The sequence below is a fragment of the Lepidochelys olivacea genome (assembly GCF_965140295.1).
Source record: "Lepidochelys olivacea isolate rLepOli2 genome assembly, chromosome: 2".
NCBI classification, from domain to species: Eukaryota; Metazoa; Chordata; order Testudines; family Cheloniidae; genus Lepidochelys; species Lepidochelys olivacea.
The window spans coordinates 45,960,124-46,203,916 of NC_140412.1; the positions used below are offsets into that span (position 1 = coordinate 45,960,124).

Genomic DNA, 243,793 nt, shown 5'->3' on the forward strand with positions numbered 1-243,793 from the left:
TGTATTATCCCTGATTGGGGTCTCAAGTTGATGTAATAATATCTAGGAAGGTGCAGGGAGGTTGAGCTGCCAGGAAGAGGCAGTACTGGTCAGAGAGCTAGGATGAGTTGTCAGTGGCACTTTCAGACATCTGGCCCCTGGATTCAGTTTAAATTACCACCCAGAACTCTTTGTGATCACCCAAATGGTATGTGAACAATTCAGCATCTTTTCTCTGCTAACATGGGATGATATTTGCACAAGGACATTCTTTATCTTAAGACCTCTGGTTCTTCTTGCTTCCAGCAGGGCCATACAATACTGCAAGAACAGTCACTCATGGTATTTTGGAATTTCTACTTCCAGTCCTGACTTGAACCAGGAAGGAGAGGGGAAGGTCAAAATGCAAATTGATTAATTATTTAATTTCATTGACCAAATATTTTTGAGCTTCAAAAAAGGTTTGATTTTAGTTCTAGACAAAGGTTTGGCTCAGGCCTTATTTTAACCAGACTGGCTCATCCATGGGGTCGGTCCTGGGGCCGGTTTTGTTCAATATCTTCATAAATGATCTGGAGGATGGTGTGGATTGCACTCTCAGCAAATTTGCGGATGATACTAAACTAGGAGGAGTGGTAGATACGCTGGAGGGCAGGAATAGGATACAGAGGGACCTAGACAAATTGGAGGATTGGGCCAAAAGAAATCTGATGAGGTTCAATAAGGATAAGTGCAGGGTCCTGCACTTAGGACGGAAGAACCCAATGCACAGCTACAGACTAGGGACCGAATGGCTAGGCAGCAGTTCTGCGGAAAAGGACCTAGGGGTGACAGTGGACGAGAAGCTGGATGTGAGTCAGCAGTGTGCCCTTGTTGCCAAGAAGGCCAATGGCATTTTGGGATGTATAAGTAGGGGCATAGCGAGCAGATCGAGGGACGTGATCATCCCCCTCTATTCGACATTGGTGAGGCCTCATCTGGAGTACTGTGTCCAGTTTTGGGCCCCACACTACAAGAAGGATGTGGATAAATTGGAGAGAGTCCAGCGAAGGGCAACAAAAATGATTAGGGGTCTGGAACACATGACTTATGAGGAGAGGCTGAGGGAACTGGGATTGTTTAGTCTGCAGAAGAGAAGAATGAGGGGGGATTTGATAGCTGCTTTCAACTACCTGAGAGGTGGTTCCAGAGAGGATGGTTCTAGACTATTCTCAGTGGTAGAAGAGGACAGGACAAAGAGTAATGGTCTCAAGTTGCAGTGGGGGAGGTTTAGGTTGGATATTAGGAAAAACTTTTTCACTAGGAGAGTGGTGAAACACTGGAATGCGTTACCTAGGGAGGTGGTAGAATCTCCTTCCTTAGAAGTTTTTAAGGTCAGGCTTGACAAAGCCCTGGCTGGGATGATTTAATTGGGGATTGGTCCTGCTTTGAGCAGGGGGTTGGGCTAGATGACCTCCTGAGGTCCCTTCCAACCCTGATATTCTGTGATTCTATGATATGCCTGCATCCCTCAACACAGTTTATTCCAGGCTTCTCTTTCATTGCAGCCAACATGCTATTCATCCAGTGCACTACATCGTCATCAGTCAGTTCAAGGTACTCTTGCATATACCATATTTTTTCCCCCAGTAGGCAAATAGGCATAATCTGGCAGAGACTAACTATATCATTGCTTAGGCAATGGACTGCAAAAGGTGCCATTTCTAATCAGCAGGACTCATATACAAAGTATCTTATGACCTGCATTATGAAGCCTATAATGGCTTTACATTGCTCACAGAATTATTCACACAAACAGGCAGAATTCCAACTATTCTTTCCTTCTGATTTGAACTATTACAACTGCAGGACATTTGAGCTGTTAAAGTTATGACAAGGTATCATGGGCAATGGGCTATATAGCAGTGGCTGAAAAGTTCTTCTGCATATAACTGTTGTCAAGGTTCCTACATGCTTATTTGCTTTAAGCTATTCTATCATGGATAATCACCTTTATCACACAAACAAATTCCATCACTGTACATTTGCCTGACTGTGACCGGGCATCTGCCCCACACTGGCCTAGTTAGGGTCCCAACCTGGAGGGCTGCAAGGAAACAGCCAGTTAGGGCAGTGCCTGGACCAGCAAATCAGGGCCCAGCCGGCCCATATAAAAGGAAGCTGCAGGCCAGAGCAAGTCAGTCTGCTGCAGAAAGCCCAAGGGAGGGGACTGGCTTTGAGGGCTGCAGAGACTAGGACCATGAACAAGGTTGCTAGGACTTGCAGGCCTGAGGAAGAAGGTGAAGGAGCCAGAGGCAGGAGTGGAAGGTGCTGGGGCTCTGAGGAAGTGGCCCAGGGAATTGAGACAGACCGGTGAAGAAAGAAAGGAGAGGCAGCAGGAAGCTGTTGTTTACAGGGTCCCTATGCAGGGACCCAGAGTAGTGGGTGGGCCTACGTCTCCCCACTGCCAGCCTTGCCGCTGAAGAAGTGGCCAGGCTATGGACTGCCAAGCTGCTGCAAGGAGCAGCTAGACTGTTGGGGAAGGAGTTCCCTGGAAGGAGGAAACCTGGGCTGTGACATGGCCAGAGGGCTATGCCACGAAGCAGGGGCAGTGAGACTGGAACTGCGGTGGGTCTGTAGGCGGAGACAAAGATGGGAGAGCCACCCCACTGGAGGGGCACACCCACTGATCAGAGCTAATTCCTGAAACGGCCAGTAGTAATAAGTGACCCTGTGACATTGACGATCAGAGGTAATGCAGAGAGAGAGAACAACAGGAAAGTGACTCTGTCTTCCTGACACTTTTACAGCAATATGGAATTTTATTCAATGTGTTAAGGAATGATGAAGTGACTGATTCCCCTGAGTCACTTCCTATTATAGCCTTAATGGGTGAAGTAGCTGGTTAGTCTTGCTGATCTGGCATAAAAAAGAGAACTTGAAAGGCTAATTGTAAGAGCACCATCTTGTGGCACCCAGATAATACTTACAGGCCTGTGGCTGCCATTGTTGTTGTTTAATCTGTATGTCAGTAAGAACTCTAAAAGAATATTTAATTGGTATGTGACTATTTGTTAGATTTCAGGATTTATTAGAAGATGACAAGACTGACTTTTGCAGGTTTGATTCTATGAGCCACCAGCACAAAATGGAACAAAAATTGGACAAGTTCAGTTATGCTCTGAAAATAAAATGTTCTGTATGTTCTTTAGTGCAACAGAACTTTAGCAGCAGATTTTGACGCTGGATTCTTGCCTGGTATGAACATAACATATAAAGCATTCTACTTTGGAGATAAAGAGAAATCAAAGTACATTACTGCTGTGAATACTTCCCTACACTGAAATTTAATGAACCAAAGGCCAGCAGTTGTGTTAGTTGATCTAGGATTGTGTGGCTATAAGTGAAGAAAGGGACAAAATATGTTCAGCAATATTTCAGTTAAACAGCCATGGCTGGGTGAAGTGGTACTGAATATGTTTGGGTCCTCATAAATATTTAGGATACTGCTAAACTGTGTTAGATTAACACAACTGTTGCTGGCCATGTTCAGACATAGTTAAATTGTGTAGTATTGACATGACTTGATATAGTAGGTATATTTATTTTCACATATAAGCACATTGCAAAAAATCCAGGAAAATGTTGAAATCCATTTAAGTAATCTTCAAGGGCAAGCTCACAAGGAGAGCACCATCCCTTGCAACAAGCTGAGACAGATGCTGAGCTACTTGAGGCTTAGTTCCTTGAGGCACTTTTTGTTCTATAAAGTAGCACACCCAGATGCTGCTACCTGGAAGGCCTTCGACATCTATTGTTCTTAAAGTAATATCAAGATGTCCAAACATTCTTCAGTGCTGAAGAATAAATGCATCAGAAAATGTAATCTACAATTAGTTCAGCATGGTACTATGCATAATCACTGATGACTGAGTTCTGAGCTTTGTTACACATAGCACTGATATGGCTGAAAATAGGAACATTGTTTGAAAATAAAATAGAATGGAAGACTTGTATTGATAATTTTCAGAGGACTGAGGCAATGTTGGTCCCAAAGCTAGTGATAGTGATCGGGAATTGCTTTGATGAGCACTGATGGCCAAGAATCTTAGACCTAAACTGACAACAGCTAAGATATTATTTTGCCAAATTTCATTTGTATTATTGGTAGAACTAGACAGAAAGTGGAAATCCCTTCCAAGTTTTTAAAACAATTTTCAACCTCAATCATGACAAAGTAAAATACACAATATTTTTCATAGGAAGGGATTTCCAGAAAAAGCAATAAATGCTAAGGCTAGAAGGGACCATTATGACAATCCTGAATAATGCAGGTCACACAACTTCCCCAAAAGAATGCCTTTTGAACTAGAGCATAGCTTTTAAACAAAATCCAATCTTTATTTAAAAATTGCCAGTGATGGAGAATCCTTCATGATTCTGGAGTAAATGGTCCCAATGGTTATACTACTATTTTACTATTATAAAGTTACACCTTATTTCCAGTCTGAATTTATCTAGCTTCAACTTCCACACAGTTGGATCCTGTTATCTTTCTGTGCTAGACTGAAGTGCCCATGATTAAATATTTGTTTCCCATGTAGATATTTACAGACCGAAAACCTCACCCCCTTAACCTTCTCTTTGTTAAGATAACTAGATTGAGCTCCTTAAGTCTATCACTATAAGGCATGCTTTCCTATCCTTTAATCATTCTTGTGGCTATTCTCTGAACTCTCTTCAATTTATCAACATCCTTCTTGAATTGTGGACACCAGACTCGGACACAGTATTCCAGCAGTGGTTGCACCAGAGCCAAATACAGAGATAAAATAACTCTCTACTATTAAAGATTCCCCTCTTTATGCATCCCAGGATCACATTAGGCCTTTTGGCCACAGTGTTAAAAGGGGACCTCATGTTAAGCTGATTATCCACTATGACCCCAAATCTTTTTCCAGAATCATTGCTTCTCCGAACATTCCAATTTGGGAGAAGCAAAATGGAATTTTACTGCTTGCTGGCTGCCATCTCAGTGTACAGGCAAGTTTCCCATCTCTGGCTTGCTGGCTGACCATCTGTAGTTATTATCTGTATCACAATAGCACCCAGAAGGCCACAACTGATTAAGGTGCTAGGCACTGTGCAAACACACAGCGGGAGACCAGAGATGGTCCTGCCCCAAAAAGTTTATAATATAAATAGAGGAGTCACAGGGTGGGAAGAGAAACAGAAGCCAGAAAGGAGAAGAGATTTGTCCAGGGTCACATAGTAGATTACTAATAAATCCAGGGATAGGACTCAGGCCTCCTAACTCCCAATCCAATACACTGTCTTCTAGATACTGCTTTTCACTTTGTTTGCAGAATGTCTATGAACAGATGCAATTTGTTCTCAAGTTCATTCTTCTAATGTTTTCAGAATGCTTAATTTTCTGACTATTTGAAATTTGATCTGTGTTGCTTTGTGATTGGACACAAGTCACACATTGCTGTTTCTCTTTGCTAATTGGTTGACTATCAAGGGTCAACAAAAAGTTAATTTAAAATTAATTTCCCATGATATCTCAGAGCGCAAGCTTATTCAGTTTCTGTGAACGCTCATGCCAGTAAAACCCAAATGTACAACTGTTTGCAAAAAGGGAACGTAAAAGGAGAATGAATATTCCTGAAGTTAATTTGTTTAAAATTTTTAATACATATAAACAGAAAATGTTTTGCATAAGTCACTCACATCTAGAATCAGCATTAATGGCTGGCTGCCTTCAGTTTTTTGGCTTCTAAAGCAGAGTGGACATGACAAAATGACATTGTTAACTGATGAATTAAAAATTATGTTGTGAATTAAAAATATAGAAGCTTTTTAAAATATTTTAAAATAGGAACAGTAGAGCTGGTAAAAAACAATTTTTAAAATGTCATCAGGATTTAACTATCAAAATCTTGAGAATATTTTTCAATTGTCAAAAAAAATAAACCCCACACACTTTCAGGGATATTATTGTTGTCATAAAAATCCGATACTCAGTAAAAATGTTGAAAATGGGAAATTGAGAATTTTGAGCAGCTTTAGTTGACTGTAATGTACTTAGCTACTATGCACATTTAGGTCTGGATCCTGCAAACACTTACAAACATGCTTTAAGAACGAGGAGTACTTGTGGCACCTTAGATAATAACAAATTTATTTGAGCATAAGCTTTCGTGGGCTAAAACCCACTTCATCAGATGCATAAAGTGGAAAATACAGTAGGAAGATAGATATATATATATATATACACACACACAACATGAAAATGAGGGTTGGCATACCCACTATAACGAGAGTGATCAGTTAAGGTGAGCTATTTTCAGTAGGAGGAAAAATAACCTTTTGTAGTGATAATCAGGATGGCCCATTTCCAGCAGTTGACAAGAAGGTGTGAGTAACAGTAAGGGGAAAAAATAAGCCTGGGGAAATAGTTTTTACTTTGTGTAATGACCCATCCACTCCCAGTCTCTATTCAAGCCTAAGTTAATTGTATCCCGTTTACAAATTAATTCCAATTCAGCAGTCTCTCATTGGAGTGTGTTTTTGAAGTTTTTTTGTTGAAGTATTGCCACTTTTAGGACTATAATCGAGTGACCAGGGAGGTTGAAGCGTTCTCCAACTGGTTTTTTGAATGTTGTAATTCTTGACGTCTGATTTGTGTCCATTTATTCTTTTATTAATAAATGGACACAAATCAGACGTCAAGAATTATAAATTATTCCCCAGGCTTCTTTTTCCCCGCACTGTCACTCACTCCTTCTTGTCAACTGTTGGAAATGGCCCATTCTGATTATCACTACAAAAGGGTTTTTTTTCCTCCTGCTGGTAATAGCTCACCTTAACTGATCACTCTCGTTACAGTGGGTATTGCAACACCCATTGTTTCATGTTCTCTTCCTATTGTATTTTCCACTGCATGCATCCGATGAAGTGGGTTTTAGCCCAGAAAAGCTTATGCTCAAATAAATTGGTTAGTCTCTAAGGTGCCACAAGTACTCCTCGTTCTTTTTGCGGATACAGACTAACACGGTTACCACTCTGAAACCAAACATGCTTTATTTGAACCATGTGAATAGCCCTATTGACTTCAGTGGGACTATTTTTGTGAGTAAAGTTTCTCTGAAGAATTGTGCCTCAATCAGAAAAACAGAAAAAGAAAATGTGTATATTGTGATTAGTTGTGCAGTCTTAGGTGTCTGGTCCTGAAAGCCATTTATCCATAGTGTTGCCAGTGAACTATGCGGAAGTTCTAGGTGCAGATGGTTTGCAGAATAAAGCCCCTAGTGTTGCATTATCAGGGGTCTTATTTGCATTTAATTTCCTTATTTCATTTTTTGGTTTTGTTTCGGGGTTGTCTGTTTGTAGAATACAAACAAAACTTTCTTTAGAATAGTCTTATTTGCATGGTCCCAGTCACGTGCCTAAATTCATAATTCATTTCAGGGAAGGGAGTCTGCAAAGGATGAGTTCCCACTTTTGCTGCTCCTGGCATTGTTTGGTGGAGAGGATTTTTTTCATGACAGAGTTGTAGCAGCATCCCATAGAATTCCAACATGTCTGCTGTATCTTCACAAGAGCAAAAGCAAAGGAGTAAAAATTTCTAAATGAAAGCTCAGAATTTATACAGAAGATTATAGAATGGAAAAAACTACAGAGAAACTCTACAACTGTGGAATCTCCAAATCAATTCTGCATCTGCCAATTTCTCTGGAACTTGTTCTTCAGTCAGGTTTGATTGGAATTTACTATGTAAATGTGTGTTTCACAATAAGACCTTTACAATCTTCCTCCCACACATGATCCCAGCTGCAGTCTGTGTGATCTCCTTGGGCATGTCAGATGAGGAGAACGTGCAGTGATGCTACAAAGAAAAAAGGGCTATGTTAGACTATTCTATAATCTTAGCAAATCCCTTCTGAGCAAATAGTTTTGTTCTGTTTCCCCAGCTACATCAAATAAAAATGGTGAAGACACCTTATGTCAAGTTTCAAACTTCTTCTATTGTTTACTGTTGCCCTATTCTGAAGGGTAGGTCTAGAATTTGTTTTACAATGGGAAAGTGCATTTTGTTTAGAATTGACTTTTTTTATTATGGGAAAATGCATTTTTCCACTCTCCCATAACACAAATATTCTGTAACACAAGCCTGTTGGTGGTTCACTACTCTGTGTCAGCTACTCTTGTCAGGCCTGATATAGTCACCACACTTAACGTACTGTTGTCATGATATATACCCAAAAAGTGGCATGTAACATATCCTTGCAAAACTAATACCTCATTGATCATTAATATTCTTGCATTATGTATGTATGGTAAACTCGCAAAGGACTTTATAGATAGGGTGACCATATTTCCCAAAGGGAAAACTGGACACCACATGGGGCTAGAAAAGAGACCCAGAGACTGACTTTATAGGTTAGTAGTCAGACACATTCTTGGGATGGGGGAGACCTGGATTGAAGTTCCTGCTTCACATCAGGCTGAGCAGGGACCTGTATGCAGGGAGGGCCCTGACCACCGAGCTATTGGCTATGATGAAATTGGTTGCTCTTTCTCTCTCTCTCTCTTCGCCTCCAGTTCTGGACCTGGGAAAACAATATTTCTGTGCAATATGGGAAATGAACAGGAAGAACTTTAAATGCTAGTAAACACAACTGTAACACAGTTGGGATCACAGACACTTGGTGGGATAATACTCATGACTGGAATATTGGTATAGAAGGGTACAGCTTGCTCAGGAAAAACAAGCAGGGGGGAAAAGGAGGAGGTGTTGCCTTATATATTAACCATAGCACTGAGGTTGAGATGGAAATAGGTGACAGACTTGTTGAAAGTCTCTGGGTAAGGATAAAAGGGTTTTTTTGTTTTGTTTTGTTTTTTAAAAGGGTGATGTCATGGTAGGGGTCTACTAAAGGCCACCTAATCAGGAAGAAGAAGTGGATATGGGTTTTTTTAAACTACTAACAAAATCATCCAAAGCATAACACTTGGTGGTGATGGGGGAATTTGACTACCCAGAAATCTGTTGGGAAAATAATACTGCAGGTATCCAACAAGTTGTTGGAATGTATTGGAGACAATTTTTTAGTTCCGAAAATAGAGAAAGCTACTGGGGAGAGGCTGTTCTAGATTTGATTTTGACAAATAGGGAGAAACTGATTGAGAATTTGAAAGTGGAAGGCAGCTTAGGTAAAGTGATCATGAAATGGTACAGTTCATGATTTTAAGGAATGGGAGGAGGGAAAACAGCATAATGAAGATAGTCGATTTCAAGAAGGCAGATTTTAGCAAACTGAAGGAGTTGGTAGGTAAAATCCCATGGGAAGCAAGTCTAGGGGGAGAAACAGTTCAAGAGAGTTGGCAGTTTTTCAAAGAAACATTAAGAGCACAAGAACTAACTAGGAAAGATAGGAAGTGTGGGAAAGATAGAAAGTATGGCAAGAGACCACCTTGGCTTAACCAGGAGAGCCTCAATGATCTGAAACTTGAAAAAGAGTCCTACAAAAGTGAAAACTAGGTCAAATTACAAAGGTTGAATACAAACATAGAACCAGTGTGTAGGGACAAAATTAGAAATTCCAAGGCACAAAACGAGATTAAACTAGCTCTAGAAAGTAATAAGACAACATTCTACAAATACATTAGAAACAAGAGGAAGGCTAAGGACAGAGTAGGCCCATTACCCAATGGGGCAGGCGGGACAGTAACAGAAAATGTGGAAATGGCAGAAATGCTAAATGACTTCTTTGTTTCAATTTTCACCAAACAGGTTAGTAGCGATTGGATATCTAACATAGTGAATGCCAGTGAAAATAAGGTAGGATCAGAGGCTAAAATAGGGAAATTAGTTAAAAATTACTTAGACAAGTTAGATGTCTTCAAGTCACCAGAGCCTGAAGAAATACAGCCTAAAATACCCAGGGAGTTGACTGAGGAGATATCTGAGCCATTAATGATTATCTTTGAAAAGTCATGGAAAACAAGAGAGACTTCAGAGGACTGGAAAAGGCCTTCTGTAAAAAGGGAAATAAGGTCAACCCAGGGAATTACAGACCAGTCAGCTTAAATTCTGTACCTGGAAAGATAACGAGCAAATAATTAAGCAATCAGTTTGCAAACACATAGAAGATAATAAGGTGTTAAGTAACAGTCAGCATGGATTTGTCAAGAATAAATAATGTCAAACCAAACAAATAGTTTTCTATGACATCGTAACAAGTCTTGTGGATGGGAGGAAGTCATAGATGTGGTATATCTTGACTTTAGTAAGGCTTTTGATACTGTCTTCCATGACCATCTCATAAACAAATTAGGGAAATACAACATAGAGGGAGCTACTATATGGTAGGTGCATAACTGGTTGGAAAACCGTTCCCAAAGAGTAGTTATAAGTGGCTCACAGTCAAGTTTGAAGGGTATATTGAGGGGGGTCCCGCAGGGATCAGTCCTGGGTCTGGTTCCGTTCAATGTCTTCATCAATGATTTAGATAATGTTAGAGAGAGTACACTTACAAAGTTTGTGGATGATACCAAGCTGGGAGGGGTTCCAAGTGCTTTGGTGGATAGGATTAAAATTCAAAATGATCTGGACAAACTGGAGAAATGGTCTGAAGTAAATAGGATGAAATTCAATAAGGACAAATGCAAAATAGTCCATATAGGAAAGAACAATCAGTTGCACACATACAAAATGGGAAATAACTGCCTGGGAAGGAGTACTGCAGAAAGGGATCTGTGGTTATAGTGCATTACAAGCTAAATATGAGTCAACGGTACAATACTGTTGCAAAAAAAAAGCAAACATCATTCTGGAATGTATCAGTAGGAGTGCTGTAAGCAAGACACAAGAAGTAATTCTTCCACTCTATTCCATGCTGATTGGACCTCAAGTGGAGTATTATGTCCAATTCTGGGTGCCACATTTCAGGAAAGATGTGGAGAAATTGGAGAAAGTCCAGACAAGAGCAACAAAAATGATTAAAGGTTTTAAAAACATCACCTATAAGGGAAGATTTCAGGGTGGGGGGGGGAAGGGTTTGTTTTGTCTGGAGAAGAGAAGACAGAGACAGGACATAACAGTTTTCAAGGACATTAATGCTTGTTATGAGGAGGGAGAAAAATTGTTCTTGTTAACCTCTGAGAATAGGACAAGAAGCAATCAGATTAAATTACAGCAAGGGAGGTTTAGGTTGGACATTAGGAAAAAATTCCTAACTGTCATGGTGATTGGGCACTGGAATAAATTGCCTAAGGAGGTTGCGGAATCTCCATCATCATTTTTAAGAGCAGGTTAGACAAACACCTGTCAGGGGCATCCCTGAGTTCAGGGGACTGGACTAGATGACCTTTCAAGGTCCCCTCCAGTTCTACGATTCTATGAAAAGCTTCAGATTTGATGAATCAGCATTTCCTGATGAAATAATGTTTTATTGGAAAGTTCCTGAAAATAAACCCTTTTCTTACCATAACTGTGGTGGCCGTGATGAGCACTGCTGCAATGCATACATAAGCTAAACCCAGGCAAATTGAGTTTTGCAAACTGTTAAAAATACCCACCCAAATCAATTCCATGCTGAAGGTTCAGTAATATGTACAACTGAAGAGCACACACAGCCTTAACTATAGTGATGCTATAATAAATGACCCTTCTGAAATACAGCAACTGAATTCCACTGGTGTTATTAGAAAACTGTCTCCAGTAGTGAAGGAATGAACCAGGACAATATTATTACTTATAATTCAGAGCTAGCTTGTATTAAAAAAAAAAAAAAGACATGTGGCATCAGGAAAATGTAATTAATTTGGTGGTGTAAGCTTTCATAAATTATCAAGTATTCCCAGTAGCAGACCTGCAAAACTTACAGAGAACATGAGCTGCCTTTAAATTACTTCGTTTGCGTGCTACCAGAATTCTCTTAAGGTGGTGAGATACTGACAGTATTAAAGAGGTTTAAGCTACTGCCATGGTTGACATACCAATCCACCTTTAATTAAGACTATAATGTTCCTTTGGGCTATACATAAGACAGTAATCTGTGTCCAGAGGCTGTCACTCTCTTCTCTAATGGACTGCAGCACACAAAAATTAATTATAGGGGAAAGGTTGCTGCTCCAACTGGGACTGGAGCCTCTAGATTCCAAAGCAAATGTTTTGCTGTTGATCAAAATGAGCAGCTGCATTCGCAACAGCCAGTACAGTTTGTCACACTGCACTTAACCCTCAATTCCAGCATTAAAATCAGTAAACGTGCTGCCTAGGGGGAGATTTAAAAAATTGTATTTATTAATTCATGGTCAGTTTTATAGTGGCCACCCCCTTAGCATCTGAGAGATTGTTTTCTGGAGTGATTTTGCCTGCCAGACAAAGTGGGGGAAATGATTTGAAGAATGAAAATAAAAACTTCAGCCCAGAGCTACTGAGTTTGCTCTTCTTGTCTGTCAATAGGTTATAATTACACAGTACATCTAGGTGACTATTTCAAAACATTTTCCATTAATATTGGTCTGAATTTTTAAACAAATTAGCTTAGAAAGTGTGAGTACCCCTCTTGTGTTTGCTTTCAGCAAATATTCTATGGTAAATGATTTGACTAGCACAGATGTTTGCAGGTACAATATACTTTAAGCAAAATTTGAGGAATATTCCTTAAAAGCAAATGTGAAATCTTAATCCTGAGTATTCACACCAGAAACTTCATTACAGGAGTTTGACTCATCCACTCAGGAAACAGAACCATACCAAATGATTTCTATGTCCAATCACAACAGTTTGAATATTAAATATTTACAATGAGGTTGTGATGTTGAAGTTGTGATACATGCCTTTGATTTCTCACTTTAACAGTTGTTCATGGATGCTGATCCCTGTCAAATGAGAGGGGTATTAATGTTTTGTAACCCTGAACCATTTAAAAAAAAATCTCTTACCAGTACATCTGTGTGTCACACCCCAATTACGTTTACTCAAAGGCAATTCTAGTATTGTGAGTCTGCCATGCAAATTTCTTGTGCCACCATTAAATTCACTGCTCAGTAGCTCACTACCTGCACTTTGACTAGGTCCAGGGTATCAACAAGACATCATGGAGAAGGACAAGAATACTTAATATGTGGCATAGTATCAGAGTGAAATGGATTAGGACTTATTTTCACTATGAAATGGCTTCAAGGCATGAAGCACAAGTTCTGTGCTTGAACTTGACACTATGTTTGTTACTGTCAAGAAAAGAACAGAGAAAAACAAGCAACAGTATTTTGCAAATATGGAGGATGAAATAAGAGGATGGAAAAGAGAGGAGACAAACTAAACTGCAAGCAAAAAACAACTGAATACAGATTAAAGGAAGAAGACAACCATGATAGTCCTACCACGGACTTGCCACATCCTACAAAGAATCACAGACATCAGCAGAAGTCCAGAGTTGAGCTACCAAAATGATCTGATTTGTGTAACCTTGCTAAGTAAAAGCAGCATGATACAGAGGGAAAACTACATTTGCAAACAGTTTCTGAAGTGAATTCTCCCATGTATATTGTTGCCCTTGGATGACATTTACCTTGACCCTTTCCTAAAATCATGGTGCCTTCTTTTCCTCTTGCAGGGTGCCAGTAACTCTCATTGACCCATGGGGAAAACTGTGCTAGCAGGGGTCCCTACTAGTCTGCAGTACCACCTGAGCTAATTAGACGAAGAATGAAACACAGCTGTGAATGTTCAGCAAGGTGACAGTTTGCAATTTGAATAGTATTAGGGAGGAATTAAATATAAATGGAGTCAGCATTCACAAGGATAATGCAAATCAGATGCAAATAGGCTCCTATTTTATTTGTCTTTTTTTGTTTCTTTCTGATAGTTAATTGATCAGGTGTTCATCACTTGTTTTAAAACTCAGGGCCTCTATTGTTCAAGAAAAGGTCCTGGAGGGTGAGAGCAGAGAAAGTTACTGTGAACTAAATGAGCCTGTGTCTGCGCCTGCAAATGACTACAGAATACAAAGCAGGAGTCAAGCACACCATGGAAGTGCCCACTTCATTAAACATCACAGAAAGCAAGTGTTTGTTTATGAAGGCTTTCGTCATGATGGCACAATTCTGTTGCAGTTTATGAAAGCCACCTGGCTCTGATTTGCATCTCAAGGAAACAAACCCAAATGATGAACCTGAATATCACAGTATTAGTGCGTAGAGCTGGTCAGGAATTTTTGGGTTCAATTAGTTTTGTAAGAATGTTTTGCAGAATGGCAGCGGACAAGATGATGAACTAAATGGACCACACCGCTTTTCCAGGCTGGTCATTCTTAAAAGTGAATCTATCTTACAACTGCTCTGCTATTCTTTCCAAATAGCAGTTTACTCTTATTCTTGTTCTGTATCCTCCTCCATTTAGCTTTGTGCTTTCTGCCTAGCCAATTGGCCTATGGGATGGCAGGAGTCTTTTTCAGCTTCCTGTCACTTTGTGGGAAAGTTAGGGGGACAAGTCCTTTTCCTCACTGGGCACGGCTTCCCATTTTGCCAAAAGCAACAGCAAGCAGACAACTTAGGATTTTTCCCCATTCTAGGCTGAATGTTTAAAACCGCTTCCCCACTCCTGAGCACCAGGAGCCCTCTCTCTCCTTCTCCTTCTCCAAAGCCCTCTCACCACTTCTTCAGTTCAGGTTCCAGAGCTGAAATGCTCCTCCCCAGGGGACTAATTCAGAAAAGTAAAATACAAACAAGAAAAGATCTGTTTGTAAATTCCTTTCAGCCAAGTGATGCTGGCTTACCTGTTTGAAAAGTCATGTCTGTGCTATGCCGGTGATGCTCTCTATACATGAATATAGGAGCTACTGTTTGTTTGTTTTTCTGGCTGGAGATGGGACTTAAATCAGGCATGGGAGTCAAGCAGGCTGGTCTAGATATTGAAGTCACCTTGGATCCACCACCTATTCTAGTTCATTGACATTATCTCTTAATTATCTTGTCTTGTTTATTTAAACAAGATAATTAAAAGACATTGTCAATGGAACAGAACATTGGCACAGGCAAGTGGCATTTATCAAACAAACATCAGTGCAACGCTAGAATGTTTATTTCCCATGCATTGGACAGGGATCATGAGACAGTACTGAATCCCATTGGCTTTATAACTATTGGCCCTACAGGCAGACAGAGTGAAAATGTGCACTGTTACTAGTGCAGGAGACTGTATGTGCTCATCTCCTGCTGATGGGCACCCATGGAGCAGAAAAATAATGGTTCATGGTTCAGGTGTAACTGCCTCTGGAATACTGTGTTGGATTTGGGCACCACATTGCCAAAAGATGTGACAGATATTATATATGACAAATTCAGTATCACCAACTCCAAATGTTCAACAATCACAGATCAGGCTTACCAAAAATGACGAGATTGGCTTTAAAATCATGAGATTATGTAAAAATTATAGATTTGGTGTTCTTTTTATTCGCTTTTTGAGCCTTTAGGATGCCCCAGGATCACATTTTGAAGCTTTCGTCACAGCCATGAGGACTAGAAACATCAAGAAAAAGTAAGACTGAAAGCCAAAATCATCACATATCCACTTGACTCCAGGAGCTGGGACTTTAAAGAAAACAATAATTCTCTTGAGATTCATGACAAAATTAGAAGAGTTGGTAACACTGAAAATTGAAGAGAGCTCAGAGGAGAGAGAACACAAATATCAGGGGCTTGGGTGAACTGACTTATGGGGGAAAGAGTTAATTATAGCTTTGAGGAGAGATTGGGGAGGGACATGACAGGGAAAGAAAAATTATCATATCTAATAAACCATGTGATCCATCTAATCCTGCATCCTGGATGACTGCGACAAATAGCAAATGCTTTCAGAGGGGGATATTATACCCTTATAATGGATAATTATGGAATAATATGTCTGTGGGAGAATGTTCTTCCTAGGCCTTGGCAATCAGGCGTTGTCTTGTGTCCTGAAGTATGAAGGGGGATGTGCCATATATTTTGTTTATCCTAGCTACTGTAATTGAGAAAGGACATGTTATCCTATACATAGCTAATTATTTTTGAGAATATTATTAAATTGTTTACTCCAAGAATGTCTTACAGTGCTGCAATACAACTGGAAATACACACCTGCCACATGAGGAAAGACAAGGTGGTTTAAATATCACAGCACAGTGGAAGGTCCCAAGGAAGATAACCGAGAAATTTCTCCTCAGACAGGGTCAATCCCTCTAGGCTGCTTGTGCCTCGTGGCTGGGGAAAAGGGGAAGTAATGTGCTGACACACCAGATTGCTCTGGCACCATGTGGTGTCCTGCTCTGTGGGCAAGTGCAGGGAAGGAGAGACAAGGCCATTCCCCTGCCTCCTCCCTGCATTTTTCCTCTTCCATGTTGCCAGCAGGAGAAAGCAGTCCCTGTCTGTGTACTGTGGGGGCAAACACATGCTATGTTTACCATGATTTGCACTTGCACATAGGTGCATCATGGAGGGCTTCTTACTCTTTGCCTCCACCCTTGTCTGGCCAAGCAAGGATATCCACCATGCACCCCAATAATATATGGCACTGCTGACCCACTAGGGGCATACAACACAGATTGTGGCTGAATAGGGAATGCTGGAGAGGAAGGATGCGCTTGTGGTTAGGACAATGGACTGAAAATTTGGATTCAGTTCCTAGTTCCATCTTGTGTGACCTTGGGCAAGTGACTTAGTCTTTCTGTGCTTCAGTTTCCCTTCTGTAACATGCAAATAATAATACCCACCCCCCCCAAGGGGGTGTTTTGAGGATAAATCCATAAATATTTGATAGATGCTGAGATACTACAGGAATTGGGACTATATAACAACCTAAAGAGAGGCAAGTTGGTGCTCAATACTCTGAATCATCTTTCATGTATATCTATATACTTTGTTTCTCCTCCACATTTTAGCAATGATACTAAATTCTGACAAAGCACCGATGCTTACAATATATAATTTACTGTACTAATGAATGCCTGATCTTTTCTTTCTGCTCTGTCAGATGAGTTGGACTGCCTGATTAACCATTTGGTGCTGTCCTACCTCAATTACTATTACTTATTAAATCAAGTTTGAAACTTGAGGAAAATAATTAAATGCTTAAATCAAGGCATTCTGCTTTGTCGCACACGTGGGTCTGTTGGCAAGTCTATGGAACAGTTGTTAATACTGAGAGATTGAGATGAAAGATGTTCTAAATTTGTCTCATGAATGTTTCCATTCAGCATAATAATGGACGTTTGACAGTAACATGTTGTTGCACTAGTCAGAATTATTTCTAAAATGAAACGCATGTACACCTTTGAATATGGTCTCACAGAAACCTGGAACCATCCAGAATAGAGCAGATAAACGTTCATTTGCCTGGAAGCCATATTTTGGGTTGGCTTATGGCTGGAGTAAAAATGGAACAATTTTCAAATGAATATAAAGATCAGATTTAAAAGCTTTCAAATGGGAAGTATATATGTATTTTCCAGCATCGATATATAAATTAATGTGTACCATCTGGGTTACATCTGGTGTTATAAAAGTGTTGTCTCATGAGCAGTATAGGTGTGAGAACAATCAAGCAAAACTGAGCAGCTCTGGCACTTCAGCTACAAAGGAGACAACACTCAGATGTAGTTCTGACAGTACGTCACCCCATCTTACCAGCTCACATCCTTGGCCTTCATTTTGACTCTTTATTTTCCTTCTTTCCCCCACTGTCTATAAATCCTGCCCTTTTTTTAAACTATCTACATCATCTTCACAAACCATCCTTCTCTCCCTCTCCATTCCTTTTGAAACCCTTGGTTCAGACCTTGGATCACTTCTGGTCTCCCCTGCCACCCACTCCCACCCAACCATTGTTGCTCTGATTATGTTCAGTCCCTCTGCAAATCCTCTCCCTGGCTTCCTGTCTCCATCTTTATAAAATTCAGGCTTCTCCTCCTTGCCATTAAGACCCTGCACAATGAAGTCCTTGCCTCGCTCTCTTTGTCCTGGCTGTGCAGGGAGAAGGACAAGATGCAAGGCATGTGATTTAATGAGGCTGCAACTTTATTAACTTAACTCACGGGGGAACTATCTTGCAATAAATTATACCGTGCAAGTCACTGTTCCTTCCTTAATGGTTTTCGCCTATCCAAGGGCTGTGGTCAGCCTGCTCCCAGTCCAAACCTGATCCCAGCCCATTGCTGGGACCCCACTGCCCTCAAATCATATGAGGGTAAAGGGGCTGAGGTCTACTTGCTGTTCCAGACATTAGAAACTCCAACCCCATTCCTCTGCTTCTTTTGGGGATGCCTTCCCTTAGTCCACTTCCAGCTCTGGTTTATCAGGGAACCCAACTTTTTACTGAATGCCTACCTACCCTAGTCACCTGCCACCAGGAGAGCCAGCAATTAACTTGGATGCTTCCCCACATCTGGTTTCCCAAATAGTAAACAACTCCCTCCCTCACATCCATGAAAAATAGATATCCATCAGTACCCCCACCTCAGTGATACCATCCCTGCCACTCCCCCCAACCCAAGGGAGGTGGGGGAACTCAAAAGGCCACAGCCCCTTTCTTCCAGCTGGTCAGACAAAGACCCCCCATATTCCAGGTTGTGGAGAACACACTTTACTCTCTCTGTCCATTCCTTTAACTCAGCCCAATCAGTATGCCTTGTCACCCCTCTTATTTCTTTCTCACTCGCCTGTCTCTGTACCCTCAACCACATATCCTGCTGTGCCTGGAATCCCTGGCTCCTTCAGTCGGGCATTCACCCTCTCACTCTTAAAGACCATCCTTAGAATGCACTTCTTCCCTGAGGCCTATTTCCTCAGCATTAAGTGTAGAAAACAAACTACTCACCTAAGTTGCTATGGGACCTTGTTTTCATCACCCTCATTCTCTCTCCTTCCACAACCCAGTGTTTGTTGCAATCTTTTCTCATCACTGTCTCAATTTAGATGATAAAACCTCCAGTCTAACAGGGAGGAGTTTCAGAGTGTGCAATAATCTCTCCAAGGGAAACCACATCACGTGAGACACTTAAAAATATCATTAGACCAAACACTAGAGGACATGTTTGTATGAGGATGGACATGAATATCTGACGAGTCATTTCTTCTTCTAATTTCAGTTTCTTTATACGGTGAACTTTCATCCCATGAACAAATTCCCATAAACTCCTGAGAATATCTGTTTTCTCATGCAAATACTTGTGAATTGATAACTTCCACACAGCTGTGTTGCTAACAACAGCAAAGCTGAAGTTGTCTGGCACCTCATTACGCCAAGATATCTCAAGGTACTTTACAAAAGATGTGCAATGATTTTAGCATGCATTCCATAATGCCAAGCTAAGATTGAAAGCAGAGGAAAACAAATCTTCTGTGTCGATTTAAGGAGTGAATGAGAAGCAGTAGCCCTACCCTCAAACAATCCCTGGAGATCAACAGCACACACACTCACCATGAAAAACAGCACAGAGAGGGATGGAGGCATGGAAGAAAATCTCACGAGAAAAATGGCCAATGTGCTACAGTATACACTGCAGGCACTATGCATCCTGAAAGGTGCTGAGCAATCCTCATTGCAGGCAATGGCAGCTGCAGATTTTCAGCTCTTCTCAGGGCTTAACCCAGCAGTTTTACAACATAACCTAACAAAAACTATATAATTCAAGATGGTCAGAAAAATAAAGATTTGTCTCCCATGGGAAGTTTCCATTTTTTTTGTCAGAAAAACCAAAATCAATCAACATTTTGATTGTCAGCTTTCGGGGTTTGCAATGAAAAAGTAGAATTTTTTGGAGGAAAGCCAACAACATGAAAACCTTCATTTAGTCAAAAAAGCCAATTTCCATTAAAAACAGTGCAGATGGAAAAATTTCAACCAACCTTGAAACCAATTGTTTTGTAAATAAATAATCTAAGTAAATAAATAATAAATCTAAGTGCAAAGACAAAGACATGAATAAGCATACGTAACCACTTTGCCATTGTTTTACAGCTCAAAGCACCAAGTGCAGGAAAGCTAACATTTCTGAGGAGGTGCTGGTAGCTCTGTAACCTGACATAAAAAAATCAAACATCAGACAACATCATACAAAGGCATTGGACTTTGTTTGGAAGCAGATGCTTGGATTCTGATTTATAGCCGGTCAGAGTAAAAAGCTGAGGGGGAAGCCTTGAAATTAGAAGGGAAGTGTAGTACCAGATTAAAGAGAAAGGGACTAAAATAAATTTGCAGTTAATTCCCCCCTCTGATCTGTATGCAAATTGAGTAGACTACTTGCTCTGTGCATTGTAAGTAAAGGGTCCGGTGCTGTTCCTTTTACTTATGTTAAGACGTATTTCTTCAGTGGTGTTGTGCTGGTTCAGTTTGTACCCACTATGCAAAAATCTGATCATGAAAGATTAAAATTGTTGGCAGAAATTTTTAAAGGCCTTTTTTGAAAATGTGGCATCCCAAAATCAAAGTTGTGTGCTGTTTTATTAGTTGTTTGGTTCTGAGAATGCACTAAGCAATGGAGACATCACAATCCCTGTCCCAAAGAAATCACATTCTAACGTGTCGCTCCACAGCTCACCTTTGCTTTCAGCACCACTAGTGTTGGAATCCTGTCCATTTCACCACTAATTCTTCAATGGTTTTAGCCACTTAGGGTTTGTCTACACAGACCAACAATGTGCACTAAAGAGGTGTGAAGTCTCAAGCACACTGGCATGCTAAATGGCCCGGGTAGTCCCTGCGGGCGTGCACTAAAAGTTTCCTAGTGCACATTAACATAGTACTGTTTGAAACCGGACTACATTAACGTGCACTAAGGAACTTTTAGTGCACGCCAGCAGAGGCTACATAGGTCAACCGCAGATTGATGTGCTTAAGAATTCACACCTCTCTAGTACACAGTGCTACACCATGTAGACAAACCTTTCACACTTCCAGCAACTAGACAGTCATGATGTACGTTTTTAAACATGGTACTTGGAAAGGAAAAAATAAACACACCAAAAAGCTAAGGTATTGCATTCTGATCCAAGGAAGGGAGCATTAGCAACCCCATTTTACACATGAGATGGGGTGGCACCAAGAAGTTAAATGGCTTGTCCAGAGTTACACAAGGAAGTCTGTTGCAGAGCCAGGAACTGAACCTAGATCTCTGGAGCACAGCTGGGGGAAAAACTGATTTTTCAGTTTGCTGATAGTTTAAAAAAAGTGGGGGGGGAGCCGCTTTTTGACATAAAAGCAAAGGAAATGAAGGGCTAGATCCAAAAACAGCCAGACGGAGACGGAGGTAGTGGTTGCAGCTCCCTTGTAACATTTAGTCTAGGCTACCTGGAACAAGGGAGCCCCACGTTTATGTCCCTGCTCCAGTGACCATCGTATTCTTTATACAGAGTGGAATAGCTTCTGCAAGAGCGATTGAGAAAGCTCCACACCAGAATATCCCAGTGGCTAGGGTACGGTTCTGCACTATGGGAAACCCAGCTTCAAAAATCCCGGCTCCAGATAACACAGAAAGAGGAATTGTACCTGGGTCTCCTACCTAGTGTCCTAGCCACTGGGTTAACAGTTATAAATGAGGTGACTCCTCCATCCCTCCATTATGTGAATGGCACCTAAATAAAAAAAAAATGGCCAAAACTATTCCACAATTCGGGTCAAATTTCTGATTAATTCCAGGAGAGCCAAAACTGTATTTTTCAGTGACTAAACTATTAATCCAGTTTGTTTGGTTTTTTTTGCCCTGCTCTATGCTTAGCACTAGCATAGTACCTTAGCCACAAGATCCTCCTTCCTCTCTAAATTGAGCAAAGTTGTTACATGTTCTGGACATGCTGTTGCAAACTAGAGTAAAATTAAAGGTGTTTCTTCCACTTAGATGAACTATTACCCAGGTTCCAAATTTTGTTTGCATTTTAAAATAAGCATTAAAGAAGCCAGCCCAGCCAGGCAGAATATTTTTTCAGCTTTTTTCCTAACCCAAGAGTAGCTGGAAAACCTCAGCAGTTAAAAATGTTTGCTCTGGCTCCGAGTCTAATGCAGCCGTAAAAATGACATTTTAAATAAAGAAAACAGTTTTTGCTCCAACTCAGCGTTAAGACATCACATATTTTTTAAAAATGCATTTTAGACCTATACTTTTAAAACTGGGCCCTAATGGCTGACTGAATGATTTGTGTAAAACAACCCACATATTTTAGTCTCCCAATTGCCAGCCCAGTGCCAGTATTTGGGACCTGCAAAAAAAGTTGGTTTGAAAGTTTGTCACTGATTTTCCCCATAAAAATCACAGATGGCTCATGCCTCATGCCAGACATTCAGGGCTGGCGTTTGTGTTCTATGAAACCTGTGTGCACAGCTTCCTCTGTTTTCAGGATAATGCCAGCTGTTTTTAAGATGACCCAAGTTGGGCTGGAGACTGTGGTGCCAACAAGAATGTCACTGAGCTATCTCCTGTTCCTTCCAAGCCAACTCTTTGTAGCTGCATTAGTTCCTCTGCTGAGTAGCCCATGTGAATCCTGACTAGAAGGTGGGGCAGCTCATGGATTCTCTTTAGCCTTCTTGGGCAAGTCACATAACCTGTTTGATTAGCTTTCTTCTCTGTAGGATGGAGAGGATCGTTCTTACTTACCCCTCAGGGAGTGTTGTGAAGATTCACCCATCAACATTTATAGCTCTGTATATGGGTTTAAATTCACACTCATGTACATAAAGTGTTCCAGCCTCCAGAAGCACCGTGATCACCTCTTTGGACAAGTGTGTCTGGCAGAACTTTCTTTCATATTGAAAAGCAGGTATGGAGACCAGCTCTGCGCTTGAGCACTTGAAGGCAAGAGATGCTGTGTTCCCCTCACCACATGTTTTATAAAAAATGATTTTTTTAATGTTTGCGGGGTGCCTGAAAGAACCATCTTGCTAACTCTCTCCAAAATCCTTAACCAGCCCTGTGGGAAGGAATGCAAGCACTGTGGGCAGCAGATGGTTATGCTGGAGAAAAAAAGGAGTGAAAAATAGTGTCACACATCTACGCTCTGACTCAGGCAGGAGTGCACACTAAGTCAGCGATAAAGCCAGGGTGACCATTGAGTAGCATCTTCAGGGCTGTGGCATAAATCACTCACACTACCATATTGTTGTGTAAAATGTGTATTTGGGATTATCTCAGAGCTGGTCAGACTCTCCCTGCTTGCAGCCTACGAGCTTGCTATGGGGGGAATCCAGCCTCTGGATCCCCATGTGTTTTAAGCCTCTGGAGTAGGAACAGAGCCCAGGCACTGCCCCTGTCATGGATTCCCTAGGCATACTCAGAGGGCAGACCTCCTGTGTAATATCTCCTCCCTAGCTGTAACCAGGCAGTCCACTGTAACTAATGCTGATTCCTCAGACTTCTCCGGCAGCCAGGGCCAGTGAAAGAAAAAGAAAAAAAAGAAAGAAAGATCATGGCTGGGCAGACTGACCAAGTGAAAAGAAAAGTGCCATTCGATGTGGTGCTCCCCTATCTATTGATTTGAACCACCCCCTTCAAGTTGGTACCCAGGGGAACCATCCTGACCACCCACCTCTAAAGCCCTCCCTCCCTCTCCCAGAATCCCTCCAAAGGTGTGAGCCTTCTGGGTTAGTTTCTCTCTCTCTCTCTCTGGTGGCACATGGTAGGTATAGCATATAACTTGCACAGACACTTTGAACAGAGTTTTACAGTGTTGTTGCTCTTAATCACACAAAAAATACAAAGATCCATACAAACAAAATAAACCCTTCATGCATTTCCCTACCCTCAGTTTCACCACTCTAGAACATTCTTTGGGTTGAGGTCAGGGGCCTTTGGGTTGTCCACAGTCCCTCTGCTTGAGGGCTTAGTTTGTTCTGCAGCTGGAGCCTTCTTCCCCAGCTCTGCTAGTCTGAGTTTGGCTGGATTGTGCCCTTGCTTTCTCATGCCCAAACTCCCCATCTATCTCTCTCTCTCTCTCTCTCTGAGGATTTTCCTTCCATGAGTCCTTATTTAATCCCCTAACTGGTCACCTAGCTTCCTTTTTCTACTCCTGGTAAATTTCCAATCTCCACTGCTCTGCTCCCTTCAGACAAGTAGGCTAAAACTGCTTTATTTTCTAAGCCTGAGCTCATTACCTTAATGGTCAATCACTGAGTTGTAACTCCCCTCCATAGTCACTGCCCTAGGAGGATGTAGCACAAGTCATATCAGGTGGTAACATGTAAAGAGGGACATTCATGATGCAGCAATTTTCATAGCAACAGCTTCTCAATAACTTCATAAGATCCACCATAATTCATACATTGTACACACACAGACTCTGCAAAACCATCACAAGGACTATGAGTTTATTATTTAACCTGGCATAATGTGCATGAGATCTCTGCAAACAGCACTGATTCAAAGGGGCTGGGAAATCTGTGATGGAGCAGCACCCGAAGCAGATAAATGCATCTCTGAAAACTAATTCCCTTCTACTGCACCAAATCAAGTGTTCTGTCTGCAGGGGACACTTTCCCTCCCTGCCTGGAGCTGTGATAATGGGAGATGGTAACAGCCTCACATAAGGAATAGAACATTGCTATCAAGGAGAACATTGATCATCTTATTCTAGCAGCTTTATTATAATGGTTACTTGCTATCATGCCCTGGTCTTGTACCTGACTGCCTCAGCCCATCTCCTGCTTCCTTCTGTACTGATAGTCTTACAATCATAGCAATGTAGGACTGGAAGGGACCTCAGTGGGTCATCTAAACCAGTCCCCTGCACTCAAAGCAAGACTATGTAATAACTAGACCACCCCTGCCAGATGTCTAACCTGTTCTTAAAAACCTCCAGTGACAGAGATTCCACAACCTCCATAGGCAATTTGTTCCAGTGCTTAACCACCATGACAGTTAGGAAGATTTTCCTAATGTCCAACCTAAACCTCCCTTGCTGCAATTTCAGCCCACTGCTTCTTGTCCTATCCTCAGAGGTTAAGGAGAGTAAATTTTCACCCTCCTCCTTGTAACAACCTCTTATATACTTGAAGACTGTTATGTCCCCAGTTTTTCCTTCTCCAGACTAAACAAATCCAATTTTTTCAATCTTTCCTCAAAGGTCATGTTCTCTAGACCAGCAGTTCTCAACCAGGGATCCACAGAGGTTGGAAGTCTGTTTCAGGGGGTCCACAAAGCAGGGTCAACATTAGACTGCTTAGGGCCCAGGGCAGAAAATTCAGAACCCCAAGTCCCGGTTCCCTGCAGGGCAGAAGCCCTGGTGCCCCCGAGCCCCATGCCCACAGGGCAGAAACCCTGAGCCCCCACCCGTGGTTTAAGCCCGATCCCCAAGCTATTCCCCCTGCCCCCGCTGGGCCCTGAAGTTTTTATAGCATGTTGAGGCGGGGTCTCAGAAAGAAAGGTTGAGAACCTCTGTTCTAGACCTTTAATCATTTTTGTTGTTCTCCTCTGGACTTTCTCCAATTTATCCACATCCTTCCTGAAGGCACCCAGAACTGAACACAGTACTCCAGCTGAGGCCTTATCAGTGTGCAGTAGAGTGGAAAAATTACTTCACGTACATAGGTGCTGGAACTAAGAGTGCTACTAACCCCCTGGTTTGAGGTGGTTTCTATTATATACAGGGTTTACAGTTTGGTTAAATGGCTCTCATCATTCCCACTAGAGGCGGATTGCAGTTTTGTGGGGCCCTAGCCAGAGCATGTGGGGGGCCCTCCTCAACCCTTCTGCCTGCAGTCCCCGCCCGACCCCGGCCTCTCCCCAGCAGGAGTGCCGGGCGGGAGGAGCAGAGAAAGCCCCCATGCCCTGACCCCGCTCCCCAGCAGGAGCACTAGGTGGGCAGAGCGGTTTGGGGCATGGGGGGCCCATTTATCCAAGGCCCCCCAGTTGGCCAGAGCCCCTGGGCACGGGCCACACTGGCCCAGTGGCGAATCCACTACTGATCCCCACTATAAAAATTGTTCCAGCACCCCTGAGCACATGTCTTGCTTACAACGCTCCTGGTAACACATCTCAGAGTGATGTTTGCTTTTTTTGCAAGTGTTACACTGTTGATTCATATTTAGCTTTTGATTCACTATAACCCCCAGATTCCTTTCCACAGTACCCCTTCCTAGACAGTCATTTCCCATTTTGTATGCATGCAACTGACTGTTCCTTTCTAAGTGGAGTACTTTGCATTTGTCCTCATTGAATTTCATCCTATTTCCTTCAGAGCATTTCTCCAGTTTGTCAGATCATTTTAATTATAATCCTGTCTTCCAAAGCACTTGCAAACCCTCCCAGCTTGGTATTGTCCACAAACATTCTAAGTGTAAGCTCTATGCCATTATAAATCATAGATGGCAGATATTGAGTAGAACCAGACCCAGAACTGATCCCTGCCAGGACTGCACCTGAGAGGCCCTTCCAGCTTGACTGTGAACCACTGATAACGCCTCTCTGGGAACAGTTTTTCAACCAATTATGCACCTACCTTATAATAGCTCCATCTAGGTTATATTTCCTTAGTTTGTTTATGAGAAGGTCATTGGAGACAGCATCAAAAGCCTTACTAAAGTCAACATATACCATGCTACTGCTTCCCTCCTATCACAAGGCTTATTACCTTGTCAAGGAAAGCTATTCAGCTGGTTTGACATAATTTGTTCTTGCAAATCCATGCTGACTGTTATTTATCACATTATCTTCTAGGTGTTTGCAAATTGATTGCTTGATTATTTAGTCCATTATCTTTCCGGTTACTGAAGTTAAGCTGACTGTTCCGCAATTCCCTGGGTTGTCCTTATTCTCCTTTTTATAGATGGGCACTATATTTGCCCTTTCCCAGTCCTCTGAAATCCTCTCATCTTCCATGAGTTTTCGAAGATAATAGCTAGTGGCTCAGACATCTCACCCAGTTCCTTAAGTATTCTAAGATGTATTTCATCAGGCCCTGCAGTCTTCATTTAACTTTTCTAAGCAATTTTTAACTTATGATCTCTTTTCTTGCTCAGTGATTCTCCCACAAGTCTCCTTACTGAAATATGTTTCAACTAAATTCAGAGCTGCAGATTCCACTCTCAGATCTTCCCTACTGTTATGTGATCAAGACACTGATCTTCACTAGTTCTTGTCTTGGTTAAGTAAAGGATGCTATGGTGAAGTATAGAGTGGGACATAATGGTCGAGAGTGAATCTAAGCATTGTTCCATCCACAGGATTTGAATAGCACATAAAACCAATTCTTCAGTAATAGCCATCAGGGAAATTAGCACTGCAATAGTCTTTTATTTTTCTAAATACACCATGAAAACATTTCCACAAGAGACTGTTTGATATATTATAATTAAGCAGATAGAACAAAGTGCACAGTTTATTTACCCAGCAAAGTTCAGATCAGATGCAACATCTGGTTTTCATTGAGATCTTCCTTTTTTAACCAATTCTGCAGCTGGGTTGATAGAGACTCAAGGAGGGCAGGTGGCTGGCATGTGACTGTAAGTGAGTTTATGGTTGAACTGGAATCAAAATAGGAGTGTCCACTGAACTCTTGGTTAGGGTTATGCATGGAGACTGTACTGATAACAGGCCTTGGGAACTAATTCACTGGCTTGAATAAATATAAATTTTGCCTGTAAAATAAAATGAGCAGAGAATTCTATTTCATTCCTTATGAAGAAAACAGGTTTCTTTTCATTAAGAAAAACATCCTTGGAATTTCTTATTACAGATGACAATTTCCTAACTCAAAAAAATTGTTGCATCTAACATGAAGACATTCTAATTTATATCTCGTCTTGACAAATAAAGAAGAACTGATCACAGAATTAAAAATTAAAGGTAGCTTAGGTATAAGTGACCATGACATCATAATATTTATAATGGGCAAATAGAATAAAGTTCAGACCAGTCATATATATACTTGGTGCTTTAAAAGGGCCAATTTCACAAAACTGAAAACAATTATGAGCCAAACCAGTTGGGTGGAAGAAAAAATGTGAATGATAATTGGGAATTGTTTAGGAACATTTTACTAGAAACCCAAAAAGCTACAATCAAAAAAGATGGCCTATTGGTTTAAAAAGAGACCTGGTTTAGAGGGGAAATGAAGGTAGCTATTATTTATTATATATATAAAACAAATGGAAGAAAAGGGTAGTAATGAATATAAATCCGAAGCTAGGAATTGTAGAAAATTGATAAGGACAGCAAAGGGACACAAGAAGAAATCTATGGCCAGCAGAGATAAGAATAATAATGAGTTTCTTAGTATATTAGGAACTAATGAATCTTAACAATGGTATTGGTCCATTATTATTGATAATTCTACCATTTCCATCTAGTAATGTCAGAGAAAATGAGGTAAGATCAGAGGCTAAAGTAGGAAAAGAACAACTTAAAAATTACTTAGACAAGTTAGATGTCTTCAAGTCACCAGGGCCTGATGAAATACATCCTAGAATACTCAAGGAACTGACTGAGGATATATCTGAGCTATTAGCAATTATCTTCAAAAAGTCATGGAAGACAGGAGAGATTCCAGAGGACTAGAAAAGGGCAAATATAGTGCCTAACTATAAAAAGGGAAATAAGGACAACCCGTGGACTTACAGACCAGTCAGCTTAACTTCTGTACCTGGAAAGATAATGGAGCAAATAATTAAGCAATTTGCAAACATCTAGAAGATACTCAGGTGATAAGTAACAGTCATCATGGATTTGCAAGAACAATCAAGTCAGACTAACCTGATAGCTTTCTTTGACAGGGTAACAAGCCTTGTGGATGGGGGGGGGGGAAGTGGTAGATATGGTATATCTCGACTTTAGTAAAGCTTTTGATAAGGTCTCTCATGACCTTCTCATAAACAAACTAGGGAAATGCAACCTAAATGGAGCTGCTATAAGGTGGGTACAAAATTGTTTGGAAAACCATTCCCAGAGAATAGCTATCAGTGGTTCACAGTTATGCTGGAAGGGCATAACAAGTGGGGTCCCACAGGGATCCATTCTGGGTCCAGTTCTGTTCAATATCTTCATCAATGATTTAGATAATGGCATATAAAGTTTGCAGATGAAAGTTTGCAGATGATACCAAGCTGGGAGGGGTTGCAAGTGCTTTGGAGGATAGGATTAAAATTCAAAATGATCTGGACAAACTGAAGAAATGGTCTCAAGTAAATAGGATGAAATTCAATAAGGACAAATGCAAAGTACTCCATTTAGGAAGGAACAATCAGTTGCATACATACAAAATGGGAAATGACTACCTAGGAAGGAGTTCTGTGGAAAAGGATCTGGGGGTCAGAATGGACCATAAGCTAAGTATGAATCAACAGTGTAACACTGTTGCAAAAAAAGCAAACATCATTCTGGGATGTATTAGCAGGAGTGTTGTAAGTAAGACATGAGAAGTAAGGCTCCATGCTGATTAGGACTCAACTGGAGTACTGCGTCCAGTTCTGGGTGCCACATTTCAGAAATGTTATGGACAAATTGTAGAAAGTCCTAAGAAGATCAACAAAAATGAATAAAGGTCTTGAATACATGACCTATGAGGGAAGATTGAAAAAATTGGGTTTGGGTTTGTTTGAGAGAGGACATGATAACACTTTTAAAGTACGTAAGAGGTTGTTACAAGGAGGAGAGAGAAAAATTGTTCTTGTTAACCGCTGAGGATAGGACAAGAAGCAATGGGCTTAAATTGCAGCAAAGGGAGGTTTAGGTTGGACATTAGAAAAAAACTTGCTAACTGTCAGGGTGGTTAAGAACTGGAATAAATTGCCTAGAGAGATTGTGGAATATCCATAATTGGAGATTTTTAAGAGGAGGTTAGACAATCACCTGTCAGGAATGGTCTATAATACTGAGTCCTGCTATGAGTGCAGAAGACTGGACTAGATGACCTCAATGATTCTATGATTAATGTTGATTTATTGAAGCCTTGGAATACTGGAAAGTTCCAGAAGACTGACAGCAAGCTTATATTGTGCCAAAATTTAAAAGGGGCAAATGGGGATGAGCCAGGTACTTATAGGCCTGTCAGTCTAACATAAATCTCATGCAAGATAATGGAGTGGCTGATACAGGACTCTATTAATAAAGAATTACAGGAGAGTAATATAATTAATGCTAACTGGTGGGTCTTAACGATGATTTCTTATTTATAATTACATTTTAAGTGGGTGTGTTTCCAGTAGAGTCCCTCAGCGATCAGTTCTTGGCCTGATCCTATTTAACATTTTTATCAATGACCTGCAATATAACATAAAATCATCACTGATAAAGTTTGCAGATTACTCAAAAATTGGAGGACTGGTAAATAACGAAGAGGAGAGGTCACTGATGCAAAGTGATCTGGATCACTTGGTAAACTGGGTGCAACTGAACAGTATTTATTTTAAAATGGCTAAATGTAAATGTATACATTTAGGAACAACTAATGTAGGCCATAATTACAGGATGGGGGAAGCAGTGAGTCTGAAAAAGATTTAGATGTCATGGTGGATATTCAGCTGAACATAAGCACCTAGTAGGACACTGTGGCCAAAAGGGCTAATGAGATTCTGGGATACATAAACAGGGGGATTTTGTGTAGGAGTAGAAAGGTTATTTTATCTCTATATTTGGCACAGGTGTGACCCCTGCTGAAATACTGTATCCATTTCTGGTATCTAAAATTCAAAAACATAAGAGCAGCCATACTAGGTCAGACCAAAGGTCCATCTAGCCCAGTGTCCTGTCTTCTGACAGTGGCCAATGCCAGGTGCTTCAGAGGGAATAAATAGAACAGGCAATCATTGAGTGATAAATCCCCTGTCTTTCATTCCCAGGAAGGATGTTGATAAATTTGAAAGGGTTCAGAGAAGAGCCATCAGAATGATTAAAGGGTTAAAAGTCATGCCTTCTAGTGACAGACTCAAGGAGCTCAGTCTATTTACCTAAACACAAAGAAGGTTAAGAGATGACTGGGTTATAGTCTATAAGTACCTACATGGAACAATATTTGATTATGGGCTCTTCAGTCTAGCAGGAAAGGTATAACATGAGCTAATGGCTTGAAGTGGAAGCTGTAATATTCAGACTGGAAATAATGTGTAAATATTCAACAGTGAGGGTAATTAGCCATTGGAACAATTTTCCAAGGGTTGTGGTACTCGCCCCATCACTGGGGATTTTAAAATCAAGATTGGCTGTTTTTCTAAGTTATGCTCTAGAAATTCTCTGGGAGAAGTTCTGTGACCTGTGTTATGCAAGAGGTCAGACTAATGATCACAATAGTCCCTTCTAGCCTTGGAAACTCTGAATTTATGATGAATATTGTTATGTCGCGGGACCAATTGCTCCACTGCACAGGTTCCAAAAGCCAGGCTCAGCTGGGGCTGCCAGCTCATCCCTTTATTACATAGATGCAGTAATAATACTAAGTTCCATGAAGATTACTGCCTACCGCAAGGGTGGGTTTTCCCTTTCCTAGGAGCCACGCTGTTACTTATGTGGCTGTCTGAGAGCTGCCTCTGTCGAGATAGAGCATGACTGCCACTGCAGCTAGGAACAGGATGCCCTGCAACAACGATCAAAGCCAGGAAAGAATGCTGAAAGGGCCACTTCTCCCTTACACACATTGTGTCCCTGGCGGGAAGTTCTATTCCAGGGAGCAGCCACAGGAAAGAGAATGTAAAGATTCCCAACAATGCAACCTCAAACCAACCGGTAAGGGCAGGAGGGAGTGTCTCACTTTGCTTCTGTCATCCATGACGTGATATAACTGCTCCACAGTCAGAGCGTAGGGGCATGGATACCTACCACCTCCGATAATGAAGGCAGTTGAACTCCCACCACCTTCTCCAGCAAGCTGGGTAGCAGGGACTTCCACACCCATGCAGCTGAATGTTATGGTGTATTTAATAATAAAAACATAATGATCTGGGTCACATCCATCACCCCCTTTTAATTCCATTTGAGGACTTTAACACCCAAAGAACTTGAAGCCCAAGTGAGATGAAACACATGGATGCAGCACTGTGCAGGCAGATGCTAAGCATGGGAAGAAGACTGCTCACTTATGACATCCAAACTCCACCAGCAGCTCCACAAATCCCTGCTGTGGAAAATTTGTTGAGGTTGTGCAGCAGACCACATTTTCCAGCGCATAGCCCACCACAGACAGCCCTCCAGGGCTTGCACAGCATGGTAGGCCACAGTTATCTTCTTCTGAAATGAGCCCTAGGGAAAGGATTTCATCAAGTTATTGGAGTGATTTCACTTGAAGGTCAATGAGAAATTCAGCTCTGAATTGGAGGGAACACTACTATAAGCAATGGTTGATGATAAGCAGATACAATAGTTACCATTTCTAAAGTCTGCACCTGCCAACTTCTAGTGTACAGTGGAATCTGAGATTAACATTATTTTTCTTCTGCTTAGAAAAGGAGATAATTGTGGTGACTGTGCAGAAACAGCTGACAAATGTTGACTTTTTATTGGTTTCTATTGGTGGTAGAAGGAAAGGATGTGTCATTGTTAGTGACTGTTTCACAACCTTTCGTGACCAGGGCAGGGTGGAGTCAGTCCATATTTTGTCCCCCTTTCCTTCCCAACCCCCAAAGAATTTTTCTTTTCATGTTATTAAAGGTAGCATTTAGGTTTTAATCAGCCAACAAAATGGAGTGCAACTTTATTATCTACAGACAGATTTTTATAGATCCCCTGTGTCTTTCTCTGAGGTTTTTCAAAACAGCTAGTGGTATCATCATGAAAGAACTTTGTAGATGTCTTTGTTACCACTGCTTCATTGAGTGTGATACTGAAAATGACTGACAGAAAACAACAAGAAAAAACTAGCATAAACTGAACATAAACACAGCAATGGGAAATTAGTAGCTAGTTCCAAGCACCAGCAACAGCTGTCTTGGTCAGGAAGGCCCTTAATGCAGGAAAGCTTCTGAAACAACTCAGGGTTTTGATTTCGCAAATATATAGCAAGCTTTCCAGACCTTTCTCACTGGAGGATGGAGAGGAAGAGACACAGAGCTAGAACAAACCAGAAAGAACTGGGAAAAGAAATGAAATGAAAATACCAGGAGATACTGGCTGGCCACGATTTTTAGGATTCAAAGGGAAAGAGAAGTGTCACTTAGGCCCCACACCTAGCAGATTTCTCTGAAAAGCCAAGTGAGTACTTGTACAACCCTGAAAAGTATTAGCTTCTCTCTTTGAAAGAAGACTTGGGTTTTCCAATCCATCTCACCTCTCTACACAAATGGGCCTCTGTGTCACAATAACACATTATGCTTTTTTTGAGAGGCTCAAAGTACTTTACATACATAAGTTAAACTTGAATGAATATGTTGTGAGATTGAGTCTTGCTTTCTCCATTTTACAGATGGGGAAACTTAGACACAGATCTACTAAGGCCAACATTTTGCAAACTGATATGTTTCCACTAAAGATATTTTATTAACTGTAGGTAATATACAGGAAATCTAGGAGGTAGATTATTTCATGCCTTTGTTATTCTGACATTAAATATGACAAGATTGTGTTAGGTGTAGTGAGTATGTCACACCTGACAAGAGCTGCTGAGACTGCCCTCCAGCTATGTCACACTTTGTGTTCCCCCACTTCTGGGGGACAAGCAATCTCTGTCCAGCCACTTCCTCGGTGGCAACTGAAGTCTATCGTCCCAGGGCCACTTCCCATGCGGCTCCAGCACTCTCTTCTGCTGTTACCTTGGGACCTCAGCCTGCAGGCCCTAGCAGCCAGCTAGGAGCTCTCGCTAGCTCCCCCAGTCCCTGCTTGCAGTACTGCCTCTATCCCAGGTGCTGGCGCTCCTTCCTCCTGCTAGGAGCCTGATCTTCTCACCAGGAGCTCCAGTCAGTTACTGAATTCTTTTCTGCCCTGCATTCTTATATGGGGCTGCTGAGCCATAACTGGCTGCTTCCTCTAAGCCCCTCTCTAATTGGCTGCCTCCTGTGCAGCCTCCCTAGGGCTTTATTAACCTTTTATGGGCCAGTGTGGGGCAGGACACCCCCCACACACAATCACTGCCCAGGAGGCTGTGGCCGCATGAACAGCTCCTGGTGGCCTCATGCGCATTTGAGAACCACTGCATTAGAGTTTATTATTACATTAGATCTAACTGAACCTAAAGAAGCTGCAATACTAATTTTAATCCAATGTGTTGCCTGGCAGTTAAGAAGAAACTGAAACCCCTGCATCTGATGAAGTGGGTTTTAGACCACGAAAGCTTATGCCCAAATAAATTTGTTAGTCTCTAAGGTGCCACAAGTACTCCTCGTTCTTTTTGCTGATACAGACTAACACGGCTACCACTCTGAAACCTGAAACTCCAAAGATAATCTGACTCACCTTCATTTAGAAAAGAAAATGCTCTTTCTTTCAGCAAAGACCTGTAAGTCTCTTAAAATGTACCTCCATTCTGAAAAGTAATGGTCAAAGAATGGCACATTCTCATTCAACAGCTCTCTTCCCTGTGTGTATTTATATCTGATAAATTCAATGATTAAAATATATTTTACTGTTTTTTTCCTCCAGTTATAAAATTGACACAGCTCTTAGAGAATGAGTTGGCTTCTTTTTGATTCATGTATCTCTAGAAGAACTATTAACAGCTTTCCAATTCCAGGGTCAAATTCTGCATCAGTTACACCTCTGGAAACTCAGAGGACAATTGATTTGCACTGATTTAACTGAGGGCAGAATTTGGCCCAGTTATTTATTCCTGGTGAAGTTTCACGAGGCAGAAGACATACAGCTTGACTTTAAGATCCCAGGTTGAGCCTGCAGGTCTAGCAGTTGGGGAAAAAACATTTTCCCTTCTAAACTGAGAAAATTTAATTCAAATCACTGAGCTGCAATAACATATGTCAAGGGATATTCTGCAAGGCGTAGACACTCTTTTATTCTGTATTTAAATAGATTAGAGAAAATTTTTTCTCTATCAGATAATTTATCCCCCTAAATTACATTGTATCATAGTCTTATTGTGTAATCTAGTCTAGACGCGATAAATCGATCCCCAAGCGCTCCCCCATCGATTCCAGAACTCCAGCGCTGCGAGAGGCGCAAGCAAAGTTGACGGGGGAGTGGCGGCAGACTTCACCGCCATGAAGACGCCGCGGTAAGTCGATCTAGGTACGTCAACTTCAGCTACGCTATTCTCGTAGCTGAAATTGCGTACCTTACATTGACTCCCCCCCCAGCGTAGACCAGGGCTAAGTCAATGTAAAACTCCCTACAAGGTGAGACTGTAATACAATGGTTTTTAGTGGGACAAATCTGTTGTATAATTAAGTCTGTAATGTATTTATTTATTTGCACTTAAATATTACTATGCACTTAGCAGTATCTTTCCCTTTTTCAAGAGCTGTACATTTCTTGACTGTTTTATTAGCCAGTTCCAAGGCTTTCTTGCAGTAAGAGCAACCCCTGTATTTTCAAAGCTTTGCATGACGTTTTAGCCACCCAGCTCTCATTCAAATCAATGATAGTTGAACTAAAACCTTGAACAGTCCCTTGAAAATCTCTTAATTTCCCTCTTACCTACTGTTGTAAGACAGACAAGCCTATGATTATATTTTTCTCCCAGGAGCAGAATGTTAACCTGAAGTCTACTAAACATAGTTTTTATTAGATAACCCAGGGTCCTTCCAAGCATTACTGAGTGCAGTACAATGCATTTTGTTTAGTCCCATGTTACATCAAGAGGAAATACACTGCTTCGGTGTGTTCATACAAACTGCAATGGGATCTGTTCTCATATTCCATTGTGTTAGCAAAAAATCAACCCTATATATTTGCCAAAAAGCAACTTTATTTTATTCTGATGATAGCAAAAGTGATAGTTTAAGGGTTCTTACCATTTTCAAAGTAACACCCATCCCCAGGGTCAAATAAACTCCAAAGCCCAAAACCTAAGATTATAGCAAATAAATTTGGCCTCAGAAATTATTAGAGCCATATACATCTATTTCTTAAAAAATGGGACGGGCCAACAGGTTATTAAATTAATATTAATCTGAATGGTGTATTTAAATATTTATTCTCTCCTCTTCTATTTCCCTGTGAGCCACATTCACCTCTCTTTCTCAATACATCCATCTAGATGAGGAAAGGTCTCGTGTCAAGAATATGAGTAATGTGTTGTGCTTCTAACTGCAAGTGTGGGATTTTATTCTCCAAATTCAGGTGTGAAAGTAGCAGCAAAGATACCAAGTAGCAAAGGCACTGAGGCAGTAGCCCTGCTCAGAGTGGTCTGGAGGCCTATGCAAGCAGAGCTGCTGGAACTAGGGTGCTGCTGCACGCTCTGGCATGAAGTGGTTTCCATCATAGCCAGGGTTTATAGTTTGTTTCAATAGCTATCAGCACCCGCACTATAAAAATTATTCCAGCACCCCTATACACAAGATAAAAAATAAGCAGCCACTTGTCGGCTGCTGGCAGAAGCAGCTCTGAACTTCACCCCTCCTCACCACCACCATTATCCTGCCTCCTATCTTGCTTACCCAGCAGTCCTTAAAGAATAAGAATTTGCCCCTTAATGCCACACATTTGCCTACATAGTCTTTCCAACTAACACACTAATTTAAGCACAGTCCTTTCAATCAAGCTGCTGCCATCTCTCTCTCTCTCCCTAAATGGTGAGAATATTCTACTCTCTGATGCATTTAAAATTCCTTCTATTGTTTCACAAAAAGAAAAGGAGTACTTGTGGCACCTTAGAGACTAACCAATTTATTTGAGCATAAGCTTTCGTGAGCTACAGAACCAATTTATTTGAGCATAAGCTTTCGTGAGCTACAGCTCACTTCATCTGATGCATTGTTTCAGTTGCCTAGATGTGAAAAGGTGGTGTGACAAAGCTCTGTGCTTGCTTCTGTGGGTCCCGCATTTCCTGGCAGATTTCACTAGCCTCAGAGGCTCACTATGACCCTGCACGTAACCCTTCTCTCTCTAGAGATAAGGGTCACAGTCTACTGAGCCATTTTCATCATAAGCCAGCGAGGGAGGTGAGGAGAAGTTATCCTTCCTTACACAGTCTCTGTTGTCTCCCAGTCTCAGTGATTAATCAGGGGGCAAATGTGGGGGGGGGAGCCCAGGCCCACCCTCTACTCCGGGCTCCAGCCCAGGGACCCTAATAGTATCAGCTATGGTAGCTGACCTTTTAGAAACATGACATGTACAATTCCCTGGGCTACTTCCCCCACAGCAGCCCTCACTTCCTCAAGCTCCACTTCACCCTTACCTCAGGGCCTCCTTCCTTGTGCCTGATATGATGTGTACTACTCAGTCTCTCCAACAGCGCAACTTCCTCCCACAGCTCCTGACATGCACACCCACCTGACTAACTGGGAGGCTTTTAACTAGTTTCAGCCAGTCCCTGATTGGCTTCAGGTGTCCCAATCAACCTAGCCTTCTCCCTGCCTTCTGGAAAGTTCTTAATTAGCCCCACGTGTCTTAATTGACCTGGAGCAGCTGCCATTTCACTTATCCTGGTACCAGGGATTTGTTTTGCCTGGAGCTAATATATTTATCTCCCACTACTTTTCTATAGCCATCTGGCCTTGCCCCGTCACAGTGGATAACACTACGCATGTGAATTAGACTGTCCTCTTCAAATATGCTGGTGTAAAAACTCAGCTGAAACCACTGGCTTCCTACGAAGAACCTAGGAGGTTGGCCTTGAACTATAGATTCCCTTTCTTCACATATAAATTGGCTGCTAGAAAGCAGAAGTCTTTCAGGTAATTTAAACACAGAAAGCAATTTTACATCTATTTCTAAAATACAGTTACATGCAGCTATTCCTGGTAATTAAATACATAATTGAAAACCATAATATGAATGTGATCATTTGGATTCACACTAGAAGGAAATAAATTATAACACTATCTTCCCCCATTTCCCTCATTTTTATTATTACAACTTTGCTATGAAACTAAATGTATTTGCTCTCAGCGCCAAGTAAATGCCTTCAGTTACTGCAACCTTATCAAAGTCTTTCTTAAACTAAAAAGGAATCAAATATTGGTTAGGTAATGTCAGCTTCTAGATATGGTCAGTCTCCTATAAAATGCCAGCGCCTGACAAGTGAGCCAGATTGAGCAAGAGATTACAGAGATGCATGTGGATATGTTTGATTTGCTGTATGTATCATTGTCACTGGCATGGTAGTGAGCCCCAACTTCAAACCAAAACAAGACAATGTCTATGATAAATAACATTATCTTTCTGATACCTCATTGTTTCTGAAAGATCTTGGAATGTTGAAGAACAAATGATACATTGTGTTTAGAGCAGGAAATGCCCAATTATCCTGAGTAACAACTATCCTGTCTCAAAATAAAATTCCAGGAAAATTACTATGTACTAACATTGGTATTAGTATTTGAACAACATAGGTTATTCCAAGTACCCCAGAAAAGAGCATCTGTTGGAAGAGTAACACAGTAAAACACAACATTTCTAGGAAATTCTTGGAATGTACTGGGGACAATTTTTAGTTTCAGAAAATGAAAGTAGTAACCAGAGAAACAGCCATTTTAGACTTGATTCAGACCAACAGGGAGGAATTGGTTATAAATCTGCAGGTGGAAGGCAATGAGGGTGAAAGTGATCATGAAATCTATCATTTCATGATTCTAAGGAAAGGAAAGAGTGAAAGCAGCAGAATAAAGACAATGGACTTCCAAAAGCACAATGTTTAACAAGCTCAGAAAAGTGGTAGGTAAAGTCCCATGGATAAAGGAGTTCAGGAGAGCTGGCAGTTTCTCAAGGAATATTAAATGCACAACTGCAAACTATCCTGACACAAAGGAAAAATAGGAAGAATAGTAAAAGGTTAATATGGTTCCTTCATATATGCCCTGAAAATCAAAAAGGAATTATACAAAAAGTGGAAAAATGAACAAATTGCTAAGGAGGAGTACGAAAGAATAGCACAAGCATGTAGGGACACAATCAGAAAGGCTACGACATAAAATGAGTTACGCCTAGCAAGGAACATAAAATGCAATAAAAAGAGATTCTTTAAATATATTAGGAGCAAGAGAAAGATGAAGGAAAGTGTAGCACCTCTACTTAATGGGGAAGGGAGGCTAAAAACTGATGACATCAAGAAGGCTAAGATGTTTACTGGCTGTTTTGCTTCAGTCTTCACTGAAAAAAATTTAATGGTGACTACATACTCAGCACAATATTAACAAGAAGTGGGAAGGAATGCAAACCAAAACAGGAAAATAACAAGTTAAAGAATATTTAAATACTTTAGATGTATTCATGTTGGCACAGCCTGTTGAAACTGATGTACCTAAGGACTTAACTGAAGCCATCTTGGAACCATTAGCAATTATCTTCAAGAACTCATAAAGGACAGGTGAGGTCCTAGAGGACTGGAGAAGGGCAAATACAGTACCTATCTTTAAAAAAGGAGGCCAAAGATTACCCAGACCAGTATTATACACCAGTCACTCTAACTTTGATATCTAGAAAGGCACTGGAACCAATTATTAAACAATTAATTTATAAGCACCTAGATGATAACAGAGTTATAAGGAACAGCCAGCATGGACTTGTCAAGAACAAATCATGTCAAACCAACCTAATTTCCTTCTTTGACAGGGTTACTGGTCTAGTAGATGGGGGAAACCAGTAGATATGATATATCTTGATTTCTATAAGGCTTTTGACAGTCCCATTCTTATAAGCAAACTAGGAAAATGTGATCTAGATGCAATTACTGTACAATGGGTGCATGACTGGTTGAAAGATGGTACTCAAAGAGTAGTTATTAATGATTCTCTGTCAAACTGGGAAGGGTCACACAGAGGTCAGTCCTGGATCTGCTTCTATTCAGTATTTTCATTAATGAGTTGGATAATGGAGTGGAGAGTATGTGTATAACATTTGTGGATGACACCAGACTTAGAGGGGTTGCAAACACTTTGGAGGATATTATTAGAATTCAAAATGACCTTGACAAATTGGAGAATTGGTCTGAAATCAGCAAGATGAAGTTCAGTTAAGACAAGTGCAAAGTACTTCACTTATGAAGGAAAATCAAATGCACATCTACAAAATGGAGAATAACTGGCTGGATGGTAGAACTGCTGAAAAGCATCTGGGGTTTATAGTATATCACAAATTGAGTATGAGTCAACAATGTGATGCAGTTGGAAAAAAGGCTAGTATCATTCCGAAGTGTATTAACACAAGTGTCACCTGTAAGACAAAGGAGGTAATTTTTCCGCTTAACTTGGGACTGGTGAGACCTTATATGGAGTACTATATCCAATTCTGGGTGAAAATATGTGGATAAATTGGAGAGAGTCCAGAGGAGAGCAACAAAAATGATAAAAGGGTTAGAAAACCTGATCAATGAGGAAAGGTTAAAAAAACTGGGCATGTTTAGTCTTGAGAAAAGAAGACTGAGAGGGGAATCTGATAATAGCCTTCAGATATGTTAAGGGCTGTTGTAAAGAGGACAATGATCATTTGCTCTCCATGTCCATGAAAGGTAGGACAAGAAGTAATGGGCTTAATCTGCAGCAAAAAAGATATAGGTTAGATATGAGGAAAAACTTTATAGCTGTAAGGGTAGTTAAGCACTGGTGTTTCCAAGAGAGGTTGTGGAATCCCCATCATTGGAGGTTTTTAAGAACAGGTTGGACAAACACTTGTTGGGAATGTTCTACATTTACTTAGTCCTGCCTCTCTGCAGGGCACTAGACTTGATGACCTCTTGATGACCCTTCCAGCCCTATATTTCTGATTCTGTTATTATCTGTACGGTTCACAGTTGCTGTATTCTGCTGGTCCGTTGCATTTATGCCCTCACAGACGTACTTCGAGGGCCTTTCACCTCCCCACTTGCCCCATCAGTCAGAAAAAGCTGCTAGAACAATAGTTTAGATTCTTTCTTCAAGGCATCATTTTGTGGTACAATCTACAGCAGCCTATGCAAAGTGATTAAATTCTGCAGAGTTTAAAGGTCACCTTAAACATGCTTGAAAATCATTTGACCAAGTCAGCCTGCAACTAATTCTTTTTACACAAGGTAAAAGTTAGATACATGCAATAACAGGTATAAATCACACTTTGTGACTAATGATAGTCAATAGTGGCTTTAAAAAAACTGGATTTCTAATGTGTTTACAAATTACAAGAGGACAGATTGCAGAATAAAATATAGTACTGGAGCTTCAAATTCAATTCACTATTTCAATTACTACACTTTTTTATTAGCACACCAAGAAATCTGTATAAGCATCCAATACCTTTAGTAACAATATACCCTAAGCAATTGTCAAATGTTATTCAGTGCTGCTAATGTGCCCCAGTTCTAATGAATAACTTTTTGTTAAGAATGTGGCAAACTGCTATTTATTTGCAAGAATTGCAAATGACAGTAATGTATGGGTCTTAGTATCTAGGTATGGAGACAATAATTTCTAAACAGATTGAAGCCCACAAAGTTCTATAATGGAATTTGCTTATATAAAATAGGGATGGTGACACACAGATCACCAGAGAATGATGCACAATTAGGCTGCCCCCAAAATGAATGACATTTTAGAATATTCCTTTTTACTCTTATAAACATGTTGGGTTTTTACCTTGAGTTATTGTTTATTAAAGCTAAAGATCCAATTCAACAGATAGGTTTGTTCACATTCACTTATGCTGCATCTATCAAGATGAATAAATGACCTTGAACTGACAATGGGAGTGTTAAGAATATTTAAAGGGTAAAGGCAGATAGAATTTTGATTTTCAATGGCAGCTGGGCTCCCAGATCATTTTAGATGCTTTTGAAAACTTTGCCCTTATTATTTATATCACAGAAAATGTTTTAAGTTACACTAATAATTAAAAAAGCCTATAAGAAATACTTGAATTACTTGCATAATGTACATAGTTACCATAAGACTATTCTGAAACGAAGACACAGAAATACATTTTCAGCTCAGTCTTTACCTGGTGTCCACATATGTGCATTCAAAGTTGTACATATGCTTCACAGATGCAGATACCCATGTGTGCACTTTGGAAGTTTCTGACAGTTTGAGCAATTTATGAATTGTCTAACATGTTCATGGACAAATGCAGAAGTTTACATTGTTAAAATTGGGGCCAGTTGGTTTTGCAGGTGAATTTTTGCAAATACAGGTGCTACACTGGTCTCATCGTACACATATTGTGTCAGGGTGAAACAGCCACGAAAGGGATAAGGGCTCTCTGCCTACCATGTGACTCAGCAACGGATTTAAGCAATGTCTATGTCCTCTTTCCTGGAGCTGAGAGAAGAGGCCTAAATACAGAGGACCTGGAGGATACGTCTACACTGTGATTAAAAAACCCATGGCACTCAGAGAGCCCTGGTCAGCTGACTCAAGTTCAGGCTTCAGGGCTAAAAATAGCAATTTAAACATTCAGGCTCAGGCTGGAGCCTGGGCTCTGAGATCCTCCCTGTCACAGGGTCCCAGGGCCCAGGCTCCAACCTGAATCCAAATGTCCACATTGTAATTTTATAGCCCCACAGACTGAGTCCTGCAAGCCCGAGTGAGCTGACCCAGGACAGCCATGGCTGTGCCATGGGTCTTTTATTGCAGTATAGACATACCCAGAGAGACTTGCTGTGAGAAGTCCAGTCTGCAACAAGGAATGACGATAGAAAAATAAGGGACACTGAAGCTAAGGCAAGACCTACAACAACAGTTTGCTTCCTGGAATGGCCTGACCACCTTATTCCACAGGAAGGCAGAAGTCTGTAGCCCAATAAACCAGCAAAAATGGTGATATCTGATCCAGCCTTTTTTTAAGCAGCACACCTTCAGGCAGGAAAACTGAAACAAAGAACCACAGAGCAGCTAAAAGCCTGAGCCCCTAAGCTCAAGGGGAGAGAGAAGTAGTGACTACAGGGAAGCAGAATGAACCCCCCAGAAGCAGGAGGCACCTGGAATAAGATGAATCTGCCTTAGCTTTGGGAGAAAGGCTAAGGCCTACACGTGTAGGCCTTTTATTGCTTTAACCCGTTTCTCTGAATGCTATGTTCATAGGGATTAAGAAATAATTTGTTCTGAAGAAGGTGTTTGGTGTCACTGCCGTTAACTGCTGGTCAAAGCTCTCAAAGTGAAGTCTCTTGCAGGTGCCAAACCCAGCTGGACCTGCTAAGTAATCCTGGTTGGTAAATGGAGTGTTTCAGCCCAGGGACTATGTCTGTAAGTGGGAGAACTCCGGGATTCAACACAGAGAGAACTGAAAGCACAGGGTCTGTCACTTAAGAGAGACTGAAGAGGGATCCAAAGGTTTAGCGAGCCTGGTACTCATGATGCTTGGAATGGTAAAATAACCCACTAGGGTTGCCAACTTTCTAATCGCAAAAAACCCAACATCCCTGCCCTGCCCCACCCCTTCCCCAAGGCCCTGCCCCTGCCCTGCCCCTTCTCCGAGGCCCCGCCCCTGCTTGCTCCATCCCCCCTCCCTCCGTCGTTCGCTCTTCCTCACTCTCACTCACTTTCACTGGGCTGGGGCAGGAGGTTGGGGTGCAGGATGGGGGTTAGGGCTATGGCTGGGGGTGTGGGCTCTGGGGTACAGGAGAGGGCTCCGGGCTGGGGAGGGGGTTGGGGTGCGGGGAGGGTATGGGCGCTGGCTACACTGACATGCTTCCTCCTCCTCACCCCGACTCCAAACTTTGTGTCAGAAGGATTTTTGACATCCTCTCACTGTATTTTTGACAAATGTGAGACCGCATTCTTACAACTACAATACCCACCTGCGGAAGTGAAGAAACAGATTGATAGAGCCAGAAGAGTTCCCAGAAGTCACCTACTACAGGACAGGCCCAACAAAGAAAATAACAGAACTCCACTAGCCGTCACCTTCAGCCCCCAACTAAAACACCTCCAACGCATTATTAAGGATCTACAACCTATCCTGAAGGATGACCCAACACTCTCACAAATCTTGGGAGACAGGCCAGTCCTTGCCTACAGATAGCCCCCCCCCCAACCTGAAGCAAATACTCACCAGCAACCACATACCACGCAACAGAACCACTAACCCAGGAACCTATCCTTGCAACAAAGCCCGTTGCCAACTGTGCCCACATATCTATTCAGGGGACACCATCACAGGGCCTAATAACATCAGCCACACTATCAGAGGCTCGTTCACCTGCACATCCACCAATGTGATATATGCCATCATGTGCCAGCAATGCCCCTCTGCCATGTACATTGGTCAAACTGGACAGTCTCTACGTAAAAGAATAAATGGACACAAATCAGATGTCAAGAATTATAACATTCATAAAAAGAAAAGGAGTACTTGTGGCACCTTAGAGACTAACCAATTTATTTGAGCATGAACTTTCGTGCGCTACAGCTCACTTCATCTGATGCAAGCTCATGCTCAAATAAATTGGTTAGTCTCTAAGGTGCCACAAGTACTCCTTTTCTTTTTGCGAATACAGACTAACACGACTGTTACTCTGAAACCTGTCAACATTCATAAACCAGTTGGAGAACACTTCAATCTCTCTGGTCACGCGATTACAGACATGAAAGTTGCTATATTACAACAAAAAAACTTCAAATCCAGACTCCAGAGAGAAACTGTTGAATTGGAATTCATTTGCAAATTGGATACAATGAACTTAGGCTTGAATAGAGACTGGGAGTGGCTAAGTCATTATGCAAGGTAACCTATTTCCCCTTGTTTTTTCCTACCCCGCCCCCCCCAGATGTTCTTGTTAAACCCTGGATTTGTGCTGGAAATGGCCCACCTTGATTATCATACACATTGTAAGGAGAGTGATCATTTTAGATAAGCTATTGCCAGCAGGAGAGTGGGGGGGGAGGAGGTATTTTTTCATGCTTTGTGTGTATAAAAAGATCTTCTACACTTTCCACAGTATGCATCCGATGAAGTGAGCTGTAGCTCACGAAAGCTTATGCTCAAATAAATTGGTTAGTCTCTAAGGTGCCACAAGTCCTCCTTTTCTTTTTGCGAATACAGACTAACAGGGCTGTTACTCTGAAACCTGTCAAAAGACTATTATACTGAGGTATGCCAGACACTATTGGCACTGGAATTAGTCATAAACTCTAGTATCTATAAATGTTATGTGTATCTTTGAGAGCGAGACGCTGTAATCTTTACTCTATGGGGGAGGGTCTGCAAACATCTCCCAGGAACTAAAACTAGTGGAGGTGATTACTGCAGATCCCACAAGAGGTAAACAACTCCTGAGAAGTACCAACCCCCTGGGAAGAATTTCATATCCTGATCCAAACCGGATTCAAGAAATCCAGGAGACAAAGAAAGAACTTCTGATATAAAGGGTCAGGGTGAACTGGTTAAGCAACCCTCTTTAGATCTGATCTAACACCTGAAATGATGTTGTAACAGAGAGCACAGTCCTCCTGCAAAGGTTTGAAAGACTGCTAGGCTTAATATACATGTAGATTGTTTATCATTTTATATGTTTTCTCTTCAGTTCTTTTAAATAAATGTACTATGCATTGTGAAAGCTGGGAGATCACTGGTAACTACTGTCACCGCCCCTGGGGAGAGCAGAATGGCAGGTGCTGGACTAAGGTCTTTTTGCACTGCAAAAAGACTGTAAGCCTAAATCTTCGGTCTAAAGGGAGAGGCAGACAGGTCCCCCTTCATAGAGATGGCCTGACTGGACTCCTGAGCCCCACAAGGGCGCCATTGACCAGACCATGGTGGGACAGAAGTTCAATTATCCCTGGAACTGTGACAGTACTTTTTTGACATCATTTTGAAGTGAAAATGTGACTAAGTTTAATGAGCAGAGCTGATCATGATCCTTTCAACAAAATTGTTCCCATCTCAAAATTGTGTTTGTTAAAAATGAATTTTGAAAAAAAAAAAGAAGAAGCTTTTGATAGGAATTTTACCAAAAGTCTGAAAAACTACCATCTCAGACCTGGTCTACACAAGGAAATGAGGTCATTATAACTACATCACTTAGGGATGTGAAAAATCCACAGCTCTGAGCGACGCGGTTAAACCAGTGTGGGCAGTGCTAGGTCAACAGGAGTATTCTCCCATCGACCTAGCTGCCGCCGCTTGGGATGCTCTCCCGTCAACATAGGTGGTGTCTTCAGCGGTGCAGCTGTGCCACTGTTCCTGCCATAGAACCAGGCAGGCCTCTCTAGTCAAGCAGTCTCCAGCATCTAACTGTTCTCTCTGAGAAGTCTCCATTGCACGCAGTTTCTGGGATAGTGGATTCTCATTAATGGGCCAGCAGTGATCTGGCTACTCCATTGTTGTACCTATAAGGCTGGTTGTGGTATTCCTAACCTCAAAACATATTTCAGTTACACACACAGCAAAACTTCATAACTTCACGTACAATGAGAGCATATACAATCCAACAGGACATTAACATTCACCAGATCAAAACTTTCAGAATGATACCTCACAAGGCATACTTTGTACAAAACATATCAGCATTATATGACAGAGGTGAACATCGGGGTTCCAATGTGTTGCTTTGAGGTACAGGAGTGCCACACAGAGGCAGAGATAGAAACCAGTTCTTGAGGGTGGCACTCAACTATCCTAACCATGTGACCCTTCTTTCTCTTCCTTCTTCACTACACACCTAATTTCTTCAATAAATGAGGCAGGGGTCCTATAGACAACAGCCTCCTTCATGACACAACCCTATTCATTCCCAGAGCACCATCCATCTTGTGCACTGAATGAGGCAGGAGTCCTGTGGAAAAATATGTGATCATGTAGTAAAAGACTATGATAATGCATATGTATGAGGATGGAAGGGACTTTTAAAGTTTCATGGGCAACCTTAATCCTGGCCTTTTGCAACTTTTGAATGCTGAAATTTGTAACCTTAATGTACTTTAAATGCTTTTTTTAATGTAATATAGCTTTTAAATGCCCCAACCCCTTGTTATTTAAATAAAGCTAAAACTTTCCTCAGTTATCACTACTGTACTTCAGTCACCGAACTGTTTTCCTGCACCCAGTGCAGGTGGAGAATTTTGATTTGGTAGCAATTTACATCTGCTATGCACTTGCTTTTTGCTGTTGTTAATGATTGTATAAAGGTACTAAGAAGTGGACAGTCAGGCCCTAAAATCTTAAAAATGGATTCTGCAACCCTCACTCACTTGAGTCTTTGTTTGTCTATGAGTTGTGTTGAATAACTTATGTGACCTGAGGTTGCAAGATTCTGAAGTGGAACCACATGGTAAGTGAGAGGAAGCTCTCTAGGGAGAGTAAATTGAAAATAGAGTGAATCAGAACTTTTGGGTAATACCTCCGCTGTTATCAGTTTCTGACCTGCTATGTAATACTGTTCCAGATGCACAAATGGAAGTGGGATCCTCGCAATTGTCATGAAACAGTAGAAACTTCTCCGTCCTATAATGACTGGTAAAGTTATGCACAACTGGGAGCATGTGCTACAGTGACATTCTAGAGTTTGGCAACTGTTTGAATCCCAGTGATCCATTTCAGTGCTAATCTAAATACACTATTAAGCAAAGTGATTGTGTTTATTGCTAAATTCATTCACCGTATATGTTAAGAGATTTTTAGCCAAGAGAAACTATTTTGTTTGAACCCAAATCATTTGCACCGTAAGTGACTCTTGACCCTGCTGCATCTGTACTCCCTTCAGAAAACAGAGCGTGGGTTACAATAGCAGCAGGAGCGCTGCCAACACAGGCCTTACAGAGGCAGCCTTTAAAGAAGTCATCCCAATCTACTGTGTATGTGGAACTGCAGTGAAAAGGACAGAGAAGCAGATGCAATTTAACTAATTGAGTGTCTCATTAAGATTTGAGGAATAGGTGGGTGGTTGAATGTTCTTAAAAAAACAAGTTATTGAAAGGAAATGAATGTGAAAGGTCTCAGTGGTGTTTAATAAACAGAATTACACTGATATGCTTTTGAAAAGGAGCAGTCCTCTTTCCTCTACTGTAACTCACTCAGGCTTTGATCACTTCTCTCTGGTCTAGGTCACACCTGGGTTTGTTGTTGTTGCTGCTTTTGAGCCATGCTGCCTAGATTGTGCCATGGCTCAGTGGATAATCCAGACTCTGATGTGTCTCTCACTTCAGTGCCCTGTGGAGCAGTGGTGCTGAACTGCACAAATGGGAGTTATAGATGCCTCACAGTAAGATTTAGGGACCTAACGGATATTTGTGCCTTTGAAAATCTCCCCTTAAATGACCAAGGCTGGTAGCTCGAGCACCATCACCACCTATTTCCAAGAATGAGTTGAGGAGACAATAGTGGGCACAGTGTCATGATGAGTACTCCGAAAAAAGTAAGGAGGGAATTACACTGACTAGTCCTTTTTTGACCCTATGATTTCTACAAGATAATCTCCCACTTCCTGAACTTTCCTTTTAAATAATCCTCAGCCAGATTCAAGACATGCTTGTTAAAACTTTTGTTTTATTACATGATTAAAACCTCTCTGTTATGCTCCACCTATGTAGCAACTTGTACGAGGCAAAGACTACAAGGCCATACATTCATCCCTGAATAGAGAAACTCCTACATTGCATCCTTTTTTACCACTTTTTGACTTTCTTGTCCCATTAGATTGTAAGATCTTTGGGGCAGACACCCTCTTTTACCTTATGTTTGCACAGTGCCTCAGACAATGACGCTTTGATCTCAGTTGTGTTCTGCTGGTGTTACCAAAATGCACATAAATTATATAAGTGTAATTATAGCTCCATCCAGACCTGAATTTAGCATTAGGTCTGTCATAAATATAAAGGGAAGGGTAAACCCCTTTGAAATCCCTCCTGGCCAGGGGAAAGATCCTCTCACCTGTAAAGGGTTAAGAAGCTAAAGGTAACCTCGCTGGCACCTGACCAAAATGACCAATGAGGAGACAAGATACTTTCAAAAGCTGGGAGGAGGGAGAGAAACAAAGGGTCTGTGTCTGTCTGTAGTCGTCTTGGCCAGGGACAGAACAGGAATGGAGTCTTAGAACTTTTAGTAAGTAATCTAGCTAGGTACGTGTTAGATTATGATTTCTTTAAATGGCTGAGAAAAGAACTGTGCTGAATAGAATAACTATTTCTGTCTGTGTATCTTTTTTGTAACTTAAGGTTTTGCCTAGAGGGGTTCTCTATGTTTTTGAATCTAATTATCCTATAAGGTATCTACCATCCTGATTTTACAGGGGGGATTTCTTTATTTCTATTTACTTCTATTTTTATTAAAAGTCTTCTTGTAAGAAAACTGAATGCTTTTTCACTGTTCTCAGATCCAAGGGTTTGGGTCTGTGGTCACCTATGCAAATTGGTGAGGCTTTTTATCCAACATTTCCCAGGAAAGGGGGGGTGCAAGTGTTGGGAGGATTGTTCATTTTTCTTAAGATCCAAGGGTCTGGGTCTGTAGTCACCTAGGCAAATTGGTGAGGCTTTTTACCAAACCTGGTCCAGGAAGTGGGGTGCAAGGTTTTGGGAAGTATTTTGGGGGGAAAGATGCATCCAAACAGCTCTTCCCCAGTAACCAGTATTAGTTTGGTGGTGGTAGCGGCCAATCCAAGGACAAAGGGTGGAATATTTTGTACCTTGGGAAGTTTTGACCTAAGCTGGTAAAGATAAGCTTAGGAGGTTTTTCATGCAGGTCCCCACATCTGTACCCTAGAGTTCAAAGTGGGGGAGGAACCTTGACATGGTAGCATAGTGGTGGGATTAACCTGAAATCAATTTGAGATCCAGTTGAGATTTTTTTGAACTAGAAATACAGATTTTAAAAAGGAAATTTTTTTTCCTTTGGAGCTGCTGGAAAAGCAGCTTGTTTTCTCTCTGCTTTGGAGCCAGAGCTGAGACAAAAGGGGATTATCTTTGTGAATTGCAGGTTTTCTTTGCCTGGAGGCAGGGTACTTAACTCCTGCAGGGAAATTCACAGTCTTCCAACCCAGAGGGTTTTTTTTTTTCCCTAAAAGTAAATAGGGAGGTGGGTGTTCTACCCATTTGCCTGGAGACAAAAGTGGCAGGGGTTTTTTTTTAGGATTTTGATTTTTTTTTTTTTTTGTTTTACAAGGAGCACAGGTTTGAAAAGGAAATTTTTTTTTCCGTTGGACTGCTGGTAAGCAGGTTTCCAAGTAGTTGGAGGTTTTTTGCTTTGATTTGGGCCCAGAGCAGAGACAAGGGAATTGTCTTTTTCTGTAGGCTGACAATCACTATCAGAGAATAGGTATTCTATTCCAGCACAGCAAAATTTTACAGCCAAGTTTTGTTTATTTCTAAACCTTGGGTATAAAGTTAGTTAAAACAGAGAGGTTAGAATGACAAAATGCACGGCTCGACACAAGCTGGAATTAGCCAGATTTCAGGCGGCGGAAAGACAAAGGGAACATGAAAGACAGATAGAACTCATGCGGCTGAGGAAGGAACAAGCGAGAGAGGCAGAACAACACCAAGCGGCTGCTCACAGGAGAGCTATGGAAGCAAGGGACAAAGAACTGGAGGAGAAGGAAAAAGAGAGGAAGTATGTGGAGGAGATGGAGAAGATAAAGGCTCAGCAGAATATCCCAACAAACCCTAGTAATCCTTCTCCAAGTACCACTTCCCATCCCAGAAAGTTCCTCACCTACAAGGCAGGCGATGATACTGAGGCCTTCCTAGAAAACTTCGAAAGGTCTTGCCTTGAGTACAACATCTCTACTGACCAATACATGGTAGAGCTGAGGCCGCAGCTCAGTGGACCCTTAGCTGAGGTGGCAGCTGAAATGCCTAAAGAACACATGAACAAGTGTGAACTGTTTAAATCCAACGCGAGAGTCAGAATGGGGATAACACCCGAGCAGTCTCGTCGGAGGTTCAGAGCCCTAAGGTGGAAACTAGACATGTCATTTACCCGACATGCCTACCACATTGTGAAACATTGGGATGCCTGGATATCAGGAGCAAGTGTTGAATCTCCAGTAAATTTGCCCTTCCTAATGCAAATGGAACAATTCTTAGAGGGTGTTCCTGAGGAAATAGAAAGATACATCCTAGATGGGAAACCCAAAACTGTAATCGAGGCAGGAGAGATAGGAGCCAGATGGGTGGAGGTGGCAGAGAAGAAGAAAACTGGTCGCAGTTGGAGCGGAGACCAGAAGGGACAACCCCAGACCACACCCTATTACCGGGGGCCGCCCAAGGCCCCACCTACCTCCCAAAGAACCCTCCAGACCCCTTATCGTCCCATCACCCCATTCTCCAACAACCCACCTCGCCCCAGTGACCTGTCAGCTGGACGATGTTTTAAATGTAACGAGCTGGGGCATGTAAAGGCCAACTGCCCCAAGAACCCGAACAGAGTACAGTTCATTGCACTGGAATCACCCCAGAGGTCCGCAGGCCCAGATACCTCCCAGATACCCTGGGAGCGGAGGGAAACTGTGAGTGTGGGAGGGAAGAAGGTCACCGCGTGGAGGGACACCGGAGCACAAGTGTCAGCTATCCATGCTTCCTTAGTGGACCCCAATTTAATCAACCCAGAGATCCAAGTGATGATTCAACCCTTCAAGTCCAACTCTTTCAATTTGCCTACAGTCAAGTTGCCTGTCCAGTACAAGGGCTGGTCAGGAACGTGGACTTTTGCAGTCTATGATGATTATCCCATCCCCATGCTGTTGGGGAAAGACTTGGCCAATCATGTGAAGCAGGCCAAGAGAGTGGGAACGGTCACCCGCAGCCAGGCTAAACAAGCCGTGAGGCCTAGCTCTGTTCCGGAAACTTCTATCAGGACCCGGTCAGAGGTGATGGACCCGGACCCCAGGCCAATGTCTGCAACAGCAGTAGTGGATCCCATCCCAGAGACCCAGACGGAACCAGTCCCAGAACCGGAACCAGCCGAACAACCAACACCAGACCCAGTGTCAGCACTGAATCCAGTACTTGCAACCTCAACACCAGAGGGCCCCACCGAACCTGAACTGGCAGCAGCCGATAACCCTACCCAAGAGGCTCAGCCGGAGCCTGAATCCCAACATAGTGCACCAGCGGAGAGTGGTTCACAGTCAACAGAAACAGCTCCATCCCCTATATCGCTTCCAGAGGGACCAAGCCTAGGTCCACAATCCCATGAGGAACTGATGTCTCCAACATCAAGGGAACAGTTCCAGACCGAACAGGAAGCAGATGAAAGCCTCCAGAGAGCTTGGACGGCGGCACGGAGCAACCCACAGCTCTTCTAATCGATCCAGGTTTGTTGTAGAAAGAGGACTTTTATACAAGGAAACTCTTTCTGGGGGACACCAGGAAGACTGGCATCCTCAGAGACAGTTGGTAGTTCCAACTAAATACCGGGCCAAGCTCTTGAGCTTAGCACATGATCACCCTAGTGGCCATGCTGGGGGGAACAGGACCAAAGACCGTTTTGGGGGGTCATTCCACTGGGAGGGAATGGGCAAGGATGTTTCTACCTATGTCCAGTCTTGTGACGTGTGCCAAAGAGTGGGAAAACCCCAAGACCAGGTCAAAGCCCCTCTCCAGCCACTCTCCATCATTGAAGTTCCATTTCAGCGAGTAGCTGTGGATATTCTGGGTCCTTTTCCGAAAAAGACACCCAGAGGAAAGCAGTACATACTGGCTTTCATGGATTTTGCCACCCGATGGCCGGAAGCAGTAGCTCTAAGCAACACCAGGGCTAAAAGTGTGTGCCAGGCACTAGCAGACATTTTTTCCAGGGTAGGTTGGCCCTCCGACATCCTCACAGATGCAGGGACTAATTTCCTGGCAGGAACTATGGAAAACCTTTGGGAAGCTAATGGGGTAAATCACTTGGTTGCCACTCCTTACCGCCATCAAACAAATGGCATGGCGGAGAAGTTTAATGGAACTTTGGGGGCCATGATACGTAAACTCTTAAATGAGCACTCCACTGATGGGGACCTAGTGTTGCAGCAGTTGCTCTTTGCCTACAGAGCTGTACCACATCCCAGTTTAGGGTTTTCCCCATTTGAACTTGTATATGGCCGTGAGGTTACGGGGCCATTGCAGTTGGTGAAGCAGCAATGGGAGGGATTTACACCTTCTCCAGGAACTAACATTCTGGACTTTGTAACCACCTTACAAAACACCCTCCGAACCTCTTTAGCCCTTGCTAAAGAAAACTTACAGGATGCTCAAAAAGAGCAAAAAGCCTGGTATGATAAACATGCCTGAGAGCGTTCCTTCAAAGTAGGAGACCAGGTCATGGTCTTAAAGGTGCTCCAGGCCCATAAAATGGAAACATCGTGGGAAGGGCCATTCACGGTCCAGGAGTGCCTGGGAGCTGTTAATTATCTCATCTCATTCCCCACCTCCAATCGAAAGCCTAAGGTGTACCATATTAATTCTCTAAAGCCCTTTTATTCCAGAGAATTAAAGGTTTGTCAGTTTACAGCCCAGGGAGGAGACGATGCTGAGTGGCCTGAAGGTGTCTACTATGAAGGGAAATGTGGTGGTGGTGTGGAAGAGGTGAACCTCTCCATGACCCTTGGGCGATGCAGCGACAGCAGATCCAGGAGCTGTGCACTAGCTACGCGCCAACGTTCTCAGCCACCCCAGGACTGACTGAACGGGCATACCACTCCATTGACACAGGTAATGCTCACCCAATTAGAGTCCAACCTTACCGGGTGTCTCCTCAAGCTAAAACTGCTATAGAACGGGAGATCCAGGATATGTTACAGATGGGTGTAATCCGCCCCTCTGAAAGTGCATGGGCATCTCCAGTGGTTCTAGTTCCCAAACCAGATGGGGAAATACGTTTTTGCGTGGACTACCATAAGCTAAATGCTGTAACTTGCCCAGACAACTATCCAATGCTACACACAGATGAACTATTAGAGGAACTGGGACGAGCCCAGTTCATCTCTACCTTGGACTTAACCAAGGGGTACTGGCAGGTACCGCTAGATGAATCTTCCAAGGAAAGGTCAGCCTTCACCACACATCTTGGGCTGTATGAATTTAATGTACTCCCTTTTGGGCTGCGAAATGCACCCGCCACTTTCCAAAGACTTGTAGATGGTCTCCTAGCGGGATTAGGAGAATATGCAGTTGCCTACCTTGACGATGTGGCCATATTTTCGGATTCCTGGGCAGACCACCTGGAACATCTATAAAAAGTCCTTGAGCGCATAAGGGAGGCAGGACTAACTGTTAAGGCTAAGAAGTGTCAAATAGGCCTAAACAGAGAGACTTACCTTGGACACCAGGTGGGTCAAGGAACTATCAGCCGCCTACAGGCCAAAGTGGATGCTATCCAAAAGTGGCCTGTCCCAAAGTCAAAGAAACAGGTTCAATCCTTCTTAGGCTTGGCCAGTTATTACAGACGATTTGTACCGCACTACAGCCAAATCGCCGCCCCACTGACAGACCTAACCAAAAAGAAACAGCCAAACGCTGTTCAGTGGACCGAAAAGTGTCAGAAGGCCTTTAACAAGCTTAAAGCGACACTCATGTCTGACCCTGTACTAAGGGCCCCAGACTTTGACAAACCGTTCCTAGTAACCACAGATGCATCCGAGCGTGGTGTGGGAGCAGTTTTAATGCAGAAAGGACCTGATCAAGAATTCCATCCTGTAGTGTTTCTCAGCAAAAAACTGTCTGAGAGGGAAAGCAACTGGTCAGTCACTGAAAAAGAATGTTACACCATTGTCTACGCTCTGGAAAAGCTACGCCCATATGTTTGGGGACAGCGTTTCCACCTGCAAACCGACCATGCTGCACTGAAGTGGCTTCACACCGTCAAAGAAACTAACAAAAAACTTCTTCGGTGGAGTTTAGCTCTCCAAGATTTTGATTTCAACATCCAACACATCTCAGGAGCTTCTATCAAAGTGGCTGATGCACTCTCCCGTGAAAGTTTCCCAGAATCAACTGGTTAAAATCGTCCTTGAGATGTAGAAAATATTGTTAGTCTTTATGTACTTGGTAGTATATTTAGAGATGCATGTGTCTTATTAACTCTGTTTTTCCTAGAGCTCCAGGAAGAAATCCCAGCCAGTGTTTCACCCTAGCTGAGATTTGGGGGGCGTGTCATAAATATAAAGGGAAGGGTAAACCCCTTTGAAATCCCTCCTGGCCAGGGGAAAGCTCCTCTCACCTGTAAAGGGTTAAGAAGCTAAAGGTAACCTCGCTAGCACCTGACCAAAATGACCAATGAGGAGACAAGATACTTTCAAAAGCTGGGAGGAGGGAGAGAAACAAAGGGTCTGTTTCAGAGTAACAGCCGTGTTAGTCTGTATTCGCAAAAAGAAAAGGAGGACTTGTGGCACCTTAGAGACTAACCAATTTATTAGAGCATGAGCTTTCGTGAGCTGTCTGTCTATATGCTGGTCTTTACCGGGGATAGACCAGGAATGGAGTCTTAGAACTTTTAGTAAGTAATCTAGCTAGGTACGTGTTAGATTATGATTTCTTTAAATGGCTGAGAAAAGAACTGTGCTGAATAGAATAACTATTTCTGTCTGTGTATCTTTTTTGTAACTTAAGGTTTTGCCTAGAGGGGTTCTCTATCTTTTTGAATCTAATTATCCTATAAGGTATCTACCATCCTGATTTTCAGGGGGGATTTCTTTATTTCTATTTACTTCTATTTTTATTAAAAGTCTTCTTGTAAGAAAACTGAATGCTTTTTCACTGTTCTTAAGATCCAAGGGTCTGGGTCTGTAGTCACCTAGGCAAATTGGTGAGGCTTTTTACCAAACCTGGTCCAGGAAGTGGGGTGCAAGGTTTTGGGAAGTATTTTGGGCGGAAAGACGCTTCCAAACAGCTCTTCCCCAGTAACCAGTATTAGTTTGGTGGTGGTAGCGGCCAATCCAAGGACAAAGGGTGGAATATTTTGTACCTTGGGGAAGTTTTGACCTAAGCTGGTAAAGATAAGCTTAGGAGGTTTTTCATGCAGGTCCCCACATCTGTACCCTAGAGTTCAGAGTGGGGGAGGAACCTTGACAAGGTCTATAACTGAGTTCACCAAAAACCTAGGATTTGAACATCCTAAAACAGTCATGTGTTCAGATTTCAGAAGAGAATCTAAATGTTGGCACTCAGGACCATCTGGGACAGTCTGAAGTAGTTACCACACCTGAAAGGAAGAGGGTTGAGAGGTATTTAAGGGAATGAATGAACCTATACATAAAAAGTCAACATTTAAAAGAACATATTTCTGATGGAAGTCAAGTGCATTTCCACAACTGTCATCTCTGATCAGAAATATTGTGCACATTCCCCCCCACCCCCAAAAATGCCAATTAGTCTGAAAAATAGTCTACTGGCAGAGTGCACACAGTTCACACTGAAGTGGGTAGTATGCTTACATTTGCTTCAGGGTTTAGTATCTCTCAGAGTATTAACACCTACAGTGTATTTGTATTAAATTAAAATGATGTAGAAATAAGCGGAAAAATACAACTGTCACATTCCAGGCTGCAATCCAAACCATTGAGTTTTGTCACCACCTGCCCTACAACTTTGGGTGCCTCACTATGATTTTATTCTGCAGCTCCCCACTTGGGCTGCTCATAAGCAGCCAAACAGCATGGAGGTCATATCCTGAGTGTCTGTGTATAACCACAGCCTTGGTCCAACAACACTGATCCAGAAGCCTCTCAGCAACATACTAGTTACACTCTGGCTTCCGGCAGCCTTGGTTATTACTTGCAGGGTGGCCACAACACACTCTCAGTCCTGAATTTTCCACAAAACGTGTGTTCTGCACTGTCCAGCCCGCTCCTGGGCAGTTCAGATATTAGAGGTCCATCGCCCTTGAAAGGGATCAATATTCAACAGTTTGCTGCTTTAATTAGAGTTACCCAAACAGCTCAGTTTAACCATAACACTGGATTCATTTTGATTAAAAACATTAAACAAGTTTATTTAACTACAAAGAGAAACCATTTAAGTATAAGGTATTAAAATCAGAAGTGGTTAAAGAGAACTAAAGATAACATACTATCCAGTAGCCAAAACTTAAACTAGACTTTGTCCAAGGTAAAACCCTTACCACTGGTTACCAGCAATATTGCTGACCATATATTGCGGTCAGCTTCCTTCCCAAAGTCAAAAGGCTGGTTCCTTTGTTTTCTTAGGGGAGAGAGAGAGAGAACACCTGGGGTGATTTGCCCTCACTTTTATAGTCCAGTCACCCTTTGAAATGCATTGTCCTGAGGGTTACCCCTAGACGAAGTTTCTTCCAGCTGTGAGGATGGAGACATGGAGTCTCATGGTGGAAGGAGGTTCCCTGTAATTGTTTGCTAAAATGTAGATTGGACTGTTTCTGCCCCTCTCTTTGTTGCTAAAGAACAGCCATTTGACCAGTAATTACCAATCAACTTTAATGACACCTGCTTGTCTTTTGTCTTTGAGAAATCGGTTAACCCCTGCTTGCTGTCCCAAGGACCCTGTTCACTACTTAGATGTACATTGACATAAGCAGACACTTTTTTGTTTAAGATAGACCCATTAAACAACTTCTGCCTAGACAGGGCTACATGGGTTTGAGCAGGTGTTAACGTCGTAGAGAGGGAATTCATAACTTCATATATAATGTGGCTATAAATATTTCACTATTATATTATTGACTAGTGAGTTATTAGTTTTCAAATGATACCTCACAAGGAATATTTTGTACAAAGATCATTACAATTGTGCGTAGGGCAGGGGTCAGCAACCTGCGGCACATGAGCCGATTTTTACTGGCACGCTGCTGCCAGCTGGGGTCCCAGCCACTGCCCCCGCTCAGCCCGCTGCCGGCCTGCGTGACCAGAACCCCAGGTCGGCAGCGGGCTGAGTGGGGCCAGCAGCCGGGACCCCGGCTGGCAGAATCAGGCAGACGGAACCCCAGACCAGTGGCGGGCTGAGCCGCTCAGCCCGCTGCTGGCCTGGGTGAACGGAACCCTTGGCTGGCAGGAGGCTGTGCGGAGCCGACAGCTGGCACCTCAGCTGGCAGGAGCTGGTGGGACCCCAGACCGGGAGAGGGTGAACCGCTGCCAGTCTGGGGTTCTGTCCACCACCCCACTCAGCCCACTGATGGTCTGGGGTTCTGGCCGCCAGCCCCTTGCCAGCCAGGGTCCCAGACATCGGCCCTACTCAGCCTGCTGCCAGCTGGGATACTAGCCACCGGCCCCAGATACTAGCCACCGGCCCCACTCACCTCACAGCTGGCCTGGGGTTCCAGCCGCCCTGCCCTCTGCCAGCCAGGGTCCTGGCCGCCAGCCCGCTCAGCCCGTTGCCAGTCTGGGGTTCTGTTGAGGGGCCCCGTAAATGTAAAATTTATTACTGGCACATGAAACCTTAAATTAATGAAGACTTGGCACGCCACTTCTCAAAGGTTGCCAACCCTTGGTGTAGGGTGTGAATACAGGGGTGCAGTCTGTCACAACAACTATAAAAGGGATACTATTAAGGTCTTTGGACCTTAAAATAGGAAGTTGTAGCCACAGAGGCTGGAGCACCTTCTTGTCCCTGGAGCGGTTTCTCCCATGCTAGGGTTGAGGCACATTGTCAGGAGTCTTGTGGAGTTCACCTTTTCAATGCCTTCAGACTCCAAGGCTCACATCCCACTGTCATTGCCGAGGACAAAAGTCACATAAACTGTTGAAAATAAAAATAACTTGCACTCTCTCTCTATCTATAAGCACAAGTTTGAAAGCAGCTATTCAAGGATTTGCTGGTGTAACTCATCCCATATTATGGCTTCACAGTGCATCTGAGGTGTATGTGCATATATAATAATTATATATTGCATAAGGATTAGATACAGATAGCTAGAAAATACAAATAATGGGCCAGATTCTGCCAACCTTACTCTGAGAGAAGCCCAATTTAAATCAATGATCACTGAGTAAAGTACTACACTCAGTGTAAAGTGGCAGAATCTGACCCAAAGTGAAGGTCAGAGGGTGACTTAAAGTTATTACATATTGGTATGTCATGCAGCCACCTCAAATTCATACCACAGCACCACACCCCCTTGTACGCTCTATACCATAGGGGGCACAGTCCAGTTTCTACGAGTCTCTCTAAAAAAGTGGCAGTGAACATTTTCTAGCAACAAGTGCCACCACATATCTTGTTCATGGTACTTGATTTGTTCCATTTTAACGTTCCTCCCACCCCATCCACCCCCCACAGTCCCCTTCACTTTTTCCCCTTTGAAGTACATTAGTTATTATAGCAATAATGATGCCATTTTCACAGGCAGAGCTCAGTGGCATTCGTACTTGCAGTATAGAGTTCCATTTAGAAAATGGATGGAAATTTATACAATGGTTTGTTAAATGAAAAATTTGTTCGTGGGCCAAATCCTGATCCCACGGAAGTGGATCGAATTTTGCCATTTACTTGAATAGGATCCAATTTTGTCCTTATGTCAGACACAGTAAATATAGTGTGTCTCTCTGACCACCTCTCCTGCTGGGTGGTTTGCTTTGTGTAAGGAATACCAGTGTGACACTACAGATTCACAAAGACTAGACTAATAATTTGTCAAAATGATTGAACTGTAGGAGCCCTACAGCAATATTCATTTTTCGTGCCGTGCAGAGCTACTAGGTGTTCTGGTTCCTGACGTTGGAAAAACTGTCTAGCTGTTCCCTCAGGTACTGTGTTACATCCTGTATTGTGTAGCTGCTGTTTTGTACTACCTGCTGGCCATCACTTTTAAATGATGGAACAGAAAGCATTTCAGATACAAGAGAGATGGGACTCAATCCAGTGGGAGAGCTCAGTTGGCTGAAGGATGAACCTGGAAATGATGACAAATCTTCCTACATCTATTTCACATGCAGTCCCATTATGGGAGTGAAATAGAGAGACCCTTTCACTTATATAATTGAAAATAGGTGAATAGTGGGATGTGAGCCTTGGAGACCAACAGCCTGTCTTTATCCATTGAAAAGGTGAACTGCACAAGACTCCAGCCAATGTACCTCAACCCAAACCTGGGAGAAACAGCTCCAGGGACAAGAAGGTGCCGCAGCCTCTGTGCTACAACTGCAAGCCTCTCTGCTGAACTGGCTGAGAACTGTGCTACTTAGTACCAGAGTGTGGACATCTCTCCACTCGGAACTGGACTGAAGTCACTAAACTCATTTCACTTTGGCCACTGAGAAGCAGAGTTTATTATTTTAAAATAGACAAGGTCAATCTACTTAGGCCACAAAATGTACCTTCCTTAAAGGAAAGCAAATCCCCTCCTAAACACTGGAGGGTTTCCTCATGAACTTTTAAAGTATCATTGGGTTCTTAATATTTTGATGAGGTTATTAAAGACAGACGCAATAAGCCAATTTCCCCACTGGTGAAGCAAGTGCAATTCCACCAAAGCCAGTGGAGTTATATTAGTAACAAGTTTGGCCTGTTCCATGCAGTGGGGCAAATTGTTCAACCAGTGTAAATTAGAGCAGCATTTGGTCCAGCATATTGCTGCATGAAATTTCTGCTCTTTAGACTTCCTATTTGGAGGTCCAAAGAGCTTAATAGTGTCCCTTTTATAGTTGTTGTGACAGAATGCACCCCTGTATTCACACCCTACACACTATTGTAATTATCTTTGTACAAAATATGCCTTGTGAGGTATCATTTGAAAACAATTCACTGGTCAATAATATCGTGGTGAAATATGTGTAGCCACATTATATATGAAGTTATGAATTCCTCCTGTATGACGTTCTTACCACATGTTCAAACCCATGTTTCTAAAAGTCAAAAGACAAGCAGCAGCATCTAGCCAGGTGTCATCAAAGCAATTGACAATTACCGGTCAAGTGGCCATTCTTTAGCAATGAACAGACCAATCTGCATTTTAGCAGACAACAACAGGGAACCTCCTTCACCACAAGCCTCCATATCTTCATCCTCACAGCAGAAAGGAACTTCATCTCGGGGTAAACCTCAGGACAATGCATTTCAAAGGGTGATTGGACTAGAAAAGTGAGGGGGAAAACACCCCACGTTCTCTTTCCCTTTCTCTCTTTCACCTAAGAAAACAAAGGAACCAGCCTTTTGACTTTGGGAGGGATCCTGACCTGAGAATTTGCTCAGCAATGTTGCTGGGAACCTGTGGTAAGGGTTTTACCTTGGATCAAGTCTAGTTTCTTAAGTTTTGGCTACTAGATAGCATTGTATCTTTAGTTCTCTTTAACCACTTCTGACTTTAATACCTTTATAACTGTACTCACTTAAATGCTCTCTTTGTAGTTAAATAAACTTGTTTTATTATTTTAACCAAATGAATCCAGTGTTGTGGTTAAACTGAGCTGTTTGGTAATTCTAGTTCAGGTAGCAAACTGTTGGATATTAACCCCTTGCAGGGAAAACGGACCTCTAATATTTGAACTACCCTCATGAGGGGGCTGGCCAGTGCAGAACACACGTTTTGGGAAAAATTTGTGACTGAGAGTGTGTTGGAGTCACCCTGCAAGTAGTAACCAAGGCTGCTGAAAGCCAGAGTGTGGCTGGTGTGTCGCTGCCTGGCTGCTGGGTCAGTGTTGCTGGACCAATGCTATAGCTATACACAGAGATTCAGGGTGAGGATTTACATAGCTGGCATTACTCATGTCAAATCAAAAGTACTTTCACAAAACTGTTTGCAAAGTGCTTGCTCGCAACATTGATTTCAATTGCCCTATTCACCCAGTTTCAATTAAAAAGTATCCTACTGAAGGCTAAGAGACCACATTCATGTTAAAGGTCCAAACATCTGGATGCTTTTGGGTATCATGGGATGCTAGTTTATCAGTAGTTTTAGCAGGGAGAAAATATAGTCTTACATTAATTTTGTCATGAATGTGCCCTCAACTCAACACTGCCCGATTCCTGGTGCAATATGGAACAGGGTCTACTAAAAACTCTTGTAGACTACTGAATCTTATATTGTTGTGCAGCATAGACAAGGCACTACCCAGGTTGATTCACACATACAAAAGGAAATGGTTTACTTAATTTCTGTGCTTTTAGGTCATCTTAGGGAATCTGGTCTATTTTCAATATGTCGACCCTGTTTCTTGTGAAAGAGAAATAGTGACATCTTGTGGGGAAACTTGATTCTGTAACTTTTTTCCCCACACACATTGACATTTCTTCAATGAGATCTCTATTTTACCTATCAGTCTAGCAAAAACATTCCAGAATTTGGCCATGAAAAAGTTCAACCATTAATTAGTTAATATCTATACAGCATTTTAGAAATACAAAATGCTATGCATACACTAAGGATAAGGTATTAAAATCTTTATCATAAACAAGACAGCTTATTTTGAGAAAAAACAATGAGGAGTCCTTGTGGCACCTTAGAAACTAACAAATTTATTTGGGCATAAGCTTCTGTGGGCTAAAACCCACTTCATCAGATGCATGAAGTGAAAAATACAGTAAGCAGTATAAATATTGCAGCACATGAAAAGATGGGAGTTGCCTTACCAAGTGGGGGGGGGGGTCAATGCTAACGAGGCCAATTCAATTAAGTGGAAGTGGCCTATTCTCAACAGTTGACAAGAAGGGGTGAATATCAAGAGAGGTAAAATTACTTTTGTAGTTCTAATGAGGCCAATGCAATCAAGGTGGACATCGCCCATTTCCACTGCTTACTGTATTTTTCACTCCATAGAATCATAGAATATCAGGGTTGGAAAGGACCTCAGGAGGTCATCTAGTTCAACCCCCTGCTCAAAGCAGGACCAATCCCCAACTAAATCATGTATCTGATTAAGTGGGTTTTAGCCCACGAAAGCTTATACCCAAATAAATGTTAATTCTCTAAGATGCCACAAGGACTCCTCGTTGGTTCTGCTGATACAGACTAACACAGTTACCACTCTGAAACCTTATTTTGAGAGTCATGATAATCAAAATATAGTACAACTATTGTTAACTGTGTACTCTAATTATAATTGTTTTAAAAATGTGTGGTGTTTTTTCTGCATCTATAGGCAGTGGTTTGTTCTGATTTCATAAGCTAAGCCACATCAGACCTAATGTCCAGTCCTTGCTTACATAAGTAACTTTGTGTTGTCTGTGAAGTCAGTTGAACCACTTGCATGAATAAAGCTACTCACATGCATTTGTGTTTGCAGGATTTAGACCCGCAGTCAGTTCTGGGTGGAAAAATCTCCAAGGGTGCTGCAAGAAGGAGTCATAGTCATTTTTAAGGAGTGCTTTCCCCTCTGAGTCAGTATTGATCCAATATTGACCTGGAAAGATCATTGTTGCAAAGAAAAAAAAAAGACTATGGTATTTCAGTGTGAAAGGTCACTTTTTCACATACAACCATTGTCTAACCCAGGGGTGGGCAAACTTTTTGGCCTGAGGGCCACATCAGAGTGCGAAACTGTATGGAGGGCAGGATAGGGAAGGCTGTGCCCCCCAAACAGCCTGGCCCCCTCCCCCTGTCCACCCACACCCACTTCCCATCCCCTGACTGCCCCCCTCTGAACCCCCGACCCATCCAACCCGCCCCCCCCCACTCCTTGTCCCCTGACCACATCCTCCCGGCACCCCCCACCCCTAACTGTCCTCCTGGGACCCCACTTCTATCCAACCCCCCCTGCTCCCTGTCCCCTGGCTGCCCCGACCCCTATCCACACCCCCGGCCCCTGACAAGCCCCACTGGTTTTCCCACCCCTATCCCCCCCCCGCTCCCTGTCCCTGTCCCCCTGAGCCCTATCCACACCCCCACCACCTAACAGGACCCCACCCACTATCCAACCCCCCATCCAACCCCCCCTGCTCCCTGTCCCCTGACCCCTATCCACACCCCCACCCCCTGACAGGCCCCCCAGGTCTCCCACTCCTATCCAATCCCCCGTGTTCCCTGACTGCCCTACCCCAGAACCTCCGAAACATCCAACCGCTTCCTGTCCCCTGACTGTGGGACCCCCTGCCCCTTATCCAACACCCAGACTCCTTGTCCCCTGACTGACCCCCTGACCCCTATCCACACCCCCCGCTCCCTGACAGGCCCCTCGGGACTCCCATGCCCTATCCAACCTCCTGTTCCCCGACCCCTTACCACCCCGCTCCAGAACCTCCAAACCGTCCAACCGCCCCCTGCTCCCTGTCCCCTGACTGCCCCCCCCCGGGACCTCCTCCACTGCCCTAACGGAGCCAGTTGCGCTGCCCGCTCAGCGGCATAACTACGGGGGAAGGGGGACAGCAGGGAAGGGGCCAGGAGCTAGCCTCCTGGGCCAGAGCACAAGGGCCAGGCAGGACGATGCTGCAGGCCAAATGTGGCCCGAGGGCTGTAGTTTGCCCACCTCTGGTCTAACCCTATTACTTTGTCATTGCAACAGAAATCTCCTGATGGTCCTATGTTGATACGAATGGTATCTTCTGAAAAGGCTGTGACAAAGAAAGATCCTGTAAAGAAGAGTCATCCTAATGAAAGTAATGAAGATTTTGTTATAGTACCAAAATGATGTTAACACAGAGGCAGAGGGCCTGCAGCTGTGGAATTCCCTCCCCTTGGCATATGCTAGCATTGTGTATTCATGGCATTCTTCAGGACTAGATTTAAAAATTTGTTTCTATTTCAGATTGTATGTTTCAGCAGGGTTGTTTCCCCCATACTTTGTTCCCACTGTGGAATTTATTCACCCAGATAATGTATTCTCATGCTATTTGCTTGTAGCCCAATTGTAAATTTGTTTCTAATTTACATTGTTACTTTTGTAAAGAGAAAAGGAGGACTTGTGGCACCTTAGAGACTAACCAATTTATTTGTTAAATAAAATTTGTAAAGAGGCCTTTCAGCATAGGAACTTTTACATACCAATGGGTCTCTGATCCTGATTGGGACCTGGGGACACTGCTGCCATACAAGTAGTAAATGTTGTTGCATCTCAAAACTCTGAAGCCCAAATGGGCAATACAATGCGTGACAAAGATCCCAAAGGAAGGTGCTGGGGAATACAGACGTTTTTAAACAGAAAGGCTGAAAATTACAGTCAGAGTCATTCCCTGACTGTGACTCGAGAACTTCAGTGTACTTACCTGATCCAAATAATTTCCAGCAGGAAAAGTGAGTGGGGCCTCACTTTGGGTGGGATGTCGGTAACTTTGGGAATAAAAGGAGCGACATCCCTTGATGAAAGGTATGAATGTTAAATAAAAAAAATGCCAATGGATTATTTATAAACTACCATTAAAATGTAAACATTTTGGCTGTGCACCTTTTTTATACATCCAAATAAATTTCAGAGCCTGCATCTGAGACAAATATCCTTACGACTTCAAATTTCTAAGACAAAAAAATAAGTCATCTGACATTTGCATTTATTTCATTATGTTTGACTGGCATTTGGTGATCCATAAGCTTGCTGTTAATATATTGGTGATAGATTTTAATTAAATCAGTAGTCTTTAAAAAAAAAAGCACCTCGTCTCTTGAGTAAGTTATAATCTATTCAGTTTTGAAAATGCCATGGTCTCAGACACCATCATCACTTCAGTGGTGCTAAGATTGTTGCAGATTCTGAAAGTTACTACTGAATAATTTTTAATATAGTCTTGGAAAAGTGTAGCAATGGACCAAGCAAAACTCTACCACCAGGGATTTCCCCACAGAAAGATGAAACCAAAGAACAGAACAAGCTATATTTCAATCTGTCAATTTGATTTGACTCAAAGGAGTTTGAAAATTAAGTTTTTAATTTCCACATACCCCTTCCACTAATTAGGTTTGTGAACTTGTCAGATTGTCAGCTGAGAAGCCAAAAGAGGAAAAACTAGACTCCCTCTTGAATCAGCCAGGGCTTGAAAAACTCCCCCTGGTCATCGTGCTCATTATAAAGAGAATGAAGTCCTGGTTTCTTGCGCAGCAGAGCAAACATCTGCATTCTGCAACAAGCCAGGTGCTCTAAATCAAGGCAAAACTCAGTCAGCCCAAGCAGCAGAAGCTGATCATCTCTCTCTCTCTCCAGCCTCCATGTGTCCATGTTGTGAGTGTGTCTCCAGCTGCAGTGACCACCCAACTGAATAAGCACACCTGCAAATAAGGATGAGCAGCAGCTGTCTGGCACCCACAGCTGAATTCCCAACGGGTGTCAGGTGTTTGTATGACTTTTCCTAGAGGAGCAGGGTGCATGTTCACTGTGCAATCATTTAAAATGTCATTGCATTGTATCAGTGTATCATATTTGGGCCTTGAACTGATATGACCATGGAAAGGAAGGTTCTAGAGGAGGGGTGCCCATTAATGTCATAGATGCATGCTACTTTTTCTCATGAACTTCCTTTGAATAAGCTTTTCAAAGAGCTAATTACACCCTTTTGTCCATAGACCACTAAAGAAAAAAGTCACGGTGTTTACAAATTTATTCAAATTATTTTGCATGGTGACCAGTCATATAAACATATTTGTATCTGTCAAGGTTCCTCCCCCACTCTGAACTCTAGGGTACAGATGTGGGGACCTGCATGAAAAACCTCCTAAGCTTATCTTTACCAGCTTAGGTCAAAACTTCCCCAAGGTACAAAATATTACCCCCGTTATCCTTGGACTGGCCGCTACCACCACCAAACTAATACTGGTTACTGGGGAAGAGCTGTTTGGACGCGTCCTTCCCCCCAAAATACTTCCCAAAACCTTGCACCCCACTTCCTGGACAAGGTTTGGTAAAAAGCCTCACCAATTTGCCTAGGTGACTACAGACCCAGACCCTTGGATCTTAAGAACAATGAACAATCCTCCCAACACTTGCACTCCCCCTTTCCTGGGAAATGTTGGATAAAAAGCCTCACCAATTTGCATAGGTGACCACAGACCCAAACCCTTGAATCTGAAAATAATGAAAAAGCATTCAGTGTTTTACAAGAAGACTTTTAATAAAAAATAGAAGTAAATAGAAATAAAGAAATCCCCCCTGTAAAATCAGGATGGTAGATATCTTACAGGGTAATTAGATTCAAAAACATAGAGAACCCCTCTAGGCAAAACCTTAAGTTACAAAAAAGATACACAGACAGAAATAGTTATTCTATTCAGCACAATTCTTTTCTCAGCCATTTAAAGAAATCATAATCTAACACATACCTAACTAGATTACTTACTAAAAGTTCTAAGACTCCATTCCTGTTCTGTCCCTGGCCAAGACGACTACAGACAGACACAGACCCTTTGTTTCTCTCCCTCCTCCCAGCTTTTGAAAGTATCTTGTCTCCTCATTGGTCATTTTGGTCAGGTGCTAGCGAGGTTACCTTTAGCTTCTTAACCCTTTACAGGTGAGAGGAGCTTTCCCCTGGCCAGGAGGGATTTCAAAGGGGTTTACCCTTCCCTTTATATTTATGACAGTATCTATTGACTGCTTGCTATTTGCTCTGACCATTGTGCCAAGTATCTGCTATTTATCCTATGTGACTGATCACCAAAGCCACATAGGGTGACCAGATAGCAACTGTGAAAAAACAGGACGGGGGTAGGGGGTAATAGGCACCTATATAAGAAAAAGTCCCAAAAAAACAGGACTGTCCCAATAAAAACAGGACATCTGGTCACTCTAAAGCCACATGGTATCTGTTCCTTAACTTCATGACTCCCAAACCTACAAGAGCTTTCAAGAGGGCTACCCAAATACCCAAGAAGTGAAAATATATTTGCATGCAGATTTGAACACAGAGATATTTGCATACAACTGTTGTATTAGCAGGAGTAGTCAAATTCCTGCAGCCATTCTTCCAAACAAAATGTTACATGCTTAAATGTTTGAAAAAAGCAAAGAGATAGCAAATAGCATCTACTGCTGCCTTTGTGCATGTGGGTCACAGAGCGCTATTTCACTGTGAATCTTTGTGCAGCTGGGAGCTATGTTGAACTGCTTCAGCTGTGCACATTTGCCTTCAGCTTGGCTCCATTCTCATCTTGGCTCAGGACATTTGTGTTAAAAACCTTTATTGTTACACTAGCTTGAATCAAACATATTTGTTGTGCTCTGACTCACTACTTTTATAATCTGTAAAAGGTAAAGCAGGGACATTTGTTAGGGTCCAGCTTAAGAGCCAGATTCATTTCTCGGGTCAAGTGGATTTAACCAAGGAATGGATTTGGTAACAAGTGCAGATCACTGTGACATCTCCTTTACCTGTCTGACCTGCACCATGTCACGGCATACACTCACCATGTGCACAGTAGCTGCTCAGTCACATAAGAGAGAGCTAGCATGTTTAAACTTCCTTCCTCTGAAGCTATTCAGGTTGTTTCCTTTTTGTCTTGTTTTTAATCCTAATACTGACTATGAGATTTACTTGCTATTCTTGGTGCATATTTTTAATTCTCTACTAACATTAACTAGAGGAGCAAGCAAGGTTAGACAGCTTGCCTGACACGTTTACCTAGACAGGCTCAGTGGAGGCCTGGGGTTCCAAAGAGGATGGCTCTAGACTGTTCTCAATGGTAGCAGATGACAGAACGAGGAGTAATGGTCTCAAGTTGCAGTGGGGGAGGTTTAGATTGGATATTAGGAAAAACTTTTTCACTAAGAGGGTGGTGAAACACTGGAATGCGTTACCTAGGGAGGTGGTAGAATCTCCTTCCTTAGAGGTTTTTAAGGTCAGGCTTGACAAAGCCCTGGCTGGGATGATTTAACTGGGAACTGGTCCTGCTTTGAGCAGGGGGTTGGACTAGATGACCTTCTGGGGTCCCTTCCAACCCTGATATTCTATGATTCTATGATTCTATGAGGCCTGCATAATGCAGTGGCTGTTTAGATATGGGAAACAGGGCCAGCCTTAGGGAAAATGGCACCCTAGAAGAACTTGTATTTTGGTATCCCAGCCCCATGGGCACAGCACACCCCCCCCCATTGCCCCTGGCCCCCCTGGGTACCACCCATTGCTGCTAGACCCTGTGGGCTCCCCACCTCCCCTTTCCCACTAACCCCTGCACCCCCATTCTGCTCCCCTACATGGTGCTCCTTTGCCCCTAATCCCTGCACCCCCCTCCTGTACCCCAACCCCTGCCCCCCCAACACCTGCATTGTGCCCTTTTCACACCAATCCCTGTACCCCTCCTGTACCTCTAACCCCTGCCCTCTCTTGCATCCTTAACACCTGCACTGTGCCGCCTTCACACCAGTCCCCGCACCCCCTCCTGTACCCAACCCCTGCCCTCCTCCTTCACTCCTAACATCTACACTGTACCCCCTTCTCACCAATCCCAGTACCTCCTCCTGTACCCCTAACCCCTGCCCACTCCTGCACCCCTAACGCCTGCCCACTCCTGCACCCATGTAGGGAAGCTGAACTGGATGCACGGAGCAGCTGGCATTGCTGCTCGCTCCCCACCCTCAAATGCTGCTCCTCCATGCACCCCGAGGGGGCTGTAAGGACAGGAGCAAGGAGCAACACTGGGGCTCCCTGCATCCAGGTCACTGTCCCCACCTGGGCTGCATAAGGGGAGGGCAGGAGCACCTGATTCTCGCCTCACTGCACAGCCCAGGTGAGGAAAGTAACCTGGATGCACGGAGCACTTGGAGTTGCTCCTCGCTCCCCCTGTCACAGCCCCCTAGAGGGGCCCAGAGGAAAATGGGGGGAGCAGTATTTGTGAGACACCACTCCCCTCCTCCCATGTTCATCCACTAGGAGGAAGTAGGGAGAAATCTGGGCACCCCCACACGTCACTCTCTTGCCAGTCAGGAGCAGTTTCTGACTCTACACCAGCAGCGCGCACCTCTGTGCTGCCTCACGGTGCCCCTGGGCAGTCACCTGGGTGGCCAACCCCTGAGGCTGACCCTTATGGGAAAATAGGAATCAGGTTACTGGGGATCAGTTGCACACAAAATGTTTGACAAAACTTGGCTGTTTGTACATTTCCGTCAGTTTGTTTTCACACCCTTTGCCACCAGAATGCTGAATAATTTAGCTTGTCTCTGACAATTTCAGTGGACTATTTGACATAAACATTGAGTATCTGTAGCTTACCATCACACAGTGGACTCCCATTATTCATCCCCAATTTAGTGGCAATAGTAACCTGATGCCTTGCCAGTCTTGTCTGCTTCTACAGTTTTATGCTCACTGATGAGATGAACCTGCTTGTTATTGATGGAAAAGTTTGTCTCATGAGTTTCTGCTTGTTGGCAATGTGTAGTTTACAGAGCAGAGTTGCATTTATTGGGTGACCTTCGCTGTGCATTTCCATACTTTCCAGTGCTTAAATTTAACCTTTGACTCTGAATTTGTCTATAACTTTTGGATAACTACTGCCTTTTGTGGCAAGGTTTTTAACATTTCAGATGATGATATTTGCTTTCAACTCTAACTTGGCCAAGTGAAGTTGTTTGCCTCAGTTATAAGTATCCATCAGCCAGTCTAGGAAATAATATCTTGTAAAGAATATGGTTGATTGATTTATGACAGCTAGACAATTTATAGGACTTTTTATTTTAAAAGAACAGATGTCTGTCTATTCCAAGGCAAACACATTCAGTTATGATTTTGTATCTTAACTGATGTAAGGTAGCAGATATCAATTAAGCTAAAACATTATTAGAATGTTATTTAAAAAACCCTCACAGATATTTGAAACTGTTTTCAAAAGTTAAGGCTCCCAAAAAACCTTAACTCTGAGTCCTATTTCCTGTCCATTATCTACCTGTATTACACTGCAGTACCTGATTAGCATCAGGAAGTTACTATGCAGTGTATTCCATTTACTATATATTGTGAAGATGGCAAGTGGTGTTCCTTGGCTCATAATACAATGGTAGGGTATTTAAGGGATAATAATTGAGGTCTTAGGGTTTCTTCTTGGCTGTGGGTCTTTGATCTCAATAGTTTCAGGTCTTTATATTTTTACTGTCATTAAAGTACATTACTAGATGGTCTGCATACTCTATTGAAAAGGTGGCTGAGCTGTGAAATGATGAGTATGTGAAAGGATATTGCTGATGGATAGGAATTAAATGAGGGTTTGATATGAGGTCAGAGTGAAGTATTTTAAATTGTTTAATAAAGTAACTTCTCTCTCTCGAATAAAGACAATTGACCAGGAATTCCCCTACTTTTGTAAGGAAGTATGATGTGTGGAATTTGTTATACACGGTTATAAAAGAGAGACTAAAACGTACAGCACTTCTTTGTGCTAGATTAGATTGCCTTCTGTGTATAAATATTACCTGAAAAAAGACAATACATGTTAATCAAACAAACAATAGTCAATGTAGCATTGCCATCAACAATTCTGCCGGCAGAGTCCTTGAACTGAAGTGTTTGGCCTCCATAACTAACCGACCAGTTCTACTCAAGTAACCTCCATGAATTCTGCCAGTTCAGCGGATATCCATTACAAATTCTGTCAGCTGCACCACAGCAATTACATTTGTAATTGGAACTTCTTTGGGCACAAATGGTCCTTCTAAATGGAGCTACTGTACTCCACAATATGTGCCCTAAGTGCATCTAAAACAAGCCCTTTGAGCAGTGGGGTTGACAGTTTGCTGTGCTTCTTGAACCAGAGCAGTTTAGATGTCAGAACTTCTTCTGAGGGATTTAAGGAGGGGACAAAATCGATGTCAAACCCAGGTCCGCAGGAGCAGCCATGCTGCACCCCTCAACTTGGCAGCCCACTGACAATTGCTGACCCAGGACCCATGAAGCCCAACCCCAGTTTCAGGCTCCGCCCAGTGCTTAATCTGTGCCGAGGTTGAGCCCTGGTCCCTCTAGGCTTGGAAGTTTATAGCCCCAGCACCTCTGGGCTCCTGGCCAACAGCCACTGCTCTCCGGCTGCCCAGCTCTGAAGGCTGTGGTGCCACCAGCCAGCAGCAGTGCAGAAGTAAGGGTGGCAACACCATACCATACCACCCTTACTTCTGTGCTGCTGCTGTCCGCGGAGCTGCCTTCAGAGCTGGGCACCCAGCCAGCAGCCACTGCCCTCCAGACACCCAGCTCAAGACCCAGCACCTCTTTCATAACAAATTAAGCATGGGCTCTGCCCATGAACCCCCACTGGCAGCATCCCAGAGCAGCCAATTGGCCTGCTGTCCCTACTTACACCAGGCATAGGAAGTTGTCTGAACAACTGGGATCCACCCTGCTCTGGACTGCGTACCTTGTGCCTCCCATTCCCACAGCTTGACTGGCTTCCAGACCTGGTTTGGCTCCAGACCTCTGACAAGCAGTTCTGATCTCTGGTATGTCTCCTGCCTCTGACCTCCTGGTATCCTGACCCACCCTGACTCCTGACTGTGGACTCCGACTCTGACCACTAGGTCTGGCTGCCCACAATCCTGCCCTGACAATCAGGCTTATAATGAAAAAGCTAGGTCTCACCTTAAATACAGATTTTCTAAGTTACTTCCCTGTCACATCAATGGTATCAAAAACTTTGCCATCTCTTAATATTTCACTCTTTCTTATTCAGTCTTTAGCCATTACATCTGGCTGTTCATTGTAGTTTAACTTTCAGGAAGGGAGAAGTCACCTTAAGGATAATGGCTTTTTTTGTGTACTCACTGAAGTCTCACTCCTTTCATTCCTGCAATAAGTGCTCTACAAGTGAATGCTAGCAAAGGAGCTAATGGGCAATTGTCATTGTGCCTGTGTATCAAAGTTCAGGTCTCTCTCTAGGATTGCTGCTGCTCAGGGCCTAGCAGTTATTCAGACACACGCTAGAATCAATTCAATGTTTTCTTTATTGTTGCTTCTAGCCTACATTGTACGGACTCTTCTGCTCAGATAGAGAAAACCACAGGGCTTACACTCAATGAGCAGTATTAAAGTAACCTTAGGGAATGGAACCCAAGTATCAAAAACATGCTGTTTTAGTTAGACACTAATTCATAAAAATGACAAACTTAAAATAACATGGATGCTGCACATGTATATTCCCCTGGATTCAAAACAGAATATTCAACACACATTTAATCAGTTTTGCGGTCTCTGGGGCTTATTAATATTTGGCACTCTCCTCTTGTCAATTAAGAGCTGCTTCTCTAGCTCTTAAATAGAGCTGGTCAGAAAATTTCTGTGTAAGCATTTTGTTGGAAGATGCAGGTTCTGCAAAATTGAAGTTTTCTACAGGAAAATTACTATTTTTCCATCTTTTTTTTTTAATTTGGGAAAATCAAACCAAAATATTTTGTTTGGGGTCAGGTCAACCCCAACTGAAACACATCAGTTTGTCAAACTGATTCAAAACATTTTGCTGGTGGGCAGTTTCATGTTAATCTGTGTTCATCTGAGCTGCTGCGGTGTCTCAGGGGAACTATAGTTCTGGTACCTGATGCCCCATTTCTTCTCTATGGGCCAGTCTCCCTGGCAGGACTACATCATCAAGGATGCATTGTGGTCTCATCTCTGGTGGAACAATTCAATTATGGAATATATAGTCCAGATGGGGAGCCCAGCCCATAGAGCAAATGGGGGCATGAGGCATTGTTGTATTGATTTAAATGGAATATATGGGCCAAAGATGTTACCATAATCCAGTCATTGTCTAACATTAAATAGTTTTAAAGGTTTGGGGTTTGCTATACAGAGACCTCAGCCTGCTTAGTACCATAGCAAACACACCATTCAAAATCCTTTTAACCTATTAATAAGGATACAGAAAAGAAGGAAAAACAATGAAAGCTTTTGAAATGTAAAGTATTAAATAAGGCTTTCATTTTCACAACATTCCTGTTCCCTTTCCCCGTTAGCTGGAGAGAGTCCTTAGAAGGAAAACACCCCTTGTTTGACATTCTTTTAGATGGTAATAATGGTCCTTTAGGGGGGAAAATGAAGAAGTTAGTTGAGATTGGCTGGAGCCAGCGTTGTTGCTGTTGTTGTTAAAGTCCAATCTCATTTTCTAGCAGACAAAACAAGACTTACACAAAAGGGAGGAGAAAAGAACAGCAAAGATAGAAAACGCAGCTTCTGTCTCTCATGTTAACTCTCACTTGCAACCTCACTGTTAGAGAAACACAGGCCATTACCTGGTCCATCAGCCACTCTGAGACCTGGCAAACTTGAATGAGCATCGGCTGTTAAGGACATTGCTTTTAGCCGGCTTTTTGGTCAGAGGCTTACAGCAGTGTTGCAAAATATGCAGTCTTGGCCAGCTAAACCAGACTCTTATTAGACAAGAGGAAAAAGGAGCAGGCTAGGAAAGAGAAGAAATAAGCTGGGGAAGGAAAAGGATGTATGAGGAGAGAGAGAGGGAGACAAACTCTTACATCCCAGGTGCTGTTTGGAATACAGCCAGAGCCAGATAGAGGTAGCAGTGTCAGCTGGGTCCCTCTCTCTGGGCCGGTCTGGTCAGCTCATCTCTCAGGATGACAAAGGCCCAAGTAACCAGAAGACAGCGAGGGTAGAAGCTATGATGCTGAAGCTTGCTCCCGTAGCAATTTTTCCCCCAAAGTCTCTTTCTTTAACAACCACAGAAGGGAGTGATGAGTAGAATATTTTGTCCATCTAGTTTCTGACACACCAATTTTGGTTCATTGACTTTCCGTCTCATATTGTCTTGTCTACCAGGAATGATCTTAACACAGTCCTTGAATTATATCAGTAGTGCTTTTTGTTTGGACTAATTCAGACTGTCTCCCTTTTTGTACCTTTTCCCATCAACATTTATTATTATAGGTGACTGACATTTTATAAAATGTCAATCACTTTTTACAGTTGAGCTGGCAAAATTAGGGTAAATTTGTAGGCACAATTATTATAACAGCACCTGAACTGTAACTCCTATGTGGCACCGCAGCTGTGAAGAAGGACCCAGAATATCATCAAACTGATGTGAAACAATATGTTTAGATTCAGTTCAACAAATTAAAAGGAAATATTTTGATGTAGGAATGTCAAAATATTTCATTTCAATCAGAAATATAAGAAGGGACTGCTCAACTTATCCAAATAAAATTTTTGGAAATTTTCATTCCATAAAAAAAAAAAGCCTTGCTCCTGTTCATCCCAATTCAGGATGAAGACAAATTTTGAAACATCAGAATTTCTGCAGAATAGAAGATCCAATCTTTTACTTAAAACAGGTGGTGCCATACAGTACACCGAAAGCAGGACTTTAGCCATAAAAATGGCCAATCTTTACACAGAGCCATAGCATTTGAGGCCCAAAGGGTATTTGGATCATCTAGTCTGACCTCCTCTATAACATAGGCCATTAAATTTCACCCAGCTACCCCTGCATTTATATCAATAACTTGCATTCAGCTAAATCATATCTTCAAGAAAGGCCTCCAGTCTGGATCTGAAGAGATGGCGAAGCCACCACCTCCCTTGGTAGTTTGTTCCAAGAGTTAATCACTCTCACTGTTGAAAAATTGTGCCTTATTTCCACTTTGGATTTGTCTGACTTCAGCTTCCAGCCATTCGTTCTTGTTATTCTTTCCTCTGCTAGATTAAAGACCCTTTAGTACCCAGTATTTTCTCCCCATGAAAGTATCTAGACACTGATCAAGCCACCTCTCCGTTTTATTTTTAATAAGCTAGACAGATGGAGTTCTTTAAATCTCTCACTGCAAGGCATTGTCTGCAGCCCTCAAATTATTTTTGTGGCTCTTCTCTGCACCATCTCTGATTTTTTAACTTTCTTTTTAAAACTTGGACACCAGAACTGTACACAGTCTTCTAGTATTGAACTCACCAACACCATATACAGAAGTTAAATCACCCCCCATTCCTACTCAGTAGCCCACTGTTCATACATTCAAATATTGCATTAGCCCTTTTTGCCAGGGCATCACACTGTGAGCTCTTGTTGAGTTACATGTCCACTATGATCCCAAAATCCTTTCCAGAATAACTGCTTTCCAGGATACAGTCCCCCATTCTGTAAATGTGGCCTGCATTCCTTGTTCCTAGATATATTCAATTTTGCATTTGGATGTGGTAAAACACATTTTGTTTGAATGGGCCAATCTTACCGAGCAACCCAGATCACTCTGCATGGCTGCCCTGTCCTCATCATTAATTACCACTCTGCCAATCTTTGGGCTATGACAGATTTTACCAGCAGTGATTTTATATTTACTTCCAGATCATTGATGAAAACATTGAATAGCAACTGTCCTAGTAGCAATCCCTGTGGAAACCCACTAGAAACAGCCCCATTTGATGATAATTCCCCACTGATGACTACTTTTTGAGATCTGTCTGTTAGTCAGTCCTTAATCCATTTAACATGTGCTTGATTGATATTATACAGTGCTAATTTTTGAATCAGAATATCATGCTGTTCTAAATCAGATGCCTTACAAAAGACTGAGTATATTACATGTAGACAGTTATCTTTACTGACCAAGCATGTAATCGCCCCAGAGAACAAAATCAGGTATGTTTGACAGGACCTATTCTCCATGAAACCATGTTGGCTAGTATTAATTATGCGCCTGTCTTGTAATTCTTTATTCATTTTATCCAGTATTAGCTTTTCCATTATTTTACTAGGGATTGATGTCTTGCTAACTGGCCTGTAGTTACCCAAGCCATCCCACTTGGGTTTTTTGCATATTGACACAACATGAGCACTCTTCCAGTCTTCTGGAATTTCCCCATCATTCCAAGATTATAAATCTACCACATTGCTGTAAAGTTCTAATGATGAGAATTAATTAATATTCATGAGAGCTCACCTGTAGTCTTCACACATTCCTTAACTCCCACTCATTATATTTGCCTTCCTTACACTTTGGAAACTTTCCTTGGATAGTTGAACTCTCAACATGTACTACAATTTCCCCTTGAATAAGTGTACTTTACTCTGCAGCAATAACTCTAATGTAGTGTATGTTCTCAGGGGATTCTGAATTTAGACATGTTTTCCTGTACCACATGTAATTCTTTCCAAAGCAGGATTTCCATGAAGAATCATTAGTGTGAGAATTTTTTGTGCCTACGCCCACTGGTACTGCTGCCAGCCACGTTGCAGCTCTTATTTTGGCAGTATGGTACAAATACATGACACACTTTCATGTCAGATAATATATATAAAATATGTTCCACCACAACACTACAAACTAAGGTGGCTTAGCCTGATGATCAGCTATGGGAAAAGTGTGTTTTAAGGAGGGATCTGAATTTTAAAAAGGGTGAGGGTTTTGCACATAAAAGCAGGGAGAGATTTGCCAGCCAGAGGTGACAAAATACAAGACGGTGAAAAGATGATGGTGGTAATAGAGTACAAAATAAGAGAAAGTGGGAGAATCAAAGGCAGCAGGACTATGAGGAAATAGGGCAAAGATATTTCTAAAGGAAGTATAATCAGATCCTAGAATTCTGGACTGAAACTGATTTGATACATCCTCCCAACAACATGCTTATTACTAATGTTCCAGGCAAATGTAAAACAAAACAGTGGAACACATTTGATCTCTTGTGGTGATGATTTCAAGGGCCACGATGGGTACAGAACAGGCACTTTAAAATTCCTCCTAAAAGGAGACAAACGGCTATTGGTATTTCTGAGGTGTCTGAGGCGAACAAGAATATGTGAATCAATGCTACATCAAATGCTCAAAAGTAAAAGCAAACAGATAAGCATACGGTGTGGTGCTGCTGCTCTGAAAATGGAGTGTAAAGGGGAATTGTGGGATTTCATGTTTGTGTCTCAATGCCTTCCAGAGCAAATAGGCTCAGTTTACAAGCAAAAAAAAAAAAAAAACTTCCCTGCCCCCATCCCTCCACCACTCCTATAAACACAGCCCTACTGTATACAATGACAAAATTCCCATTCACTCCAATGGGCCAATATTTCACTCACTGTGTGTTTTTCTGGCTCATGCAACATCACCAGCAATAAAGACCCTCCGTAGCTCTCCCCTGGGCAACCCCAACAGTTCTGCAGCTTCACTAGGAATGTGGATGTACAAATGAGGGTGGCATTTGGCCCTGTGAGGAGAATTGAATTAGCAGTTCTACTGATGCTGCCTGCACACAAACAGAATTCAGCTCACTCCCATAGCACTGCAGGGCCAGCAGAGCTAACAGGAATAAAAATCAGCAGAAGCTTCTGACTGCTAGTAAAGAAAGCAAATATGACTCAATACACACAGGAATGGTGAAATTTTTTCACTTTCAGGGCAATTGCACATCTATTCCACAGTCCACCAAGTGCACCCACTCTGGGCTCCCAGCCACCACCTCTCTTGGGTGGAGACATGCATCTCTCTTGCTCCTCCTGACCAGAGTGTTTTTAGTCAGCACGCTTCCTGTCTTCACTGTGATATTCCCAGCAAACCAGTGTCTGCACTCTACTTTTTCTCTAAAGGCGATGAACAGCATAACTAAGCAGTTACAAGTTACCACACAGCTCTTTCTAAGCAAGCACATTTATTCTTAAGGTGCGAGTGTTACAAAGAAAACATACTAAAAACAATAAAAGAACCTATACACCTACTAAAAAGCTTACTGGAGGTCACCCTCCAAGTCCCACCTCAGGCTCTGGTAGATGTCAGTCCTCCAAAACCTACAATTGGATTTTCCCCATGTTTTCATGTTCAAAACGGTCTCAGATTCAGAACCAGAAACCAGGTTGGGCAGTTCAATCATTTCTTATTACAGCTCAGGCCTTTGAGCTCTAGTCTCTGGGATCAGCAGACAATGACCCTCTCCTCAGATCTTAGCTTCAGAAGGCTGGGTTTTTGCAGAACGAGAGATGGGGAATTGCATTTCTAGGTATTCCCCAGGAAATTCACTTCACACTTATCGTCCCAAAAGCCTATTCTTGTCAGACACATTTTCAGTGTAGCCCTTTGAACTCCCAGGCCTCACATCACATCTCCCCTCAGAGAGGTTACATATAATCTGGGCCCTCAATAATGCATATCTTTGCATTTCATACAATGGACTCCCAAGATACTTCAACTTAATTCAATATGTTTTTTCCCGACCAAGGATACTGCATGAAGTTGCCATCTCTGTTACAATTACATTTCAGAATGAAAACACATTTTAAAAAAGGAACCAGAGAAATGTACCAGGTCAAAATAGGTAGGAGGACAGTTATTGAGCTCTGGATACTCAGATGACATAGGAGATATAAGCAAGTTCTGTGTGATTTTAGGTCATGTATCACAAAATGCAATGCAAATATAATGAGCCAGACTCTCCATTGGTGTAAATGGGAGCAGCTCCACTGAATTGAATAAAGCTGCTGCCATTTACACCAGCTAACGATATGACCCATCACATCTGTGTTTTCTTAAGCTCAAAAAAGAGCCTGTACAAATAAAGGTTTCAGAGTAGCAGCCTTGTTAGTCTGTATCCGCAAAAAGAAAAGGAGTACTTGTGGCACCTTAGAGACTAACAAATTTATTCGATCATAAGCTTTCGTGAGCTACAGCTCACTTCATCGGATGTGGAAAATACAGTGGGGAGATTTATATACACAAAGAACATGAAACAATGGGTGTTACCATACACACTGTAACAAGAGTGATCAGGTAAGGTGAGCTATTACCAGCAGGAGAGCGGGGGGGAAAAAATCTTTTGTAGTGATAATCAAGGTGGGCCATTTCCAGCAGTTAACAAGAACATCTGAGGAACAGCGGGGGGTAGGGAGAGGGTAAACATGGGGAAATAATTTTACTTTGTGTAATGACCCATCCTCTCCCAGTCTTTATTCAAGCCTAAGTTAATTGTATCCAGTTTGCAAATTAATTCCAATTCAGCAGTCTCTTCTCGGAGTCTGTTTTTGAAGGTTTTTTGTTGAAGAATTGCTACTTTTAGGTCTGTAATCGAGTGACCAGAGAGATTGAAGTGTTCTCCAACTGGTTTTTTAATGTTATAATTCTTGACATCTGATTTGTGTCCATTTATTCTTTTACGTAGAGCCTGTCCAGTTTGACCAATGTACATGGCAGAGGGGCATTGCTGGCACATGATGGCATATATAACAGTGGTAGATGTGCAGGTGAACAAGCCTCTGATAGCGTGGCCTACCTACATGCCTCCAGCTTTCATCCAGACCACACCACACGATCCATTGTCTGCAGCCAAGCTTTACGATAGGACCACATTTGCTCCAACCCCTCAGACAGAGACAAACACCTACAAGATCTCTGTCAAGCATTCTTACAACTACAATACCCACCTGCTTAAGTGAAGAAACAGATTGACAAAGCCAGAAGAATACTCAGAAGTTACCTACTACAGGACAGGCCCAACAAAGAAAATAACAGAACGCCACTAGCCATCACCTTCAGCCCCCAACTAAAACCTCTCCAACGCATCATCAAGGATCTACAACCTACCCTGAAGGACGACCCATCACTCTCACAGATCTTGGGAGACAGGCAGTCCTTGCTTACAGACAGCCCCCCAACCTGAAGCAAATACTCACCAGCAACCACACACCACACAACAGAATCACTAACCCAGGAACCTATCCTTGCAACAAAGCCCGTTGCCAACTGAGTCCACATATCTATTCAGGGGACACCATCAAAGGACCTAATCACATCAGCCACAGTATCAGAGGCTCATTCACCTGCACATCTACCAATGTGATACATGCCATCATGTGCCAGCAATGCCTCTCTGCCATGTACATTGGCCAAACTGGACAGGCTCTACGTAAAAGAATAAATGGACACAAATCAGATGTCAAGAATTATAACATTCAAAAACCAGCTGGAGAACACTTCAATCTCTTTGGTCACTTGATTACAGATCAAAAAGTGGCAATTCTTCAACAAAAAACTTCAAAAACAGACTCCAACCAGAGACTGCTGAATTGGAATTAATTTGCAAACTGGATACAATTAACTTAGGCTTGAATAAAGACTGGGAGAGGATGGGTCATTACACAAAGTAAAATTATTTCCCCATGTTTATTCCCCACCCCCACTCCCCACTGTTCCTCAGATGTTCTTGTCAACTGCTGGAAATGGCCCATCTTGATTATCACTACAAAAGATCCCACCCCCCACTCTCCTGCTGGTAATAGCTCACCTTAAGTGATCACTCTCCTTACAGTGTGTATGGTAACACCCATTGTTTCATGTTCTCTATGTATATAAATCTCCCCACTGTATTTTCCACTGAATGCATCCGATGAAGTGAGCTGTAGCTCATGGAAGCTTATGCTCAAATAAATGTGTTAGTCTCTAAGGTGCCCCAAATCTTCCTTTTCTTTTTGTACAAATAAAGTTTTCATTTTGCCTTGATGCACATACAAGCTGATTGTGATGCCCTAATATCCTTGAGATGAGGAGAGCATTGATGCACAATAGGCAACAGGAGGCAAATCCATCCCTGTGGCTTCAGTGGGGCTACAGCAGGCTCTAATGGCATAGCCCTCGAACACACTCAGCACTAGCTCTCCTGGCTGTGCCCTAGCAACAGACATTGTAGTAGATGAATAAAGAGCCTTAGCCAGAGTGTAAAAAAGCTAAAAGGTCAGAAAGGTAAACAGAATCAGAACCGCCATGAGCTTCATAGATCAGTAAGAGGATTTTAAAGCCATATGCTGCTTAACAGGCAACCAGGGTAGAGGGAACACGACATGGCAGAAATATGATCTGCAGATCATAGTAACAGTCCTGGGAACATTCAAAACCATCTGCAGCCAGTTTAGCAAACAATCTGGAAAGCCACCAGGAACAAATTAAAATAGTCAGCCCTGGAAGTAATGAGCGCCTAGACAAATGAGAGCATGGGTGAATTCAACTGTGTTTGCGGGAAATGGAGAGCCCCTGTTCTTGCAATAGTCTCAAAAACACGCAAACAATTTCTCACCACAGCTTTCTTATGAAGATGGGAAACTAAATAAAGGGCCATAAAGGGAAGGCTGAAAGAAAACACATTGCAGTGCTGCATCTCAGAAGGGTTAATCAGGCTCTCACAGTACTCATCAGCAGTAATGTTAATGCAATTCAGAAATATTCCTCACATACACTGCAGTGTCTTGGACCCCTACACACTGCACCACATGTTGAGCATGGAGTGCTGGGAAGTGTGTTGACAAATCCTGCTGAGAGCGTGTGTGCTTGAGAAAAGAAAAGGAGGACTTGTGGCACCTTAGAGACTAACCAATTTATTTGAGCATAAGCTTTCGTGAGCTACAGCTCACTTCATCGGATGCATAATGTGGAAAATACAGAAGATGTTTTTATACACACAAAGCATGAAAAAATGGGTGTTTATCACTACAAAAGGTTTTCTCTCCCCCCACCCCACTCTCCTGCTGGTAATAGCTTATCTAAAGGCTGGCTAATGTATATGGTGCTAGTGCTTGAAATCCCAGTACACAGGTTCATCGCATGGTGCCAACATCAGGTTCTCAGCCATTTAACTCAGATACAAAGACCCACAGGCAGGCGCTTTATGTATTTTTATAAAGAGGTTTTGACCCATGTGTACAACAAAGCATGGAGTGAAACATGTGACATAAGACTTAGATTCGGTGCTCATTCAGATACCACAATGTTGAGAACAGTTCATTGCCTAGTGTGGAGGAAAAACACAGTAGACCCAAGTAGGCCTAAAACTTTGGTCAAGCTAACTGTGTATATGAAGGCTAAGAAGAGAGTAAGAAAAATTCCATTGTGGGGCAAGTGCAGCAGCACCGCTTAAGAAATATCATCCTAACAGCTAGAAATTAGGAAAGACCGTTAACCGCAAAAGAACAACTTGTCAATAACAGGAAAAGCTTGTTTTGTTATATTCCAAATAAGGCAAAACTACTGTTAAGGCTCACATTATATGCCAAATAAGGGAAAGCTCCATTGGTGGAAGTGTGCTTGACCAATTGTGGTTTTCAGCTATATAAACTCCTGCATTTTCTGTTTATGCCAAAGCAGCTCTGGCTGACTCTCCCTGTATGCGCATGCTTGAATAAAGCTGGCCTCAGGCTTGTTCTGAACCAAACACAATGCGTGGTTAATTTTCCACCATACTAGGTATACAAAGGCAACAGGAACCATTTTGATTTTGTCAGTATATGTAAAGCAAGAATGGTATCATGATATCTTTTTCTAAAAAAAACCCCTCACTTTCTTTTTTAGCTTCAAGGAGAATGGTACAACAAAATGATTGAAACAGATTTGAGCCAAATTTCACTGTTATGCACTGCTAAATTTTCATTGATTCGTTTTAAATATTACTGGTTCCAAGAAATGACTTCAAAATATAAGCTTTAAGGATCAAACCTTTGTCGTAGTCCTGAGAAAGGCATGGTATATAGCTTCATTGTCCCAGAAGTAGACCCAAGAAGAAATTGTGATTCAAGGATAGCCTATGACTGCACTTGCAAGCCTCCATGGGTAGTTGCTCATATATGGTTAGCAAGTGTACCCCATACTTGTACTGAGTGTCCACATATGTTGCACTGGGCCTGGCAATACACTGTGTATACATATATACCCATGTTCATGCTGCCCCTCGTTGGTACGCAATGTTAGTGTTACCATTTATGGGGCGGTATCCCAGAGTTCTGTGCATCATAGGAGACTCTCTAGGAACCAACTTCCTGCATGTTGCTGGAACACATTTGGTGACAGCAGCTCCCGCTCACCTCTCCCTTCTGCCAGAAGACATGGATCAAGTCCTGGATGATGTGGCTCTGTTCCTACTACTTGTCACGAGAAAAATGTCCATGAGAAACAACTTGCTAGATAATTGAAGGAATCAGGCCAGAACTTTTTTACAAGCCAAAGTTGCCTGACCAAGAGGGTGAGTGACTATCCACGGTGATCCCTTGGACCAGATGTTATCACTGCTGGTATCACCACAGTGTGCCGCTGGGTGGACCACCACTTCTGGTCCAGGAAAACCAGCACAATGTGGTAGGATCACATCATTCTGGAAACCTGTGATGACAACCAGTTGCTTCAGAACTTCTGAATGAGGAAGCAAATCTCCAGAGAGCTGGGAGACAGCCTGCACCAACCCTTCAGTGCTAGATCACTTGTTCTCAGAGATCCAGACTGTCCAATGCCCTTTGGATACTGGTAGCACCTGACAGCTACCAGTCAGCTGCAAACCAACTGGTTGGGAGGGAGGGAGGGTGAGGTGGGAAGTCCACTGTCAGGGTGGGGGTTGCCAGGCTATCCATACTGCCATCTACCCCCAGGTGGCTGCCATAACTCAAGTACCAGAAATTACAGCTGGATTTCAGTAGATGGAGTTTCTGAAATGTGCAGCCACGTGCACACTGTTCCTGGCAGGCAAGGGAAATCCTGGATGCACTGTGCTCACACATCCTGGAACAGCCAGAAGCCAGAGGGTAACTTCTGTGACTGTGCTGCTGGACATGTCACTCCAGGCTGCTGTGGGAAAAGCACTAGACAACATCGGCACTTAGGATTTGTCTACACTTAAAATGCTGCAGTGGTTGATTCTTCCATCAACCTAGCACTGTCTACACTGGGGGTTAGGCCAGTTTAACCGCATTGTTCAGGGGTCTGCATTTTTCACTATGAGTGACAGTTATACCAACCTAATCTCCTAGCGTAGACCAGGCCTAAGTTTCGTGCCCAAATACCTCTGAGTTTTGATCCCCTGCAACCGATGTCTATACCTATTGGCCACAGAATTGTACGAAGGTACCTCCTCAAGGTTAACATCTTTGATGGTGCATTTGTTCTGTGGAAGGTTTTGAGGCAGCTCAGTTGCCATCGTAGTGAAACATTTTTGTTTTATAGTAATACCTGTGGTAAAGAGTGACATTGGGAGCACTCAATCAGTTGTGAACATCTATAAAAACAGTTCCGTAAGAGATTGGGAGGGGTTTCAGAACCTGCTGTCTTTACACTGTTCCCTGACAGCTGTGACTATAGCACTGATCAGCTACTTAGCATGACTACATGCAAGGTTCACAGTGGTCAGCGTTTGGTGGGGGTGGAGGCAGGCCCACCAACAGGGGCCGGGGGTGGAGGGCAAAGGGGGCAATTGCACAGAGGTCCAGGCAATTTAAAAAGGCCCAGGGGCCCTTGGCCACCAGCAGCGCAGTGGGGCTAAGGCAGGCTTCCTGCCTGCCCTCACCACTCCCAAAAGTGGCCGGCACATCCGTGCAGCCCTTGGGGAGGGGATCTCCGCGCACTGCCCCTGCCCTGAGTGCCAACTCCACAGCTCTCATTAGCTGGGAACTGTGGCCATTGGGAGCTGCAGGGGCAATGCCTGTGGGCAGTGGTGCACGAAGGCCCCCTGGGACTCCTGCCTAGGAGCCACTGCCAGAGGGATGTGCCGGTTGCCTTCGGGAGCCGTCCAAGGTAAGTGCCAACCCCCTGACCACCTCCTGCACCGCAACCTCCTGTCCCAGCCTAGATCCCACATCCTGCATCCAAACTCCCCCCCAGAGCCTGCATCCCGCACCCCCTCCCACACCCCAACCCCCTGTCCCAGCCTGGTGAAAGTGAGTGGGGGGGGGATGGAATGAGCAGGGGGCAGGGCCTCAGAGAAGTGGCAGGACAAGGGCATGGCCAAAGGGAAGGGGCAGGGCAAGGGTCTTTGGGTTAAACAGTTGGCAACCCTACCAGGCGGGCATGTGGAAGCCCTGGCTGTGCCAGAAGAGCGCGCCCAGCAGTGCAGCTGGCAGCTCGCTGGGCACCAGCCAGCAAAGGCACAGTACCGCCCAAACATCAGACGGACCACGTCCGCACAGGTGCGGCTTGTGCGTGCATGGGGGCCCATTGACTGTTCTGCCCTGGGGCCCAAAATTGTTGTCGGCAGGCCTGGGTGGAAGAGTAGGGGCCATTTAAGCACTATTCATTGTTTGATGTCTTCAGTATAAATTTAATATTGTGTCCTTTCGCTGTACAGTCAGTTAATAGATTACCAAAGCCATAAAGATGTTTATCAAAACTTTTCTTGTGGTTTTCATTCTGCTGCTGGTGAGAGGAGCAGTTAGTTCTGAGCACCACTCTCTATCCGTACCCTTCTGCTGCTTTCTTTGACATTAGGATATTTTGGGCCCAGTGACGCAGGGGTGGAAGCGGGCCTGGGAGAATCAGAGAACTAGTTGCAGCATTGTGGTACCACAGAGTTGCAGAAATAAAATTCATATGCTGTGAATCTTGGGGACCTATCCCAAAACTGAAAAAAAAAATCCCATTCATCGTCGTCAGGAAGAAGGATCTACATACAAGTAAACTGAACACTAACATTTCTGACAGTGATGCATGGAATAGAAAAACTCAGACTTCCTGAACAATATACATGTTATTGTCTGTGAATCCATCTCCTTGCTCTTCCTCTACTCCTCCCCCTGACAAGGGGTGAACAGATGTGGGAAAATTGGGCCAGCTCATCATGGCACAGGTCCCTCTCAGATCCTCGCTAGGCACTGTCCTTCAGGGGAGTTATGGCACAACAACATCCATGCAGGTGTAACGCCAACAGACCCCTGTCGTCGGCGGGCGGGATCAAACCTGGAACCTCTGGAGCTTAGTGCATGAGCCTCTACCACATGAGCTAAAAGCCAGCTTCCTGTTCGTGAAGGCTGTAGAGCAGACTCATTAATCTCTCTCTCCCGCCCTCCCCCAATGGGACAGAACACCACACCAAGGTGGTGTGTGGGTTGCGTAGGCATGTACAGTCTAGATGTAGATACATTTACTTCCCTGTCCCTAAGGAGAAGTAATTTATTGGGGCCCCTGACAAAGTGCAGCTCACCTTTTTACTTTTCCCAGTGTCAGCTCAGCTCGTGGAGGGCTCTAACTCCTCATCCCTCTTGACATCCTCCTCACCCACTTTGATCACAGGCCATGGCACAGATTAGAATTGAGTGGTTTAATAGCTGACTCAGCTGCATGCCTTTGATGATGGTTTTATTCAAATGAAGGACAAGTTGCACCTGCTAAGCATTTGCTGAGAGGTTTGCAGGAATAGATGGCAGCATCCAGAGTGGGAACAAGAATCAAGATAGGATCCAAATCCTGCAGCTTTGTGCCAGAGTGTGGGCTCCCCACCCCACTCCCTCAGACCTGGCAGCACCGCTTCCCTCCAGTGCTGTGGAATGAGGGACTGGAACAGGCCCTACTCCACAGTGTGTCATAGCTGCCAGGCACAGAGGTGGGAACCTCCAGGAGAAGCTGATTTTCTCCCAGCAGAGCAGGAAGCAGTTGAGAGCAATGAAGGACCCTAAATAAAGAGGAGGAGGAGAGCTGCCTGAGGTCTCCTGGGGAGGTTTTTTTGCAGACAATAATAAAAATAATATACAGTTGTATTTTGGTGCCCTTGATCCCTGTTGCCTCCCCTGACCACCAACCCTTTGCCTCTGGCCCCGGCTGCCTCCCCATCTCCCCACTGCTTTCTCCACCCATTGCCCCGAGCTCCCTTCTGTGGCATCATACCCCAGGTTCATCCTGCTCCTTGTCTCTTGACCAAGGTGCCTGGTAAGGTCGGCCCCCTGGAATGAAGCCCAGAGCCGGAGCTCCACAGCTGAATCATAAGTACATAAGAATGGCCATACTGGGTCAGACCAAAGGTCCAGCCAGCCAGTATCCTGTCTACGGACAGTGGCCAATGCCAGGTGTCCCAGAGGGAGTGAACCTAACAGGTAATGATCAAGTGATCTCTCTCCTGCCATCCATCTCCACCCTTTGACAAACAGAGGCTAGGGACACCATTCCTTACCCATCCTGGCTAATAGCCATTTATGGACTGAACCTCCATGAATTTATCCAGTTCTCTTTAAAACCCTGTTATAGTCCTAGCCTTCACAACCTCCTTAGGCAAGGAGTTCCACAGATTGACTGTGCACTGAGTGAAGAAGAACTTCCTTTAATTTGTTATAAACCTGCTACCCATTAATTTCATTTGGTGGCCCCTAGTTCTTATATTATGGGAACATGTAAATAACTTTTCCTTATTCACTTTCTCCACACCACTCATGATTTTATATACCTCTATCATATCCCCCCTTAGTCTCCTCTTTTCCAAGCTGAAAAGTCCTAGCCTCTTTAATCTCTCCTCATATGGGACCCGTTCCAAACCCCTAATCATTTTAGTTGCCCTTTTCTGAACCTTTTCTAATGCCAGTATATCTTTTTTGAGATGAAGGGACCACATCTGTATGCAGTACTCAAGATGTGGGCGTACAATGGGTTTATATATCGTCAATAAGATATTCTCCATCTTATTCTCTATCCCTTTTTTAATGATTCCTAACATCTTGTTTGCTTTTTTGACTGCCACTGCACACCATGTGGACGTCTTTAGAGAACTATCCATGATAACTCCAAGATCTTTCTCCTGACTAGTTGTAGCTAAATTAGCCCCCATCATATTGTATGTATAATTGGGGTTATTTTTTCCAACGTGCACTACTTTACATTTATCCACATTAAATTTCATTTGCCATTTTGTTGCCCAATCACTTAGTTTTGTGAGATCTTTTTGAAGTTCTTCACAGTCTGCTTTGGTCTTGAGCAGTTTAGTATCATCTGCAAACTTTGCCACCTCACTGTTTACGCCTTTCTCCAGATCATTTATGAATAAGTTGAATAGGATTGGTCTTAGAACTGACCCTTGGGGAACACCACTACTTACCCTCTCCATTCTGAAAATTTACTATTTATTCCTACCCTTTGCTCCCTGTCTTTTAACCAGTTCTCAATCCATGAAAGGATCTTCCTCTTTTTCCATGACAACTCAATTTACTAACAGCCTTTGATGAGGGACTTTGTCAAAGACTTTCTGGAAATCTAAGTACACTATGTCCACTGGATCCCCCTTGTCCACATGTTTGTTGACCCCCCTCAAAGAACTCTAATAGATTAGTAAGACATGATCTCCCTTTACAGAAACAATGCTGACTTTTGAGCAACAATTTATGTTCTTCTATGTATCTGACAATTTTATTCTTTACTATTGTTTCAACTAATTTGCCCGGTACTGACGTTAGACTTACCGGTCTGTAATTGTCAGGATCACCTTTAGAGCCCTTCCTAAATCTTTATATTACATTAGCTATCTTCCAATCATTGGGTACAGTAGCTGATTTAAAGGACAGGTTACAAACCATAGTCAATAGTTCTGTAATTTCACATTTGAGCTCTTTCAGAACTCTTGGGTGAATGCCAGCTGGTCCCGGTGACTTGTTATTGTTAAAGTTCTCAATAAATTCCAAAACCTCCTCCAGTGACACTTCAATCTATGACAATTCCTCAGATTTGTCACCTACAAAAGATGGCTCAGGTTTGGGAATCTCCCTAACATCCTCAGCCATGAAGACTGAAGCAAAGAATTCATTTAGTTTCTCCACAATGATTTTATCGTCTTTAAGTGCTCCTTTTGTATCTCGATCGTCCAGGGGCCCCACTGATTGTTTAGCAGACTTCCTGCTTCTGATGTACTTAAAAAACGTTTTGTTATTACCTTTTGAGTTTTTGGCTAGCTGTTCTTCAAACTCCTTTTTGGCTTTTCTTATTATATTTTTACGTTTAATTTGGCAGTGTTTATGTTCCTTTCTATGTACCTCACTAGGATTTGACTTCCACTTTTTAAAAGATGCCTTTTTATATCTCACTGCTTCTTTTACATGGTTAAGCCGCGGTGGCTCTTTTTTAGTTCTTTTACTGTGTTTTTAATTTGGGATATACATTTAAGTTGAGCTTCTATTACAGTGTCTTTGAAAAGTGTCCATGCAGCTTGCAGGGATTTGACTCTAGTCACAGTACCTTTCAATTTCTGTTTAACTAACCTCCTCATTTTTGCATAGTTCCCCTTTCTGAAATTAAATGCCAGAGTGTTGGGCTGTTGAGGTGTTCTTCCAACCACAGGAACGTTAAATGGTATTATATTATGGTCACTATTTCCAAGTGGTCCTGTTATAGTTACGTCTTGAACCAGATCCTGCGCTCCATTCAGGACTAGACCGAGAGTTGCCTCTCCCCTTATGGGTTCCTGTACCAGCTGCTCCAAGAAGCAGTCATTTAAAGTATCGAGAAATGTTGTCTCTGCATTTCGCTCTGAGGTGACGTACCCAGTGAATATGGGGATAATTGAAAGCCCCCACTATTATTGAGTTTTTTATTTTGGTAGCCTTTCTAATTTCCCTTCGCATTTCATCGTCACTATCACTGTCCTGGTCAGGTGGTCGATAATAGATCCCTACTGTTATATTCTTATTAGAGCGTGGAATTACTATCCCTAGAGATTCTATGGAGCATGTGGATTCATTTAAGATTTTTATTTCATTTGATTCTACATTTTCTTTCACATATAGTGCCACTTCTCCCCACCCCCACATGACCTGTCCTGTCCTTCTGTTATATTTTGTACCCCAGAATGATTGTGTCCCATTGATTGGCCTCACTCCACCAGGTTTCTGTGATGCCTATTATATCAATATCCTCCTATAACACGAGGCACTCTAGTTCACCCATCTTATTATTTAGACTTCTAGCATTTGTGTACAAGCACTTTAAAAAACTTGTCACTGTTTATTTGTCTTCCCTTTTGTGATGTATCAGATTCTTTATGTGAATGTTTCTCATCGGATCTGGCCCATACTTTATCCTCTTCCATCCTCTCCTCCTGACTAAAACCTAGAGAATCTCTATCAATAGACTCTCCTCTAAGAGAAGTCTCTGTCCAATCCACATGCACCTCTGCAGCAATCGGCTTTCCCCCATCTCTTAGTTTAAAAACTGCTCTGCAACCTTTTTAACGTTAAGTGCCAGCAGTCTGGATCCACTTTGGTTTAGGTGGAGCCCATCCTTCCTGTATAGGCTCCCCTTATCCCCAAAGTTTCCCCAGTTCCTAATAAATCTAAACCCCTCCTTCTCTACACCATCGTCTCATCCACGCATTGAGACTCTGAAGCTCTGCCTGCCTACCTGGCCCTGCACGTGGAACTGGAAGCATTTCTGAGAATGCCACCATAGAGGTCCTGGATTTCAGTATCTTCCCTAGCAGCCTAAATTTGGCCTCCATGACATCTCTCCTTCCCTTCCCAATGTCATTGGTACCTACATGTACCACGACCACCGGCTCCTCCCCAGCACTACACATAAGTCTATCTAGATGCCTCAAGAGATCCGCAACCTTCTCACCAGGCAGGCAAGTCACCATACGGTTCTCCCAGTCATCGCAAACCCAACTATCTATGTTTCTAATGATCGAATCTCCCATTACTAACACCTGCCTTTTCCTAATGACTGGAGTTCCCTCCCCCAGAGAGGTAACCTCAGTGCAAGAGCATACCCCAAGATCATCTGGAAGGAGGGTGCCGACTATGAGAAGGTTTCCCTCTGTTCCCGTTGACTGCTCTCCTTCTCCGGGCCTTTCATCCTCCTTAATGGGGAAGGGGCTGTCTGACCGGAGGTGGGACAAATCTACAGTGTCCCAGAAAGCCTTATCAACATATCTTTCTGCCTCCCTTAGCTCCTCCAGTTCCGCCACCCTGGCCTCCAAAGCCCGTACACAGTCTCTGAGGGCTAGGAGTTCCTTGCACCGAATGCAGACATACGCCACCCACCCACAGGGCAGTTATTCATACATGCTACACTGAGTGCAATAAACAGGATAGCCCCCACTCTGCTGCTGGGCTTCTGCCTGCATTTTCTCCTACAGTTACCTAGGTTAATTATAGGGTTTTTGTTTAAATCAAGAAGTTTTGATTATAGTTTAGTGTAAAGGTTTTAAAGAATGGCAAGCGTACCTTGCCCCTTTCCAACTCCCCTTCCCAACTCCCTCTTGAAACTCCCTGTTAGCGGCCCCTGGTCGCAAAGCTCCCTGGTCGCTTGCTCACTGCTCTTTAAAGTCCTGGCTTGGGTGGGGAGGCTGAAACCCAGAGCCCCACCACCCTGAGGGCCTGAAGCCCAGAACCCAACAGCCGGAGCCTCCAGCTGAAGTGGGGGAGGAGGGCGCTGAAGCCCACTCCTGGAGTCCCCCGGCTAAAGTTGGATAGAGAGGGCTGAAGCCTGCCCCCAAAGCCCCTGGGCGCTGCAGGAAAAAACCCTGGTGGCCACATGCAGCCATGGTGGCTGCATTTGAGCAATGCTGCCCTAGATTGATTGCTGTCTGATTTCGGGGCCACACCGCTGGCCAAATACACAACCCAGGCCAACAGTACACTTACTAAGACAGAAAGAAAAGCAGTGCTTATGAGATGGGCAAAGGGAGTACCTAAATACATAGGTAGTTCCCTTATATTTGGAGCTGTCAAGTCCGTATTCACTTCCATAAGAGAAATGAGTGTAGCTAAAACATGACTTCTGCACTCATCCCAGCATTATCCTCCACTTCCCATTACACACAGACCCTTCTCCAGCATACCTGCAATCATGTAACCATGACACTGAACACACTGATCGCTAATATGGGTCAGATAGATATGGAGATCAAGAAGTGCACAAAGAACCAGCTCCAGGAATCTAAATTGGCATGGCCGTGGGCTACATGCCATGGGGCAGATTAGACTTAAGGAGAGCTAGAACAATGTTATCAGAAAATCAGCTGTCAGCCTTGGTCTATCAGTACCCTTGATAAATTAGAATTTTCATGAGTCCCTTCCCCACACTTATTTGCCCTAAAAAGCAAAAACCATACCTCAGGTTTTGATCTCCCAAAGCCCAGCCTTAATGAGAAAGATCACATATAACTATATTGCACCTTGGCTTGGAATGTGGAAGATTTAGAGCCAGCCAGGTAAAATGCTGTGAACTCTTGGGGGCAATGTATTCTCATCCTGTCCACAAACCTGTCCAACCACTGGCTTCATACACACCCTAATAATCTAAAGGGCTGCAGGAAACAAACGTTCTTCCAACATTGATAAAACCAGCAACAAATACATTGAAAAAATGTAGATAACACTAAAGTGATTTGAATAACCTCACTCCAAACTGCCCTGTTATATTGTTCAGTTCAGAGAGGTCAGAACTCTGTGAAACTTTTGTTACAAAACCAGAAATCTGGGGCAAAGATTTTGTGAGAATGTGCCATCTCCTCAGGAACAAGACAGGAAAACCGGGTGAGAACATAAAAGGAGCTAACAGTACTTACCAGATAGAAGGAAAGGAAATACACCCTACAGCTTTCAGATCAAAATGTACACTTTAGGCCTGCTGCTGCTTTTATCTCCCACATTTAAAAGGACAGCTACCAGAAAAGCATGCTGGGAAAAGGTGAACTGACACTAAATTTTTTTTGGGTGGGGGGGTGTAGTGATCACAGGAATAGGGAAGGGTTTGGTTTGCCTCCTTTCTGAGTTGAGGTGTCTGAGTGGAAGACATCCTTTCAAAGCTGGAGTCTAGTGTGTTTCGAATAGTTACACCCATTTGTTTTCCTTTAGCATTAGGGGGATACTATTAGAGCTAATTTTTCAGTTTGCTGGCAGTTCCAAAAAATTGCAACAAAATTTGGTTCATGTTGAACAGAATCCAAAAATTGCAAAAAAATGTCGAGGAATCAAAAAATCCATTTTGGGTTGAATAAAACATGTTTGATCTGAAATGTTATGATGTGAGAGACTCAACTTCAATGCATCCTTCTGCCTGAGGAGAAGTAGGGATTTGAACTTGTGTCTTCTATATTGCAGGAGAGTGCCCCAGAAACTGCCGTATTCTGAGGCATTACTCTTTCAATCTCTCCTATTGAAGATGTCCCACTCTATATAAATCATTAAAGAGTGATTGGAGCAGGGACTCCAACAACGGCACCCACCTTTAGGCTTCCAGCTCCCAGTCATCACCTGTCTTGGGTGGAGACCTGCATGTCTCTCTCTCCTGACTAGGGGTTTTCCAGGCTGCATGGTTCCCTTCCTACACTGTGCTATTGCCAGCAAACCAGACTGCCTGAACAGGCCAGAGTCTGCACTTAGCTTGCTCTTCAAAGGCTATGAATAGCTATACACATGCTAAAAGCTTACCAGAGGTCACCCATTATGGGAACTTAGTAGGCCGAAGTCCTCCCAGCCCAATGGGGTTCCCCCTTGGACAGAAGGTCCTGGATCAGAAAGAAGGCCCTGTGTCCACTGATCCAAACTCAGGCTATTGATCCCAAAGTCCTTGCTATGTTGGTCTCTGAGAATCCAGTTGGAACCAGTATTTGTGAGCCTCTCCAGATGATGCTACCTCTCTGGAGATGTCATAGAATCATAGAATATCAGGGTTGGAAGGGACCTCAGGAGGTGATCTAGTCCAACCCCTACTCAAAGCAGGACCAATCCTCAACTAAATCATCCCAGCCAGGGCTTTGTCAAGGATGTCACACCATGAGTGAATTTTCCTAATCACTCCCCATTGTTCTTAGAGGACTGTGGTCATCCTCCCCCATGATATTACATGCAGTCCCTGGCCCACAATTGCACATAAATGTAATACAGCGAGATCTCCCAAAGATACTGTAGGAAATTACCCTGTCTGTCACAACATGAACTTGATTCAAAAAGTATCCTGATCCTACTGAACTAACTGTTCTCTGAATGAAGCATACAATATTTTCTAAACTGTTCATAAATTCATAATTTTAATGCCAGAAGGGACCATGAAGATTATCTAGTCTGACCTCAACCATTCAGAATACTGCTTTTCAATAACAGCATGTGAAACAATGTATCTCTTGTGTATTGGCATCCATCAGACAAAATGAATACATTACCATCAGTCATCTGGTAAAAGAAAAATAGGGTTATTGTAATAGCTCAAGATCAATATCTCCTGCTTTGAAAATAAATCTCATTTCAATAAATGCCTTGGCTATAAGAAAACAGGGAAACTACTGCCCTGTGAAAATGTTCTATTCCAGTCCGACGCATTCTTAATTAAAGTTTATGGGTATTCTATTAAGAGAACGGTCAGGACAATAATCTCTTCCAAAAAGCTACAGCTAACCAGCCTTATGGTAGGAATTGGAGGACTATGGACAATTTAGCTTCTTTTCTCTAGTTCCTGTGGATGGTGGAAAGGCTCATTTCAGAGCCAACAGAATCTCTCAGTTTCAGCAAATTTCCATTTTGAATAATAATTCTTTATAATTAAATATCACTCTATCTAAAAGCACTTCCTGAACATTTAGATAAGCCTTTCCACTAGAGGTGTCCAAGAAATAGATTTTCCATCCCATCAAAATTTTGAATTTTTTTTTCATCCTAAATTGGGAAAAAAGCCAAAACTGTGAAATGTTTCATGAAATGGATTTTTTAAATTGTTTCAGATGAGCTGAAATGTTTCATTTAAATAAATTTGAAACTTTTCATTTGAATTCAGTTCATTTTTAAAAATTCCTATAAAAATTCCTATAAAATAAAGTAAATTTCTCAATGAAAATTTCTTTCAAAGCAAAAAAAAAATCAACATCTTTCATTCAAAAAATATTTGAAATAGGATGTTTCAACATGTTCTAAACTGTTTTCCATTTTTCCCCAAAACAAAATGTTTTCAAAATGAATATAATTTTGTGAAAAATTTCAGTTTTATCAAAATGGCATTTTGCAACAGAAAACTGTTTCAACACAAAATTTTCAACTAGCTTTAATCTTAGCACACCTGTAAGTTAGTAAATGTTATTATTCCCATTTTATGGAGAGATAAACTAAGGTTCAAATGGCCTGATTCAAAACCTACTGAAGTCCATGAAAAGGTTCCCTTTTTAAAATAAGGGGAGTCTTTTCATGGGCTTCAATAGGCTTTGGATCCAGCCTTCCATTAGTCTCTTTAGACTAAAGAGATTATCATCCTCTGACTTCCGCTAGATGCTAAAAGAAAGCAATGGCAAAGATGGGAATAAAGGACAAAAATCAATGGCAAAACTACCATTGACTTCAGTGGGACCAGGATTTTACCCCAGGGATCCGGATTTGCCATCCTGTGTCCTAATCCTAGAGAGCACTTCATGGCTCAAAATCATACCCATTTTTTACATCAGGACAAAGTCTTGAATTATTTAGAATTAATAGAATTATGCTGGATAGATAGATTAGATAGGTATGCTGGATAAAATTTTACAAAAGAAAATACACACAAAATTTTCTCCCACAATTCTTTTTTCCATGGCAGGAAAGCCAGCAGGAAGCATCATGAAATGTAAATAACCTAAGTTAACAGGGATGTGCTGAAATGTCGTATCCTTGGGAGTTTGCAGTAACTGAGAAGCTTTGAATCAAGAATCTAAAATCTGCTCTCAGACATTCATGTGATTCTTCCCTCCACTACACCAGTTTTACACAGTGCTTATCTCCGTTGCTTTCAGTGATGTTAAACTGATATCGCTGAGTAGAGAAACAAGTTTATGGACTTCCAAATGATTTCAAAACAGCTTTAATTGATTTCATTGGGAATTGCATTAATGTATCTGAGGGAAGAATTTAGCTCTATGGCTTTAAAATGCAGCATCTTAACACGCCTACATATTGTTAAAAAACCTGGTGAACAGAATAGTCATACAGTGCTTTTGTCAGGAGGTGCTACAGATTGATTATTCATTTTGAATGGGTAATTGCAAAGTATTTGAATAATTGGGATTCTTTATGAATTTGTAAAGTATTTGAATAAATTGGGAATTTTTATATTTTGTAGATGGTTCACTTCAGGAGACCAACCTTAATTTCATGTAAGAATGTCAGATTAGAGATAATTGCGGTTCACAGTAGCTAGCCTCCCAGAAGATTCTATGAATAGTACTGGGAGAGTCAGTGATTAAGGGTGACCATACAAATACTATCATTGGCTAGAACAATATAGTAGACTTTCTTGTTATGGCCTGCATATAAGTGAATTTCATTTAAAAACCATTTTGGTTGAAATTATGGAGCTGGTGGCCAGATGTTCTCTGTGGAAAGTCTGCTGGCTCTGGAATTCATTTCCTCTTATAGTCCATGAGAGCCCTGGTTTGGCAGCCTTCATAGTCTATGGGATATATTTATTCAACCAGGTATTTCCTTTACTGTTAGCAAGGCAGCTCTGGGGGATGCGCTTGTCAGTGGGTATGGATTGTTAATGGTGGGAATTGTTTTGTTACCTATGGTGACTAACATTTATATACGTGTGTGTGTTTTATTTGATTGTTAACAGATGCCAACTCAATGGGTAACAAAAGCAGCAAGTGGTAATATTTATTTCCTGTTTACACCTTCTTTTTAAGACAACCTGTATTCAGTGGAGCAACACTCACTTTATGTCAGAAATGAGTTTGGCCCATACAGAGCAACTGCCTATTACTTCTCTTTTTTGTTTCCATATGTTTTACATCCATTGTGCATTAACTGAAGCAAAGGACTCCATCTCTGTTTCTTCTCAAAATTTGTCTCAAGGAATTTTTATATCAGGTAGGTTCTTCCTGCAGAAAGTGCAAAAATGATCTTTTTGAGAATGAAATGTTGTCAGTGTCATGGTGCTCTCACTCACTTGAGTGTCGTTAGCTCACAAAACTCCTTTGGGCAGTGGTAGCATAATTAAGAATTCAAAGATTTATGACTTCACTTGTTTAGCTAGATGGCACTAATGCATCATGTCAGGACCAGCTGTTGGAAGAGTCAGCTCAGATACTGTTCCTTTATGAAAAACTGGAGTTTGAGATAAGGAAGGGAAAAAAGAAGTCTCTGATGAACATTATTATTTGCTGGAAATTCTCCAAAAAAAATTTTTTTTTGCAGTTTCTCTATAGAATATGGCCAGAGTTCATTGATCCACAGACTATCATCTTGAGTAACAGATTAAAAACAGATGGTCATGGATCAGCGCTTGGCTACAAACCTCAGGAGAAACTGGAGGGCGTATAGTAGTGATGGAGCACAATTGAAAATAGGGGTTGAATTGATTTTTTTCCTCTTTTGGTTTCCCCATAGTTTTATACAGAGTCCAATATACTTAAAATTTAAATAATGTTATCACACAGAAAATACATGAAGTACATTGAAAATAGACAAAAATTATACAAAGTACACTAAAAGTACACAATAGACTTTTTATATGGGGTCTGTTAGGTTATTTTCCTGGAATGTCTTATTTTCAGTAAGATATTGTCAGTGAAAAGATACTTTGCATAAACTGTTTGAAATTGATGGTGGGATCTTTGCTTCACTGAGTCTGATCATTTAAAGAGAGGGCATAATTCATATGTCCTCATAAAGATGGTAAATACACACTAACGGATAAGGAGATACTCTACCACAGAGTAAGTGTGTGTAGAGTATTCAGACATATTGTATATTAAATTATAATGCATAAATATAACAGTGAAGCTAGTGTGTTAATATATTAAAGTGTAAACAAGATGAGTCAAAATAATAGTCAAATCAACATTTTAGCTTATCAAGATGGAATATTTCAACATTATCAGAACAAGAAGATCTAAACAATGAACTCTGACTTTTTCCCCATCAAAAATTTTGTTGAAATCAACATGTTCCCGCAAAACACGTCCATTTTGATGAAATCACATTTTTCAACAAACAAGTAAGCATTCTGTTGAAAAATTTTCAACCAGCTACACAATTTTGGATATAGATAGAGCTGAGTTAATAATGAATCCAATTAATTTAATCTCTTTCTGCTCATCAAATATCTGTGAGCATATCACAGCTTCCTCAATTTATGATAAAGAATATTCCAATTTCCTTTGCATTTTTAAATTATAGATTAATTGCAAACAGTTCTCAGCAAGTGTTTGGTGTATTCATTGTTTGCTATTGAAACTGATTGGTTAGTGTGATTGGTCGGAGACATCACATGGTATCATTCTTAGATTGGCTTAATGCACAGACACTTTTTGCATGAATATTCACCTATGTACATTTAAAATTCAGATTCCAAGAACACTTGTGCATGCGATTTTAAAACCCATTGTCCACATACACCAGTTACTCCTGGAGGATTTCTGCACCACTGCACAATGCAAAATTTTGCAGAAATTAACATTGTGCATGCAGAATTTCCTTTCCCCCACATAATGACAGGTTTCAGAGTAACAGCCATATTAATCTGTATTTGCAAAAAGAAAAGGAGTACTTGTGGCACCTTAGAGACTAACCAATTTATTTGAGCATGAGCTTTCGTGAGCTACAGCTCACTTCATCGGATGCATACTGTGGAAAGTACAGAAGACGTTTTTATACACACAAACCCCCCATGAAAAAATGGGTGATTATCACTACAAAAGGTTTTCTCTCCCCCCTCCCCACTCTCCTGCTGGTAATAGCTTATGTAAAGTGACCACTCTCCTTACAATGTGTATGGTAATCAAGGTGGGCCATTTCCAGCACAAATCCAGGGTTTAACAAGAACGTCTGAGGAAGGGGGGGGGCGGACGTTCTTGTTAAACCCTGGATTTGTGCTGGAAATGGCCCACCTTGATTATCATACACATTGTAAGGAGAGTGATCACTTTACATAAGCTATTACCAGCAGGAGAGTGGGGTGGGGGGAGAGAAAACCTTTTGTAGTGATAATCTCCCATTTTTTCATGGTCTGTGTGTATAAAAACGTCTTCTGTACTTTCCACAGTATGCATCCGATGAAGTGAGCTGTAGCTCACGAAAGCTTATGCTCAAATAAATTGGTTAGTCGCTAAGGTGCCACAAATACTCCTTTTCTTTCCCCCACAGAAATTGGCTGCAGTGCTGCTATCTGCCACTAGGGGCCACTGGACTGGGCAGAGCCCAGTTTGCTCATAAAAGACACTGCTGGGGGGATGGAGAGGGAGCTAGAAAGTTCCTGGCAGCTCCAGTTCCCAGCATGCCCTGAGGGAAGGAGAGGGCGGCATGAAGGAAACTGTGCAAATTTGGCATCGAACATCAGGCTGTTCCTCCCTCTGGATCCCTGGGCTCTGTGGCAGAGGGGGACAGGTGTCTGGGCTAGGGGAGGCCACTGTGCTCTGGAAGGGAGAAGGTGGTGCGGGTATCTGGGCTGGGAGGGCCCTGTGGTTGGGCTTTGGGAAGGAAGGGGTTCTGGTGTATTGGCTGGGGGGCCCCCTCAGATGGGCTCTGGGGGAAAGGGGTTGTGGGTGTGTGGCCCCCCAGCTGGGCTCAGGTGGGGAAGGGGGCAGAGAAACAGGAACTGGGTTGTCATAGAGGTTTCTTTAACTCTCTACTCCTGGGCAGATTTTTGTGTGTGTCTGTATTGTTACAGACATACTTGCTGACAGGTATTTTGAAATAAATTACCAAAATAATTTAAACTGGTGTGATTATGTAGTGTTATTTTGACAAATAACATTTGCAGAATTTTGCAGAATTTTAAAATATTGAGCCCAGAATTTTTAATTTTTTGGTGCAGAATGCCCCCAGGAGAAACTAGTGTCTGCAAAACTCAACCACAAAAATATTGGTGGAAAGTGATTACAAAAGAGCAAAAGCACAATGAAACACATTTAAAACTGTGGGTGAATACTGAAAGTTCCTGAAGCAGATATATAAAACGTTTTATGACAACATTTTGCTGTTGATCATTGATGAAGTCTGAAACAAGATTTGGGTCAGATTGCATCTATTTAACTGAGACAAGCATTTTATATTGGATGGTGGCAGCACCTCAGAATCTGTGTTAACCATTGTCGTTTGGGATGACTAAATGAGCAGGAACTTGGTTGACTTTTTACGTGTGTGTGTGTGTGTGTGTGTGTGTGTGTGTGTGTGTAAAATTTCAAAATGAAAAACGTTCAAAATTTTCAGAAAGTGTTTCATTTTGGTGCAGGAAAATGCACAACTTTTTCGTGAATTTTTATTTTCAACCGCCTTTTTAAAGTGGAAAAAAATAAAGTGTTTTTCCAGCAATGAAGAAACTTTTTGTAAAAGTACCCCCCCTACAAAAAAAGCAAATGTTAGGAAAATGTATGAATTTGAATTTTTTTAATGATATATACTTATCTTTTTCCAACCAACTCTAATTTTTTACAGTGTCTGTAAGATCAGAATTATGACATTGTCTTCTTGGCCAGGAACAGGAAGGTCAAAGGGACTCTAATTCCTCCCTCTTCATGGCGCAACCTGGAGAATTCACTTCTTTTGATGGCCTACGTTGGTCCCACTCCTCTCTCTTCACAAACCATTCTGGGGTAGGCCAGCATGCTCGCCTCTTCCCTTACTAGTAGATTTGTTCCCAAGAAACCCCAGCCTGGCGATGGCTGGAAATAGCCCATCTCATGACACTGTGGCAGTTGCAGGTTTAGCTCTATGCAGACATTTCAAAACACTCAAATACTTCAAAACCACAGTTATTGTAAGCTAGGATAATGAATGCTCTTCTCCAATTTCCATCTTTTACAACCTGCATTTTGGGTTAAATTATGGGTCAACTTTCTAAAGACTCGACATGATGGGGGGTTAATTAATAGATTAATATTCAATATTTAATCCCTCATATAATCCAATTTTTCTGGTCCTGAAATGATCATTGAGACCTTGGCTGCTCGATAGAGTGTGCAGCCTGATTCTTTATTGGTTGCCAGCTGCTACTAATTTAATAAACTGGGTGTTTAGTCCCAGATTCTAGTCCCAGAATCAAACACAACAGAATTAAAATTAACAAGCTCAATATCTTGAGGGAACCCTGGGGTGTATGGCAACAGCCCTCACAGTGAGGGCAAGCAAAGCCTTAGCCACTTTTATTAATACAATCAGTAAAAACAAGAAAGCCAATACCTCATAAACAAATAGTAGTAATATAGTATTGGAGATATCTTTAATACCATCCTTTGTACATGCTCATATACCCACATCCTTCTATGGGGATCTGGTGGTAAGACACAAAGAACCAACCCTGTTTCTGGCATGCAAAAATGAGTCCAGTGATCGAGACCTCATGCCAAAAGATTGGTGGCAGATTATGACAATTAAGAGCTGACGGGTCAGTGATGGAAAGCTCGCCACCCAGCTACATGGTGGCTTGGCCTTTTATAGGGCCTGAACACTATCATGAATATTCATGCAGCTGCCCAGCCTACCAGGTCAGATTGGTAGGTAGGTCACATCTAAGTTCCTCACCCTCATAATATTGGGGTACCTGTATCCTATAGGTTAACGTAATGGTGCCTTTTAGCTCACTACCATATACATGAACTGTTGCTAAAGCAAGTTTGTGGGTTAAACATCTGCCAACAATTTTATCCTAAAATATCCAAGCTTAGTATCAGTTGAATATTCCTGCAGTTACCTGGTATCGTTATGTACCTTCCCAGTTCCCCCAAATCAGGGTAACTGTCAGGCCATTTTATCTATGCTAACTTGCTTAAGCCAGCGTCTTACAGGATACAGGCCTGTAGATCCCTTGTGTTAAGACTAAGCTAGCTCTATTGGTTACATGTGGCAGCCTTCCTCCTGGGTGAGTAAAGGTAAGTATTAATGGGCATTATGGAAAGCTTTCAAAAAGTGTAGGCTCTTCTGAAATGCGGAGGGAGGGAGTATCTATGTATTGTGACAGGGCAAGGCCAGATGGCTATAGAAAAGTAGTGGAAGATAGATTTATTAGCTCCAGACTAAACAAATCCCTGGTACCAGGATAAATGAAATGGCAGCTGCTCCAGGTCAATTAAGACACCTGGGGCCAATTAAGAACTTTCCAGAAGGCAGGGAGAAGGCTAGGTTGATTGGGACACCAATCAGGTGCTGGCTGAAACTAGTTAAAAGCCTCCCAGTTAGTCAGGTGGGGGTGCATGTCAGGAGCTGTGGGAGGAAGTTGCGCTGTTGGAGAGGCTGAGTAGTACCATATCAGGCACAAGGAAGGAGGCCCTGAGGTAAGGGTGAAGTGGAGCTTGAGGAAGTGAGGGCTGCTGTGGGGGAAGTGGCCCAGGGAATTGTACATGTCATGTTTCTAAAAGGTCAGCTACCGTAGCTGATACTATTAGGGTCCCTGGGCTGGAGCCTGGAGTAGAGGGTGGGCCAGGGCTTCCCCCCCCCCCCTTTGCCCCCTGATTAATCACTGAGACTGGGAGACAACAGAGCCTGTGCAAGGAAGGATAACTTCTCCTCACCTCCCTTGCTGGCTTATGATGAAAATGGCTCAATAGACTGTGACCCTTGTCTCTAGAGAGAGAAGGGTTATGTGGAGGGTCACAGTGAGCCTCTGAGGCTAGCGAAATCCGCCAGGAAACGTGGGATCCATGGGGGCAAGGACAAAGCTTTGTCACAGTATTTAGGAAATGCTGGGCAATTAGATGTAAATTAAATATATACAGAGAGTTAGCTTGATTATTCTGGTTCAGTGGCTTTGTGCAAAGGAAGTTTATTCTGCTTAATTCATCATAAAACAAAATTAATTCTCTTTTAATCTTGATTAATCAAGTTAGGTCTACAATTCTATGAATGCAAATACCAAGAAATTAGCTATCTCATCTGGACAGGTCCAAAGCATGGGAATTCAATAGGTCATAATCCTTTGGTTTCTCTTGTGACAAAGGGGGTCCAAGCCTTCAATACTAAATAGTCGATATTTTGGAATTTATATACACAGTATATACTTTTGAACTTTGTTAAGGAGCTGGATAACAATGAAGGTCTTTCATTAAAGTGACTGTTAGCCAAGTTCACAATACTACTTTGATTAGCAAAACTGGTTTTGCATGTTATGCCTTGGGATGTTTCCTCAAGTTCCCATTTCCCACATTTTCTATACTTTGACTTCATTAACTCTTCGTGTGCTGATGTGTTTTAAGTGAGCACTACACCTCTATAGTTTTGTAAACACAAAATCTAAACATTACTTAGATCCTTGTAGCTAAAGCAAATGCTTTGACAGTATTTCTCATTTTATATACTTTTTTTATTTTTTCCATTCTCCCTCTTTTAATACAGTATCTTTCTCCAAATGAGAGATTGATCCAGTATTATACTTAGGTGGTGGTGAGCATTTATTTTTTTGTTCTGTAAGCCTAAATATGGGGCTAAGTGTGATATTCAGATACAGATCTGTGTCTGGATTCTGAACACCTTCCCAAAGTTTGGGATTCTTCTAATCAACATAGTTAGGTTCAGATCCATCTTTGATTGTAACAGCAGCATGGTTCCAACTCACTTTGAATAGAACAACTGTTAGGTAGCCTGATCCCAAATTTTGAAGTTGTTATATAGTGAGGAATGTCTAGAAGCACGGGTCACTTGCTGGAGGATTCTCTGCACTTCAAAGTCTTTAAACCACGATTTGAAAACTTCAATAGCTCAGACATAGGTTAGAGGCTTCTTACAGGAGTGGGTGGGTGAGATTCTACTAACAGACCCTATCCCAAGAGATCTATTGACATCATTATGCTTTTGCATAAACATGGAAATTATCAAAACATGACAGAAAAGAGTTATGCTAGTTTCAACTTTGTTGAAAACATCCCAGGCGTGGGAGCAGGGGGAGGGGAAAATAAATGGAAATGGACAGCATAATCGGAAGGGAATAACCATTTTGAAAGATTATGAGGAGAAACTACCAATGAGTAAAATAAAATAAAACTTTTTAAAAAGTGGCTGGTGTAATAGAACGTTACAGACCTGGGTGGCAGGCAGAGCCCCTCTTTGGGGAGGCTAGCCTCCAGCTCTACCCCTTCTGCCTGGTGCCCCCCCCGAGCCAGAGAAGCCCCATGTAGGCGGGAGGCCTGAGCACCTCCCTACCTGCCCGGAAGTGCCCCAAGCCCCCCCCACACACCCAGAGGAGTCCTGAGCCAGCCACATTGCGCCTCCCCAGACACCAAGCTGTCACAAGGAAAAGCGTCTTGGAGTCCAGGGAGATTACTGATGAACCCAGGAAGCTGAACAGCACATACCATCTCCTCAGCTGCCCTGGAACCTGCATGGGGCATAATAAAACAAAAACTTCCCCCACCAAATCCTGCAACCAGAGGTCCGGCGGCCGCGGCATTGGGAAACAATGTAAGATGGGAAGGCAGCGGCCTGCATGCAACATCTTACCAGCTTGAAATGGCCTGAAAAAGGGGTCAGATACTGTATTAAAATGTTATACTCTAACACTTTTCATAGTAATAACACCAAACACAGGGGCTAATCCTGCCATCTCCATATACCCAAAAATGCCACTGACATCAATGGGAGTATTGTGTGAAGAGGGTTTACAGAATCAGGCTCAGAGGCAGTAGCTGTTCCTCCAAAAAGTAATGTTTGAGCCAAGTAATAACTATTTTAAAACATCAAAACTGGACCAGTCCCCACGAAGAAATCTTTTACCACCTTGACCTCTCCCAGTAAATAGTCACTGTAATGTAAATACTGAATGTAAAAACTTCCACAGAAATATTGAAAACAGGGTCTTCAATTCAATATATATCACATACACAAATTCTTCTAATTTCAACACAGGGCAGAAGGTATATTTGAATCTGCAGGAACACCAAATGATAATTTTGGCCTCAAATCTTTGAGATGAGGTGGATCTATTATGGGTAATAGCAGCATTTGCTACTTTCTGAGTCAGTTTGTGTTATGTCATAGGAAGCACCACCAATTAGTAATTGAGAGCATTTACACATCAGCTAAATTACTAAGCTGGGTCCATAAAATATAAAGCAGCTTGACTCATAAGGTAGATGCAGTACTTTAAATAGATGTGAAATTCAACACTGAATAAACAAAAAAATGAAAATATACCTTAAGAAACAAATCAATGTGGTAAGTGGGTTTTTTTTCTCCCCCTTTAAATATGTCAAAGCACCATGTAGCCTCACAGCATCCCTTTAACTGGCTTAGCCTGGGAGAATTAAAGGAGACAATTGGCCTTCATGGGTCTTTGTCAGAACTTGCATGTCCTGAGGAGAAAAGTAGCTGTTTGAGAACCTGTAAAGCAGCGATGAACAGGCAAAGATTTGGAATGTCTGAATTAAATTTTATGGAACAGATGTTGTATCCCAGAGTTCCCTAGCTGCCTCAGGCTTTGTCTGGTGTCAGCCCTTTGGCAAATTGGTTTCCATAATGGATTTGGTTGTTAATTCACACAAAAAAATCTATGTTAAAATAATAAGGGACTGTCTTAAATATACAAGAGCCAAGGAATTCAGGCTAAAGGACCGAACTTGACTTTGCCCTAAACTTACCTGATACTTCCTAAGTGTTGCGGAAATATCTAGTACTGGGTGATGTTACGTATTGTGGAATAAATAATGACTGTTTTGTGTTGGGACATAGTCACACAAATCCTATTAGTGCTAATGGTAGTTGTGTATCTAAACGCCAGGCAACACGCAGAAAGCGTACCCTAATGTCAGCTATAGTACCTTGGCAAAGAGCAGTATAATGCAACACATCCATGAGCAACCTCACTTTTTTAAAAGGGTAAACAGGCAATCATTTCCAAAAATGAGTGACAGGTGCCATTTCAGCCTTAGTTCTGAATTTCCTGAACACTGGTAGTTTAAGATAAATTGTCCAGAATCATAGCATTTAGAGCTGGAAAAGACCTATTAAATCTCGATCCTTTTACAATATTCCAACATTGTTCTCCTGTGTGTGTATATCTTCCTCCCTCCCTTTATTAGGGGACAGGGCAGGGACAGTATCTAAATGTTAATGGCCACCATAGCATATAATGCTCACAGCTGCTGCCAGGCTGTTATTATTTATTTACTATGTATGTCTCCCAAAAGCATGGTAGGCACCAAAGAGCCCATATGCGATGACACTGTTTCTATCCTGAGAAGTATACAAGCAAATGTGAGACACAATGAACTGAGCAATGGTAACAAACGACAGGGGAAAAAAACAATTTTTATGATCGATTGTCTCATTTTGTGTAAGTGATACAGCTAGGGGGTCCCGTATACATGCTAAACAAATACTGTATTCGTACGCTTCAGAGCCTCCATTACTTAAAACAAAATATGGCTAGAGAATCAGCCTACACTGAATGCTTGTTTTTATTCTAAATGTGGCTAATTGGCAGTAATAGCATTGCTGTCACTGGAAACCTGAAGCCTGCTGTGTCTCCTAGGGATTCCAGCTAACAGAGAGAGTTTGGCTTTGATATAGATCTCAATGCTAAGCCAAAGCTTCTAATGGAAGATCTGGGCAATGCTGCTCGCAGAGCTGGATAGCAACAACAAATGGTATTACTATCAGCAATGCTATAGAGTCTTTTCTGGACTAGTTGGTGCTAAATAGTGTTTGTTCATTTTCATCTGCAGTGCTTTATGCCACCTAATTAATTTATTTTGATATCTACAAAACATATCCAGTGAACGACCAATGGGGAAGTCACCAGCCTGGGTGTCAATGGTCTGCTAACAATGATGTAAACATAGCTAACAAATACTAACAAATACTAACACATACTAACACATACTAACAGATGAATTCTCTGGTCCATCGCAGTGTAAGGTAAATGGACCCGTGGCAGAGATTAGGGTAAAGACCCTGCTGCTCTAATTTCTACTGGTGCCAGTTCGGTGTCTAACTACCTTTAGATGATCTGGGCCAAAGTCCCCTATTCTCCACTACATCTGAATGCAGTGCCAGCCTTGCAAAGTTGGTTGCTGCTCCCTGATCCATGGCTGCCACTTCACTGAGATCCTCAAAAAGTATTTGGGCACCTGACTCCCCGTGACTTGTCTTTAGTGCCTTCCAAGGCTAATGGTCTGAGAAACACTACACATTCCTCTTCATTGGTGAAATGTAATGGCCTGTGTTATTCAGGAGGTCAGACTAGATGATCTAATTGTCCCTTCTGGCCTTAGACTCTATGAGTCTATCATTGAAGGCAAGCAAGACAAAAAGCAATGACTATTTGCCCAGGGTTTTATTCCCAAGGCTGAACCAGTGAACACAGGGTAAGTGCCTCCCAGCTCCTGGGGGAGAAAAAGAAGGAAGATTCTGATCCAATCCATAACCCAGAGGAAGTAGTCTCCAGAGTGATTGGATGCTGGCTGGTGTGTGTATATGTGAGAAGGAAAGATAGAAAGTGACAGAAAGGAAAGTGATGGCTGATGGCGAGGTGGAATTGTGAGGTCTTTTGTTTTCTGTGTGCTGCACCATTACATTTCTAAAAACTCTTCCCATTTGTAGATTTCAACAGCCATGTTGTTCTCAAAGCTATTGGAACCTATGCAGAGGGGCAGTATTCCCAACCACCTCTAGTCACAAATCACAAGTCAAGCCTCAAACAATCGTGAATTAAAAATCATAAGGGTTTTTTTTAACTAAACATTAGATTCTTTTTATGTACCTACTGGTCTTTTAGACTTTAAGGTCCACTTATGGCAACTCTTCTCGCTTTTCTCTGCAATTGTGAGGGACTGAAACATTTTTTTTCCCAAAGGAAAGCTGAGATTCTCACCTAATCACAGGATACCAGAAGCTGAGGCTTTAAGAAAAACATCAGATATTGTGAGACTCATGGTAAAATTGCAAGATTTGCCAAAACTGTCAAGCACACACATTGTGTTCTCTCATGGTGGTTTTACTTTTACTCTTTCTTGCTTGGGTTTTTTTTTTTTCATTAATCTAAAATAAACCATTCAGATTAAAGGCATGTGTTTTTCTTCATGTCTGTGAGCATCACATATTAAAGAAAGTAAGTAGGGGCCTGCTGGCTGGCTGATGTTGTGTGTCTGAGTAAGAGTTGGCTGACTGGCGTATTGGACTGTGAATTTAGTGCAGGTTCACTCCTCTGGTTGCTGGTGCAAGTTCAGCAAAGGTTGGAAGCACAGTTATTACTATTTGATAGATGTTCAGGAGCCATCTCAAAAGACCATCCACAACTGACAACATTAACTGGTAATCTCAACAAAGGCCTAGTACTAAACTGGCCTGGAGACTGCACTCCTATCATTCAAGGTAGTAGGCCTATTCTGATCTCACTAACTCAGATATCAGTCAAAAGTCAAAATAGCACAAACCACTGAGAGAGCAGAATCAGGCCTCAAGCCTTCATAAACCTGTTTTCTGAACGTTTAATGAATAACTCATTCACCCTCCCCCCAATTTATCAATCATACAAGAACTTTTACCAGGCCATAATGGATAACTGTGGAAAGATGATTGACTGGCAGCACTCTATTTGGCAGGTGATGGGATCTGAGTCTAGGATTCAGCTTCATGGCTGTGCTCTTGACAACTTTTTATTCATGCACACAGTTGGGTGCTGCGATGCCTTCTCAATAATTGGGGCTAGGCTGTGGTATCATTCTAACACTTGTATTTTACTTCAAGAGTAGTCTCTAAGTACAGCCTACGTTAAGATGATGGATTCTCGGACCACAACAGAATGTATGATTTGAGTTCTTGAATCAGGATTAGGCTCCATACCTCCCCTATATTTTGCTGAACAGAGTCTACTAGTGTAGCATAGCTCAGAAAAATAGCCTTTAGTAACAGGAAGAAAAACGGAGGCCAAAATACTTCCCATTTAATTCAATACTGATTTACACCATTGAAGTAATTTACCCTTGGTGTAAAAGTGAGTGTAAAATACTACCAGCTCAGCATGGCAGTGTGTTGCACTCACTTTGCCTTGAAGTAAATGCCTTCATAAATTGAAAGGCATGGGAAAATTAGTCTGTTAGTCTGAAGTGGCCAAATTTTCAAAGGGATCTTAACCTTAGAATCATAGAATATCACGGTTGGAAGGGACCTCAGGAGGTCATCTAGTCCAATCCCCTGCTCAAAGCAGGACCAATCCCCAACTAAATCATCCCAGCCAGGGCTTTGTCAAGCCTGACCTTAAACACTTCTAAGGAAGGAGATTCCACCACCTCCCTAGGTAACGCATTTCAGTGTTTCACCACCCTCCTAGTGAAAAAGTTTTTCCTAATATCCAACCTAAACCTCCCCGAATGCAACTTGACACTATTACTTCTCATTCTGTCATCTGCTACACTAAGAACAGTCTAGATCCAGTTAGAACCTTGCCTCCATTTATACCAAGCACAACGTTTGGTGCATTTTTCCTTACTTATGCAAATGAGAGAATATATTTATGTAACCTCCCTTAACATATACAAACTGCATATAGGTTTCAGTGGGGTAGTCCGGTTAGTCTATATCAGAAAAAACGACAAGGAGTCCTTGTGGCACCTTAGAGACTAACAAATGTATTTGGGCATAAGCTTTCGTGGGCTAAAACCCATTTCATCAGATGCATGGAGCGAAAAATACAGTAAGCAGTATATATATTACAGAACATGAAAAGATGGGAGTTGCCTTACCAAGTGGGGGGTCAGTGCTAATGAGGCCAATTCAATCAAAGTACAAGTGGCCTATTCTTTATTTCATATACAGTCTGTAGCATTTGCAGACAGAAGCAATAGTGCAAAGAAAACGGCACATACAAATGACTATGTGTCAACTGTGTGCATGAATAAACAGGCCACATTCTGAAAGCCCAGCCCAAGATTTCTGTGTTTGGTTACATGGAGGTAGAAAGAAATATCTACCAAGCGAGTTTCCTTGCAACCCATGAGGAAGCAGATCTTCTGGATATAGTGCAACTTTTCTATATCCTTAATAAGATTTAATACATTATGAGGCTAGAGAAGGCATCATACATCATTACAGAGTGTTTAGTACTCAGTGTAAAACCTGTTAAGTATTGAAATAATGAGGACATTTTTCACCTTCCACTTGTAAATTTCCATGTTTCAATTTATTTCCATATAAATGTATTGTTGCATAGGCTAATACAAAAAATTACAAACAAAAAAAATCCAAGTTAAATGTATTGTACAACATATGGCAATGTGCAGATTATGTGATCTTTACTAAAAATCCATCTTAATGATGAAAGCACCATTTAACATCCAGACTGGAACGGTACTCATTCATTTATTTATGAGAGAGCACTTTCTGTAGAGAGAGGGAAGTATGCTTCCCTGCATAGGAGTGCATTATTTTCGAGGGATACGGTATGTTCACCAATTCATTAATTTATTTTTGTAACCAGTAAATGTCAAACAATATCCATACACACTATTGACACATTAAGGTTTTCATTAAACAATGAAGATACCTTTCCTCATTACATTATATATTTATAGTATATAGTGCTGTCAAATAAATTACGGCAAAGCAGCTAAAGCGAGACCTTGTGACACCTGAATCATAGAATCAGGGCAAATAACCTTTACAATGAAAGATATATGATGAAAATTAAGGACATTTAATTTGCATAAATATAATGTTAACAATCTTCCCCTTACTACATATTTTATGCCTAATTTATAATTTTCACCATGTTTGTTTCTTAACACTGGTTTCAAATTCTATTTTTTTTTAATCTTCACTTGCTTTGTTTTGGAATGAGTGAAATGCTATTGCTTTAAGAAGTAGAAGCTGATAGCCGTGTTTTAAATAACTGTCGAAAGACACATTCTAAGAGGGGAAAATCATAATTCAAATTATGGGGATTTGGGATTAATGCCTAAAAAAGGAAACACCAAAATGTCAAATATAAGAGCTCTGAAAATACTAACCTCCTCTTGAAAACAAATACAAGTCAATGCCCTCCTATAAAGTGCCACATACCAAAACTCCAAATACTGTACTACTGATTTTCATAAGCTACATGAAGTCTAAGTTTATTGCTTTGAGACTTGGGAGTGCAAAGTTGGGCATCTACATTAATATTTAGACACCTAAATTAGTGACCTTATTTTTAAAGGCACTTAGCACCCAGAGCCTCCATTTACTTCATTATTATATGCCTCCTTTACTTGTTTAATAGTAAACATGAAGCTTCCTCTAGCCTGTTGACCCCAGCTCCCTTTGAAATGCCTTTGAATGGGAGTTGAGGGAATTCACCAAGACTTCAGGACAAACTCATTTATCCAAACCTCACTTATCTAAAAACCCTATTACCTAATACAGTGGCAGGTCTCCAGGTGTTTCAGGGGTGTTCAGATAAGGCTAGAATACGGAAAGGCAACTGTCTGGCTCAATAGGTACAATAACTAAGTCCCTACATTCTACTGGATGAAATTCACCCATGTGCAGTGGGCCAGCACAAGGCCAATAAACCAGGAAAAGTTAGTAAATAGTGCATAGATTTTGTACTGACCCTCTGAATAGGGGTGAATTTCACCCACTATACCCTGCTGAGTCAGCTGAATAATTTTGGGGAAGCTAGTTTGCAGTCTTTTACTGAAGCGTACGAGCACGTATGTCTCAGTTCTGCTGCATCCTGCCAGCTGGCCTTGGGGAAGACTGCTGATAATCTATAATAAAGTGAAAGTGTTGTGCAGGTTTCCTGTGAGGATAAGGACTGATATGTCAGACAGAGTGATTGCTTTGTGAAAAGTGTTCACCTACATGTGATATGGGGTTTTTGTCTTTTATCATTTTCCTGTGTTCATTCAAGAGAGTAGTGATTGTCTGATTTCACCCACACAGTTGTTGTTGGGATTTTTAGTGCACTGTTGTGATATGCACGTGTAGAACCCCTGAATCCTAAAAGGTGTGTTGATCATTGTAGCAGTGGAGATATGTTTGCAGGTTTTGCATCTGTTGTTCTGGCAGGGTCTGGCATCACTTTGAGATGATGTGTCCTGGTCTGTGGGCAACTTACTTCTGATGAGCTTGGAGAGGTTAGGGGGGTTGTTTGCAGTTCAGAAGGGGGGGGGATTCAAGAAAGATTTCCTTTAGGATGAGGTCCCCATCAAATGTGGGTCATAGTTGTTAAAAGACAAATGACAAAAGACAAAAACACCCTATTCACCTATGCGTGAACACTTTCCACAAAGCAATCACCCAATATATGACCTATCAGTCCTCATCCTCAAAGGAAACCTGCACAACAATTTCAAAAGACAAGTCTGGGAGCTTAAATTCATGGTCTTAATAAAGACAGGATTTATGGCTTATTACAACAATGTCTAACCCACTAATCCCCTTTATATCCTATGACTACAGGGGTGCTAATGGGTCACTTCACCTTGAATGGTCCCTTAAAATATGTGCAAATTACTTACGTTAAGCTATCTGTTCAATCCTGTATTTGTCTGTGATGCTCTGGACATGTCTACACAGCAATTAAAACCCTGCGGCTGGCCCGTGCCAGCTGACTCAGGGTTGTGAGGCTTGAGTTAAGGGTCCCAGAGCCTGGGCTGCAGCGCGAGCCCAAATGTCTACACTGCAATTAAAAAGCCCCTTAGCCTGAAACCCACGAGCCCGTGTCATCTGGTATGGGCCAGCTGCTGGTTTCTAACTACAGTGACATACCCTCTGGGTATCTTCCCCAGACTTCAAAAAGAAAAGGAGTATTCCTTTTCTTTTTGCGGATACAGACTAACACGGCTGCTACTCTGAATCCTTTCCCAGACTTGAAGAAGAGCTCTGTGTAGCTCAAAAGCTTTTCTCTCTCACCAACAGAAGTTGGTCTAATAAAGGATATTACCTCACCCACCTTGTCTGTCTAATATCCTGGGACCAACACAGCTACAACAACGCTGCATACAGCAAGGCATTATCTCATTCTCACTGAAAATAAATGAAATGGAAACTATTTGGAAAGAGGGTAGTTCTGTGTTGAATTCTCTGTAGTAGGATATTATTTGTTGGCATCTGTTGTAAGAGGATCTTTTAGTTATGAAGAATAACAAGGAGAAATGAACATTAATCCTACTAAATGTTTTCAAATGAAGCTTATGCAGAAGATTTCAGTGAGTTTTAACAATAAGTGAAGTCTGAAGCACGTTTGTTGTTCCATTATTAAGGTACTTCAAGATAAAAAATGGTCTGATCCTGAGTGCTGAATTTCTTAAATAACCCTCTTTTTAAATTATCTTCTAAGTTAAACTCAATCAATTTATTTTAAAGTTCTCAGAAAATACACCCCCTTACTCAAAGAGCAAATGCTGTAGTTTTGGGGAGGAGATGCTGCATCTTTCATAGATAAAGAAGGGGATCATTTATATGCAAAACTTAACTACAGAACTACAAGTGGTGCTTCCACAGTTAAGTTTACAAAGGGTTAATAAATTAATAGCTGTTTTAGTAAATGATTAATCAATTGTTACAGACTGTTAAAGTTCAACAAGGCAACAGGTTGCTTGCAACCATCTAGAACACTGATGTACTTACAACTACCTGTAATACTATTCATGCCTGTAACATGCTTTTAACATTTATTAATCAACCCTTTACAAAACATTTATAAATGCAACCTCAGTGATGTCTGACTAAGAAACTTCTGACCATCTGCAAGGCAGTGAGGGAAACAACTCCAGGATTCCCCTACATCCTGCGAAATACTGAATTATACATCTCCATTCCCCTAAATCTTTATTAATCAGGCAAAGGGACAGAACAAACATGAGGGAAAAGCCATCCTTGGCATAGACATGCAGAGGGTTGGGAAGCAGTGATACTCCCTAGGCTCCTGCAATACACACATCTGCTGGAGATAACTGGTTGGGGTTGGTGTAGCAGGGAAAGTCTAGCTAGACTCTGCTGCCAGGAACTGGCTGCCTGGACTTTGATCTTGCCTGTTTCCTTCCATCTGAACAGGGCAGCCTGACACTACCATTCTCTCTGTGTTGCCAAAATAACTCTTAGAAGTAATGTGTCCTGCTCACTTTCCTTTCACCCTCCCTACCTCTTTAAGTCGGCGGGAGAAGGAATCCACAGCTCGGAGTGAGGCTGGGAGAGTGGTAGTGGGGAATATATGCCCCCTGTTTCCTCTTGTTTTCTCTTTTTTAAGTAAGATGGGCTATATAACTTACTTGACCCTCCCTTTTTACTGCAGTTGTTTTACAGATCAACAAATACCACACAATACCTATAACCATAAACAACATTATCCAACATATTTCAAGATACATATTTGAACTGTGGGTTTCTTGAACCCTTTAACGTAAGCGCATTTCTCTTGCATTCTGTGTATATCGCAGATACACAAATACATAGCAGCATGGTATGTTGTAGGTGTTTTTGGAATAATCTTACTCTGTATTGCACATTGTTTTCAGTTGTAATGTGACTTGTGTGTTATGGTCTTGACTGTCACAGCAGCTTACAACAATCTATAACACCTTGCAAATGTTAATGAAACTCAAGTCAGACCTCAAACTAATAGGGCAACTTTGGGCTGGTTGAAACAAGAAACCATTCTGGCAAAAATGTTGCCAAATTCTTCCTAGCAAATTTTAAAAAATTGATGAAAAATGATGTTAAAATCTCAAACCTTTTGTGATGAAACTCAAAGCCAGTACAAATCTCAAACCTAGTTCTCTGACAGATTCATAAACCTTTTGGTGTGCCTCTTCTGAGGTTTGAGTGACTAGTCCCCCAGTGGGACTGCCTTTCCCTCGACATGAGATTCCTACCCCTTGAGGTCCTGTGACCATCCATACCTGTTGCCCTCTTCTTCCCTTCTCCTGGTTGTCACTATGCTGCATATCATGGCCACTTGGAACACAGAGAGAGAACTAGATGATTCTGCTCCAGAAGGACAGATTCCTAACAAGCAGTAGCACTTGAACTAAAAGAGAATTTCCTTTAACTGTTAACAGGTTAGCACCCATAACAAACAATAGAGCAGCTGTGATTGCATCCAGTAAAGGAACAATCATTTACATACACACTATCCAGCATATTACAGTATAAATGAACTACCTGAAAATTAAATAGTGGGTGCCATCTCTGTGATGTGGAACCCATAATCTCTTGGGAGAGACAGACTTCAGTACTTCTGACTAAATAGCAAATCAGTAAAGTTTAAATAAAGCATTGAAGGTACCTCAGACTAGCTACAAAAAGTCATCTTCCCTTATTTTGCAATGCTTTGGGGGCTTAATTTAACTACACTAACATTTACCTTTAGAAAGAAGGAACTAGATAACAAGCAGCTATCAGTGTACTCTAGTAATCACTTCATTTTTTAATCATAAGGTTAATTATAAATTAGGCCAATTTCTCAATTTTACAGAGGGACAGATTAAGCTGTACACTGCCCCACTCCAGCACACACTGATTTACTCTGGTAAATCTGGCCCAGAATTTACAAGGCCAAACTTTCAAATTGCTGCCCTGAAAATGTTCATGCATCTGCTTCTATGTACAAGATCCACATTTACATGTGCAGCTGGGCAGCGGAACACCATTATCCCACCTGCGTAGTGGGCAATTGCTCATTTTTCCCACTAAAATGTATGTCCTGCATGTGCAATTTTAGGTGCACTTTTGAAAATCTGTTCCATGATGTGATGTTTTGGCTAGATTCTCAAGTGGTGTAAATTTGTGCAGTTCCATTAAAGTCAATGGAGCTATGTGGATTTATACCAATTGAGAATGTGGCCCATAATATTCTTGGGCCTGAGATTGTGTATTGAGCCAGAGTCACATACATATGCAGACTCCACATGCACCAGTGAGGATCAAACCTGGGACCTTTAGAACCAAAAATAAAAGCCTCTTCTTCCACTTGAACTAAAGAACTCCTTTGGTTTAACAAAATAGCAAGCTGTAATAGTCACTGGCACTGGTCTCTGGAGGGAGACATGATAACATATACTAAGCCAGTATATTCTTTGCACACTCAAAATGCCCACTGACCTCCCATTGGGCATTAAATAGTAAAGAAGGATTAAGTGTACAAGAAATGCAGGACTGGGTTAGGTGCACAGGGTCATACAATAATGATGTTGCTATTGCATGTGTTTGGTTTTAAGAAGAAAAGGATTAAAGCAGACATTTGAAACAAAATTGGGTTTTGTATATGGTACGCTGCATATACCGCACCAGTCACTACAGATCATTTGCTAAAGTTCATAATGTCTTATTCTTCCATGCACAAAACTATAGTTGTGCATTACAAATTAAGTTACTATAGAATGAGCTAAAACAATATAAATCACTTTAAAAGGTTGCTATCCCATGTCTGCTTTCTAATATTTTGTATCTAAAAGTGTACAAAAATACTAATATATCCACAATAGAACAATCCATTGTATGAACACTCTCTCAGCAGCGGTAGCTGAGGAGAAATCTTTGGTAGCACTGATTGCCTATTAAACATATTTGGCATACAAAATACTACCTACATGATCTCACAAAAAAAGATGTAAGGAAAAGCAATGGCGTAGTTCATTCTGTATGTTAGCAGATCAAAATAGCCACCCTGTGTCATGTCGACTTCACACTTCATCGTGATCACTGAGTTTGCGGAAATTCTAAAATTGAAGAAACAGAAAGGTTCGCCTTATTATCATGTATTACCAAATTATCATCCACATTGTGAGTGCACAGCACATGAAACAGTAGGAAAGCAAGTACCTAATTTAAAAATCTACATCAAACACTGCAAAGAGAGATAAATCCAAAGGCTACACAGCTCCTCCTCATTATAAACAAAACAACAGATGAGCCACAAGCCTCTTGGCATGATTAATGAAATTCAGACAGTATGACGTTACCACTGGAAAACAGATATATGTGGAAGAGCCTTGATATTTCGGTATGACAGAGTTTGATGTAGGAGGTAACCATTATCCCAGCCTGTCCACCTCCCTACCAATGCAAGACTATTCTCTCCTGCAGAGGCTCAAGCGTAAAATAGAACACCACAGACACTTTCTATCAGTAGGAGCTCCTTCTACTCCATTTCCAGTGGTGTCTTCCTCATCTCCCCTTCCCCCATACTGCTTCTCTGCCCTTCTCCAATCCCCAGGAGTAATGAGAACAAGGAACATATCAAGACACCTAATTCCAGGAAATTGAATGCTCTCTCTTGAGGTTTGCAATTCCTTCACACAAGTTAAGTATAACGGGCCAACCGAAGCATTTAGCTAGTGGCCTGGGTTGGGGATGTGTGTATGTGGAACTGCAACAATCTGGAGGATCTTGGGGACAGATTGTGCCTCAAGAGGGTTGATCCTTTTCTGAGCCCTTTGAGAATTCCTTGGCTCGTCTGGGTAATTTTTAATTGGCCCTGTTCCTTGCTCAGGAAGATGGGTGGAGGAAGGAAGGTGAAGACTCCTTGACTAAGGCATAAGGGACAAGCTAATCTAATACCTTTCAACATTTCTAACTGCCTAGTATGTGTCCTTCCTGTTGCTCTACACCCCTGTCTCCCTTTCCTCAAGTATTCCATCCTATTTCCTTCCTCCTGCCGTGATGAATACCTGACTGTGATGAATACCACCATGCTGCACTGTGATCTTACATACCTCGGGGTAGCTCCTAGGCATGCAATGTACCATGAAGTACATTTAAATGTGGGAAATATTACAAAATGCAATAGTTGCCATTAAAAAGTCTGAGTTTGCCAACAGTTACCAGTAGCTACCAGTTTTCCCCGACACAAAACAGGAAATAACTCTGTAGTAACTACATAGGATCTATCTGGCAAACACTGTGTTTTTAACAGTAGCTCTAATGGCCACAGTGCAACTGGCTCAAGATAGAGAAGGAAGTGGTTGGTTGGAGCAGATAGCACTAAAGTCTGTGGGATTCTAACAAATAAAGAGTAAGTAGGAGATCAGGAGAAGGGAAGAGCTAGAAGGTGAAGATCTGGGCAAATTTTATCAGTCGCTTTAGGAAGATAAAAGAAAAGGAGGACTTGTGGCACCTTAGAGACTAACCAATTTATTAGAGCATAAGCTTTCGTGAGCTACAGCTCACTTCCTCAGATGCATATCGTGGAGACTGCAGCAGGCTTTATATATACACAGAGAATATGAAACAATACCTATTCCCACCCCACTGTCCTGCTGGTAATAGCTTATCTAAAGTGATTTCCAGCACAAATCCAGGTTTTCTCACCCTCCACCCCCCCACACAAATTCACTCTCCTGCTGGTGATAGCCCATCCAAAGTGACAACTCTTTACACAATGTGCATGACAATCAAGCTGGGCTATTTCCTGCATAAATCCAGGTTCTCACATCCCCCCACCCCCATACACACACAAACTCACTCTCCTGCTGGAAATAGCTCATCCAAACTGACCACTCTTCAAGTTAAAATCCAAGTTAAACCAGAACATCTGGGGGGGGGGGGGGGGGGTAGGAAAAAACAAGAGGAAACAGGCTACCTTGCATAATGACTTAGCCACTCCCAGTCTCTATTTAAGCCTAAATTAATAGTATCCAATTTGCAAATGAATTCCAATTCAGCAGTTTCTCGCTGGAGTCTGGATTTGAAGTTTTTTTGTTTTAAGATAGCGACCTTCATGTCTGTGATCGCGTGACCAGAGAGATTGAAGTGTTCTCCGACTGGTTTATGAATGTTACAATTCTTGACATCTGATTTGTGTCCATTTATTCTTTTACGTAGAGACTGTCCAGTTTGACCAATGTACATGGCAGAGGGGCATTGCTGGCACATGATGGCATATATCACATTGGTGGATGTGCAGGTGAACGAGCCTCTGATAGTGTGGCTGATGTTATTAGGCCCTGTGATGGTGTCCCCTGAATAGATATGTGGGCACAGTTGGCAACGGGCTTTGTTGCAAGGATAAGTTCCTGGGTTAGTGGTTCTGTTGTGTGGTATGTGGTTGTTGGTGAGTATTTGCTTCAGGTTGCGGGGCTGTCTGTAGGCCAGTCCTTGCCTACAGACAGCCCCGCAACCTGAAGCAAATACTCACCAACAACCACATACCACACAACAGAACCACTAACCCAGGAACTTATCCTTGCAACAAAGCCCGTTGCCAACTGTGCCCACATATCTATTCAGGGGACACCATCACAGGGCCTAATAACATCAGCCACACTATCAGAGGCTCGTTCACCTGCACATCCACCAATGTGATATATGCCATCATGTGCCAGCAATGCCCCTCTGCCATGTACATTGGTCAAACTGGACAGTCTCTACGTAAAAGAATAAATGGACACAAATCAGATGTCAAGAATTGTAACATTCATAAACCAGTCGGAGAACACTTCAATCTCTCTGGTCACGCGATCACAGACATGAAGGTCGCTATCTTAAAACAAAAAAACTTCAAATCCAGACTCCAGCGAGAAACTGCTGAATTGGAATTCATTTGCAAATTGGATACTATTAATTTAGGCTTAAATAGAGACTGGGAGTGGCTAAGTCATTATGCAAGGTAGCCTGTTTCCTCTTGTTTTTTCCTACCCCCCCCCCCAGATGTTCTGGTTTAACTTGGATTTTAACTTGAAGAGTGGTCAGTTTGGATGAGCTATTTCCAGCAGGAGAGTGAGTTTGTGTGTGTATGGGGGTGGGGGGATGTGAGAACCTGGATTTATGCAGGAAATAGCCCAGCTTGATTGTCATGCACATTGTGTAAAGAGTTGTCACTTTGGATGGGCTATCACCAGCAGGAGAGTGAATTTGTGTGGGGGGGTGGAGGGTGAGAAAACCTGGATTTGTGCTGGAAATCACTTTAGATAAGCTATTACCAGCAGGACAGTGGGGTGGGAATAGGTATTGTTTCATATTCTCTGTGTATATATAAAGCCTGCTGCAGTCTCCACGATATGCATCTGAGGAAGTGAGCTGTAGCTCACGAAAGCTTATGCTCTAATAAATTGGTTAGTCTCTAAGGTGCCACAAGTCCTCCTTTTCTTTTTGCGAATACAGACTAACACGGCTGCTACTCTGAAACCTGTCTTTAGGAAGATAATCCCTATTATAGGGAGGAGAAATGAGTGGTCAGCAGCAGCCCAGATATAGTGGTGGAGGTAGATAACAAAAATCAATTCCTGGTTCAGACTGGGAACTTGGTCCAGGATCCATCTTTTGGGGGGCCCATACAAGCTTTTTAAGGCACCTCTGAAATGTTTGCATTTTGCAGCATCACCAGAGGAAGGTGGCACTGGACATCAGGATTCTATTCACAGGTTGCCACCAACTGCCTCTGTGGCTTTGAACAAGTCAATTGGGATTATGTTTTCCAACGTACATTACTTTGCATTTTTCAACAGTGAATTTCATCTGCCATTTTGTTGCCCAATCATCCCTTTGTAACTCTTAGCCAGCTTTGGACATAACCATCTTCAGTAATTTTATATCATCTGCAAACTCTGCCACCTCACTGTTTACCGCTTTTTTCAGATCATTTATGAATATGTTGAACAACACTGGTCCAATACAGATCCTTGGTGGACCCAACTGTGAAAACGGACCTTTTATTCATACCCTTTGTTTCCTATCTTTTAACCAGTCCTGATCCATGAGAGGACCTTCCCTCTTATCCCATGACAGCTTACTCTGCTTAAGAACCGTTGCTCAGGGACCTTGTCAAAGGCTCTGACTGCCAAAAGCAGTTTATATTATGAGCACAGAGCAGCTTTTATAGTTCTTTTAACAAGGAATACAAGAACCAGTTTTTACCGAATAAAAACTGGTTCAGACTTCAACCCTTGTTTCCTGAACCAAGCCTCCCTCTGCGCACATATAGCTCTCTCTGCTGTCTTTCAAGCATAGTCTGTTCTCTCATCTGCGGACTCTCACCAAAATGCCTTTCTTCCCTAAGGTTCCCCCTTTCATCCTTTCCTGCGCCCTTTTAAATTCAAGCTGAGGAACTCAGTAGCACCTGTGTAATTCTGTTTTGGTGTAACCTAGACAGTATTACACACCAAAGCATAGCCCCAAAAGTTGCCAAGATCCATAAGTCATCACCAAAGCAAGGGGAGGGACTAGTGCGAGGAGAGAATCATTAATAATGGAAGTGAGTTGTTTGGTAGGAGAGGGTGGGTAGAAAGGTAGGTTTGTGTCCAAAGGACTCACTGGATGTATGGGACTTCTACACTGCGATAAAATTTTATAAGCACCCAAACCAAGCCTTTGAACCTTTTGGATGTCACCTATCTCTGCTTTAAAACTCACCCTGTTTACATGAATGGCACCAATTGCAGAAGAAATGGATTCAAAGAAGATAGGATTTTCAGATCCTAGATTTCCACTGTACTGCATTGCTTTTACCAAGGAAGCTGTAAGAAGACACATACATGAACATTAAAAAGGTAATGTAAGAATTTAAACTACTGTTAAAAATTTGTCTGTGGCCTGATACTTGCCGTTACAATGTGCTAGTAACACGTCGATACTTCTGTTTTTAAAATCCATGCAAATCTAAAGGAGTGACAACAATAAAGATTTTACAAAATTGTTTGAAGCATCGACTGTGAATAAAATACTCAAAATAATTTAGATATTCAAAACAAAACAAGGAACATGCTGTAATGGATTCAAGTTTTATCAAAAACTGACACCAGAGGGAGCCATTCTATAATATTAACAGTACAAAGCTATTGGAACAGTAATTTCCCCAGTATGGCATGACACTGTTCAATACAACAGAAGAACAACCCTTCATTCCCTTTTAGGATTAATCCAGCTATTCATTTATATGTTCAGCAGCTTTATTTTCATTTGGAAATTTCCATGAAATTGGATCTTTTCTACAGCCACCCATATCCATTCTACATTACAATTGGGCAGCTCAGAAGCTACAACCAGAACTTGACGGATCAAGGATTGGCAGGTCAGACTGAAGAGCAAAAGTTATTTAGGGCCAGCTTGTGCCATCCTAATTTAGTCATTGCCCAGTAAACATCTTCTGCTAAATTCAATCCCAACAGCACCAACAGGAATTAACTTTTGGAAAGTAATTTCTGAACTACAGTATATAGCTGAATGATCACTATTATCATTAGATTTATTTTTTGTACTGTAGTAGCACAAAGGGGCCCCATTCCTGGGCCAGAACTCCACCATTCTGAGCACTGTACTAACACAGATGTGAACAAAATGTGGTGATCACTAAAACCTAACTCCAATGGATTAGCTAGAAAGCAATATTTTCACATAAATAAAAACCAAAAGCCTAAGGGCCAAGTTTAGGCTTCTTGTAAGTATATGCCACTCCACTGAAGTCAATGCAACTCCACCAGGTCTGATATTGGCCCTAAATCTGTTTTAGATGAAAAAAGGAAGGGGTTTGGGGGGAGTGATTGCAGAAGGTCTGGTCCCAAACAATTAAACATTAATTTTCAATGTAAACACATTTCAGTTTAAAGACGAAATCTACAATCACCTCTCTCACACAAGGTATCCTATTGGATCTACTTGCATGAGTGAGGAGAACATGGCTTTGGCTCCAGTTTTGTATATATAAAATGTATATAAATACCTGAAGAAGCACAGAGATTCCGGTATAGTCAAAGAAAGTCAGTCCACTGCAGTCTAATATTAAAGCACATCTCTCGTTGGGGCATGGCTGTAATGACAGCTCACCTATAGATTTGACAGAAATATTGTTAAGTGTGAAATGCCTACTGGAATCTCCATAGGAATATGAACATTTTTCTGAAAATAAATGAAAAATACCATGTTACAAAACTTTCTGTTGTATAGTGAGAAGCATGGGAATGGCTCAGTTCAGGTGCACAGCAGAAAAATTGGTGTGAAGCAGTATCAGTGGGATAATGGGATGAAATTAAGAAAGGGGGAAATTAGCCTGGATATCAGGGAATGTCTTGCCAGTCAGAAATATTAGACAGTAGAATAGTCTCCCTAGGGAAATGGGGGAAGCCTCTTTGGTCATGAATTTCAAAACTAGCCTGGTCAATATTCTAGCAGATGTAGGGAATGAGCCTATAGTGGCAAGGAGATGGACTGGATCATTTAATAGTTCTTGTCCACTGTAATAAGAATAATTAGCATTTATATAGCACTGTACATATTCAAAGCAGCAAATAAACATTAATCAGTCTGTGATTAAGGCCCCAGTCCAGCAAAGCCTTTTAACGAATGCCTGAGTTTAAGCCTATTAAGTATGGATACACAGGGATAAAAAAGGCATGGCTGGCCCAACTGACTCGGGCTCATGGGGCTCAGGCTGTGGGGCTAAAAATTGCTGTGTAGACATTTGAGCTTGGACTAGAACCTGAGCTCTGGGCCTTCCAGCCTTGCAGGGCTTCAGAGCCCAAGAACCATGAGCCTGAGTCAGCTGACCTGGGCCAGCCATGGCTCTTCTGCAGGGCTTTTAGCCCTGTGTAGACATACCCTTAGGATCCCATTGGAATCAAATGGATGACACACATATTTAGACCTAAGGACATATTTAACTGCTTTGTTGGATTGGACTAAGTATTTTAGGGCTTTCGTAATGGACGAAAGTAGGAAACAAAATATATTTATTGATGCCATACTGTGAATAAATGTTAACTTTAAAGATAATTACCACAACATACAAAGCACTCCAGAAAAGATGGGAGCTTGAATATAAAGAGGGGTTAAGTTAAATAATTGTGACAGAATAGATAAAGAGATTTAAAATTCTTGAAGGGATTAAGAGTTCCAGAATGGTGTGGAATTATATTGGCACTAATTCCATCCTGTGAGTAGTCTAAGACACACAGGTAATCAAAGCCAAGAATGCCTTATTGCTATGGCAGCATCCTCTACAGCTGCTTACGCCAGAGCTGAATTTAGCTCAGGGTGTGTAGTGTGGAACAAAGTTAATGTTTATTTTTTATTGATTAAACCAATCCCATGCCAGATATAAACGTATGTTGATATAGCACTACACTGGTACTTAGGCTCCGTGCCTACACAAGAGAGTGAAGGAGGAAGAATAAGTAAGAATTCCTCAGCCTTCCACCCTGGTATGGGCCACCCAGATTTTGGGTCTGGGCATACAGCACATACTTAGTCCCTTTCAGAATAAGTGAGGAGGCCATGGGTGGGGAGGGGTAAGGCTTGATCCTTGGTTTCATTTTCTTCCCTTGTTCACTAGCTAGCACAACTAAGTAGGCACAGTGATGTCTCAATTTGCTGTTGGTATAGGCCAATGGTAATTTACTATTCCCCTAGAGCAAAAAGGGATCAGGGGAAGAACTGAGACAGTGACAATTGTCTTCCTTCCAGGGCTACTCTTGGAGTGATGCTCAGAGTCTAAAATCAAAATGTAGTCCATAGGTTACTGGTATAACCACAAACATCCACAACTATATTCCAGACATATCTCTCTTTTGAAGAACTTCAGGACTATTTGCTGGTGTTTATTCTCATGCTGCTAGAAACTCTACTACTATGTTGGTTTCTAGAAGTGGAAGTCCATCTTTTCTTCTCTTTCTCATTTAAATGAACCCAAATGAAATTCACTGCTCTGCAGAGATTGAGCACCACTTAAATCCTCACAATAGGGCTTAAGTGTGATCTAAGTAGTACAGGTCTTATGCTAGCTTTCAGCATGGACACAAATTTTACACACCGTGTAGAATCAGTTCATCCAAATGAAATCTGCACTCCATACTGGTTGACATTTCTGAGCTTTTAGGGAAATGCTGGTACGGTACTTTATAGTCTTTACTAGAAGTTCTTACAAGTTGCTGTGCTTTACAGCTATAGCCATGCACTCAGTTGCCCCAAATAAAACAATCTAATGCAATATAAACATCATAAACATAGTTAATAAAGGTTAATAATTAATAACAGTCAGATAATAACCCAAATTCAAGTTTTCCTCCACAGCCTGAAATGCTAACAAGCTTTCTCAATAGACGTAATAGCTGAACTCCTTCCATGCTTGAGATCATCCATATAAAGAAGAGCCTGCAATTTTGCTTAGCCTGTATGAATGTATGCACTATGTTCTGACATTTTATGAGGCGTAGTATGAGAGGGGTTTATGCATTTAAGTCTTAAATAAAAACAAACCTTTAGTTTGGTCCATATGCTGAGGTAAGGTACCACTGTTAATTTCAATCTCCATTTTCTTTGCTTTTACTGTAAATGGCTTTAAAAGCCATAAAGTTAACATGGTTTTAATCCTTTTGTACTTTTCAGTCTTGTACTAACTAAGGCTCCAATCCTGCAGTGAACTCTGAATAGGCACAGGGGGCCCACCTGATGCAGATGTTGTTGCATGATCAGGGCATGCAACTGTGTTATTTCCTCATTTTACCAGCAAACACTGTACATTTGATTTTTGTGTTGAGAGAATAGGCTTCCTGCATACCCGAGCAATATTTTTATACTCATCCCTGGTCATTTGTCCAGGAAGAGCGGTGGGGAACCAGCTGAGCAGCGGCAAACAGCAGAGCAGCTAACAGCAGGAGTTTGCCTGGGATCTGTGTTGGTGAGTATCTGAGTGTGTGTTTGTTGTGAGGATCTGAGTGTTTGTTGTGAGGACAGTTTGACCGTGTGTTTGTTTGGTTGGTTGAAAAGGACGGGAATTGGGAGTGCTTTGTTCCAGGTGAGCCTGACCGTATAAAAAGCTAGTCAGCAGCGAACCAGCTGAGCGGCAGGGAACCAGCAGAGCAGCTAACAGCAGGAGTTTGCCTGGGGAGAGCCCACTGAGGCTTACATCTTGCCAGCTTCTCTGAGTAGTTACTGCATCTCCTAAGGAAGCTCGTAGAAGGAAGGTAATATGGATGGGGGGTGTTCAGCTGTTGTGACCTGCACTGGATGTGCTATGATTGTCTTTCTTCCACAGGACAGAAGTGACTTTGTCTGTACAAAGTACAAACTGGTCTCCATATTGGAAGAGAAGGTTCAAGGTCTGGAGCAACAGGTATCGACCCTGCGTTGCATAAGAGAAACTGAAGATTTCCTGGACAGACGTCAGGATATGCTTCTGCGGGCACAAGGTTCTGAAGATTCAGAGCAGGCTGCACAGTGGGGACAGGAGGTCGGTGAAGAAATTTGGCATCATGTGACCTCCAGAAGAAGAAAGGGGAACGTCCATGTACCAGCAACGCAGATGCAGATAAGTAACCATTTTCATGTTCTCTCCATAGATACCAATGCGGAGAGTGGACCAGATGATACGTCTGAGGGAAGGGAGCAGAAGGAGACTCCGCCAGTTGGAAGGCATGAGATGCACTGTCCTAGGGTTGGGGATTCCACGACCACCGCTCCCAAGAGAAGGAGGCGGGTGGTGGTGGTCGGGGACTCTCTCCTCAGGGGGACAGAGTCATCTATCTGCCACCCCAACCAGGAAAACTGAGAAGTCTGCTGCTTGCCAGGAGCGAAGATTCACGATGTGACGGAGAGACTGCTGAGACTCATCAAGCCCTCGGATCGCTACCCCTTCCTGCTTCTCCACGTGGGCACCAGTGATACTGCCAAGAATGACCTTGAGCGGATCACTGCAGACTACGTCGCTCTGGGAAGAAGGATAAAGGAGTTGGAGGCCCAATGATGTTCTCGTCCATCCTCCCTGTGGAAGGAAAGGGCCTGGGTAGAGAACATCGAATCGTGGAAGTCAACGAATGGCTATGCAGGTGGTGTTGGAGAGAAGGCTTTTGATTCTTTGACCATGGGATGTTGTTCCAAGAAGGAGGAGTGCTAGGCAGAGACGGGCTCCACCTAACGAAGAGAGGGAAGAGCATCTTCGCAAGCAGGCTGGCTAACCTAGCGAGGAGGGCTTTAAACTAGGTTCACCGGGGGAAGGAGACCAAAGCCCTGAGGTAAGTGGGGAAGTGGGATACCGGGAGGAAGCACGAGCAGGAGAGCGTGAAAGGGGAGGGCTCCTGCCTCATATTGAGAAAGAGGGGCGATCAGCAGGTTATCTCAAGTGCCTATACACAAATGCAAAAAGCCTGGGAAACAAGCAGGGAGAACTGGAAGTCCTGGCAAAGTCAAGGAATTATGATGTGACTGCAATAACAGAGACTTGGTGGGATAACTCACATGGCTGGAGTACTGTCATGGACGGATATAAGCTGTTCAGGAAGGACAGGCAGGGCAGAAAAAGTGGGGGAGTTGCACTGTATGTAAGAGAGCCGTATGACTGCTCAGAGCTCCAGTATGGAACTTCAGAAAAACCTGAAAGTCTCTGGATTAAGTTTAGAAGTGTGAGCAACAAGGGTGATGTCGTGGTGGGAGTCTGCTATAGACCACCAGACCAGGGGGATGAGGTGGATGAGGCTTTCTTCCGGCAACTTGCAGAAGCTACTAGATCACACGCCCTGGTTCTCATGGGAGACTTCAATCACCCTGATATCTGCTGGGAGAGCAATACAGCAGTGCACAGACAATCCAGGAAGTTTTTGGAAAGTGTAGGAGACAATTTTCTGGTGCAAGTGCTGGAGGAACCAACTAGGGGCAGAGCTCTTCTTGACCTGCTGCTCACAAACCAGGAAGAATTAGTAGGGGAAGCAAAAGTGGATGGGAACCTGGGAGGCAGTGACCATGAGATGGTCAAGTTCAGTATCCTGACACAAGGAGGAAAGGAAAGCAGCAGAATACGGACTCTGGACTTCAGAAAAGCAGACTTTGACTCCCTCAGGAAACTGATGGGCAAGATCCCCTGGGAGAACAACATGAGGGGGAAACGAGTCCAGGAGAGCTGGATTTATTTTAAAGAATCCTTATTGAGGTTACAGGGACAAATCATCCAGATGTGTAGAAAGAATAGTAAATATGGCAGGTGACCAGCTTGGCTTAACAGTGAAATCCTTGCTGATCTTAAACACAAAAAAGCAGCTTACAAGAAGTGGAAGATTGGACAAATGAGCAGGGATGAGTATAAAAATATTGCTCGGGCATGCAGGAGTGAAATCCAGAAGGCCAAATCGCATCTGGAGTTGCAGCTAGCAAGAGATGTTAAGAGTAACAAGAAGGGTTTCTTCAGGTATGTTGGCAACAAGAAGAAAGTCAAGGAAAGTGTGGACCCCTTACTGAATGAGGGAGGCAACCTAGTGACAGAGGATGTGGAAAAAGCTAATGTACTCAATACTTTTTTTGCCTCTGTCTTCATGAACAAGGTCAGCTCCCAGACTACTGCACTGGGGAGGAGGTGACCAGCCCTCTGTGGAGAAAGAAGTGGTTCGGGACTATTTAGAAAAGCTGGACATGCACAAGTCCATGGGGCCGGATGTGTTGCATCCGAGAGTGCTAAAGGAGTTGGCGGATGTGATTGCGGAGCCATTGTCCATTATCTTTGAAAACTCATGGTGATCCGGGGAAGTCCCGGACGACTGGAAAAAGGCTAATGTAGTGCCCATCTTTAAAAAAGGGAAGGAGGATCCTGGGAACTACAGGCCAGTCAGCCTCACCTCAGTCCCCGGAAAAATCATGGAGCAGTACCTCAAGGAATCAATTCTGAAGCACTTGGAGGAGAGGAAAGTGATCAGGAACAGTCAGCATGGATTCACCAAGGGCAAGTCATGCCTGACTAATCTAATTGCCTTCTATGATGAGATAACTGGTTCTGTGGATGAAGGGAAAGCAGTGGACGTGCTGTTCCTTGACTTTAGCAAAGCTTTTGACACCGTCTCCCACAGTATTCTTGCCAGCAAGTTAAAGAAGTATGGGCTGGATGAATGCACTATAAGGTGTATAGAAAGTTGGCTAGATTGTCGGGCTCAACAGGTAATGATCAATGGCTCCAAGTCTAGTTGGCAGCCAGTATCAAGCAGAGTGCCTCAAGGGTCGGTCCTGGGGCTGGTTTTGTTCAATATCTTCATAAATGATCTGGAGGATGGTGTGGATTGCACCCTCAGCAAGTTTGCAGATGACACTAAACTGGGAGGAGTGGTAGATACGCTGGAGGGTAGGGATAGGATACAAAGGGACCTAGACAAATTAGAGGATTGGGCCAAAAGAAATCTGATGAGGTTCAATAAGGACAAGTGCAGAGTCCTGCACTTAGGACGGAAGAATCCAATGCACCGCTACAGACTAGGGACCGAATGGCTAGGCAGCAGTTCTGCAGAGAAGGACCTAGGGGTGACAGTGGACGAGAAGCTGGATATGAGTCAACAGTGTGCCCTTGTTGCCAAGAAGGCCAATGGCATTTTGGGGTGTATAAGTAGGGGCATTGCCAGCAGATCGAGGGACGTGATCGTTCTCCTCTATTCGACATTGGTGAGGCCTCATCTGGAGTACTGTGTCCAGTTTTGGGCCCCACACTACAAGAAGGATGTGGAAAAATTGGAGAGAGTCCAGCGGAAGGCAACAAAAATGATTAGGGGACTGGAACACATGACTTATGAGGAGAGGCTGAGGAAACTGGGATTGTTTAGTCTACAGAAGAGAAGAATGAGGGGGGATTTGATAGCTGCTTTCAACTACCTGAAAGGTGGTTCCAAAGAGGATGGATCTAGACTATTCTCAGTGGTAGTGGATGACAGGACAAGGAGTAATGGTCTCAAGTTGCAGTGGGGGAGGTTTAGATTGGATATCAGGAAAAACTTTTTCACTAGGAGGGTGGTGAAACACTGGAATGCATTACCTAGGGAGGTGGTGGAATCTCCTTCCTTAGAAGTTTTTAAGGTCAGGCTTGACAAAGCCCTGGCTGGGGTGATTTAATTGGGGATCAGTCCTGCTTTGAGCAGGGGGTTGGACTAGATGACCTCCTGAGGTCCCTTCCAACCCTGATATTCTATGATTCTATGATTCTGCTTGGCTCTGGTGAGACCCCAGCTTGATCACTGTGTCCAGTTCTGAGCACCACAATTTAGGAAAGATGTGGACAAACTGGAAAGAGTCCAGAGGAGAGCAACAAAAATTATAAAAAGATTTAGAAAACCTGTCCTATGAGGAAAGGTTAAAAAACCCAACCATGTTTATTCTTGAGAAAAGAAGACTGAGGGGACCCGATAAGTCTTCCAATATGTTAAGGGCTGTTATGAAGAGGATGGTGATCGATTGTCCTCCATACCCACTGCAGGGAGGACAAGAAGTAGTGGGCTTAATCCGCAGCAAGGGAGATTTAGGTTGGATATTAGGAAAAATCTTTCTAACTATAAAGGTAGTTAAGCTCTGAAATAGTCTTCCAAGGGTGGTTGTGGAGTCCCTATCATTGGAAGCTCTTAAAAACAAGTTGGACAAACACCTGGTCTAGATTTACTTGGTCCTGCCACAGTGTAGGGGGCTGGATTTGATGATCTCTTAAGGTCTCTTACAGCCCTACATGATTCTATGCTTTACTTGGTGTGTGTCTATGGAATGAAAACTCATTTACAAATAAATGGAAAAATTTGGAACCAGCTGATGCACTTGAAACCCCCTCTTACTTTCAACTTGTATCTTACATGGTAAACTCACCATGACAATTTCCATTGGATACTGGATTGAGCAACGTGTTCTGTTCACACTGAAACAAAAGCAATGAACAATATAAGTACTGGGGGGGACGACTCAGGTCTCATGCCTCCTTTGTTGATTTCCTTACTGAGAAACAGAATTAAGAGTCCAGAAAAAATATCAAAATTGTCTTTCTGTAACTCAGTGTTGTGGATCCATTGTATTTGTGGAATAAAGGAAGCAAGCATTTCCCAGTTATCTCAACCTGTTTACTATTGCAGCTTACTTTCACCTTCTGAGCCAACCACCAACCGGAATCTGGGTTCAGCAGATGTATTATTTTAATGACTCTTCAAAGGATGCTAAACAGGGCTGGTCAAAAGACAGGAAAATAATTTTTTGAAAAATTTCAGTATTTCAAGGTTGTTTCCATTTCACAGGATTCAAAATGGACCCATTTTCTGTAAAATTATGTGCAATATTTTCAATTCAATTCTACTGAAACCATTTTCTAAATTCTTCATTTACCAAAAATATAATTTACTAAAAAGAGTTTTAGATCAACAAAACTGTTAGTACTTTTGAAATATAACATTTATGATAAATATTTCAGCAAAAATATCACAGAAAATTTCACAAAAATGGAAAAAATCAATGCTGATAATTTTTTGCGAAAAGTTTTATCTTTTGAAAAAAGGCCAATTTTCTACAAAAAACTGTGCAAAAAATTTCACCCAGTTCCAGTGTTAAGCTCTTTTTAGTACAGAGAACAGACTAAATCCCAGCACCAAGGAACCTCTAAACTAATTTCAGACACAAATCAAATGCATTTCTCTCTATTTAGGTATTTATATGGCTCCTCTCACTACAGTTTTGCAGTACCTTCCCAGTATTAAAAGAAAAAGCATCTGTCAAGGTTCCTCCCCCACTCTGAACTCTAGGGTGCAGATGTGGGGACCTGCATGAAAAACCTCCTAAGCTTATCTTTACCAGCTTAGGTCAAAACTTCCCCAAGGTAACAAATATTACCCCCGTTATCCTTGGAATGGCCGCTACCACCACCAAACTAATACTGGTTACTGGGGAAGAGCTGTTTGGACGCGTCCTTCCCCCCAAAATACTTCCCAAAACCTTGCACCCCACTTCCTGGACAAGGTTTGGTAAAAAGCCTCACCAATTTGCCTAGGTGACTACAGACCCAGACCCTTGGATCTTAAGAACAATGAACAATCCTCCCAACACTTGCACCCCCCCTTTCCTGGGAAATGTTGGATAAAAAGCCTCACCAATTTGCATAGGTGACCACAAACCCAAACCCTTGGATCTGAGAACAATGAAAAAGCATTCAGTGTTTTACAAGAAGACTTTTAATAAAAAATAGAAGTAAATAGAAATAAAGAAATCCCCCCTGTAAAATCAGGATGGTATATATCTTACAGGGTAATTAGATTCAAAAACATAGAGAACCCCTCTAGGCAAAACCTTAAGTTACAAAAAAGATACACAGACAGAAATAGTTATTCTATTCAGCACAATTCTTTTCTCAGCCATTTAAAGAAATCATAATCTAACACATACCTAGCTAGATTACTTACTAAAAGTTCTAAGACTCCATTCCTGTTCTGTCCCCGGCCAAGACGACTACAGACAGACACACAAACCCTTTGTTTCTCTCCCTCCTCCCAGCTTTTGAAAGTATCTTGTCTCCTCATTGGTCATTTTGGTCAGGTGCCAGCGAGGTTACCTTTAGCTTCTTAACCCTTTACAGGTGAGAGGAGCTTTCCCCTGGCCAGGAGGGATTTCAAAGGGGTTTACCCTTCCCTTTATATTTATGACACGCCCCCCAAATCTCAGCTAGGGTGAAACACTGGCTGGGATTTCTTCCTGGAGCTCTAGGAAAACAGAGTTAATAAGACACATGCATCTCTAAATATACTACCAAGTACATAAAGACTAACAATATTTTCCACATCTCAAGGACGATTTTAACCAGTTGATTCTGGGAAACTTTCACGGGAGAGTGCATCAGCCACTTTGTTAGAAGCTCCTGAGATGTGTTGGATGTCGAAATCAAAATCTTGGAGAGCTAAACTCCACCGAAGAAGTTTTCTGTTAGTTTCTTTGACGGTGTGAAGCCACTTTAGTGCAGCATGGTCGGTTTGCAGGTGGAAACGCCGTCCCCAAACATATGGGCGTAGCTTTTCCAGAGCGTAGACAATGGCATAACATTCTTTTTCAGTGACTGACCAGTTGCTTTCCCTCTCAGACAGTTTTTTGCTGAGAAACACTACAGGGTGGAATTCTTGATCAGGTCCTTTCTGCATTAAAACTGCTCCCACACCACGCTCGGATGCATCTGTGGTTACTAGGAACGGTTTGTCAAAGTCTGGGGCCCTTAGTACAGGGTCAGACATGAGTGTCGCTTTAAGCTTGTTAAAGGCCTTCTGACACTTTCCGGTCCACTGAACAGCATTTGGCTGTTTCTTTTTGGTTAGGTCTGTCAGTGGGGCAGCGATTTGGCTGTAGTGCGGTACAAATCGTCTGTAATAACCGGCCAAGCCTAAGAAGGATTGAACCTGTTTCTTTGACTTTGGGACAGGCCACTTTTGGATAGCATCCACTTTGGCCTGTAGGGGGCTGATAGTTCCTTGACCCACCTGGTGTCCAAGGTAAGTCACTCTGTTTAGGCCTATTTGACACTTCTTAGCCTTAACAGTTAGTCCTGCCTCCCTTATGCGCTCAAGGACTTTTTGTAGATGTTCCAGGTGGTCTGCCCAGGAATCCGAAAATATGGCCACATCGTCAAGGTAGGCGACTGCATATTCTCCTAATCCCGCTAGGAGACCATCTACAAGTCTTTGGAAAGTGGCGGGTGCATTTCGCAGCCCGAAAGGGAGTACATTAAATTCATACAGCCCGAGATGTGTGATGAAGGCTGACCTTTCCTTGGCAGATTCATCTAGCGGTACCTGCCAGTACCCCTTGGTTAAGTCCAAGGTAGAGATGAACTGGGCCCGTCCCAGTTTCTCTAATAGTTCATCAGTGCGTGGCATTGGATAATTGTCTGGGCGAGTTACAGCATTTAGCTTACGGTAGTCCATGCAAAAACGTATTTCCCCATCTGGTTTGGGAACTAGAACCACTGGAGATGCCCATGCACTTTCAGAGGGGCGGATTACACCCATCTGTAACATATCCTGGATCTCCCGTTCTATAGCAGTTTTAGCTTGAGGAGACACCCGGTAAGGTTGGACCCTAATTGGGTGAGCATTACCTGTGTCAATGGAGTGGTATGCCCGTTCAGTCAGTCCTGGGGTGGCTGAGAACGTTGGCGCGTAGCTAGTGCACAGCTCCTGGATCTGCTGTCGCTGCATACGCCCAAGGGTCATGGAGAGGTTCACCTCTTCCACACCACCAGCACATTTCCCTTCGTAGTAGACACCTTCAGGCCACTCAGCGTCGTCTCCTCCCTGGGCTGTAAACTGACAAACCTTTAATTCTCTGGAATAAAAGGGCTTTAGAGAATTAATATGATACACCTTAGGCTTTCGGTTGGAGGTGGGGAATGCTATGAGATAATTAACAGCTCCCAGGCGCTCCTGGACCATGAATGGCCCTTCCCACGATGCTTCCATTTTATGGGCCTGGAGCGCCTTTAAGACCATGACCTGGTCTCCTACTTTGAAGGAACGCTCTCTGGCATGTTTATCATACCAGGCTTTTTGCTCTTTTTGAGCATCCTGTAAGTTTTCTCTAGCAAGGGCTAAAGAGGTTCGGAGGGTGTTTTGTAGGTTGGTTACAAAGTCCAGAATGTTAGTTCCTGGAGAAGGTGTAAATCCCTCCCATTGCTGCTTCACCAACTGCAATGGCCCCTTAACCTCACGGCCATATACAAGTTCAAATGGGGAAAACCCTAAACTGGGATGTGGTACAGCTCTGTAGGCAAAGAGCAACTGCTGCAATACTAGGTCCCAATCATTGGAGTGCTCATTTACGAATTTACGTATCATGGCCCCCAAAGTTCCATTAAACTTCTCCACCATGCCATTTGTTTGATGATGGTAAGGAGTGGCAACCAAGTGATTTACCCCATGAGCTTCCCAAAGGTTTTTCATAGTTCCTGCCAGGAAATTAGTCCCTGCATCTGTGAGGATGTCGGAGGGCCAACCTACCCTGGCAAAAATGTCTGCTAGTGCCTGGCACACACTTTTAGCCCTGGTGTTGCTTAGAGCTACTGCTTCCGGCCATCGGGTGGCAAAATCCATGAAAGTCAGTATGTACTGCTTTCCTCTGGGTGTCTTTTTCGGAAAAGGACCCAGAATATCCACAGCTACTCGCTGAAATGGAACTTCAATGATGGGGAGTGGCTGGAGAGGAGCTTTGACCTGGTCTTGGGGTTTTCCCACTCTTTGGCACACCTCACAAGACTGGACATAGGTAGAAACATCCTTGCCCATTCCCTCCCAGTGGAATGACCCCCCCAAACGGTCTTTGGTCCTGTTCACCCCAGCATGGCCACTAGGGTGATCATGGGCTAAGCTCAAGAGCTTGGCCCGGTATTTAGTTGGAACTACCAACTGTCTCTGAGGATGCCAGTCTTCCTGGTGTCCCCCAGAAAGAGTTTCCTTGTATAAAAGTCCTCTTTCTACAACAAACCTGGATCGATTAGAAGAGCTGAGAGGCGGTGGGTTGCTCCGTGCCGCCGTCCAAGCTCTCTGGAGGCTTTCATCTGCTTCCTGTTCGGTCTGGAACTGTTCCCTTGATGCTGGAGACATCAGTTCCTCATGGGATTGTGGACCTAGGCTTGGTCCCTCTGGAAGCGATATAGGGGATGGAGCTGTTTCTGTTGACTGTGAACCGCTCTCCGCTGGTGCACTATGTTGGGATTCAGGCTCCGGCTGAGCCTCTTGTGTAGGGTTATCGGCTGCTGCCAGTTCAGGTTCGGTGGGGCCCTCTGGTGTTGAGGTTGCAAGTACTGGATTCAGTGCTGGCACGGGGTCTGGTGTTGGTTGTTTGGCTGGTTCCGGTTCTGGGACTGGTTCCGTCTGGGTCTCTGGGACTGGATCCACTACTGCTGTTGCAGACATTGGCCTGGGGTCCAGGTCCATCACCTCTGACTGGGTCCTGATAGAAGTTTCCGGAACAGAGCTAGGCCTCACGGCTTGTTTAGCCTGGTTGCGGGTGACCATTCCCACCCTCTTGGCCTGCTTCACATGATTGGCCAAGTCTTCCCCCAACAGCATGGGGATGGGATAATCATCATAGACTGCAAAAGTCCACATTCCTGACCAGCCCTTGTACTGGACAGGCAACTTGGCTGTAGGCAAATTGAAAGAGTTGGACTTGAAGGGTTGAATCGTCACTTGGATCTCTGGGTTGATTAAATTGGGGTCCACTAAGGAAGCATGGATAGCTGACACTTGTGCTCCGGTGTCCCTCCACGCGGTGACCTTCTTCCCGCCCACACTCACAGTTTCCCTCCGCTCCAAGGGTATCTGGGAGGTATCTGGGCCTGTGGACCTCTGGTGTAATTCCGGTGCAATGAACTGTAATCTGTTGGGGTTCTTGGGGCAGTTGGCCTTTACATGCCCCAGCTCATTACACTTAAAACATCGTCCAGCTGACGGGTCACTGGGGCGAGGAGGGTTGCTGGAGAACGGGGTGGTGGGACGATAAGGGGTCTGGAGGGTTCTTTGGGAGGTAGGTGGGGCTTTGGGCGGCCCCTGGTAATAGGGTGTGGTCTGGGGTGGTCCCTTCTGGTCTCCGCTCCAACTGCGACCAGTTTTCTTCTTCTCTGCCACCTCCACCCATCTGGCTCCAATCTCTCCTGCCTCAATTACAGTTTTGGGTTTCCCATCTAGGATGTATCTTTCTATTTCCTCAGGAACACCCTCTAAGAATTGTTCCATTTGCATTAGGAAGGGCGAATTTACTGGAGATTCAACACTTGCTCCTGATATCCAGGCATCCCAATGTTTTACAATGTGGTAGGCATGTCGGGTAAATGACATGTCTGGTTTCCACCTTAGGGCTCTGAACCTCCGACGAGACTGCTCGGGTGTTATCCCCATTCTGACTCTCGCCTTGGATTTAAACAGTTCATACTTGTTCATGTGTTCTTTAGGCATTTCAGCTGCCACCTCAGCTAAGGGTCCACTGAGCTGCGGCCTCAGCTCTACCATGTATTGGTCAGTAGAGATGTTGTACCCAAGGCAGGCCCTTTCGAAGTTTTCTAAGAAGGCCTCAGTATCATCACCTGCCTTGTAGGTGGGGAACTTTCTGGGATGGGAAGTGGTACCTGGAGAAGGATTGCTAGGGTTTGTTGGTATATTCTGCTGGGCCTTTATCCTCTCCATCTCCTCCACATGCTTCCTTGCCTCCATTTCCCTCTTGTGGGCAGCCTCCTGTACCTCCTTCTCCAGCCGCATGAGTTCTATCTGTCTTTCATGTTCCCTTTGTTTTTCCTCAGCCTGCAATTTGGCTAATTCCAGCTGTAGTCGAGCTGAGGATTTGGCCATTCTAACCTCTCTGTTTTTAACTAACTTTACACCCGAGGTTTAGAAATAAACAAACAAAACTTGGCTGTAAAATTTTGCTGTGCTGGAATAGAATACCTATTCTCTGATAGTGATTGTCAGCCTACAGAAAAAGACAATTCCCTTGTCTCTGCTCTGGGCCCAAATTAAAGCAAAAAACCTCCAACTACTTGGAAAACTGCTTACCCAGCCCACAGAAAAAAAAAATTTCTTTTCAAACCTGTACTCCTTGTAAAACAAAAAAAAATCAAAATCCTAAAAAAAACCCTGCCACTTTTGTCTCCAGGCAAATGGGTAGAGCACACACCCCCTATTTACTTTTAGGAAGAAAAGAAAAAAAAACCTCTGGGTTGGAAGACTGTGAATTTCCCTGCAGGAGTTAAGTACCCTGCCTCTAGGCAAAGAAAACCTGCAATTTACAAGATAATCCCCTTTTGTCTCTGCTTGGCCACAAAGCAGAGAGAAACCAAGCTGCTTTCAGTTTCAAAGCTGCCTTCTGGACTTCCTAAAAATTCCTTTTTAAAATCTGTATTTCTAGTTCAAAAAATCTCAACTGGATCTCAAAATGATTTCAGGTTAATCCCACCACTGTGCCACCATGTCAAGGTTCCTCCCCCACTCTGAACTCTAGGGTGCAGATGTGGGGACCTGCATGAAAAACCTCCTAAGCTTATCTTTACCAGCTTAGGTCAAAACTTCCCCAAGGTAACAAATATTACCCCCGTTATCCTTGGAATGGCCGCTACCACCACCAAACTAATACTGGTTACTGGGGAAGAGCTGTTTGGACGCGTCCTTCCCCCCAAAATACTTCCCAAAACCTTGCACCCCACTTCCTGGACAAGGTTTGGTAAAAAGCCTCACCAATTTGCCTAGGTGACTACAGACCCAGACCCTTGGATCTTAAGAACAATGAACAATCCTCCCAACACTTGCACCCCCCCTTTCCTGGGAAATGTTGGATAAAAAGCCTCACCAATTTGCATAGGTGACCACAAACCCAAACCCTTGGATCTGAGAACAATGAAAAAGCATTCAGTGTTTTACAAGAAGACTTTTAATAAAAAATAGAAGTAAATAGAAATAAAGAAATCCCCCCTGTAAAATCAGGATGGTATATATCTTACAGGGTAATTAGATTCAAAAACATAGAGAACCCCTCTAGGCAAAACCTTAAGTTACAAAAAAGATACACAGACAGAAATAGTTATTCTATTCAGCACAATTCTTTTCTCAGCCATTTAAAGAAATCATAATCTAACACATACCTAGCTCGATTACTTACTAAAAGTTCTAAGACTCCATTCCTGTTCTGTCCCCGGCCAAGACGACTACAGACAGACACACAAACCCTTTGTTTCTCTCCCTCCTCCCAGCTTTTGAAAGTATCTTGTCTCCTCATTGGTCATTTTGGTCAGGTGCCAGCGAGGTTACCTTTAGCTTCTTAACCCTTTACAGGTGAGAGGAGCTTTCCCCTGGCCAGGAGGGATTTCAAAGGGGTTTACCCTTCCCTTTATATTTATGACAGCATCAGCAACAGTAAAATTCTCTCACTCCCCTAAAACTGGAATAGGTATGAGTGGGTAAACTGGAATTGCAGGATGCCTTTGGTGACACTCCCTAGAACCACAGTCATATGCATTTGTTTTCAAATATTCTATTTATTTTCCCCAAAAATATTAGCAGTGCAGAAAATTAAGCAGAGTTATTACTTTCGGGCCTGATTCTCAACAGTTTTACCAACCTAACTCCCTACTGGTTCCAAATGAGTTGCTCCTGATTTACAGTAGCATGGGAGGAGAATTGGAAACTGAGAGTTCAATTTCCAGAGATGTTGAGCACCTGCAGTAGCCATTGACTACAGCTGAAGAGTGGGTAATCATTTCTTTTGAAAATCAGGCCTTTAAATCCTGATCCAAAGTTCACTAAAGTTAATGGAAGGCATCCCATGGACTTTGGATCAGCGCATTAGCATCTTTCACTGAATCACATAAACAAATATATTAGAGATATTCTTTCAAAATAATAGAAAAAACTAAATATATTTAATCTCCTGAAGTTTAAACTTGAATTTTATTCCATGATAAACAACTAATTTATAGTATAATCTGATTTTTCTACTGCATTATCTAATTAAATGCTATGAAATCTTCTGATGGAATGCACAAGAGAAATGCAAGTAAGTCTCATCATTACTAACGCATGCAGTATAATCTACCTTGTTTAGATCATCATGTGGCTGGGTGCTTGCACTGTCCTTCTGGATTATCCTTATTAGGTCACGATGGAACTTCTTGGCATTCAGAAATACTAGCGGGTTGTTCACTGAAACTATCTTTACCTGTTGTAAAGATTCCTTTGGGATAGAATAAACAAAAGACTTAGTTCCTTAAGATTTAAAAAGGGGAAATTTCTTTAAAAACCCTAGATAATACCAAACAACAATCCTGTGACAAAATTCTGAGTTACCATGGTGCTTTAACAGATTACTAATTTGATCAGTCTTCACACATGATTCTATCTTAAATTGAGGAGGAAATATAAGTAAAATTAAAAGAGTATTTAAAGGTATTTACTGAGTGTCACCTGAAGAATTTCTACCCAGTAGATAAAATTACTGAGCTTTTTGTGCATCTAAAGCTCTAACAGATGAAGAAGTAGGCTGAGCTAATCTGAAGCAAGGTTGAATCATCTGTGAACTGCAGAAGCCATTTCTGATCTTCCCAATATTATCCTCAACTACAGGCATAAAGCTAGAACCACTCTCAACTAGCCAGAATAACACAAGTTAGAGCCAACTCCAAGGGTTCCAAAGTAATATGAGCTTAATTGTGCCTTCCAGACACATCCCTAATGGTATGATAAACAGCTTCCTATTGGGGGTGTTATTGTATGATCGTGTCTAGGACCTAAGAGAATTCTACTTTCAGGAAGCAATTGATGCAAGAACACTGGAGATGTGGAGCAAGGAGTATAGCCTGCATGTCGCACTGTCTCAGTTCTCTCTCTCTCTCTTTATGCTTGCACATAGAACCTTGTGTCAGAAGTGAGTCATCTCCTACAGATAGTCTTAAATTCTGATTTCACCTATTACAAACCAAACCAAGAGAAAACCATAATCATGGCAACATACCAAATTCCTGTCCCTGAGCAGATGGACATGAAATAGAATGTGTTTAGCAACTGTATATTTTTTAGATCACAGGAGGAAAGCTATGAAAAAATGTCAATAGAGCTGGATAAAAAGGAAAACAAAGTAAGAGCAACCACACTATTAGCTGTAATTAGGAAAGACTGCCTCATGCTCCAACAGCCTCTGGACATGTTAACAGCACAGCAGGAGGACCCTGGAAACAACCTAGAAGTGCTTCAAAAATGTTTTCAACCCACAAAAAGAGTCACATACAAAAGGCATCTTTTCAACAGGGGTCATCAAGAATCTGGAGAAACAAAAGATCAGTATATTGCCAGACTGTATGAAATAGCTGACTCATGAAATTACTAAATCTTGAAAGATCTAATTTGTACTAGGTTAGTAATTGGGACAATAGATGCAGGAACTGGAATGAGAATGTTCAGAGAGCCCACTCTAACTCTAGCAAGAATCATAGGTGTGAAAAGCTAGTGAACAAACTTCCGGTAAATTGCAGAGAATAAGTAGAGCAAACACAAAGATAATTCACCAAGTAGCACAGGGAAAGCATGAAATAAACCTACTGTGTACAATGAAAATACACAGCACATTCCCAATAGACCCTGGAACAAAATGGCAATGGATCTTTTCACTGCAAACCACACAAACTACCTAGTTACTGTAGACTACTTTTCAGACCTCTGGGAACTAGTCAAATTGTCAGACAGTACTGCAGCGACCATCATCATAGACAAAGCCATGAAGCGTTTCACATTTCAGCAGGCACAGTATCCCAAATTGTGTAGTTTCAGACAACTAGTCTAGTTTACTTGCAGAGTATTTGTGCAATTTACCCAGGAATGGGAATTCAGTTATATCATTTCACTTCATCACCATATCACAGCCAACTGAACAGAAAAACCTGAAATGGCAGTTAAAAATACTAATACGGCATTAAAGAAAGCTGAAGAAAGGAAAAAATATAGGGCAAGGGATTCTTGAATGGAGAAACACTCCCACAGGAGGCTTTAACAGCAGCCCAGTACAATGCTTGATGTTCAGACGAACACGTACCCTGGTCCCTATCATCCCAGCATTACTATAACTGGCAGCAGTGGATGGTGTAACATACGAAGAGGAAAAGAGACCTGCAAAGGCCAAAACCTACTCTGACTGAGAAGCTAATGTCATGTACTTCTTGTACACAGTAGGTTGCAGTGCTGCTACTAGCAGATCAGGCTTCTGTATCAGATATGCCAACTACAGAGCTTCTTTCTCAGAGAGAGAGAGACACACACACACCAGAGATATGTCTTTCATAAGATCCTTTAATGCTTTCCCAACATGGCTGAGGTTAGCTTAAATAAGGAGAGGTTACTTGAGTTCTTCAAGGTGTTTTGTCCCTATGGGTGCTCCACCATAGAAGGTCCACACGTCCATGCACTCTTGACCAGAGACTGCAACCAGGGCACATAGGGAGGCCCGGGCATGCTGCCAGTCAGTTCCTTCTCAATTGCAAAGCCTAACAGTTCAGAAGAAGGGAAGGAGGGCAGAAGGTAAAGCACCCATAGGGATAAAACATCTTGAAGAACTAAAGTTTCTGTAATGTAAGTAGCCTCTCCTTCTCTGAGTATATGTCCCTAAGGAGGCTCCACCATAGGAGACCCCCAAGCAGTAACTCAATGAGGAAGAGGGTGCTGAGGAAGTAAGTCCAGGTCAGTTCAAAGGACTGCATTACCAAAGCCAGTATCATCTCTGGAAGCAGGTAAGATGGCATAGTGTTTGGCAAAGGTATGGATAGAAGACTAACAAATCTCTGCTATCGGAATGTCTTTCAGTAGAGCTATAGATGGAGTCTGAGCTCTAGAATTTACTGTCACTCATGAGAGGGCTGTACCCATGCATTCTCATAACAGGTCCTGATGCAACCTGAAACCCGCTCAGACAGTCTTTGTGTGGAAATCAGTTGGCTGTTCATCCTATCCACAATCATCACAAACAGTCTAAGAGAGGCATGGAATAGTTTAGTCCTGTCCAGGTACAAGGCAAGGACCTTCCTGACATCCAAAAATGAAGGCTTGATTCTTCTCTGGAGGCATGAGGTTTTGGGTAGAAAACTGGTAGGTGAATTTCCTGGTTCAGGTTATGTTCTGAGGAGCCCTTTGGGAGAAAATGAGGATGGAGATGTAATATAACCTTGTTTTTGTATAAGGTGGTGTATGGTAGGTCCACCATAAGCACTCCCAGCTTCCTCATTCACTTTGCTGGGGTGTTGGCAATTAGAAAAGAAATTTTGAAGGAGAGATGGAGGATGGTTCACTATAGGTTCCTCAGGGCATTCAAAACCAGGTTGAGGTACCACTGGGGAACTGGTTGTTGAACAGGAAGAAATAAGTTGCACAGGCCCTTAAGAAATTTGGCTATTGTAGAATGGGCAAAGACTAAGCAGCCCTGGCTGGATGAGTGAAAGGCTGTGATGGCAGCCAGATGTACTCTGATAGAGCTCATTGAGAGACCCTGTATTTAACTCAAAGACTCATAGTCTTTAAGGCCAGAAAGGATTATCATAATCATCTAGTCTAGTCATAATCACACGGCAGGCCACAAAACCTCACCCACCCACTCCTCTAATAGACCCTTACCCTTGACTGAGTTACTGAAGTCCTCAAATCATGGTTAAAAGACTTCAGGTTACAGAGAATTCACCATTTACACTAATTTAAACCTGAAAGTGATCCATACCCCATGCTGCAGAAGAAAGAAAGAAAAAAACCCAAACCCTGGGTCTCTGAAGTCTGAGCCAGGGGAAAATTCCTTCCTGACTCCAAATAATTAACAGGTAGATCAGGATCTTGGAAAGCAGAACTTCTGATGCTTGAGAAGATGGGAAAGACCACCAGGACTGGAAGAACTTCCACTTTTGTAGGTCAGTCTTGAGAGTACTGGGCGTTATACTGGATATGGGGAAAAAGGTCAATTCCATGCTTGAGAGCTACTGACGAGCCATGCTCTCAGATTTACTGAGGAGAAGTTAGAATGAACAAGTAACCCTGAACTCTGTATCAACAAATCCTTTGTGATAGGAATTCTGAGGGGTATTACCTCTGAGTAGTGGATGTGGTTTGAGTACCACACTTGCCTCAGCCAAGCAGGTGCTATGATAATAACTCTCGCTCCTTCTCGATGCAGCTTGAGAAGGCTCTTGAGCATTAATGGTATAGGTGGGTATGCATAAAGAAGGATAATGGTCTAGAGAACCATGGCCGTGACCTCCCTTAGAGCAGAACAGGTAACATTTTGCATTGTTCAGGGTGTCAAAGAGCTCTACTCCAGTATACTCTGGCAGATGCTGCAGAAGACAGTCCTTGAGATCCCATTTGTGATCCTGCCAAAAGTGTCTGCTCAGGGAGTCTGCACTTGTACTCTGGAAGCCTGGTAGACTGCTGACATTTCTATCTGATGAGCGATTCACCAAAGCCACAGCCTTAGCAACTCTGCACATAAGGCCTGGGAACTTGCTCTGTCTTGTCAGCTGATATAATACATTGCTGTCCTGTTGTCTAGAATTACTGTGACTAAGAGACCTTGTATAGCACAAAGTAAGTGTTGGCAAGCATATGAGATTGCACAGTGATATGTTTGGATAGGCTGTTTGTTTGAAGTATATGCTGTTCTTACTCATGTCTGGAGGCATCTAAGAGGCATCTTCGCATGGAGAGTCATATACATAGAGGCCAACATGTGGCCCAAAATATTAGGCAAGTCCTCCCTGTTGTTTGCAGACTGTACTGTAAATTTGAGATTAGGGTGGATAGCATGAAGAACCTCTCCTAGGGTAGGCAGGTTCTTGCTATTGTGGAGTCTAGAGTAGCTCCTGTAAAGTCTATTCTCTGAACTGAAGATGGTATGGGGTTTCTTTGTGGTTGATAAGGAGGCCCAGAAACTGGAATAAAATTAATGCTCTGGATGTTGCCTCCTGGGCCTCTTGGATGACAGACTATGACAAAGTGGGAATTTTATGTAATATTTTTATGACACCTGTGTGTTCCTCAATTTTCCCTATATTCATAGATTCATAGATATTTAGGTCAGAAGGGACCATTATGATCATCTAGTCTGACCTCCTGCACAATGCAGGCCACAGAATTTCACCCACCACTCCTAAAAAAGACCTCACACCTATATCTGTGCTATTGAAGTCCTCAAATTGTAGTTTGAAGACCTCAAGGAGCAGAGAATCCTCCAGCAAGTGACCCGTGCCCCATGCTACAGAGGAAGGCGAAAAACCTCCAGGGCCTTCCAATCTGCCCTGGAGGAAAATTCCTTCCCGACCCCAAATATGGCGATCAGCTAAACCCTGAGCATATGGGCAAGATTCATCAGCCAGATACTACAGAAAATTCTTTCCCGGGTAACTTGGATCTTACCCCATCTAAAAACCCATCACAGGCCATTGGGCCTATTTACCATGAATATTTAATTACCAAAACCATGTTATCCCATCATACCATCTCCTCCATAAACTTATCGAGTTTAATCTTAAAGCAAGATAGATCTTTTGCCCCCACTACTTCCCTCAGAAGGCTATTCCAAAACTTCACTCCTCTGATGGTTAGAAACCTTCGTCTAATTTCTAATCTAAATTTCCTAGTGGCCAGTTTATATCCATTTGTTCTTGTGTCCACATTGGTACTGAGTTTAAATAATTCCTCTCCCTCTCTGGTATTTATCCCTCTGATATATTTATAGAGAGCAATCATATCTCCCCTCAACCTTCCTTTAGTTAGGCTAAACAAGCCAAGCTCCCTGAGTCTCCTTTCATAAGACAAGTTTTCCATTCCTCGGATCATCCTAGTAGCCCTTCTCTGTACCTGTTCCAGTTTGAATTCATCCTTCTTAAACATGGGAGACCAGAACTGCACACAGTATTCCAGGTGAGGTCTCACCAGTGCCTTATATAACGGTACTAAAACCTCCTTATCCCTACTGGAAATACCTCTCCTGATGCATCCCAAGACGACATTAGCTTTTTTCACAGCCATATCACATTGGCAGCTCATAGTCATCCTATGATCAACCAATACTCCAAGGTCCTTTTCCTCCTCCGTTACTTCTAGTTGATGCGTCCCTAGCTTATAACTAAAATTCTTGTTATTAATCCCTAAATGCATGACCTTACACTTCTCACTATTAAATTTCATCCTATTCCTATTACTCCAGTTTACAAGGTCATCCAGATCCTCCTGTAGGGTATCCCTGTCCTTCTCTAAATTAGCAATACCTCCCAGCTTTGTATCATCTGCAAACTTTATTAGCACACTCCCACTTTTTGTGCCCAGGTCAGTAATAAAAAGATTAAATAAAAGATTATATGCTGCATTATTACCCAGTGAGTGGAAAAGGACTGTTTGTTCTCAGCGCAGGCGAAGAGAGATAGGTATGAATGTCATTTAGCTGTCTGAGCTGGGACGGGTCATTAAAAAGAAACAGCCGAGGTTGACCCCATATCAATGGAGAATCCAAGAAAACAACAGAAAACCCAAACACCAGGACACTGACACCTAGCAACCAACGAATCACAGGGAGAGAGGTTTCTCTACCCCACAGCAGGAAAACTGAGCTGTATTTTCCAGCTTGAAAACAAAGGACTGGGAAGGTCTTGGTTGGGGGATAAGCGTTGGCTGCTGGAAGGTGTTGGGGACTCTCACCTGGGATCTGACCAAGAAGGTCAGATTGAGAGACAGACACAGCTTGAACAATGGGGTTCACTACAGCTTGGTTTGGCTCTGGGCTAACCAAATTGGTCTATGCTTTAATATTCATTTGCTAACCTAAGGACGTCCTATGATGTGTTCCAGCTGACTATTAAACCCTACCATTTTGTCGATGCTGTTTGTGTCACTGCAAATGCTTGGTGAGCTGCATTAATCCCTGAAGAGTGCATAAGTCTCTACCAGGAATCTATCGCGGTTGGACTCACTGAACAGAGTTCACCATGTTAAGCAGGAGTGCTGAAGCCCCAGAAGTTCAGTCTCAGAAAGTAGAGAGGCCATGTGGCTTAACCTGGAGAAAGAGTGAGATCACTTGAGGTCTGGCACACTGAAGTGGTTCCTCCAAGAAACTGCCCCAAAGCTAGGGGAGTAGCACCAATCTTGTGGATCCATGACACAGGTCCCTGAGAAGCCAGTCACCAGATATGGGAAAAATCTATATTCCCTACTGACATAGATGGGCTGCTGAGAGACTCTTTGTGAACATTCTTGGGGAAATGGAGAGGCCGAAAGGAAGAACCTGATACAGATAAAAGAAAAGGAGAGCTACTGCTTATGCTCAAATAAATTTGTTAGTCTCTAAGGTGCCACAAGTACTCCTTTTCTTTTTGCGAATACAGACTAACATCGCTGCTACTCTGAAACTTGATATAGATAGTGATCTTCCCATACCACAAATCTTAGGAAATGCTTGTGTGACACATGGATGGCTACATGGAAGAGGTGTCCTGCAGATTGAGGGTAGGGAACCAGTCTCCTGGATCTAAGGATGGAATTATGATGGCTAGTGTCACCATTCTGAAGTGTTGTACTAGGACGCAGTTGTGCTGGTTCCAGAGATCAAGGATTGGTTTCCACCATTCTCCTTTCTGGAGAACCAGGAAGTAATTGGAATAGAACCCTCTTCCGATGAACTCCTGAAGGGGTTCTGAGTCTTAGGAAAAGTGTACTGATGGTAGCAGAATGGTCTCGATATTTGAGCGGTTTGGGATCTCCTAAACTGTCTTCTCATTGCAGGCACATAAATTCCCAGTAATAGCAGCATTGCCCTGGAATCCTTGACTGTGTGGACAGAGGAGTCTATATGCTCGCTAAAGACCTTAGGTCATTCAAATAGGAGATGTTCCGCCGTGTTATGACCTTCTCTTGGAAGTCCTGAGGATTGGAACCAGAATGCTCTCCTGGAAGGTTTTGAAATCTTTTGCATAGGAGGGTACTGGTGGTATTACCACTTCATCTGGAAACGAAGAGGACCTTCCAGAAGGTGAAATCTCCTCGGTCAGAGACTCCAGTTCCTCTTGTATATCTTCCAGTACTGGAGAAGTGTTGGGTACTAAGCTCCACAGTGCTGATGTATGCTGTACAATAGGATGGTTTGTAGAAGCCGGTCGCTGGTACAGTACTGGTGGGTACTGGTGCTTTCTCTTAGATATCTGATGAAGCTGGTTGCCATAGTGGCCTCACGGGTCCAGTAACTGAAGGGGATAACGGAAAGAACCCCAATGACAATCAATCTCTGGGCCTATGATATCTGGTGGGTTCCCCAGGCTTATCTTCATGCAAAGGGCTCACGGGGGTAGTGGAATCCATGTACAGAAATCTGAGTCTGTGCAGTCTTCCCCTGAAATAAAGAGGGCGGGGGGGAGCTCCAGTGTCCCTATTGGTACTGAAGACTGGAGGTTTAAATCCGTCCCAACGTGCTGCTTTTGTAGCAGTAGCATGGAGATGGTACTGGCAGATCCCTCCATAATTGGTGATTCAGGTTCATCAGCAATGAGACCCTCTGAAGAAAGAAACCTGGAAAGATGTTGAGAGCTCTGATGTCTTCACCCAAAGTTAGAGTCAGTATGAGGTGGTGAGATAGAGGCTTCCGCATTACAAGATTATTATAGTGTCCTGTCTCTTTCAGAGGTACTACAAAATACCAATACTGGCATGAATGGTAGCCCTGTGTGTCTCACTATGCTGCCAGGGAGCAGATGGTGCCACTGCACTAGCTGCTCTTTTGGTAGGCACATTCAAGTGGAGCTTCTTTCTCAGTACCAACACCTCAGTACCAAACTCACTCAGAGCCTCTACTGTACCCTTACGGGGACGAGAGGTCTCCCGAGAGTGGGTCATGTGCGATGATCTACCCCATTCTTTATTTCCAAGTTGGGAGAGGTATATTTCCTCTTTTCTGAAGTCTTATTGTCCAGAGCTGCAGATGAAGCAGCAACAGTGACCTGGGCTGTCTTTGACATAGATGTCAATGTACAGAGTAAGAGGGCCTCCAGGAGCTAAGGCACGGTCCATTAGTATAAGCTTAAGTCTATCCTATCTGCCTTCTTGGCTCTACCCTTCAAACACAGATAGACCCCTCAAACACGGACAGAGAAAGGACCTGTGGCAACTCTTATCGGTCTTAAACCCTGAGGTCTTGGGCACAATTATGCTCCAACACAAAAAATCGGAGAAGAGGAAGGAGCTTGACCCCCCCCTTGACCAACACAAAATAAAGGGAAATAAAGGTATAATGAAATTAATTAAAAGAACAAAATTACTAAAACAAATAAGTAAAACAACAATTCACAAGTTAAGGTGGGATGCTGAATACAGCAGGCAGTAGAACTCTCCATCTCATGCTACAGGCAGTTGAGAACAGAGTGGTGATGGGCTCGTGCCTTCCTATATTCCCTCGTTTAGAGCAGGCACTGCTTTGTGCGGGAGCAGGCCTGCGAATACTACTTTGCAATCTCTGTTTGAGAGCACACAGGGATATGTACTTGAAGAAGAAGGTATGTTATACACAGCACCACTTAGAGACTGAACAGTATGGTACAGCTTAGTATTCCATTACATCTGTCCCTTTAAGTTCTACATTCCTACCATTTATAAAATTTACACTATCATGCTGTCTTTGAAGTTCAATATGGATCAGTCTGTTAGTCTCTGAATCATACTGCTTATCTAGTTACATGACCCAAACGCATCACAGCTTGATCGTCTGACTGTCCATTAGTTGCACTGACTGGCTGCTGTTGGTATGGAATCTCTAAGTCGTCGTCGTCTTGTTCCACATCCACCATCTATAGAGTTTGCTCTGTTGATTGTTCTTTTTGAGGGACACGCCACAGATGTTGAAGGTTTCTACTGAACTCTCCAAGTCTGTTGTTCTCAATAGCATAGGATATTGGCAATGAATTATTTTTCTTTACTACAGCTGTAGTTGTCTATCCTTTTTCTCCATCCAATTTGACACAAACACAGTCACCAGATTCTGGGCCCAGAAGTTCTCAAACTGAGTGAGGCCTGTTGTAAAAGTATACATAATTCTTTAAAAAGAAAAGGAGTACTTGTGGCACCTTAGAGACTAACCAATTTATTTGAGCTTAAGCTTTCGTGAGCTCCAGCTCACTTCATCGGATGCATTCAGTGGAAAATACAGTGAGGAGATTTATATACACACAGAACATGAAAAAATGCAGGTGTACTTTTCTGACGCTGGTCTCCATGAGTCCATAGCATCCACATCCTTTACATAATTTTTGAGCTCATGAGTAATTGAGTACAATACTAAGCTCCATGAGAGAGTGTCTGCTACTATTAGATTTCTCCCAGAAACGTATTTAGCAATTGTATTAAACTGAATTGACCTTTTCAATATATGGTGGCATCTCAACAGCACTTAATCCAGTTCTTTTCTGCTGATCACTGGTTTATGATCTAAGTGTAAATTAATCCAATCTGCACAGATATCTGTAAAAGTTCTCATATGCCCATACGTTTGCTAGGCACTCCTTTTCAATCTGTGCACATAGTTTTTCTGCTTCTGTTTAGTGTGTGTGAGCAACTTTCAACTGGCTTCCACCCAGATCCATGTTGTTGCAACAATACACCACCTAGGCCATAGCTGCTTGCATCAACCTTGGCCACTGTGGGTTTGTTCACATCATAATACTTGAGAATCAGATAATGTTGAGATAATTTCCTTAATGATCTCTCACTCTCACATATTGGGAGACAGACAAGTCCTCGCTTACAGACAGGCCCCCAACCTGAAGCAAATACTCACCAGCAACCACACACCACACAACAAAAACATTAACCCAGGAACCTATCCTTACAACAAAGCCCAATGCCAACTCTGTCCACATATTTATTCAAGTGAGACCATCATAGGACCTAATCACATTAGCCATGCCATCAGGGGCTCGTTCACCTGCACATCTACCAATGTGATATATGCCATCATGTGCCAGCAATGCTCCTCTGCCACGTACATTGGCCAAACCAGACAGTCTCTACGCAAAAGAATAAATGGACACAAATCTGACATCAGGAATCATAAACCGGTAGGAGAACACTTCAACCTCTCTGGCCACTCAGTAAAAGACTTAAGGGTGGCAATTTTGCAACAGAAAAGCTTCAAAAACAGACTCCAACGAGAAACTGCTGAGCTTGAATTAATATGCAAACTAGATACTATTAACTTGGGTTTGATAGAGACTGGGAGTGGCTGGGTCATTACACATATTGAATCTATTTCCCCATGTTCTCACACCTTCTTGTCAACTGTCTAAATGGGCCGTCTTGATTATCACTACAAAAGTTTTTTTCTCCTCCTGATAATAGCTAATCTTAATTAATTAGACTCTTACAGTTTGTATGGCAATTTCCACCTTCTCTGTATGTATATATACATATATCTTCTTACTATATGTTCCATTCTACGCATCCAATGAAGTGGGCTGTAGCCCACGAAAGCCTATGCTCTAATAAATTTGTTAGTCTCTAAGGTGCCACAAGTACTCCTGTTCTTTTTGCGGATACAGACTAACACGGCTTCTACTCTGAAACTTAAGAATGGCTGAGGTTAGCTTAAATAAGATATGTTACACACAGCACTACCTAGTGGCTGAACAGTATAATACATTTTAGCATTTCATTATAGCCAAAACCCTCCCAGTCCAAGAATACCAACCAGAAGACCCTGTCAAAATCAAACTTTTCCTCAGGACATGGTTGAGGGGAACTGTGACAAATTCAGATCTGGTTTAGTTCTATCTGCATTCTGGATGCATTTCAAAATTTGATCTCTATCATTCTGAGAAAAACTGAGATCCTTTACAATGTATCCTTCCCGAGGAAAGAAAACTGTTTGAAGCAGCCTATTCACTAGTTTCCTAAGGACATCCACAGCTGCTGCATCCATTACTCAGCACCAGATACATTTTGGCAAGAGTTTGATCTTAACAGTGTCTGTGATGTGACATGTTTCACATATGTTTTTTGAGAAGCATTCTCTCAATCTTTTTTCCATATTGAAGTTTCTGTTTGCTTATTGATGGAATAATCCCTATAAATCCACAGTACCTTGATAGTATGACAGCTGATTAAATTTGCATATTTTCATGTTTAAGTATCCTGTTTATCTCTAAGTTGTCATTTTCAAGGGGAGCCTCAACAACTCCAGCATTCACACATTTAAAAACTCACTGTAAACAACTGCAACCCAGCAGTTCTAAATTAAGTTAAAAGGCATGTGCCAAGGCAGATTTCTTAATCTTGAAAATGTTTTTCCTTTTTGTTTTTTGCAATAAAATCTTGAGAACTCTGCTTCCTTACTAAAACTTTATTCCCTCCACTGTGTGTATGCTAGTTTGTTGTTGTATGTTCTCAGGAATTGATCTTTCTTGGTGATTTAGGAAAAAAGAGAGCTAAAGCAGAGACTTGGAGAAAAGAGGAGATATAAGGAATTTTTAAAAATATTTTTCAAGAGAAAGAAATATAGATCAAATTTTGGGTCATGTAACTCTAACAAAGTTCCTTTACCTTTTTTTTCTTAATACTGAAATTTGATCTAATAATCAACAACTGGGACAGGTGTCACACCATTGTTTTTAATTAGTGTTTTAGAATCCTCCTCCCTCTCGCTTACCATTGTTTTCAGCCTTGTCACTCAAAATGTTTCAGCGTGCCAAATAGTAAATCCTCTTGGGCAAACTCTCAACTTTTTAGTCCAAGATAACCCAGATTCAAGACATAATTCAGATATCAAAAAATGAATGATTTGAATGGGAGAGTCTCACTAATGAGGTAAAAAGAAAAGGAGGACTTGTGGCACCTTAGAGACTAACCAATTTATTTGAGCATAAGCTTTCATGAGCTACAGCTCACTTTATCAGATGCATTCAGGTACGGATGTGGGTACCTGCATGAAAGACCCCCTAAGCTTATTTTTACCAGCTTAGGTTAAAACTTCCCCAAGGTACAAACTTTTACCTTTTGTCCTTGGACCTTATGCTGCCACCACCAGTGTTACACAAAGAACAGGGAAAGAGCCCACTTGGAAACATCTTTCCCCTCAAAATATTTTCCACTGAATGCATCTGATGAAGTGAGCTGTAGCTCAAGAAAGCTTATGCTCAAATAAATTGGTTAGTCTCTAAGGTGCCATAAGCCCTCCTTTTCTTTTTGCGGATACAGACTAACATGGCTGCTACTCTGAAACTAATGAGGTAATAACTGTCAGGCATGTTGCTAACTGAACTATTAAGAAGACTGGATGGATGCATACTTGAAAAGTCATGTGGACACAGCAGAAACTGAGAGGCAGAATGGTTTATTAGATATGGCATTGGACTAGGAATCTGGAGAGGTGGGCTCTGTTTCTAGCACAGCCACTAACGTGCTGTTTGATTTTGGGCATGTCACTGCACCCATAGGTGCTCAAACTGGAGAAGCGAGGGGGAGGGGAGTGCTGCCACATCCTCTGGCTTGAAGTGGTTTCCATTATATACAGGCTTTACAGTTTGGATCAATGGCTCGAAGCACTGACACAATAAAAACTGTTATAGAACCCCTGACTGCACCTCTGTTTCCCATCTAACTTTTGGTCTGTCTGTCTGTTTGAGCAGGGTGTTTCTGATTTTGTATGTGTAGAGTACCTGGCACAATGGAGCCCTGATCTCACCTGGAACCCACAGGAACTATTGTAATACAAAGTAATCATAACTATAATGGAAAATAAGCAAAAAATTTGCAATCTGTGATTGGGAGGATAAAAGACAGGTGAGAATGCAAGTTCAGAAAACAGTCTCTTGAGGTAGGATCATTCCATCTACTTCTCAAGTGCATCCTGACCAAGGTGATCTTGGCTGAGAGGTGTTTAAAGTGGTCTGTGCCAGCTCCATGCAACCCACCTCCCTTTTCCCACCACATGTGGGTGCACTGTGAAAAATCAGGCTCAGGATGAGCAGATGGGACTGAATCATGGCTGGGAAGGGGCACATGCACATACAGAGTGCCAAAGGGTTGCAGAGAAATAGAAAATCAAACAGAAGGAAAGAGACAAGTAGTAACTGTTTGGAAACCACTGGTCACTAGTAGATCCCCCCAAACCTGTGGGACTCAGGCAGCTTTTCCCATGAGAGACAAACTCCAACAGAAGATGAGCTTCCATAAATTGAAATTTACAGAATTTCATATCCATGGAACCAAAGATAACCATTGACTAGAACCCTTAATTTTTTACATAAACTTTATATTCTTCATACATAATAGAAACCCATAAAGAGACCCAAAGCACGAGATCTCCATGGCATATATTTCCACTGGTTTTAAAAATGGCCATGTAATTGTAATTTTTTGAGTGCACTTACTCTTATAACCTTTGTAACAAACTATGGGAGATAAAAAATATATAGATTAATAAGGGACAGAAGAATCGAGGAAGAGTACACTTACACAATCAGCTTCTGTTTTGAATTCACATTCCACTTCTTTCATATTTTTCAAACTCAGTGTCTTTGCTCTGTAAGCAATACAGGGAGAAAAGCTGTAAAGCAGATCATCAGTAATCTTGAATATGGGTAGGTAGAGATACAGGCCTAAAATATAACATAGAGAGCTACAGTGTTCTAACAATAGAATTGCTATATATATTTTCGCATGTTTAAAGTACATTTCATATTGTAATCACTCTATAAAAATCAGGACAGCCAGTTACTAGGAAAAATATCCTTCAGGTGTACAAATGCTAGATAGGCTTAGGTTGGTTCTGTAGCCTCTTTAAATTCTGAAAAGTTGTTATAGTATATTACTTTAAATTGAAAAGTAAAAGTACAGAAATCTTAAAATAAGAAAAATGGGACTTTTTTGAAAAATAATAATCTTCAATTATGTAAATGTTACTCCTGTTATGCCTCTGATACTATATTAATAGGCACTGACTCCAAGGGTGCTTTGGGGCTGGAGCACCCCCAGAAAAAAAATAGTGGGTGCTCAGCACCCACTGGTGGTGCCCTCCTTCCCAGTAGCGTAGCTAGGCCCTCACCGACCCCAAGTGGCGCCTTTTTAATTCTTTGGCGCCTTTTACAGTGTGAAGGAGCCAGTGAAGGACCCCACGCGAAAGTGCTGCTGAAGACCCAGAGCACCGCTGGGTGAGTACCAGGGGGAGGTGCCTTTTTTTTTTTTAATCTCCGCTCCCCCTGTTTTTTCCACCTGGCTAAGCCACTGCTCCGCCTCCTGCCAGCAGCGGGCCCTGCCGATCAGCGCGTCCCCTCCTCCACAGTGTCTCCAGCCTGCCCGCTGCAGAACAGCTGTTCAGCGATGTGCACGAGGTGCTGGAGGGGCAGGACAGGAGGCAGTAAGAAGGGGGGGGGAGGCCGAACATGGTGGGAAGCAGTGGCGTGGGAGTGGAGCGGGGACAGGAAGAGGTGGGGTGGGGGGCCCAGGGCAAGTGCCCCAGATGCCAGGGAGTGGAAGGGGCGGGGAGGCCAGGAGTGGAAGGGACAGGACCAGCTCCTTCCGGCCACTCAGAGACTGCTCTGCAGTGTGGCGGGCTGGGGCTGCCTGAGAGGGCCTGGCTGGGGAAGTGGCTTCCACGCACTGCCCAGCTTCAGGTGCCTGTGGGGTGAGCGAGCTAGAGACTCCCTCCCCACAGCACGTTTCTGGCTCACTCAGCAGTGGTTCCCGGCAGCCGAGCCCAGGCAGGGAACAGAAGCTGCCTCCCCAACCAGGCTCTCTCAGGCAGCTGCGGGCTGCAGAGCAGTGACCAGGAGGAGCCAGCATTAGAAGCGGCTCCCTCCTGCTCCCCCCCGGGCTCCTGCCTGCCGTGGGGGAGGAGAGGGGCTAGGTGCAGTGGGAGGACAGAGTGTTCCTCCTACAGGTAATGTGGGTTGGGAGAGAGTGGTGGCCCCAGGGCGAGGTTGGCAGGTGGGGGGACACGTGACCTCCCCTTTAGATCATGCCCCGGCCAGCATGGGAGGCACCAGTCGTCCCTCAGGGCTCGGGGACCTTCTGCCTTTCATCATCCTTATTACAATGATGATCACATGGGACCTGATTCAAAAGACTCCCATTGACTTCAGTTGGTGTTGGTTCAGACTTATGGCCAAACTTTGGGCCAAATTCCCCCCTGTGGAAAACCAAACACCCAGTCACAAGATATAACTGAAATCAGAATTTGGCCTTTTCCTTACTAACAGGACTTTCCAAACATGTACATTTTGTTCATTAATAAGTAATTTCTAGCTGTTATGCAGTGCTGGTCATCAGTGGATCTCAAACAGGAGGCTGCCAAAACTGCACTGATTAATTCAATCAGAAGTCATCTACTGTAATTATAATCACTGAGCATTTTTATCCTATTTTCACCCTAATCCTGCATCATGCAAATCATTCTGGAAGGACAGACCCCATACCCAGCAGGAGCCCCATTAGTTCAACATGCATTGAATCAGGCTCTCTATACTGTACTTAACTTCAATGAAGTTCTGCATGCATGCTGGCAACCCGTCACATGGGGTTGGTAACTTATAAGTTCATTGGTTTACCAGCATTGGGAGGATCACTGACCTCAAAGAATATTTTCCTTTATTCAAAACCTAAGCATAGTTATTTAGTTGCACTGTGAAAATAATACATATTAATATGTGCTATTTGTAGTTTTTTTCCCATTGTTTATTTTTTGGAACTTATACACAGAATTTTCAGTGTGTGGATTTTTTTTCTTTAGGCACTGGAATGGTTTTCCTATTGGTTTTTATTACAACATTTTAAAATGTGTAGAATGTCAGCTGGCATCTCCTTCAGTACAGTAGCTAGAGGTTGATGACAACACTCAGTAACGAAGGCTTGCCGGATACCCTGTACTTTTCAGTGAGCAAAAAAAGGCTCTAATGGCAGGAAATTTGTATTGATCTTATTATTGATCTTACCCTAGCTTTGGTTTATGTGTCATAGAGATTTGTAATTATTTTAAAAAATCATAAAATAATTTCACGTTATGAAACTGTTTTAGAATTCTTTAATGTCCAGGAAATGTACCGGTCTGACTGGTTTTCTTTTTATTTGTAAGTATACATTCCTTTTTATAAGAGCATTAAGACACTCCAAGCAGTGCATTTCAAGGCCATTATTGTACTTAGTAGTTAGGGCATTATAAAAATAATCACTCATTTTTAGTGTCCCTATATCTACAATTTTCTGTTAGTTACAAAAAATGAGGTTTCATTATTTAACCCAGTGTATTGTACATCTATACTGAGAGTGGAGCAATATATGTCACAATGATTTGCTTCTAGAACATTTCAAGAACAAATGATGTCTCACCTTTGGAAGCGGAAAATCACTATAACTATAGTGCAGACAACTCCATACAATAGTCCCACGTTAGCAGCAAAGCAAACTGTAAATACATAGGTACTAACCCATATGCTCTTCAACGAAGGAAACAAAAGACACAGTTAGTTTAAGCTCTCCATAAAGCTGTATAATTATTTTTAATTGGGAATAAATATGTTTAAAGTTACCAGCAAGAGGCTTAAATTAGAACGATAACTAGAGATTGCAGCCAGACATCTCTGAACTGGCAAATGAGGAAAACTGAATTATCCATTAAAATTTTACCTCGCCCTCTGAGAACACAAATGATCTGACACTCTAACAAGTTTAGGGTCATGGAAGTCCATTTCTGAAGTCCTTGTAATGACATACATTGCTACAGTAGCAATGTTATTCAGGCTGAACACAACTTGGTTTTTGCCAAGGCTCTATACATTTCATTTTCCAGGTTGGCAAGTTAATGACAACTTGTTCACTGCACACATTTTAAAAAACCTGCCTCCTTTTACACAGTGCCACATGCAGTATGAACTAGGGGTTCTTTTTCACAGTGAAATAGGAAAGGAATTATAAATTAACACTTATTCTACTCTATAACTGGTTTAACGATCAGCAGAATGTGTAAACATGATTGCTCCTAATAATTAAAGGTCATTTGTAAAACTTTTGACAAAACGTATGCTCATCTATTGCAATATATGTTGGAAACTTAGCCAGGCTAAGTGAGTGATTCAGCGCATTACGTTTTAAAGGCCACATTTTTCAGCCAGGCCTCTCAGTAACTTCCAAGTGAGCACATGCAAACACAGATTCACAGGTACAAACACACTTTAAAAACTCCTACATTGGTACTCTTAAAAGGAGTCAGACTGTCCTGTCAGTTACACATGCACACTAGACAGTACCCAAGTGTTAGAATTTGCAACAGTATTCATTCATTCATTCGTGTGCATGCAAGTGTAAACATTGTTCAAGAGCGCATATACATATTTACAGAGGCACAATAATGTCAAAAAGGAATTTTACACCTTCAGAAGTAGAGGCCCAGGCTGAAGATTTGCACCTCGGAACTGACTTTGTTTTCATTCTTAATGTAGGTCCAACAGCTCTGCTCTGTTATGAAACCCCAGAAAGTATTATGCTGCTCATGTCACAATTACTATAGAAGTTTGCTGGAGCATGGATCAAGCCAGGAGTGGTCAGAGATTGTTAACATCTTTTTTAAAAGTATATTTCACTGGTATGCAAAACTGTTGCCACATGTAACTGGGTCCTTCAATAAAGGGAGCAGAGTCAAAGGGCATCTGGACTGGTTACCTGCTGCCCAACTGGGCTCAAGGAAAGGCAGCGGGAACTTATAAAGGGGAGGACAGCTGTAGGTGGGCTAGGCCGACACCTGCAGACACTGCAGGGAATAAGAAGGTTCCTTCAGGGCCAAGAGTTAACAAGCATCAAAAAGGAAGCCTGTGGAGGAGGCCAAACTCCAGGGAAGAAGTGCCAAGAGAGCAGGAAGACAGACCCTCAGCGAGGAAGAACTGTGCCCAGTTTGGGATTGGGATGAAATAAACAAAATTTTAAAGAAAGGATAGGCCCTCAGGGAGGAGGGTGGGAGAGAATGCTGGGCAATAACAGCTGAGCCAGCTTTCTGGTCACTGAGCTTCAATTAAACACTGCAGAACAGACCTCGTTAAGAAGAACTGTACCTACCTAATGGGGGAGGGGGGAAGAAAGGGGGTGGCGGAGAGCTGGGAGGCTAATTAAGCCACTAGGCAAAGAAAGGAAGTAGGGAGAGAGAGATTGATCTTCCCCGCTTACCTCTAGGGCTGAAGGCTCCCAACGTCTGTGGGAATAAGGCTGAATGGTGTACAAGGGTGGTGGGAATCAACATTGTAAATAAACTGCACTGGATGTTTTATCAGCCTGAAGGTCTCTGAGAAGTATGTGGACTTGAGCAGGGGCAGGAGCAAGTGAGCCTGCGACATGTGGGGGCTTGTCTGGGATCTTCGCCAGCACAAGGTTTCGTGGCCTGGATGATGGAGGAGACCTTGCAATGGCTGGTAAAACAGTAAGAAGAAATGCAGAAGACCCTGCAAAGATTTGAACAATCCCACCAACATGGAAAAGCAAGCTTTGCTTACCTGGCAGGCAGAGCAACAGAATAGCTTGCAAGATTTCATAAGGGAACAAACTAATGTGCAGCAGCAGCTCCTACAGAAGGTGGTGAGTCCCATGGTGGGGGATGATGCCTGGATACAGGGCCTAGGACTACATAAGATTGGCCCTGCAGGTGACCCTGATGCATTCCTGGGCACTTTGGAGAGGATCACTATGGGTGCAGGTTGGGACAGAGCAACCTGGGCTCTGCGGCTGGCTCCCTATCTGGCAAAGGAAGCCCAAGCGGCCTATATGGCTATGAGTGAGGAGCAGGCCAGGAATTATGAGGTGATGAGGGCAACCATCTTGGATCAGGTGAGTCTGTCCACTGAGAAGTACCACCAGAAGTTCTGATCCACAAGGTGGACTGGGCGTTTACAGGCCCAGGCATTCACCCAAGGCTTTATGGACTGGCCACCTGCTGGTTGAGACCAGATACCCAAGCAGTGGGGGAAATAATGGATGCTGTAGGGCTAGAACAGTTCCTTCAAGTCCTCCCCAAGAACCTGTGAGCGTGGGTTAGATGGCATCGACCAGGTAAAGTGGATTCAGCTGTGAAATTGACGGAGGAATACACAGGGCCAGACTTTTCTGGGAAAGAGGGACAACCGTATAAGGGTCTAGAGCTTGGGAGGAATACTGGAGAACACACAGCAGGAAGGGGTGTAGAGAGCAAGAAAGAAGAACCCCAAGGAGTTCTGGCTGGGGTTCAACCCGTTACATGTTATTAGTGTGGGTGACAGAGACACACAAAAAGGGACTGCCTGTATATGGACTGTGGTTTTGCTGAGTTTTGTGGCTGGGCTGGGACTAGGAGGAAACTCCAGCGTGGCCTTGTGGATACAGCCTCAGCTTGCTCCCTTCTCCAGAGGGAGCTGGCGAAGCCTCACTGTATGATTTCTGAAGCAACTATCCCCATGGACACATTCTATGTTCATTAGAGAAAAGACTGAGCCCATAGGAGAAACCGTATAAGCCCCTAGTCAACAGCACCCAAGCCAGGAGGAAAGGAGAGTTCCCCAGGCAACTGAAGGTGGGGGGTTGGGAATTAAGGAAGCCCAAGCTCCTTATTGAGGGACTGATGGAGTCATAGAATATCAGGGTTGGAAGGGACCTCAGGAGGTCATCTAGTCCAACCCCCTGCTCAAAGCAGGACCAATCCCCAACTAAATCATCCCAGCCAGGGCTCTGTCAAGCCTGACCTTAAAAACCTCAAAGGAAGGAGATTCCACCACCTCCCTAGGTAACCCATTCCAGTGCTTCACCACCCTCCTAGTGAAATAGTTTTTCCTAATATCCAACCTAAAACTCCACACCATCCTCCAGATCATTAAGGAAGATATTGAACAAAACTGGCCCCAGGACCAACCCTTGGGGCACTCCACTTGATACCGGCTGCGAACTAGACATGGAGCCATGGATCACTACCCGTTGAGCCCAACAATCTAGCCAGCTTTCTATCTACCTTATAGTCCATTCATCCAGCCCATACTTCTTTAACTTGCTGGCAATAATACTGTGGGAGACAGTGTCAAAAGCTTTGCTAAAGTCAAGGAATAACACATCCACTGCTTTCCCCTCATCCACAGAGCCAGTTATCTTGTCAAAGAAGGCAATTAGTCAGGCATGACTTGCCCTTGGTGAATCCATACTGACTGTTCCTGATCACTTTACTCTCCTCTAGGTGCTTCAGAATTGATTCCTTGAGGCCCTGCTCCATGATTTTTCCAGGGACTGAGGTGAGGCTGACTGGCCTGTAGTTCCCCGGATGCTCCTTCTTCCCTTTTTTTAAAGATGGGCGCTACATTAGCCTTTTTCCAGTCGTCCGGGACCTCCCCCGATCGCCATGAGTTTTCAAAGATAATGGACAATGGCTCTGCAATCACATCTGCCAACTCCTTTGGCACTCTCGGATGCAGCGCATCCAGCCCCATGGACTTGTGCTCGTCCAGCTTTTCTAAATAGTCTCAAACCACTTCTTTCACCACTGAGGGCTGCTCACCTCCTCCCCATACTGTGTTGCCCAGGACAGCAGTGTGGGAGCTGACCTTGTCTGTGAAGACTGAGGCAAGAAAAGCATTGAGTACATTCGCTTTTTCCACATCCTCTGTCACTAAGTTGCCTCCCTCATTCAGTCAGGGGCCCACACTTTCCTTGACTTTCTTCTTGTTGCTAACATACCTGAAGAAACCCTTCTTGTTACTCTTAACATCTCTTGTGGCACCTTAGAGACTAACCAATTTATTTGAGCATGAGCTTTCGTGAGCTACAGCTCACTTCATCGGATGCATACCGTGGAAACTGCAGCAGACTTTATATACACACAGAGAATATGAAACAATACCTCCTCCCACCCCACTGTCCTGCTGGTAATAGCTTATCTAAAGTGATCATCAGGTTGGGCCATTTCCAGCACAAATCCAGGTTTTCTCACCTTCCACCCCCCCACACAAATTCACTCTCCTGCTGGTGATAACCCATCCATGCCCTTCCACGGCATGCATCCGATGAAGTGAGCTGTAGCTCATGAAAGCTCATGCTCAAATAAATTGGTTAGTCTCTAAGGTGCCACAAGTACTCCTTTTCTTTTTGCGAATACAGACTAACACGGCTGTTACTCTGAAACTTAACCTCTCTTGTTAGCTGCAACTCCAAGTGTAATTTGGCCTTCCTGATTTCACTCCTGCATGCCTGAGCAATATTTTTATACTCATCCCTGCTCATTTGTCCAATCTTCCACTTCTTGTAAGCTTCTTTTTTTGTGTTTAAGATCAGCAAGGATTTCACTGTTAAGCCAAGCTGGTCACTTGCCATATTTACTATTCTTTCTACACATCGGGATGGTTTGGCCCTGTAACCTCAATAAGGATTCTTTAAAATAAAGCCAGCTCTCCTGGACTCGTTTCCCCCTCATGTTATTCTCCCAGGGGATCCTGCCCATCAGTTCTCTGAGGGAGTCAGTCTGGTTTTCTGAAGTCCAGAGTCCATATTCTGCTGTTCTCCTTTCTTCCTTGTGTCAGGATCCTGAACTCGACCATCTCATGGTCACTGCCTCCCAGATTCCCATCCACTTTTGCTTCCCCTACTAATTCTTCCTGGTTTGTGAGCAGCAGGTCAAGAAGAGCTCTGCCCCTAGTTGGTTCCTCCAGCACTTGCACCAGAAAATTGTCTCCTACACTTTCCAAAAACTTCCTGGATTGTCTGTGCACTGCTGTATTGCTCTCCCAGCAGATATCAGGGTGATTGAAGTCTCCCATGAGAACCAGGGCGTGTGATCTAGTAGCTTCTGCAAGTTGCCGGAAGAAAGCCTCATCCACCTCATCCCCCTGGTCCGGTGGTCTATAGCAGACTCCCACCACGACATCACCCTTGTTGCTCACACTTCTAAACTTAATCCAGAGACTTTCAGGTTTTTCTGCAGTTCCATACTGGAGCTCTGAGCAGTCATACTGCTCTCCTACATACAATGCAACTCCCCCACCTTTTCTGCCCTGCCTGTCCTTCCTGAACAGTTTATATCCGTCCATGACGGTACTCCAGTCATGTGAGTTATCCCACAAAGTCTCTGTTGTTCCAATCGCATCATAATTCCTTGACTGTGCCAGGATTTACAGTTCTTCCTGCTTGTTTCCCAGGCTTCTTGCATTTGTGTACAGGCACTTAAGAGAACTCGCTGATCATCCCTCTTTCTCAGTATGAGGCAGGAGCCCTCCCCTTTCGCGCTCTCCTGCTCATGCTTCCTCCCGGTATCCCACTTCCGCACTTACCTCAGGGCTTTGGTCTCCTTCTCCCGGTGAACCTAGTTTAAAGCCCTCCTCACTGGGTTAGCCAGCCTGCTTGCAAAGATGCTCTTCCCTCTCTTCGTTAGGTGGAGCCCATCTCTGCCTAGCACTCCTCCTTCTTGGAACACCATCCCATGGTCAAAGAATCCAAAGCCTTCTCTCCGACACCACCTGCATAGGCATTCGTTCTCTATGCAGGCCTTTTCCTTCCACGGGGAGGATGGACGAGAACATCATTTGTGCCTCAAACTCTTTTATCCTTCTTCCCAGAGCTACGTAGTCTGCAGTGATCCGCTCAAGGTCATTCTTGGCAGTATCACTAGTGCCCACGTGGCAACAAGGGCACACTGCTGACTCATATCCAGCTTCTCATCTGCTGTAATCCCCAGGTCTTCAGGAAAGGGACCAATATGTATTTCTCTCTTAGTACAGAACCAAATGCAGTGGGGTCCAATCCTGACTGGGGCTTCCGGGCACTAAGGTAATACTAAGTAATAAATAATTAAGATACTTTAAATGTCTTTCTCCACTAGTGATGTCAATGGATTCTCTGAATCTTTTTGCTAGACCCTCTATTTGATAGGAAGTCAATATATAAACTGACACCAAAGCCTCCTGCTACTGAGGATGTTAGAGCAATCTAAAAGACAGTGGAAGGAACAAAAGCAGTATTTGATTTTAGGAAAGCTGGTGAGTGCACTTAGAACCCTCCTTTGACAGACTTCCATTCTTCATCTTAGTTGTAACAAGAGACACAGAAAGCTGGAGTGGATGAGCCAAAGCAATCGTCCTCTTACATGTCAATCACCCTTTCCAAGGTTTATGTTGGCCATGAGTCAGTACTTTGTCAGTCTGGGTAGCACTCAGACTCTTAGAAAAGCAATTTTGTTGATAATCTGCTGGACATTCTAATTTATGGATTGTTGTAAGGGTCAACAAAGAAAACATAGAAACCTCGAAGATTTCTTTGGCAAGCCACTTTGAGAGAGATAGCAGAGGCTTATAATTTAACTACAGCATTCTTCAAACCTTAACAGTAACACATTCCACGTATGCAGTGTCATTGTAGCCGTGTTGCTCCCAGAATATTAGAGAGGGAAAGTGGGTGAGGTAATATCTTTTATTGGACCAACTTCTGCTGATCAGAGAGACAAGCTTTTGAGTCCCCATTAAATATACACTGTAGTTGTTTGATGACACCCTGTATGGGTTCCAGTGTGGAGTGGTAGGTGACATCTAGAAGGGTGCGGTTGGACAGGGTTTTATTTCTGTATTGATGCAGATCCTCTTGGGGTATTTGGGTTGCCTGTTTCATGTTGTGATCTACTTCTCTGGTGGAGTGTCCTTGTTTGGTGAACACGGGTTTGAGTGTGTTAAGGTGTAAATCTCAGACTTTCTCCTCAGAGCGTATTCTGTGCCTGGCTGTAGATAACAGATTTCTTGGGGTGGTTACTGGATCTATGAAAGTAGATGTGATGATCCATGCATTTCTTGTATATAGTTGTCTGTAGGGTTCCACTGTTGAAGCTAATCATGGTGTTCATGAAGTTGACACTGGTGTGGGAGTGTTCCAGTGAGAGTTTAAATGGATGGATAGTGGTTGTTGACATTGAGGTGGAAATCTATGAGGGTGTTTAAGTCATCTGTCCAGGGGATTGAAATATCATCGATGTATCTCAGGTATATTGTTGGTATAGTGGTACATTTGTCCAGACATTCTTCTTCAAGGTGGGCCATGAAGAGGTTGGCGTATTGAGAAGCCATCCAAGTACCCATGTCTGTTCCCATGGTTTGGACAAAGTATTCATTGGGGAATGTAAAATTGTTATGGGTAAGGATTAAATGAATGAGTTTGGTGATGTGTTTGAGGCAGATATCTGCGGGTTGTCTATTGTCTTGTAAATATTTGAGGCAAGCAGCTATGTCGACTTTGTGAGGGATGTTGGTGTAAAGGAAGGTGACATCCATGGTGTTAAGGATGGTGTTCTGAGGGAGGCTGTTAATGTTGCGAGGTTTGTGGAGGAAGTCAGTTGTGTCCTGAAGGAATCTGGCCCTTTGTGTGGTTTGTGGTTTGAAGATGGTTTCTATGAGTCCTGATATTGTTTCAGTAAGAGTGCCACGGCCAGATATAATGGGTCTGCCTGGGTTCCCTTGTTTGTGTATCTTGGGAAGCATGTAAAAGGTCCCTGGAGTGCGTTCCTGGGGGATGAGTTTGTAGAGTTTCTCTTGGAGTTGTTTGGGAACTGATTTGATGATATCCTTAAATTCCTGGGTAAATTGTGCTGAAGGGTCTTCTTTGAGTTCTTTACAGTAGGTGGTGGTGTCAGAGTGTTGTCAGTTGGTCTCGTAAATGTAATCATCACAGTTGAGGATTACGATGGCACCCCTTTTGGGTGTTGGTTGGATCACTATCTGGTAGTTGGATTTCAGGGACTGTATAGCTGTCCTCTCAGTGGTGGTGGAGAGATTGTGGTGGACGTGTTGTTTGTTAAAAATTTCAGTCAATTTTCTTCCTGAAGCAATCAATATAATGATCAAGAGCATGGTTTCACCCACTATTTGTTGTCCAATCAGATGATTCCATAGGCACCAACTCTGTGGGTGCTCTAGCCCTGGAGAACCCATGGGAAAAAAAAGTGGGTGCTCAGCACCCATCGGCAGCCCATGGACCAGTGCCTCCCCCTCCCACCATGATCAGCTGTTCAGGAGTGGGGGGAGGGGGCAAGAAGAGGCAGGGGGAGGGCTTGGGGGATGGGGTGAAATGGGGGCAGAGCCTGGGGCAGAGTGGGGGTTGAGCACCCCTCAGGATCTGAGTAAGTTGGTGCCTATGTTTGATTCTTTTTTCTTATGATTGTAGATGGGACGTGGTAATTGTGAGTAATGTCATCACTGCTGTGCAAGAATTCTTTCAGGTGGAGCCAGGGGAAGAATTCTTCCAGTTTTCCACATGCTAGTATGGAATCAGGTTCTGTGGTGGGGCAGATGTTCAGTCCCTTAGAGAGTAGAGATAATTCACCTCCAATTAGGGGTAGTATTGATAAACTGATGAGGTTTAGGTTTCGTGTAATGTCCACATGATGGGTACTGGTGCCATAGTTTCTCCTGGAGTTGGTGTTCTGTGGGTTGTGGAGTAGTTGTAGTTGGTTCAATTTTTTGTTTTTGTGTTGGATGGCTCTCGTCAGGGATTTTTTAATACATAGTTGTTTTGGATTTCTTGTATGACTTCCAGGTAACTTTCCTGATTTTTTTTCTTCCAGCATGATTTTTTGTTCAAGGTGGTTCCTTCCAGAGTATGTGAGGTGCAGTAAGTGGTTCCTCAGTTTTTCTGAAGTTCATCTGGAGAGCTGTTCAGCATATTTGGAGTTGTATGTAGTGGACAGAGGGTTACAGATGGTGAGACCTCTGGGAATAATGCTTTGTTTCTTGCATTTGCTCAGGAAGTAGATGTCACTGTTAAGTTTTGTTTCCTTTTTCTTCATGTTGTGGAGTTTTCATTTCAGATGGCAGAATTTGATATCTTCCATTGTTTTATGCAGTGTTGTTGTAGCCATGTTGATCCCAGGATATTAGAAAGACAAGCAGTCATGTGCCTCCTGATACTGGGGGGCACAAAAAAAGGGGGAGGACATGTGACCCCTCATGTGTTGTCTCTAGGAGGAACTTCAAGCCCCACCTCCCTGGGCCAGGGCAGCCAGTCCGCCGGCTCCTTGGAGGCTGGGGCCATAGAAGCGGGAAGCACGTGCCTCTGGTCCCAGCCCCAGCCTGGGGAGACTCATAGCTCCCCCCAGAGCTTGCAGACACCTCAGTAGGGGAGGTACAGGGTGCAGACAATGCCCTTACTTCTGGCTGAGCAGAGGCTAGGGAACCTGCTCTAGGTGCCTTCCCCAGCAACCCCCAACCTGACTCCCAGCCTGGGACCTCAGCACTCTCCCCATCCCACCAGAGGTACCTGTAGGGGGCTCTGTCCTTCTCCCACTGTGCCCTCCCTTCTCCCCAGCTTGCTTGACTGCTCTCCGTGGCAGCTGGGCCCTGGTGGGGAGCAGGATGGAGCCACTTCTCATGCCAGCTGAAGGTGGCCACTCCGGATCGCTGACTCTGCACAGCGTGGCAGCTGTCTGAGAGACAGCCCAGCAGGGGAGACGGTGGCGGCCCGCCCTCTCCACTCCCTGCCCAGGCTGACTGCCAGGGACAGGGGTCAAGCAAGCCAGAAACATGCCAGGATGTGGCTTTGTCTTGCTCGGCCCATCCCCAGCAGCCAGGCCTGGGTGGGGAACAGCAGGGGTGGGCTGCTGCCGCCTCACCAACCAGGTTCTCACAGGCAGTCACCACATTGCACACAGCAGCGGCCATCCTCAGCTGGTATGAGAAGCGGCTGATCCCACACCTTCTGCTCCCTACCCAGGCTCAGCTGCCAGGGACAGGGCCAAATGTGCTGGGGAGGTGGGGGGAGGCAGGCGTGGCAGGAAAAGGACAGAGCCCTCTCCCTCCCCCTGCAGGCTGAGCAGAAATCTGGGGTGGGGGGCACTGGACCCTCATGTCCCCCATATGCGTTGCCAATAGTGAGGATCTTTTATTGGACCAACTTCTGCACGTGAGAGAGAGAAGCTTTTGAGCTTACATGGAACTCTTCTGCAGGTCTGGGAAACTAACTCAGTGTCACTGCTAAATACAAGGTGGAACAGATTGTTTACCTTAGTAGTTAACACATATTTCAAGGGACCATTCAAGGTGAAGTGGCCCATTAACACCCATCCAGTCATAAGGAGGAAAGGAAGGGCAGAGGGGAAGTAGCTGGTGGGGAAGGGGGCATTATTAGTGGGTTGCAGCCAATTGTTGTAATAAGCCATAAATACAGTGTTTCTGTTCAATCCTTGATTTTTAGTATCTAGCTAAGTTATGAATTTAAGCTCCCAGGCTCATCTTTTGAAAATGTTGTGCAGGTTTCTTTTGAGGATTGGGACTGACAGATCAGATGGTAATTACAAACTGATTGTTTAATCATTTATTCTAGTATCTTTCCAGGTAACAAAGTTAGTCTGACCTGTCTATAATTCCCCAGGGTCCGATTTGTTCCCCTTTTTATGAAAAAGAAAGATAATAATTTGACATAATATCTAATATTCTATTTCCAGATACTGTATTTGCCAAACCAATGAGCATAACAATCTTGACTTCTATGTTACATGAAACACACCCTTTTAAATGCTCTTTATTCACATCTGTTCCAAAAGGACAGTTGCTAATTATTTCTAAATGTTTTTAGTATAGTTCCTATCTTCAAAACACTTAAAAACCTAGGCAATAGACTGTTTTCATTTCCAATATACTGTCAATTGCTGCTGGGATCCAATACATTCCAAAATCAGCACTAATTGTAGTCACTCATATTACTTGGGTCTTGGTGGGTCTCCTCAAACAATTCTATTATTTAAGCTCAGCACTTCCATTTACAAAAGAAGACAGTCTTTCAATTTGAATTGTACTATCTAGAGCAATATTCTTTACCATTTCATTTTAAAGACTGAACAGAGGTGATGATACAGCTAGCCAAAGATGAATTATTGTTCTAATATATTCAACAAACAAGAATCCAGAGATGGAATCAGCATGGAAATTATACTGTTCCATACACAAGCCTTCTTGGTTCCTTTAGGAGCTAACAGAACTACTGACAAGCCTGGCACTGGAATAACCTAAATTATTCTCCTAGGAGACTTCAACACATATGCTGACAACACCCACATCCCAATGGCTCACGACCTCATGTCCACAATGGTAAGCTTGAGATTCTCCAAGACACATTCCATGCATATTCACAGCTGAATACACTCTTGATTTTATCTTAACATTAGTGATAGATAACCTGGGTGTAATAACCATGCTCGTAGCCTTGTCCGACCTTCACTTCATCTAAACAGGTTTCAGAGTAGCAGCCATGTTAGTCTGTATCTGCAGGAAGAAAAGGAGGACTTGTGGCACCTTAGAGACTAACAAATTTATTTGAGCATAAGCTTTAAGTGAGCTGTAGCTCACGAAAACTTATGCTCAAATAAATTTGTTAGTCTCTAAGGTGCCACAGGTCCTCCTTTTCTTCTTTCATCTAAACAGATATCAAAGATTTCTAACCTTGCCACAAGGGAAAAAGAATCAACCAGGCTAATCTGCCTCTGAAAGATTATGAGACAGGTGAGCTTCCAGAATATCCTGGTCGAAAACACCATCTAGTCATTAGAATAACGTGTTGATGGAATAATTATATAGTCTCCTACCGATTGACATCAATTTACTTCTCCAGAAATACAACCTCTCTCCACATCATCCACACAGACCACTTGGGATCTCTGGCAACCAGTATCAAGTATATAAAAGACAGACTAGAATGTAGGTCGCACAACACAGGCCCAGAACTTTACCACTTGCAGCACACAGAATTCATAAAAGACTAAGCCACACCTGTGGATGAGACCCAGCGATCCTCCTCCTCCGTTAGTCTGAAAATTATCACCCAGCTGAACTATCCCTAAAAGTTATCAATCCAGACTTTTAATGCAACTCCTGTGAACAGCTCCTGCCATCTGAGATCCTATTTCCCTGAAGAGACCAGAAGAATCTAAGATGGCCTCCCATAAACAGAACAGAAGGATGCAACCATTAACACTCTTTAACGGAATTACATACAGTGATCACAAACAGACTTTTGAAACGTTTCAAGAGATATCCAAACCAATAGCTATAATATAGAATCTTGTAAGGAACTGCAGTTCCACTGCCGGGCAAAGATATACAATGTCTCCCTAAGAAAGGGAAATCTACTGGCCCTCCTGAAACATGTGATAATCAGACCAACACTCAACAAATCACGTCAGCCATGTTTGCTCTGAATATTTGATAGGGATTTTTTGCTGTGAATACTAGTGTCCTGTTCTGATTTCTATTAGAGTATGACTGCATTACTTTTTGTTTCACCAATCTGTTCCATTTAGGGTGACCATACAGAAAGTGTGAAAAATCGAGACGGAGTGGGGAGTAATAGGCACCTATATAAGAAAAAGCCCCAAATATCTGTCCCTATAAAACAGGGACATCTGGTCACCCTAGCTCCATTTCACATTCCTTTCTATGGAGTCTTTTATTTTAACCAAACAAAATCTGTTTTACTCTGCAAACGGGAAAGCATCTACCATATCTAATACTATTTTCATCTGAATTAAGATCTATGCAACATCATTAGAAGCACACAATATCTATTTCCACATCTTTTGTACTTTTATTTCTATATGTCCTGTATAGTTTTCATTCCACGTACCAGGGTGGAATACCAGATTTTTTTACACTTCCATACCAGCAAAATTGTGTTGACTAGCTAACCTAGGGATTTGTATACATACAAAATTGGACATTCTAAATCCATTCTGATTAAGCAGGTCTGACTGCATAAACTTTTTTCATCTTAAATTATGCTTTATCCTTAATAATTTGCCAAAATTCCATTCCTGTTTCTTATAAAGGCAATTAAAATGTCAAATGCTGCTATTTTGTGATTGAGAAAATAAGCTGGCAGTATATAAAAAACTGGCTTGCACTGGCATATCTGTTTTCAGCCTAAAGCAGTATTAAGGTTTTGTTTAGCAAGCATGTGTTTAAGCCTCCGTCTGGAAAACATCCTTAGGTTACATTTCACTTACCCAATCTATTTTATCCACATTCCAATATTTTTTTAAATCACGGAACTGCATTAGCATTCCCTTTAGACCTACAACAATGATACTTGCTAGAACACACTGAAAAAGAAGAAAAGGGAAAAGGCTATTAGGGAATTGCTAGGTAGCAACATTGGCATTTTTCTTAAATTAGTAACTGATATTATAAATTAATCCTAGAAATACCAAGGAAAATGTTTCAAAAATGTAATGAGTACAGATATCAAGGGCACAGGCACCAGACCCGCTCCCCTCACCTTAACAGACCATATAGGAGAGGCCCTGGACTGAAGAAGACAGGAACTTCTGAAGAGAAATACCAGGCCCATCTGCCTTAGTAGCAGCAGGCCCACATTCTGTTGCTGTCTGGGGAGGGTCTCCGGAGCAAAGGAGCTAGTAACTTCCAGGCACTGATATGATTCCTGCCCTATTAAGCAGCAATCCCACTCCTCACAACCTTCTGCAGAAGGGTCCTGGAGTGGAGAATCCAGAGACTTAGCAGGCAGAGTGGAGATACCAGGCCAACCCTGCATTAGTCTTTTTAATTTATGGGCCTCAGAGCAGGAAGGAGGAGGACTGAATCAAAACAGGAATAGGAAGGGATAGACTCAAAATATGGAGGTAGGAAAGGGGGAATAAGAAAGATTCAAAATAAGGGTAATAGGATAGAGTTAAATAAAAAAGGAAAAGGGCAAAATGCTAAAAGAAAACCACCACAAACAGGAAAACAGGCAAAGGTTAAAATACAAGCTACACACACATAAAGGAAACCAGGAAATGATTAAAACAAAGCCACATGGTGCATCCCTTATCCAGTGGCTCAGAATGCAAATTATGTAATTAGACTTTAATCTATTTCAGGTCTGGACCCCATATGTGGAAAGCACCTTGCACACCTATGGCACTATATCAACAATAAAACACTGTAAAAGTAAGACATGGCTGACCCCAAATACCCAATATGAACACCCTCAAACTTTGGAGAAGTTTGGATGTGAATTTTAGTGGCTTTGGCCTTTCTCTAGTAATGATTTGGTGTTAACTTACAACGTTTATGGCTAGATATTTTACATGGTAAACTCTATTTGGACTATCCACCTCTCAGTGCAGGAGAGACTGAGTTATTTATCCATAATTCCTTGTACAGCAAAACAAGAACAGTTCATAACTTTCTGTAATAAAGGTTAGATCACTGGCTACTAGCTTCAGTGTGGGACAAATTTATTTGTAAAGCAAAATCACGAACATTCTGTGCTGCAGTAAACTTGTGCAACTACTTTGACTTCAGTGGAGCTATGCCAATTTACGTGAGCTAGAATCTGGCTCCATATATTTAGACCAATGACAGATCAAAATTAAGTTAAAAGAAAATATTTCCCAACACAAAGGAATTTGGGGGTAATCTAGGTATTTTAAGACTTTCAGAGGTGTATTCTCCTCTTTCTATTATGCCATTAACACTAGTGTTTATGGGAGCTGTGTATTCATTTCAAAAGGAGGACCATCTTCTATGAAAGACGTATATGTTGTTTGGAAATGTGCAATGAAACTTCTAAAAAATAAAAACAAGTACTGTACCATGGGCAGCCAGTATAGCATTGGTCCTATTGCATAGATCACCACAAGTATCAAAATACAAGATATAAGGCAAGCCACCTAAAAACAAACAAACACAGGGAAAGCACAATAATGTTATTCAATATTTATAGCCAATTGAAAGTCAGTTGAATATGCTGGGTTTGTCAGAAATGGTCAGAATAACAGAACATTATAAACACAAAAGATAAAGGAGACAGGCTAGAGATTTTGGCTATCAAATCTGTGGATTGGAACCATGTGTGGATAATTTAAATTTTCACCTCTGGTGGATTTCCTCTAGCCACTAAACGCACAAATATCTGGATCAGATATCAACAATGGGCTTGGTCTTGATGTCAGATACATAGGCACAAACCACTACATGACCTGTAAAATCAGCTACTGAAATGGTGCATGTGTGTGCAGTAATTTCACAAGATCTGCAGTAATGTATGCCCATTCTGTACTTGTATTTATGGTAACATGCCCTTCATTTTGTGTCGTTTCACAAAAGTTTATCCCTACATTGAACAATGCAACAGTGATATTTGAAGAACTCTAGATCTGTTAGTTGTTTTTTGAATAGGAGGAGCTCTTTTCTTCTTTTATTAGGAGAAAACATTTCCCTTGTACGATCAGGTATCAACAAAGATTCCTGTATTATCACTGAAGTATTTTACCTTTGGTTGATGCATCAGTAAATCATAATCCCCAATATCAGAAAGTTAACGGTTTATGCAGGAAACATGAATCTAGATAAATGCATGTATTATCACATAGTGTTAATCTGGTGGAAAATTACAAAACAAAATAATCCTGTTTTAACAGTAGGAATATTTTAACAGTAGGAATAAAACCTCAAAATGTACTCTAGATCTCAATCAAATCCTCTCCAGGTTTTGGTGATAAATATATGCCTGCTTGCTTTATTATGATACTAATAGTGTGTGTTTTTATTAGAGTTATCAGAGTACAATTTAAGAGATGATTTCACCAAAAATAAAATGTCAGGGAAAAGAGAGGTAAAAGACAGATGCCAGTATCACTTGAGGGAATATTTATGAAGCCTGGGATCCAGGTCTCACTTCCTGCAGTTGCTAGATTAAGGTATCATGAAGAGAAAAATGCTCAGGATCCTACTAAGTCCAAGTAGAGGTTCTTGGAAAACATGAAGTCCACTATAGATTCAAATAGGGCTGGTACTAGTCCTTGTGGGGCTCCTTATATCTCTCTCATGACATACGAACAAGTCCACTGACTTCTATGCATTCAGAACACCCCCTGTCTCTGCTCTGCTTGTTGTCATCAACAGTTGTTTGTGACAAGCCTGTGCTTGCCACTCCACCTATATGGACCAAAAAAAAAAACAGTTACTCACTTTCTTGTAACTGTTGTTCTTTGAGATGTGTTGTTCATGGCCATTCTAAGCAGGTGTGTGTGCGCCGCGTGCACGAAGATTTTCCCCCTAGCAGTGTCCGTAGGGTCGGCCTGGGCGCCCCCTGGAGTGGCGCCTTCACGGCACCCAATGTCGGGCCCCGCCGACCCCTCCACCCCCTCAGTTCCTTCTTGCTGACTATTCCGACAGAGGGGTAGGAGGGTGGGTATTGGAATGGAATGAACAACACATCTCGAAGAACAACTGTTACGAGAAAGTGAGTAACCGTCTTTTCTTCTTCTAGTGATTGTTCATGTCTATTCCAAGCAGGTGATTCACAAACTAGAGCTCAGGAGGTGGGGTCGGAGTTATCCACAGAAAAGAGCACGGCTCGCCCAAAAGCCGCATCGTCCCTGGACTGTTGTGTAATTGCCTAGTGCAATTGTGTAAATGTATGTATCGAGGACCACGTGGCTGCCCTGCAAATTTCCTGAATAGGGACTTGTGCCAGGAATGCTGCAGAGGAGGCCTGGGCCCTGGCAGAGCGAGCGGTTATCTGCGGAGCGGGCTCCTTTGCCAGGGTATAACACTCCCTAATGCAGGACGTTATCCATGACAATATGCATTGAGAGGATACCGGAAGGCCCTTCATTCTGTCCACGACTTAGTTCTCTCTATGTAGAAGGCTAAGGCCCTACGCACGTCCAGTGAGTGCAGCCTGCACTCCCTATCGGAGGAGTGTGGCTTGGAATAAAACACTGGGCGGAAGATGTCCTGGGTCATGTGAAAATGGGAGACGACCTTCGTGAGAAAAGATGGATGAGGCCTGAGCTGGGCCTTATCCTTATGAAAACTGTGTAAGGGGGCTCAGACATGAGGGCCCTGAGCGCCGAAACCCGTCAACCCGAGGTAATTGCCACAAGGAATGCGACCTTGAATGAGAGATATAACAGGGAGCAGGTGGCCAGAGGTTCAAATGGCAGGCCTGTAAGCCTGGAGAGGACTAAATTGAGGTCCCAGGCAGGGACAGGCTGACTCGTGTGTGGGAAGAGCCTGTCCAAACCCTTGAGAAAACAACTGGCCATAGGGTTTGCAAAGACCAAGAGACCATCTGAGCCCGGATGGAAGGCAGAGATAGCGACCAAGTGGACCCTTATTGATGACCAGGATAAGTCTTGATGCTTTAGGTGAAGGACATAGTCCAGTATGAACGGTATGGAGGTGAGGAGTGGCGACTGACTACGCTGCTCTGCCCAGCTGGAAAACCTTTTTCACTTGGCCAGATAAGTAGCCCTGGTGGAGGGCTTTCTACTACCCAGGAGGACTTGTCTGACCTGGTCCGAACAAGACAGCTCTGCGGCACTTAGCCATGGAGCATCCAGGCCGTAAGGTGGAGCGACTCCGGATTCGGGTGCCGGAGTCAGCCCTGGTCCTGTGTGATCAGGTCGGTGACCAGCAGTAAGGTGAGTTGGGCCACTATAGATATTTCCAGGAGCAAGGTGAACCAGTGCTGATGCAGCCATGCCGGCGCTATTAGTATGACTTGGGCCCGGTCCCTGCGGATCTTGAGGAGCACCCTGTGGACTAGGGGGATGGGTGGGAAAGCATATAGCAGGCAGCCCTCCCATGAGAGAAGGAAGGTGTCCCTGATGGACCCCGAGGCGTGGCTCCCGAGGGAACAAAATGTCTGACATTTCCTGTTGCCCGGAGTGGCGAACAGGTCTACCTGGGGATAGCCCCAGAACCAGAAGATTGAGCTCACTGCGTCTGGCTGAAGGGACCACTCATGGCTATTGACGGTCCGGCTGAGGCTGTCCACCAGCGTGTTTCGCACCCCTGGGAGGTATGAAGCCTGCAGGTGGATCGAGTGCTCTATGCAGAAGTCCCAAAGCGCAAGGGCTTCTCGGCACAGAGGAGAGGAGCGTGCACCCCCCTGTTTGTTGATATAAAACATTGCCGAGGTGTTGTCCATGAGGATTGAAACACATCTGCCCATTATGTGCATTTTGAAAGTGTAGCATGCCAGACGCACTGCCCTCAGCTCTTTGACATTGATGTGAAGAGCGAGGTCCACTGGAGACCAGAGGCCTTGGGTCTTGAGGTCCCCTAAGTGAGCCCCCCAACCCAGATCTGAGACGTCTGACACCAAGGTGACTGAGGGCTGGCAAAAGGCACCCCTGCACAAACCATTTGAGGGTCTAGCCACCATAGGAGGGAATCCAGTACCAGGCGGGGCAGGGTTACGATCCTGTCCAATGCATCTCTGACTGGTTGGTACACCGATGCCAGTCAAGACTGGAGTGGGCACAGCCTGAGCCTGGCATGCTGCACCACGTATGTGCAGGAGGCCATGTGTCCCAGCAGCTTTAGACAGTTTCTTGCTGACATCGTGGGGAACCATCTGAGGCTCTGTGTGATGTCCTGAAGTGAGTGAAACCTGGCCTTTGGGAGGTACACCCTGACTTGGGTAGAGTCCAGGACCGCGCCTATGAACCCTGTCCTCTGCACTAGGGACAGAGTAGATTTCTCCTCATTCAAGAGAAGACCTAAGTCGAGGAAGATCCTCCTTATAAACTCGACCTGAGCCTCCACCTGGGCTCTCGAGCGACCTTTGATCAGCCAGTCATCGAGGTATGGTAAGACCTGTATCTGGCGCTTGCGCAGGAACGCCGCGACGACTGCCATGCATTTTGTGAATACTCGGGGGGCAGTCGACAGTCCGAATGGGAGGACGGCAAACTGGTAGTGGCCTCTGTTCACCACGAACCTAAGGTAGCATCTGTGATGTGGGACTGTTGCGATATGAAAATACGCATCCTTCAAGTCGAGGGTGGCGTACCAGTCTCCTGGATCCAGTGAGGGGATAATGGAGGTTAGTGAGACCATGCGAAACTTGAGTTTCTTTATGTATTTGTTGAGGTGTCGCAGGTCCAGTATGGGTCTGAGGCCCCCTTTGGCCTTCAGTATGAGGAAATACCGGGAGTAGAAACCCTTGCCCCTTAGCTCCTGAGGAACCGCCTCCACTGCCCCTACCGAGAGGAGGAACTGCACCTCTTGAATTAGAAGTTGCTCATGAGAGGGATCCTGAAGAGGGATGGGGAAGGGGATTGGGGGGGCGTGGGAGGGTACAGAATTGGATGGAATATCCCCTCCCTACCGTGCAGAGCACCCATCAGTCTGAAGTAATTCGAGACCAGGCACGGTAGAAAGGGGATAGACGGGATGAGAAAGTAAGATGGGAAGGATCCAAAGGTCGTACTGGCAAGCTGTCCTCGACCGTACCCTCAAAAGGGTGGTCTAGGTGGGGAGCTTTGTCCAGAGGGAGGGCATTGCCTCCTCCGAGTGCTCCTGTTCTGCCTACACAGTCATCCTGGCAGTTTTGGGGTTGGTAAGGACAAGGAGCAGGTTGAGGCCTAAAATATCTGCGCTGGGTAGCAGGCGTGTGAAGCCCCAGCGAAAGAAGGGTAGCCCTCGAGTCCTTGAAGCTGTGAAGTCTCTTATCCATCTTCTTGGAGAAGAGAGCTACACCCTCGAAGGGAAGGTCTTGAATGGTCTGCTGGACCTTGTGGAGAAGACCAGAGACCTGTAGCCAGGAGCCTCTCCCCATAACTACCCCTGTGGCCAAAGTGTGGGAGGCCGCATCCACTGCATCCAAGGCCGCTTGCAAAGACGCTTGGGAGACCAGTTTCCCCTCCTCCATGAGCGCAGAGAACTCCCCCCGAGCTTCTTCGGACAGAAGTTCTGTAAATTTAGCCATAGATGAACAGGTGTTATGCCCATAGCAGCTTACTATGGCCTGCTGGTTGGCTATACGAAGTTGCAGGCCTCCTGTTGAATAGACCTTCCGGACTCGACTGGACCCCGGCCGGGGCAGGAGTCGACAAAACCCTGGGCAGAAGCGAGGCGGAGGTGGTCTGTCCCGAGCCACTCGCGGACAGCGCTGGCCCCTTAGGTTTCAAGGGCGGTGATCGGTCCCTCACTGGCCTCTTCTTCTTTACCGGCACTGGAGATGGAGAATGGTGCCAAACTGAGGCCGACGCCCTATGGCCCGAGTAGTGGCGATGCCGGTGGGCTTTAGAGTCCTTATCCGGGCCCGTTTCGCACGCCATTGGCGCCGGAGCGCTGCACACCGAAGAGGACGTGCTCGGTGCTGGGTCCTTGGGTCCCAAGTCAGATTGCGGTCTCAGAGCTGCCTCCATGAGCAGGAGTTTTAGTCTCTGCTCTCTGTCCTTATGGGTTCTTGTGCGGAAACCCTTGCAAATGCAGCACTTGTCCTTTTGGTGAGTCTCACCAAGGCACCCCCAGAAAGACGAGTGAGGATCACTCTTGGGCATAAACTTTCCACAGGACTCACAGAGTTTAAATCCCGGAGACCCGGGCATACCACTGAAGGAGAAACGAACTATCTAACAAATCACTACTAACTATATGAAAAAGCATAACTCTAGAGAATAACTATTGAACTATGTACAGTAAGAAGAAAGACAATACTAAGGCGCTTGCTCTAAGAGTGAGCAAAGTTCCAGCTAGCCATCACAGGCGGTAAGAAGGAACTGAGGAGGTGCGGGGTCAGCGGGGCCCAATATTGGGTGCCAAGAAGGCACCACCCCAGGCTGACCCTAAGGACGCTGCTAGGGGAAAAATCTTCCAGCTGAAGTGCACGCGGCACACACACACCTGCTTGGAATGGAGCACCCATGGGGAAAAAATGGTGGGTGTGGACCACCCACCTGCAGCCCCCCTATTAGCTCACGGACCACCCACCCCCAGCACCTCCCACCTGCTGGCGGGCCTCATGGATCAGCGTCTCTGCCTTTCTGCTCATGCCTCCCGCCCACCGCGAACAGGTGTTTTGTGACGTGCAGGAGGCTGGGAGAGAAGTAGGAGGAGTGAGGACACGGCATGCTCAGGGGAGGGAGCAGAACTGGGTGGGACGAGGCAAAGAGGGGGCGGAGCCTGGGAGAAGGGGTGGAGTGGGGGCAGGGCCTGGGTCAGAGCCAGGGGTCGAGCACTCCAGCACTTTGAAAAGTCGGCGCCTCTGGCTCCTTGGTACTTTTAAGTTACGCCACTGACAGAGCGAAGCAAAGCTCCAGTTCGCTGTTCCTACCCTGGGCGGAAGGAGTAGGGCTTGCCAGGGCAGAGGTGTGCCAGCAGGTAGTTCCCCTATGCCAGGGAACTCTCTGCAGGTGACTTACAGATGCATTTTGGCATCGTTATGCCACCAGACAAACACAAAGGAGTCATAACCAATCAAGTCCATGGGAAACATCATGATTTCATTCTCTTTATACTTCCCTTCAACCATACAGGCCTCTACAACTTCCTAGAAGATGGCTGGATAAGAGGGAAGGTCCTCACATGTATCAGTAACTGATTAAAGAACAGGAAACAGAGGATTGAAATAAATGGTCAGTTTTCAGAATGGAGAGAGGTAAATAGTGGGGTCCCCTAAGGGCTGTACTGGGACCAGTACTAGTCAACATTCATAAATGATCTGTGAAAAGGGGTAAACAATGAAGTGGCAAAATTTGCAGATGATACAAAACTACACAAGATAGTGTAGCAGACTGCAAAGAGTTACAAAGGGATCTCACAAAACTGGGTGACTGGGCAACAAAATGGCAGATGAAATTCAATGCTGATAAATGCACATTGGAAAACGTAATCCCAACTATACATATAAAATGATGGGGTCTAAATCAGCTGTTACCACTCAAGAAAGAGATCTTGGAGTCATTGTGGAGAGTTCTCTGAAAACATCCACTCAATGTGCAGCGGCAGTCAAAAAAGCAAACAGAATGTTGGGAATCATTAAGAAAGGGATCGATAATAGGACAGAAAATATCATATTGACTTCTATATAAATCCATGGTACACCCACATCTTGAATACTGTGTGCAGATGTGGTCGCCCCATCCCAAAAAAGATATATTGTAATTGGAAAAGGTTCAGAAAAGGGCAACAAAAAGGATTAGGGGTATGGAACGGCTTCTGTATGTGGAGAGATTAATAAGACTGGGACTTTTCAGCTTGGAAAAGAGACGACTAAGGGAGGATATGATCGAGGTCTATAAAATCATAACTCCTTCTCATAACACAAAAACTAGGGGTCACCAAATGAAATTAATAGGTAGCACGTTTAAAACACACAAAGGAAGCATTTTTTTCACACAACACACAGTCAGTCTGTGGAACTCCTTGCCAGAGGATGTTGTGAAGGTCAAGACTATAACAAGGTTAAAAAAAACTAGATACATTCATGGAGGATAGGTCCATCAATGACTATTAGCCAGGATGGGCAGGGATGGTGACCAGAAGCTAGGAATGGGCGACAGAGGATGGATCACTTGATGATTACCTGTTCTGTTCATTCCCTCTGAAGCACCTGGCATTGGCCAATGTGGGAAGACAAGATACTGGGCTAGATGCACCATTGGTCTGACACAGAATGGCCGTTCTTAAGTTCTTATATGCAGGAACTAAAATGAATTCTACAGTGAACTGTGGGTCTGAAGCATGGATACAATGGATCTGGGTGGATAATGGAAAATGATGCTGCACAAGGATGGTGAAGCACTATATGTTGTCAGACTCCATTACTTGAAACATTCAATAAACAGCGTTAGAACTTTCTTTGAATATTAATGCTTTTTAAAGATGTTTATTGTTTAAATTATTCAGTATAATTTACCTAGCTCACAGGGTACTGTATGGGTTATCAATAAATACCTGAACAGTGTTTTGGAAATATAAAGACCTAAATAACTTCTAGGTATTATGACAACTTGTACAAAACAAACATGATATGATAAGGGTTCTGCATAATCTACAAGTGTACACCATGGGTAATAATCTACCCTCATTTAGGTCATGAACTGCCATTAGGGACAAGCATAGCTTTGCCCCAAATGGTGTTCATATGGTTGAGTTAACATGATGAGCACAATTAGAAAAGTTATACTTTTAGAACTGTAGTTCTGATCAATCTCAGGTTTAGTTCCTGTTATCTGAATTGCTTTGTCAAAAACTGAAACAGCTAATATCTGCCCTGGAAAAGCTGAACATGTCATCTCCACAGGCTTGATATGTACAGGACAATATAAGCACATTGTGACACAATACAAGCACAAAGCGACACAAACCTTCAGTGGGCAGATTACGACTTTTTAGGAGTGGCTTTCAAGGTTGATTTTCAAAATAAAGAGAAAATAAAACAACTGGAAAAGTTGGATTTAATTAATTTTAGTCACAATCTGATTTATTTATTTAAATCCAATAAAACTAAAACTAAAAACCAGCTCAACATATAAAGTGAAATCCCTCACACACCACTACAGGGCCCTTTAGTCATGATGGTGAAAAATGCAAATAAAAATGCAAGAGCGTAAGTGTAGTTTCTTCAGTGTATCCAAGCAGGGGAGAAATACAAGGTCTGGAGTTCTGTTTACCAGACTTGAAAGCTCATAATGAATTAAAATCTAAGTAGATTAATTAATAAATCAACCCATTTGCTTTTTTAGCATGGCTGTAGCACATAACTGTGATGCCATACAGATTATTAAAGCTAAAGAGCAGATTCATGCCTCTCCCCACCTGAGTTATTAAACTGAAATTGTGTATTGGTGAGACATGCTTGGTTGCTGGGAGGAATGAGGGGCATCCTCCTGTCACCAACTGATTTAATCTGAAGTTTGAAGGATGGTATTGATAATGGCTTCAGAAGTTGGTTCCTGAGACCTCCACATTACAGGTAAATGGAGAACAACAAAATATAGTGGATACAATCAGTATAGTGCATGATAAGCAGCACAATAATCTCAGCTTTCTTACCAATTTAAATCAAATGAGTTACCTGTGTTTTTGCTCCGGTGCTATATAAAAGTGCAGTACGTCCCATCGCTGCAGCGCTTGGTATGCAAAAGAAAAATGAAGGAATCACATTGCTGAGGCCATGAGCCAAAAGCTCCTGCAAAGTTTTTAAAAAGAATATATTATTTTATTCTATTGTTCTGTCATTTCAACATTTCTTGCCAACACAGGAATTCTCTATGTAAATATTAGCAATTATAAAGAACAAACTTTTAGGGAAAAACTGTAACATACAATGTAATAGATCTTCCAGCACTGTATGCTTTCTCGTGACTCTGTTATAACCTGAATGATCCAAATGCTTAGCTAGATTCGAAGGTAGATCAGGGAGTTATATTGTGTTTGGAGAATAAATGGCATTCCTAGTTGTTAGAGATTGGCTCCAACCACAACATTTACATCCAGATCCATTTTGAACAGCCCAAAGTTTGGGGGTGTTTAGCTCTGAAGTATGCTCAGGCCAATCTCCACTTTCAATAAGAAATATTGAAGAAGAATGGTTAATTACCTTCTTTGAGAGCAAGTTTTAATGGAGTAGTAGAAATGGTAACTTGCATTTATATGGTATCTTTCATGACTAATGTGCTTTATACCTCACCCAGGACTGAAATGCAGCTACCTCTGAGCAAAAAGACTTAGACATGAAAAGCCTAGTTGGGGCGAGGAAGCCATCCAAGATCTTGCAAGCTGCATACTGAGGTGAACATTGTGTTCTAATACAATGTCTGATTATGGTTCTTCAGCATCAGTGCACTGAGTCAGGGAGAGAGCCCAGGGAGACCTTTTTCCTCTTCCCCAAACACTGAGACCACTAATGGCGCTGGCAGTACTTACTGCCCCATAGGTGGCATATCCAGCCACCTGCATGACCACGTGTCTTCCCACCTGCAGACCAGCAAGCTGCTGGAGGGCTCAGCTGTGCATGTGTATGCTACACATTTACTAAAGACACAGCAAGGGCTGCAGACTAAGTCCCCCTGGAGGCATTATCTTATTCCTGCCATTTGCAGCTATAATGCCTGCCATCACTCAGGCCATCCATCTTCTCTCTCCCTTCCCCACAAAACATGGCTTTGTGACATAAATCAGAACTAATGGAAGATTGCGCGCAGAAATATTTTTTAAAACATGAGCAAAGAAGACATTCACACATCCATGTCTCAATGATGTACTGATGTCAGAGTTTGCAAAAGACATGGGCTGGTTCAAGCAAAACTGGGGTGTCTGCAAAGACATTCAAATAAGTCTCCATCTACAAGGCCAATCATTCACTGTTCAGCCATGGCTTATCCACCTCAAACTGCTCCACAATGGGGCAGGAAGGCAGGGGTGGCATTTCAGTCCCACAGGCAGACAGAACTGGGAAGGGAACAGTTTTCCCATCCTGTTAGTATTTTAGAGAGTTCAAACATTTTTACAGTCTTGACTCATGATGAAAAGCCAAAATCTCAAAATAGTTAGCAAGCTGAACATTTTTTCCCCACTTTGGGTCAATCAAAACATTTTCTTTTGATAAGTTCAAAATGTTTTGTTTTGATTCTGACCTTTTTTCTTTTGTTTAACCTTTTTTCAGTCTATTTAGCTTACATTTCAAAACAAAAAGTCAGTCTGAACTGGAAAACTGAACATTTTTGTTTTGAAAAGGTCAAAATGGAATATTTAGACAATTTTAAAATGTTTTTTCAACATTTTTTGGAGTTGGGAGATTCAGCTAAACTGACTTTGTGTTTCATGAACAATTTTGGTTTTGAGTAATGGACTTTTTTGACGAAAAAGGATTAGCTGAAAAATTCCCCATCAGCTCTACCTATGGGACCATATCCAACAGAGAACTTGTCCCTGAGTACATGTATTTCCCACCAACTGCTTAAGTTATTATCTTCCCAGAGCACTCAGCCAACCTGACGTAGCTCCTACGCCACATCCAGCAGCAGAGTGGCATAAGCAGCAAACAGTCCACTGACACTTCAGCCTGTCCCTTGAGGATTGGAACCCTTAGGACTGGCAGCCTCTGCAGCTGAGGGTTTGGCAGCGTTGTCTTCTACTTCTTATGAAGAACAGCCTTTATAGTGTCTTCAGCACTGCTTCTACTTCTTATAAAGAATCATCCTTTACTTGAAATGGAACTCATACTTTGCACAAGCCCCATTTTGTAAGAAGATCAGGTGAGCACATGGGCCTGTAAGTTCCTGGCTCACTCCAGTTACTGCTCTGTTTCTTCAGTCTGTGGCCCATGTAAAATTCTTCTCTCACTGAGTTGCCTTGGAAGAAGCTGCCTCATGTTACGTCACTGAAGAACACACTGAAACCCAAGTTGACCACTGTTGGTGCCTAATGCAACATTCCATGGCTGCTACTGAGGCTTGTGTCCCCTTAGAATTAGTAGCATCCTTCACAGACTAGGAAGCTTTGCAGAGCTCATTGGGACTGCACTGGGTGTTTACTACTATCATCTAAAGTCCTCATGATAACATATGAAATGCCTCAGTCACCTGCTAAGCTCCTGACTACTGCGTGTTCCCAAAACATCACAGTCATTTTATGATCTGCTGGCACTGAAAAGAAAATGCTTTACCTGGTTATCATCCACAGAGTATTTGAACTGTTTGGCAGAGCCTTGAGCCAGGGCTAGTGATGCTACATAACCAACTAATGCTACTCCAAAAGCTTCAGTAACTACTTCAGAGAGGATGTTCATGGATGGGGCTTTCGGTGCTGGTATCCTGTAAAGGTAAATACAATCCTTTTTATTGGACTTGTGTGATATTGGACTTGTGTGATACATGTGTGATAAATCCTGAACCAAAGTTATAGTTAATTGAAATGCAGACAAGCTCACAGAGACACAGGGCTTGTAGACACTGAGGCTTTTTGCCCTAAATGTCACATCATTGATACCACTTTTTCAGTTGCATCAAACAGTGGTAACAACAGCAGGAGCAGTAGTGTAAAAAGGATGCTGGCAGCCACTAGCATTTTGAGAACCATGTTGGGTAGAACTCCTTTAAAGTACACAGTGCTTAAAATGCCAATGTAGCCTGTCACTTTGACAACATTAGTGCTCCTTCTGTTGACAGTGGGTGGTAGCCACAGTGCCCCCTATCTGAAAGATATATTAGTGTTAAATAAGAAATTTATGCCCCAAAATATGTATTTTGCTGACTTAATATGTGGGAGATAGGAGAATGGGATGACTAATAATAATAATAAAGTAATACTTCACAACAATTTAGGAGAGGAAGAATACCATATCCATTTGAATCTGCAGCCTGAATGAAACTATCTCAAATGGAATCTGCCATATGTAAAACAATGAACTAGTGAACTGCTAATGGGTCCACATAAATCAGCTCAGCCCCTGAAATCTTGTTTCCTGATTTTGTAACATACAACAATTTAATTTAAGCCTCTCAAAGCATTTACTGGTTTTTGGAGGTTACAGGCTGCATTTGCATTTCTTCAACACTTTCTGTAGCAATTCTTTATGTGTTAGGTTGCACACAATAAGCTTCTTTTAATTAAAGCTGCACAAATAAATCGTAACTCTTCATGATACATATTAAAGAGATGCATTTAGCCTTATCCAAACCCTGAGTTTAGATATGTGATGCCTAATTTGCCCCAAACAGCTCATATAATTGGCTCTCTCAACAGATTCCAGTATCTTCCTCCTATTGCTGCAAGTTCCCAATACACACATGGTCTCCTGGGCTTCCCAGAATGCACTGGGCCTATGTCACATGGGGAAACCCTAGAAGTGGTTGGAAAACTAACGGGTGAACTTGCTAAGCCCCATTTTTAAACCTTATCAACTGATAATGATCATGAGAATCAGGCGGTATTCTGGGATCATGTTCCCCAATGAAGTAGGTTCTCTCTATCTATAATATGTTCATCACCATAGTAACTATGGTGCTTCTATATTTGTTAAAATACTATTCAAAAATACATCCTTTGGTAACATATTCCCGTAAAAAAAATTATTTAATAGGAAATGTCCTATTAGACACCAATAGATTACTTGGGAAAGTAGGGGGAGAATGGCTCAATATCCCAGTTTAGAAATAAAAAGAAAAAATAAATAAAGTGAAAAGGTGTAGAAACACTGCTGCAGAAGAAGGGTGCTAACTACCCACCCTCTGCCCATGGCAAGCTCCTCCATAACACCTGGTCTGTGGCAGCACAGAGAGAATTATTTTGGTAGGTGTACTGGCGAAGGAGGCCTGGCAGTTTGTGTTGTAGTAGGGGAGAGTGTTTTACCACCCAACCTTTCTTATATCCACTGGACATCTTAGGGCATCATTTGTCCTATAAAATAATGAAACAGTCCCCACAGGCACCTGAACTTCTGCATTGCTCAGGATGGTATCAACAAACTTCTCCAGTGAGGGGCTATATTTGAGGGCTGAAACTTGAGTATTTGAAGTATTGCAGTACTCTCCATTTTCATTTTATTTGATCTTTTCATGGACTGTTCTCTAAACATACACACATTTAAAAACCATAAGCAAATAAAGAACACATTACCCTTCTGGAATATGTCCCACAACTGCTAGGCCATAGGTGTACTCCATATCAGCACAGTAGCAGCCAATGGATGTAGCAATGATCTATTTAATTCAGTACAGAAATGCTGTTAATGTTCCATTTATTAGGTACCCAAATTGCTGCAATATCTGAGTGCTTCACAGTATTTAATGTATTTATCTTCACGATATCCATGTGGGGTAGGGACATGCTATTATCCTCATTGTACAGAAATAGAACCGAGACACAGAGCGGTCTAGTGACTTGCCCAAGATCACACAGGAAGTCTGTGGCAGAGCAGAGAATTGAAACCAGATCTCTGAAGTCCTAAGCTAACACCCAGCCACTGGACCATTCTTCCTTCCTAAAGTTGCCTACTAGAGTCCTGAAAGATACCTCTCTAAATATTCCTTCCTAAAGATGCCACTCTAATGTCTTGAAATTTGCATACTAGTTAATAAAAATACCTTTATTTAAGCTTTAAGTACAATATTCTGTTTAGAAAGGATGACAGCCATATTAGTGGAAAACTATGCCAAAAAATATATATCTTGTAAGTTTCACTACAAGATGCCATAGTATATAGAGCCAAAACATGTTGCTGCAACCCACTGAGGGCACAGCTAAGAAAATCAATGCATAGAACCAGAATCTGTAGGGATTATGTTGAGAAAATCTCATACTTCACTAAAATCCAACAAATATTAAAAAGTTTTGCAGAACTGGTCCAAAAGAGTACATCTGCAATGTGTTGAGCAATTACTGTAGAATATTACAGTATTTTTGTACGGGAACATGAACGTTTATGGTATTGGAGATTAAAGGAGATTGTGCTTATTTAAGTACACATCTGCCAAACATGTACTGCTGCCCCCACACCCACACCAGTTATAGATGTTCAATTTGTGTCCACCGACCCACTAACAAAATGCAGCACAAAACTGTATCCTTCCAAGTGCATGTTAATATGCAGCCTGTCAATGCCGAAGTCTTTTTTAACAAATTCTAGTGTTTTGAAGTAGCAACATGCTCATAGACTTTCAGGTCAGAAAGGACCATCATGATCATCATAGTTGACCTCCTGCACAGTGCTGTTTAGGTTGCTTTCCTCTGGGCTCCACCTCATGTTTTGTGTTTCAGAGAACTGGAAAACACATGTGCGAACTATTATTTGTACTAAGTATACGCTATTCTCTATAAGTTTTCTTATCCAAATGTGACTGTCCCCCTTCAAATCTGCACACCAAGGGGACAATCCATGCATGTGGCTACTAGTAGGGAAGCAGCACCATAATTCCCACCCTCTCAGGACCAGCACATGTTGTTCTTTGGGCATGGGATCTACACGATTTGGTGGGTCTCTGCACAGTGATGCTAGGAGAAACTCAGCAAGGGGATCTTCAGAGTTTTCATTCCCCCACATACATTTTTCTGTGGGTTTTTCAGGCCATTCATGTCCTTTTCAGTTTCTTTTTTTTAATCAGTTGCAAAGTGGCTGAAGAATTCCATTGTAACCTGACACGTTGCTGTGTATCTTACCTTGAACAATAGCATCTCCCTTAGGCTGCGGTGGTTTAGGTCTACTGGGTTTATTGCCTGTGCATTTCCACAACTTCCCCCTGACTTCCCCTCTGTCTGACTCCCTTCCTCACAGTATTTTCATAAGTATCTGACTAGGTCTCTCATGGTTCCTGGGACATGCTATACAAACACTTTTCTGACTGAATAATAACTCATCCTTTCTTGCTCAGACATGAAATTGCTTCTAGCTTAGGCCTTGTCTATTGTGTACTTCCTGCCATTTTGGGGGCATGTGCCACAACATAGTAATCCCTCAACAAATAGTTAGGTCTTTCAGTGTACATGGGGCCAAGCTATGTTGTAACAATATTTCTAAACCATGCTAGAGTCTCAGGTGTTCTAACACCAAAAGTCTCTGGTCTTACAAGCTGCTACGTTTCTAAATCAAACTTCTAAACTAAGTTTGCGCCTCTCAGAGGGTTTACATATGCGGCTAAGAGACAAAAATATTAAATTCTATCCAATCTGCATTCTTAAGCACACAGCTAAGAGATACAGTCATGGGTGGTCGGTATAATAAGCCAAGGAAAACTAAGCCTTCCCTGGTGCAGCCGCCGCTGACCCGCCGCCAGACACCTGGGCAGTGGTGGCCCCGCCTCTTTCCCTCTCTGCGCCCCTTCCCCAAGGACCCCACCAGCTGCCTGCCTGGTAAGTCTTCCTCCTATCCTCCACTCCACCCCCCTCTCTGGAGGTCCCAGCCGTTCGCAGCATCCCTCCTCACTTTCCTTCCCTGCGGGAGTAAGGGAGTGAGGAAGGATGTGGCAAGCCAGCAGCAGGCAGGGGAGTGAGGAGGCCAGCAGCGGGTGGATGGGCAGGGGAGTGAGGAGGCCAGCAGTGGGGGGTCTCACAGCAGACAGGGGAGGACTGGCAGGGGGTGAGGAGATGAGTGGCAGGCAGGTGCAGGGGTGAAGAGGCAAGCAGAAGGCGTGCGGCGGTCTTATGGTGGGCGGGGAGGCTCTGGTGGGGGAGTGAGGAGGCGACCAGCAGACGGGGCAGTGAGGACAGCAGCAGGCAAGGGGTTCTTGCGGCACCAGAGTGGTGAGGAAGGATGCAGCGGGCAGAGACAGGGTAAGGAGGATCTTGGCATCGGGGGGCTGAGTGGGGAGGGAGCCAAGTAGAGGCAAGGTGGGGGTGGAGTCTGGTCAGAGCCAAGGACGGAAGAGGCAGGACAGGGAGCTAGCCTCCCCTAGGGAAACCCACCATGGATACAGTATTCTAATTATCTCTCCAGTCAACTATAGCAGAAAATTCAAAGGGACAGAGTCCATTTTCATATTAATTTTGAAAAGCACTTCCAAACTTCAATAAGGTCTTACAAGAAGCCACTTATCCATATGGAGAAAAAAAGTGTCACTTCTTTCTAGAAACAATATTTTAAAATTATGAAAGCAAAGTGAACCTACAGTCTACATTTATCTCAAGGACTGTGGCTTAAATAGTTACTCTACACAAAAGGATATCTGGGCACAGCTGTGAGAATAACTGGCTTTTCTGTCCGCTGGCCTTTCTGAAAAATCAAAACAAATATTGATTTCAGATCAACCCAAAATGAAAATGTTTCAAATGTTTTGGCAAATCAAAGAGTCAGAAAAAAATCGTTTGGGCCTGAACAGAAATTTTATTTCAGATTGAATGAAACAGTTTTGTTTTCAAACTTTTTAAAAACATTTTTAATTTTGTTAATAAATAATACATATCAAAATGAAAAATCATTTTTAAATGAAACATTGAAATGTTTTATTTTGAAATTGTTGAAATGAAATTATTTGATATTTTTCAGAATTGTTTTAGAGGGTTTTTATCCAACTGACATTTTGGCAAAATTGACACAAATTCACAAAATGTTTTGGTTCACCCAAACCTGCATTGTTTGGCAAAAAAAAAAAAAAGTTTCATCCAGTTCTAAGTACCGCAACTCCATCTGCCTGATGAACATAACACCTAGGAAAGGACACAAACACCGATAAGAAGAGGTTCTAGAAATATATTAAGAGGAAGAGAAAGCCAAAGGAAAATGTAGGTGTAGTGGGGAAGGAGAGCTAATAAAAGACATCAAGAATGCTGAGGTGTTTAATGACTATTTTGTGTCAGTCTTCACTAAAAAATTAATTGTGACCAGATACTAAACACAGTTAATATTAACAAGGGGAAAGGAACACAAGTCAGAATAGGGAGAGAGCAAATTAAAGAATATTTAGACAAGTTAGGTGTATTCAAGTCAGTGGGGCCTGATGAAATTCACCCTAGGGTACTTGAGGAACTTGCTGAAGCAATCTCAGAACCATTAGTGATTACTGTTGAGAACTCATGGAGGACAGGGGAGGTTCCAGGAGACTGGAGAAGGGCAAACATAATACCTATCTTTAAAAAGAGGAGAAAGAGGACTCAGGGAATTATAGATCAGTCAGCCTAATTTTGATACCTAGGAAGTTACTGGAACAAATTATTAAACAATCAATTTGTAAGCACCGGGAGGATAACAGGGTTATAAGGAATAGCCAGCATGGATTTGTCAAAAACAAATAATGACAAAACAACCTAATTTCCTTCTTTGACAGGGTTACAGACATAGTGGACAAGAAGGAAGCAGTAGACATGAATTATCTTGATTATAATCAAAGCTTTTGACACATTCCCACATGACATTCTCATAAGCAAACTAGGGAAATGTTGTCTAAATCAGCGGCTCTCAACTTTTCCAGACTATTATACCCCTTTCAGGAGTCTGATTTTTCTTGCGTACCCCACATTTTACCTCACTTAAAAACAACTTGCTTACAAAATGAGACATAACACAAAAGTGTCACAGTACACTATTGATTAAAAATTGCTTACTTTCTCATTTTTACTATATAATTATAAATCAATTGGAATTTCAGTATTATACTTACATTTCAGTGTACAGTATACAAAACAGCATACACAAGTCATTGTCTGTATGAAATTTTAGTTTGTACTGACTTTGCTAGTACTTTTTATGTGGCCAGTTGTAAAACTAGGCAAATATCTAGATGAGTTGATGTAGCCCTTGGAACACCTCTGTGTACGCGCACCCATGGTTGAGAACCACTGGTGTAAATAAAACTACTTTAAAGGGGGCACACAACTTGTTAAAAAATCATATACAAAGAGTAGTTAACAATGATTCATTGTCAAACTAGCAGGACGTACCTAGTGGAGTTCCACAGGGTTCAGTACTATTCAATATTTTCATTAATGACTTGAATAATGGACTGAAGACCATGTTTATAAAATCTGAACATGGCACCACGCTGGGAGGGGTTGCTAGCACTTTGAAGGACAGGATTAGAATTCAAAATTGACCTTGATATATTGCAGAATAGTTCTAAAATCATTAAGATGAAATTCAGTAAAGACAAGTGCAAAACAAAGTACAAATACACAAATAAAAATGGAGAATAAATGGCTAGGCAGTATTACTGCTAAAAAAGATCTAGGAGTTACAGTGGATAACAAATTGAATACACGTCACCAGTGTGATGCAGTTGTGTAAAAGGTTAACATCGTTCTGCGGTGTATTAACAGGAACGTTGCATCTAAGGGCTTGTCTACACTACCACTTAAGTCAATGTAACTTACGTCGCTCAGGGGTGTGAAAAAGCCACCTCCTGAGCAACATAAGTTACATCAACTTAAAGTGGTGTCTACACGACACTATGTCGTTGGGAGACACTTTCCCACCAACATAGCTTCCACCTGTCATTGAGGTGGAATAATTATGTCAATGGGAGAGTGCTCTTCTGTCGACATAGTAAGTCTTCACCAGACACATTACATTGGTGCAGATGCATCGATGCAGCTGCACCGATGTGACACGATAGTGAAGACAGGCCCTAAGACACAGGAGGTAATTGTCCTGCTCTGCTCAACCCTGGTAAGGACTCAGCGGTAGTACTGTGTCCAGTTTTGGGTACCACACTTTAAGAAAGATGGAGACAAACTGGAAAGAGTTCAAAGGAGGGCAACTGGAAAGAGTTCAAAGGTATATATATAAACCTTACTCAGGAGGAAAGGTTAAAGAAATTGGGCATGTGTAGTCTTGAGGAAAGAAGACTGAGGGGGGACCTGGTAAAAGTTTTCAAATATGTTAAGGGATGTTATAAAGAGGACCATGATCAAAAGTTCTTATGTCCACAGAAGGCAGGACAAGAATTAATGCCTTAATCTGCAGCAAGGGAGATTTAGATTAGTTAGTAGGATAAGTTTTCTAATATAAGGATAGTTAAGTACTGGAATAGGTTACCAAACAAGGTGGTGGAGTCCCCATTATTGGAGGTTTTTAAGAACAGGTTAAAATCACAGTTGGTCTAGGGATACATGGTCTTGCCTCAGTGCAGGGAACGGATAGTTCTTCCCAGCCCTACATTTCTATGATTCTATATCCTTTGTATTTTTGAGACTAAGCAGATGAAATTGGGTGGTTCCATAATCATCAGACATACAGAGAAGTACATACTACCAAGTAACTGGGAACAAACAGTAAACCAAATAGGTCACATGTCTGACATAGTTTGAAATCAGACAGTTTTGTGCATAAATAGAAGCACACTTATTCTACAGTTTTCTAGATGCCATGTCATTCCAGAGATAGCTTGCAAAAAATCCAGTCAATTCAGCAGCATACAGAATAGTTAGTAATTAATTCAATGTGATTCCAAATTGGCCCCCGTTCTTTATGAAAAAATGCCCAACATAGTTTGTTATAATGACCTATGCAACATCAGTTGATAGTGCTTCAGCATTTTGCTTCCTTAGAAAATGTCTCCTTTTGTATAAGAGAGTCCAAAGAAAGCAAAAGTACAAGATTGGTACACTGTGAAGAGCACATGGACTTCAGAATTCTTCTCTCAAAATCTGTTTGCTTTCTGTAAGAGGTTCTGAGGAAAACAGAATCCCAGCTCTGGGTGCAGGGAAATGTCTGAATTACCACTTGATGTCTGAATGTAGAGCACTCACAGCACTGTAGCTAATTTCTATTTACCCTACACCACATGAAAAGAAAACCGGAAGTTATAGAAAATGATAGTTCAGGTACTGATTTTGTCATAAATAAATGTAAAAAACAGTGTTTGACTACAGCTAACCAGCATTCGTCTCTTATGGCTTCAGAGCAAAAACATAGCAATTACATTTTTGTTTTTATACTTAAAATTGCTCATATTAACATTTTAGGCCTCATGTTCTTGTATATATGTAAGAAGCAGTAAACATATGAAAAATGTTTTATAAATTGAAAACATGTGTCACTTCTATTTTTAATTATTTATCCAAACTGTTTCCTGTTCATACATTAACATACAGCCATGCAAATTAGCTCTGTATTTAATAAGTGGCAGGTGTGGCCCTGGGTAGCAATCGACAACACAGTAAGCTTTAGCAGTTTAGTTAAACAACTGCAAGCTTTGAAAGGCAATAAGTCTGATACTTGATTTCATACTTACCAGAATTAAATCAATGGGAAGAACTACTTTAATTTTTCTTTTAAATTTTTCATTCAGTTCTTTAACCAGAACGAGCACCACCAGGCTTACCAAGGACAGAAGCAATGCTTCTAATTGAACTGATTTGATGTTTTCAAATATGTAGGCATAAATCTACAGTGATAAAAAACAAAAAACAAAACTGAGATGACAATAGAATTGTATATGTGACAAAATACCACATGCTAGGATGCAACCTAATACATTCTCAGATGTACAGAACTATTCTTAAAAGCTGAACCAATGCTATAGGAGTTAAGCAACCTGACATAATGGTATTCACTCAACATTTTGGAGGGAAAAAAATCATGGATCTACTATTACAAAAGGACTTCTGCTTGAAACAGTTCTGAAAGATGTGAATAGCTTTACAATAACTTTTTAATGCAAACAATACTATACATTTCCACTAACAAAAACACACTTAATAAAGCAAAATTATCCTGGAAGTATGATAGAGCAAATCTTGATGTCCTTACTGAGATTTTATTCAGTCCTTATTCATTCAAAACTCCCATTGAATTCAGTCAGAGAATGACTGTGTAAAAACTGAGTAACGCCTTCATATTTGACTCCAGGATCATTAATTAAATATTTCAATCCTGTCAGTAAACATATGTATGTAATATGCTTCACAAGAATGCAAATTTTCCTTAATTCTGGCACAACCAGTAAATGTGATTAATCCATTTTAATGATATTTAAAGGAAAAATACAATTACCATATCAAATAATTTCATGTTGCCTATCCTGTATTCGGAATGGCTCACTGGTACCATGAAAGCATCCATCCACTCACAGAAGTGAATGTGTGATTATCTGCCATAAATACTGTATTTAAGCTACTGTGAAATGGATAGAACCAGATCTCTGATTCACTAACTCTGAAATCACTGATTACCCCTGGTTTAGAATATCTCTAATTGCATCCTGAGAATAACAGGATAAGCTGAAGAAGTATACAGCCCTAACCTGTTCCAAATTTGAGGATCCAGAAGAGACACATCTCTGCGATTAAAGTTGATGAAGAAATTTCCAAATCCATTGAAGAGGTTAGAAGATCTGAGGAAAGATAGAGATAACTTCTACAGGATCCTGTCCAGAAAAATAGAGAAAGAAAGAAAATCTGCAGTCAAATTTTTCATGCCTCTGATGTGTAGCAAGCTATTTGCTAGAGGAACAAAAGTGATAGGAGCATATATAGTACACATCCTTTCTGAAGCCTTAAGAAGAACAAGTTAGGCCTCCACCTGAATTCTGATTTTTCCCAACAGCCATGTAGGCTGACCTGTAAACTGAATATAGAAAGGTAGTTGAGAGGAGGGATGTGCTCTGAAGGGAGTCAAGAATCCTGGATAGTTTGTATGGAAAAGACCATTTGTCTAAGGCTAATGATTCTGAATGTATATCTAACAAGAAGCCCCCATTATTCTTTGACACATACATCTTGTGGGAGGGAGAAAGAAATGAAAGGAGAGAATATGGAAGAAATATAGGTTGGACACCTAACCAAGTTGTCTTAAAAAATTCCATTTCATGTCACACTTATCCCACATATATCTGTATTATAGCATGAATGACAAACATGTCTGGAAGAAAGCCATTCAAAAATCCAGAAAATTCATTAGTCCATTATGAGAAAATAGGAAAAAGATAACAATAGGTAACAGAGATTTAGATGACTGACAAAGCTAAAGTATTTTCTGTTTCTTTGAAAGAAAAGTCTCCAAAAGGAATGCTGAAAGCCTATACAGAAGAAGAAATCCAGGAAACTGTACAGATCTAGGCTGCAACATAAATAATCTCTTATTTATATGCTATAAAATGCAAGACAATAAAATAAAGAGAATTGAAGCTCAGATATGAAAAGTCAGGGTGTCTGTTCTAAGGGCAACTAAAAATATCCCTAAAATAAATGAAGACAGAAACCTCCACTTTGTTGGAAAGGTGATTAATGAATGCATTTTCAAATGTCCTTATGATGGTAAGAGGACTTCTTGACAGTTCGGGGATTAAACAAAGACATTTAAAACTGGACTGGACAAAGCACTACAAAACTTATCTCAAGGAACAATTCTACCTTGGCAGGGGAGTTGACTAAACCACCATAGAGGACTTTTCTATTCTAATTTCTATGATTCTGTCATTCTTGGATAGGACTATGATACTTTTTTTTAAATGAGCAAGTTAAAAGCTCCAATGTTTGTTAGATTTTATGAATATTTCAGTTTTCCATTATGGAAAACAATCACAAGAAAAATATGACAATGGGAAAGAAAAGAAACCTGTTGATAGTTCACAAGGGGAAAAAATACTGGAACCCAGGCCAGAATAACAACAAGCATATTTCAGTGGGAATGTTTCTCAGAGCCTGGAAAAAACTCTCAAATTTTAAAGTCATCTTATTCAGTCACTGTCTAGCCTTTGTAAATAACATTATTTTATAAGAGCAATACGCAATAGGTGAACGAGGAGTAAAACAAAAACCACAATCTAACCACACGGTGTCCTTGTGTAATGCATCAAGGAGGATGCTATACTGAATGGTTTGAGACTTGGCTATTAATATATCATCACTGCCCAAAAATGTACATTACAGACAGCATGGGACTTTTCCTCTGTGCCCCACAAGAAGCTGGGATCAATTAGGACAAAAGAAAAAATTTGGAAAGCTGTGTCAAAGTGTCTACAAAGTCATCCTTGGCTCAGAAACTATGGAAGTACATATCCATAGCTAAAGTAAAGTTGATAAGGAAAAAGAAGAGCTAGACTGACTCCCATTCTCAGAAATTAAAGAGCTGCAAGCTTATTTCAAATGACCAGTTTCTGCTGAAGTGTCAGCATTTGATGATCCATGTGTAGCAACAATGAATTTAAGTGTTTACTAGATGAACTGAGACCTCCTGGATGTATTTAATTTAGGCAAATCAGAGATGTCTATCTACACTGTCCAAAGATAATTTTTATGTCTTTCCTCTGTAGTAGAAATTTTTAAAAGCAGATAAAAAATTCATTTCCATGAACTTGAGGGAATCACTGTAATGTTTAATCAAGGATCTCCATCAAATAGAAGGTTTATAAATACGCAGGAGAGTCACAATCTAATGTACAAATCAGAACATGGAATATTCTTACACTTGGACATCCCCTGTAGTGTTCCGTCTATGAAGAATATAGAGGCTACTGTGTCTGCCATTTAATCTTTAAAATACTTCAATTGAAGTTATAGCCAAGGCTCCCAGACGTCCGTGGCAGTTATAGATCCGTATCCGTAACAAACATTTCTGCAGGAAATTTTTATTAAATTCTATGACAATAATAATCTGTGTCCATAGTATTTCCAAGAACAATAGAACTTTAATCTCTTTGTATATTCATCTACATGCATAAATACATACATACACATACATTACACAGTGTTGTACACATGCACACACACATAAATTCCCCACATGCATGGTGGAGACTCTGTCTAGACTAGGATTTAAAGACAATGTTAGATAGAGTTAGCTAGCTTCATTTAATTAACATCTTATAAAGCTCTAATCAAGACAAAGCAATTATACCTTAGAACACGGTAAGTACCATTGTTGTCTCTTGGCTAGAGGTTCTAGAGTTGACTAGAAGGTGTTATTAGATTGAGCTAGCTACTGGATCTCACATCACACCTTTACACCTTACCCTAGACAAGGTCTATGGGATCAACTGCAGAGCTATGTAATGAACTGCATTTATTGTGCACCTTCAATCACATCACTTTATTGATCTCTAGCTATATCTAGCATTCCAGCCCCTTGAGCAAGTTCAAATAAATGCCATTTTAAAAAATCCCTAACTTCCCAAACTAATGGTTCACCTTTCCCCTTTAAATCTGGAATTCCAAAACCTCCCCCTTGCAATTACACCATACAGGGGAAGGCTCATGGGCCAAAAATACAGCTTAATACCATTGCAAATGAAGAATTCCCAGTATTCCATGGGATAAAAGCTTTGTTTCTGGCCCCGGTTGGTCCAACATCTCAAAACATTCAAATAGTGACATTATATATAGAAAAGTTATTTTGGGTAATTTTTCAAGGTTTTGAGGCATGTACAGTGGGAAACATTGACAGAGAGATCCTGGCTTTTGATAGGAAGGAATTATATTAATAATATTTTTAAACTAATTTTTCTCTAAAAAATGTGACATATACAGAAAATTATTGTTATTATTTTTTTACATCACCCAAAAATGTACCAGGCAATTTACAGTACATGTAAAGGATAATGTGCCAGCTCTGCATTTGAGATAACCTGGATTACTTACTTCGGCTTTTCCATTAATTAGTAATGTGATCAAACCAAATTTAGATTGATGACACCTTTATGCCATACTATCCCACACCATCATGTATTTACTCTGTACACAAGGGGATCTACCCTTAATCTCAAATTCAACCAGCTAAAAATGGTCCTCTTCATGGTTGTGATGACCACAGAATGCTGTACTTCCTGACTGATTTAATTCCCATGAAATATGAGTTCAACCTGCCTTTTTAAAAAAATTACCCTACTAACGGCAACTTTTCAAACAACTCACCAATGCTGCGCTTTACTTTTTAGCTTAAGATCTTAACTTGGATATTTGAAAACTTCCAATTAAGCTTTATAAATAACTAAATGTTAAAAGATACGTGTTAATGAAATCCACAGCCGCTTAGAGAGGAAACATTGCCTTTTTAAGAACTTAAAATGCAAGCTAGTGTAGGTTTATCCAGAGATTTATTTACTTACCAAGGTCAAGGTAGCATAGTACATTAGTTTTTTCACCTCTAGACCTACTGATTGCAACTGTACTTCTCACACACTTAAAAGTTAAGCAAGTGAATAAGTGTTTGCAGGATCCAGGCCTTAGATCAGATAATAAGTTAAAGTATACTTCATTACCCACATCATAATACTACCGCTCAGTTCAGTATTATGGACAGTCACTGTTCAAAAAGGTCCCAACCTTTTTATAGGTTTAATCTGCAGTACACTGAAACAAAGGTGGCAGAGATGGGTCATATTAAAGTGCTTCCAATAATAAGTGCACACATATGAAGCCATGCCTTGGAAAGCCTGGGTTTATCCATTTCATTGGAATGATATCAGAATAGCAGAATCAACATCTTATTTTTTAAGAAACTATGTGCATGCCCTTTGCAAAATATATAATATACCTCTTAGTATTAAAGTATTTAACCACATATTACACTATACGGTACACTCCATCAGTAAGCTCAAAATGTTTTATAGAGTTAACACTGAGCATTTTTATATTACAGGTCTGTGATAACACTGATGTCTGACCCATAAAACATATATATATTTTCAACAAACACATCATGAATTACATATTTAAATATATACATATATTGGTGATGTATATACTGAAAGAGCTCCATAGTTAAGGATGTTATTACAATATTATCATTAACAGAATATACGAACTATAAGGGTAATCAGATATTTATGGTAATTATCATAACTAGTTGTTTCCTATCTTCTTCTTTTTTGCATGTCAGATTTTTTTTTTTACTAGAAAGAGGCATAGTAATATTGTGGATTACATTAATTATTTCAGGAGTCTTATCTCCTTCCAAATTTTAAAAAAAGTATTTTGGAATTTACGAGTTCATCCCCCCTCCCAAAAATAAATCTGAGGATCCATGAAAGTTAAAATTAGGTTGATGTAACTTTCTGCATAATTTTACTATATACACAGTGTATATTTAGTCAAGATCGTACCCAAAATCTTAATGTCTTATAAGGAGCCATGCATATTTTTGCAGGAATTCAGTGAAATTCAAGGTAATTCCCCTTGAAGTCCAGTAATTTCTCAGCAGAGCAGTAAGTAAAACTTCAGGCGACCTTCACACACAAGTAAACATATAGAGTGAAAATCACTCTGTTGGAAAATTACTGGCCTGCAAGGAGAATTACCTTGAGTGCCATTGAATTTCTTTAAAAATTATGCACTGGCCTTGCAGAGTAATAACACTTTTAGGTGACCTTAACTATATGCACACTGTATATAAGGCAAATGTGCATAGGGTTGCCTCGTGTCCATTTTTCAACCAGAACGGGCCATTAAAAGTCTGGTTGGAGTCACAGCAGGGCTAAGGCAGACTCCTTGCCTGCCATGGCTCTGCGCGGCTCCAGAAGCAGCAGCATGTTCCCCCTCTGGCTCCTAGGTTTAGGACCAGTCATGGGGCTCTGCACGCTTCCCCCACCCCGAGTGCCAGTTCTGCAGTACCCACTGGCTAGGAACTGCGGCCAATGGGAGCTGCAGTGGTTGCACCTGTGGATGGGGCAGTGCGCAGAACCTCCTGGCTGCGCCTCCACATAGGAGCCAGAGACGGGACATGCCGCTGCTTCTGCTAGCTGCCTGAGGTAAGTGCAGCCTGCACCCTGACCTCTTCCTGTTCCCCAACCCCCTCCCGCAATCCTGATCTTCTCCCACCCTTCGCAACCCTCAATCCCAGCCTGGAACACACTCCTGCAGCCCAAACCCTGCAGCCCCATCCCAGAGCCTGCACCCCCAGCCGGAGCCCTCACACCCACCCCATGCCCCAGCCCTGATCCCCCTCCTTCACTCCAAACCCCTCAGCCCCAACTCAGAGCCCCCTCCTCACCCCAAATCCCTCATCCTCGGCCCCACACCAGACCCCACACCCTGAGCCAGAGCCTCACCGCCCCCCCGCACCCCAACCCTCTATCCCAGCCTAGAGCCCCCTCCCACACCCTAAACCCCATATTTCTGGCCCCACCCCGGAACCTAAACTTCTGCCCAGAGCCCATACCGCCTCCCAGACCCCAACCCCCTGCCTCAGCCCAGAGCCCCCTCCCATACTCCAAACCCCTCAGCTCTACCCCTCAGCCTGGAGCCCCCTCCTGCACCCCAAGTCCTTCATCTCCAGCCCCACCCCAGAGCCCACATCCCCAGCCGGTGTCCTCAACCCCTCCCACACCCCAACCCACTGAGCCAGCCGCGTGAAAATGAGCGAGTGAGTGAGGAAGGCCTCAGAGAAGGGGCAGGGCATTAGAGGAGGAGTGGGGCAAGAGTGTTTGGTTTTGTGCGAGTAGAAAGTCACCAACCTTAACTGTGCATAGTATAGAAAGACTGTGTACTCTGAAACATTAGTGAGTTCCTCTGCCTATTTTAAAGAGGTTAAATTAAAACCATGAAGATTAGCTCCAAAAACGGGTGCAGATGTTAAAACAAATAAAATAAGAGAATAAAAACAACAAATTAGTCAAAAGAGTGGCATCTGGTCTCCAATCAATACAACTTAACTGCCAAAAAGAACCCATTACATTTTTTTAAGTGTTTCTTTCCATTGTTTGGTCAGCAAATGCAACCCACATTGAAAATAAATCTACTGGCAGCTGCTGTAGATGATTTAAGTCTAAAATCTGAACAATTTAGTTAGGGAACACGTTAAAAGTTAGAAGGCCAATATGAGAGTGTACACAAGAAAATAAGATTTTAAAAAATCACAAAAGTGTGTTCTTTACTCAGAAATCCCACAGGCCCCTGGTCTTCAAAGTAGATTTGTTCTCCACATATAAATCTCATTTGTACATATTTAATTGTGAGCTCATTCTCATTAAAAGAAAATGTTTCATTGCCTTGTTTTCCTTTTGACTTTCCTATCCCACTTCATTAACATTCTTGATTCCTGCTTTACAGCCCTGAGGGGTATCTGAGTCAGAAAACATCCTAAAGTAGGTGGGAGGGAGGTTTGAGTGGAATGAAGAAAAAAAGAGGCTGTGCAGCAGTATTCAGATTATGTGAGTTTTAGAGAAAATACAAGAAAATGTTCAAAAAGAGTAGTTGGCAAACTCGCCTTTTACTCGCTGGTCACATGCACAATTGTACATAATTATTTAGTATAGTTCTCATATAAAACTAATATCATGGCAACTAATGTTGCCAATTTTATTGCCTGGTGCTTCTGACTGAGATACTGGTGCCTTCTCAAACCAACCCATATGTGCTAACATGCCCAAGGAATTTTTCTAGTTTTTATAGTGCCTTTAAAGCAAAACCATGCCTTCTAATAAACAGACATTTCTTTGTTTCACAGTGGTGCAACAGGGGAGGCCTCCTGATTCATACTGAGAAAGCAGGGCAATCAGCTAGTTATCTTAGGTGCCTGTACACGAACAAAAGAAGCCTAGGAAACAAGCATGAAGAATTGGACGTCCTGGCACAGTCAAGGAATTATGATGTGATTGGAATAACAGAGACTTGGTGAGGTAACTCGCATGACTGGAGCGCTGTCATGGATGGGTATAAACTGTTCAGGAAGGACAGGCAGGGGAGAAAAGGTGGAGGAGTTGCACTGTATGTAAGAGGGCAGTATGATTGCTCAGAGCTCCAGTATGAAACTGGAGAAAAGCCAGTTGAGAGTTTTTGGGTTAAGTTTAGAGGCAAGAGCAACAAGGGTGATGTTGTAGTGGGTGTCTGCTATAGACCACCAGATCAGGAGGATAAGATAGATGAGGCTTTCTTCGGACAACTAACAGAAGTTTCCAGATCACAGACCCTGGTTCTAATGGGGGACTTCAATCACCCTAACATTTGCTGGGAGACCAATACAGCAGTGCACAGACAATCCAGGAAGTTTTTGGAAAGTGCTGGGGACAACTTCTGGGTGCAAGTGCTGGAGGAACCAACTCGGGGCCGTGCTCCTCTTGACCTGCTGCTCACAAACAGGGAAGAATTGATAGGGGAAGTAGAAGTTGGTGGCAACCTGGGCAGCAGTGACCATGAGATGGTCGAGTTCAGGGTCCTGACAAAAGGAAGAAAGGAGAGCAGCAGAATACGAACCCTGGACTTCAGAAAAGCAGACTTTGACTCCCTCAGGGAACTGATTGGCAGGATCCCCGGGAGACTAATATGAGGGGGAAAGGAGTCCAGGAGATCTGGCTGTATTTTAAAGAAGCCTTATTGAGGGCGCAGAAGCAAACCACCCCGATGTGCAGAAAGAATAGCAAATATGGCAAGCGATCAGCTTGGTTTAGCAGAGAAATCTTCGGTGAGCTTAAACACAAAAAGGAAGTTTATAAGAAGTGGAAACTTGGAAAGATGACTGGGGGGAGTATAAAAATATTGTTCGAGCATGAAGAGGTGTAATCAGGAAGGCCACAGCACAATTGGAGTTGTAGGTAGCAAGGGATGTGAAGGGTAACAAGAAGGGTTTCTACAGGTATGTTAGCAACAAGAAGGTCAGGGAAAGTGTGGGACCCTTACTGAATGGGGGAGGCAACCTAGTGACAGATGATGTGGAAAAAGCTGAAGTACTCAATGCTTTTTTCCCCTCGATTTTCACAGACAAAATCAGCTCCCAGACTGCTGCAGTGGGCAGCACAGTATAGGGAGGAGGTGAGCAGCCATCAGTGGTGAAAGAATAGGTTAAGGACTATTTAGAAAAGCTGGACATGCACAAGTCCAAGGGGCCAGGTGCAATGCATCCGATGGTCCTGAGGGAGTTGGCTGATGTGATTGCAGAGCCATTGGCCATTATCTTTGAAAACTCGTGGCGATCAGGGGAGGTCCCAGATGATTGCAAAAAGGCTAATGTAGTGCATCTTTAAAAAAGGGAAGGAGGAGGATCCGGGGAACTACAGGCCAGTCAGCCTCACCTCAGTCCCTGGAAAAATCATGGAGCAGGTCCTCAAGGAATCCATTTTGAAGCACTTGGAGGAAAGGACGGTGACCAGGAACAGTCAACATGGATTCACCAAGGGCAAGTCATCCCTGACCAACCTGATTGGCTTCTATGATGAGATAACTGGCTCTGTGGATATGGAGAAAGCGGTGGATGTGATATACCTTGACTTTAGCAAAGTTTTTGATACGGTCCCCCACAGTATTCTTGCCAGCAAGTTAAAGAAGTATGGGATGGATGAATGGACTATAAGGTAGATAGAAAGCTGGCTAGATTGTCGGGCTCAATGGGTAGTGATCAATGGCTCCATGTCTAGTTGGCAGCCGGAATCAAGCAGAGTGCTCCGGGGTCAGTCCTGGGGCCGGTTTTGTTCAACATCTTCATTAACGATCTGGATGATGGGATGGATTGCACCCTCAGCAAGTTCGCGGATTAGACTAAGCTGGGAGGAAGGTATGTAAGCTGGAGGGTAGGGATAGGGTCCAGAGTGACCTAGACAAATTGGAGGATTGGACCAATAGAAATTGGATGAGGTTCAACAAGGATAGGACAGAAGAATCCCATGCACTGATACAGGCTGGGAACTTAATGACTAAGCAGCAGTTCTGCAGAAATGGACCTGTGGATTACAGTGGATAAGAAGCTGGATATGAGTCAACAGTGTGCCCTTGTTGCCAAGAAGGCTAATGGCATACTGGGCTGTATTAGTAGGAGCATTGCCAGCAGATCGACGGAAGTGATTATTCCCCTCTATTCGGCACTGGTAAGGCCACATCTGGAATATTGCATCCAGTTTTGGGGCCCCCACTACAGAAACGGTGTGGACAAATTGGAGAGAGTCCAGCGGACGGCAACGAAAATGATTAGGGGGCTGGGGCACATGATTTATGAGGAGAGGCTGAGGTAACAGGGTTTATTTAGTCTGCAGAGGAGAAGAGGGGGGATTTGATAGCAGCCTTCAACTACCTGAAGGGGAGTTCCAAAGAGAATGGAGCTTGGCTGTTCTCAGTGGTTACAGATGACAGAACAAGGAGCAATGGTCTCAAGTTGTAGTGGGGGAGGTCTAGGTTGGATATTAGGAAAAACTATTTCACTAGTAGGGTGGTGAAGCACTGGAATGGGTTACCTAGAGAGGTGGTGGAATCTCTATCCTTTGAGGTTTTTAAGGCCCAGCTTGACAACGACCTGGCTGGGATGATTTAGCTGGTGTTGGTCCTGCTTTGAGCAGGGGGTTGGACTAAATGACCTCCTGAGGTCTCTTCGAACCCTAATCTTCTATGATTCTATGATCATTTTAAAAAAAACTTTTTCCAAAAACTTCTGCACAAGAAAATATCTTTTTTTTTGCAAACTGAACAAAGGAGGAAAAGGTTTGATATCAGCAGAAGTAAAGAAGTGTGGCAAAGACAGCTAGGATATGTCAGAGAAAAACAAAAACACAAAGGATAAGGAAGAAAATTTCCTCAAAGGTTTTTAATGACCTCATTTATAATATCACTGGCATTCTAAGATAGAATTATTTCCTTGTATTACTGCTGTTCTCTAAGAACATAACATAAGAACGGCCGTGCTGGGTCAAACCAAAGGTCCATGTCGCCCAATATCCTGTCTTCTGACAGTGGCCAATCCCAGGTGCTTCAGAAGGAATGAACAGAATAGGTAATCATCAAGTGATCCATCTCCTGTCAGCCATTCCCAGCTTCTGGCAAACAGAGACTAGGGACATCATCCCTGCCCATTCTCGCTAATAGCCATTGGTAGACCTATCCTCCATTAATTCATATAATTCTTTTTTGAATCCTGTTAGTGTCTTGGCCTTCACATTATTATTTCTTATATTGTATGATCTAATTGTCTCTTGGCTGCTGTACTTAATGTTAGTCATCTCCACCAGATGACAATATTCCTTTATGTAGATATGCTCTCCATGTAACTGGCATAGCAGCTCTAGAAGAGCCATACTTTATATCAAAGGTACATTTGATATAAAGGTTAATAAATGGTAAATCATTTGTTATAGTCCAATAGATTGCTTATGACACCTTGCACTTATGTGCCTATAACCATCTGGAACTTGTATTATTCATATTTGTTACATGCGTAATAACAAACATTAACAATTTATTAACCCTTTATCAACTACTTATAAATGTACCCTTAATATAAAAGTATGACCAAAAGAACCTTTCTAAAAAGCAAAATCCCCCCAATCAGGGAGATCATTAGACCAATCTCCCCATTGCGTGGAGATTTTCACAGAGAACTCATCTTAAATCTTCCCCTTGCCTGACTCAAATATGGGCATTGAATCAAATGATGATTGAGGAGCAACAGTGACACAAGGAAATCTGGTCAATGTTAATGAAATAACTAGTTCTACTTTAGGGTCTAGACAAACTGCATATGTTCTAAGTAGAAATGGGTGCGAATTTTTGACCAAAATTTTTTTTCAGCAAGAAATGCAGATTCAGAGGCACTGAAACATTTCTTGAATTAATGTCAATTACCACAAATTGTTTCAATGACCTCCCTCAAAATTCAGAAGGTATAGAAATCCTTTATTTCAACATTTTCTAAATGAAAGGTTTTGATTTTTCAATTCAAAACAACTTTTAGTATAGAAATTTTCTTTTATTTTTAAAAAAATTTAAATGTTAAAAACTACTCAAAATTGAAAAAAATGTTTTGTTTCGAGTTGAATAAAACATTTAGATTCAAAATGAATTGTTTTCCTCAACTTTTCTATTTGCAAAAAAAGTAAAAAATATTGTTTTTAAGTCCATCTGAAACAAACATTTTTTCAATTTTTTTCAATTTTGTGGCATTGCCAACCAATAAAAAATTCTGCTATTTGTACACAGACACTCATTCTTTAGTTGCCCATCAGCTGAGTGTACACAAACTATCACCCTAACAAGGGGCAATGCTATTATTTATACTGTGCTGGAAGAACAAGGTCAAATGCCTACAAGGGAAGCTTTTTTCTACCGTGGATTATCCTAGAGAATGTGTTCTCAGAATTGTGTTTCGCATGTAAGGCCATGTAACTTTGCCATGGAAGGCTCTGTGCAATCATGTTTACCTTCAGAGTTTAAATTCCCAAAGGACTGCAGCTTTATGAGGCATGCTGCACACATGATACGGTGATTAACATAAAGTGATAAACTTGACGTGTGTTTGTGATAAGAATGTGCCGTATCATAAAATAGCAATAGCATATCCAAGGTAACTCTTGCACAGGACATCCACAAGTCATGTATCATATTTTTTTCACCTCACTAATATTCAAGAAAATGTGACATGAAACATGTCTGGAATGAAATCTGAAATGCTGTGGTATTCCCTCAGACCGGATATTCAACAAAGGTTAACACTCCCTGTATCACCCTGTAAACTGTGTATTGTTTAGCCTTGGTTGAATGAAAAATTATGAAATATTTCAAATTTTTACATCTAATAATTAGAACGATTGACAAAGCTGCAAAACTTGACCACTTATTTTTAAACCAGAAAACACAAAGGATCAATCTGGGGCCTAATCCTGCTAGTTCTTACTCACTCAAATAATCCATATTAACAAATCCTACTGATTTGAATGGGACAGATAACATGAGGGTTCACACAATCATGTCCTTACCTCTACATCTCCCTTTCCAAAAACTATAGATGTTAAACAGAATGTTAGCAAACCAATATCTCTGCTCGTGAACTCACATAAAAGAATCCCAGGGGCCCAGATATATATGGCATTTTCATTCCCAGCAGATACTTGACTTGTGAAGTCACAACATGCGTAGCTGCTCCTGTTGTCATTGCGCTTATCACCGGTTCCGTCAACAAGAATGTGGCGCTGCCCAAGTGCAGCACAAACATTGCTACCTAAGAAACCAAAGACATATATCAGTGATTACATTAAAATTCAGGTTTCCCAGTGTTAATGCAATGAGAGATACCCTTTTAATAAACCAGGAGATAAATGGCTGTGTTAGCAAATCAAAAGGAGAAGTTTCAGATGCATGCTGTGAAACATGAATATAGCTTAAAGTGAAATACATTAAATCTTTTTGTAAGTTTTGTGACAGGGTCAGTTCAGATGGCTACAGGAGAGTGATAGAAGGCAGATATATTAGCCCCAGGTTAAGTAGGTCCCTTTTCCCTGGGTAAGGTAACAGGGAAGAATCCAGAACAATCAGGAACTTTCTGAAAACAATTAAGGCAGACAGGCTGATTAGAACACCCGCAGTCAATCAAGAAGCTGCCAGAATCAATTATGGCAGGCGAATCAGGGCACCTGGGTTTTAAAAAGGAGCTCATTTCAGTTTGTGGTGTGCGTGCGAGGAGCTGGGAGGAAGAGGTGCAAGAACCTGAGAGTGAGAAGGCTGAGGACTGAGAAGTACAAGCATTATCAGACATCAGGAGGAAGGTCCTGTGGTGAGAATAAAGAAGGTGTTGGGAGGAGACCATGGGGAAGTAGCCCAGGGAGTTGTCGCTGTCACGCAGCTGTTACAGGAGCCACTATAGACAGCTGCAATCCACAGGGCCCTGGGCTGGAACCCAGAGTAGAGGGTGGGCCTGGCTTCCCCCCATCCCTCCATTCCCCCAACTCCCTACTTGAAACCGGAGGAGTTGACCTGGACTGTGGGTTCCACCAGAGGGAAAGGTCTCTGGCCTGTTCCCCGATCCACTAGGTGGATCAGCTGAGACTGCGGGGATTGTTCTTCTTCCTTTTCCCCATGCTGGCCAGTGATGAGGCTAACTGAGTGAATGGCAGATCTGAGCCACGAAAGTGGCCAAACTGAGGGCTGCCGTGAACCTCTGAGGCGAGAAAATCCGCCAATAAGCGCAGGACCCACCAAAGCAGAGGAGGAACTTTGTCACAGTTTATTTTATACTATCTCACTAACATCACTAGTTTACCAGGCTCTAAAATGAGATTAGTTACAACTGCTGGGTCAGTCAAAGTATGTTCACACAATGACTTATCTAAATATTGGCTCTACTTGTTATTCTCCCCTGTTCAAATATATGAACCCAGTGAACAACGTAAAAATCATCTGCTCGTCAGGGCAGCATGAAGTCAGAGAATTCACATTCAATATTTGATTAAAGTATCTGAAATCACAAATGACTAAGAGCCAGATCTGTGTAGTTTTATTCTCACAATAGAGCCATTTCACATTTTTTAGAAACTTGTATAGAAACACAGCAATTGACATATTGAGACAGAACAATGACCTAGCTAATCCAAAATCCCGTTCACATCAGTTGCTGTCACACCAGATGCTTCAGAGGAATAAACCACCATCACCTCCAAAGGTACAGAATCCTATAATACTATAATGTGATCAGTTTGATAGCCCTAGTAATTTTCTTCTAGCAGTGAGTGTAACTATGGATGCTATTATTAATCTTGTAATATCTAACACTTTTCTGAATCAGACTGAACCCTCTGCCTTAATTATATCCTTCTACAAACAGTGGGTTCCACACATTGTACGTTGGGTAAAAAATGCATCCCCTTTTATCTGTTTTATTTTTTTCCCTTTTACATTTTGTATGTCCATGTGTTTTTGAATTACTGCACAGATTAAAAAAGAGATGACCAGCTGACCACCTCCCTACAATTTGTTATGATGCCTTTATCACTTCTTCCTTTTCATCTAATTAATGCTCATCTTTTAAAATTATCATAGTATAGAAACCCCACCATGCCTCTAATAACTTTCACTGCCTTTCTTTAGACTGTTTCTACTACAGTATGGAATTTGTGTGAGGGATTGCCCAAAGCTGAGTGCAGTATTCAAAGTAAGTTATACCAGTGTAATACAACTGACACTTTAATATTTTTTTAGTACTCTGTCCCTCTGTAAATACACCCTAACCTCTTATTAGCATGTTTCCCCATTCCGACAGATACAGCAGACGTCCTAACTGAAGGGTATACAGTGACACCTTGATCCTCTCCCTGAAAACTCTCCAATCTGTTATGTATGAGTAGGTAAAACTGATAATTTCTGTGAGGATTAACTTGTGCTTATCCATGTTGAATTTCATCCTTCTGGAGTTCCTTACAGGCTCCTTAGTACTGACTAATCTAAAGCAATTACTTGCATATATTATTGCTCTTTGCACACAAGTATCATTTAATTTTTCACCTGCATTTCACAATGAGTAGTCATCTGTGCATCTGTATTGAAACTCCCAGAGTGGCTGGCTTTTCATTTACCTGACAAATCTCTAGTGATGCAGTGTTGTTACCGTGCTGGTCCCAGGATATTAGAGAGATAAGGTGGATGAGGTAATATCTTTTATTAGACCAACTTTTGTTGGTGAGAGACAAGCTTTTGAGCTCAGACAGAGCTCTTCTTCAGGTCTGTGAAGAAAAGCTCTGTGTAAGCTCAAAAGCTTGTCTCTCTCACCAACAGAAGTTGGTCCAATGAAAGATATTACCTCACCCACCTTCCTCTCTAAAGTTCTAGTGAGCACACTTCCTACTCCATCTGAGAGTAAGGAACCTCATATGAAATTATTTCTCTATACTTCCCTCAAATAGCTGGCAAATTGCTCAGTGCCATAAGAACTGAGAGCACTGATACCCAATACTGGATCCTACTAAGGACAATTGCTGATGTACTTATGGTGAGTATTATTATTATTAATTTGTATTACTATAGTGCCTAGAAGCCCTAGTCAGAGACTAAGACCTGATTGTGCTATGAGCTGCACAGACAGCATACACAGATGGTTCCTGACCCAAAGAGCTTATTACAGAGCCTTCAGGATGGGGCCATTGGGCATATCAAAGGTCATCACTCCACATCCCCTAGGAAGAGGGGACGTTTATGTGTAGGGAGCAATTGTGACCTTGTGACCTTGACCAACAACTTTGTGTGCTGAGATCACCCAGGTGGGCTCCCCACCCCAGATCCGAGACATTGGAGATTAGGATAACCGACGGGGATGGGGCCGCAAAGGAAACTCCCTCCACCACCAATATGGGATTCCTCCACCATGTGAGTGATGACAGTAAGGGGTCCGGTACCCTGACTACACGGTTAACATTGTGTCTGCTGGGGCCGTAGACCGACGCCAGCTATGCCTATAGGGGCCTGACATGGAGCCGTGTGTCAATTTTTTCTTGTTTATCAACAGCCCTAGATCATGACAGGTGGAGCGAACCAGATCGAGGTGCCACCGCACCTGATCCCGGGACCGGCCCTTGATTAGCAAGTTGTTGAGGTACAGGTAAATTTGAACAGCCCGACGCCTCGGGTAAGCAGCCACTGGTGCCATGCACTTTGTAAACACTCTTGGGGATGACAAGAGACTGAAGGGTAGCACCATGAACTGGAAATGGCACTGGCCCAACACAAAATGGAGAAACCATCTGTGCCCTTGGAAGATATGGAAATATGCATCCTTCAAGTCGAGGGCAGCGTACCAGTCTCCTGGATCCAGGGAGGGGATGATGGAGGTCAGGGAAACCATGCAGAACTTCAACATTTTGAGGCGTCGCAGGTTCAAGATGGCTCTCGGGGCCCCTTTCGCTTTCGGGATTAAGAAATAACGGGAGTAGAATCCTTTTCCCCTCATTTCCCAAGGGACCTCCTCTACTGTCCCAATGCTCAATGGTGGATTAACCATTGGGCTGACAGGGCCTGGGGCCAGGGGCCCCAGCCTATTGGGGGGCCCTGGAAAAATGGGCACCCTGTGCCCTGACCCTGCTCCCTGACTCTACTCGGCCTCGGGGGGGGCGGGGGGGGCTTTGTTATTCCCATGCTTGTCTCCCCCCCCCAACCCTTCCCCCACATGTTTCAGCTCATGGGGGTGGACAGAGCAGGATGGAGCAGTTTTCCCCTGCACTGTGGGTCCTGTCTCAGCAGCTGGAAGCCGCCTCCTGGATCCTAGTGCCTGCCTGTTTCCTCTACCACCATGAGTGCAGGGCGGGGGTGCAGGCAAGGGAGGTGGGGTGAGGAGAAAAGAAGGGGAGGGGACGGGAAAGAGAAGAGCATTTGGGAATGGGTGGGGGGAAGTAGGAGCCCAGCATGTTGCATTCCCTGGGCAGCAGCAGCCACAGCAGGGAAGCAACTGCAGCAGCACCTGAGCAGTGACATCACTGCAGCAGCTGGTGTCGGAGTGGTTCCCAGTAGCAGCTGGGGCGCCCCCATTATGTCGTCCCGTCCACCCCAGCACCGGCAGCCCAGGCACCGGTGCAGGCCGGGGGAGAGAGCCAGTGAACCAAGGGGACTGGCTTCAGCATGCATGTGTGCATGTGTCCCCCCAAATATAGCAGTCAAACTACACCTATGGCCCCAGGACTGGAGAAGTTCTAGCTCCCTGCTGCGGCCCCAGGACTGGGGAAGCTCTCCCTACTGTGGCCTGGGCCATGGGGCAGGAGGGGGACAGAGCTTCTTCGGTCTTGGGGCCGCAGTGCAGGGGGGGAGAAAGGAGCAAGGCTGCGGGGCTGCAGTAGGGGGGCAGAATGAGGCTGACTGTATGTGGAAGAGGCAGAGAGGTGGGGGGAAGAGACAGAATGGGGTGGGGCTGTGGGCAGGGCCGCAGGCAGAAGGGACAGAAGGGGGGTGGGACTGCAGATGGAAGGGGTGGGGAGGGTCCCCCCACTTGCTCTGGCCCCACAAAACCTTAATCTGTTTCTGCCCATGCTGAAGAGGCTGTCGACCTCCTGGGTGAGCAGTTACTCATGAGAAAAGTCCCTGAAGAGGGATGGGGAAGGGGGGTAGGAGGGACGGGCGGCCAAGAACTATAGGGTATAGCCCAAAGAGATTATGTTGAGCACCCAACAGGCTCAGGTTAGCCAGACCAGGCCGACTGGAAGGGGCACAGGCAGTTGAGGAAAGAGTAAGAAGGTGGATCTTGGGATGTGACGGGGCGCTGTCCTTGAGTGCACCCTCAAAATGCCTGTCTCTGGCTTCCCAAGTGACTCGAAGGGCTGGGCTGAGCAGGCGAACGGGAGGACAAGGGGCATTGTTGTTTAAACCCCTTCTCTCTGTCCTTTTTCTACAGGTGCTCTGCCAGGGAGGTCCCCAAGACCTAGGCAGAGGAGGTGGAGAATGGAACTGCTTCCTAGTCTGCTGAGGGGTATGAAGGCGCAGGGAGCGGAGAGTGGCAGAGGAGTCTTTAAGGCCATGCAGCCTTGTGTCCGTGAGCTCGGAGAAGAGTCCTGCTCCCTCAAACAGGAGGTAACTAGAGAGTGGACTGCATTTACTGGGATAATCCCGAGGATTACAGCAAAGAGCTGTGCCTCATTACTACCGCAGAGGCAATAACCGTGGCCGCCAAGTCTGTTGCGTCTCAGGCCTTCTGGAGGGCACTTTTGCCACTGCTTTGCCCTCCACTAAAGCGGCAAACTCCTGGGCATGGTCCTGAGGGAAGGCCTGCTTAAATTTACCAAGAGAGTTTCACAGATTAAAATTGTACCTGCCCATCAGGGCCTGGTGGTTAGACACCCGAAATTTCAGACTGGCCGTCGAATAAATCTTTCTGCCAAATAAATCCAGTTTCTTGGCATCTTAATTCTTTGGTGTGCTGCTCACCTGGCCCTGCCTGGCCCTCTCGTTAACTGTGGGTGCAATATGGAGGTATTTAAACCCCTTTGAGGGGACATAATACTTCTTTTCTTCCTTTTTAAAAGTGGGCGGAATGAAAGAGGGGGTCTGCCACAGCAGTTTTGCAATCTTAAGGATCCTGGGTGGACAGGCAGCGTGATATGGGCCGGGGTGGCGGAAGATCTGACGTTGAAAAGGTCATCCAGTTGCTCCACCAACTCCTCAATTTCCAGGTTTAAGTTGGCAGCCACTCTTTTAAGGAGAGCCTGGTGCTCTTTAAAGTCGTTGGGGGGACTGCCAGTCAGGGAGTGCCCTGCCACCACTTTGTCCGGTGATGAAGATGACAAGTGCATCGCCAAGGGAGGGGCAGGGTGGGTGAGGACCAACGCCTGGGAGATCATCTAGGTGATAGTGACCTGTGCTGGGGCAATCTCTAGCGGGAGGCTCACAGGTACCAAGCATACTGAGACTGGCGTCTTGATTCCAGCATTCCATGCCTCGTAGAAGGAGAGCGCGGTGCCAGGGACCTGGGTCTTCTGGCCAGAGATAGAGGTTGCAGGACTGGGGTCCTAGGCTTGGGGATGGGGATATACACCTGTGATCCGGGACCAATGGAGCCCCACTGCCCTTTGGGACAGTCCTATGGCTGGCTTGCCCTTGGATTGCAGGGCTTTAGCTAAGTCCAGCGCTTGGCACGGCAGCGCCTGCGGTGCTGGCAGGCTCACTAGGTCTTTAGTTGCCTGGGCCGCTTTGGACAACGAAAGCCCTAGGAGAAGCCGGGGTCCCCTGCTGTTTCTGGGAGTTGGAGGCGGCTCCCTGGCTGGGCTAGGGGACCCAACCGGAGCGGTCCCTCTTGAAGCTCCGGGGCAGGCACATGGCCTGAACTGGTCCTTTGCCCAAAGCCCCCCTTCCCCTCCTTAGATGGTGCCGGAGAGCCCTTTTTCTTCTTCTGCTTCTTAAGCACTGGAGAGGGGAAACTGCCGGGCAGAGCCCGGTGGCGGCAGTGCGCTCCACACCAACACCATGGTACTGGAAGCGGAGTCCAACAGGGAGGGTTCTGATGCCAGATGACGCGCGGCCTCCATGAGAAGGGCCCGCAAGCGGATATCCCGCTCCTTCTGGGTTCTAGGGGGAAAGCTCTTGCAAATCCTGCTCTTATCCTTTATATGGGACTCCCCCAAGCACTTTAAACAGCCGCAGGGGGGTCACTAACAGGCATCAGCCTGTTGCATGACGAACACGGTGTGAAGCCCAGGGAACGAGGCATGCCCCACTGTGGGGCAAAGTCCCAGCCAGGACTCTAACTACTAAACTAACAACTAACGCTTAATCTAATGGCTAAATAAGTACCTAGAGAACGATATACAAAGAAGGTAAACAAAGGGCTGTTAAGAACCGCAAGAATGCGAGACAAGGTGCTCCAACCAACTGTCGCGGGTGGTAAGAAGGAACTGAGAAGGCGTAGGGCTGGCAATGCCTAATATGCCGACACATGAGCGCGGCACTCAAGAGGGTGCCACAGCCAACCCTACAGATACCGCTAAGGCAAACATCTCCAATGAACTGTGCACATGGGAATACACACACCTAGAACAGAATCGACATGAGTAAGCACTCAAAGAAGAAGAAAAACTCCAGACAAAACTGCAGAAAGTTTTCTAAGAACGAACAGCCCTTGCTTTGCCTGCTTCTGCCATTACCAGATGGAAACTCTAGCAGGCTCCTCTCTGCAGCTTACTCCCAAGTCCACACGGTGGGTGGAGAGGGAGGGGAAGGGAGCGAGAAAGATGTAGGGAGGCATGGTCTCATTCCTAGAGCCCCCAGCATGGGGGAGGAGGGTGTCTCTCCTGCACAGTTCTGAGTCCAGTGAAATGCTGGGGAGAGAGTTGGCCCTGGCTGGACCCCATTTTCCCCCCACTCTCTTCCTCCAACCTCTCCCCACCCCACAGGTAAAGCAGTCCCTGCTTTGGCTGCTTCTGCCCCTACCAGCTGGAAACTCCCACCTAACTCCCATCTAAGATCCAACAAATGGTTGCTTCTACCTACAACATTTTACTAGCACATAGATTTCTGTACACTCAATGCAAAACAGGGAAGGAACTTTGTTAAAACATTTACCAGGATGGATAAAAGATGTGACAGAAAACTTAAATTAGGGCTCTGTACAGTCCTGTACTACTAATTTGAGTATTCTGACACAATTGTCTATTACACACTCACATGTGTTATTGTTAAAGTTCCTTCCCTGTTTTGCATTGAGCGAATGAACAGTTATTTACTAGTTAAATTTTGTAGGAAGAAGCAACATTTTATTGGATCTGTGGTAGTCCAGTGACCATTCTTTCTAGATTCAAGGTTTAAAACACCATATTCCATTCTCTTAGCACTATTCTGAGGATTCATTATCAATCAGTAACATTGAAATAGCAACAGAAATTTCTGAGATCACATTAATAAATGAGTAGTACAGCTTATAGAGAGCCATTATAAAATACACAACCTTATATACCAAGATTTATGAATATGAGAGCTAGGTTACATCTGTTACAATGTTAATCCAAAGAGTTATGAAATATTAGGAAAGAAGTTAGTGCCCATCAATTGGAACTGATTTTCAAACAATGCCACAACCATTTTAGATTTTAAAGACTAAAATACTTCCATTGTAAAAATGCAGAGTTTTTCAAGAAAAACAAAACACAATCCAAACCTTGAAGCAATTTATCTGTATCTGATCCATTAACAAATGCTTATTCAGATAATAGATTACTTATTCTTACACAAGGAATGCCAAATTAAATTTGTATCTCAGAGTGCAAGCATATTAAAGAGGCTACGAAATATACCCATATAAACCAACACAGAAAAAATCACGTGAGAAATATAGAGGGAGTAGAACTGGTAGAAAAGGTAGTAAAAAACTGCATAGGAACATTTCAAAATGTTTAATTGATTTTTCAATTTTTTGCAAAATGAAATTTTTTTAAACAAAAATCTGTATTGAAAATTTTCAGGGCCCTTTCTCTGTCAAAAATCAAATTTTCAATAAAACATTTAATCAGTTAAATCATTTTTCAACTAAAAATATAATTGAAAACTCAATTTGGAAAAATTGTACTTCTACAAAAAGAGAGTTATTGCTTAGGAGTCTCAACACTCAGGTGGGAACCAGAGTCCTGCATTCTAATCTAGGCTTTCACACCCTCCATGGTTTCAAGCAAATCTGCACTAGAGTTGGGTGGGAAATAGGTGGGAAATTCCTTTTTAGTGAATATTTTCAAGAGTTTGAAAATTGTCCCAAATTGAATTGGGATGAAAAGTCTACCTTTTGAAAATATTGACAAACCAAATGAATAGATTTTTTAGGAAAAAGTCAATCAAAAAATTTTGTCAAAATAATTCTATAACACTTCATTTTGATTGTGAGCTTTCTTTCTTAAAAAAACAAATCAATAAAAAAACATTTTAGCGTCTTAGCTTAAGTTTCTAAACAACAGGTCATTTCAAACTAAAAATGTGAAAAACTGTGTTTCAACAACTTCAGATCTTTTTTCTTTACTCTTTTTTGAGTTAGGAAATTCATCAACATCAACCCTGTTTCATGAAGAGTTTCAGTTTTGACAAACTGGCATTTTTTTGACAACAAAAAGATGGTTTGTCAAAAAATTCCCAATCAGTTCTAGTCATAACCTTTCTAGCTCCATTTTTCCATCTTTGAAATGGGGGCAGAAATATCTCTACCTCTCACAAAGGAGGGTGCTGCGAAGATTAATAAGTTAATATTTGAAGATGAAAAGTGCTATTATAAATGTGAATGTATTTGGAAAAATTATTTTTATTCTGTATTTCATCATATATCCTGAAAAGAATGAAAGAAGGCATGTTTATCTTGCTAATGGGGAACATATGCAAAGATGTTTTTTATTGAATCTCTTACAGAAACAATTATAGAACTAAAGTGGATTTGGGAGAAAGATCAACTGGTCATATGAGAAGGTAAATAACATTTTGATCTCAAAAATATTAATAATAGTAATAATAATAACAACAACAAACAACTTAATCTATTAGTTTTCTTTTGGGTTGAATGGTTTGTCTGAACAAAAGGTAAATGAGATTACCATACGGTTTGTTAAATGCTTTTATGACGAAAAGCACTATACACATGAAACCCATTGGAAACCTGTGTATAACAGATCTCCCACTGTCCCAATACACAGAGGATATGAATAAAAGCTGTAGCAACTCATGCTTTTACCTCTGGTGGTCCCCAGTACAAACCTTGGTGTATCTGCCAAAATGGCAGCCCTCACACAAGCACTTACACCTTCCACTGAAGCATCTGGTACTGGCAACTGTCAGAAGCAGGACAGACATGGCAATTCCTATGTCAGTAACTGCTAAGTATACTATAATTAATAATAATAAAAGTTGTTGTGGGCTAGCTGCATAAGGCAAATAAAAGTAAAAATAGAAGGGGATGTACCCATTAGGCCCTGTTCTTGGCTCTAGTGAAGTCATATGCAAAACTCCCATTTACTTTATTGGGAGAGGGATTTGTCCCTTCATGGCCACCATAGCACAAGCATAATTAAGAACTGATTGTTTGTCTTGACATAAAATGGGATAGGACATGACTTTGGCACCCGAAAAAAAGCAGGAGTAATTTAATTCTGGCAAAAATAAATTTAAAATGTCACAGGATCAACTTTATTTTAAGCAAGATGACCCTTTATTTTGCAAGTAAATTATTTGAAACTCAAAAGTCAAATCATATTTGCAGACTCCAAAGCAGTGGACAAATATAGAGCCAAATTTGTAAAAAACCATGGTAGAACCCTGCTCAACAGCCAGCTGGCCAAGGTTCAAAGAGCTGGATTTGTTATGAAATAAAACTAAGTTATGTTTTTCATCACCAAAGTCATAGCTGTGACAGACAAAGACTTAGCTATAGTGTACTTCTTACGTTTGTTAAAATAAATGTTCGTTAACTATTTAGAGTACCTACTTGAATAATTCCTCCTAAAAATGAAACCGCTGCAGCAACTCCAATCCTCTGCATTTCAAACTCTGATAAACCTAAGACTCCCGAATTATTGCTTGTAGTGAAATTGTTGCTTGCTGGAGAAACAAGACGCTCAACTGCATTGGCAGATATCAAGGAAGTTAAAGCAAAAGTTCCTGTAAAAGAAAAGTCACATATCAATTACCAATAAGTAGCTCAATATTTGTTAGAGTCACTAACATTAATTTTTCAAAGTACAGCCTCTATCCAGAAATGTGAAATTTGCACACCCACTTCAGGTGTGTGTTTTTAAAGCACTTGCACTTGTTGGGTGCAAATTTCTATGTATAATATGCCATATGAGCGGATAAACTGAGTGCAAATGGTTTTTTGTGTGCAAGTTCTCTTCTGTGTGCCTGAAAATAATGGTGCTCAAAAAATGCACAAGCAAATAATGTGCACACAGACAAACAGAGGCAGGGTTGAAGCCCTTTTGAAATCTTTAATCACATTCAATCTTTAATCAACGTTAAAGGCATTAAAGCATCATGGAAAGCTTTGAACAACATACTGTTTGGAAAATGTTTTGCATATATTAGTTCCACCTGAAATCATAATTTCTATTACGGTATCCCAAATACATTAGGCTCCTGAGTTCAAATGGAGAAAAAGCAGCCAGAATAAAGGTTCAATTCTAGCAATTTATTGCTCAGATGAATAATCTTTTACATAAGACTAGACTAAGTGAGGTACCAGGGACTATTTATGAGTAAGAATTAGTCAAGTAGGCAAAAGTTTACAGGACCAGGCCACAGATGAACTCCATTTTTCATGCAAAAAGTCTGACTAAAACAGGTCCCAATCCTGCATCCTTTACTTAAACAGAGTTCCACTGACTTCACAGAAGTTATTATAGGGGAAGGAGATTGTCACCTCTGAGTAAAGGATATACGGGGCATTGGCACATGGGGAGCTATAGTACATGGTTTAGCCGTGATTCAGGAAAGCATTTTTATTTGGGAACGGAATTAAGCACATGTTTAACTTTAAACAATGAATCTTTAGCACATGCTTACGTGCTTTCCTGAATCAGGGCCTTTGGGATGATGGGATATGTGCAATAGCAGCGTACTTCTGCTAAAATGGTTATCATGAAAATACATTGTGTTCATATTTATAATATTTTCTTCACAACCACGAGGGACAGAAACATTTCTGTATGACAGCTTAGATTATGAAGCACAATTCTGTAGCAAGGGCTGGAGTCCAAAAGGTGAATTCTACAGCAAATCCAAAGCCATAGAATTGTAGGATACAGGGCTTTGAGTATACGCCACAAATCCTAGGCTGAATGACATTTGCTCCATTTCACCCCATGGATACCATGTCAGTCCTGAAGTCCTGCCCTTTGTCCATTTCACCACCTTCATGCTACATAACAAGAGTTTATTACCACCAGATATTTTTTCTGGATATTAAGGGTGCTATGTAAGATGATGAGTGAGGTACTTTTTTCCTTTAGTGACCTTTAGTTTAAAAATCAACTGCTCGTGGAGAAATTTGTAAACATTGTCTATTTTGAAACAATTTTGCTTATATAGCCTCATATTTTTACCTTTTTTAATGAAAAGGACAAATAAAGGAACTATAAGGCTATATAGTACCTACCTTTATCCCAGCTCCTGCCACAGAATTATTCTCCAAAATCTAAGCTTTCATTTAAAAGAATGTTTCTTGCTCTCCTGTGAACTGAGTATACTGATCATTTTAGCAGACGCATCCATCTAATGTGCTTGTCCCACAATCCCAAACTGCCTCCCCAGGTATCAAAGAACCCAGAGACTTCCTCCCTGACAATTTTTGTGTGGAGGACAGCTTTAGACAAATTGAATTTAATATTAGAATGCATAATACAAGGGATACTGTAACAATGTTATTCATGTGAATAGTTCATTGATTAAAACAACTTTTTTTTCAAAAATAAGCTTCTGCAGAATTTCTAGTTTGCTACATCAGAGCAACAAAACCCAAGGACCTTGACACAGAATTCATGTCCTGTTTGATGTAAATTATCTGGAGGTTTGACAATATAACATACATATGTTGGGAGACAAATTCTATGTACTTTGGAATGTACATTGGTTTCCCAGTAGACCACATAGCTCTTACGGAGCTGTTAACAGTATTGATTTCAAAACCATCTAGTTATTCAAAAGACAGTGTTTGCTTCTTAGAAAACATATTAGCCAGAGTGGAGATGTATGCAGTTGGGCTATGTGAGCCCTGCAGGGTGTGGTTGCACATGTGGTTCCAAATTGGTTGCACATGTGGTTTGTGTGTGGTTGCACATGGTTCCAAATTTCCAAGAACCATCTTCCCTCCCCTCAAAAGGCTCCCACAGCCATTCCCCTTCCCCTAAGGTGCAGGATACCCCTTTCACATTTTATCTTTGGTTGACTGGGGGCAGGGGCTACGGCCCTGCATTTAAGCTCATTGTACTCGCCTACTGGAACCAAGTGCCTGTCTCTATACGTCCCCTGGTCTTCGAGAGTCACTGGGAGGCCACCATTCCCACAGACGAGTTTCTTGGTGGTCCAACCTGATGAATACAATTCCCTTTCTCAGTTCATAACAGGTTTCCTTAGGGAACAAAGCAGTCAATCTAGCAGGAGCTCGGAAACACTTCTTGCCACTGTGGGTAGCTCTGCTCAAAGCAGTGGTGAGGAGGCCACATAATCACGAGCATGGCAGCTAGGGAACTCCTAGTGGTTCCTTAGCTTCTACAGTGGAAGTGATGGGGCATCTTCACCCTTCAGCTCAACAGAAGCATCTGATCAGGGGTAATCCCAATTCTATTGAAGTATATGGAGTAGGGAGAGGGTATGTTTTGGTGAGAAGTACTGGGGTTGTGTTATAGCAATGTAAGAAATAATGAGGTGTTTCTATAGTTTAGGAACAGTCAAAGTTTTAGTTGTTCCTGTTTATATTTAAAAAGACTCTCTTTAGCTGAGCTCTTGTCTGTTAAAGTTTTAGCTTCCAGCAAATTTATATAGTCAGGTGCATAAGTCCCTGATAAACTGTATTTATAAAGGAAGTATTGATGCAGTATTCAATTATAGTGGTAGGAATGGCTCCAGTATAACCTTAGGAATGGCTCCAGTATAACCTTAACAAGGCTTTTTTTTCTTAAAAACACTTTTCTTAAGCAGAAAAAGATGTAGCTGTAAAGAAAAGGCACAAGAAATGTGAACAGGTTAATCTGTTTTAAGACACTTCCCTCTTTCTCTCCCCCATAACTGATCCTGTGACGCTTAGTACCTTCAACTTGCAATGAACACACCAGTTGTTGAGGAAGCGCCTCATTTCACAGAACACACTCAGCAACTTGCACGATGGGAGCCTAAATGTTTCCAGACACTTACCTGTTGCAACATGGCGTCCCATTCCAAAAATAGCATAAAGGATGACAGGAAAGAGAGATCCATATAAACCAAACACTGGATGGACTGAAGACAGAACAGCAAAGGCCAGCCCTATAGAGAAGGATAATGGAAATTAGTAAACAATACATTGCACCAAGATATCAAATTACATTACATTTGGTTTTGGTCGGGGGAAAAGTCCACAGCTTTAACACTAGGATTAAAACTACCTACAATGATAATTACATCTATAAAAAGCTAAGGCATAAACCAACCACTAAGCAATGGGGTTTGGAGGAATCTTCTGTTGTGGGTGGATTTCTCCATAATTATCTATTAATAATACCTAGTTCTTATATAGCACTTTTCATCCATAGATCTCAAAGCACTTTACAAAGGAGGTCAGTATCATTACCCCCATTTTACAGATAGGGAAATGGAGGCACAGAGAAGGGACCTGACTTGCCCAAGGTCACTAAATAGGCCAGCAGCACAGCTGGGAATGGAATCCATGTCTCCTGAGTCCTTATCCAGCACCTTCCTCTAAAGCATATGGGATTAGTCCCTATCAGAGATAGGATACTGGACTATATAGGTCACTGATCTCATATGGCAATTCATATGTCCGTGTTGGGGACAGCGGGACAGAATTTGCAGGCCAAAGTCCACAGAAAAGAGAAGGCACAAGGTGAAAAGAAACACACCAGAAACTCCAGAAGAGGCAGAAGAAGAGGAAAGCTTGCCCTGTCTAAAGGGGCAGGCAGGAAGAAGAGCGGAGCATGGGGAAGGAGGAGAAGACTACTTAAGTCTGATCTACACTTGAAAGTTCTAGCAGCACAATTATTTCAATTAGGATGGTGATTTTTTTTAATCAAGATAGTTATACCAGTACAACTCCTACTGTGTATGCAGTTGTGCTGGTATAAAGGTGCTTTATTCAGGTATAGCTTATCCCCTCTCCTGTTTGGGAATTAGCTATACCAGTATAACTTCATCCACTCTAGAGGAGTTGTACTGGTTAAACTAAACCACTGCAGTTAAAGTGGTACAACTTTTACGTGTAGATAAACTCCAAGGAAATAGACAATGGACCCCTTACTGAACGGCTAGAATCAGAGGTCCATTTTCTAAGCAGTGTGTGTGAAATGGGTCCATAAATCCTGGCTAAGGTGAACTGCAAAACTTCGTATGTTTAAGATCCAATATCATTAAAACAGTATGCACGTGCAAACTAAACAATTACAAATAAGAACATTTACATTTAAAAACAAAATAGTAACACTTCAGTGCTTGGAGTGCACACTCTGAACTACTTTGGTAACCTCGACACTGCTCTATAGAATTTAGTTCTCATGTATTGTTTTCAGTGTCTGTGATACTATCAGTTCCTTCCTGCAGAGGAAGTACAGAAAATGGCCTGCTATTTAAATCATAATAATTTTCACATATACATTTTAATGTATAAAGTCAGATGGGGGGTAGTCCTTGTATTGGTTTTTATTCTGCACTTACAGTCACTTACTGATTTGGGATCTTAACCAGGGTTAAGATTAAACAAAATTTGTGCAGTTTACCTTCAAAAGGTGTTCACATGCTTAAATAAATAGATTTTAATCACTCAGTTCAAGAGGGATTAACTGAGGAATTGCAATGGCTAGTGGAGTGTACTGTAATGACTCTCAAGCTAAATTAAGAAACTTCCTGCTGTAGGACGTTTACATATTTGCTACTCACAGCTACCAATCAATATGGGATTAAATACAGTATTACTTTGTTTCCTCTTAGCGCTAATGAGGGAAATGAGGCTTTAGCTATTGGGAAGTAAGCTGTCACCATCTAGTGATAAATGTCAGATTTACCAGATTCTCAAACCTCTGCAAGCATTTACTTTGTTTTCCAGTTTCCAAAAATGGTTTGAATCTGAGACTTGTGACTACTGTGGCCAGACTGTGTTTGGTCCAGCACACATGAACAAGATGTGTGCAGGGCACAAGGAGTCCAAGCCCAGGTCTACACTATGGGGTTAGGTCCAATTTAGCTGCGATAGGTGGATTTTAAAATGAATGTGTCTACACAACCAACCCTGTTCTGTCAACCTAAAGGGCTCTTAAAATCGACTTCTGTACTCCTCCCTGGTGAGGGGAGGAGCACTAAAATCGACCTTGCTGGGTCAAATTGGGGTAGTGCAGACGCAATTCGATGGTATTGGCCTCCAGGAGCTTCCCAGAGTGCTCCAATGTGACCGCTCTGGACAGCACTTTGAACTCCGATGCACTAGCCAGGTACACAGGAAAGGCTCCAGGAAATTTTGAATGTCATTTTCTGAGCGTGGCGAGCTCAGCAGCACAGGTGACCATGCAGTCCCCCCAGAATTGCAAACCAGCTCCAGCATGGACCGAAAGGGAGACACTGGATCTGATTGCTGTATGGGAAGAAGAATCTGTGCAGGCCAAACTCCGATCAAAAAGAAGAAATGCCAATATATTTGCCAAAATCACACAGGGCATGGTGGAGAGAGGTTACAACAGGGACACACAGCGGTGCGTGTGAAAGTTAAGGAGCTCAGGCAAGCCTACCAAAAGACAAAGGAGGAAAATGGTCGCTCTGGGTCAGAGCCCCATACATGTCGCTTCTATGATCAGCTGCATGGCATTCTGGGGGGGACCCTACCACTACCCCACCACTCTCCGTGGACACCTTCAAGGGGGAAATCTCACGCAACAGGGAGGAGGATTTTGTTGATGAGGAAGAGGAGGAGGAGAATGCGCAGCAGGCAAGCGGTGAATCCGTTCTCCCCGGCAGCCAGGACTTTTTCATCACCCTGGAGCCAATACCCTCCCACGACGGGATCCCCGACCCTGAAGCCGGAGAAGGCAGCTCTGGTGAATGCACATTTGTAAGTACAGTACAAGGCTTAAAAGCAAAAGTGTTTAACGTTTCATTTGCCCTGAAGAATTGGGATGCATTCACAGCCAGTACAGCTACTGGAAAAGTCTGTTAATGTGTCTGGGGATGGAGCGGGAATCCTCCAGGGACATCTTCATCAAGCTCTCCTGGAGGTACTCTGAAAGCCTTTGCAGAAGGTTTCTGGGGAGGGCTGCCTTATTTTATCCTCCACAGTAGGATACTTTACCATGCCAAGCCAGTAGCAAGTGGTCTGGAATCATTGCAGCACAAAGCATGGCAGCGAATGGTCCTGGGTTTTGGTCACATTCAAGCAACATTCGGGTCTTTATCTTTCTGTGTTAGCTTCAGGAGAGTGATATCATTCATGGTTGAAATAGGGGAATTTTTGTAAGGGAACAGTAAAAGGACCACGTTCATGCTGGGTTGTTTGTGCTTGGCTAAAAGAGATCATCCCGGAGAATAGTCACATGGTGGGGTGGGGGAAGGTGTGTGCTGCACATACACCCGAAAACCGTAGCCCCTCCTTTTAAACGTGAAACCCAACTGGCATTGCTTGCTATGGGAAAAGATGGTGCTGCAGTCTGAAACCATTCCCACATGTTACGAAGGTGTATGAAGCCAACCACGTGTACCAAAAGGCTTACCATGGCTGCCTGGAAACCGAATTCTGTTGCCCAGCCAGTTGTGATGTGTCATCACAGTGGTAGGCACCCAATATAAAAGGCAAAATGCGACCTTGTACCTAAAGCACATGTGCTGTCTGCTGTGAATTGCTTGATTCACTGTGAAAGAGTCTCCCTTTTGTTCTCAGAAATGTATCATCTTAAATTTTACTCTCCCTTTTTCTCTTCCTTAGGTGCAAATGTTTCTATGCTCCCCCTATCATCTCCATCCCTGAGGTTATCGCAGATTAGAAAGTGAAAAAAATGCACTCGCGATGACATGTTTTCCAAGCTCATGCAATCCTCCCGCACTGACAGGGCACAGCTTAATGCATGGAGGCATTCAGTAGCAGAGGCCAAGAAAGCATTAAGTAAGGGCAAACAGCAAAGGCAGGAGGCGATGCTGAGGCTAATGGGGGAGAAACGGACATGATGAAGCATATGTTGGAGCTGCAGGAAAGCCAACAAGAGCACAAACCCCCACTGCATCCATTGTATAACTTGCCCTCCTCCCCAAGTTCCATATCTTCCTCATCCAGATGCCCAAGAATGTGGGGGTGGGGGGGCAGGGGAGGCTCTGGGCACCCAGCCTTTGCACTCCAGAAAACAGCCCAAGCAAGAGAAGGCTGTCATTCAAACAGTTTTGATTTGTAGTGTGGCTACAATAAGCAATGTGACCTTGTCCTTCCCTCCTTCCACACCCCACCCCACCCGGACTACCTTGTCAGTTATCTCAGATTTTTTTAATTAATAAAGAAAGAATGCATGGTTTCAAAACAATAGTTACTTTATTTTCTTTGCCAGCTGTAATCGAAGGGGGGAGGGTGGTTGGCTTACAGGGAATTAAAATCAACAAAGGGGGCGGGTTTGCAGCAACGAGAAACACACACAACTGTCACACCATAGACTGGCCAGTCATGAAACTGGTTTTCAAAGCCTTTCTGATGCACAGCGCGTCTAGCTGTGGTCTTCTAATCAACCTGGTGTCTGGCTGCTCAAAAATCGACCACCAGGCGATCTGCCTCAACCTCCCACCCCACCATAAACTTCTCCCCCTTACTCTCATAGATGAAGCATACAGCAAGCAGTAGTAACAATAGGAATGTTGGTTGCACGGAGGTCTAACCTAGTCAGCAAACAGTGCCAGCGAGCTTTTAGACGTCCAAAGGCACGTTCTACCACCATTCTGCACTTCCTCAGCCTATAGTTGAACTGCTCCTTACTACTGTCCAGGCTGCCTGTGTACGGCTTCATGAGCCATGGGAGCAAGGGGTAGGCTGGGTCCCCAAAGATAACTATTGGCATTTCAACATCCCCAACAGTAATTTTCTGGTCTGGGAAGTAAGTTCCTTCTTGCAACTGCTAGAACACCCCCAAGTTCCTAAAGATGTGAATGTCATGCACCTTTCCCGGCCATCCTATGTTGATGTAGGTGAAACGTCCCTGGTAATCCACCACTGCTTGCAGCACCATTTAGAAGTACCCCTTGCGGTTTACGTACTGGTCGGAAAGGTGGTCCGGTGCCAAGATAGGGATATGTGTTCCGTCTATCATCCCACCACAGTTAGGGAACCCCATTGCAGCAAAGCCATCCACATTTCCCAAAGTCACTACCCTTGATGGCAGAACGTCAGTGATTGCATTGGCTACTTGGATCATAGAAGTCCTCCCAGAAGACTTGCCCACTCCAAGTTGATTCCCAACTGACCATTAGCAGTCAGGCATTGCAAGCTTCCACAGGGCTTTTGCCACTCACTTCTCAACTGTCAGGGCAGCTCTCATCTTGGTATTCCTGTGCTTCAGGGCAGGGGAAAGCAACTCACGAAGTTCAAGGAAAGTGGCCTTACGCATGCAAAAGTTTTGCAGGCACTGTGAATCTTCCCATACCTGCAATACTATGCGGTACCACCAGTCTGTGCTTGTTTTCCGGGCCCAGAATCGGTGTTCCAATATATGAACCAGCCCCACTGCCACCATGATGGCCCCGTTGCCACAGTCCATGTTTTCAAGAACACCTGTGTCCATGTCCTCATCACAATTGTCCTCGTGCTGGCGTCTCTTAGCCTGGTTCTGAACATATTCCATGATAATGTGCAAGGTGTTTATAATGCTCACAACAGCAGTGGTGAGCTGAGTGGGCTCCATTCTTGCCGCACGGGTAACCCAGGAGCAAAAGGAGCAAAACAATTGTCTGCCATTGCTTTCACGGACGGAGGGAGGGAGGGTCGACTCATGACAGGTACCCAAAACCACCCTCAACAATGTTTTTGCCCCATCAGGCACTGAGAGCTTAACCCAGAATTCCAATGGGCAGCGGAGACTGTGGGAACTGTGGGATAGCTACCCACAGCGCACCGCTCTGTAAGTTGATGCTAGCCATGGTATTGAGGACATACTCCACAGACTTAATGCGCTTCGTGGGGACATACACAATCAACTGTATAAAATCAATTTCTAAAAATCGACTTCTATAAAATCGACCTAATTTTGTAGTGTAGACATACCCTTAAGTGCTTAGCATTCAGGAAAAACAAGAGCCATAACCCATCCCCTCCTCACTGCTCAACAGAGCTGGCCCACACATCAGAGTCCACCCTGAACCCTGGAAATGCTATAGCAGGGGCCACTTTGACCCACACATCCCCAGCGTCCCTGGAGGAATTCTGCCTGTCTCAGGGAGCTGCTGCTGCTGGGCAATGCTTTTCACACCCCTATATGCAGGGGCACAATGTAGGTATAATTCAGCCCTTTGTGTTTTGTTTGTAAACTCCGTCTTGTTATGTCCATTTAGTTTTCAAAAGTAGTTTCTCATTCCTTCTATGTTACCTAGAAAACAATGAGACAGTGCTGTCTAGTGGTTAGGACAGGTCACCAGGACTCAGAAATCCTAGATTCTATTCCTGGTTATGCCACTGATTTTTTATGGTTTTAGACAAACTACACGTTTCAGTTTATCCATCCGTGCAATGGGTATCATCAGAAGGGTGTCATAAAGCTTAATAAGACCCTCTTAAGCATGAAATCTTCAGATGTAAGGTATTATAAAAGTTCAAAAAGTAGTCAAAAAGCAGGAAACAGATGGTAATAGTACTACTGTATTGCACTTCTTCACACTGAAAAGTAATTAAGAATGGAGACTCCAGCTCCTCCTTATTTTTAAGGAAGGAGAACCCTACGGCGGTGAAAGTAAGGCTTTCAAGAAAGAATGGCTATTCCAATGTAAAGAACTGCAAACAAGGAATGAACAATAGGTTCAGATACAATATATAAATACTGTGGTGGCATGCTTTAGTTAACTCATTATCAGAAGATAACATTATGTGCAGGGTTTCTTTTAAAATGGAGCTCTCTGGCTATCACTGGGCTTCGTGACACATCACATGGTATGCTACACTGGCCAAGCTGGCGACGTGTGGCACCACTGCAGGGAGATCACAAACGCAGATAGCTATAGAATAATGAACCTGGGTGCAAACAAGAAAAGCTGCTAAGTCCTGTATCTTAACCTGGCTTGAGAATTACTATTGAATGTGCCAGTTCCAAACTACAAGTATGAGAGTAATGCAGGGTCACCAAAGATGCAAATTAGGGTCAGATTAGTCAGAACTACAGTTAATTTCCCAGATCTAGATATATGCATCTGAAAACATGGCTATCCAGATGGAAAGGCTACACCATATCTTTTTGGCATCATGGTATATGAGATAAAAATATTATCCTAGAACAAGGAAAACAAGAAGACAGTATCTCAGGTCTACAATGAATCTTGTGACTTTTGCAAATATCTCACAATCCACTATTCTCAATGCAAAATTAAATAAATCTTGCCTGAAGTCCTATACACTCAAAGAACTTCCTTGGTGGGAACCTGATGAGCATGAAGATTGTGCTTGTTGATTTCAAACACCTTTCCATTGTTCAAATCTGGATGCCCTAATGAGATGTCCACACCCCATATCTGGGACACTCAAATAAGCACTGATAAATTTGCCCTTCAATATGGTAACATACAACTCCTCCTGAGTTTCACACACATATCCAAGGACAGAATTTGGCCCTTAGACACGTGAAATGCCTAAGTACAGATTTGACCAACAAAATGACATACTTTAAGTGTCCACATTTGAAAATGGGCCCCCACCGTGAAATACTAATCTCTCTAATACAATGCAAAAACAAACATAGTTTGGAAAAGAGGAGATTAAGGAGGGACATGACAGTGGTTTTCAAATACTTGACAGGCTGCCATAGAAAAGATGAAGAAATGTTATTCTCTCTTGCCACAGCAGGCAGGACTAGAGGCAGTAGGTTCAAACTACAGCATAGCAGATTTAGATCAAATCCCAGGAAAAACTTCCTAACTATAAGGAGAGTAGGACAAAGGTAGACTGCATAGGGAGGTTGTGGAAGCTCCTTCACTGGAGGTTTTCAAAAGGAGGCTGGATAGCCATCGATACTGGATGGTTTAACAACAACAAATCCTGCACCTTGGCTGGGGGTTCGACTAGATGACCCTTTCTGTCCCTTCTAACCCTATGATTCTGACACAAGGAAGAAAGGAAAGCAGCAGAATACGGACCCTGGACTTCAGAAAAGCAGACTTTGACTCCCTCCGGGAACTGATGGGCAGGATCCCCTGGGAGAATAACATGAGGGGGAAAGGAGTCCAGGAGAGCTGGCTGTATTTTAAAGAATCCTTATTGTGGTTACAGGGACAAACCATCCCGATGTGTAGAAAGAATAGTAAATATGGCAGGCGACCAGCTTGGCTTAACAGTGAAATCCTTGCTGATCTTAAACACAAAAAAGAGGCTTACAAGAAGTGGAAGATTGGACAAATGACCAGGGATGAGTATAAAAATATTGCTCGGGCATGTAGGAGTGAAATCAGGAAGGCCAAATCACACCTGGAGTTGCAGCTAGCGAGAGATGTTAAGAGTAACAAGAAGGGTTTCTTCAGGTATGTTGGCAACAAGAAGAAAGCCAAGGAAAGTGTGGGCTCCTTACTGAATGAGGGAAGCAACCTAGTGACAGAGGATGTGGAAAAAGCTGAAGTACTCAATGCTTTTTTTGCCTCGGTTTTCACAGACAAGGTCAGCTCCCACACTGCTGCACTGGGCAGCACAGCATGGAGAGGAGGTGGCCAGCCCCTTTGTGAAGAAAGAAGCGGTTTGGGACTATTTAGAAACGCTGGATGTGCACAAGTCCATGGAGCCGGATGCGTTGCATCCGAGAATGCTAAAGGAATTGGCGGATGTGATTGCGGAGCCATTGGCCATTATCTTTGAAAACTCATGGCGATCGGGGGAAGTCCCGGAAGACTGGAAAAAGGCTAATGTAGTGTCAATCTTTAAAAAAGGGAAGAAGGAGGATCCTGGGAACTACAGGCCAGTCAGCCTCACCTCAGTCCCCAGAAAAATCATGGAGCAGATCCTCAAGGAATCAATTCTGAAGCACTTAGAGGAGAGGAAAGTGATCAGGAACAGTCAGCATGGATTCACCAAGGGCAAGTCATGCCTGACTAATTTAATTGCCTTCTATGATGAGATAACTGGTTCTGTGGATGAAGGGAAAGCAGTGGACGTGTTATTCCTTGACTTTAGCAAAGCTTTTGACACGGTCTCCCACAGTATTCTTGTCAGCAAGTTAAAGAATTATGGCCTGGATGGATGCACTACAAGGTGGGTAGAAAGTTGGCTAGATTGTTGGACTCAACAGGTAGTGATCAATGTCTCCATGTCTAGTTGGCAGTCGGTATCTAGCGTAGTGCCCCAAGGGTCGGTCCTGGGGCCGGTTTTGTTCAATATCTTCATTAATGATCTGGTGGTATGGATTGCACCCTCAGTAAGTTTGCGGATGACACTAACTGGGAGGAGTGGTAGATACGCAGGAGGGTAGGGATAGGATACAGAGGGACCTAGACAAATTAGAGGATTGGGCCAAAAGAAATCTGATGAAGTTCAACAAGGACAAGTGTAGAGTCCTGCACTTAGGATGGAAGAATCCCATGCACTGCTACAGACTAGGGACCAAATAGCTAGGCAGCAGTTCTGCAGAGAAGGACCTAGGGGTGACAGTGGACGAGAAGCTGGATATGAGTCAACAGTGTGCCCCTGTTGCCAAGAAGGCCAATGGCATTTTGGGGTGTATAAGTAGGGGCATTGCCAGCAGATCGAGGGACATGATCGTTCCCCTCTATTCGACATTGGTGAGGCCTCATCTGGAGAACTGTGTCTAGTTTTGGGCCCCACACTACAAGAAGGATGTGGAAAAATTGGAGAGAGTCCAGCAAAGGGCAACAAAGATGATTAGGGGACTAGAACACATGACTTATGAGGAGAAGCTGAGGGAACTGGGATTGTTTAGTCTACGGAAGAGAAGAATGAGGGGGAATTTGATAGCTGCTTTTAACTACCTGAAAGGTGGATCCAAAGAGGATGGATCTAGACTATTCTCAGTGATAGCAGATGACAGGACAAGGAGTAATGGTCTCAAGTTGCAGTGGGGGAGATTTAGGTTGGATATTAGGAAAAACTTTTTCACTAGGAGGGTGGTGAAACACTGGAATGCGTTACCTAGGGAGGTGGTGGAATCCTCTTCCTTAGAAGTTTTTAAGGTCAGGCTTGACAAAGCCCTAGCTGGGATGATTTAGTTGGGAATTGGTCCTGCTCTGGGTAGGGGGTTGGACTAGATGACCTCCAGAGGTCCCTTCCAACTCTGATATTCTATGATTCTATAACATTTCATCATTACGATGAAATTCACCCCAGTGCAGAGGACAAATACAAAGCTCTCTACGTCTCTTAAACTGTACTTAAGCCCTTAAAACAGAGCTGAAGAGAAGAATAGGGGTTAGTGTGGCTCTTCTGCACTGAGGTGAATTTCACCCCAAATACAAGCCTCTTGATTTTAACTTAAAAAAAACCCCTTCCTCTTGTAGCAAGGCTGGAAACAAAGGATTATCATTACATTTTGGACCTAGCTTTCTAATGTAAATTAAGAGTATGAAGCCATAAAATCATTTATTTAGATTTAACATGAAAAATAATATATAGAAAAGCTCTGAGCACACTGTTAATAATTAGAGTTACAATATCCACCCAGTAGCATTATGACTAACATACAAATTAATTAACTCTCCCAGCGAGCAACTTTACGTAACAACTTACCACGGATGGCCCAAATAAAAATGGAAAAACTCCAGAAAATCCTCCCAAACCCAAATCATACCTTCATCCTTCCCAAAATGAACCCTACCAAGTCAATGGTTTTTGCAGTATCCTGGGAAGATCATTAGGCTTGGGCGGATCTGGGCCAAGTTGGGGAGCAATTTAGAATCTGCACTAGTTTTCTACTTTGTCTTCATTTTTCCATCAACATTTGTCTTGTTCATCAGCAGAGCTGCTCCTTTATATTACTGAGCATACAAGCCTGTGACTTGAAAGCAAAAATGTAGATTTTTGTCTTGATGATGACACAGTTAACTGTTGACTCTGCTTCTATAATACGTGACCATGGATTGTTATGACAACAATGGTAATATTTTCTATTGTAACTAAGTCACAAGACCTACTTTGTGGCAATACATTGTTTGTCATACATCTCCAAGGCGGTGAATGTAAGTTGATTAAAATTTATAAAATGGAACAGAAACCAAACCAAAATGTAAACGAACAATATCCATTTAAAAATTAGATTTTTTAAAAAAAAGTTTAGTTATCAATGCATATCACCTTAGATGTTTGAAACAAAGAATTTAAAATGTAATTTATGGATTGATCAGAATCAGTGATGACTGATAGTTGGCTTTTGCATTTTGCCGTGCTTGTTGTTGACAGTGAAAGTTAGCTGGATTTGTTTAAAGTTTATGTTGAGCCAGTTTCATTTCCTTATTCTCCTATCTCACCATAATCCTACATTAATGTTTGAGTTCCAAACAGTAAACGAAAATGTTTGAATCCCAACATACAATGATTTTCATTGAAATAAAAAATAGAAAATATTTCTATTCATATTAGATTTTGTAAGTTTCTGTTTCATCCCACTCCTACATTTTACACCAAACTATCTGAGTGCCCCTGTAACTGATATCTGAAAAAACAATATCAAGTGAAACAAGAATTTCAGGGAGTGCCCTTTTCACTAGGAAAAGCAGCAAAAAAGGTAAAAGAGGCTCCACTGTAGTAGTTGGTGTATGTTCTCGCATTTGTGTCCTTCTTGCAATAACACAAGTCTTTATGTCTCATGGTCCATTTCATCTAAAATTACCTCCCCCTTTGTTTTTGGTATGGAACTGATCAAAAAACAGGGGGGCGGGGGAAAGAAGGGGGAAGATTGAAAAAATTATTTCAATTTTTTGTAAGTTTCATTTTTGATGGAATTTTCCAATCAGCTTGATTATTAACTTTTTCACTGTTGCTGAACATGGTGGTATTCCTTGGATGCACCTCCAGTGTTGCTCCATGAACCAGCCACATCACTTGAACCACCACACCCTGATGTTCTGTTGGAAGAGCAATGCTTCAGAATGACATATCTGGTATGTGAGGCACTCTGGACGTGCACATTTTTAACAATGTTACCCACAGTCAAAGTTGAAGAAGTCAGAGTCATGCATGCAGGAGGTCCTGGGGCATATAGACCCCACCCAGTCACAGCCATAAAAGCATTCACAGGGAAATTGACTGCCTTCTCAAGCTGGGCTGTTTGGTGGCCTCATAACAGCTGTGGAGATAAAAAGGCTGCAGGGCAAAGGGCAGGGTATGGCTGCCAGAAAGGCTGAAGAGCTTCTGAGAGCGGGAGTGTTCAGCTGCAGATTGGTGAGAAGCCATCCAGGAAGTTGGACTTCCAGGAGAAGAGGGCCACAGGATGAGACTCTGAAGAACAGCCTGTAAGACAGGCATGGTAGCAAGCAAGACAGGAAAACAGGAAGGGGATGGGAGAAATTGGTACCAACCACTTCATACAGAGTCCCTAGCCTTGAATCCAGAGGAGTTGGTGGACCTGGGTTCCCCTTTCAAACCCAGCAGGGTTTTTTTTTGTTAAACCTTGAACAAGTGAGCCACACTCAAAGAGGCCAGGGACTCTAAGCCCTTTATCTAGGGCGATTGGTCTCCTGACATACTGTACTCTTTAGCACACTGAGAGGGGAGAAGACTACCAATGACTCAGCTGAAGGGCTGTTGTCATAAATATAAAGGGAAGGGTAAACCCCTTTGAAATCCCTCCTGGCCAGGGGAAAGCTCCTCTCACCTGTAAAGGGTTAAGAAGCTAAAGGTAACCTCGCTGGCACCTGACCAAAATGACCAATGAGGAGACAAGATACTTTCAAAAGCTGGGAGGAGGGAGAGAAACAAAGGGTCTGTGTCTGTCTGTAGTCGTCTTGGCCAGGGACAGAACAGGAATGGAGTCTTAGAACTTTTAGTAAGTAATCTAGCTAGGTATGTGTTAGATTATGATTTCTTTAAATGGCTGAGAAAAGAATTGTGCTGAATAGAATAACTATTTCTGTCTGTGTATCTTTTTTGTAACTTAAGGTTTTGCCTAGAGGGGTTCTCTATGTTTTTGAATCTAATTACCCTGTAAGATATCTACCATCCTGATTTTACAGGGGGGATTTCTTTATTTCTATTTACTTCTATTTTTTATTAAAAGTCTTCTTGTAAAACACTGAATGCTTTTTCATTGTTCTCAGATCCAAGGGTTTGGGTCTGTGGTCACCTATGCAAATTGGTGAGGCTTTTTATCCAACATTTCCCAGGAAAGGGGGGGTGCAAGTGTTGGGAGGATTGTTCATTGTTCTTAAGATCCAAGGGTCTGGGTCTGTAGTCACCTAGGCAAATTGGTGAGGCTTTTTACCAAACCTTGTCCAGGAAGTGGGGTGCAAGGTTTTGGGAAGTATTTTGGGGGGAAGGACGCGTCCAAACAGCTCTTCCCCAGTAACCAGTATTAGTTTGGTGGTGGTAGCGGCCAGTCCAAGGATAACGGATGTAATATTTTGTACCTTGGGGAAGTTTTGACCTAAGCTGGTAAAGATAAGCTTAGGAGGTTTTTCATGCAGGTCCCCACATCTGTACCCTAGAGTTCAGAGTGGGGGAGGAACCTTGACAGCTGTGGTCGTAACAAAGAGCCAAAACTGACTAGACAGCAACAAGCCCATCAAAGAAGGAAGGAAACTGAAGCAAAGTTGCCATGTCACCCGATGTCACCACAAGACGGTGCCTGAATGCCAAAAGCAACCTCTAACATAAAGCCTTTGAATACTTTGTTAGTTCACTAGAACTCGGAACTTTACATCCCTGGGCATGCACTGAGAATCTGTATGAATGTGAATCTCTGTAATAGATAGATATATATTAACGTGCTACCGTTCATAACTCTGGGCTCAGATCATTACTCTTTGTAAGAACTGAGAGTTTTTCTTCCATAAGGAATATACTCACTTGGGCTGTAAATTACATGGCTGCTACAACACTCTTCTCTAGGAGGCTTCTTTAGCTCTGCTTCCAAAGAAGCGTATTCATCTTCATCTGCACATACTGTAGTTGTGCATCTACAAGACAAGTCTTCCCCTCACCCCATTCTTACATGCTGGAACACAATGATTTTACCTGATTAACTCAAGTGAATCATTCTGCGTACATTTATGTCAACTCTTAAGGAAAGAGCCTGCAAAACCTAGGCAACAGATCACCCTTTGAAACAACACTGCTGGGGGTCCTACATCAGTGGTCTGAAAAAAAACTAATGCTGGCACCATGCCTCCAAAACCTGGAGCATGAGTTCAGGAATGCATGAAACCAGGTATAGCTCCTTTTTAACAGCAGAGTCTCCAGTCAGTGTGTGTGATTTCATTTGTTCAGCAGTAAATCCAGCTCTAGACTAAATTTACTTTAATTAAAAAAATTAACAAAATGAACCAGGAACAGACTTCAGTTACATTTTTTGCTCATCTCAGCAGGCACACATATAAGAGGGAAGATAACTTATGTGTCAGGAGCCTTTTTCAGTTTGGTATGAATGCTTTAACTGAGCACAAGCAGCTGATCTGCAACCTTCCATGCCCACAGAAGGTCACAGAAGAGTCAACAAGTGCATAATGAATGCTTTAACTGGGCACAAGAAGCTGATCTGCAACCTTCCATGGCCACAGAAGGTCACAGAAGAATCAACAACTATATGATGCTGCATGTAAATTCCACATGAAAATCTATCCTTATGCTGTCACCATAACAGGAAATGTTCTCCTAGTACCAAATTTTGATTTATTTGTAAACGAATGTCCTCCAAATATTGTACCTACATGCTGCCATACAAGTGATTTCCCCATCTTCTTAGTGCTTATGCATATAAACAGTGTACCATGTGGATAGATCCATTCTCAAAACAAGTGATATTTTTTATGAATCCCACGAAATGTCATGATCTTGACAAGACAAAGTCTGAAGCCAGAGGTAAAATACCACTGGTTTTCTATTCATCTTCTGAGGTAATTTTCCCTCTTTAATGTTATAAATATCACTAAATTTGCCAATTATTGTAGGGAAGGGTATTGACGGGGAAGGATAGTCATGTGGCTAACTCTTAGGAATGGCAGGCTATAGATTCTATTCTTGGTTTTGCTGCAAAACCACCTGTGTACCCTCATGCAAGTCACTTTACCTTTCTATGTTTCAGGTTTCCCAACTGTAAAGTGGGGATAATACTTTACCACCTTGCCATTCTACTGTTAGATCGAATGCTTGTAAAGAGCTTCAACATCCACAGATGGAAAGTGCAAAGTATTATTAAGTAGACAGCAGGAAGGAGGAGTCTGACATGTGCATGCTCAATCAGAAGTGCCTCAAGTTATAAGGGGTGCCAGCAGGAGATTGCTGTTATCAGAACCGCAAGAGAGATATTTAGGTACCTCTACACTGCAATAAAAGACCCAGGGCACAGTTGCAGCTGACCCAAGTCAGCTGACTTGGGCTCGTGGGGTTCAGGTTTTGATGCTTAAAACTGCAGTGTAGACTTTCAGGCTCAGGCTGGAGCCTACAGTCTAAAACCCAACAAGAAGGGTGGGTCTCAGAAACCAGACTCCAGCCCAAGCCCAAACATCTACATTGCAGTGTTTTGCCCCACAACACGAGCCAACTAACCAGTACTGTGAGATTCGGAGCCACAGGCTTTTTTTTATTGCCGTGCATAGGCATACCTTCAGGATCTAATTTGTTTGGGGGAGAAAGAAGGGGGTGAACTCAGCTGCATGACTACATGTCATCCAAGATTTGACTCTATTGTCTCATTTGGTCCCTCTACATATCATAATCCAAGATCAGAATGCAAATGGGAAGACGTCAGGCCTATATTAGATCAGACCTTTACCAAAAGCAGGAGCTCATTCAAAATGCTATTGTAAGCCATACATATTAGGAGCCATTTGCTAAACCTTAAACTTCTGAATTTAGACATACTAGGAATTATTGCTTATCCTATGTGGTTTTGAGATAATGAATACTGGAGCTAGGCTCACAACCACCATGTTTAATGAGGTAATCCAATATCCCCAAGTGAAATAGAAAATAAAAAACTAGCCATTTCAATTAATGAGAGTCCAGTCTCACCCTTCCCAAGTTTATTATTAATTTTTTGTGTGTGTGGCAGGGGTAGCACCAGAAGGCCAAGAACCATGACTTTGATCCTCTCTTCTGAATTTAATAAGAGGATAAGGAATTAGGGTGCTGCTGATGACTGATGCATCATGTGCAGGACAAATTTGCTCATAGAGCATATTTCTCACTATCTCTTCAAAATTAACTTATTAAGTGGCATCCCATTTATATAATCTTCAACACTGTCACATTCCCCAGGGTACAATCTGAACTGCTGAACAGCTGTGTCCCCTCAATTCTCCAACCTGGAGTGCTTTTACACTGCTTCACAGTAAGAACAACTACTCCTGGCTTGTTCACAAACAACCTCTAGCATGGAAAATCACTCCAAACTTAATTATATGAGTGCTTCTAGCCAGCCACTCATGAATTATATTACAGAGTGACACCATCAAATTCCCAGTGCCAGACTTGTCCCCAGAAATTTGCGTTTTCTACTGCCCAGCTTTTTCCTTTTGGACAAAACAACCTCATAGAAAGTCCATCATTTCATTAATAGAAAATGATATGCACAAACGCTGTTATCTTAAATGGAGGTTTCCAAGCACTTCAATGCAAACACACACTGCTTTAGATAAAACAATAAAACAAATGTAATAACTACAGAAAGATAGATTTTAAGTGATTACAAGTAACGAAGCACAAGTCAGAACTGGTTACAAAAAATAAAAGACAAAATGCAAACTAATACTTAACTTAGCAAGCTAAGTGAACTTAGAGCAAAAAGATTTTTCTCACCACCTGCTCACAGAAGTCTGGCTAGATTCCTTCAGCCAGGACCACTTGCCCAGTTCAATGGTACATTCTTTGTCTTTCAAATGAATAGAGATGAGCGAAGAGAGGTGATTTGGGGCCTCTGTTCCTCATTTTCATATCTTTTCCTCCGCTTTGCGAATCACCTCCAGCTGCAGTTCACGTGACAGCCAGTCTGTTTACACAGGAAACTCCAGCTGTTGCATTGCCAAAATGTAAATTTCTTGCTCATACTCTTCTTCCTTCCAAAGAATGGCCGCTTAACCAGCTGATAGTCCATTTGATTTTATTGACAGCTGGCTGAGGCATCAGTTTGCCTTTTGTCTCTGAGGAACTGGTCTGTGCCTGCCTTTCAAAACTTGGAGCATGTCTCAGTAAAGTCATACAGTAGAATATTATAACTTTACATACAATGTGGGCACACGTTTTTCTAGTACAAAAATGTTAAACAGATGATGAGTTTTCAAATGATACCTCACAAGGTATACCTCATACACAATTTGTCACAATCTTGTAAAAAGGATGAACATGAGGGTACAAACTGTCAGAAACAGCAAGCATTACCTTAGTTAAAAAGGCGAGCTTTATAGGTGAGAGCTGTAACAGGCTCGCAGTGTGTGGTGGGTGGGGGTACAAAAGGGGATAGATAATACAGGCTGACTAATAGGTTATAATAAACATTCACAAAGAATAATCTGTCATCCCTCCTTAGTTTTCTTGACAGTTTTAGCCACCTGGATTGTCAGCAATCAGTGGATATGACATTGGTAGAGAAGTATGATCTATTGTCTAGATTTTGAGTACCAGATTTTTTAGAAACATTGCCAAATTAAGGACCTATTTCCAGATCATGAAGTCTCAAGTTCCTTGGCTTTCTGAGAGAATTTCAGGCCAATTCAGACTTAGAGCTAAGGTGATGGGCTTCATCCCACAGCCTGGGATTCAGATCCTTTCTTGACAGTTTATTTTAAAAGCAATTATATCTCTTTTTTGAACCATAGTGGAGATAGCAGAATAAGACAGAGATGATTCCATGCTCTGAAAAAAGTGGAGGTGAAGCCTATGTTCTTAAAAATTCTCACTCAACCTCTCTGCAAGTGGTAAATTAAGATCTGACAGTTTGGGCCACAGTACTGGGGAAGGTGGTAGTGATCGCCGAGTGTGTCCTGTGGCTAGCACTGATCTATAGGATAAAAATCTCTCTGTCGTTAGGAAATTACATATGCTGAGTTGGCCCTCCTCAGCCAATAATGATCAATATGTATGCCACAATAGCCACAGGATACCTGTCCTTGCTGGCAGTATTGGGTCTAACAGTGGCATTTAAAGTTGCTGATCATATGGATTTTGTTTCATCGGCTGGAAGATTGGTAGAGCATGACTGGAAATGTTCTGAACTGATTCCATCATTACTTGAAGCAACAAGCTTAGATGATAAATTCTTTGCAGAGATTACATATTCCCTTAAGGATAGGTCTTGAGTATGATGATTTTCAGTACTATATGTTGCCTGTTGGAGATCTTTGAGAGAGAGTACGGATGAGATAACACCATTAGACATCCAATCATATGTCTTAATCTCCTTTGACAACAAGGGTGATATTTGTTGTTTTCACACTTGTCTAGGTTCCTTCCCCACTCTGAACTCTAGGGTACAGATGTGGGGACCTGCATGAAAAACCCCCTAAGCTTATTTTTACCAGCTTAGGTTAAAACTTCCCCAAGGTACAAACTATTTGTTGTTTTCACACTTGTCTAGGTTCCTTCCCCACTCTGAACTCTAGGGTACAGATGTGGGGACCTGCATGAAAAACCCCCTAAGCTTATTTTTACCAGCTTAGGTTAAAATTTCCCCAAGGTACAAACTATCTGGAACAATCTCTTAGGAACTATTCCACTGGGCCAGAACTGCCAGAACATATTATGCTCTGGCTCTGCCTTTGATGAATCCCATCCACCCAGAGGAAGCCAGAGAGCAGACAATGTAAAGTCAGTGATATGAGTTCTGACGCCTTATTAGTGCCTTTTTTGATGCCACCCCCTATGTATAAAACACTCTCCTTATCCCAATTTGCCAAGCCATCTCCCACTGAATTTAAGTTGCTCCTAAAACTCACCTCTTCCACAAAGCACGAAAATGTAAACCAAACCAAAATTAAGTAGAAAAAACTTTCTCTAAGTAATTTCTTTCTAAGTTCTGGATGTTACCCCCTACAACTCCCTATATAAACACAAACACACACAGTGCAATCAGTATGGTCTATGAGAAAATTTTAGGCCTACAGTTTTCCAAAGTGATCTATGAGTCCTGGTGCCTCACTTTCAAGTGCCCAGCTTCACACACCTTAACGCAGCCTGATCTTTGGGAAGTATGCAGGGTACCTGCCCTCTGAATATCAGTCACCTATAAGCTGGTTCATTTGGGCACCCAAAAATGAGACACTCGAAAATCACTTGGTAGTTTGAAATTTAGATTGTAGCTCTTAAAATCCTACCTAAAGTAAAAAGCATAAAATATACAGAGGACATGAAAGATGATTGCTCTGTGGATTGAAGGGTCAGTTGGGTTTTTTGTTGTTGGTTTGTTTGTTTGTTTTTGGCAGGGGGGGATGTCTTTTTGCTTCTGGTCCTCTATTAAATGCACAGAGATGGACATTTTACTGTCTCTACAATGGCCGCTATCAAAGCACACACATTATCTGCACCTGTTAATTGTTGTTCTCAATCTTTCCTTGCTCCTAAGTTTATACTTTTATATAAAGCAGATAGCAATAGCAAAAATTGCTATTGAATTGCAACTCTATCCAAATGGTTTCAAAATACTGTAGGAAGAATAACTCACTACAAGTAGGGCTCCGTGTCTGTCACGGACTTCTGCAGCTGCCAGTGGTGGCTGATCCCAGGTCTGCCCAAGCAGCTGGCTCCGGGGCCCGCTGCTCAGATGACCCCAGGGACAACCACACCTGCCTTTGCTGGAGCAGCTCTGCAGCCAGCCGCTTGGGCAGCCCTGCAGCCAGCTGCACCAGGTGCTGCTGGAGCAGCTCCGGGGCCAGCCACACTGCCTCTGCTCAGGTGGCCCTGGGCAGCTGTTTCTGGGCGGCCAGAGCTGCCACTGCTCAGCAGCCCCCGGCAGCTAGTGCTGCCGCCCCCCCCCCCGCCCCAGCAGCAGCCCCCCCCCCAGTCTCCACCCCTCAGCAGTGCCGCACACTGCCCCAGCAGTTCCCCCCGGTACTCCCCCCCCTGCCCGAGATTTAGTCAGGGGTATTTATAGTATAAGTCATGGACAGGTGACAGGGCCATGAATTTTTGTTTACTGCCCTGTTCATGACTTATACAATAAATACCCATGACTACATCATAGCCTTAACTCTGAGCATTATCTTTGTGGTTTGAGCTGTGGAACATGATGCAAGGACAATGACTTCCTTTCTTCTTATTCTCCTACCCCTAAAAAAGAGATAATGGCCATGTTGCCTGACATTTTGTTCAGACATAGGAACTCAGGAACAGTCATACCGGATAAGAACAGTCCTCCCTCTAGTCTAGTATCTTGTCTCTGAACAAGGCCACATCCAATGATTTAGAAGAAAGGCACAAAAATTCCCATCATGGACAATTGTCAAGCTAGTGGTTGATTTATGCCCTGAAACTTGAGGGCATCTAACCCTTAAAAATATTTTATCCCATCTAAAATAACTGCAGGATAATCTCAATATCCATATAAATAGCTCATCCTTTTTTGAATCACACTAGGCTTTTAGCCTCAATATCTTGTGGCAGTGAGTTCCATCTGTCAATTATCAGTTGTTTATAAATTTAATTGCTTTTAACCATTTTAAATTTGCTGCTTTCATTTTCACCAAATAACTCTTTGTTCTTGTATTATAAGAAAAGAACCCCATGCACATAAGGCTTACAAGATTTGTACTTTCTTCTTCTTCATGCTATACAGCAAACTGGATTGGTTCTTTTTTTCTGTCTATTCCTAATCTCTGATTAATGTTAAAGTATAGCCCCAGTACCAGACAAGAGATGCAATGCTATGAGAAGACTGGGTGCAAAAAGTCTGAAAATATATTTCTCTCTCTCTCTCTCCCCCACACACACACTCAAAATAGTTTCAAGCAAAATGGACACCTTTGATGTCAAAAAAGAAAGACAATTTATTCTCAAATTTTATTTGTGAGTTGTTTTGTTTTGTATGGGGAGGATGAAGTTTGAGGTTTTTTGTTTGTTGGTTTTAAGCAACAGGATTAATTTAAAGTTGTATCACATTCTTTCTAGATTACATAACAATCAAGATGGAATAATCTGGAAATGCAGCATTTTTCCAGCATCACCTGAGCTTTTTAAAATTTTACTTTGTAAGTTAAATCATATTTGGGAACCAGATTCAATTAAGATAATGCTGGATAAAACTACTAGTAATGTATAATTGTCCCTAATTTGATTTTTTTTTTTTTTTTGGAGTTTAACATATTGTTATTAGCAGCATTTTCATTACAATTGTATAAGACTATACCAGTGAAATTAGATACTTATAGTACAAGTACTCCTGTTCTTTTACAGTATTAAGGTTCTTAAAGTTAAATCATGCCAATGCAGATGTTCCTAATTACCCTAAAAGCACTAATACTTACACAAACCGGTTGGTTCCAGCTACAGAATAATTCAATTAAAGAAGTGCTTATAATTGAGCAGCATGAATGATAGTTAAGGCTAGCCATTCTGCGACATTGTAAAGAAATAACATCTATACTGTGCATCAGAGAAGTAGCTAGAGAGTCCATTTTGGGCAGGCAAGAAAATAACATGGCATTTACCAGAGACAGGTATAAAGTGTTGCCTAAGGCCGGGCACAATGATGTTAGATAGATAGAAGACTTTATTTCTCTGGAATCATTCATTAGTTTGTACTTTTCACCTGTAAAATCACCAGATAAATCCAGATTGGCATTACTTACCTATGGCTACCAAAATAGACTACAGCTCCACCCTTAGTTTATATTAGTGCTGGAAAGGGAGATGCAATAGGTAGTGTGATACAGTACATCTCATTAGACCAACATACACACTGAAATCACAAGCTCTCCATGAATACAGGATCCTGTCTGCAGATAATATCTTTGGCAGAGAGCCTTTTTTATATATGCAATGTTTTGTGACTTGTTTATTGCAGTTCTCAAGGCTCCTACAGGTAATTGTGTAATATTGATGCTTACTTCTAAAACAAAACAACATTTCAAGACACAAAGTTATTTTGTAGCTCTTTGTTTGCTCATGATTTGAAAGTGGGAAGTGATGGCCAGTTACACTGGTATACATTGCATAACACCGGCATTCATCCTTGTGTCACTGCTCTCTCATACACTGCAATATGTCTTGTGTTACTGTCAAAGTGATAGGTACATAGTAACATTAATCCCCTGTTCACAGACCTTGGTCAAAAACAAGAAAAGATGTTCGTTTACGATGTATAAAAAGTGAGGGATGTAAAAAACTCTCTCCTACACATCCCATTAGATTGGGTCTAATTCAAATGTACAATTCTTTTTTGTAGTTTTTTTTTAACCCATGCTTCATTGTAACACTAAGAAGCAAGAAATAAAAACTCTACTGAAAAGTGACAATGGTCTGACTAAAGCTACTTAAAATGTCAAAAATCAGATGTATTACTGTACCTTGAGGTACCTGTTGAATTGCCAGCATCATCCCAGAGACTGTATCAGGAATCAAGTTTTCCTTCAAATTGTAACTGGGTGCCCACTTCAAAATAGGCAGCCTTCTTACACACCACAGTTTGATATCTTCATAGCGAAGAGCATGGATCTTCCTCCACACTACACTTTTCTTTCTCCTTTTTGCCCCTGCCATGCTTTATCTCCCCCAAAGTTTCTTCTTAACAAATTATCACTGCAGAATTATCCTGTTCAGTGCCAGTCTTCAGTTCTTCTTCTGAGAGTTTTCAGTTTCAAAGCTATAGAAAGAGATGAACAGAAGCACTTACATTCTGCAGCTGTTTTCTTGTATTCAATATACTTGATAAGTAGGTTTGCTTTTAACCTTGTAAATAGCCGTCTGAAAGGGAAAGACTATTCATATTAAATATAACATTTTCTTCTCTTTTTGGAAATTTGGTCTACTCTTAGGTAAGTTTATGATTCTCTTCTCTGTAATTTCCCCCCTTCTATTCACTGTAGTGCTTTTGCTTTTGGCCTCAGGCCAGTGGTAAAATGAGGTAGTACTGGGCGTATGTTCAATGTGGGCTGGGTTATGCTAATACAACCAGGAAGCGTCCAGCCAGACAAGCCTCTCCCTGACAACCACACAGAAAACAGCTTTATGCTCTCTTGTGAGGAAAAT

General features: G+C 42.6%; 1 protein-coding gene across 1 annotated transcript; it reads right to left on the reverse strand.

Annotated features, from left to right (window-relative positions):
• Nucleotides 1-116,609: 116,609 nt before the first annotated feature.
• SLC26A7 (solute carrier family 26 member 7) lies at nt 116,610-243,561 on the reverse strand. Its single transcript, XM_084618350.1, has 18 exons — nt 243,112-243,561; nt 220,456-220,566; nt 217,033-217,209; nt 206,177-206,337; nt 192,726-192,878; nt 185,683-185,765; nt 183,731-183,878; nt 181,139-181,252; nt 171,912-171,989; nt 170,319-170,414; nt 156,686-156,792; nt 153,818-153,884; nt 139,404-139,541; nt 130,671-130,719; nt 122,803-122,906; nt 121,688-121,742; nt 121,497-121,600; nt 116,610-116,866 (listed from the first exon to the last, which is right to left on the reverse strand). Exons 1-18 carry the CDS (start codon nt 243,302-243,304, stop codon nt 116,831-116,833), a joined length of 1,974 nt encoding a protein of 657 aa, XP_084474476.1. The 5' UTR covers nt 243,305-243,561; the 3' UTR covers nt 116,610-116,830.
• Between the last annotated feature and the right edge of the window lie 232 nt (nt 243,562-243,793).

Excerpts from the sequence above, each read along its gene's own strand:
- SLC26A7 (XM_084618350.1), bottom strand. The coding sequence starts at position 243,304 with ATGGCAGGGGCAAAAAGGAGAAAGAAAAGTGTAGTGTGGAGGAAGATC. Across the intron at positions 170,415-171,911 it reads TGCTATACTGGCTGCCCATG|TGTGTTCTAGCAAGTATCAT; the intron begins GTACAGTACTTG and ends CTTCTTTTTCAG. Across the intron at positions 116,867-121,496 it reads GTGCCATTCATGTAAACAGG|AATTTCCGCAAACTCAGTGA; the intron begins GTGAGTTTTAAA and ends CTTCAATTTTAG.